The sequence below is a fragment of the Lepidochelys olivacea genome (assembly GCF_965140295.1).
Source record: "Lepidochelys olivacea isolate rLepOli2 genome assembly, chromosome: 20".
In the NCBI taxonomy this organism is placed as follows: domain Eukaryota; kingdom Metazoa; phylum Chordata; order Testudines; family Cheloniidae; genus Lepidochelys; species Lepidochelys olivacea.
In genome coordinates, this window is record NC_140430.1 from 19224358 (window position 1) to 19493944 (window position 269587).

General features: G+C 57.3%; 18 protein-coding genes across 30 annotated transcripts; 11 read left to right on the forward strand and 7 right to left on the reverse strand.

The window, feature by feature from the left end:
- The first annotated feature begins 4687 nt into the window (after positions 1-4687).
- On the forward strand, positions 4688-28405 carry HOOK2 (hook microtubule tethering protein 2). Its single transcript, XM_084610090.1, has 22 exons — positions 4688-4818; positions 10176-10261; positions 10685-10757; positions 11270-11320; positions 11872-12004; positions 12708-12775; positions 13032-13094; positions 13281-13361; positions 16064-16212; positions 16583-16723; positions 17775-17976; positions 18094-18204; positions 18437-18524; positions 20544-20613; positions 21374-21511; positions 21718-21805; positions 24098-24132; positions 24390-24472; positions 24759-24862; positions 25306-25413; positions 26403-26474; positions 26694-28405. The coding sequence occupies exons 1-22, from the start codon at positions 4774-4776 to the stop codon at positions 26859-26861; spliced, it is 2157 nt and encodes a 718-aa protein (XP_084466216.1). The 5' UTR covers positions 4688-4773; the 3' UTR covers positions 26862-28405.
- Positions 28406-32448: 4043 nt separating this feature from the next.
- On the reverse strand, positions 32449-42735 carry BEST2 (bestrophin 2). Its single transcript, XM_084610854.1, has 10 exons — positions 42630-42735; positions 39638-39816; positions 39267-39361; positions 38534-38767; positions 37310-37464; positions 35432-35509; positions 34915-35067; positions 34567-34647; positions 34171-34325; positions 32449-33474 (listed from the first exon to the last, which is right to left on the reverse strand). Exons 2-10 carry the CDS (start codon positions 39787-39789, stop codon positions 32895-32897), a joined length of 1683 nt encoding a protein of 560 aa, XP_084466980.1. The 5' UTR covers positions 39790-39816; positions 42630-42735; the 3' UTR covers positions 32449-32894.
- Positions 42736-46268: 3533 nt separating this feature from the next.
- On the reverse strand, positions 46269-56133 carry GET3 (guided entry of tail-anchored proteins factor 3, ATPase). The gene is made up of 7 exons (XM_084610518.1): positions 55837-56133; positions 54895-55042; positions 54123-54271; positions 51408-51558; positions 50908-51015; positions 47492-47689; positions 46269-46930 (listed from the first exon to the last, which is right to left on the reverse strand). Exons 1-7 carry the CDS (start codon positions 55995-55997, stop codon positions 46799-46801), a joined length of 1047 nt encoding a protein of 348 aa, XP_084466644.1. The 5' UTR covers positions 55998-56133; the 3' UTR covers positions 46269-46798.
- Positions 56134-56460: 327 nt separating this feature from the next.
- On the forward strand, positions 56461-67256 carry TRIR (telomerase RNA component interacting RNase). The gene is made up of 3 exons (XM_084610519.1): positions 56461-56893; positions 65050-65127; positions 66586-67256. Exons 1-3 carry the CDS (start codon positions 56612-56614, stop codon positions 66691-66693), a joined length of 468 nt encoding a protein of 155 aa, XP_084466645.1. The 5' UTR covers positions 56461-56611; the 3' UTR covers positions 66694-67256.
- A 2612-nt stretch (positions 67257-69868) lies between these two features.
- Positions 69869-76611, reverse strand: LOC311510756 (RING finger protein 11-like). Its single transcript, XM_084610724.1, has 3 exons — positions 76423-76611; positions 73111-73280; positions 69869-71743 (listed from the first exon to the last, which is right to left on the reverse strand). Exons 1-3 carry the CDS (start codon positions 76540-76542, stop codon positions 71572-71574), a joined length of 462 nt encoding a protein of 153 aa, XP_084466850.1. The 5' UTR covers positions 76543-76611; the 3' UTR covers positions 69869-71571.
- A 1635-nt stretch (positions 76612-78246) lies between these two features.
- On the forward strand, positions 78247-108200 carry TNPO2 (transportin 2). Its single transcript, XM_084609807.1, has 25 exons — positions 78247-78424; positions 80100-80213; positions 80557-80632; positions 81907-82056; positions 83058-83164; positions 85740-85873; positions 87232-87313; positions 88224-88346; positions 89194-89312; positions 90947-91007; positions 93181-93349; positions 93613-93765; positions 94663-94888; positions 95696-95867; positions 96575-96661; positions 96924-97031; positions 97385-97543; positions 97634-97721; positions 98368-98466; positions 98843-98938; positions 99762-99837; positions 101815-101914; positions 102792-102866; positions 103682-103812; positions 105252-108200. Exons 2-24 carry the CDS (start codon positions 80115-80117, stop codon positions 103787-103789), a joined length of 2667 nt encoding a protein of 888 aa, XP_084465933.1. The 5' UTR covers positions 78247-78424; positions 80100-80114; the 3' UTR covers positions 103790-103812; positions 105252-108200.
- A 2743-nt stretch (positions 108201-110943) lies between these two features.
- LOC311510512 (F-box/WD repeat-containing protein 9-like) lies at positions 110944-121764 on the forward strand. 3 transcript variants are annotated; one of them, XM_084610221.1, is made up of 11 exons: positions 110944-111411; positions 113649-114077; positions 115061-115200; positions 115808-115936; positions 116484-116596; positions 117624-117715; positions 117921-118069; positions 119231-119344; positions 119945-120034; positions 120554-120619; positions 121016-121764. In XM_084610221.1, the coding sequence occupies exons 2-11, from the start codon at positions 113651-113653 to the stop codon at positions 121088-121090; spliced, it is 1395 nt and encodes a 464-aa protein (XP_084466347.1). In that variant the 5' UTR covers positions 110944-111411; positions 113649-113650; the 3' UTR covers positions 121091-121764. The 3 variants fall into 3 exon arrangements, with proteins under 3 accessions (XP_084466347.1, XP_084466348.1, XP_084466349.1); XM_084610222.1 differs by lacking the exon at positions 110944-111411 and adding an exon at positions 111430-111583; XM_084610223.1 differs by lacking the exon at positions 110944-111411 and adding an exon at positions 111602-111622.
- Positions 121765-121941: 177 nt separating this feature from the next.
- On the reverse strand, positions 121942-129321 carry LOC311510465 (uncharacterized protein; the record flags this gene model as incomplete). Its single annotated transcript, XM_084610127.1, has 5 exons — positions 121942-123114; positions 125279-125448; positions 126426-126531; positions 128358-128628; positions 129267-129321. 5 exons carry the CDS (start codon positions 129319-129321, stop codon positions 123054-123056), a joined length of 663 nt encoding a protein of 220 aa, XP_084466253.1. The 3' UTR covers positions 121942-123053.
- LOC311510513 (WD repeat domain-containing protein 83-like) lies at positions 128675-133880 on the forward strand. Its single transcript, XM_084610224.1, has 10 exons — positions 128675-128729; positions 129269-129425; positions 129882-130002; positions 130416-130521; positions 131107-131155; positions 131277-131403; positions 131737-131804; positions 132734-132842; positions 133319-133433; positions 133565-133880. The coding sequence occupies exons 2-10, from the start codon at positions 129323-129325 to the stop codon at positions 133718-133720; spliced, it is 954 nt and encodes a 317-aa protein (XP_084466350.1). The 5' UTR covers positions 128675-128729; positions 129269-129322; the 3' UTR covers positions 133721-133880.
- On the forward strand, positions 133718-149411 carry LOC311510511 (F-box/WD repeat-containing protein 9-like). 4 transcript variants are annotated; one of them, XM_084610219.1, is made up of 11 exons: positions 133718-133838; positions 136652-137080; positions 138033-138169; positions 138766-138894; positions 139443-139555; positions 142488-142579; positions 145478-145626; positions 146889-147002; positions 147585-147674; positions 148201-148266; positions 148663-149411. In XM_084610219.1, the coding sequence occupies exons 2-11, from the start codon at positions 136654-136656 to the stop codon at positions 148735-148737; spliced, it is 1392 nt and encodes a 463-aa protein (XP_084466345.1). In that variant the 5' UTR covers positions 133718-133838; positions 136652-136653; the 3' UTR covers positions 148738-149411. The 4 variants fall into 4 exon arrangements, with proteins under 4 accessions (XP_084466345.1, XP_084466344.1, XP_084466346.1 ...); XM_084610218.1 differs by lacking the exon at positions 133718-133838 and adding an exon at positions 134176-134648; XM_084610220.1 differs by lacking the exon at positions 133718-133838 and adding an exon at positions 134677-134820.
- Positions 149412-155948: 6537 nt separating this feature from the next.
- Positions 155949-162441, forward strand: DHPS (deoxyhypusine synthase). Of its 3 annotated transcripts, XM_084610097.1 has the most exons (10): positions 155949-156106; positions 156728-156925; positions 157231-157395; positions 157660-157781; positions 158168-158264; positions 158742-158828; positions 159578-159683; positions 160059-160162; positions 160452-160577; positions 160718-162441. In XM_084610097.1, exons 2-10 carry the CDS (start codon positions 156923-156925, stop codon positions 160811-160813), a joined length of 906 nt encoding a protein of 301 aa, XP_084466223.1. In that variant the 5' UTR covers positions 155949-156106; positions 156728-156922; the 3' UTR covers positions 160814-162441. The 3 variants fall into 3 exon arrangements, with proteins under 3 accessions (XP_084466223.1, XP_084466224.1, XP_084466222.1); XM_084610098.1 differs by lacking the exon at positions 156728-156925 and having other exon boundaries at positions 155954-156106; XM_084610096.1 differs by lacking the exon at positions 155949-156106 and having other exon boundaries at positions 156655-156925.
- On the reverse strand, positions 161279-167908 carry LOC311510436 (WD repeat domain-containing protein 83-like; the record flags this gene model as incomplete). Of its 2 annotated transcripts, none has more annotated exons than XM_084610094.1 (10): positions 161279-162643; positions 162766-162880; positions 163303-163411; positions 164499-164566; positions 164900-165026; positions 165146-165194; positions 165780-165885; positions 166298-166418; positions 166874-167030; positions 167708-167908. In XM_084610094.1, the coding sequence occupies 10 exons, from the start codon at positions 167906-167908 to the stop codon at positions 162488-162490; spliced, it is 1209 nt and encodes a 402-aa protein (XP_084466220.1). In that variant the 3' UTR covers positions 161279-162487. The 2 variants fall into 2 exon arrangements, with proteins under 2 accessions (XP_084466220.1, XP_084466221.1); XM_084610095.1 differs by lacking the exon at positions 167708-167908 and adding an exon at positions 167570-167620.
- On the forward strand, positions 167812-173986 carry LOC311510439 (PAT complex subunit Asterix). The gene is made up of 4 exons (XM_084610101.1): positions 167812-167941; positions 171111-171216; positions 172138-172235; positions 173768-173986. Exons 1-4 carry the CDS (start codon positions 167892-167894, stop codon positions 173832-173834), a joined length of 321 nt encoding a protein of 106 aa, XP_084466227.1. The 5' UTR covers positions 167812-167891; the 3' UTR covers positions 173835-173986.
- A 1671-nt stretch (positions 173987-175657) lies between these two features.
- MAN2B1 (mannosidase alpha class 2B member 1) lies at positions 175658-198000 on the forward strand. The gene is made up of 24 exons (XM_084610091.1): positions 175658-175788; positions 177508-177610; positions 179257-179430; positions 181538-181731; positions 182092-182224; positions 183055-183197; positions 184129-184245; positions 184645-184727; positions 185206-185326; positions 185694-185772; positions 186266-186375; positions 187072-187179; positions 187415-187531; positions 188337-188555; positions 189184-189281; positions 189636-189753; positions 190340-190458; positions 191067-191168; positions 191776-191863; positions 194405-194485; positions 194802-195038; positions 196375-196524; positions 197084-197186; positions 197505-198000. The coding sequence occupies exons 1-24, from the start codon at positions 175660-175662 to the stop codon at positions 197630-197632; spliced, it is 3054 nt and encodes a 1017-aa protein (XP_084466217.1). The 5' UTR covers positions 175658-175659; the 3' UTR covers positions 197633-198000.
- Positions 198001-198367: 367 nt separating this feature from the next.
- On the reverse strand, positions 198368-208640 carry TRMT1 (tRNA methyltransferase 1). Of its 2 annotated transcripts, none has more exons than XM_084610092.1 (17): positions 208549-208640; positions 206321-206705; positions 205823-205878; positions 205029-205150; positions 204121-204308; positions 203608-203723; positions 203141-203253; positions 202305-202453; positions 201996-202079; positions 201564-201633; positions 201346-201480; positions 201070-201155; positions 200576-200684; positions 200223-200299; positions 199463-199582; positions 198742-198856; positions 198368-198602 (listed from the first exon to the last, which is right to left on the reverse strand). In XM_084610092.1, the coding sequence occupies exons 2-17, from the start codon at positions 206683-206685 to the stop codon at positions 198519-198521; spliced, it is 1989 nt and encodes a 662-aa protein (XP_084466218.1). In that variant the 5' UTR covers positions 206686-206705; positions 208549-208640; the 3' UTR covers positions 198368-198518. The 2 variants fall into 2 exon arrangements, with proteins under 2 accessions (XP_084466218.1, XP_084466219.1); XM_084610093.1 differs by having other exon boundaries at positions 206321-206709; positions 208549-208617.
- A 3054-nt stretch (positions 208641-211694) lies between these two features.
- On the forward strand, positions 211695-231693 carry NACC1 (nucleus accumbens associated 1). Of its 3 annotated transcripts, none has more exons than XM_084610836.1 (6): positions 211695-211785; positions 224259-225222; positions 226535-226717; positions 229305-229410; positions 229762-229859; positions 231415-231693. In XM_084610836.1, the coding sequence occupies exons 2-6, from the start codon at positions 224310-224312 to the stop codon at positions 231672-231674; spliced, it is 1560 nt and encodes a 519-aa protein (XP_084466962.1). In that variant the 5' UTR covers positions 211695-211785; positions 224259-224309; the 3' UTR covers positions 231675-231693. The 3 variants fall into 3 exon arrangements, with proteins under 3 accessions (XP_084466962.1, XP_084466964.1, XP_084466963.1); XM_084610838.1 differs by having other exon boundaries at positions 226538-226717; XM_084610837.1 differs by having other exon boundaries at positions 211705-211785; positions 224262-225222.
- Positions 231694-247169: 15476 nt separating this feature from the next.
- STX10 (syntaxin 10) lies at positions 247170-253290 on the reverse strand. Of its 2 annotated transcripts, XM_084609864.1 has the most exons (8): positions 253090-253279; positions 252526-252695; positions 251735-251829; positions 251125-251187; positions 250498-250614; positions 249654-249760; positions 249057-249151; positions 248372-248578 (listed from the first exon to the last, which is right to left on the reverse strand). In XM_084609864.1, exons 1-8 carry the CDS (start codon positions 253122-253124, stop codon positions 248502-248504), a joined length of 759 nt encoding a protein of 252 aa, XP_084465990.1. In that variant the 5' UTR covers positions 253125-253279; the 3' UTR covers positions 248372-248501. The 2 variants fall into 2 exon arrangements, with proteins under 2 accessions (XP_084465989.1, XP_084465990.1); XM_084609863.1 differs by lacking the exon at positions 249654-249760 and having other exon boundaries at positions 247170-248578; positions 253090-253290.
- Positions 253291-258469: 5179 nt separating this feature from the next.
- IER2 (immediate early response 2) lies at positions 258470-261348 on the forward strand. Its single transcript, XM_084610173.1, has one exon. The coding sequence runs from the start codon at positions 258771-258773 to the stop codon at positions 259455-259457; it is 687 nt and encodes a 228-aa protein (XP_084466299.1). The 5' UTR covers positions 258470-258770; the 3' UTR covers positions 259458-261348.
- The last annotated feature ends 8239 nt before the right edge of the window (positions 261349-269587 follow it).

The following is a 269587-nucleotide window of genomic DNA, read 5'->3' on the forward strand; positions in this document are numbered from 1 at the left end:
GCTCCCCCACCGCCAGTTCATGCTGCTGCTGCTTCTCCTGCAGCTCTTTGTCGGGCTCTCGCTGTCTCTCACAGTCCTCTCGCTCGTTTGGACTCAGCTCCAATCCCGTCCGTCTCCGATCCCCCGATGGGGAACCTGATCATGGAGACCCCCGTCTGGTTGGGGACAGGAGTCTTGGGGATGCCTGGCTCCCACTCCAGCTGCTCCCAGATCCTCTTGTAGCCCCATTTGGGTCAGGAATCTGCTCCTTGGAATGGTCATCGTCCTCCAGCTGCACGATAACTGTGCTTTGGTGAACTTTCCAATGTGTAACCCTCTCTTTTTGCACAGGTTTACAATGTCCTTCTTAAGGAGATGGTGATAGGCCATCACTCTGCTGTTCTCAAGTTGTTTTGGACTCACAGGCCTGGGTGCTCTCAGCTCCCCAGGGTTTCCAGGAAGAACCCCTATTGTGCCAGCCCTTCTCCAGGTCACCACCTCTCTCCCAGGGTCAAGCTGCAGATGACTCCGCCCTGGAACTGCTCACCGCAGTCCCCAGGAGGACCCCATTACTGCACCAGTCCTTCTCGCTGGTCACACACTCCCAGGGGTTAAGCACAGCTCCTCCGCCTCCAGAAACCGCTCCTCTCTGAGCCTTCAGCACGCCTGGTTCACATTACTCCCCCTTCGCTTTACTGCTCCCCAGTCACTTACTGCAGGAAGCGCCATCCACGGGGTGCAGTACATCCCACCTCTGCCACCAGTTGTCACGGAGTGTGGGGGAGTCAGGGCCCTGCACCCCGCACTTCCTGCAATTCACCATGCCTCTCAGCCAGCCAGTAAAACAGAAGGTTTATTAGACGACAGGAACACAGTCTAAAACAGAGCTTGTAGGTACAGAGAACAGGACCCCTCACTCAGGTCCATCTTGGGGGGTAGGGAGCCCAGACCCTGGTTCTGGGCATCCCTCCATTTCCCCAGCCAGCTGTAAACTGAAACCCCCTCCAGCAGTCTCCTCTGGCCAGCAATGGGATCTGGGCTGGTGTTAGCCAGGGTACTGCTGTGGGGAAGCTCACAGTGCTGGGATCTCAATTGGTGTTAGCTAGGGCACTGATGAAGGGAAGCTCACAGCGCTGGGATTAGGCTCATATTAGCCACAGCACTGCTATGGGGAAGCTCACAGCCCTGGGATATCGGTTGGTGTTAGGCAGGGCACTGCTTCAGGGAAGCTCACAGCAATGGGATCTGGGTGTTAGCCAGGGCACTCTTGAGGGGAAGCTCACAGCAACGGGATCTGGGTTGGTGATAGCCAGGTCACTGCTGTGGGGAAGCTCACAGCGCCGGGGAGGGGAGAGCAGTAAGGGAAAACTGGCTGTACCAGCAGCGGTGGCCCACGCTGGTGTGTGAAGGGTTAATGGGGCCCTACCCCGTAGTGACGCGATCCGCCGTGCTGTGCTGCCCTCTGGCGGCCAGCGCTCAGCGCTGTCGGTCTCTGCGTGGAGCCTTGGGCTGCCCAACAGCGCCCCCTGCAGGGCTCCAAGGCTCCGCACCGGCCTCTCGGGGGCCGCAGCCGCCCCCAGCCGCGCTGCAGGGGAGGTGAAGGGGGAGGGGGTTATAGGGATCCCTAAATGCCCAGGATAAATAGGGCCTCTCTCTATACTGTTGTGAGCTTCACTGCAGCAGTGCCCTGGCCTGACTAACACCAGCCCAGATCCCAGTGCTGTGAGCTTCCCTGCAGCAGTGCCCTGGCCTGGCTAACATCAGTCCAGATCCCAGTGCTGTGAGCTTCCCTGCAGCAGTGCCCTGTCTAACATCAGTCCAGATCCCAGTGCTGTGATGGACTCATTCTTGTTCTTGTGGACACAGACTAACACAGCTACCCCCCTGATACTTGGCAGTGTTGTGAGCTTCTCCACAGCAGTGCCCTGGCTAACACCACCTGCTTTTCCCATCTGTCAGTCCCAGCACACAGAATATTGGTAACCAGCCCCCAGGCGCCTCCCCACCCCACAGCCACTGCACCCTGCTCCCTGCCCCTCTGTTGTTCGCAAACACCCCTGGTGCTGGAGAACAGAACAAGGCCAAAGTGGGACTCAGAACACACCCAGCCCCCACTGGGGAGCTGGAAGAGCCTGCAGAAGGTCAGTCCCAACCTGGTTCTGATTCATCTGCCGGGGAACTCCTGCAGTTCAGCTTCCCCAAAACAGCACGCTGGGGGAAGCCCCCCAACCTGGACTCACCCCTCCAGCTATGCAAATCAGGAGGCTGGGGAGTCCCAGGGCTGCCACTTCCCCAAAACCATTAGCCTCTCCTGGGCATCTTGCCGCCAAAGACCCCCCTGCACTAGGCAAGCATCGCTTGCCCCACCCCTACCCCATTTACTCTCCCCCCCTTGGACTCACTGCTGTGGCTGCAAGCAATGGGGCCTTTGGTCTGTGGCTGGGGTGAGTGCCAGAGCAATGCACCCACCCCTGGGGTGGTGCACCATTGCGGAAATGGCCGAGGAGTGGGAGCAGTGAGGGGTATGGGGGCAGTGCAGGGGGGCTGTGGGGTGCAATGGGGAATATCTCTCTGGCAGGAGCTGATATCCTCACACACACACACAGCCCACGGCCAATGGCAGGGCGCTGCCATGGGACGCACAGTGCACCAGAAGCACAGCTCCCCCCACCCCAGCTCGGAAACTTGGCACCAAAGGGGGGCAGGAAGGGGAGGGGTGCTGGGGACCTACAGAGAAGCAGCCCCCTCCCCCCCCGTTGTGTCACTCTATACTCCCCACAGCACCAGCTCCTTGTCGGCCACCCCTTTCCTACCCGCTGCTGTCTGGGGCAGTTTGCAAGGCATCTGGCGCCCCCTAGTGCTGCAATGGGCCCACAGCCCCCTGCACCAACAGGCCATGAAGTGTCCACCCCCCTTCCCTCCCCCAGCCCTGTGCTTGAGCTCCAAACTCCACAGGGCAGCGTGAGATCCTCGGGGTTTTGTCTACACCTCACACAAAACCTGGGCTCTGACTCAGGTTTGAGCCCAAGACCAGCTTCTGTCCACACACAAATCAGCCCACGAGGAGTCATCGAGCACTCTGACCCTGGTCAGAGGACCCTGCTGGGGGGTGTGTGTCTCAGAGCGAGCCCTGCTGTGGCTCAGGGCCAAGCCCTGTTGCTACGCAGTTTGGACACAGGTCGAGCCACAGACCCGAGCCAGGGCTGCGGAGCACAGTGTGACCTTGTCAGCACGGCTGTGAGACCCGGGGCCAGCAACTGGAAACCCAGGTTTACAATGCAGTATGGACGCACCCTTAGGGGCTGGGAGTCTCGGTGGGGGGTATTGCTCCCAAATGCTACCTCTAACGCTCATTGCTGGGTTTGAGACTCTTTGGATTCTGAAAAAGTGGGATAGATAGATAGATAGATAGATAGATAGATAGATAGATAGATAGATAGATAGATAGATAGATAGATAGATAGATAGAGGGGGTGTATGGGGATAGATAGATAGATAGATTGATAGATAGATAGATGAGTGTAGGGCTCCATGTCTAGTTGGCAGCCAGTATCAAGCGGAGTGCCCCAAGGGTTGGTCCTGGGGCCGGTTCTGTTCAATATCTTCATTAATGATCTGGAGGATGGTGTGGATTGCACCCTCAGCCAGTTTGCAGATGACACTAAGCTGGGAGGAGTGGTAGGTACGCTGGAGGGTAGGGATAGGATACAGGGGGACCTAGACAAATTAGAGGCTTGGGCCAAAAGAAATCTGATAAGGTTCAACAAGGACAAGTGCAGAGTCCTGCACTTAGGGCGGAAGAATCCCAGGCCGCGCTACAGGCTAGGGACCGAGTGGCTCGGCAGCAGTTCTGCAGAAAAGGACCTGGGGATTACAGTGAACGAGAAGCTGGATATGAGTCAGCAGTGTGCCCTTGTTGCCAAGAAGGCCAACGGCATTTGGGGCTGTATATGTAGGAGCATGGCCAGCAGATCGAGGGACGTGATCGTTCCCCTCTATTTGACAGTGGTGAGGCCTCATCTGGAGTCCTGCGTCCAGTTTTGGGCCCCACACTACAAGAAGGATGTGGAAAAATTGGAAAGAGTCCAGCGGAGGGCAACAAACATGATGAGGGGGCTGGAGCACATGGCTTACGAGGAGAGGCTGAGGGAACTGGGATTGTTTCGTGTCTGCGGAAGAGAAGAGTGGGGGGGGGGGTTGATAGCTGCTTTCCACTCCCGGAAGGGGGTTCCAGAGAGGAGGGAGCTCGGCTGCTCTCAGGGGTGGCAGGCGACAGAACGAGGCGCGATGGTCTCAAGGTGCAGGGGGGGGTCTGGGTTGGATATTAGAAACACTGTTTCACGAGGAGGGTGGGGAAGCCCTGGGACGGGTTCCCTTGAGAGGTGGTGGAGTCTCCATCCTTAGAGGTTTTTAAGGCCCGGCGTGACAAAGCCCTGGCTGGGATGATGTCGTTGGGGTTGGGCCTGCTTGGAGCAGGGGGTTGGACTGGACCCTCCCGAGGTCCCTTCCGACCCTGAGCTTCTATGATAAATAGTCCCCTCTAATTTCCAGCAAAGAGACCACAGAGAACAACCCTCCACGTGCCTAGAACGTCCTTTCGCCATAGAGACTCGCAGCCCAGAGCTACGCTAGAGCGCCGCCTGCCCGGGCTAAAGATGTCGGCAGTGGGCGGAGCGGACGACGTGCGCCAGGCGGGGTCGCTCTAGGCGGGGAGCGGGGCCCGGTGTCTATGGTCCTGGCGGACCGAGGCGCTCGGCGGCCGGATCGTGCCTGGCCCCGGGGGCGGCCGGAGCCATGAGCGTGGACAAGGCCGAGCTCTGCGGGTCCCTGCTCACCTGGGTGAGGGCTGGTGCCCTGGGCGTGGCCCCCTTGCTGGGAGGGTCGCCCCCCGGGCTGTGGGGGGGAGGGCGTGGCCCCAGGGCTGTGGGGGTCGCCCCCCGGGCTGTGGGGGGGAGGGCGTGGCCCCCGGGCTGTGGGGGGAGGGGACTAGGCTATGGGGGTCGCCCCCCGGGCTATGGGGGGAGGGCGTGGCCCCCGGGCTGTGGGGGGAGGGGACTAGGCTATGGGGGTCGCCCCCCGGGCTGTGGGGGGGAGGGCGTGGCCCCCGGGCTGTGGGGGGAGGGGACTAGGCTATGGGGGTCGCCCCCCGGGCTATGGGGGGAGGGCGTGGCCCCCGGGCTGTGGGGGGAGGGGACTAGGCTATGGGGGTCGCCCCCCGGGCTATGGGGGGGAGGGCGTGGCCCCTGGGCTGTGGAGGGAGGGGACTAGGCTATGGGGGTCGCCCCCCGGGCTATGGGGGGAGGGCGTGGCCCCCAGGCTGTGGGGGGAGGGGACTAGGCTATGGGGGTCGCCCCCCGGGCTATGGGGGGGAGGGCGTGGCCCCCGGGCTGTGGGGGGAGGGGACTAGGCTATGGGGGGAGGGCGTGGCCCCCGGGCTGTGGGGGGAGGGGACTAGGCTATGGGGGTTGCCCCCCGGGCTATGGGGGGGAGGGCGTGGCCCCCGGGCTGTGGGGGGAGGGGACTAGGCTATGGGGGTCGCCCCCCGGGCTATGGGGGGAGGGCGTGGCCCCCGGGCTGTGGGGGGAGGGGACTAGGCTATGGGGGTCGCCCCCCGGGCTATGGGGGGGAGGGCGTGGCCCCCGGGCTGTGGGGGGAGGGGACTAGGCTATGGGGGTCGCCCCCCGGGCTATGGGGGGAAGGCGTGGCCCTCGAGCTGTGGGGGGAGGGGACTAGGCTATGGCGGTCGCCCCCCGGGCTGTGGGGGGGAGGGCGTGGCCCCCGGGCTGTGGGGGGAGGGGACTAGGCTATGGGGGTCGCCCCCCGGGCTGTGGGGGGGAGGGCGTGGCCCCCAGGCTGTGGGGGGAGGGGACTAGGCTATGGGGGTCGCCCCCTGGGCTATGGGGGGAGGGCGTGGCCCCCGGGCTGTGGGGGGAGGGGACTAGGCTATGGGGGTCGCCCCCCGGGCTATGGGGGGAGGGCGTGGCCCCCGGGCTGTGGGGGGAGGGGACTAGGCTATGGGGGTCGCCCCCTGGGCTATGGGGGGAGGGCGTGGCCCCCAGGCTGTGGGGGGAGGGGACTAGGCTATGGGGGTCGCTCCCCGGGCTATGGGGGGGAGGGCGTGGCCCCCGGGCTGTGGGGGGAGGGGACTAGGCTATGGGGGTCGCCCCCCGGGCTATGGGGGGGAAGGCGTGGCCCCCGGGCTGTGGGGGGAGGGGACTAGGCTATGGGGGTCGCCCCCCGGGCTATGGGGGGAGGGCGTGGCCCCCGGGCTGTGGGGGGAGGGGACTAGGCTATGGGGGTCGCCCCCTGGGCTATGGGGGGAGGGCGTGGCCCCCGGGCTGTGGGGGGAGGGGACTAGGCTATGGGGGTCGCCCCCCGGGCTATGGGGGGAGGGCGTGGCCCCCGGGCTGTGGGGGGAGGGGACTAGGCTATGGGGGTCGCCCCCCGGGCTATGGGGGGAGGGCGTGGCCCCCGGGCTGTGGGGGGAGGGGACTAGGCTATGGGGGTCGCCCCCTGGGCTATGGGGGGGAGGGTGTGGCCCCCGGGCTGTGGGGGGAGGGGACTAGGCTATGGGGGTTGCCCCCTGGGCTATGGGGGGGGGACTAGGCTATGGGGTGGCCCCCTGGGCTATGGGGGGAGGACTGGGCTGGGGGGGGGACTGGGAATGGGGGGGAGGGCGTGGACCCCAGGCTGGGGTGGGAGGACTAGGCTGGGGGGGTAGCTGGGAATGCGGGGCTGCCTCTGGTTTATGGCTGTGCTCTCTCTATCAGTGGGGGGGGGCGCTAATCCTGGGCTGTTCCCCTCCCCCGTCCCCCCTTTTCGCCTGCCCTGGGTATTATGGGTCTGTACTGGCTGCCTCCATGAGCTGAGTCTCCTCCAGCCCCCTGGTCTCTGCCATGGGCAATGCCCCCCCTACGCAGTCCCCCTCTTGTACACATGTTATACCCCAGTTTCCCCTCCCCCATCCACCCTGCCCCTCTGAGCATCACAGCCAAGTTCCAGTCCTGTGCGCCCCCCCCCCCCCGTGTAGGGTGAGGGGGTCTGTACGCTCAACCCTTCCCCAATCCCTCCAGACCCCCACATCTCCATTCCTGCCTTAGAGCCCTACCGTACCGCGCCCAGTTACAGTGCTCCAGACCCGTCGGTTTTCCCCAATGCGCCCTGCACCCCTCTCCCCCCAGCACCCTGGGGCACTGCCTGCTGATGTTCACAGCCTCGGGTGCACCTCGCTGGAGCAGGAGCTGCAAAGGGAGAGTTGACCCAAGCAGGGACCCCTGGCCACAGGCTGGCCCCCAGGGTGCTGGGGCGTTTTCTGGAGCGCAGGGCAGCGACTGGCTCACCCGGGGACTGCTATCCGGGAAGCGCGGTGGGTTAGGACGCTGCTGTTGGGGGGGATCCGGGGCGGGAGGTGTCTGAGAGGGGTATGGGATGGGATGGGGTGAATAGGCCGAGAGGTCTGGCTGAAACCGGCCCAGGTCACTGGAGGTTCTGGCCAGACAGTGGGAGCTCCAACGGCTGAACACCTGATACCTCCTGTCCCAACCCCCAGCGGGCAGGACAGGTAAGCTCGGCACAGGTCTGCAGGAAGAAGACAATGGCTCTAACCGCAGACTTTGGTGCTGCAAGCTCCCCTGCAGCAGTGCCCTGGCTAATACTTCTGGTGGCAAGACAAGCAGGGGTGACTTGTACCAGGACAGAGGAGAGAAGACTGGGGACGAGGCGGCCCACCCTGACCATGTTTAAGGCCCACATGGCTGAACCTGAGCTGAAGGCCCTTCCTGTGTCTGTGCCCAGCCCTGCCAGGGAGGATTATGGAACTGGGAGATCAGGCCAGGAGATCAAAGCTGCCCTGCTCAAGTACTATGTTTTAGGAAAACCTGGCCAGACCTGCTCAGGCTTCTGGGGCGCTGGGAGGTCACAGCTGAGCCGCTCTTGCTCAGGGGAGATCTGGCCACGGGGACTCTGCCACCCGGGGCTTGTGTGTTCTGCGCTTCTCCCCCACCTTGGAGTCACGGATCCATGGGGTCGGTGCATTACTCTTAAACAGTCCCTTGGGGCACCCCTGTCAGTGGGTCAGGTACCGGATCCTCCCCTGAGCTGGGGCGGCTCCAGCCAGACCTTTCCCAACCCATTGGTACCATCCCGGGGCAGTTACACAACACCAATGGCTCGGGCTCTGCCCTGACAGCAGCCTTTTAACCCCCAAGCCCCCGCCCCGGCAATCCCCAGGCGAGCCAGTCACTGCCTTGCACCTCGGTCATAAAACCATGGCAGCAACATCCCGTAGCTGATTAGCTCCTCGATGTGTGGGGGGGTCTGCTACTGGGGGTGCGCTAGGAGCTGTACACGTGATCTCGGCCGGCCCTTAGGCACTGCTGTAATAACCCCATTAACTAATGACCGTACTGCAGTAGCAGGGCAGTTAATTTGCCTGGGGCTGCGGGAAGTCTCGCTGTAGTGGTGGGTTGGGGAATGGGGTATGTGTGCCCTCTAGAGGGCGGGGGACTGGTTGGCTCGGGGCGGGGGTGGAGAATGGGGTATGGGGCCTCTGCCCTCCAGGGAATGCTGGCTCTGATCTGGCCCCAGGACAAGGGAGCTGGCTGGCTCAAGGAATGGGGTACTGGGCCTTTCCCTCTGTGGCATTGATTCTGAGTTGTTGGGGCACACGGGGGGAACACGACAGACAATCACTCCGGCTGATGACCGCTCAGTGGCCCATCTATGAAACAAATTTCTGGGTCTCAGCAGGAACCCATGGTGCTAACCCCCCAGCATGGCTGGAGTTCATGGGGATGGGAGCTGCATAGGTCACCTTTGTGAGGCTGTGGGGGCACCAGAGACTGATAACTGCCCCTAGCTAGAGGAGTGGGAGTGGGGGGGCCCTCTGGGGATGGGCCAAGGTGTGGGGGCTGGGGCCAGGGGGAGCAATTCGTAGTTCTCCAGCCTGCAGGGGACTGTTTGATTATCTAGTCTGACCTGGAGATCACAGGAGTGCTGATGCTGCCTGGTTAAGTCTGTAGCCAGCCAGCCGGGGAGGGGCTGTTGTTGCTGGGCGTGTGTGTGTCTTTTCTACCCCTTTCCGAAGTGGGGGGGGGAATGAAGGGGCCCTGCCCCCATTTGCCCTGTGGCTTTGTAGCCCGGTCTGCCCTCCGGGCCCCTGCTTGGCAGCTGAGTGCAGTGACTCAGCCAGCGGGCTCGGTGGGGGGAGCTCCTGCCCGGTGATGGGGGGGTGCTGGCAGTTCGCTCCCTCCAGCACCACCCCAAAGTGGGAGGGAGCTTTAGGAAGCCTCTGCAACAGGTGGCTAGAAACTGAAGCCGGGTCCCAGGCCAGAGTGGGGGGTCTCTCTAGGAGGCGGGGGGTAGGTTTAAGGGGGAACTTGCCGCATGCAGAGGGAGTCACAGCATGGGGGGATGGGTGGGAGGACACTAGCTTGATCGAGCGTCCTGTCGCTGCCCTGAATGTGAAATCCTACTCGGCTGCTGGGCTAGCGGCTGGTTCCTTCTTGGTTTGGGGTGCCGGTTTTATGTGGGGCAGGGGGGTGGATGGAGGGGGGGGATTTCAGCACCTGGGTTAGTCAGGGGTGGCTGGTCCCATCCCTTGGCCCAGCGTGATCCAGGGGAGGCTGTAACACTGGGCTAGCACCTGTCTTGTGTGGCGTGCCGGAGAGGGTGGGTCTGTGCCTCGATGGCCGGGAAGGCCGGGTGGGGGGTAAGATGTGGGCACGACTGGCCCGCAGGGAGGGTGAGCAACTAGGATCTGGATTCGTCCCTGGGCGACACCTGAACCGGGCTATGGGGCCTTTCCCCTTTAGGGGGCACTGGCTCCAAACCTGCCCAAGGGCGGGGGTGCTGGCTGGCTGCCCTGGGGGTGGGGGAGTTCCTTGTGTCTCCCTCCAGCTTCTGCTGGGGTTGGATGTCCCGAACCATCAGCCCCATAGACTGTGCCTGCTCTGGAGTGTTCCCTGGTGGGTGGGGCTGTGTTGGGTGCGAGGGAGGGATGATGCCGCCCTCCTGCCTTGGCTAACAGCTAGCTCCGGCATTAAGAATCCAGAGGTCCCAGGTTCAATCCTCAGCCCTGGCCAATTGCCCAGGGTGCAGGGGTTACCCCTGCTGGGTCTCTGGGTGGCTTTTCCTGTCCCCTGCAAATCTCGTTCACTCTTTGCCTTGCTGAGCCACCTCTGTGTCCTCCTTCCCAGCTGCAGACCTTCCACGTCCCATCTCCGTGCCATACCTACCAGGATCTGACTAGCGGGGTCCCCATTGCCCAGGTCCTGCACAGGATGTAAGTACTGGCCTGCAGCCCCCAGAGGCGGGAGCCGTTTAAAGCTAGAGTGGGTGGCAGGGCTGATGTGGGGGCGGGGTGCTAGACTGGGGCTCATCCCTCTCTGTCCAGACCCGGGGCAACTGGGCTTGGATCTCTGGTGCTTTGGGCTCCTGGGGCGGGGGGGAGGATTTTGGAGCAAGGGGCCTGTAGGGAGGGCAGAGTGGAGCTGACAGGAAGCCTGTGCCCACGTCTGCCCCCCCCCCCTGACCCTTGTCCCAGCAAGATTCCAGATCCCTGCCTACGGCCCACCCTGGGCGTGGGCAGCCAGCAGGGAAACCGGATCCTGCCCCAAGGTGGCAGCTGCTCCAGTCAGGCCAGGAATTCCCCTCCCATTCCGCATCCCCCCCATTCCACCCTGCCCTGTCCCTTCCTCCCTTTCAGAGACTCCTCTTGGTTCAATGAGACCTGGCTGCTGCGGATCAAAGATGACACCAGTGACAACTGGAGGCTCAAGGTAACTGGCTTGAATGGGGATGGGGGGAGAGTTTTAAACCATCTCTTCACACCACCACCACCACCCCCCGCCGCCCCAATTGTGAAGGTCCTGGTATCCTCTCAAGCAGGGCTAGGTGTGGACAGTCTCAATCTGTTCCCATTCCCCTGGGACTGTAGGATGTGTGAGGCAGGAGGTTGCCATGGGGTCTGGTGAGCACGAAGTGACTGAATCCCCTCCCCACTCTGCAACTTTCCAGCTGGCTGTTCCCATCCTCTTTGGGGGCTTGGCTGCCCCCCACCCTGCTTACGAGCCAGCCGTGGCACTGCCTTGTGTGCCCTTCCCAGGCCAAGTGCCCACCCTGCAGCTCCCCTACTGAGCGCCGGTCTGGTCTGGCAGCTGCCTGAGCCGAGTTGTGGGTTCTCAGCCCTGCCCCCAGTGAGATCAGCGTCAGCCCAGTTGGAGGGGGCGGGGGAGTTCTCCCTGGATCTGGTGTGTGCGGCAATAGAATCCTGCAACACTCTCTCTTCCAGGTGAGCAACCTGAAAAAGATCCTGCAGAGCGTGCTGGAGTACTCCCAAGATGTGAGTGTCCTCGAGGGAAGGGGGCGGGTGGCTATTAGGTGCCCTACAGTAGCACCTAGAGGGCCCTGGCTGAGATCAGCCCCCTGCCTTGCGGAGCTCATGGTCTGGAGTCCTACAGGATGGGAGGGGAAACTGAGGCACACAGGGAAAGCAACTTGCCCAAGGTCCATGGCAGAGCTGGGACTAGAACCCAGATGTCCTGATTCCTAGCCCATGTCCTGTGCACTAGACCACGCTGCCCTTTCTGATGGGGGGGGGGGGTATTCTAACAGCCCCTGGATGGTACCCTCACTCACCCTGTATGTCTTGAGGTAGGTTTAAAGTGTCTGTTTTCCTCTGGGTGCCTCCTTGCCCCAATAGGCCTGGTCCCGGGGGGCTCTGCAGCTGGCTCTGGTAGGTCAGCCTGGAAGCCCCAGTCTGGTGGGTCTATGCACCGACCCCCTTGGGCACCGGCTTGAGCACATAGGGAGGAGGGGCAGGTGTCTGTGGGGGGCAGGGGGTGTCTCTGGGCCCCCTCGCTGCCTCCCCAGAACCCTCCATCTCTCCCCCAGGTCTTGGGTCACCAGATCTCAGAGCGCCACCTGCCAGACGTCAACCTGATCGGGGAGTTCTCGGACACCTCAGAGCTGGGCAAGCTGCTGCAGCTGGTGCTGGGGTGTGCCATCAGCTGTGAGAAGAAGCAAGGTGTGAGACTACAGGGGCTTGGCTCAGTGTGGGGGAGAGGCAGGTGGTTACTCCCTGCCCGGGGTGCGGTGTCTTTGCATGTGATTTTTGGAAGGTGCCATTCTGGGGTCCCCAAAAAGCAGCATCATCCTCCCCCCACCTAAGGGCTCCATGGTCTCCATGTGCAGAGTCCCCTCCCACAAACTAGCTCAGATCTCCCCCACCTCCTTCCCCCCACCCCCCCAGGACAGACCCAGCTCCCTGTCTGTTTCCCAATGGCATGGCTAGTGCAGGGGAGGGGATTGAATCCCAGCTCCCCTCTGCCCCCCCCCCCACCCCCAGGGGAGGTGGCTGGCAAAGGAGCCTTCTCCTCGCTGAGCCTGAGCATGTGGCCTCCCCGCTTTCCCCTCCCCCAATCCTTCTTCCCCCTCCCCGCAGCACAGGGATCCCCCTGTGGAATTATCCTGGGGGCTGCTGCTCTGTGCCTCCGGCCTCAGCCCCATGGCACCTGGCACAGAGGCCTCTGATGTTGGCATCTGTGCCATGTGGGTTGGGAGCCTATGCGGCATGGGGTTGGGGGGCTGGCCTCCATACCCCTGGGATGGGGGTTGGCCCCCACGCTGTGCAGGGGGAAAGAGGCTCATGCTGGAGGGAGAGGCTGGCGTGGTTGGGGGGCGGGTGGAAGAGGGGCAGGGACTCAGCCGCTACCCTTCCTCCATCCCAGAGCACATCCAGCAGATCATGACCTTGGAGGAGTCCGTCCAGCACGTGGTTATGGCTGCCATTCAGGAGGTGAGCTGGGGCCGGCCAGCTGGGTTGGGAGGGTGGGGTGGGGGGGCTTGCTGGGGGATGGGGGGCTCGTTGGGGCTGGCACTCATGGGTATGAGACTGATGCCAATGGTGCTCCTCCCTCCTGACCCGCAGCCCCTTGCTCTCTCACCCCCCCCCCCCCATGCAACCACTGCGGAGCCACTGCCTGGCTTTGTGCTGGCCCATCTGCTTCCTGCCAGCTGCCTCCTGAACATCTGTAACCTTTTCTCTCCTGCAGCTGATGACCAAGGACCCGCTGGACACGCTGGCCTCCGAGACGTACGGCAACTTCGATAGCCAGGTACCGTGCCTCAGTTTCCCCACCTGTAAAAGAGGGGAGAATTCGGGGGCCATGGCTGTGACTTGTCAGGAGGGGGTGGAGCGTCTCTGGCTCCAGGTCTCCTGATCCCTGCCCCCGGTGGGAAAGGTGCTGTGCTGAGATCTGTCTGTGATCCCCTTCTCTAACGTCACCCCCTCTGTCCTGCAGTCCCGGAAGTACTATTTCCTCAGCGAGGACCTGGAGGAGCCGGATGACATGCAGCAGCGCTGCCAGGAACTGGAGCAACAGGTGGGCTCCTCACTGGCTTGGCTCTGGGCTGGGGGCAGCCAGAATTAATCTCACCCAACTCTGGCCTGGGGGGTTGGCTAGCTGGCTTCGAAAGGACCCCAGGCAACGCAGCTGTGTCTCAGCCCAGCCCCCAGAGGGTCAGCTGCTCTCTTGGCTCCAGACCCTTTAGTCTCCAGCTGAAGTTGTAGGGGCTCCGGGCGTCCCCGGTTTGATCCCTGCTGCAGCAGCTGTCAGGCGGGCCCAAGGAACCCGCCCACCCACCAATGGTCCCGTCTGCACTCTCTGGGTGTCTCCTCTCCGGCTGGCTTGTGGTTGCAGTGTGTCCGCTCCGGGGCTGCGTGGCGTGTGGGCCTCTGCATCTCTCCCCACCCAGTGGTGTAGCTCTCCAGCTTTTGGAGCTGGGTATGTTTTGGGAGGGGTGGGCGGGTTATCCGACGGGGGCTAGATCAGGTCTGGCGTGATGTAAATGAGATTCAGTCAGGACCCCTGAGTTCTCTGTACGGCTGGGGCCCTGTTGTGCTTGGTTCTGTACGTACATTGAGCAGGGACAGCTGCTCAATCTACATAGCCGAGCAAAGGGTGGGGTGAATGGATGGACTGTTCTCCCTGCTTCAGAGGAGGGAAACTGAGACAGAGATGAAGTGACTCCAATAGGGAGGCGGTAGCAGAGCCAGGAATCGAACCCAGGTCTTCTGGTGGGGGTGCCCTCAGCACAGATTGCATGGCTGGGTTCTGTTGTTTGGCTCTGCCGCTGAGTGGCCGGGCAACCCTGGCCATCTCCCTGCCCCTCGGGGGTCCAATATGGCTACCGCAGAGCCAGGCGTGGGGTAGCAAGTGGCTGGAGAGACCCAGTGTTAGCAGCAGTATGCCAGTCGGGCTCTTGTTTACCTTCATCCCCTAATATGAGAACAGATCCACAACGATGTGAAGGCAGCAAATTGAACTGTGGGGAAGGAAACCCAGCTCTGTTCTGGGTACACCTCCTGCAGCAAGGAGTTCCCCAGGTAGCTGAGCCTCTGTAGCCATCCTAGCGATTCGTCAGCTTTGGGGCACAAGATCCCAGCTGGGTGCGCGCGGGAAGGTGTCTGACTCCAGAATGAAGAGGGCTCCTGGCTGGCGCTAAAGCCCCGCCACTGACCAGGATAGATGGGAAATCCTCGCTCCCCGGTTACAGAGGATCAGGGTGGGTTTCCGCTTCGGATGCCCATATAGCAAGAGCCTTCCCCATTGCGGTGCAAAGTGCAATGGTCTCCCAGCCACCCGCTCTCCATAAACCCCCCCCTTTGCTCCCGTAAGGTGCTAACGTATCCCTGGAGACGCAGTTCCCCAGCGGGAAGGTGAGTTCGCCGTTCGCCCCCACCCCCTCTCTCCCCTGCAGTAACAGAGCTACTGACAAAGCTGCGCACGCCGTCGTGTTCGTTTCCTCTGCATGAGCATGTGTGTCATGGACCTGCTTGAAACGGCCCTGGCGCGGCTCACTTACCTACTCACATCCTTCCAGAACTCTGTGCTCCAAACTGTCTTCCCCTCTCTGCAAAGTCGGGGGGGTCGACGTCTCTAAAAGCATACTGCTGAATTATTGGGGTTCCAAGGAAGGGGACTAGAATTATCTGAGGCCCTGGGAAAACTCTGTGGAAAGAGCGGGATGCTCCTCAGTGATGAGATGCAGTGAGAGTGGGGCTGTGATAAATCGAACCTAAAATGACTGGGGTAGAGAAGGAAGTGTCTGTTCTCCCTTCTCCAGAAGCACCAGAGTGACGGGGCGCTCGGATTTGAATTTATGGCCTTCCAGTTTCGCAGATCAACAGAAAGATGCTCTTTCCCAGTCGTTGGCCTGTGGAACTCGCTGCCACATGATGGCGTTGAGGCCAAGAGCTGGGCAGGAATCAGAAGAGGGGACTGGATGCTTGTGTGTCTAACAAGGGTAGCCAGAGTTAGAGCAGCTAGGGCCGCCCACACTGAGGGCATCCAGTACCTGGGGTTCACCTACTCAAGGCATGTGCCAGGCAGCCTGCCGTGTCCTCTGCCCTGGGCGTGACCCCCTGGAGAGCTGTGACCCTGCCCTGAAAGGGTGGGAGTTCCTTGATTTTTGTATCCCCATCTGTTGTTTTCATAAAGGGGTGCAGCCCACCCCGCCACCTCTGCTTAGACGCCTTGAGTCAAGGACCTAACTCGGATGCCAGGCTTAGGGGAGCTCTGACCCCCTTGGGAGAGCTGGTATCCTTCCCCCCCACCCACCCCCCAGCCTGGAATCTACTCCTGTGGGTGGGGGGGCTCCGGCATAAGTGTGGCCATAGACAGCCTGAATCCAGGATACCAGGAAGCCCGGGACCATGCAGCCGAGTCCCGAGCCATCCCCCCGCGCTGCTGGTACGAGACTCCTGGGTCCATCGGAGTGGGTCCGAGGGCCCCACTGTAGCGTGGAAGCTTCACAAATTCTGCATTGCAAAGGCCCAGTCTGAGCACAGGGCTGGGAGCCAGGACTCCTGGGTTCCCTCCCCAGCTCTGACTGGTCTCGGGTGCGCCCTTTCAGGATCCCCGTTTACACTAGTGCACAGAGCATGGGGTGGGCGGAAGCCGCTGGCTCTGGGACAGCACCGAGTCCAAAGGCTCATGTCCTGAGGGAGGGCCAAGGGGTATCTCCTGGCTGTCTGCCTGTCCCCATCGGCTGGGGGGGTCTGACTCCCTCTCCTGGCCCGCAGATCTCCCTCCTGGTGGAAGAGAAGAACACCCTGATCCTGGAGAACAAGACCCTGAAGGAGCAGAAGAACCGGCTGGAGTCAGATACAGGTGGCAAGAAACTGCTCTTGCTGCAGGCTCAGATCACGCAGCTGCAGGAGGAAACTTTCAGGTGGGTGGGCTGGCAGGGGGAGTGGGGCCTAGGGGTTAGAGCTGGGAGCCAAGGCTCCTGGGTTCGGTTCCCGGCTCTGGCAGGGAGAGTGCTGTCGAGGGGTTAGAGCTGGGAGCCAGGAGCCAGGGCTCCTGGGTTCGGTTCCCGGCTCTGGCAGGGGAGTGCTGTCGAGGGGTTAGAGCTGGGAGCCAGGAGCCAGGGCTCCTGGGTTCGGTTCCCGGCTCTGGCAGGGGAGTGCTGTCGAGGGGTTAGAGCTGGGGAGCTAGGGCTCCTGGGTTCGGTTCCCGGCTCTGGGAGGGGAGTGGGGCCTAGGGGTTAGAGCTGGGGAGCTAGGTTCAGTGTCTTGTCTGGGGCTGCCCACCCCCCGCAGGCTGGAGAGCGGGAAGGAGGACTTCCGCACACGCTGTGAGGAGCTGGAGAGGGAGGTGCACGAGCTGCAGCATCGGAACGAGGCACTGAGCAGCCTGGCCGAGGAAGCCCAGGCCCTGAAGGACGAGATGGATGTGCTGAGGTGAGAGCCCTGGGTCTGATGGGATTCCCCCCTCACCTGCCCAGCAGGTGAGTAACCACAGCACCCTAAAACTCTAAGGGTGGGGGGAGGTAACCCTCATGCCCCAGGGCAAGGATCAGGCAGGAAGTCTCCCCCTGCGGGATTCTGATGCAATCTCACTGGTTAAGGGCATGTTGTTCTCTCCTCTTTTCCTACCCCCGGTGTGTGCACAGGAGCACGCCACATTGAAGATAAGAGTCTACTACTGCTAGCTAACAGAGGAGGCCCTCCAGCTCCAGAGGGAGCGGCTGAGTTTCTGGTGCCAGGGATTCTTGGTTGGATTCCCCACTTGCCAGATGGGGCTAGAGGTGCGGCTGGCTCACTGAGCAAAGCAGGGCTCCGTGCTCTCGAATTGGGTTTGCTGGCCTTGGACCCAGCAGCTGTTCAAACCACCCCACGCTCTGGGTGTCCCTAAATCTCTGGGACAGGGGACAGAGCACCTGAGAATGGCTCTGCTCTCTTTGTTCCCTCTAAAGCAGCGGTCCCCAGCCTTTCTGTGGGAATAGCATATTGCTATTCCCAGAAGACTGGCAGGCGCCGGCCACCCCACCGTCGAAATGCCGCCGAGAAACAGCAGTGCTTCTCGGCGGCGTTTTGGCGGGCGGTATTTCGGCAGCGCGGTGTCCTGTGGGCGCACAAAAATGCCCTGGCGGGCAGGGTAGCAGGGACCGCTGCTCTAAAGCGTCTGGCACCGGCCGTTGTCGGGAGACAGGCTACCAGGCTAGATGGGCCGTTGGTCTGACCCAGTGTGGCCGTTCTCCCTGGAATGGAGAGCATGCCGCGGTCCTCCCAGGGACTCCTGGGTTCTGATCCTGGCTCTGGGGGGCGCTGGGGTCCAGTGGGTTAGAGCCAGGGGGTGAGCTGGGAGCCAGGGCTCAGAGTATTCTTCCCCCGGCCCACTCCCAATGACCCGGTGATCTGCTGCAGCCACAGAGGAGGGGCTATAGAACTTGCACTGGGTGCCACTAGCCGGGCCCCTGGCTGACGGCCGAGCTCCTCCCGCCCCCGGCAGGCACTCGTCGGACAAGGTGGGCAAGCTGGAGGCCGCGGTGGACACGTACAAGAAGAAGCTGGAGGACTTGGGCGACCTGCGGCGGCAGGTGCGGCTGCTGGAGGAGCGGAACACGGTCTACATGCAGCGCACCTGCAAGCTGGAGGAGGAGCTGCACAAGGCCAATGCCGTCCGCTCCCAGCTGGAGACCCACAGGAGACAGGTGGGGCTGGGGCTCCCCGGGCAGAGGGGGGGGGGGGGGCTGGCGTCCCAGCTGGGGGGTCGAGGTCTGCACCCGGAAGCAGTGGCTGTGTCGGACCCCGTCCCTGTCACCCCACAGGTGCACGAGCTGCACAGCAAACACTCGGAGGAGGCCTTGAAGGCCGAGAAGTGGCAGTTTGAGTTCAGGAACCTCAAGGAGAAGTTCGAGGCGCTGGTGAAGGAGAAGGAGGTGAGGCCGGGAGCGGGGTCGGGGGGGGGGTCTAGTGGTTAAAGGGGGGGGCGGGGGCTGGGAGTTGGAATTGCCCGGTATCCCCAGCTCCGGGAGGGGAGTGGCACCTAGCAGTTAGAGCCGACCGCCTGGGCGTGGGGAGTCCCAGGTTTGGGAGTGAGGCGATCCTGCTCTCCGCCTGGGTGAAGGGTTCTGCTGACCCCCCGCTGCTCCCTCACCCTCTTCCCCGCAGCGCCTGATTGAGGAGCGGCACTCCCTCCGCGAGGCCAACGAGGAGCTCAGATGCATCCAAGTGCAGCAGACGTACCTGAGCCAAGCAGGTGGGTGCAGCTGTGCTGGAATAGGAACGGTCTGGAGCTGTGCGGGCGGGCTGGGGGCGGGAGCAGCAGCTGCCTCTCCTGCTGCAATTGCCCCTCTCCTGTCTGGCCTGGAGCAGGGAGAGGACAGACGTAACGAGATGTCTGTTCGCGCCTCTGAGCTGGTTCACGCTCTCTGCAGACTCGGGCAGCCATCCCTGCACTGGGGCTTCTTCAGGCTTCCCTTGAAGCCATAAGTGCTGGGAAACTCTCAGAAGTTGCCTCTGTTTGGAGGCTTGGGGGAGGCCCCTCACACTTTTGGGGATCTGACTCACAACACCCAGGGTCTGACTTTTCCAAGGTGCTGAGCGCCCACAAACGCGTGATGCTTAAAAAGCTGTCAAACCTCTTGCTCTAACTGCAGCTCAAACCAAACCCGCCGTCACAGGGCCTCGCTGTAATTCAGACCCCCCCTTACAAACAGCAGCAGGCCCAGAGCTGGAGACACAGCTACCAACACCCCCTGATCTAGCCTCAGACAATTAGCTGAGATCAGGAATAAAGCCAAGTACAAAGCCAAGGCCTTGGTCAGAGGCTGCGTTTCCACATGACTCGGCTCCGCTCCCTAGGCCAGGAATCTGCACAGCCAAGAACGTGATGTTTGGGTTTTTTCTCCTTCCAAGCTGCATTGTCGTCCACAAACTCGTGGCAACCTTGTGTCTGAACTTTACACTCGGCAGCTTATCAGCTGATGGAAGGCGAGTAGTAACAAGCAGGGCACATCCACCTCAATTCGTTCCTGAGCACGGCGTGTTCCCACTGGGAACGTTCCAGCTCCCATTTCGTCGGCTGGGTGCGAGGGACTGGAGAATGGAATTCGAGCCGGCTCCTTGTTGGAAGCGTCTGTTATGGGGCTGGTCAAAAATTTTTGGTCAACTTTTTTTTTGGTGGAGAAGGGGAGTTTGGGCGAAGGGGAGTTTGGGCAAGACAAACTTGTTTTGGGACATGCACCTGCTTTCCGTGGAAAAATTGTGTATTGCCGTCAAACTAGGCAGATTGGCTGTGCCGCCATGGTGCCTTGTGGGAGCTGAAGTTTGGTTTCCTCATGTCCTTGTTCTCCTCTATGGGCTGAGCTCCTTGGACTTCATCTCCCATGATGCACCCACCCGCCCTCTCCATGAGGCGAGATCAAGGTGCATCATAGGAATGTGGGCCAGCTGCAGAACCTGGCCAAGAGAGAAGAATGAGGACGTGTAGGTATAGTTCTGTTTCCTTATTTTCCTCCATGGGCTGGGCTCTCCAGCCAGCCTACTTCTCTGATGATGCACCCCTATCTCACCTCATGGGGGCAGGTGGGTGATATACAGTCCCATCAGGGAGCGTGGCCCGAATTGTAGAACAAGGCACCAGAACTACAACTCCCATGGGGCACTGCAGTGGCACTTCTAAATCTGAAATATTTTGGCCAAACCCCCTGAAATTGTTAATCTATTTTAGTTCAAACTCCTCCCTGCCCCGACCCTGGGGTGGGGAGCCCATTTTCTGACCAACTCTAATTCATTGGGTTGTTTTTTCAACTGTGATACAGAATCTGTGGAACTCATTGCCACAAGATATTGAATTCAAGAACTGTATCCCATTTCTAAGCGAGCCCCCCATGCTACCGCACATAAACTAACTTGGGGGAGGGGGGACACTAGGAAAGAGACCCTGCCCCACATAAGCAAGATTTTCATAACTCTCTGCTGGGGGCGGACATTCTTACTCTTTCCTCCCTGGCCCCTGCCAGCCGTGTCCTGGGCTCAACTTTCTCCCACTGAACGGGGGGCGTTGTTCCAGCTTCATGAATGGCCTATGCTACTAGCCCAGAGCAGGAGGCTGCTGGTTGTGACCCTAGCCTGGGATCTCTGCGTCCCTAGTCCCGGCCAGGGGCAGAGAAGAATCCCACCCCCCCATGCTCAGGGCTAGTAGAGAGCTGCCAAGTCAGGGCTGATCCCTGCTCCTCCACACACAACCAACCCACCCACCCCCTTCCTCTTGCAGATGCCTTGCTGGACGGAGTCTCTTCTCCCATGGACAACCTGGCCGCTGAAATCTTGCCGACTGAACTCAAGTAGGCTCCCGCCCTGGAGCCCTCGGGCTAGAGGGGTGTGGTGTCTGTTGGCACCTTTAGGCCACCGTACCTGGGGGGGGTGGGGGGGCTGTTCCTGTCAAGCCCTCAGTGTGTTGCGTTTGCAGAATCTTGCTAGTCCCCTTTGCGGGGAGGGTCTCTGCTGCCGACCTTCAGGCTCATGAGCTGTTCCCAGCTGTCTGTGCAGCCAGGAGTAAAAGGGTTAAATTCTTCGGGGTGATGACTCTTTGGGCTGGGGGGGGGGGGCAAATGGACTGGAGCAGGCCAACGCCCACCTGGCCCAGGGGCACGATGCCTGCCATGTCACTGCACAGCCAGACTGCCTGGTGCCCGCAGCAGGGGGGCGAGGGGCAGCTCTTAGCACTGCTGCACCTCCCACCTTAGGGAGGGGTCTCCCAGCCTGCCCCCACCCACCCTCCCCCGGGGTTGCTGGGGCTTCCCCAAACCTCTGCCTGGGCTGGCTGAATTAGCTCCTGCAGCCTCCCTGTCTGGTGCTGCAGAGGCCTGTGAGTAGCCAAAGGGCGGCTTGGAGATGCCCCAATGAGGAGCTGCAGCCCCTGGGGGACTACAGGTCCCAGCATGCAATGCCGCCTCTCAGTCCAAGCTGGTGATTGGCTCTTGGGTTGAGATGCAGCGTTGCATGCTGGGACTTGTGGTCCCCCAGGAGCTGCACCTGGGCCAGCAGGCTGGGGGGCCCCTGGGCCATCTGCCCTCCTGACCTCACCCCTCTCCCCGACCCCAGGGAGACCATCGTGCGCCTGCAGCACGAGAACAAGATGCTGTGCGTGCAGGAGGCGACGTACCGGCAGCAGCTGGCCGAGCTGCAGGGGCAGCTGGAGGAGTCCAACCGCACCAAGAACCGGCTGGAGACCCAGCAGAGGTAACGGGGGCGGGGAGACCAGGCTGGGAGGGGCTGCTGATCTAAGTAACCTGAGACCTCCCCCAAACCTATCTCACCTGAGAGGCCCCTGGCTCCCTGTAGCCAGCTGATGGGGGGGTGGGAGCCTCAGCCCAGGGAGGGTCCAGGTCGTGCCATCCACTGCCTCCACTCAGCTGGCCTCCTCTCCCTTCTTCCTCCCTCTCCAGGTTGCACCAGCAGCAGATCTCGGAGCTGAAGGCCCAGGTGGAGGAGCTCCAGAAGGCCCTGCAGGAGCAGGGCACCAAGGCAGAGGATGTGAGTCTGGCCGAGGACGGGCTGTACATGGCTTTCCCTGACCTCTGCCCCATCGCCCTGCGGCTCTGACCTGCCTCCTGGAAGCAGATTCTGGACTGTCAGTGCCGGGCCATGCACCCTCAGGCCCTGCTGCATTGGGGAAAGATTCCCTCTCCCGTGACTGATCGGTTTTGTCCCCCTTGATCCATCCCTTTCCCATGCCGAAGCCACTGGAGCAGCTAACGGCTTGTTCTGCTCAGCCTGGGGTATGCGGGCATGGCACGGGCACCATGGTAGGGCCCCTGGGGCTACGCCCCTCCCCATGTGGGCGCCCAACCAAATGTGAGAACTTGGAATAAGGTCTCCTGCGTTTCTTCCGCCCTGGCTAAAGGCTGCTGGGTGGCTGAGTGCACCTGCAGTAGCTTGCCACTCAATGCACTGGGTTTGGGGGGTGGGGGAAGGGGTGCCCTTGGGTTTGAGCAGCTGGGCGTGGTCTGCCCCACAGCTCTGTTGGGGGGGGGAGCTGGAGATCTGTGCATGACGGGGAGGAGGCGGCTGGAAAGGGGTTCAGCCTCCCCTGATTTCTCCTTCTTGGGAAGGGGAGCCCACTGTTCTCTTGGGGTCCCCTGTGGGGGGGGATGGGAGCCCACTCGCTGCTATCCTCCAGCCGCATCCTCCCCAGGTGCTGCTGCCTCTGTGTGTGAAATCGTCACAGCGATCTCGTGTGCCCCCCGCACTCCAACTCTGTGCTGTGATCACGCTAACACCTCTCTCTCTCCCGCACCCCCTCTGTCTCGCTGGCTGATTGTCCCCCTACCCCTACAGGCCATTGTAAGTACCAACCAGCCCCTCGTTTAAATCCACCTTGCTTCTCTGTGCTCCTTTCCTATTGCGTGGGCGAGGGGATGGCAAGTTTTGGGCCCAGCCCATGACACCTGATCTCCGGGGTGGATGCCCAGCCCTTCCTGAGAGTGGGGGACTGGGCGGCTTATAAGAGGTCTTGAGTTGGGGGACCTCCCCCCAAAATACTGCTAGTTGCTGTCGGAAATCTTGACTGTTATTTGTAGCCTGTTAATGCTGCTTAATTCGCTTCCTGGCTTATTAACCTCCCTTGGGAGATATGAGTATATTGCACCAAGCTGTATATAGAAAGAGAAACTGCGGAATATTCTGTGCCTCCAGCCCGTTTGGCTACCCATCGGCCTCTGCAGGGAACCGAGCCCTATTACAAGCCCTAGGTTTATACATAGACTGGGCAGAACACTCTCCCCCTTTGTTTATAATTTACATTTTTTTTTTTATCCATTTAAGTTTTCCCAGTTGCGGGAAACGAGGCGAGGGGTCGGACAAATGGCAGACGTTGTGATTCAGAAAGCTAAAGCTCGAGAACACAACTTGTCCGCAGATCCCCAGTAAATCTCCTCCAATCCCAGACTGACAAGTTCTCAACCCACGTTTATCGTACTTGGCCTGTCTGCACGTTGGTGATTATCTCTGTCAAGATTTCCTCATGGGGGGGGGGGTGAATTGGATTTTTTCCGACACACAATCAACTCCTTCCAGGCCTAGCTATAAACGGAGACACTCGCTCTAAAGAGCAGCCCAGAAAATCGTGGCGTGTGTCCTTTCTAGATGTAGCTAAGCCCATGATTTGAACGGACGGGTCCTAGCTCCGTCATAGCCGCCCCCTGGTTACATGTGTCTCCCGGCTGTTGCAAACCGCCTTTAAGATGCACTTTCGATGGTTACCATCTAAACCCCTGGGGTTTTGGGGGGTTTTCAGTTTTGTTTTGTGTGTGTCGTCCCCCCCCCCCACTGTCTCAATCAATGTAAAATCGCTTCTGCTCTGTCAGGCCTGGGGTGGGGACGGGGTCGCGGGACTAGCTAGAGGCTTGTGACAGTCGCTCTGCGTGGCCCTGGCTTCCCCTGCAGTGTGGAGCGCCAGAGGCTGAGCTCGGGCGTCTGCAGTGCCAGGACGCTGGGCTTCAGAGCAGGAAGGGCTGGATTCCCCCCCCCCCCCCCGCCCCCGGCTGGCGTAGGCTGGCCTGTGTCCACTCCTGCCAATGGTGCCACACCCGTCTCGGGCTGGGCCGGCTCCGGGAGAGCTGAGCAGGGGTGGGTGGGGGCCCAGCTGGTGACCCCAAGACGCTGGAGGCGCTGTCTCTCCGTCTCAGTCCCCCCCCCCCCCAAAGCTCTCCGGAGCGGGGAGGGGCCGTGAACGCTGGGGCCCAGCTGCCATGGCAGCTCCCAGCCCCTCAGAACCTGCATGGTCTGGGCTCTCGATCTTCACCCTCCCCTGTTCTTCCTCCCTAGTCCTGCCTGCTGAAGAGGAAGCTGGAAGAGCACCTGTAAGTTGTGGTGTTCTGTGAGTACCTGCGGGGCGGGATGGGGCGGGCATGGTACCTTCAGTGAGTCGGGATTGTGAGCTGGCCGCAGGGGTGGGTGTCCCCCAGCTAGCTCCAAGGAGAGTGGTGGGGCAGGGGCAGGAATCGAGCAGGGGGCCTGACCCTTCATTAGCTGGGGCAAGGTATCAAGGCTGAGAGGAGGATCTGGGCTGGAGGGGGGCACTGGGCATCTGACAGCCCTGGTCTCCTCCCCGCCCCAGGGAGAAGCTGCACCAGGCCCACTCGGAGCTGCAGAAGAAGCGGGAATACATTGAGGACTTGGAGCCCAAAGTGGACAGCACAAGTATGGGGGTTGGGGGGGAGGGGTGGACGCACAGGGAGGGGGAGGCTTCAGTTCCGACGGGGGGGGGGGGTGGAGAGGGGGCTCTGGTCGGGCTGGCCCCTCAGTCGCTCCCCCCATGACGCCGTGTCCACAGCATGTCCCTAGCGGGTGACTTGAAGCTCCTGGTAACAGCACGGGACTGGGGGAGCCAGGTGCTCCTGGGGTGGCTCTGTGCCTCTGTTTCCCCACATGGGCTGGGGGGAGGATGCTTCATGTGGCCCCCCTCCTGATGCTCCCCTCCCCCCAGACGCCAGGAAGATCAACGAGCTGCAGGAGTGTCTGAAGAAGAAGGACGAGGACATGAAGGCCATGGAGGAGCGGTACAAGCGCTATATGGACAAGGCCTGCACGGTGAGCCCGGGAGCCCCAGGCTGGGCCGGGGCCGGGAGCCCCAGGCTGGGCCGGGGCCGGGAGCCCCAGGCTGGGCCGGGGCCGGGAGCCCCAGGCTGGGCCGGGGCCGGGAGCCCCAGGCTGGGCCGGGGCCGGGAGCCCCAGGCTGGGCCGGGGCCGGGAGCCCCAGGCTGGGCCGGCTCCATCCCTTGGGACGCTCCCGAGTGGCCCAAGCCATGGCAGGGCTGCAGAGCCGGGCCCCGTCACCCCAGCGCCACTGGGGCCGTCCTCCCTGTACCTCCCCACAAGGGGCGCTGCTCTGGGAAGCTCTGCAACACGGACAGCCATGGCAGGAGTCCTGCCCCGGGCGGGGGAGGGTGGGGTCTCCCCTGGCCTGCCGGGCTTGGGATGGGGGCAGGGAGATGTCCCCGGTAACGCCTCTGACTGTATCCACTCCATTCCAGGTCATTAAGACGCTGCACCCCAAGCAGCAGCCATCCAAGCCCCCCCCCGAGATCCAGGCCTTAAAGAACCAGCTGCAGGAGAAGGAGGTGAAGATCCATCACCTGGAGGTGAGGGCACTGGGCTGTGGGGTTAGTCTCTTTCCTTCCTGGGCCCGGAGAGGACAGAACTGCCGCAGCTGCCCTCAGACGCTTGTATCGCGATGATGGCTGGAATCCAGCCTCCTGCTTCAGGGCTTCAGCGGTCATCTGCAGGGGTCAGGAAGGAAACCCCCTCCCCCCCACCAGGCACATCTGTGTTCTGGGAGGGTGGGTGGGTTGCCTTCCTCCAAAGCATCAGGGTTTGGTCTCCAGTCGGGAGGGGCCAGAAAATCCACTGCTTAGGTGCCTGGCTGGTGGGTCTGGCTCATCTGGGTCACCAGATCTTCCCCCTATGTCAGATCATCAGGGAGCTTGGTGGGGGGTCACGGGCACCTTCTCTGCAGCGCAGGGCACCGGGTGTGGTTATCTGGGTGCGTCTAATCCGTTCCCTGCCACTGCAGGGGCTTGGGCACTGGTGACACCCCCCAGTTCCAGCTGCTGGGCTCGCCGGGGGGGGTGGCCTGTGCTAGCCAAGAGGTCAGACTGGATGATCTGATCCCAGGTGCAGATGGTCTGGGTGGTGCCCTGGAAGGACCCTCTGGACGTGGGCAGTGCAGGGCTCCATTGGCGAGAGAGGCAGCCAGCAAATTGGGGGTTGGGGGTGCGGTTGCAAAGGAATGGGGGGTAGCTGGGCTGAGCCAGAGGGAGGGATCCAGTCCCAGGTGGGGGGATACCTGTGGCCACGGCCAAGCACCCTGAACCAGCTGCTGGATTATTCAGGCAGCCTGTGCTGTGGAATAGAAGGGGGAGCCAAGGTGCCCCCCCCCATCACCAGCTTCCTCCCCTCCCAAGGTCTCAGCTTCCTGAGCCAAAGGCTGCAGGAGGGCCCCCATGTGGCCTCTGGGACCCAAAGCTGGGGGTGGGGGGAGAGCACCCCATCTGCCCACCCTGAGCCCTAGGAGCCAGCCTGGCTCTGCCTCCCCCACTAACTCCCCCTCCCCATTTCTCCCCCCCATCAGACCAACTTGGAGAAAACGAGATCCCAGCGGGAGCAGGAAGAGAAGCTGATCATCAGCGCCTGGTACAACACGGTGAGCGCAGGGGGTGTGCCAGGCTGCCGGGCCTTCTGGGGGGCAAGGGGGGTGGTGCCAACTGAATCCCACAGCACCTTGGCTGGGCCAGACCCCCTGCCCCAGCAACCCATGACTCCTGCTGGTGGGGGCTGAGCTCCCAGCCAGGCCTCGGTGCCAGGCTGTGCCCAGGGGCTGTCCCTGTGCCCCCCCACGCTGACCTCCCCCCTCCCATTGCAGGGCATGGCGCTCCACCAGCAAGCCACGGAGGAGCGATCGGCCACCTCCAGCAGTGCCCAGTCCTTCCTGGCCCAGCAGCGCCAGGCCACCAACGCCCGCAGGGGGCATCTGGGGCGGACCCAGCCCCTGCTGGCCAAGTACGGAGACAAGCCCCCACAGCTGCACTGACTGGAGCCCCTCCCACTCCCACCCCCCTCCATGGCTGCGTGGGGTTGGGGGGGGGTCTTGGAACTGGAGCTCCTTGCCCATTGCTGCCCTGTGGCACCCACCCCCAGTGGTGCCATCTGTCACTTGCGGGGGGGGGGAATGGAGTCAGCAAGGGGCTAACTCTGCCTCTGCCCTCCCCCAGAGATGGGGTAGAACGACCTACGCTGCTGGGGGGAGTGGATCTGCCCGTGATCTTGCGGGGGGGAGACACCCTGCTGCAAGCCCCCATTCCTTTGCACTACTAGAATGCTGGGGGGGGAGCAAGCAGGGGGATCAGCCAGGACCCTCCCTGAGCCTCAGCCCCTAACCAGTGCCCCTGACCCCACACACACACTCCCCCATGCTCCCTGGGCTGGTCCCTTTGAGCACCAGCATGGAGCTGATCCCTTCCCTTCGCTCCCCCCTCTGAAAGAACCCCCCTGAATTTTAACCCCTTCTTGGCCACTCTCCTGAGCGCAGCGATACGAGCCCCTCTGCTGAGGCACCTGGCGGTCAACCTCTGTGGCCATGCCGGCTGGGGGGGCGCTGGCTCGCGTTCGGGGCATACGTGGCAACACAGCTGAACTCCTCTCCAGGGCTGAGCCACGGTGGGCGCCGGTGCGGCTGGGGGCATTGAACGCCAGGATGGTCTCTGCCAGCACCACAGCTCCTGCGCTCATGGCTGGTCCCATCAGTGTCAGGGGCTGGGCAGATTCTGCTGCTTCATGCCACCCAGCCAGTGCCCATGGGTGAGGGGAGATGGCTTGCAGCCTCTGGGCTGGGGTCTGCCCCCTTCATAATTCCCTGCTGGAGCCTCTGACTTGCTGTGCCAGCCACCCCCTTCCCGGCATCTTCACACACCATGACTCTTCCCCACTTCCTTGTCCGTTTCCTAGCTGCTGTGGCATCAGGTGTCACCTGTTCCCAGGCTTCACTTTGGGGATCTTGGATCCCTGTTGCCTGGGTTCTGCTCCGTTCCCTGCCCTCCAACAGAACTGGCCAGCTAGGGGCCTGGGCTGAGAGGCTAAAGCTACCGGCAAGGAGATGCTTCAAACCTCTCCTTCAACACTAAAGCAAGGCAGGTCCCAGAGTCGGTCACTACAGCCTGTTGCAACCCCCCCTGCCTCTTGTTCTCCGGCACTGGGGGTTTCTGTAGCCGTTCTCAGAGGCCGGGTCTAGCAGCATCTTTTGGTTTTAAAGTGATCTGCTGTATTTTTACCTCTGCTCTGTGTGGGTTGAAGTGGATTGAGTTTTATTTTTAAGTGGCGGGGGGTCCAGATTGCGCTGAGCCCCCCCTCTTTTTTTTCTTTTCATTTTAGAATATGATTTTAGGCAAACGCTGCTGGGGTTTTAAAGACGGAAACTGTATATTTTGTAAAACTGACGGGGGTAGCGATGAGGGGTTCTGTGGGTCTGGGCCCCGTGTCTTTTATTTTTCTACTCTAGGGCAGCCTGCAATGGCGCACGGGGGCATCTTGGCTCCTGTGCAGAATCTTTACACTACCAATAAAGATGCTAGAATCGTTCTTGCTCATCTGTCTCTTGAGACCCAGTAATCTGGCTGCTCTGTCCCCTAGTGTCTGGGAGCAGGTCTCTGTGGATTATTAGGTGAATTACGGTAGCCGCATGGATTTTTCTGGATGCTATAACTAGGTGTATTATGGTAGCACTTAAGGTCTGGGAGCCCACCTCCATGGATTATTTGGTGTATTATGGTAGTGGGGAGGCATCCTCCTCTTGGAAGAGGACCCCATTTTTCTGGGGGCTGTGCATTGGGTGTATTACAGTAGCACCTAGGGTCTGAGAGCAGGTGTCCACGGATTATTAGGTGTACTACGGTAGACCCCATAGTGCTAGGTGCTACCGTAATCTACCTAATAATAACTAGTGTCTGGCGCGTAGGAGCCCCAGTCACGGAGCAGGGCCCATGGTGGGTGGCACTGTGCAGGGGCAGCTGCAGCATGTTTCCCTGCCTGGTTGGGGCCTGTGCTGAGACCCCCCCCCCCTCCCAAAAAAAAACCACTCATCTCACATGGGCTCCTGCCCTAGCCAAGGCCTGGGGCTGGCTCTTGGCTGCTGGCTTGGAATTGGGCATCAAACTGAACTCCTTTCCTTGCCCGCAGCCCAGCTGGTCACGGGCAGTGGTGCTGCAGGTGGGTGGGGCTCAGCAGAGGGTAATTGCCCCCCGGACAGTGCTACCCCCAGTGTGGCACTGGGAGGGAGGGTGTGCTGTGCCCAGGGAGCACTTAACTCCCTGCAATCTGCAACACCGGGGACCATCTCACCTCTCCCTCTCTCTGGCCTCTGGAGGCGTTAACCCTCCCTGGGGAGCCCTGCCCTCTGCCTCAGGCAATGCCCGCTGGAGCTGAAGGCAGGAGATCTGGCTGGGGCCTGTCTCGCCCATCCCATCCCAGCAACTGCCCTGTGCCAGGAGAATCTCCAGCGGCCCTGGCGGATCAGCGCAGTCCTGCGGCCAAGCATCGGCTCTTCTCTAGCGCTGTTCAGCTGCAGAGCTCCCTGGTCCCCAGACAACGTCGCTAGTGTTAGCCCCACTTAGCAGATGGGGAAACTGAGGTGCCCAGCAGGCCCGGGGCAGAGCTGGGAATAGATCTTCCCTGCGGCTTCTAGATTCCAGCCTGCAGAAGAGAATAGCAGCCCCGCTCCCTCCCATTGGGTGGTTGGTACTCCTGGGCCTGGGACTTAACAAGTGCAGCTCGAGGCTGGAGGGATCCCCCCGTTCCCTCTAGCACCCTCCTGCAGGAGGGAGTTCCCAAGGGAAGTGGGTGATCTCCCAGGGCCAAGCGGAGACAAACTTCCCCCCTCAGGGGAAGCTGGCACATAGCGCCAGGGGCTGCTGGTGGAGAACAGCAGGACGGGAGGCAGGAGCTGCCGTGCTCTGAGCAGAGCCCCCGGCACTTGGGCAGCTGCCCAGTTCTCTCCTGCAACATGAGAGCAGCTCTGGGTGCTGCTGGAGAGAGAGGGTGTTGGAGCAGGGCCTGTGTGTTCCTCCACTTCTCCCCCACGCCCCTGGCTGCCCACCTCTCACCATCGGAGGGACTCCCCCATGCCCGTCGTTCTCTGCCCCTATTTACTCCTTCCAGCTCATATCATAGATTTCCCCACCCCCCTTCTTCCCCTGGGCTGGGGCTGCTCGGGGCTTGTCCCACAGGCTCTACTCCTCCTCCTGGCTGGGAGCTAAATCTGTGTGTGAATCTCCCAATTTCTCAGCCCCAGGGGCAAAGAGGAGGTGGGGTCTGGACCCTACAGCCAGCTGTGGAAACTCTATTTGCAGGAGTGGTCCTAAGCTGCTGGCTGGGGCTCCCCGTGTCCCCTGTATTCCTCCTCCCCCACTAGGTTTCCCCACCCTTGAGGCATCTGGCTCTCTCTGCCTTGACCGGGCCCTGAAAGTTTGCAAGGTAGCAGCTGGGGCGTTTAAAAGTTGTGGCAGGATCGACCCACAGCCCCAGGCCCTCACAGGCTTTCTCTGTACAACGTGGTGAGCCCTGCAGGGGGGGGCAGGTTTAAAACCATCCATCCATGCAGGAGAGCAGGGCCTACTCTCGCAGACACAGCTGGACAGGACCCCTGGGCTGAGGCTGCTTCCCTTGGCCTTTGCTAAACAGCAGCTGCTCTGGCTTAATTCAAACTGGGTTTGAGCCAATTTCAACTGGAGCCAAACAATTGGGGGTGGGGGTTGGTTCAGTTGAAAACCTGGCTGTGAGTTAAGGGGCCTGGAGTTTTTTTGACCTGGTTTGGCTGAAGGTGGATTGAGGCTGGAGTTAAAGGACACGGTGATTCCCTGCTGGGCCGGTGAGGCCCCGGGGGCCCTTGAGCCAACTCTGTACCCATCTCAGTCCAGCCCCCCAATTCCTCCAGACTCAGGGGATGTGGACAGCTCCCTGCTTCGAAAGCAGGCCCTGAGCGGCTGTGCCTTGCTTTCCCCCTCCCTCAAAGGAGACGACACCCCCACCTTTCCGCTCTTAATCACAGCAGCTGGCCCTGGGCATTTCTGTGAGCCCAGCCACTCAGCTGCAGATCAAACCGGGTTGGGGCAGGTGCCCTCAATGCTGGCCCGGCTCTTGCTCTGCCTGGCTTTCCAGCCCTGGGGGGCGGGAGGGTGAAGCAGCTACACCCCCTCAAGGTGTTTTTGGGTTGAGACCAGAAGGGCAAATTGGGACCATCTACAGCCACCCGCCCACAAACTCCACCCCCCAGATCAAGCACAAATTCTGGCTGAGCGGGCCCTCGGCTGCGTAGGCCAGGGGTCAGTCTGGGCTTAAAAACTGCCCCCAATGGGCAATCCATCAGCCCTGGTTCTGCCCCCTCTCTCTTAGGGGCTTGGCCAGCCCAGCTGTGAGCTCGGGGGCCAGCAGGAATCTCCTCCCTGTGAGCTGAGCTCAGGGCCGGTCTGGGTGCTACCAGCCAGGAGCAGCCAGCCAAGGGGTTTTTCTGTCCACGCCCTGCAGTGGCTCTTAGGAGCGTGACGTGAGCCTGCCCCCCGCGAGCTGTCGACCCAGGGCGGTGAGGGCAGCATGGACTACTACCAGATGTGAGCGGTTTTTAAGCCCTGAGCTCGGCGGTGGGAGACCGGCTCTCCAGGGGCCCAGGGAGAACGGTTTCAAGCACCACCTGGGAGAGTTGCTCCTTATTATATGCAGATGCAGCCACCTCTGGGGTGGGACACAGCTGCTTCTTATATGCAGCTCCCTCACCCAGCACTGAGATGCAACTCAGAGCAGAAGATGTAGCTGTTCAAACTAGGCTCAGGCTCTGAACCTGCTGGCCCACCCCCATCCAGGGCCCACCCCCATCCAGGGCCCACCCCCATCCAGGGCCCCCCCCCGGGTTCTACTCCTGCCCCCAGGGGCCAAATACCAGCTCCCCACTGCCACCCCCATGGCACAAACGTGAGAAAACAGGGCCGTGCGCAGGAGCAGTGCTGTAGCTAATGATGAGGACCTTTCCCTCATCTACGCCCAGGGGCAGGTCCCACCCCGGGGCATTCCTGGTCCAGCCACAGGCCGACATCACTTCTCCAGCAGGGTCCTAGCCCAGGCTCCGTACCCCACTGAGGGAATGTGAGCCAGAGGCACTGGGCTGGTAAGAGGGGCCACCAGCCCTGGTGCAGCCCTGGGAGGATACTGAGACAGTAACACCTGGGTCAAGAGGCCCTGGCCTGTGTTTCCTGCACCGCTACCCCGCCCCCTTCACCAGCCCACTTTATTTTAAACGTGAGCTAAGTTTCTGGAGGTGGGACTGGCCCCATCGCCTCTGTCCAGCAGAGCGCACCAGCCCTGCACGAGAGATCTGAGTGATAGTAGTTCCTTGTGGCAGAGGGGGAAACTGAGGCACACAGCTGCTCCCGCCATACTGCAGCCAGCCTTCCCAGCAATGCCCCCACCACCCTCCCCTGCACAAGACCCCACTGAAGAGCAGCTTAATAAAATTATATTTAAAAAGGCAGGAGCCAGACTGTGAAAGAAAAGGGATTGAGCCATTTCCCCCAGCCACAGAGGGGTGAGGCTCCCCCCGCATCTCAGCCGCCTCCCCCCCCATGTCCAGTCCCGGCTGGCGAGTGAGGGTAGAGGCCGGGGCAACCCAGCGCTAATGAAACGATGCCTCCAAGATTGAAGTTTGCAGCAGGGCCCCCCCCTGTTTTTCGGGGATGAGAGTTGAGGGGACCAGAGCTGGGTCCAGCACGGATCAGCCAGCAGGGGGTGCTGCACCACCAGGGCCCTGCCCGTAGCTGGGGAGACAGGAAGCAGACGGGTCTGGGTTGCTGGGGATGGGGGGGGAGCACTGATGAGCCTCCAATTAGCACCCCCCCATTTGAACCGTTCATCTGGCAGCACCAGATCTGTCTGGGCTCAGCTACCTTTGGCCCAGAACCAGGCCTCTCTGCCATCTCATCTAGGTGTCGGGGCCGCGCCCCCTGGCTATGGGGGGCCACCTGGCTCTGGGGTTTGGCCCCTCCTTCCCCTGGCCACAGGGCGTCTCTGCGCAGCACGTCCCGGCTCACGCCGTGGTCTCCTCCTCGATGGGGTTCTGCAGCCAGGGGCGGTAGCCGGCGCTGGGGGGGCTGCTCCGGGCGGGGGACTCCTTGGCGGCTCCAGGCTGCAAGAGGAAGGATGTGTCCACGAGGGGCCCCGTATCCTGCGGCGAAGGGAAGCCGCCGGCCACAGGGGCAGCGCTGTCGGGGTGAAGCAAGGAGACCTGGGACTGCTGGGCAAGGTCCGACTCCTCGGGCAAGGCCTCCTCGTGGCTGCCTGTGGCCCAGTGCCCAGCTTCCTCGCCCCCCTCCCAGCCCCGCTGCTCCGGGGCGAAGGGCCCCTCGCTGAGGGGCAGGCGGCGGGCGGGGGGCCCACAGCTGCAGTCCGTGCTCTGCGTGTCCTGGCACAGACAGCTGTAGGAGGTGGAGGCCTCCGAGACGCAGCTGTTCTTGCGGCGCAGCAGCGAGAGGCGCCGGCCGAAGCTGCCCGGGGCGGGCCCCGCGGACAGCAGCCGGTTCAGGAGGTGCAGGGGGACGTGGCGGCTCGGCTCCAGCCCCTCCTCGATCTCCTCCAGCGGCTGGAACTGCATGTCCTCCTTGGGCAGCCTGCAACGGAGAGACCGGGGATTGGAATGCAGCCACCTCTGGGGTGGGGCAAAGCTGCTCATTCTACATACGCTGAGCTGCAGCCAGCTCTGGGGTGGGGCACGGCCCCTCATTATACAGGAATCCCTCACCCGGCACTGAGCTGCAGCCAGCTCTGGGGTGGGGCACGGCCCCTCACTATACAGAGGTCCCTCACCCGGCGCTAAGCTGCAGCCAGCTCTGGGGTGGGGCACGGCCCCTCATTATACAGGAATCCCTCACCCGGCACTGAGCTGCAGCCAGCTCTGGGGTGGGGCACGGCCCCTCATTATACAGGAATCCCTCACCCGGCACTGAGCTGCAGCCAGCTCTGGGGTGGGGCACGGCCCCTCATTATACAGGGATCCCTCACCCGGCACTGAGCTGCAGCCAGCTCTGGGGTGGGGCACGGCCCCTCATTATACAGGAATCCCTCACCCGGCACTGAGCTGCAGCCAGCTCTGGGGTGGGGCACGGCCCCTCATTATACAGGGATCCCTCACCCGGCACTGAGCTGCAGCCAGCTCTGGGGTGGGAGGCTCCGAACTAAGCAGGTTCCAGGAAGGGGCGGCATCGTTACCATCCTATCCGCCTTAGTCAGACCTCAGCAGAGACGCCCAAGTGCCCCTGGGATCCTGGTGGTCCAGGGGCCAACCAAGGGAGCTCCCCCAGGCTTACGTCATGTCGAAGGTGGAGCCCTGGAAGGACGGCTGGTGCAGCAGGAAGACGGTGGCCGCCGTGTACGGGGCGCGGGGGTTGGAGGCGTCCCAGTAACGGTCCTTCTCCAGCAGGGGCAGGTCATTGTACATCTCGTCCACCGCCATCATGGAGACCTGGGGGGCAGGGGAGGGGTCAGGATCCCTGGGTTCTAGCCCCCACTCTGGGAGGGGAGTGGGGCCAGTGGTTAGAGCGGGGGCAGGGCTGGGAGCCAGGACTCCTGGGTTCTATCCCTGGCTCTGCCCCAGACTGACTGGGTGAGCTGGAGCCAGACACTAAGTTGGGGGAAGGGTCCCTGGTGGGTGTCTGTCAGGACCACACAGTCTATGGGGCTGGCAGCGGGGTGGGGGGAAGCACCTGGAAATTGCGGTCGATCAGCAGGTTGGTTTCGAAGTCGTCGTCGTCCTCCCCAAAGGGATTGATCAGCTGCTCAGCCACCTGGGGGGAGCAGGGCTCAACTGGAGTGGGGGGGGGCAGACCCTCCCCCAGCTCCCTGCCCCCCCAAAACCCCTGCCAGTCCTGCCCCTCTCCCTGCCCCCCCAACACCCCTACCAGTCCCGCCCCCCCCAGCTTCCTGCCCCCCCAACCCCTTCTGGGAGTCTTCCCACCCTCATACCCTGCCTGACCCCCTTTGCCAGCCCCAAACCTGCACCCCTGTCTTGCCCCCGCCCCCCAGGAGCCAGAGAACAGCCCCCCGCCCCACACCTTGAGCCAGCCCACGTAGAAGAAGAACTGCAGCAGGGTGAAGACCGGCACACACAGGTCCAGGTCGTGGCCCTCATAGCCCTGGGCTGGGTCCAGGAACTGACGCCCGATCAGACAGGCCACGAAGAAGCTGTACACGGCAATGGTCACCACCTGGGGGCGGGGGCGGAGAGTCAGGGCAGCGCCGGGCCCAGAACCCCGGCGTCCGGGCTCCCCAGCCCTGCCCCTCCCCTCCCCATCCCATCCCAGGGCCTGGAACCCCGGCGTCCGGGCTGTCCCTCCCCTCCCCTCCCCATCCCAGCGTCCAGGCTCCCCAGCCCTGCCCCTCCGCTCTTCATCCCATCCCAGGGCCGGGCCTGGAACCCCGGCGTCCGGACTGCCCCTCCCCTCCCCATCACCTCCCCTCCCCATCCCAGCGTCCGGGCTCCCCAGCCCTGCCCCTCCCCATCCCAGCACTGGGCCCGGAACCCTGGCGTCCGGGCTCCCCCAGCCTCCACTCCATGGGGTCGGAGCTCACCTGTGTGTAGACCAGGGGGACGCTGATCCAGTCGTAGTGGAATAACATGCTGCAGTTTGCACGGAAGTGATTCAGCTCCTGTGGGGGGGAAAAGGGGGCAGATCTCTGCTGGGGGGGCAGCTCGACAGCCCCCCAGGGACAGACTCGGGGCATCCCCATGAAATGCCCCCTGCCCAGCAGAGCCCCCACCACTGCTAAGGTGTCTCCCCACACTGGGGTCCCCTCTAGAGCTGGGGAGGGCTCAGTCTCCCCCATCAGCCCCCAGTTAGTGCTGACAGAACACAGCCAGCCGGGGGCTGAGCAGAGACCCAGCAAACTCATTACCTGGCAGATGAGGCCCTGGATTTGCCAGTCACCACCAGGGCCTGGATTCAAACCAGGTAGGACAAGTGGTAGAACCCAGGCATCCGGGGCTCCCACGCCCCTACCCAGAACCCAGGTGGCCAGGGCTGACCCACCCCCCTCCCCACCCACAGCCGGGCACAGAACCCCTGGTGCCAGGGTTCCCACCCCATCCAGAGCCAGGCACAGAACCCAGGCATCCGGGGCTCCCACACCCCGAGCCGGGCACAGAACCCAGGCGTCCGGGGCTCCCACACCCCGAGCCGGGCACAGAACCCAGGCGTCCGGGGCTCCCACACCCCGAGCCGGGCACAGAACCCAGGCGTCCGGGGCTCCCACACCCCGAGCCGGGCACAGAACCCAGGCGTCCGGGGCTCCCACACCCCGAGCCGGGCACAGAACCCAGGCGTCCGGGGCTCCCACACCCCGAGCCGGGCACAGAACCCAGGCGTCCGGGGCTCCCACACCCCGAGCCGGGCACAGAACCCAGGCGTCCGGGGCTCCCACACCCCGAGCCGGGCACAGAACCCAGGCGTCCGGGGCTCCCACACCCCGAGCCGGGCACAGAACCCAGGCGTCCGGGGCTCCCACACCCCGAACCGGGCACAGAACCCAGGCGTCCGGGGCTCCCACACCCCGAGCCGGGCACAGAACCCAGGCGTCCGGGGCTCCCACACCCCGAGCCGGGCACAGAACCCAGGCGTCCGGGGCTCCCACACCCCGAGCCGGGCACAGAACCCAGGCGTCCGGGGCTCCCACACCCCGAGCCGGGCACAGAACCCAGGCGTCCGGGGCTCCCACACCCCGAGCCGGGCACAGAACCCAGGCGTCCGGGGCTCCCACACCCCGAGCCGGGCACAGAACCCAGGCGTCCGGGGCTCCCACACCCCGAGCCGGGCACAGAACCCAGGCGTCCGGGGCTCCCACACCCCGAGCCGGGCACAGAACCCAGGCGTCCGGGGCTCCCACACCCCGAGCCGGGCACAGAACCCAGGCGTCCGGGGCTCCCACACCCCGAGCCGGGCACAGAACGCAGGCGTCCGGGGCTCCCACACCCCGAGCCGGGCACAGAACGCAGGCGTCCGGGGCTCCCACACCCCGAGCCGGGCACAGAACCCAGGCGTCCGGGGCTCCCACACCCCGAGCCGGGCACAGAACCCAGTCGTCCGGGGCTCCCACACCCCGAGCCGGGCACAGAACCCAGGCGTCCGGGGCTCCCACACCCCGAGCCGGGCACAGAACCCAGGCGTCCGGGGCTCCCACACCCCGAGCCGGGCACAGAACCCAGGCGTCCGGGGCTCCCACACCCCGAGCCGGGCACAGAACCCAGGCGTCCGGGGCTCCCACACCCCGAGCCGGGCACAGAACCCAGGCGTCCGGGGCTCCCACACCCCGAGCCGGGCACAGAACCCAGGCGTCCGGGGCTCCCACACCCCGAGCCGGGCACAGAACCCAGGCGTCCGGGGCTCCCACACCCCGAGCCGGGCACAGAACCCAGGCGTCCCCAGTCAGTCCCCCACCTCCGTTTCCACCCACCTCCATCAGCATCTTGAGGGCGCAGTTGTCCCGGACGCGCCCCTCCTTGCGAGCCTGGGCCGCCAGGTTGGTGAACCAGACACAGGGGATCCAGTACTTGTTGTAGGACGAGGTCAGGTTCTCGTATTTCTTGCGCTCCTCCCGGGTCATGAAGCCTGCGGGCGAGAGGAAGGGGTCACCCAGCCGCCCCCACAACCCAGGCCGGGGACCAAACCTGCGGCCTCTGCGCCCTGCAGCCCCTCCGGCCCCAGCTGAAGGGACTCACATGTCTCTGCGAGGTCTGGCCACCAGGGGGAGCAGGAGAGGCACATGGGGTTCGCCTCCAGCATGAGCACCCGGGACCCCTGGGGCACAAACTCCCCCAACCTCAATGCGCGGGGAGGAGGATTGTTACCGCCTGCCCCTCCCCCAGTTAGACGCCCCTTTCGTCAGCCTCCCTGGACAGTCCCCCCACCCTTTAAACAGATGCTACACTGGGACCCCTCACCTGGCACTGAGATGCAGCTGCTTCTGGGGTGGAGCGCAGGGGCTGTTTATCCAGGGACCCCTGGCCCGGCCCTGAGATGCAGCCTCCTCAGGGGTGGAGCAGGGGCTGGTTTATCCAGGGACCCCTGGCCCGGCCCTGAGATGCAGCCTCCTCTGGGGTGGAGCAGGGGCTGTTTATCCAGGGACCCCTGGCCCGGCCCTGAGATGCAGCCTCCTCTGGGGTGGAGCAGGGGCTGTTTATCCAGGGACCCCTGGCCCGGCCCTGAGATGCAGCCTCCTCTGGGGTGGAGCAGGGGCTGTTTATCCAGGGACCCCTGGCCCGGCCCTGAGATGCAGCCTCCTCTGGGGTGGAGCAGGGGCTGGTTTATCCAGGGACCCCTGGCCCGGCCCTGAGATGCAGCCTCCTCTGGGGTGGAGCAGGGGCTGTTTATCCAGGGACCCCTGGCCCGGCGCCGAGATGCGGCTGCTTTTGGCACGGAGGCTGCTTCACAGCTGCACGGCCGCGCCAAGGTTTTGATCAGGCCGCGACGTGAGACCTGGGCACGGCTGAAGCAGCGGGAGGGCGTTCGGGAGGCGGTCAGGAATTCCCGGTGCCGGACGCCGGCCAGGGTTCAACGCGCCCCCCGCGGCTCGAATGCGAAGTGGCGTTTTACTGGCCGCGAGGGGCCCTGGATTTTGTCTCCCAGCTGATCGGGGCAGGCGCGCGCCCCCTGCTGAGCCCCCGCCCCCGGCACCGACCTGCCTCCACCACGTGGTCGATGGTGGGGAACCGCTTGAAGACGGCCGTGCTGACGGAGCGCAGAAGGAGCACGGCCGAGAGGCTGCCGTAGCGCATCAGGGTGCGGCGGTAAAGCCGGCCTCGCTCGTCCCCGCCGTGCACGGTGCCGGAGATGGTGCACATCAGGCGGTCGGGCAGGGGCATGCAGGTGTACTGGCTCCACCAGCGATTCACCACCAGCGTGACGTAGAAGCCTGCAGGCAAAGGGACAAACCCTGGAGTCAGGGGCCGAGCTGGCCACAGGACCCCGGCGTCCTGGCCCCCAGCCCTGCCCGGGGACATCAAGCCCCAAAGCCAGACAGGTCAGCGGGGTCCAATGGGGCTGGGAGAGGCTCCGTTAGTGCCCCTTCCCCAGCTGGCCAGCAGGAGTCGCTCGCTCTCATCCCCATTCGACTGGAGGGTCCCAGCCCTGGCTTGAGGGGCCTAGCGGGATTCGAACCCACGGCTGGTCCCTCCCTGGTGGGAGAGCTGAGCCCCCACCCACAGCCCACGCCCCCCCATCCCCCCTCATGGCGCTACAAACAGCCCAGAGGGGCATTCTGCCCCCTCCCAGCACTTTTTCACAGGGGGGATCCAGTAGGGCCCATATACCCTACAGTGCCTGCCCTGGGAGAGGGCAAAGGGCCTGGGGGAGGAGGGCACCTGTCTCACGCAGGGGGCTGGGCGGGGAACGTGGGGGGTCCCGGCTCGTACCCAGCACGAAGGAGACGGGGATTAGGTTGGCGTAGTTGTTGCAGTAAATCACCAGTTTCTCAAAGTAGCGTTTCTGATCCTCGGCCAGGACAAAGCTGCGGCGGGAGGGAGAGAAATGCAAGAAGCTCGGTGCCCTCGCCCGTGGGGTTTCCACACAGACCGCGCACGGGGATGGGGCGCCCACACAGACGTGCAAAGTGATGCCCGCCCCTCCCCCCCATGAGAGTGCAAGCACACAAGCGTGCGAGGGGCCGGGGGCCTGCTCTCCACCCACGTGTGCAAAGAGCCACAAGCGTGGGTGCAAGTCGCACGCCCACCACAGCTGTGCCCAGGCCCAGGGGTACACGCGCGTGCAAAGGGCCCCCCCTCACCGGTAGGTCAGGCTGAGCCCCAGGTAGGTGGCGAAGAAGGCCAGGAACTCCTTGTACAGCAGCTTGTAAATGCTCCCGCGCCAGAGCAGGAGCAGTTTGTAGAAGCCCCCGAAACGGGCGTTGGCCACGCGGGCCGTGTAGGTGACGGTCATGGCGGGGTGGTGAGGGGGACACGGGCCCTGCAGAGACACATGGACAGCGATGGCCACGGGGCCAGAGAAATCAGAGACGGGAAAGGGCGGAAGGGATTTCAGGAGGGCAGGTGGGTCGCCCTGTGCCCTGGGGCAGGACTGGGGGCGACCCTCGTCCTCGCTTTGGGAGGGGAAGCCTGGTGCCACCCACCTGCACGCCAGGTGTGGCCCCGCTAGAGCCTTGGTTGTGTCACCTCCCCCGCACACCCTGTCTGTTGGCAGGGTCTGTACAGCGCCTGGCACAGTGCGGTCCTGGGCCGGGACTGGGGCTCCCGTAATCCAAATAAGGAGGGAACAGGGGAGCCCAGGGAACCCCTGGCGTGGGGGGGGGGGGCAGAATGTGGACCCTAGTAAGGGTGCAAGTGGATAATGGGGGAGCACACAGCCCTTGGCCTGGGGGAAGGGTCACAGAGCACCAGGCATGGGGGGCAGGGAGTCCCTGACACAGAGGGGGATGGGAGGGGCGCTACCCAGGCAGCTTGCAGGGTGGTGGGGGGATGTGGAGTCTCTGGGACTTCACGTAACCCACTAGTAACTCACTGTATGTTAACCAGTCCTCAGCGAAAGAGACCCCCCCGGCCCGTAAACTCAGAGTCACTATTCCCACCTTGTAAATTTCCCCCTCACCCCCAGATGTTTGCCCGAAATTGGGGAGAAAAGAAAAGAAAAAAGAAACTCAGCCCATGGCAAGTCTGTCCCTTCCCACCAGGATCTCAGACCCAGCCCCCTTTCTGGACTGCTCAGGAATCAGCTAATTCATTATTAATGTCCCCAGCCTGCTTTGCTTCCCCCCCCCCCCCAGCAAGGTTTGAAAGCCCTTTGCAGAAAGAAATTCCACTCACAAGATGCCACCCCGCTCCTCCTCTTTGTCTTGCCTTTCGCAAGGAGCCCAGAACCTTCCTTTGCACCGGGGATCGAGATTTTAAGGCCAGGCCCTATGTTTAGCCCAGGTGGCCATGAAAAGGCCAATGTTATCGGAGGGTTTGGGTTAAGACAGGGCCGAGGGCGGCCGGCGTGTTCCCAAGCCAGAGAGTTACACGCAGGGAAACACAGAGGCAAGATCGAGCCAAGGGAATTTGACGGGCGATCAGCAACTTTTGCCTTCTTAACACCCCTCTGTCAAAATGGGGTGTAAGCCCATTGGGGCGGGTCATTTCCCTAGGCTGGGAGACTCCAGCCACCTCTAAGATCGGGACCCCAATGGAAATCGAGGAAGTGGCTGAAATAGCTGGCAGAGAGCAAACGCGGCCCGCAAGTGGCATGAAAAGAGGCTGGGGAAAACACAAGTGAGGCAGCAAGTCTGTGCTCCTGTCCCCCATGTCGTCACAGCCGCACCTGCCCGGCTCTTAAAAGGCACCTACAATTATTGCCTTAGGGGAAAGGGGCCTTTTGTAAAAGCATTCCTTCTTTCCCAGCAGAGCTAAGTGACCCCGGGGTCTGCATACAGCAGGGAACCCACCCTCCAGCGCCCCCCCCCCCCCCGCTCTGAGCTCTAGATCAGACTCCCAGAGCTGGGCAGGGATGTCTAGCCCTTAGAGTAGGAGGGGGACACATGGCAGCTGGGAGCCAGCACTCCTGGGTTCTGTTCACAGCTCCCAGCCACCTACTCTAACCACCAGGTGACCCCACTCACCCTCCCATTGCTGGGAACAGAATCTAGGAATCCCGACTCCCATTCCCCCCAGCCCTAACCACTAGACCCCATTCCCTCCCAGAGCTGGGATAGAACCCAGGAGTCCTGGCTCCCAGTTTAAACCATTTTCCACAAAGGGACGTTACAAAATGTATCCAGGTGGGGGAGGGGGTTTAAAGTGGTAAATTTTTAAAGCTTCAACTAACTAAACTTTCCAAGAATAATTCGATCGTCACTATTAACAGCATATTCCCAAGCTCGCCAACAGCCACCACTAAACCCGTCCGTTATCATCATATTCCCAGCTCAGCCAGTCTGATAACCACAAGAAACGAGCACATTTCAATAGTTAAAGAGCAATTATGAAAAATATTCCCAAAGTATTCTAACACCTAGCAGGGGTCTATCTGTGGGTGACAGGGGTCAGATTCATGATCTCACTGTCTTGCCAGGCCTGTCATCTCTCTGAGCCCCCAAATGATTTTCATACTCGTTATTGGGATTTTATTGCAGCCCCTTTCAAACTAGCCCAACTGCTCCGAGACTCCTTGTTTTAACCACAATTCTTCTGATCTCGGGTCTTTTTGTCCTTCAAGCTTCAGCTCCCGGAGTCATGTGATGAGCAGACGCTCCCCGGAGTTTCTCGCCTTGCTAGCTACAGAAAAAGGCTTGAAAGTGTCCGGCTCCAGCAGCTGCGACAGCAGAGGGCCAACAAAAACAGCCCTCAGGTGACCAGGTTTGTCAGCGCCTGTCTGGAGATTTTGTGACTGGTGGCGTGGGGTGGGGGGGCACTTACTGACATCAGTTACACACACCCCCGGGCTTGTACAGCATGACTGGGGCTCTGAGGTGCTACCGTAATACACCTAATACTGTTCAGCCCCCAGCACAATGGGGTTCTGATCCTGGGCGCTACCATAATGACACCTAATCCTTTGCAGGATTGGGACTTGACAGGCAGGGCTCAAGGCTCCAGTCTGGAAAGGAGCTCAGCCCAGGGCCAGGTCTGCGGAGCTCCCCATGGGGAAAGAGGGGGTGTCTGTGGAGATCCCAATACAGGCTCACTCCCCCCACCCCAAAGTCCCCACTGTCTGCTCCGCACCGCACACTCCCACCCGCCATTCCCACCACGGCAGGGGCCTCGGATTTGGGGGAGCTTTGCACTGACCTTGTCTGGATCTTCCGGGTCTCTTTGCAATCAGACGCTGGTGGAAGAGAAATTAAACTGAAGGCAGCAAATCTATCCCCACTCTTCTCCTGGGGCGGGGCAAAAGGAGACAGGGCCTGGGGAGGAGCTGGCTGCTAAGCAGGTGAAGACACCCAGGGACCTCCAGCAGCTGGCAGCGGGACACCAAGGAGCTATTGCAGCTGCTTAAAGAGACCCCACTCCCCTGGGCTGCTGTTTAAATACCTCAGTGCCCACCCCTCTGACCTTTGTCCTCTCAGAACCCCCCCTACGCATGGGGCCTGAGGCAACCGGCTCCCTCCCTCCTGTATTGGCTTCTTCCTTGGCTCCGTTTGACAAGTCAACACCTCCAAGGCTTGATTCCTCAGTAGGCAAACAGCCCAGACAATGGACTTTCTCCAGCCGGGAGTCTCCAAAGCCCCCAGCACATTCTCCAGAGTTTTGCAACCCCCCTTCCCAGAAATGCAGGGCAGCCAGGACTCCTGGGTTCTCTCCCCAGCTCTGGGGGGGAGGGGGGAAGTGGGGTCTGGTGGGTAGAATGGGGGGGTTTTGAGCCAGGGCTCCTGGGTTGTATACCTGGCTGGGGTGGGGGCAGGGAAGAGAGTCTAGTGGTTGGAGTAAGGGGGGAACTGGGAGCCAGGACTCCTGGGTTCTATACCTGGCTCTGGGAGGGGAGTGGGGTCTGGTGGTTGGAGCAGGGGGGTTGTGAGCCAGGACTCCTGGGTTCTCTCCCTGGCCAGGGGGCGGGAATGGAGTCTAGTGGTTGGAGCAAGGGTGGACTGGTAGCCAGGATTCCTGGGAGGGGGGTGCTGGGTCCTGCCCTCAGCCCCTGGCCAGGTGTGACCCAAGCGAGCAGGGCCCTGGGGCACTGCTAAGTGGGGTGATGATCACGACCATAATGAGCAAGGCAGCTGCTGTGCCTGTGGGCAGGGGCTGGTGCAAACCCAGCACATATCTGACTGAGCACCCAGCTGCCCCCCCCCCCCATCAGCCCTGCCCTGCCCTCTGGAAACAATGCGGGCTGGGGGCTCCCTGCTGGTGGCCTAGGGCAGGGTGAGCTCAGCCCTGCCCCAGAGCAACACACATCAACCCCTCCCCACACATGGGCTGGCAGGGGTCACTGGGGCAGCACCTAGCCAGAGGTTGATGCAATACCAGGCCTGAACCCCCCCTTCCCCCATCATCTCCTCTCCCAGCTCCTCCCTGGCACATGGACCTACCTGCACTCCCCCCCACCCCGCTTCCTGTTTGTCTGCAAAGCCAGGGCTGGCAAGCGAGGAGGGGGCAGCTTGTGCCGGGTTAGGCAGTGGGGTGGGTAGCGTGGAGGGGAAGGGAGGCATCACTCCCAGCACAAGGGAGTGGGGCTGATACTGTTCTGGCAGCCCGGCACCCCTGCAAATGATGGCTGTAGAACCCAGGAGTCCTGACTCCCTGCCCTAACCCCTCAACCCAACTCCCCTCCCAGAGCAGGCCCTACTGGGCAGAGTCAACACCCCAGCTCTGAAACCCACCCCCTCATGCACTAACAGGAAATAGCCATGAGCAGGGCACTTGCCCTTTAAGATCAGCACTGGTGCCCACCGCCTTGCTGGGCAGCTTGGAGACACACGGCTGAGCGGGTCGGCACTAATGAGCCCCCCCAGCCCCTTGCTGGGGCAGACGCAAGTTCCAGACACGGACGCGGAGAGACTTACATAACCCCCTCCTGGACGCACACGGGGCCCCACGTGTTTCACGACCCCATCGCTGACGCCTCACAGCCCTGCTGCGGGCGAGCGCGGGCAGAGACGGCAGCGGGAGAAGCTGTAGCCTGCCCTTCCGGCCCAGGCAAAGCCAGAGTCTGGGAGGCCCAGCCACGGCCCCACCTAAGAAGGGAACCGAGGAGTCCTGGCTCCCACTGTGCTGTTCTGACTACTAGGCCCTGCTCCCCCCACCCCCCAGTGCTAGAACCTAGGAGTCCTGGCTCCCAGCCCCCCTGCTGTAACACCTAGACACCACTCCCCCCTCAGCTAGTGAGAGAACCCAGGAGTCCTGGCTCCTACTGTTGGCTTTGATCCACAAGACCAGGGGTTCTCAATCTGTTGTCCTGGTGCACTCAGAGGCTTCCCATGTGAAAGGGGGTCAACCCCGCATTATGAATTAAAAACATGTTTTTACATATTTAACACCATTATAAATGTTGGAGGCAAAGCAGGGTTTGGGGTGGACGTCAACAGCTTGTGACCCCCCCATGTCATAAGCTCACAACCCCAACCCCCAGTTTGAGAACCCCTGCACAAGACCCACCCTCCTCGTTAATGACCATCATTTGAAGCCCCTGGAGATAAGGCTGGTGCAATCCCCCCTCCAGCTTCCCGGCAGAGCCTCAAGCGGCTGGGAAGGAGCCAGGCAAACAAGACAGGCGCTTGGTCCCCTTCCCCCAGTGCCCAGGCAGAGCAGGGCAGCAGAGATGGGCCAGGGGGTAGGCCCCCAGCACCCTGCCAAGCCCAATTTAATAACAGCCTCCGGGCCCAATTCCACCAAGCAGAGGCAATTGACAGGGGGCTGGATTCAAACCGGGGTCACCCCAGTTTGCTCCATTTGCTGTCAGGGAAGGAACCAGGTCACCAAACCCATGGGGGGAAGGGGGGTTTCTGGGGGCAGCCCCCACTCGAGATCTGGGGTCTCCAGTGCCGGGGGGGGGGGGGGAGGGAACAATGGCATCTTGGCTTGCTCCCTGTTCCCAGCCATTGCAGGGGGATCCTGTCGGAGGGCCTGGCCTCCTGGCTGGCACTTGAAATCATTATCCACCGGATGATTGTTCATCCAGCCCTCCCTGGATGAACAACCTTACAGCTCTCTAGGGGGTCGAGAGGTTCCCCCACGGAAGACTGGGGCTCTCATCGTACAGAGAGCTTGGGGGTCACGAGTTTGAGGGCCTCAGCCGCCAACCTGCCTTGCCAGGAGATGCGGACTTGAACAGGAAGCTGCATCCCCCTCCACGCTGGAGGAAGCTGCCCACAGGAGGCAAGGGGAGCCGAGCGACAGATGGGCTGCTCTAACTGATGCTGGGGCCCAGAATACAGGGAACGCCAAGGGGACTTGAAGCCCCACCCCCTCAGCCCACATGCAAGGATGGAGTGACTGAGAATCCAGCCCTGCTCCCCCACCAGTGCCAGGAGTTGCTTTTCTCCCTTCTGTGGGAGAACAGTCACTAGGCTCCATCCCCACACCAACCCCCTTGTCAATAGATCAGTCGCACCCACAGAGGGATGACTGTCCTTCCCCAGCCCCTCTGCACTGCGTCACTGGTGCAGAGAGGGGGGGCGACAGAACCCAGGCGTCCTGACGCCCCGTGTCCCTGCTCTAACCACTCGCTAGACCCCACGCCTTTCCAAGCTGGGAACCAGAACCAGGGAGCCCTCGCCGCACCCCCCCACGGTACTGCCTCCAAATCAAGGCTTGAGTCCCCACACAGGACAGCGACCACCCTGCAGGAAGCCATGTGGGCTGTGCCATGTAGAGGCTCCCTGCTGACACCCACCTCTGCTGGGCCAAGGGGCACCCCACTCCCATGTGCAGCCCCTCCCCCACCCAAAGAAAGTCCCAGCCCCTCCCCGCAAGAACACCCCACAGCTATACTTTCCTCAGATTTTTTTATTATTATTATTATTATTATTTACATGTTTTTCCTTAAGCTTCGGGGCCTCGGCTTTGTACAACACCTGGCAGAGCCCCCTCTGACTCCCAGCACCCGGAGAACCCCCTCCAGCGAGGGGGGGAGCAGCAGAGCATGCTGGGAGAAAGAGGGGAGGGGAAAGACAAGGGACCCATCTAGTGACCTGTAGTGGCGTAGCCCCCTACGGAAGGGAAGGGGGAGAAGGACGTGGATTGCTGGTTTTTAATGCAGCCTTGAGACTACCGGGGGTGGGGTGGGGGGGGCTGTGTTAAGGGGAGGGAGGGAATCCAGTATTCTCCCTGTGGCAGAGAGATCCTGCCCCTCCTTGGAAGGGGAAATAAATACGACCCCCCCCACCCCTGCTGACTGCAAGCCTCCCTATCATGTGACAGACAGGGCAGGAAGGATTGTGCTCTGCAAGGGGGGGAGGCGGGGTCCTGGTGTGTAACTGACAAAGTGGAATGATCCAGACCGGAGCAGCGACCGCACGTCCCTAGTTGGCGCTGGGCGGCTTGTAGGGCTCCAGAAGGAGGCTGGAGAAGGTGTTGACTTTGTCGGCTCCTCGCACCTCGTGGGGCAGCAGCGGCAGCTTGACGATGTGGAAGTCTTCGTACAGGTCCTCCATCTGCGGGGGGTGGGGAGAGGTGAGAGAGAACCAGCCTCCCCCCACCCCCACCCCAGAGGGGGCACAGGCTCTGTGGTCCCATTTGGCCGTTGGTCTCTCTGCTCAAGGGGCTTCGCTGCTTGGTGCCATGGCCCCACCACGAGCTGAGCTGAGGCCTGACAAGCTGTGTCACACGCTGGCACTGGGCAGCAGAGCTGGAGGCCGGATCGGGGGGGGGGGGGGCCGAGCTGCTACGCCAGTGCTCGGTCTCATGTAGCAGCAGGGAGGGTTAAGGCCCCCAGGGCTGGGCTGGCAGACGCCTGGAGCCACTGGAATCCATAACAAAGGGGTTCTGGCTGCTGGGACACCTCTGTACCCACTGATCTCAGCCTCCCGTGCCAGAGAAGGAGCCTACTCCAGCCCCTGGGGGGTGGAGTTTGAGAAGGCTGGAAGCTGCCCAGTGGGGAAGGCGGGAAGGGGAGGTAGAGAAGGCCATGAGGAGCCCAGTCCAGGGGCAGGGAGTCTGCTAGAGGGAACCCAGAGGTATGGGTCCAGGGGGAAGCTGCCCAGCCCCCTCCCTACCTGGTCGAGATATTTGGACTGGATCTTGTGCCGGGCCTCGCACATCTTGCAGGGCTTCTCCGGGTCCGGGAATACCAGCTGGTTGACGATGATGTTGTGGGTGTCGATCTTGCACTTGGCCAGCTCCTGGATGAGGCGCTCGGTCTCGTAGAGTGACAGGAACTCAGCAATGCAGACGCAGATGAAGGTGGTCTGCTCCTGCCGGGCGGGGGATGACACCGTTACTCTGCTCTCAGGGCCCTTCCAGGACCCCCAGCGGGGAGGGGGGGGTGGTGTTGGGGGAGCACTGTTAGCCCCCATTTGACAGAGGGGGAAAATGAGAAACCAAGAATCGAAGAGATCTGCCTAGGATCACACAACACATCAATGGCAGAGCTGGGGATAGAACCCAGGAGTTCTGGCTCCCAGCTCTCCTACTCTAACCTGCTGGCCCTACTCACCTCCCAGAGCTGGGAACAGAACCCAGGAGTCCCCACTGCTCTTCCCACTAGACCATGCTCCCTTCCCAAGGCAAACAAAGTACAAAGCTAATGAGAATCTCACCCCACTGACCTGTATGCAACCTTCTCCCAAAACCCATGTCACTGATTGAGACCTGCGCAGGAAACACGCACAGGAAGAAGAGTTTGTTAAGGGAACTTAAAAGCCAGGCAGGCTCCCAAACCAAGGACAGCATAGCTTAAGAGCAGATTTAAAATGATCTTTTCTTATGCTTAGTTGGGAAGTTCTTTGGGGCAGGGGCTATCCGTCTGTCCTGTGTCTGTCCAGCAGCCAGCGCTGGGGGTGCTACTGCAAAACACTAAATAAATACACACAGTCGCTTTTAAAAGAAAAGAGCTTTCCCAGGCAGGATTAGATCAACGGGCCCACCCAGCGCCCTGTCCCATCCCCGCTCCCAGGATGGGACCCACCGTGTCCTCTTGCCCAGGGTCACTGCTGCCACACTAGATCCCACCAATGGTTCACCGGATCCTCACCTGTGTGTGTGGGGGTCCTAACCACCCAGCCCACATTGCTCAGTGGCAGGGGAGGGAAGAGGTTAAATCAGAGAAGACTGCACCCGTGGGGGTGGGGTGGGAAGAGAAGGGATTCCTGCCTGACCCCACCAGGCAATCAGCGTCTGCCCTGCAGCATCCAGAGCTGGGAGCAGCAGATAATGGGTGAGAAGTGACACGGCCCCCGCCCGGCCCTTTGCTTTTCAGGGCAGACAGATGGTGGCAGACAGGAGGGTTCCCCCTGCGGCAGCAAATTCCACAGCAGCCTCGCAGGAATGCAAAGGGACTGGTGGGGCTGGGTTCACTGTCGCCCCGAGAGGGGCGTTGGCAATACCAGGTCTGATGCTCAGTTCCATTGTGCTGCTGGAGCAGCCCAAAGGGGGCCTTAAAAAGTTAGAAACTCCTCCTCCCTGCCCATGCACACCTCTGTGTGGGGTGGCTGGAGTATGCTGCCTTATTAGGGTTGCCAACCCTCCAGCATTGGCCTGGAGTCCCCAGGAATTAATATTAGTCCTTAATTAAAGATTATGTCACGTGAAGAAATCTCCAGGAATACATCCAACCAAAACTGGCAACCTTATGCCCTATAGCTATTCTCTGCTTCCCGGAGCTCATAGGAATCACAGCACCAACTAGAGCAGCCTCAAGGCTTCTCTAACTTGCACCAGCAGGGCCCCCAAAAACGCAGGGAGCACAAAAGTGACCGGAAGCCGTGTCCTTCATCCCTGCCCCATGTGCAGGAACAAAGGGACCAGGAATCAGCCCAACTCTGTCAGACTCCAGTTTGCATCAAATACCAGACAGAGCACCTTTCTCCAAAGCCTGTTTGCAACTAGCCTTGGGCTAGTGCCAGAGAACTGGAAATTGACCAACCAAGGGGGTCAAACTGACCGGTCCAGTTTCACTGTCCCAAAGGGAGGGACAAACAAATGTCAAGAGCGCCAATGGACTGCTGAGATGTCTGGGTGACAGGTGCTGCAGGGATGTTGCCATCCCAACCGAAAAGATCCCTCCCCTTCCTACCCAACCCTGGCTACTAACACTTGAAGGAGTTTTTCCCCCTTGATGTAGGGAATCCACCTCTCCGGGAGGCAGTAGCTAGGTCAATGAAAGAATCCTTCCCTTGGACTACACATGTTGATCTCACTCCAGTACTCAGGGCGTCACATTTTCATAGCCCTGTACGACACAGTTAGGTCTAACTTTTGGGTGTAGACTGGCCTGGGACTCAAGAAACTAGGCTCTCCCCCAGGCTCTGCAACAGAGCCCCGGGCAAATCATTTAACCCTCTTTGTGCCTCATGTGAAAATGGGGCGGGAGCTTCCCCCCTTCCTCGCAGGGATGCTGCAAAGATTGGATCTGAGCCCATCACAACAGATTTCAAAATAGGTTCAGCTAAACAGGAACAAAGAACACAGAGTTCATCAGGAACAGCTGGTGTACTTTAAATTTGCATCGTACGTTAATCCGCGTTAACTCGCAAGTGTAGACAAGCTCAGGCCACAAGAGCCAGGTAAGAATGTAGACAGAGGCCTTAACTGTAAGCTCTTCGATACCGTTCAGAGAACGGCCATGAGAGGAAAGGGGTGGAAAACATGCCTTACAGTGCTGGCCTCAAGGAGTGAGTCTATTTAGATTAAGGAGAAGGCTAAGGGCTGACCTGATCACAGTCTGTAAGTACCTCCCTGGGGACCAGATCATAGAGCTTTGTCTGCTAGACTGAACTGCCCAACAAACTCCAACAGCTGGATGCGGAAGCTGGAACAATTCAGATGGAAAGGTGGAGGCATGGAGGGTAATTTATCACTGGAAGAACTTAATAAGGGCTCTGGTGCATCCTCCATCACTGGCAATTTTTAACTCTTGACTGGCTGTTTTTCTGCTCTAGTTCAGACAGGAATGAATTCAGGCCGGTGCCCTACAAGTCAGACTAACCAGCGGTTCTCAAACCATGTTAATAGAGTTGCCAGGGCTGGCTTAGATTTGCTGGGGCCCAGGGTCAAAGCCCAAGCCCTGGACAGAGGGACTAAGGTTATAGGCCCCCTGCCTGGGGCAGTATGGCTTTGGCCCCCTTTCCCCCCGTGGTGGTGGGGCTTGGGTGGGCTCAGGCTTTGGTCCCCTTTCCTGGAGTCCTGTCGTAATTTTTGTTGTCAGAAGGGGGTCGTGGAGCAATGAAGTTTGAGAACCCCTGGACTAGATGATCACACTGCTCCCTTCTAGCCTTAGGATCTATACGTGTAGGTCCCAGCACAATGGGGCCGGGTCGGGGCCTCTGGGTGCTACTGGAATACAGACAGATACTAATTGTGACAGTGTCTAAGCACTACGTGCCTTGAGTCTTCACTGCGTTCTGTGCGGGTGCTGGGCTCAGACAAAAAAGGCAACGATGGACCCGCCACTTCCCCCTTGTTGAGTTCTTACCGGGTCTTTGAATTGCTCGCTCACTGACCGGATGACGGGGAGCGTCTCCTCCAGCTTGGAGGCCAGCTGGTCGGCATTCATGTCCCCCAGGCCAAGCATGTTACACATCTGGAGAGAGACGGGGAGGGAGGCAGGGTTAATAGTGATTCAATGCCACAGCTCAGCTCAGAGAACCGGCCAGTAGCTAGCGCTCCGAGCCCAACAGGGCCATGAGCTGGATGCAGTCCCACGGCAGGCTCAGCCAGCTGGACCCCAGGACGGGGTGTCCCATAGCCCCAGCCAAACCCAACCTGACTTACGCCAGAGGAATACAGAGCCATACCCACGAGGGCCCACGCCAGATCAGAGCCGTTGAGTGCGACACACCATGACCCAAGCCAGAGCAATCGAACGCTGCAGGGCCCAGCCCACAGTCTAGCTCAACCCCACCCAGATCTAGAAAGAAAGCTACTTGCCGAGAAGAACCATGCAATGGCTCCCCAGCTCCCTTCCCCACTTACCTGAGATATGAAGGGGCTGATCTGGTTCTTTATCTGCATCAGCCGTCCCAGGCCCCGCTCCACGATAGTGGGGAAGTTGAGCAGTCGCAGTGTGTGCCCAGTAGGGGCTGTGTCGAACACCACCACGGAGAAATTCATCCCCTTCACCAGCCTGTATGTGCCAGACAGACATTAGCACCAGGGTTGGGAGCAAAACCCCCCTCAGCTCATTCCCACAAGACTCTGGGGAACCCCCCTTCCCTTCTCCCTAGTGCTGGTAAAAGGTGTCAGACTATGCAAACCAGTCTCCCGCCTCCCTGGCTGTAGTATATATCAGAGAGCTCTGTCCTCCCTCCCTCACCTTTGGAGGTGATCTTGTCCTGCATAATGGTACATCCCAGAGCACCTCTCTGTAATGGAAAGGAGGACTTGTGGCACCTTAGAGACTAACAAATTTATTAGAGCATAAGCTTTCATGAGCTACAGCTCACTTCATCAGATGCATGCGGGAAGTGGTGTGGGCCAAGGGACATGCTGGTCGCCCTTCCTGCATCCCCCATTGGCCTGTAGCGGCAAACCGTGGCCAGTGGGAGCCGCGATCGACTGAACCTGCGGACGCAGCAGGTAGACAAACTGGTCCGGCGTGCCATGGGTTTTCCCTGAACAAGCAGCAGACCGGCTTTGAGAACCACTGGCCTAGAGTGCCCTTCCACGTGCAGGGGAGGGGCTTGTTCTCCATATCTCCCCTCCCCACTGTAATAAACTCACACTTGGGTAACTAAGTCCCCTAGATAGGCCCCCACACAGGCTGAGCAGTGGCACCTAGCTGGGAGTTCACCCTCTGTGGTCCTTTCCATGCTTGGCACAAATTGGCACAGTGGGTGGATTCCCAGAACTCTGGCCACGTTAGACAGGAGCTGGATGGCTCAATCAGCTGTCAGATGGGGGTGGATCTGGACTGGGATTGGCTACCTAGAATTTCATTCCCATAGTCAAGAGTCCCAGGTGAACTACACGCTGCGGAGGGAATGGGTTTTGCTTCTGCTTGGTTTACATTTCCAAATGCTTCGCTGAGAAGCCTTTCAGAGTAGCAGCCGTGTTAGTCTGTATTCGCAAAAAGAAAAGGAGGACTTGTGGCACCTTAGAGACTAACCAATTTATTTGAGCATGAGCTTTCGTGAGCTACAGCTCACTTCATCGGATGCATACCGTGGAAACTGCAGAAGACATTATATACACACAGAGACCATGAAACAATACCTCCTCCCACCCCACTGTCCTGCTGGTAATAGCTTATCTAAAGTGATCACTCTCCTTACAATGTGTATGATAATCAAGTTGGGCCATTTCCAGCACAAATCCAGGTTTTCTCACCCTCCGCCCCACCCACACAAACTCACTCTCCTGCTGGTAATAGCCCATCCAAAGTGACCACTCTCTTTACAATGTGTATGATAACCTGGATTTGTGCTGGAAATGGCCCACCTTGATTATCATGCACATTGTAGGGAGAGTGGTCACTTTGGATAAGCTATTACCAGCAGGAGAGCAAGTGTGTGTGTGTGTGTGTGTGTTTTGGGGGTGGGGGTGGGGCAGAGGGTGAGAAAACCTGGATTTGTGCTGGAAATGGCCCAACTTGATTATCATACACATTGTAAGGAGAGTGATCACTTTAGATAAGCTATTACCAGCAGGAGAGTGGGGTGGGAGGAGGTATCGTTTCATGGTCTCTGTGTATATCATGTCTTCTGCAGTTTCCACAGTATGCATCCGATGAAGTGAGCTGTAGCTCACGAAAGCTTACGCTCAAATAAATTGGTTAGTCTCTAAGGTGCCACAAGTACTCCTTTTCTTTTTTTGAGAAGCCTTTGTGATTGTTCTCAATAACTGTAATATTATGATCGAGCCTAGAGGCCCGAGCAGAGATCAGGGTCCCACTGTGTCAGGTGCTGCACAGTGTGGGAAGCCCTGCCCCAAAGAGCTTGCAGGGCAAACAGAAGAGCTGGACAAGGGAAATGCTCTTAGTTCCGCTTTACAGCTGGGGAACCGAGGCCCTAACAGCCACAGCCACTAGCCTGTAGTCACAGCAGACACCTCGGGCAAATAGAGGTCTTGAGTTTATGCCCTGTCCATTAGGTCATCCCTCTGACCCTGCCAACAGCTACGCACGCAGAGTCAGCAGGTGAACCCAGATCTCACAGGCCCAAGCATGATGCCATGCGGATGTGGGGGGGGAAACGTATCCACCTTGAAGACCTATAGCCGCCTTCTGACTATAATGGTACACTCCACCCCCTTGCTGATGGTCTCTTACCCCCCGTCCCATCCCCATGTGACAGATGTGCAGCCACATTGCTTAACACACTACAGGAAGGTGCTCAGACCAGTGACAAGTGCAGTATGAGAACCTATATAGAAGACAGTCCTCTTTCACTGACAGATGGTCTCATTCCCACCCACAGTGCTGTAATCGTACATTCTAGTGACCCTCATCTATAGGTGGTCTCATCCCCTGCCTTGACAGCACATCCAACCCCTTCTCCTTTCCCCACATAATGGTACATCCCAACCCCTCCTCCCCTACCACAGGTAGTCTGTCCCCAACCTCTCCTCCTCTGTGATAGGCAGCCTGCCCTTGTCACCCTTTTGTCAGATCTATTCCAACATCAACATCAACTAAGCTTCCCAATCTCTTCAGGCAAGTATCATGGGCCAGTGCCAGGCTGCTGAGCTCACCTCATCACCTCCGCATAGCTCATGGCCTCATCGATGCCGGGGAAGGCGCTCATGGCCTCCTGCATCATTTTCTTGCCCATGCTCAGCATGTTGTCCTCCTCAAAGAACTCATCCGGGAGCTCAGCCACCCCCAGGCTGGGGTCGATCTCCTGGGGAAAGGGAGGAGAAGGGGGCAAGCATTTAGCGAAGAGTGGCCTTCGCTGTCCAAATGATGGGAGACTTGTTGGCTCAGCACCAGCTCTTGCCTTCCACATGAGAGCATGACAGAGGGGAGATGAACACATTTCAGAATGCCTGATGGGTTAGAACAGGGGCTAGGAACCAGAGCTGCTGGATTCTATTCTCTGCTCTGGAAGGGGAGTGGGGTCTAGTGGTTAGAGCAGCGAGAACTGGGAGCCAGGACTCCTGGGTTTTATTCCCTGCTTTGGGAGTGTGGTCTAGTGTTTTGAGTGGTGGTGGTGGTGGGGGGAACGGGACGGACGGGCTAGGAGTCAGGACTCCAAGGCTCTAACTCTTGCCTCTGAAAGGGAAGTGGGGGCTAAAGGCTGAACGAAGGGAAACTGAGTCAGGACTCTTCCCCCTCTCTTCCCAGTTCTAAGAAGCTTGATCGCGTGGTTAAAACAGGCAACTTGGAAGCAGGACTCCTGGGTCTGTCACTGCAAGCACTGGGGGACTCCGCTCCAGCCCTGCATGTGGCAAAATGAGCCATTGGAAACCCATCCTCTTCCTCCTTCCTCTCCTGCCCCCTCCCCGCCCACCAGCCCTAACTCACCATTGCAAACAGGTTGTCATAGCCCTTGACTTTCGTGGGGACCTTGGAGAATTTCTGGTCGAAGGCATCAGAGATGTTGTGGGCTGGGTCGGTGGAGATGATGAGGACGCTCTCGCGCACCTTTGACAGCTGCACGGCCAGGCTACAGCTGTTGCGGGGGACAAGTCAGTGGGTGTGAGAAGGAGAATAGCTCTGGGAAATCCAAGGGGTTGGGAATAGCAGGAGGGGTGAGGCGTGGGATAGGGGGGCAGGGGGCACTTTCAACTCTCCCCTGCAGGAAGCATCTCACCCCCCCTGCCCAGCTGCAATGGTAGATTCCGGCTCCCCTGCAAGTAGTCTGTTCTCCTATTCTCCCCCCCCCCCCCAGCATACTGGTACATACCAAGTACACCAGTAGAAGAGTCTTGTTCCTTGGTGCAATGGTATATCCCAAGCACTCCTCACAAGTTATCCCCCTCGCCACCCCCATAGTAATAACATGCCCAACCTCGCTATCATGGTACATCCCAACCCCTCTAAACGATCTTCCCACACCTCTCCCCTACACAATGGTACATCCCAACCCTTCTAGCCTACAGGTGGTGTCATTCTCCCTATATACTGCCATGGTCCATTCTATTGGGCCCTCATCTACAGGCAGCCGCAAGCTGCCCCCGTGATGGTACATCCAACCCTTCCTAGGGGCCTCGACACTCCCAACCGTCATCCCTCCCTCTCCAAAGTAATGGTACATCCCAACCACTCCCCCTTCTCTCTACATAATGGTACATCCCAACCCCTTCAGGTGGCCTTCCCAAGCCCCAACCGCTCCTCTTCCCCCCCCATAATGGTACATCCCAACCCCACAGGTGGCCTTGCCACCCCTTCTTCCCCCATAGTGGTACAGCCACGCACGCTCTCAGGCCCTCCGCCCGCTGTAACAGTCTAACCCACCCCCCTCACCTGCAGGTGGTTTTGCCCACTCCTCCCTTCCCCCCCACGAAGATCCACTTGAGGCTCCGCTGCTCGATGATGTTGCTCAGCGTCGGCTCCAGCGGTTCCACATCGGGGGCGTCCTCGAACTCGTCCGCCTCCAGCCCCCAGCCGGACCCCGCCGCCGCCATCTTGGAACCGGCTCACGTGACTCGGTGCTGCGCCAGACCATTCGCGGAGGAGGAAGCACAGAGTGAACACGCAGCGACAGAAGAGGGAGCTGGGCCGCCCTACCCCGTCACGCTCGCCGTACTGTCCCCCGCAGTCTACAGCAATGGTACAGTCCGACCACGCCCCCTCATCATCTGACTGGGTCACGCAACGAGCCCGCCCATCCTGATTTTGCCCGGAAAAGTTCCGCCCCTTTGCCTCCTCTGATTGGTCCCTACGACATCTGCCTTACGTGATTGGGCTAAAGAGAGGGGAGTTGATTGGTTCGTTGGATTATAGGGCGCCGACAGCCTCACTTCCACCCAAAGGGCTCCTGATTGGAGTCGAGGGTCACGATCTGGCCGATCATTGGCCGTGGTGCCCGCCATTCCCCCGGAGCGCGTGCCGGACCAGCGTACCTTACGGGCACGCCCTCGCATTCCCAGCGTGCCTTGCCCCGGCGAGTTCCCGCAAGCCCCTGGGGCCGCAGAGCGCTCGCTCGCCCGACCCCCGCTGGGGCTTGTCCCGTCGTGCCCCGCGGCCGGCGCTGGCTCTTCCCGACACCCCCCGGGGCGCGGCGGCCTCCGCGGACAAGATGGCGGCCCGAGGGGGACGGGCGGCGGCGGCTCCGCAGGGCCCGGGCGGCGTCAACATCTTCGCCAACGACGGCAGCTTCCTGGAGCTCTTCAAGCGCAAGATGGAGGCGGAGCAGCGGGGGCGGGAGGCGCCGGCCCAGGGGGGGCAGGAGGCAGCGGCCGCCGCCGGGACGGTGGGGCCTGGGGAGGAGCCGGTGGCAGGGGCGGCCCCGGGGGACTCCGGGACTGAGCAGCAGCGGCCCCCGGAGGGGAAGAAGAGGAGCGGGAGCGCGCTCAGCTTCGTAAGGACCCGGGGCCCCGCTTCCCCGCGCCTCCCCCCGACCCCGCTCCCCCCTCCGGCCTCCACCCCCTGGGTCCTCTCCCATCCCATCGACCCCCAGCCTCCCGCTGCCTCCTCACACCCCCCCCGCTCCCCCCTCCAGCCTCCACCCCCTGGGTCCTCTCCCATCCCATCGACCCCCAGCCTCCCGCTGCCTCCTCACACCCCCCCCCGCTCCCCCCTCCGGCCTCCACCCCCTGGGTCCTCTCCCATCCCATCGACCCCCAGCCTCCCGCTGCCTCCTCACACCCCCCCCCCGCTCCCCCCGCTCCCCCCTCCGGCCTCCACCCCCTGGGTCCTCTCCCATCCCATCGACCCCCAGCCTCCCGCTGCCTCCTCACACCCCCCCTCCTCCCCCCTCCGGCCTCCACCCCCTGGGTCCTCTCCCATCCCATCGACCCCCAGCCTCCCGCTGCCTCCTCACACCCCCCCCCCGCTCCCCCCTCCGGCCTCCACCCCCTGGGTCCTCTCCCATCCCATCGACCCCCAGCCTCCCGCTGCCTCCTCACACCCCCCCCCGCTCCCCCCTCCGGCCTCCACCCCCTGGGTCCTCTCCCATCCCATCGACCCCCAGCCTCCCGCTGCCTCCTCACACCCCCCCCCCGCTCCCCCCTCCGGCCTCCACTCCCTGGGTCCTCTCCCATCCCATCGACCCCCAGCCTCCCGCTGCCTCCTCACACCCCCCCCCGCTCCCCCCTCCGGCCTCCACCCCCTGGGTCCTCTCCCATCCCATCGACCCCCAGCCTCCCGCTGCCTCCTCACACCCCCCCCCTGCTCCCCCCTCCGGCCTCCACCCCCTGGGTCCTCTCCCATCCCATCGACCCCCAGCCTCCCGCTGCCTCCTCACACCCCCCCCCCCCGCTCCCCCCTCCGGCCTCCACCCCCTGGGTCCTCTCCCATCCCATCGACCCCCAGCCTCCCGCTGCCTCCTCACACCCCCCCCCGCTCCCCCCTCCGGCCTCCACCCCCTGGGTCCTCTCCCATCCCATCGACCCCCAGCCTCCCGCTGCCTCCTCACACCCCCCCCCGCTCCCCCCTCCGGCCTCCACCCCCTGGGTCCTCTCCCATCCCATCGACCCCCAGCCTCCCGCTGCCTCCTCACACCCCCCCCCCCGCTCCGGCCTCCACCCCCTGGGTCCTCTCCCATCCCATTGACCCCCAGCCTCCCGCTGCCTCCTCACACCCCCCCTCCTCCCCCCTCCGGCCTCCACCCCCTGGGTCCTCTCCCATCCCATCGACCCCCAGCCTCCCGCTGCCTCCTCACACCCCCCCCGCTCCCCCCTCCGGCCTCCACCCCCTGGGTCCTCTCCCATCCCATCGACCCCCAGCCTCCCGCTGCCTCCTCACACCCCCCCCCCGCTCCGGCCTCCACCCCCTGGGTCCTCTCCCATCCCATCGACCCCCAGCCTCCCGCTGCCTCCTCACACCCCCCCCTCCTCCCCCCTCCGGCCTCCACCCCCTGGGTCCTCTCCCATCCCATCGACCCCCAGCCTCCCGCTGCCTCCTCACACCCCCCCCGCTCCCCCCTCCGGCCTCCACCCCCTGGGTCCTCTCCCATCCCATCGACCCCCAGCCTCCCGCTGCCTCCTCACACCCCCCCCCCCGCTCCGGCCTCCACCCCCTGGGTCCTCTCCCATCCCATCGACCCCCAGCCTCCCGCTGCCTCCTCACACCCCCCCCTCCTCCCCCCTCCGGCCTCCACCCCCTGGGTCCTCTCCCATCCCATCGACCCCCAGCCTCCCGCTGCCTCCTCACACCCCCCCGCTCCCCCCTCCGGCCTCCACCCCCTGGGTCCTCTCCCATCCCATCGACCCCCAGCCTCCCGCTGCCTCCTCACACCCCCCCCCGCTCCCCCCTCCGGCCTCCACCCCCTGGGTCCTCTCCCATCCCATCGACCCCCAGCCTCCCGCTGCCTCCTCACACCCCCCCCCGCTCCGGCCTCCACCCCCGGGTCCTCTCCCATCCCATCGACCCCCCAGCCTCCCGCTGCCTCCTCACACCCCCCCCTGCTCCCCCCTCCGGCCTCCACCCCCTGGGTCCTCTCCCATCCCATCGACCCCCAGCCTCCCGCTGCCTCCTCACACCCCCCCCGCTCCCCCCTCCGGCCTCCACCCCCTGGGTCCTCTCCCATCCCATCGACCCCCAGCCTCCCGCTGCCTCCTCACACCCCCCCCCGCTCCCCCCTCCGGCCTCCACCCCCTGGGTCCTCTCCCATCCCATCGACCCCCAGCCTCCCGCTGCCTCCTCACACCCCCCCCCCGCTCCCCCCTCCGGCCTCCACCCCCTGGGTCCTCTCCCATCCCATCGACCCCCAGCCTCCCGCTGCCTCCTCACACACCCCCCGCCGCTCCCCCCTCCGGCCTCCACCCCCTGGGTCCTCTCCCATCCCATCGACCCCCAGCCTCCCGCTGCCTCCTCACACCCCCCCCCGCTCCCCCCTCCGGCCTCCACCCCCTGGGTCCTCTCCCATCCCATCGACCCCCAGCCTCCCGCTGCCGCCTCCACACACCCCCCCGCTCCCCCCTCCGGCCTCCACCCCCCGAGGCCTCTCCCATCCCATCGACCCCTGCCCTCCCACTGCCTCCTCGCCTCCTCCCTCTTCCCCCCCCCCCAGTCTCTGGCCTCCACCCCCTAGGGCCTCTCCTATCCCATCTACCCCCGCTCCCCTCCCTGGCCTCAATGCGATCTCTTCTCCTCCCCCCTCCCCCCCAATTTCTGGAGTCTCTCTTACACTGCTCCCCTCCCCCTGTGGCCTTCCCCTGATCGTGCTCTCCAGCTGCAATCTTCTTATCTTCCTCTAGTTCCTATGAATCGCCCCCCCCCCTTACATCAACACCACCAGCCTGCTGCCCCATGTTCTCTGGAGCCTCCCCCACCGACTTCTCCTTCCTGTCCCCCCCACCATTGTTCTCCCCTAGGGCCTCCACTCCCCATTCTCTTCCTCTACACCCCACTTTTATTTTTCCTATCTCCCCTGGGACCTCAAACCCCCAGTCGCACTCTCCTACCCCATCCCCTGGGAGACCCTGACCCCCTTTCTCCTTCCTTTTCTTCTACTTCTTCTCTTACCCATTATGGGGCTTTACACCTGTTCTCTTGCTTCCATCCCTCTCCTCTCATTCCCAGGGCCTCCCCTGCTCTCCCTCCCGCACCCCCCAGCCTTTACTTCCTTTCTCCTCCAGGGCCTCATTCTCTCTTATCAGCCCTGTGGACCTCAAACTTTCCCATCCCAGGGGAGCCTGTGCCCAACTCCCAGGAACCTCGTTTTACGGTATAACTCCCCCCCCCCCCCCCGGCACCTGCCCCATCACTGGAGGTTGCACTCTTCTTCACTTTCTCTAGCACATCTCTTCCCCATGATATTTATCTACTCCTGGACCACATATCCTGCTAGCTTCCCTATCCTTATTCTCTGAGCCTGCAGCCTTCCCTCTCTTGTCCCTCTTTGTGGGGTGCTGTTCCCTGCCACTCACTCTCCTGGTCCCCCTGCTGCTTTAGAACCCTCTGCAAGTGAGGAAACCCATATTTCCCATCCTCGTTCCCTTTCCATAATGGGGGGGGGGGTCTCCTTCCCCCTCACTGGGTGTCCTTATTCCACCCACACTAGGAAGCAAGTTCCCTCTCTGAAGGCAACTTCTCCACCCCCCACATGAAAAGTTTTTCCTCCTCCCTGGCAGTGGCATTTCTTCCTCCCTCCAATGCCTGGTGGTAGGTGCCCCAAACTTGATTTGTCTCTGGAATGTCCCCGGGAGAAGCTGTGCATGCATCTCACAGAGGTTATCCTTTTCCATCCCCTGCTCGCACAGCTTCATGGATTACTTTCAACTAGTTGGCTGTGCGCACGTGCCAGGACCAGGGGGGAAAATGTTAGTTGCTGGAGTCCTCAAAGTTTCTTCTGTAGAACTTGAATGGCCAGTCCTGGGCTCCAGCTGATCTGGTGTGTGCTCTGAGTGCCCATTAAGGAATGAAGTAATTACTAGAGCTTGTACTTCATCAAGGCTGTCCCCTTATCAGATGGCTAATAAATCCTTGGAGTTTATATAGCGCTTCAGATCATTGCAGTGCTAAGTAGCTAATTCTGAGCACTACTTAGAGGTAAGTATTATCCCTGATTTTGACCCAGGGAACAGAAGAGATACTGCAAGCAGACTAAAGCTCTCTTGGGCTAGTAGCAAAGCTGGATTAGAACCTGGTAGGCATGACTCCTCGCTCCCAGTCCAGAGTTGCAGTCCTATCTCTAACCACTAGATCATACCCCCTTTAGATGTGAAAGGCAAACCCACTGTTCTTGGTTACCCGCCCCTTGCTTTAATAGCTGGCCCTCACTGCCTTGAAAGCCAGTTGAGCTTGGAGAAGTTAGAGCTTTGTGTGCAATGGTCAGTGCTGTGGAATTTAAGGTTGTGGCAGGTTTGTCAGCGTGGGACTGGGGACCAGGAGCTCCTGAGTTCTAATATCCACTGTGCTGCTGACTCTGTGGCCTTGGGCAAGTCCCTTACTCTTGCTTCACAGATTTGAGAGAATATGAAGCAGTAAAGGGCCCACAAATGCTATGAGCTATTGCTGATACTTGTGGTATTTATCAAATAGAGACTCTAGATGAAGCTGCTTTCTAAGGAGAGTTTTTTAGAGCTACAGAAGAAACTTATTCCAACAATGACATTTTTCACTTCCTGGCATGTGGGTGGAATTATGTCTTGCTGATTATTTTTTTTTAACCCCCTGGATCTTTACATCTTAATTGACTACTCTTCAGAGTAATAACAGGTTTCAGAGTAGCAGCCGTGTTAGTCTGTATCCGCAAAAAGAAAAGGAGTACTTGTGGCACCTTAGAGACTAACCAATTTATTTGAGCCCTGTTTGCACTGAATAGTGTGCTTCCTTAACAGTTATTAGCACTGTTTCCCTGTTGTGCTTGGAAGCTCGTTAGCTGTAACTTCTGAAGATTGCAATGATGCTAAAGCAAATCCCCTGCCCTGCCATTACAATATCTGGGTCACTGGTCAAACTATGATGGGCTAAATACATCTTGGGCCCTGTCCCCACAAGAGTTTGAACTATGCTAGCTACAGCAAAGGTCAGACACTGTTGTAGCGAGCTGGATGGGGACAACAAAAACTGAGTGAGAAAATAATGTTAAAGAATAACTATTGCCTTTCCCAGTTGTCTCGGGTACTGGCTGTACAAGTGATGATAGGTGTGCGTGAAAACTGCAGTGGTGTTTGCAAATGTTAAACGGGTTCAGAGCCTTACCTGCTTTGGGCTTCAGCATTCAGACCTGGCCTCCGCAGTTATTACTCCTCCTCTTCCTTCCTACAGTGCTGGTCACTCACAGTGCCCTTTGGAACCCCCTAGCAGAGGACATTGAATAGTCAGTAAGGATAAGATTTTTGTCAAGGATATTTTTCGTAATCGTCAAGGACACATCACGGGCAATGAAGAAAAATTCACTGAAGCTGTGACCCATGACTTCTACCAAAAATACCCATGACAAAACTGGGAGCTCAGCTGCGGGGTCCCCACACTGCGCGCAGCGGCTAGGGAGCTGCGGGGTACCCCTGCTGGGCGGCACGGGGACCCTGCAGCTCCTGGCTGCCACAGGCTGAAGTCACAGATTCCATGACTTCCATGACCTCTGAAAAAATCGTAGCTTTAATAATCAGTTTAGCATTGCTGGCCATCCTGGTGCCTGCTTAATGCATTGGATAGGACCTGATTCACCAAGATATTAACATTATTCTGTAATGAGGCTATAAATATGCAAAAAAGTTATTTGTGTGTCTGTGTACCTTGCTGAATCGGGCCCTAACCAAGGTAAAGCTGTCTGCTCTATGGTGTTCAGGACAGGCTTTGGTACTGTGTTTTTCTATTCCCTTCATGTTGAATGCCACCTTACTGTAGGGCTGTTAGCGAGAGCTGTTTAACTGCCTTTTAGAAAATAGCCACCCCATAGGATGAATTTTGCACGTTTACTGGTTCTAAACCCTATTTTGGGGTTTCATGTGCAGGCCAGTGAGTGTTGGAACGTAGTACAGTAGATCTCTGAAAACTGGACCTGGATGATGATAGAGGCACAAATCTGATCTCCCTTATGTGGAGCTAACAGCGCTTTTATTCATTGTAACGGCAGACCATGTTTTTCTGTGTGCTAGGGAACTGTATGGACTGAGAAACAAAAACCCATTTTTCCTCTGCCTGCCCTAGCTCAGGATCAACAGGGATTGTAGAGAATGAAAATCCAAGTGCAAAGAGTTTCCTGCCCTTTACTTTTATGTGTATTAATTGGTTATGAAGTACCAATTGCACGCATTGTGCTGTAGAGCCCTGCCTCCATGCTGTCACATTCCTAGCACATGTTGGGACTGGCAGTGAGGGAGATGGGCTGTCACTCAAGGCTTGCAGTATTATTGCAGCTTGGCTGGAACAGGAGCTGGGATCTCCTTTTTTGGGGTAGGAGGAAGCAGGGATTTCATGGCCTCTTGCCTTGCTCGAATGTCCTTTGAATAGGGTGATCCAAGGAATGGAAAACCTGTCTTATGAAAGGAGACTCAAGGAGCTTGGCTTGTTTAGCCTAACCAGAAGAAGGCTGAGGGGAGATATGATTGCTCTCTATAAATATATCAGAGGGATAAATACTATGGAGGGAGAGGAATTATTTAAGCTCAGTACCAATGTGGACGCAAGAACAAATGGATATAAACTGGCCATCGGGAAGTTTAGACTTGAAATTAGACGAAGGTTTCTAACCATTAGAGGAGTGAAGTTCTGGAACAGCCTTCCAAGGGAGGCAGTGGGGGCAAAAGACCTATCTGGCTTCAAGATTAAGCTTGATAAATTTATGGAGGAGATGGTATGATGAGATAACATGATTTTGGCAATTAATTGATCTTTGACTATTCGTGGTAAATAGGCCCAATGGCCTGTGATGGGATGTTAGAGGGGGTGGGATCTGAGTTACTACAGAGAATTCTTTCCTGGGTGTCTGGCTGGTGAGTCTTGCCCACATGCTCAGGGTTCAGCTGATCGCCATATTTGGGGTCAGGAAGGAATTTTCCTCCAGGACAGATTGGAAGAGGCCATGGGGGTTTTTCCCCTTTCTCTGCAGCGTGGGGCGCGGGTCACTGCTGGAGGATTCTCTGTACCGTGAAGTCTTTAAACCATGATTTGAGGACTTCAATAGCTCAGACATAGGTGAGAGGTTTATTGCAGGAGTGGGTGGGTGAGATTCTGTGGCCTGCGTGGTGCAGGAGGTCAGACTAGATGATCATAATGGTCCCATCTGACCTTAAAGTCTGAGTCTCTGAATCTGACTATTCATACTTCCGCAGGCTGCAGAGCGGGAACAGGAGCAGGGTTTCCCCAAGGCTGTGGTTGGGAGTCCCAGCAACCTACCTGACTGGATGTTGGCCATGAAAGAATGACTCTTGGAGATAATTATTCTTATGCAAAATGTTTGTCTTCCGCTGACTTTCTACTTGGCTAATTACAGAATGCACATAACCTCTGCTTACATCATTGCATAAAAATAATACCCCACTAGCTTTATAAGCTTGATACAGAGATTTCTAGAGTGCCCGGAGCACTTCCTCAAGTCTGTGAAAATCCACATTAATACTACACATGAGGCAGTAGTTTAACAGCAGATAGGTTTAGGGAGCTTCATGTGACAGGCTGTGAAATGCTCAGCATGCCCTATTGATGATTGCCAGTGTCTGACGGTGAAACCACTTCAGGCATATTTGAGGTGGTGGAAGGGGATGCATGAGGCTCGAAAAATGAAAGCTTCCTGGGGGGACAGCCCTGCTGTAATGGCTCGTATTGGGATGGGGAAGAACTCTGGGTTAGGATTCCGATTCCCTTGGCATCTGCTTGCGGTTGGATTAAACCAAACGGTGCGTCGGTAGCTAGCTGTTGGAAGTGCGTTTGTCTTCTCCAAGCATCTGTGGCTGTGGTGGGGCGCAGGCTGTAGGTAACGCTTGGCAGCTTTATTCTGAAGAAGAGGCGTGACGCGTTAAGATGATCTAATTGAAGGACTCCCTATTCCATTATATAGTGGGCAACATTACCCTTGCAGCTGCCAGGGCTCGTATAACGGTTGCAGTCTTCTGTCCCTTCACCCAGGTGGGCAAGCGGAGAGGTGGCAACAAACTAGCCCTGAAGACAGGAGTGGTAGCAAAGAAGCAAAAGACCGAGGAGGAGGTAAGTGGCGGAGCCAGGGTTGCCTAGTGGATAGCGCACTGGACTGGAACTGGGGAGACCTGGCTTCTGCTCCTGGCGTTGCTTTGCTGGGTGCTCTTGGGCAATTCATGACCCTTTGTGCCTCCATTTCATTATCTGTAACATGGGGTGATACTGATCTTTAAGTGCTTTGAGATCTCTGGTGGGAAAAATGTTAGAGAAGAGCTAGGGATGACCACAGAACCTCTGTTTTACAAACCAACTGGGAACCGAAGAGTTCATAAATGTGGTGGTCTCAAAATGACAGTTTCTGGTGCATAAGTTCAGGATTGTGCCCTGCATAGCTTGATTGCTTGTCCTTCAAACTGCTGCAAAGCGGTTTCCAATGCATTGACAGCATCGGAATGTGAAGGAAGTTGATGATGATCTTCATCATTATGTGATTTCCCCATCTGACATGGAGCGGGAGGTGTTTGTGTAACTGGTCGTTTGTAAGATTGGTGTTGTAAAACGCAGGTTCTACTGTGATTAGTGATGATAAACATTCTTGAAAAAATCAGTCCAAGAGCATATCTGGGCAGCGGGTTCTGGCGTGAAATGAGTTCTGAGTGAGTCAGTTCCTATGCTGCTTGGAGGAGACTTCGAGCCACCATTATGCTTGCCTATTCTGGGGCTGGGTTAAGGGAGACTGAATAAGAGTGTCTACATGGAGCGTTAGCTCAGAATAGCTATTCTGGGCTATTTGCCCTTGTATTGAAGCTGTTCTGTCTATGTGGACACACCCAAGTGTGGAATAAGTGGAACTACTTCTGTTTAGATTAATCCACTTCCAGTGTGGTAGTTCTGGGCTATTTCCCTGTGCAGACAGAAGAGCCTCTGAGCTGCTCCAAGTTACACAGTTTCCCATGGCCCTGGGAAGCAGAGAGTATCTGCAGTGCTACCTAACCATGCTCCTGTCCCACGCCTCGGCTGAGGGCAGGGTGGGTCATTGGAGAGCCCTTGTGGTAATTGTACACCAGCGTCCTGTGCAGCTGAGATTCGCAGGGAGTCACTTGTGGGCACTTTAAACTGTCAGTGATGAAAGGGGCTTCAGTATAACAGTCAAGGTGTGTATGGGATTAAAACAGAAATTTGGATGCCAGGTCTCCTGGGTTCTATTCCTGGCATGAGAAGGGGGCTCTGGTGCTTAGAGCAGAGGTGGGACAGGGAATCAGGATTCTTGGGGTCTGTCCCCAGCTCTGGGTGGGGCCTAGTGATCAGAGTTGGGAGTAAAGATTCCTGGGTTCTAGTCCTGTCACTGGCTTGCTGTGGCCTTGGGCAAAAGTCTTCCTGTCCATGTCCCTGTTTGGGATAACTGCTGCTTTACCTGGTGAGGGTGTTGGCAGGTAGCTAATTGGTGTAAAGCCCTTTGAAAACAAAATCCACTCAGTGCATGTGTTTTGGTTACAGCCTTTGAATTTCCCCTTTCTCTCTCTGCAGGTTTTGACAAGTAAAGGAGATGCCTGGGCCAAATACATGGCAGAAGTGAAAAAATACAAAGCTCACCAGTGTAGCGATGATGACAAAACAAGACCCCTTGTTAAATAGCCCTTCTTTCTGCTGACTTCCGTGAGGACGCTCTGTTGTACATACTTATTTAAAACAGCGAAGGAGGGTAGCTAGTCACTGTGAACTTAACACAGCTGTTTCTAGCATTGGCTCCAATGGATGGTTCCCACAGACGTTTTTTATATACCCAGGCGCACCGAGACTTTCATTAGTCTGTCGTTTACTTAGTTTTGTTTTTCGTTGGTTCCTTCTGGGAAGTACGGACTCTGAATTAGTTGTAGCTTTTATTTTTTTAAAAGAATCCAAACTAGTGGAATCCCGACAATGTTGTATATTTCCGCGGCTGTCAAAGCAAAATCTAATCACCAGCTCTCGCATGTGAGATACAACTCGCTTCCACATCTGTACACAACCACCACCCCTGCTCTTCCCTCTCACCCACTGAGGACTCCAGCCGTCTCAGCAAGTTGAGCTTCATACTAGCTAACTTTGAGTAGAAACTCTAGGCGGTAGAGGGTGGGCGTCAAACTCCATTATTAAAAGTAAATGTGGATGCCACAGTTGCGTTTATTCATTAAAGACCTTGGATATTTTTAAGCTGCTCCTGCTTTGTTGGGTGTCTTTGATGCTGGTGCTGCATTCCCTGCGGCTCTGTTGGAGGGTTCCCAGTTGGTTCCTCGCGATACCTTTGCTCCGTTACCCTTCTCAGCGTTTTCAGGACCAATCAAGAGTTACTGGGTTACCGTCTCATGTGGTGGTTTCTCTCCCCAGTTCCTTCACACAACTTCAAGCGGTTTCAGACTGCCCGATCACTGCCTGCCTAACAAACTCCTGCAACTGCGACCCCCAATTGCTACCTGTGGAATGGGAGGGGTGTTTCTCAGAACTGTCCGAGTGAATGGGAGGCCTGTGGTCGCTCCTGTAAGCTAAGCAGCTTGAGACTTGGCACTAGTGGGTGGTCTAATGAGGGTCAGGGATGTGTGTGGGGAAGGGAAACGGACCTAAGTGTTAAAAACTTGCTACTGCTCCTGAAGACTCCAATCAGCTGTGGCAAAGCCTCTTACAGCAGCCTGGTCACAAATGGGCCATGTCATCCTGGTGGGGTTTGCACTCAATCGGAGTGGCTGAGTGACATGGGCCACAAGCCTGGCTGGAATTCAGACCCCTGGCTCGCTGCAGCTGCAACCAAGTCATTTCAACTCTCTGCCTTTTCCCCTACTCACAAGATATTTACATCAAAGTTGGGGCAGGAGAGTTTCTACAGTGCTGTGACATCTTAAACTCCAGCTGCTGGCAGTGGTGAAGGCTGTAGGTGTTGCTAGCATGATCTGCCAGTTGGAGGCAATTGCAAACTAAATATCCACCTGTAATTAAGTGATGGCTTAAAGGCAGGGCCTGAAGCTTATACCCAGCTGCTTCAGCCTAAGGGTCTCTGCTCTGGGCCTTTATTTCCTCAAGTGTGGGATCAAGTTGGGTTTAAATCTCAGGCCCATTGTGCCATTTTCAACCACTTGCCTTCAGCTGGCTCTTCTCATCTGTTCACAGTGAGCAGCTGGAGATGCTCCTACCTAGCAGCACCTTTGAGGAGAGAGAGGTGCAGTTGCCAATTAATCCTGGAATATTTTGGAGCCAGATTTTCCCCATGAATGGCTCTTGCCAGGAGGAGCTGGGGAAAGAGTGTAGTTTCCGATCAGTGTATCTTCTCTACCAGTCAGGGGGAGGGGGAAGCTGGATCCCTTAATAGGTAGAGATGAGTGACATGAATCTCTTGGGCCAGGTTCTATTTAGTGTGACCTGAGGCTTATAGCAGGTACCCTAGCTGACCTATCCTACCTACGTAAGGCTTTAAGTGAACGGCTGGGCCTTGGAGCTGCTGTGACATATCCCCTGTGGCTGTCCACCTGATTTATCACTCTTACGGGCCAAGCTCAGAGCTGCTCACAATTTTTTCTTACCAGATTGGCTGTTTAAAATAAACTCTTGTTGCACATACTGCTGTGGCTGTAGGCCTGTTTCACAGGAAGTGTTGCTCTGTTTTCTGTTTTGCATGTGTAATTAATTAGCTGTCTGCTGCCAATAAAGCCATTCACAGATACAGCTACTGTAAACAGAGCAGGAGCATGGTAAGCTGTTGGCTACAGCATAGCTTCCCTAGCTGGAGAAAGAGGGTGGTACCTACCTCCTGGGACTGAGGTAAGTGCTTTGAGCTCATGGGGTAGAAGGAGCTATGGAAATACCCTGGGGGAATGGGCAGGGGGTTGTGTCTACACTGCACCATTAACCTAGAATCCTCCCAAACCACATTTCTGTCCTGTAAGTGTCTGAGGTGGGTCTGAAGGTGTTTTAAGGCCAGGCTAGCTAACCTGGCTGGGGAGATGAATTAGAACCCAGGCAGGAACCCCCAGGCTTTGCAGTGAGGATGCAGGCTGAAGTACTTGGGTGCTACTTGTCCTCCAATGCTCTTGCCCCAATTCCGTCTTGAAGGAAAGACAGTTTCTCCCATAATTGACTGGGAAGGAATCCCAGAGCATCTCAGCCCAGAGAACCCAGAGATATGTCCCCAGACACACAGGCAAGTGCAGAAACCAAGAGGACATGGTTCAGTGCTGGGGACACACACCCAGGCACTGCTCCCCCAGGTTAACTGCAGTGGAGACATATAGCCTTGAGACCTCAACTAAGACAAAGGGTATCTCTGACCATGTACAACTAGGTGGTGTACATGGTCAGAGATACAGCAGGAGGTGGTAGCCACAGCTGATGCAAGCCGTTGTGAGGGTGGGTAGCAGTTTTGGGTGAAGAGATCACAGGTCCAGGTTAAATCTCCCACAAGCACATCCTATTCCAGCAGCTAGCATTGCCATTCTCTGTGACGTGACCTGGTCCATCAGGAGCACAGTTTAGGCCCATGCTCCTGACCAATTTCCAGCTGCATGAGGAGTACATTGCTGTCCCCCAGCAAACCATGACAGTAGATGCAGCGGCTCCTGTATGGGCCAGGCAGTGATGCAAGTGGTCGTGACAGAGATGGCTACAGGAGTCTTAAATGTGGTCTAGTGTTGCATCTTGTCAGGGCTGTGGGGTTCTGTTCCCCACCGGGGCCTAGGGCTGACATGTCCCTCCTTCAGAGGTGTGTGCTGTGCCTAGGCCTTTGTAAGCTGTGAGGCTGAACGGTAGGAGAGGCTCACCACCAGAAATCCACACGGCCGAGCGCTCACAGGCAATCTATTTTATTGTTCATTTCCCAGGCAATGTACATCAGTCTTGACATTCAAGCGCTAAATCCTTGTTAAGGACAATACATAACTGGAAAAGCCCTTTCACGCCTCTGACATGGGAACTGCTAACAGAGCACAGGCCAGCCCATCCAACTGGCAGCTCACTAAAAAATTGTGCAAAGCCCAGTGGGCTGGGTCAATTCCTGCATGGCGAGGGGCATCTGATGGCCGAGTGTGTGGAAGGCAAACAAGCTGGCTTCGCTAGCGTAGGTTTAAGTCTCAAGGCAACAAGGGAAGCTCCTGGTGCTCCCATCATGCGAAAGAAAACTTCCTATTTCATGGAGCAAACGTGGCCTCTGTTTTCAATTTTCTACTCTTGTAGTTTTGATCAGTCTTTGCTGCCTTGTAAGCCAGCTAAGGCAGCAGATCTGCATACTGTAGAGTTTAATGACTGGTATTAAAGTTGCAATCTCAAAGGGAACAAATTAATTGCTGCCCTACCTTCAAAAAGGAGAAAATTCATCAAAAAGCAACTGCCCTTTACCTGGCACACACTTAACGCACTTAAAATAGCACTAGGGAAGAAACCTGCATTTGGTTATTTAAAACCATTCAGTTGTGACACGATAAAAATCACATTGTGCCAAGCAGATTTGGCTTAATGGAAATAATTTATTTTGGGGACTATAAAACCTTTTGGGGGTGAGAGAAATTCCTCCAGGAAATCGCTTTGTTCAGGCAGATGTGCCAGGTGGAATATTAGAACATTATCTGATTGGTGAGAATAATCTCTAAAGCAGGAGAGAGAAAATGAGCAGGGTTTGGTTTCCCTTCCTCAAACCCAAGATTTACACTAAGGAGGTTAGCGCCTTCACAGGTGCCCTTTGTCGTGCTAGAATTGCAGAGTCCTGCTGTAATGTTGCTTCTTAAAGTCACCCACTACAGGGAGAAGGTTGCTTCTCAGGCACTCCTGTTTGAATAACAGGGGGTGGGGAGCCACTTGGGGGCTTATTTTCATCATTCCAGCCCATTGGGGGGTGGGCAGTTTGGTTTCAGTCAGTCAAGGGGTTAAGCACAACTGCCCCCACTCAGGGGAAGGGAAAAACAGGTGCTAAAGGAGCTGAGTTGTGACTATTTAAAGCAGAGAGGAACAGAAAAAATCCCTAACCAAGCTCAATCTTGAGCAGCCAGCACCTCTACGCTCTTGCACCTTCTGTTTGTTACCAAGGGGATCAGTACCTGTTTTTATTTAACCTCCTCCGTTTATCTCTTGCTCTTTCACTCCTGCGTTATGCTAATATTGTCACACTCACGCAGGGACTGCAGCTGAACAGCACCTCCCCCCCCATCCCCATCAGAGCTGGGCCATGCTCGCTAAGGAGCTACTTGGAGAGGCTGCATGGAATGGGCAGGTGCTGCTTTCTGGGAGGGCCCAGGAAGGGAACTTTCAATACCTCAGCCTGACACACTAATACAGAGCTTGTAAGAGGCAGCTTTTAACTGACATTCAGTCGGAGCCACGTTCTAACGGCTCTGGATGATCTGCAAGGCAGCAGGGTTGGAGTTCCTTGCCGGAGTCTTTGGTGTATCCCGTGAGTGTGCAAAATGAAAAGCCCCCAGCCCTCCACACTTGTCCAACTTCCCCCCCGCACCACCAGCCTCAAAGCATTAGCGTGGGCCACGACAACAATGCTTGGCCTCAATTAGTCTCGTAGGAGGCCAGCAGAGCAGCATCGACCGGCTCCATGCAGGAGGGACAGGTGAAGGAGCGCATCAGCCAGTCGTCGATGCAATCCACGTGGTAGATATGCAGGCAGGGCAGGAACCGGATGGGGTCTCCGTACACAAAATCCAGCATGCAGATCACACACCTGTGGCCAGAGAGAGGGGAAGTGCTGTTAGCTTGCCAGCTGCAGGGGAGATACCTGACCCCACTGTCTCCATCCATGCCCTGGGGGCTTTACCCCTCCTATGTTCAGGGGCCTGTCAAGCTAGAGTAGCCTTGAGGCCGCTCTACTTCATGCTCTGCTTCCCATGAGCCCTGGGAAGAGAGAAAAGCCCCTTTCTTCCAGCAGAGCAGCATATAGAGATTCCCAGCCTGGGCATGCTCAGAGGGAGGAGTCTTGACCCAATAAGCTGATGCACAGAGTTGAGTACAATCAAATGCCTCTGGACTTGATGCCAGGCACTGCAAGGCTGCATCAGACCAGTATTCTACCTCCCACAGCGCCCTGGACTAGCTGCTTCCAAGGAAGGTGAAAGCGATCCTCTCCCCCCCCGGCCACATCTATGTAGTAGGGGCTGCTACATCTATCTGAGCAGGGTGAATCCAGATGAACAGGTGTTGGCAAACAGATAGGCTAGCAAAGTGATTTCCAGTCTCATTTTCACATGCCTGTAAGTTTAATACACTGGCTTTTGGACTGGACAGTTTTCCGGTTTGATTTCCTGACCCCTACAGGAAAACTCCTCAAGCATTTGAAATCTAGGCATCGGTCATCAATTCCCTGCCATTGCAGGAGCCTTGGGCACGATGGCAGCTTGATCTCTCGCCTGTTCTCTGCCTGGAGCAGAGTTTAGTCTCCTGACGACTGAAATGCTTTAATGGCCTGTAATATACAGGAGGTGAGACTAGGCTATCTAATGGTCCCTTCTGACCTTAAGCTCTATGAGAGACAACTGAGAGTACAACCAGTGCCCTATTCTAAACAGAAAAAACGGGTTACTTCCCACCTCAGCCCTCCAATGGGAGACTCTCTCAAATACCAGCTGAACTCTGAAATGCAAAACTTAACAAGCAGTAGCTTTCATGGAGGCTTGGTTATGTTTGAGAAAGGGTTTGAAGATAAAGTGGAGCTGTCTGGAAGAAGTGGGATCAGCCCACTGGATAGAAAAATATTTGCAGAGGGCAAACTGCGGGCTGGCTGCTCTAGCAGAGAGGTATGAAGACAAGGACTCGGTCCTCAAAGACTTTCCATTCTAGGCAGACGTCATCCAGCCTTGTGTAATACCACAGGCTTGGAGCTAGTCAGTTGTTTTCCCTCGAGGGGTGAGTGGATTTTCTGCCAAGCCTGGGAAGTTTCCATGACAATTTTGGAGTTACTGCAAACTAAGGCAGTAAATTCTAAGGACTGTTTAGACATGCATTAGGGGCAGATTGTTCAGCTTTATGGCGATTGCCATCAGCTCAGCTCGGGCTAAGAGAGGAAACGAAGGGTGTCCGACGCAAAGGACTTACTCTTTCACTTTTTTTTCCGATGGTTCCGTGCCCGGATCAAAGATCCCTTTGGGCAGGTGCTGTATCAGCCCGATCCGCTGGGCGATTCGGATCTGTTCCTCTTCTGTTAGCTGTGTGGCAAGTCGGGTCTGGCTCGGCGTGGGGTGATACACTGGGATCGGCTCATGTTCCTTCAAAATCAAAAGACAAGAGCTCATTCCCCTGGTAACAGGCACCCAGGGCTGAACGTCCCCCCTCCTCCTGATTTTAAGAGAAAACAAACCGGGCAGGGATGGGCTAGGTAGACTCAACCCTGCCTCAGCATGGGGGGAGTTGGACTAGATGACCTCTTGAGGTTCCTTCCGGTCTGGCATTTCTATTATGCTATTTAAGGAGTTCATTTTGCAATCTATCCAAGTAGGAGACTTGAAGTGCCCTTATTTGTACTGCAGTAGCACCCAGGAGCCTCAGTCCTGGATCAAGACCACAGTGTGCAAGGTGCTGTACATTATTTAGGTGTATTACGGTAGCATCCAGTACCCCAATCACGGATCAGGATCCTAATGTGCTAGGTGCTGTACAAACAGACCAGAAAAGAGAGTCCTTGGTCCAAAGAGCTTCCAATCCAAGTGTAAGACAAGGGATGACAGATGGATATAGACAGAAAGGGAAGCCCAAGGAAACCAGACTGCTCAGCATAACAAGCAATGCACTCAGCACAGCTGCTGCCTAGCTGGTGTCAAGGTTTCTACAGGCATCATGAGAAAGGGGAGTTTTCAGAGCCCTGTCCTTTGCCTCCCACCGCAGGGCTGTGGACAGTTCTTCATGGTGTTACTGAACTCAGGCACCAATGGAGAACACCAATGCTGCTCCTGAAAAAACGCCAGGCCAGAGACCCAGCTGGATGCCATGATCTGAGTGGCACAGGGTCAAGCCCTTCATCCAGAAACACACATGCTATTCCCTCCTCCAACCCGCAGTGTGTAATACACGTTCCTCCCCCTACAAATGACCGAAAACACTGACTGGGCTGTTTATGCGGCTTCAGACCCATCTGGTGTATCTCTACTAAGGCCATAGGTGCCTTAGACCATGTCTACACTTACAAGCTTTCAGCAGCACAGCTGTACCGCTGTAAGATCACTTGCATAGCCACAATATGCCGATGGGAGGGAGCTCTCCCATCGACAGAATAAAACCAGCTCAATGAAGCTACATCAGTGGGAGACGCCAACAGAGCGCTGTACATCCAAGCCCTTGTGCAGGCAACACCGGGGGCGGGTTTCCACACCGAGTGATAAAAGTTTTGCCAACATAAGTGTGAGTGTAGACACGGCTTTAGAGTTTACATGGCTCTGAGCATTGGGCAGATCTCTTCCAATCTAACTAGGCGTTTCTACAGCACCCAGGAGACAGCTGTGTCTTCAGGGTGGAGACACCAAGCTGGGAGAGGAATGTTTAGGGTGGAGCTAGGCTGAAATTGAGCACAGTGTAGGCTGAGTATCAGGATACAGTCTGCCCAAGGGAGACTGTGAGAAGCCCCATTGCTTGAGGTGTTTCAGACTAGGACCAAAGGCCTGGAAATAGCCCATGGAGACAATCCCAATCTGGACAAGCCAGGATTCTCTGGCTCCCAGTTTGCAGGAGGTGCTGATGGGAGCTGATCAGAAATACAGCCTGGCTTTTCTGGGAATGCCAGAGGCCCATGTCCAAAGCCAGCGCCTGCCAAAGGCTGGCAAGGGGAAGAGAATAAGCCTGGAACCCAGGAGTTCCTGGGAGGATCCTGCTGGCCCCTGGTGCCCAGCCATGCGCCCATACAGGACTGGGAGTGCTGCTGGCTAAGTCAGGTAGGAGACATCACCCCACCCTCATCTAATACCCTTCCCAAAGGAAGCCCACGCTGGGCCACTCCCAGCATATCACATGAGCCGCACCCCCACCCCCAGAATTGCTCCATGGACCACACCCCTTGCTGCTCCCCTCCCCCAACTGCAGAGCCAGCTTCCCCAAGAGCCCTCCCCCCCACGGGGTTGCAAACCCCCATACTCCCCAGGGGTCACACCACTAGTTGCATAGCGAGCTTCTCCCATAGGCCATAGCGCAGCCTCCCTCCCCACCCAGAATCCCATCCCCATAAGCGGTAGCCCCCTCCTCCCAGCTCAGCCTCCCAGCTTCTCACCTCTCCTGGCAACCCACCTGCCCCATGGGCCACACCTCTGAATACATCCCTCTCCTGGGAACACCCCCACAGGCCTCGGTCCCCCCTACCCCAAGCCAACCCCCAACTGCTCCCCACAGCTCCCCCCCAGCCCATGAGCCCCTCCTTCCCCTACAGGCCACCCCAAGGCTCCCCCCATACTTTCCCAGCGTTGCCTCTCCCTTGCCCTCCCCCCCATGCGCCGCCCCTCTGTCTCCCCTGCCCCCATACTCACCATCGGGCCGCCCCCCGACAGGCCCCATAGCCCCCCAGGCTCCCATAGCCCCCCATGGGCCCCATGGCTCCCCAAGCTCCTCCCCCCGCCACGGCCTCCTCGGCCGCTCCCCCTATGGCCCCCCAGTCCTCCCACAAGCCCCGTAGCCCGCCAGGCTCCCCCGCGCCCTCAGGCCGCTCCCCCTATGGCCCCCCAGTCCCCCCACGGGCCCCATAGCCCACCAGGCTCCCCCGCCCCCTCGGGCCGCTCCCCCTATGGCCCCCCAGTCCCCCCACGGGCCCCATAGCCCGCCAGGCTCCCCCGCCCCCTCGGGCCGCTCCGCCTATGGCCCCCCAGTCCCCCCACGGGCCCCATAGCCCACCAGGCTCCCCCGCCCCCTCGGGCCGCTCCCCCATGGCCCCCCAGTCCCCCCACGGGCCCCATAGCCCGCCAGGCTCCCCCGCCCCCTCGGGCCGCTCCCCCTATGGCCCCCCAGTCCCCCCATGGGCCCCATAGCCCACCAGGCTCCCCCGCCCCCTCGGGCCGCTCCCCCTATGGCCCCCCAGTCCCCCCATGGGCCCCATAGCCCACCAGGCTCCCCCGCCCCCTCAGGCTGCTCCCCCTATGGCCCCCCAGTCCCCCCATGGGCCCCATAGCCCGCCAGGCTCCCCCGCCCCCTCGGGCCGCTCCCCCTATGGCCCCCCAGGGGCCCCATAGCCCGCCAGGCTCCCCCGCCCCCTCGGGCCGCTCCCCCTATGGCCCCCCAGTCCCCCCATGGGCCCCATAGCCCGCCAGGCTCCCCCGCCCCCTCGGGCCGCTCCCCCTATGGCCCCCCAGTCCCCCCACGGGCCCCATAGCCCGCCAGGCTCCCCCGCCCCCTCGGGCCGCCCCCCCAGTCCCGCCAGGCTCCCCCGCCCCGTACCTGGTAGGGGGGTGGAGCCGGGGGGGGCGGCGGGTCCCCGGGCCCCAGGCTGGCCCCGTCCCCCGAGTCGTTGAGCAGCGAGAGGTCATCGGCCGCCTGCGAGGAGAGGCAGTTCCCCATCCCCGCCCGGCGGGCCCGGCTCCCGGCCGGACTCTGCCACCCCCGGCCCTCCGCTGGGGGGAGGGGGAGGGGCAGAGAGCGACGCCGTCCGCTCCCCCCCCCGCCCGTCGCCTGGCAATGGTACAGCCCTCCGTCCCGGGGCGTCACGGGAATTGGAGTCCTGGCGCCCTTGGCGGGGCTCCGCGCGTGCGTAGAGGGGAGAGCGTGTGGGTTTGGGAGGGGGAGCATCAGCGAGGAAGGGGAGGGCAGTGAGGAAGGGGGCAGAGCAGGGAGTGGCTGGGTCGGGAAAACAGGCTGTGAGGAAGGGGCTGGGGAAAGGGGAGAAGAGGGGAAGGTGGCAGTGTGGAAGGGATGAGAGGGGGTGTAAAGAAGGGGGGCCCCCCACATCCCCCCAGTGACAAAAGGCTGACAGCATTTTGTTCCTTGGGTGGATGTACTGGTGAAAATCCATTTGGGAATCGATTTGATTCACCCCACATGACCTTCATAATTTGGGAATATACCTAACCTTGGACTAAATGCGCCACTTTCTCCTGCCTTGATCCTACCCACTTGCCCCTCATTTGCTTTTCAGGGTGCATGAAGAAAGCCTGGAAGATTTTTTCTTTTCCTTGTCTTATACGATTGCAGATTCATCATCACATGCTGGCATCAAACAGGGCAGAGTTAAGGTTGTCTGGTCTGGGGGTGACTGACCAGGGCTGGTTTGTTAGGGGAGCAGGGTCCCCGGTAGGAGTGCTGGGCAAGCAGAATGGGGCAAGCCCCCGTGCCGCAACCCTGCTCCCCAGCAGGAGCACCAGGCGAGTGGGTGGAGATGGACAAGTCCCTACGCCCTGACCCCATTTTCCCAGTACGAGTGGTGGTGGGGGGAGAGATTGGGACTGCAGGTAGAAGGGGTGGGGAGGGGTCCCTCTTGGGCTGGCCCAGGGCCCCACAAAACCATAATCTGCCTTTGGACTCAGGACACCTGGGTTCTATTCTGGCTCTGTCACTGACCTGCAATGTGACCCTGGGCAAGTCACTTCCTTTCTCTGTGCCTCAATTTCTGCTCCCAGCCTGTGCATCTTCCACGTTTCAACTGATTTAAAAGCATCCACTGTTGTAGCAATTTAACCAAAATTAGTTTAAAAATGACACCTATAGTTAAACCTGTATGACTGTGGAGACCAGGCCTCAGGTATGTACAACACATCTGACAGGTTAGATAAGAGATTCTCAAACTGGGGGTAAGGACCCCTCGGGGGTCACAAACTTAGTACATGGGGGGTTGCAAGTTGTCAGCCTCCACCCCAAACCCTGCTTTGCCTCCAGCATTTATAATGGTGTTACATATGTAAAAAAGTGTTTTTAATTTGTAAGGGGGGGGTTGCACACAGAGGGTGGCTGTCAGTAAAAAAAGTTTGAGAACCACTGGGTTAGATGCTACTGTAATACAAATAACCCCAAATCCCATTCCCCTTCCAAAGCTGGTGCTAGAACCCAGGCGTCCTGGCTCCCCACCCAGGGATAGAACCCAGGCGTCCTGGCTCCCCACCCAGGGATAGAACCCAGGCGTCCTGGCTCCACCTTTCAATCACAGCTTGGTTCGACAGATTGAGGGAAGGGGGCGTGGCTACGACCTCTCTTTGGGAGCCGAGCCTGCCCCTTCCTCTTATCACGTGACCGGTGCCCGTTTCTTTCCCCTGCACGTGACCCTCCCTCCGTTTCCCTCCCTCACGTCACGTGGTGCGGCCGCCAGCGGGCGGGGAACGGCGGCCGGCCGGGGTCAGCGCCCGCGTGTCGCGTTCGCCTCGTTTTGCCGCCGCCGCCCTCCTGGGCCGGGCAGCCGGAGCCGCCGCCAGAGCGAGAGAGGCCGCCGCGCCCGCCCCTGGCAGCCGGGCAGGTACCGCCGCGCCGGGCCGGCTAGGCCGCAGCGCCCGCCGGGGCCTGCGAGAGGCGGGCGGGGGCAGCGTGGCCGCCTGGGCGCGGGGAGCCGGGGAGGGGCGGGCGTTGGGGGAGCTGAGGAACCCCGGGGGGGGAGCAGGCGGGGAGAGGATGGGGGGCGGGAGGAGCAGGCGGGGGGAGGATGGGGGGGCGGGAGGAGCAGGCGGGGGAGAGGATGGGGGGGCGGGAGGAGCAGGCGGGGGAGAGGATGGGGGGGCGGGAGGAGCAGGCGGGGGAGGGGGGCGGGGGAGGGGAGCGGGAGGAGCAGGCGGGGGAGAGGATGGGGGGGCGGGAGGAGTGGGGGGGGCAAACTGGGTAAGCCCAGGTGGAAGGGGTTCGATGGGAGATCAAATGCAGGGAGGCCAGGATGGAGCCGGGGGGGGGGGAAGTCTCACAGGGTGGCTGCGGGGAGGGATGAGCTATTTGGGGTTGGGAAGGCTCCAGGGTGAGATTGGGGTTGGGGGAAGTCACTGGAGGATGTAGGGTGCGGGGGAGGAAAGAAGCATTTGGGGCAGGGAACTATGGATGGGTCCCGGGCCTGTTCCTCTTTCTGGGCTGAGGGCCGGGGTGGTCTTGCCTCAGGGCTGTGGGAGGATGGGACCCTCTCTTCTTTCCCACCAGCCCAAATGGCACCATGCAAGGTAACCCTGAGAATTTGCCTCATCCTGAAGCTTGGGATTTGGGGCTGGATCAGCAGGGACTGGTAAGGGGGGCTGTTTAGAAAAGGCAGGCCCAGAGCAGTGGTGGGTTAGGAGGAAGTGGGGTCCACTCTGAAAAGGGTGGGGCAGAGAGGAAATGGTGAGGGTGGAGGCTCAGTCTCTCTCCACGTGTCTCTCTGGGTTGTGAGCACTGGATTCCATGAAAACTCCCACTAACTTATTTTCAAGGGAGAGACAATGAGGGCATGCCCCCCCCCCCAATCTCTTCATCTCCTAATCCACTGAGTGCTCCCCTTTCGCTGAACTCCCCATTTGGTTAGGTTTCCTGGTGATAAGCATTTGGGGGACCATAGAAGTTTGGGGGATTCCCCCCAGTAGTTTGTTCTCCAGTCCAATTCTAAATATCCCAAATGATGGTGCTTCCCTTGAGAAATTAATTCCACAGTGCAGTAGATCCCTTGTAATAAGGAAACCTTTCCCATTTTCAACCTAAACTTTCACCATCGGTTTCCCTGCCATTATTCCTAGACCTGTACTTCCCTGGAGATGGATGTGATGCTGCTGGGGGAGCAGAGGGCCCGATCCAGCAGCCACTGAAGCTCCTGGGAAGACTTCCATTGATTTAAATGTGCTTTGGATGGTGCTCTAGCTCTGTGATAAGTTATGCTAATATTATCCCCACTAAACCCACCCTCCAAACTTTAAAACAAAAATAGCATTTTCAGTAAGTCTCGTTCCTGCAGAAGCAGCAGAAACTTTTCTTTCCTCTGTATGAAGGTAGGAAGGACCTACGTGCATTGAGAAATCCTTTTCTTACGGAGCCGTCTGCTCATGGATCAGAGCTGTGTCCAGTCATAGCTAGTGCAGGTCCATCCTGGCTGACAGCCAGAGTTCTGCAATGCCTTATGATCTTCGTTGCAGTTTAGTGAGATGCTCTGAATGTAGTGTCATTAACCTCTTTTCCTTCCTGTGTAGTTACAGCTCTGCACCATGGATTGGCAGCCAGATGAGCAGGGACTACAGCAAGTGCTGCAGTTACTCAAAGATTCCCAGTCTCCTAACACTGCCACGCAGCGGGTTGTCCAAGATGTATCCTTGGAATAAGCCAGGCTATGCTCTAGAAAGTCTTTGCAGAACCAAGTTGTGTATGTTTGCTTCCCTAGCTCATTGCTGTGTAAACTGTGCTGAAAACTAATACCCTGTAAGTCGAGGTGCCTTGCATAGCCTTAAAATGGGGGGGGGGAAGAATTTTCATACTCCTGTCTGTGGATTTATTTTTGTATCTTAGAAGAATCTGTGTCACTGACATGCAGCTTGGCAGGGCACCCATCTGGTCCTTCCTGTTGCAAAGTCCAGACAGATACTGTGCATCAGCCTTCCTTTAAAATCCCTGTCTGGGCTGAGCGCCTTTTTCTTTAACTTAGCGCTGTAGAAACTGAAGCAATTGAACCAATTCCCCGACTTCAATAACTACCTGATATTTGTATTGACACGGCTGAAATCGGAAGGTACGTTACCTGCTGTGATGAAAGTGGATGGAAGATGCACGGGGACTTGTCCCTATGCCACTAAGTGTGTCTTGTATGCAAAATTCCTCAACTGGGGATTGTTGGGATAACTCATGTGAACGTGCCAATAAAAAATTGAGTGTTGGGAGGTGGGTTTCCTGGTGGGGATGGTGCTCCACAGACACATCTGAAGTAGGCCCCCTTGCTTTTTAAATGAGCTTGTATCTGATCTCGGCCTGACACCTGAAGCCCCTCAAGGTTCTTGCTGGAGTATCTGGTAAACTTGAAATGTCTGCAGATGTTTCCTTGTGAATAGCTGTAAGTTAATGATTTTTCCACAGGTGGTGTTGCAAAAAAAAAGAGGCTCTATGACAAGTTACTGACTTTCCTAAGAACTTTGAGGTGGTGCTCAGAGTAGGGATCTGGGGTGCCTAGGTTCTCTGCCTCACTGTGAGAGAGAGACTTGGTCAGTAGTTGAGCAGGAGATGGGAAGTCTGTGATTGGCATGTACTGATATGCCCCCCATCACCATAGTATCTGGATGCCTCATAATCTTTCTCACGCACACATCTCATGAGGCAGGGAGACGCTGTTATGCCCATTGTACAGATGGGAAACTGAGGCATGATGAGGCTAAATGGCTTGCCCAAGATCACTCAGGTGGAGTAGGAATTGAATCCATGGCCCAGGCTAGCGCTCTAACCACTGGACCAGCCTTCCTCTCCAAGCTGAGAGTACAGTGTTCTGTTCCCAGCTGTGGGAGAGATTGTGGGCTAGTGGTTACAATAGGGGCACTGGGAGCCAGTACTCCTGGCTTCTATTCCCAGCTGAACTTGCTGAGACCTCTTCAGTGACTGAGTTCACCACCTGCTCATTTTGGGCCTCTTCAAAATGGGGCTGGTACTCTGTCTCAGGGTAATGCAAAGCCTTGGAGTGCATTGCGAAGCGGGGGTTGTGTTCGAAGAGGAATGGCAAGTCACTGTGTTTGTAGATGAAGGTATAGTGTGAATATAACAACAAAAGGCAGATAGCTGCATCCTAAACCTTTGCCTGCATTGAGATTATAGGCATCTGTACCTGGGCAGCAAACCCACGTGCTTGTCATCCTTTCACCCTACAGCATGTCAGAGTGTTCAACAGACTAGATATGTACAGGAATCTCTTCTCACCCAGTCACTCACAGTTAAGCAGCCACCTGTGAGGTGAGCAGCAACAGCTGTTTATGGAATTTTTTAATTTTCTCTCCCCCCCCTCCAAAAATTCTCTCAAACCAGATGAACCGACTCGCTCGCTCAGTGGGCTGATCCTGAAGAACAATGTGAAGGCACACTACCAGAGCTTCCCCCAGCCCGTGGCGGAGTTCATTAAACAGGAATGTCTGAACAACATTGGTGACGCTTCCTCTCTTATCCGAGCCACTATCGGTAAGAGCAGTGGGGAAGAGACTGGGTTGCACTGTAGGAAGTGAGTCCAGTTTCAAGTAGCGTTTACAGACACTCGCTTATGTCATGTAAGTTAATTTGCATGTAGGGGAGAGGCGTATATTGTAATGATCCCATTAAAGCGAGGCTGTGTTTGCTGCCATGGAAAATCATCAATGTCCCATGTTGTGTCGTCTCCTTGTCAGGAGAGGATTTTTCTAATTGCTGGTGCTGAGTTCTTCCTGCTTTACCAGCAATGAAGAATCGGTGATGGGAACTTAGCTGATGCAGGAGGTGGGATACAGCCCCGCTTGCTCTCCTGTACGCTTCCTGCAAGGCCAGTAGGAATAAAACACTCTAGCCTGGTCTACCCTCAAGTGTAGTGGCTTAACTATGCTGGCATAACTAAAGCAGTAAACCTGTCTCCTAATGTAGATGCAGTTACACTGATATAAAGCCCCTTATACAGTGTCTGTATTAGGGCTTCTACCAGCAGATCTGTTGCTAAAATAATCACGCCTTTCACTGATCTAGTTATGTGGGTAAAACTTTAATTGTAGGTCAGGTTGAAGTCAGTAAAATGAGTGCACGTGTGTCAAAAGTGCACAGAACAGATGTGGAGCAAGAAAGTGTCTCTAATGAGGCGGGTGTGCTTATCTAATGCTCGGGAATCATCTTGTGTAGAAGCCTCCGGTCCTGATCTTTGCCTAGCAGGTCTGGTAGCATCGCTGCTTCTGGAATGCGTGGTTCCTGGAAAGAACTGACCTGTCCGTCTTACTGCTAAAGGGGTAGCAGACAGATAGAAGGGTCTGACTGTAGTCTGGTTCTATGGGATTGGGGGCCTGATTAAACCCACTGTGTTAGAGCAGGCTTTGGGGAGGAGATCGTGATAATGCCTATTTGGGGTGGGAAATGACCTTGAGAGACTGAATGAGTGGAACACTTGATTTGACCAGCCAAAGCTTTGCATGGGGAGTGAAATGTTGTGTGTTTCCAACTGGCAGGGATTCTCATTACCACCATAGCTTCCAAGGGGGAGCTTCAGATGTGGCCAGAGCTCCTGCCGCAGCTATGCAACTTGCTGAACTCTGAAGACTACAACACGTGTGAGGTAAGACAATGTCGGAGGAGAGGAGGCCACGGGATTACATCAGGGTCTCTCTCAACTTGGGCGTATAAAAGGCGAACTCTGTCACCTGCTCAAATCCAGCCCGGCTGGGTGGCCCTGAAGTGAACTGAGTTATCGAATCTCAGTCTGGTTCCCATAGGGATAAATGTCCATGTTTCTGTATTATGGTATTATGCCTCAGTTTCCCCTCTGTAAAATGGGTCTGCTTTCCTAATGTAACCCACACGTATGGAGTGTGGTTCTCTAGCCGTCGGACTGAACCAGAATACATAGTTCATGAGTCTGTATAGCTTTTGAGCTGACAAACCTTGGTCTTCTAGCCCAGAGAGTAGAAGTTCGTGCTGTTAGATCTAGAGGTCCCCAGTGTGATTCCCCCCTGCTGACCGCACCCCCCCGAAACATCTCGTTTTTCACTAACATCACTGGTAGACAAGGTAAATACCTAGACATGGGTTCTGTGACGGGAGCGCACTTGGAATTCCTCAGATGGAAAACACTGGGGTGGGGTAAAGTACTGTCCTTCACAGGGCTGCACGGGCATTTTTCAGGGCCTGGGGCAAAATCTGAAAGTGGAGACCCCCACTCTTCCCTCCCCTCCCCCCCACCAAAAAAAAAAGGAAAAAACCAACGAAAACAAAAACCACTTGGGATGGGGATGCTGGAGAGCAAGGTCACCCCTGAGTGGTGGCTCCTGCTCAGGGGAATGGTCCCAGCTCCCCACTGCAGGCTTGGCTCAGCTGCCCCTCTGTCATAATGGAGGACGGCTGGGTCAAACTTGAGTGAGTGGTGTTGTGACCAGTCACAGAGGGTCTTAGCACCAGGTTGCAATGCCACTTAGTTTGGAGGCCCTCTCAAAGGGAGGCCCAGGGCAAATTGCACCTTCCCCCAACCCGGCAGTCCTGATCCTTCCATCTTGGAGTCAGGATGACCTGGGGGGGGACATAAGGAGAACAGGAAATGGACAGAACTCCTCCCAGCACTCATGTTAGCTATTCTGCTAAGGCTATCCACTCGGTTTCCCTTCATAGACAAGGGCTTAGACTGTCCTTGCTTAAAGCATTTACATTGCCTTGTCTGGCCTTTGAAATGCATACCTTCCCAAAGCGATCAGGGGAGGGGTCAAGGGGTTTAGTTGTGAAACTCTTGGATTCTGTGCAAAGCAGAGATGCAGATAAAGCTAAATCTTGCAAGGAGCTGCCAAGTACTTTCCCACCTCCTGCAGCGGCACACCCTTGGGTTCAGTTACTGTCTAGTCACAGTGAAACCCCAATTTGTTTCCATCTCAAGTTGCCAGGGAGAGTGGTGATCCCTGTTCCAAAGAGTTTACAGTCTAAATAGACAAGAGAAAGGGTGAGTGGGGGAAACTGAGGCACAGAGTGAGAAGCCCAAGGTCACAACGCAGGTCGTCCAGTGACGTACCCTCTAGACCATGCTGCCTTCCTCAGGTTTATGATGGTGATAGCATTGCCTTCTACATAGCTATGGTTATCACCGCAACTTTAATGGTAGCCATTGTGCTTGGCGTTTGTATAAGACATCGCTGGGTCTGGGAATGCTAACAGCAGTACACAAGCAGCCAGGCTACATTTTCCATCCCTTCTTTGTAAACACTCATGGGTTGAGTTTAGATTTCACCTGCGTGTGTCTGTACAAAGCTATTTTTGCATTGTTCTCCCAAGCACCATAAAAACATCAATCTTCCCTTTCACTCTGCAGTCAGCTGCCAGCTTTGGGGTGGGTCACTGGTCTGGGACTCTGAAGATCTGGTGCCAATCTCAGTTCCTTCACAGACTCCCTGTGGGACCTTAGCCAAATCTCTCTGTGCATCCTTTTCCCCAGCTGTGGTGGGATAGTACTTCCCAGCCTTAAGGAATACCTCCCAGTTTGAGATGTGGAGGTGAAACTGGGATGGAGGCTAGATAAATACCTAGATTATTACAGGTGGGCAAAGTGAGGTGCTGTGCCTTGTCTGATCTCACAGAGTTAACCCTAGAACTGGGGGAGGGGCTCCAGAACTCCTGGCTCCCAGTGGGATGTTCGGACTGCTAGCCTGTGTCACTTTCAGGAGTATCCCCACTGAAGGACAGAATGTGCTGTGTGATAGCACAAGATCTGAAGATCCAGGTTCTTGCAAGAACCCTCAGTTTAATTGGGCCCTTCACTGGCTGCTTTCTGGGGTAGTTGGCTGAGGTTCTGAGGGAAGGCTAAAAAGGAATCTTGGGTTAGAGCATTGGTTCTCAAACTCTTGTACTGGTGACCCCTTTCACATAGCCAGCCTCTGTGTGCGGACTCCCCCCCCCTTAAATTAAAAACACTTCTTTACATATTTAACACAATTATAATGCTGGAGGCAAAGCGGAGTTTCGGGTGGAGGTTGACAGTTTGCAAACCCCCATATAATAACCTCGTGACCCCCAAGGGGTCCCGACCCACAGTTTGAGAACCTCTGCATTAGAGGAATTCTCAGTAACCTGGGGTTCTTATTTACATGGCTGTAACATATCTTCTTCCCTTGTGGACCCTTCTGTGAGTGAGCTGACGAGTCTGTTGTGTTTAGGGGGCCTTTGGTGCCTTGCAGAAGATCTGTGAGGATTCTTCCGAACTCCTGGACAGCGATGCTCTGAATCGACCCCTGAACATCATGATTCCAAAATTCCTTCAGTTCTTCAAGCACTGCAGCCCCAAGATCAGGTGTGTATTAGTTTGCCTGGCGGTGTGGGGAGCGCTGCGCTCTTTGCCGTAGTGCTGGGGTACAGGTTGGGCATGCGTGAATGAAACCTCAACGGAGTCCGCCCCTTCGTAACATCCCACTTCCGTTTCCTGAGTGCATTCACTTTCTGCTTTGGGGGATGTCTCTCGGCTGGTCCCAGAACCAAACCACGATCGCTGGCGAGATGCCAGTGAGCTTCCAAGTGTCTGGAGGATCTCTCCCCCCACACCCTGACTCATTCTTCATAAGCAGAATGCATGGCCTCATGCTTAGCTGTAAGCTGAACAAAGTTCAGCAACTGGCCCAGAAGGAGCAGTGAGAATTCTGCTCAAGTTGTCAGTTAGAACAGCCATCCTGCTACACAATGTTGTGCTGCGTTTTGCTCAGGATGAGATTTAAGTAGCATCTCTCCTGTAAGATTTTCTTACTTGTCTGGCCCCCATCACTACAATATCTAAGCATTCACCATCTTTTATGTATTAATCCTCCTCACCCCCCTGTGAGGCAGGGCAGGGCTATTATCCCCATTGTACAGATGGGGAACTGAGGCACGGAGTGGCTAAGTGACTTGCCCACGGTCATCCAGGGAGTAGGTAGCAGAGCAGGGAATTGAACCTGCATCTTTGAATTCTAGGTAGTGCCCTAACCACTACACATCCTTCCTCTCAATCTCCATGCTGCCCCTCCTGGGGTGAAATACCCAACTAACTTACCCTCTGCACCACAGTGGAGGAGGAGAACTCTGCCCAGGAACCCCAGGGCAACCCTCCCCCCACCCCCTTTAATGTCTAGACAGGACACCCTGGTTTCTACAAGCTCTCCCAAAAGAACCCCCTCCTGGTGAGCTACATGCAACTGGGTTCCATCATCTGCAGAGGCTAAAGGGCTGAGCTGGGCCTGCATGCTGTGTGTGCAGCCTACAGAACAACTGAGAGCCCTTGAGATCAAAGCTGTGTACTGGTCCCACTAACGTCCCCGCCCATGGGAAGGTCAGAGGTCAAGCCCTGAAATGACTAGACGGGCTGCTGTTTGAGCAGTGACCTATACCTCCTTTGTGCATGGAAGCTGGGCTCACAATCCCTAGCTTTTCATCTGTAGATCTCAAAATGCTTTTCAAAGGAGGTCAGTCCCATTTTACAGGTGAAGAAACTGAGGCACCAAGAAAAGTGACCTGCCCAATGTCACCAAGCCACCAAAGACAGGAATATCCACTGGGACCACACTGCCTCCTAATGTCTATTTCACTAAAATCCCCTTTTGGGAGGGTGGCAGGGGTCACCACCTGGAATACTTTGGTGACCCACTATCTTTTTTTTCCCTCCCCACCCCCACATATCAGGTCCCATGCCATCGCCTGTGTGAATCAGTTCATCATGGACCGAGCTCAGGCACTGATGGATAACATTGACACCTTCATCGAGGTGAGGAGACATTTCAACGCACTCTTGCTGGCAGGCCAGACCCAGGTGTCTGGATGGTCTCAGACAGATGTGCCCAGCCTAATGCTGCTGCTCTGCTCAGCTTTCCCATAAGGCATCTGTTTGCAAACCTCCCTGAGTGCACCACAGCCTGCGATTCCAGAGAACGCCAGCTGCTCTGAAGTGTGGTGATAACACCCAGCTCATATTGTGCTCTTCTTCTGTACAGCTCAAAGCGCTTTATGTAGGAGGTTTTACAGTTGGGGGAAATTGAGTCATGGAGCTGAAGTGATTTGCATAAGTCACCCAGCAGAGCTAGGAATAGAACCTGGGTCTTTTGCCTCCTCATCCAGAGTGCTATCCCCTGAGCCACGCTGTCTGCCTTGTGGGGGTAGGGACCATTATTGTATCTGTGCTGAGCACCGTGGAGCCCTGCATTTGCTCCCCTGCTGATGCTTAAGGGTCTCCATGACCGGGGCGACCACAAGACAAATATTCACAAGCTTTGTCTGGCTCCTTTGTACAAACACCACCTTGTATCTCCCTCCTGTGTTAGCCTCTGACTTGTGCATCCATTTTAACCCCCCCGGATGTCTAGCCTGTGCTGAGGAGTCCAGAATATATCTGCAGCTTCATGTACTACAGGTCTGCCTCTGCGTAGGGCTGCGCAAAACTGCCTGGTACCCTGGAATTCTCCCCTGGCTTTTCACAGGCTCCGTAGTGTGTAGAAATCCCTCCCCCACCCAAGTTAAACCAGAACATCACTGTTTGAAAGCCAAGCCTACTCCAGCCCTGTCAGGCAATAGCCTAGGGACTGGCTAGGCCTCTCTCTTCCATGCCATGGAAGTCAGCAAGGGAATTCCTGCTCTAGGGACCCTTGGTGTTGGAGTCTCAGCTCCCTCTTTCCCCATAGCACTTGTTCGCTCTGGCGGTGGACGAAGACCCCGAGGTTCGGAAGAACGTCTGCCGAGCGCTGGTGATGCTGCTAGAGGTCCGGATAGATCGTCTGATCCCTCACATGCACAGTATCATTCAGGTGTGTCCCAGAGCGGAATCCCGCAGGCTCTTCAGTGGTGGATTGGGCTTTCTGGGGACACTGTGGATCGAATCAGCAATTAACTGTCTCCAGGCTTTGAGGGGAGGGGGTTAATGTAAATGGTGGCCCAAGCATGGGTGGGGAGAAGGAGCAACAGACCTGCTAGTAAACTGGCTTATGCTGTAATCAGATTCTCAGGTTGGTGTGAGCGCCCCCCTTTGGTTGCTGCTTGCCCTCTCCACACCCGGCCTGGGTTTACTCTTGTGCCCAGACAAGTCCAGGAAGCTGGGCTTCTCTGGTATAACCTCTGAGGTAGGGACCTTAGGCTGTTGGTTTGCTGAGCATCCAGTTTCACACCTGTGTTTTAAAGGCAATTCCCACCCCAGTTGGCATTCGGTCAGGACGCGGGTGACTGCCCCTACCCGGAGATGTGATGGTGGCTTGATTACAGAGCTTTGGGATGTTGGTTAATGCCCCATACACTGTGCCCCCTAGCATCAGGTTTCATGGAGACTCACGGTGAAGCGTGCTGAGCCCTGTGTAGGTTGAGATCAGCCAGGTTTGTCCGCCGCCTGGCATTTCAGCACGTAGGGCTGTCGGGGACCTCCTGGGTCATGGACTATAGGTCCCTGCTACCGCAGGCCACCCCGGGCGGTCATGTCAAATAACATTCGGAAACATATCCAGCTCCGTCTTCAGACTGGTTGGGTTATTGGAGCCAAGTGCATGAGGTTCTCCTTTCACGGTGGGTGAAACAAAGCGCGTGCAGGGGGAGCTGAGCCGGGAGCTGCTGTGTCACGGGCCTGCCCTGAAGCTGGCATTTGATCGTCGCTGCTCTTCTCCCCAGTACATGCTGCAGAGGACCCAGGACAATGACGAGAACGTAGCCTTAGAAGCCTGCGAGTTCTGGCTGACGCTAGCAGAGCAGCCCATCTGCAAAGAGGTGCTGTCCTCGCATCTAGTGCAGTGAGTAGCTTTGCTTCTGTACGAGCCGGGGAAGAGTTGGGAAGCCTCTTGGGGCTGCCACTGTGGCCAGTAGGGGACGACTGGTTCAGAGAGCTGGGCTGGTAGCAACCCTGGAGGCACGCTAGGAAAGGACAGGCAAATACTGTTGCTTTTGAGGGTGTGTTTGCTCCCCTGCTGATGCTTAAGTGTCTCTTGGTTGGGGCTGGAGGTTGGGCTAAGTACAGGGATAGCTGGCCGGTGATACAGGTGGTCAGATTGAGGCCAGGCACACATCCCTTCCTGCTGCCAGTTCAGCTTTGCAGCCGCTCTTACTAGTAAGCGGTGTGTGCATGTGAGCTCTCCTAACCGGCTGTCTACAGTACAGTGAAACTGACTGTGGCTCGTCTGTGTCTTAGCCGGGTTTGCATAGGTTTATTGCCACACCCTAGGCAAAGATCAGGCACTGAGCTCCCCATGCTGAAGCAGCACCAGAGCGCTCAGTCCTTGAGTGGATTGATTAAAGCTCTCAAAGGCGCCGCCCCCCCCCCCCCCCAAAGTAAAGGGACCATATTAACCTCCTCAGGGTGAAGCAATAAACCAATGAGACGCATGCAAATTGATCAGTAGCCTTGATAAGGCTTCCCAGACAGGGGCAAAGGACTGAGCCACAGGGCTGGGAGTCAGGACTCCTGGGTTCTATTTCCAACTCTGGCGGGGGGGGGGGGTGATCTAGAGTTTAGCGCAGGGGACTGGAAGTCAGGACGCCTAGGTTCCATGCAATGTGCAGACACCACCGTAAAATTCACTTCCTTCTATTTAAAAAGAAGGAACACTTAGTGCAAAGACGGTTTGTTTTTGTAACTAAATAATTGAAGATGGTATTTATGGGCTAGTGCGTTGGGAGCTTGGAGTCAGGACTCCTGGATTCCATCTCTAGCTCTGGGCAGGGACTGCAGTTGAGTGGTGGGGGCTGGGAGTCAGGACTCCTGGGTTTTTTCCTGCTCTGCCACTGGTTTGCTGCTTCTGTTTGCTGGTCTGTAAAATGGGCAGAACCCATTGAGAGCTGACTGTACAGCTCCAAGTATTGGATAAGCCTGAACAGGGTGGGTTGGACATTGTTTATTGCTCAGGGCTGATCTATGCTGGAAATCTACGTTGGCATAGATATGGCTCTCAGGTGTGAAAAATCCACACTCTTGACAGAGACGGCTATGCAGTTGTAACCCCTAGAGTAAACAAACAGTGGTAGGTCAATGGAAGAATTCTTATGTCCCCCCAGCTACCGCCCCTCACAGAGGTGGATTAACGAGGGTGACGGGAGAACGGTTGCTGTAGCGAGTCTATGCTGAAGCCCTGCAGCAGTGCTGCTGTAGCGTTTTAGGTGTCGTCTCAGTCTCCAGTGTCATGTGCCTGTCTAGCTGTTGGCTAGGAGGCCGCTCCGCAAGCAGATTCAGTCTGAAGCTCTTGGCTCGTTGCAAGTGGTTTCAATAACCGAACAATTTAAGGCATTTAGAACACAAAACAACTCGCTTAGTTGTCCCCTTTGTTCTCTAGTACTGGCTGGTTATAAGCACCTGCCCCACTCTGTGATTTCCACCTCCCTCTCCTCCGACCTTGATTTTTGAATCCACCCTTATTCCCCCTCCTTTTGACAGATTGATTCCGATCTTGGTGAATGGAATGAAATACTCTGAAATCGATATCATATTGCTAAAGGTATGTGTCTGTCGATGCAAAGAGAGGGGAGGGTGCGCTTGGGACGGCCAGGATGCCTGTGTTCCTATCCCAGCTCTGACACTGACTCCTCCTGTGGCCTCAACCATGTCCCTTCCTTTCTCTTTGCCTTAGTCCTTCCTGTCTGTAAAATGGGATTAATGCTTGCTAAATACAATCACTGAAACATGCTGTGTATGAAATTCTCTTCTCAAATCATCCCTTCAAAGGGCAGGGAGCTGTATCTGCCTCCAAGTTACCTAGATCATTGTTTGCAAATCAAGAGAATCTCTCTCTGTTTTAATGAGCTGCCTACCAGCTGTATTGATTTATTAGGGCATTTTGTGTTTGCAGTGCAGCAAAGCATTCAGCATTGAGAGCTCTGTGGGGAAGGGACTGTCATCTTGGTCTGTTTGTACAGCACCCAATGCAGTAGGATCCTGGCCCATGACTGGGGCTCTTAGGTGCTACCGTAATATATATAATATTAGTACCTGAGTCTTTGTTACTGGACGCCGTGGCCATTGGGTAGCCTGAGTGAAGCTAGTTGCCAGGTCTCAGTCCCCTCCTGGGACCCACACACCATTGGCACTAGTTAGCCCCCTCTTGTGGCATGGTCAGGAGGGGGCCAGACTGAGATCCAACTACTGAGGCACAGTGAGGTGGGTGTTAGGAGTGAAGCATGGCTTGCTGTACCCTGGGCAGTGTGTGTCAGTCTCCAGGACCGTTATGTCCAGGCTGTGTTACACATGCTTATTGAAAGGGTAGCCTTGGAGATGTCTGTGGACTGCTGGCAGTGAAGCTCCCTGGTCCATGGGACCCTTCCTAGAGGGAGGATGGGCTGGCAGGTAAGGTGTTGCACTGAGACCAGGTTCAATTCTTTCTCTGCCACAGACGCTCTGTTGTGACCTTGAGCACGTCACTTAATCGTTGTGCACCTCAGTTTCCCCATCTGTGCAGTGGGGATAGTTCTTTGTTTCGTGTGGAAGCTATTTGGGGCAGGCACTGTGTCTTCAAAATGGGGCCTTGATCCTGGGGCGCTACCGTAATACACCTGCTAAGGAAGAGGACTTTTAGCACTATTATAGGTCATAGGTTAGGGAGAGGTACCAGTTCATGACCTCCTGGAAGTGATGTATAATTTCCAACCTGATGACAATGATGGTTGTTGTATTCATACTGTCTGATCCAAGGAGGCGTGACTGGGAGCAGCTATGAAGGGGGATCTAAAACAGGAGCATGTTAGGTACAGATGTGGCCTTAGCTGGGGCTGGGCGTCCCGTCCTGCTGCGAGATCTCTGCAAAACTGTGCCTGCAAGAGCCCAGAGACTTGATCCTACAGCCCCTCATTTCTAGTGGAGGGTAGCACGGGAAACTGGGACTCAGGAGAGCTGGAATCAATTCCCAGTTCCGCCACTGGTGTGCTGGGTGACCTTGGGCAAGTCCCTCTCTGCTCTGTGCCTTAGTTTCCCCTGTGTAAAATGGGGATAATGATACTGCCCTCCCTTGTAAAATGCTTTCCTGGTTGGGTGCCAATGCCTTCCCTGTAGAGGGTGGGGTCTGACACAAGCTCAGTATGCAGAGCAGATGCATGTGGCATGAGGGCTTGAGCAGTGTGCTGTGAAGCCATGGCGGTGAATTTCAAAGGCACAGAGGGCAGGTGAGCACCCAAAATTTCCCCAAAGCACTTCAGCAATACAGCCGCGCAAGCCGTGTGGTGGGGGTATTTGTGAATTCCCAGGTGCTGAATCTTAGGGCGCAGCTATACTGCAGCGGGACATGGCATTTCCAGCTCCGGGAGATGCACCCACACTTGCTTCGATCAAACGAGCATGCTAAAAACAGCCATGTAGTCACGATGGGCTAGCGAGTTGAGTATGTACCCGGGGTCTCGGACAGAATTGTGTTCAGGATGCTTAGCCTGAGCCGCTGTGACTGTGCTGCTATTTTAAGTGCTGTAGCCCGATCAGAGCTAGCACAGGTACGTCTCTCCGGGCTGGAAATTACAGCTCCAGCTGAGGTGTAGCCGGACCCCCAGACACCTGTTGGAGTCCAACTGTGGTTCTCCTTTAAAGGAAATGGCAGAAGGTTGCTAGCAGCTGCTCTCCGGAGCACCCCACGCTGAGAACCATCTTACGGCTGTCAGTTGTACCCGAACTGCTTTCTGTCGCCCCAGGGTGATGTGGAAGAGGACGAGGCCATCCCAGACAGCGAGCAGGACATCAAGCCCCGCTTCCATAAGTCACGCACCGTCACCCTGCAGCACGAGGAGGACCGGACGCAGGATGATGAGGATGGGGAGGATGAGGACGATGACGATGACACGTTGTCGGACTGGAACCTGAGTAGGTCGGGGAGGGGCTGGGCTCGCGCCCAGGTCTGGTTTGGGCAGAGCATTGTCGATGGTTGGGCGACACCATAGCAAGGCATTGGCTGAAGTGCAGCAGAGTCCTCACCTTGCCCAGAAAAGCCGGGTGTCCTAAGTGCTGCCTGCTGGGGACAATCTGGATTGCGTGTGCAGCACCTGGCGCATCAGGGCCCTGAGCTGGGGTCAGGGCCTCTTGGCTTTGCCATAGTATAAATAATGAATGTATATTCATCCCCACAGGGAAGTGTTCGGCTGCAGCCCTGGACGTCCTGGCCAACGTGTTCAGAGACGAGCTCCTCCCACACCTCCTCCCGCTGCTCAAGGGGCTGCTCTTCCACCCCGAGTGGGTCATCAAAGAGTCTGGGATTCTGGTCCTGGGGGCCATTGCTGAAGGCAAGTGCTGTGTGTGGGAGCTGCGGCGATGGATCACATCCACCAAGCAACCCGCAGGGGCCGGTCGATGCTTGGTGGTTGGGAGGCAACATAACCGATCTAGTGTGCAGTGCTGTACAGGGTGGGGAGGGGGAGAATTCCCTCTGGGTGGTCGTCTCTCAGCTGTTCCTCGTCCTGTAGCCTTATTGTGCAACAACAGGAACTGCCAGACTGGATCCGGCCCAAGGCCCATCTAGCCTGGTATCCTGTCTTTGAGTGACCAGCACCGCATGCCTCAGAGAAAGGCAAAGGAGCCTTGCAGGAGCAGATGTGGGGTAATCTGCCCCCATGGAGGTCTCATGACCCCTAATTATCAGATGAGCGTAAACCACAAAGCATGAGGCTTTATGTCCTTCCAATGCTTTGTTAGCGCTAACTGCTCTGTCTCTGGCTACCCTTGTTATCCATGTAAACATCCAGCCCCTCTTTGAATCTTGCTAGGTTCTTGGCTTCAGTGGCATCCTGTGGCAATGAGTTCCAGAGGTTTCTGGGGCTTGTAACTGAACCCTGGCCTGCAATCCTCTATGTGCCCAGGTCCACTGGCACTGGTATTTCCTGCCACCTGACTCAGGTGTTTTGGGACTGAGCAACTTGTGTCACATGATAGCCTTTAACTTTTTAAAATAAGCCAAGGAGGGTTGTGTCCCAGCAGCTGATCCTCCCCAGAGACCCCACAATGCTTGCTAAGGGATGGGGATCAGGGTTAGTTAGTGTCCTTGCTCTGCCTGCTTGGGGGTAGGCCAAGCACTACCTAGGAGCATCACTAGAGAGAGCCATGGCTGAACAGTCCATAGAGGCTGGAGGGGCATACCCTTCTTCCCCCCCTTCTGGGCTCTGAGCATTCCCCTCTTATAACAGGCTGCATGCAGGGCATGGTGCCCTACCTCCCTGAGCTCATCCCGCACCTGATCCAGTGCCTCTCGGACAAGAAGGCCCTGGTGCGCTCCATTGCCTGCTGGACCCTCAGCCGCTACGCCCACTGGGTGGTGAGCCAGCCCCCCGACATGCACCTCAAGCCGCTGATGACGGAGCTGCTCAAACGCATCCTCGACAGCAACAAGAGGGTGCAGGAGGCAGCCTGCAGGTACCCAGGAGTGTGGGGCGGTGTTGGGGCGTGGGAATTGTAGCAGTGGCAGACCAGTGCCGAGAGGTCTCCCCATGCTAAAGACAGAGTCCTGTGATCAGATTGCCCCTTCCACGGCTGCAGTCCCCAGCTTCTTTAATCCTGAATCACGCGCCCTTCCGGTGCCCCGGGATATTGGCGAAGGCTTGCCGGTGGCCACGCAAGCCACTGTTCTTAACCAGCATCTGTAGTCACCCTGGCTACGATCTGGGGCTAGCGTCAGCTTCCCAGTACCAGCCACTGGAGCCTGTATGGCTGCTACAGCAGGTGAACTGAGGAGAGCAGTAACTCTCTCTCATCGAACCATTCTCTCCAGCATCCATGGTCTGCCTGGACTGGTCCTGGACGTGGGGCCTGGCTTGAGGCCTGGTCACTACTCAAGCTGGATCTTCCCCATCTCCCGCAGTGCTTTTCTCTGGACATGATGAGGAACTTGAAGTTTGATCTTAACCATGACTGACTGTGTGTTCATACTGTCTGATCCGGAGAATTACCGTGGGGTGGGGAGATGGCCCAGTGCTTCTGGTCAAAGCCAGCAGTTGGGGTGGTTATCATGGGGTGTGGGGAGCCAGCTCACAGTGGTTCGAATGAGCTGCTTCGTGGGTTGTTGTATCACAAGAAGTGGGTTTCGTCTGCTTTCTAAGTTGGACTTACCTGGCTGCCCACTGCTGAGTTTGCCGCTGGCTTCATGCCGCTTCCTGGGACCTGTCAGGTTCTCTTTGTTTGGGTTAATGCTGCTTGTTGTTGTTTTTCCCCACCCCCCCCCAGCGCCTTTGCAACGCTGGAGGAGGAGGCTTGCACGGAGCTGGTTCCTTACCTCAGCTTCATCCTGGACACCCTGGTGTTTGCCTTTGGGAAATACCAGCACAAGAACCTGCTGATCCTGTACGATGCAATTGGCACCCTCGCCGATTCTGTGGGGCATCACCTAAACCAGCCGGTACGTGCCGCCTACACCCTCCATCCGACTGATTGCCAGGGGTACCAGTACTAACATTCACACACCAATGCTTCGTTGCCCCCTCCTTTCCCCCGCACAGCGTGACAGTAATAAAGCGGCTTGGACGCTTTCCCCGATGTCCGCTGACCCCTCCATTCCTTGCCCTTACAAACTTGCTGCTGCTGAAGGGATAGCAGTTGACGTGGGTGGAGTGAGTACCAGTAGCTGCGCGGTGCAGCGCGTCCTTGCCAGCAGCCACTGCAGCCGCATTACCAAATTCCCTTGGTGCTTTCTCCATGCCGCTCTGCACCCAGGAACAATGATGAAGGAAGAAAATACAAGACATTCGAATCCTGAAGCAGTGTGTGGACTGTTTTGGCTTTCTGAGAGTTCTGGGCTGAGCTTAGATTGCTGGAGAGGGATGGTGCAGTGGTTAGCATGCTAGCCTGGGGCATGGGGACCTGGGTTCAGTTCCTAACTCTGCCACAGACTCCCCATGAGACCTTGGGCAAGTCACTTAGCCCCTCTGCGCCTCAGTTCCCCAACTATAAAATGGGGACAAGAGCAGAGTCCTATAGAGTGCAATGTACTCAGATCAGACGGTGATGCCGGGGTTGGGAGGGGTATATACAAGTACGCACGCTAGACCATAGTGTAAAACCCACCCCATGATAGCACTGGTCTCTTTTCCTGCCCCCTTGCTGTAGGAGTATATCCAGAAGCTGATGCCCCCTCTGATCCAGAAGTGGAATGAACTGAAGGATGAGGACAAGGATCTCTTCCCTCTGTTAGAAGTGAGTGACTGTGAGAAACGGGCGGGAGAAAGCATGCTGGGAGACGTGATTGTGTATCAGGGTCTCCCAACTTCAACAGCAGCTGACGCTTGAGTTGTACTGTGGTGGCTTAGATGGGGGAGGGAGAGAAGTGGTATCGGAAGGATAAAACCTGTGATGTGTGAATTGGAACAGACCTGTGTGAGATTGGGATAAAAGGAGGGCTTGGGTCTGATGGACCCCTGTGAACATCCTCTCTGAGGTGTTGCATCTCTCTTGCCAGTGCTTATCGTCCGTAGCAACCGCTCTCCAGAGTGGCTTCCTTCCATACTGTGAACCCGTCTACCAGCGCTGCGTGACGCTGGTGCAGAAAACGCTCGCGCAGGCCATGGTAAGTGCCGGACTCCTCGCGGCAGGTGGGACAGAGAACTTGGGCTTTTGTCCTTCGTCTTGCAGTAGTGCCTGGAAGCATCACGTGCAGGGGGGGCCCCATTGTTAAGAGCTGTCGGGACGAGCCTGTCCCAAAGAGCATGCAATTGAAATAGACGAGACAAAGGATGCATCCTTCTCCCCGATTTACAGATGGGACCCAGAGAGGGGGTGTGACGTGCTCCGCTGGGAATTCAACCTGGGTCTCTTGAGTGCCAATCCAAAGCACAGCCCTCCCCTCCGGAGCACATGGGGGGTGGGGGTTGGGGGTTCCCTTTGGAAAAAGACTTTGCCTTTAACCCCTCTCCCGATCAGATGTACAATCAGCAACCAGACCAGTACGAGGCTCCTGACAAAGACTTCATGATCGTGGCCCTGGATCTGCTGAGCGGCTTGGCAGAGGGCTTAGGATGCCACGTGGAGCAGCTGGTGGCCAGAAGCAACATCATGACGCTGCTCTTCCAGTGCATGCAGGTGAGCCGGCTCCAGACCCTGGCTTAACAGCTGTGTCCCTGTGGCTACTGACTCTCTTCCAGTCTAACCCTTCGCTGTTGCTCCGTGCAGGACACCATGCCGGAGGTTCGGCAGAGCTCCTTCGCCCTCTTGGGAGACCTCACCAAAGCCTGCTTCATGCATGTCAAGCCATGTATTGGTAGGTCCCTGCACCGAGCCCTCACTTTGCTGCCGTTGTCACAGGGGCCCTCTTGCCTCTGGAAATGATGGAGAAGTTCAAAGAGCAGAGCTGTCCCAGTATTCATACTGTCTGATCCAGAGGGAATGGCAGAGCGGGACAGGCTGGCCTTGTGATTGTGGAGCAGGGCTGGGACATGGGAGATGCTGGGTTCAATCCCAGCTCTGCCACAGGTTCCCTGCATGACCTCGGGCAAGTAATTAAATAGCTTACGGGCCTCAGCTTTCCCGTCTGTAAAATGGAGGTGATGCTCCTTTCCTTTGTCCAGCCTGCGAGCTCTTGGGGGCAGAGACTGTCTCGCTCTGTGTTTTGGGCAGTTCCTGGCGCCATGAGGCTCCAGCCTCAGGTAGGGGCTCCAGCCAGTACCATGTGGAGGAAGAATGGCTCTTCTGTAGGCCCCTTCATACAGTGCTGGTCCTGAGAAGAGCCAGAGACTCCAGGAAGCAAACCAAGGGCTTTGCTGCAGCTATTGACTTTACCTAGAAAGTGCCCAGATACTACAGTGATGGGTGGGGCGGAGGGGCGGTACAACACCTTACATGGTATGTGCCCCACCTGCAACCTCTCCAGTATTAACCCCATGTCCTTCCTCTTCCTCTGTGCTCAGCTGAGTTCATGCCTATCCTGGGCACCAACCTGAACCCGGAGTTTATCTCGGTGTGCAATAACGCTACCTGGGCCATCGGGGAGATCTGCATGCAGATGGGTAAGCGTGCCAAGAGCCAGGCTGGCCCTGGCATCTGCTGCTTGCTCACTCCCATACCAGTACTGTTGGGGACGAGATCCCACCTCATGCAATGGGGCGGTGGCTCTGGCATTGTGTGTACAGCATGGGGACGGGGGCTGGGAGTCAGGACTCCTGGGTTCTAGTCCTAGTCTAGTCTGCCACTCACTGATCTTGGACATTTCCTTATCCGTGCCTCAGTTTCCCCATCTGCAGTGGAGCTAATCCTGATCTGCCTCTCAGAGGGGCTGTGAATGAATATTCATTCACTGAGATCTGTCCTAAGAACAGCTGGTCTAGGGGGAAGCTTAATGAGCCAAGTCAAAGATGGAGCTGACAGCACTCTCCTTCCTGGCAGGGGCGGAAATGCAGCCGTACGTCCAGATGGTCCTGAACAACCTAGTGGAGATTATCAACCGGCCAAATACCCCCAAAACGCTGCTGGAGAACACAGGTGAGTTGGGGACGCCCAGCATGTCACCCCCAACCTCTGGCTCTGCGCACGTAGGAGGGACCACAGTGATTGGAGTGAATCCTGCTAGTTTATCCCACTCCCAAGAGCGAAACTGGCTTGGACGCCAGTGGGAACAAGGTCTGGCCCAGGAGCCACCAATTTGCCATCAGCCTGAAAAGTGTCTAAATGGGAGTCAGTAGGGGGGATGGAGGAGCTGCTCTCCCCGCTGCTGCCCTTAAATGGGGAGGTAGGGCTGCTGGCCTGTCCACCATCCCAGAATCACAGCCAAGCTCCTGTTTTTAAAGGGGCTCTGCCCTGGAACAGCTGGTCCCTGGACCTTTAAGGGGTAGACCATCCTTCTACAGGTGGTTTCCCTGCAGTAGGGACCTTGAGCCTGATGAAAGAAGCCAGTCAACAGCCGAAATCTACACGTACATTCCTGACAGCAACAGGGCAAGCTTCCCTTTCATGCCTCTGGGCATCGGCTCCACCCTGGAGGGCATCCACTGGCCAAGATGGGAGTTCGGTCTTTGGTCCATCCAGTCTTGTGTTATGCAGCTGAGGCTGGCAGGAAAACAGGGCAGCTACTTGTGGGATCATGCAAAGTAGATGCTTTTCCCACGAGGAACTGGACCAGTGCTACCAAACGGCCTATCAGCTTCCTGTTAATCTTGGCCGGCCCTGACCTGGCCACTCGAGAGGGGAAAGGCGTTTCTTTCTCCCAGTCCCCTAGTTGCTTCTCTTGCCATGTGCCGCGTCCTCAGGACATACTCGAATCCCAGACTCGCTGCTCAGATCTGTGATGGGATTGTGTCTCTTCCAGCCATCACCATCGGACGCCTGGGTTACGTTTGCCCTCAAGAGGTCGCGCCGATGCTACAGCAGTTTATCAGACCCTGGTTAGTGAAACCGCAGTCGGAGAGGGGGAAAGAGAGCGTTTGGTGTAGAACAGGTGTTTGGCTGAAGGGTTCTTGGCTGCTCCCTTGGGGGGAGGTCTGTTCCAGGTGATAGCGACGGGCAAATGCAGCACGGCCTGATGGACAACTTGGCAAAAAGCTTCCAGTGATCCAGGCTCTTCTGCCTAGCTCTTTGCATCGGTGCATTCTGGGATCCTAAAGCCCCAAGCCCATACATCCCAGTGCAGTTGTGGGAGCAGGGTTTTTTGGGTAACTTCCAAATGAGACACTGCCTGTGGGAGGGAGCTGGGTGAACTGGGGCAGCGCTCATGCCTGTCTATGCTTGAAATGGGGATTCAACAGGACCTGCATTAAGGACCCTGCTCTGCCACTGACCTTAGACAAGTCACCCAGTGTCTCTGCCTCAGGTTCCCTATCTGGATAATGGCACTGCCCTGTCTCAGTTGTGAGGATAAGCATGAGGAGGATTGGGAGGTTCTCAGATACTACAGCAACCAGGGCCAGGAAACTACCTGAGATAGCATTTGACATGTCCAGACCTGGGCCTGCTCTGTGTGGGTGTGACACTTACCTGCTATTGCTGAGGGCTGCGTATTGCACGACTGTCTCTCTCTGTGTGGCTGGAGCTTCACCCTCCATCTTCTCTGAGGGTGGGGATTTGCCAGGCTTTAGAAATAAATTCAGCCCGCCACCCCCCCCAACTCCTCCCCTTGGTGCTCTTCCTGAGTGTCAGGATCAACTGCTCCTTGCACGCCACAGTTTCTCAAAAGGGAATGGCAAGCGGTTTGGTGAAACTCGATATGTGATCCCACACCAGGGAGAGGTTCTAACTGAACTGGCATGTACCTGAGCAAGCTCATGTCCTGGGGGGACCTCCACAACAGACTCCCCCATTTCTCTGGCCGAGTGGCTGACTAAACCAGTCCCCTGAGGAAAGGGAATACAATCCGGGGCTTGTTTCCATAAACAAAGGCGGGGAACAGTACCAGCAGAGTCCTCCCCCGGGGAGCCTGCAGCTCTGATTTCTCTGGAGATAAGCTTGCCTGCCTCATCTGCAGTGCAGCATTGGTTACCTTTTAATAGAGACTCTTTGCTTCTTATGACAGGTTTCAGAGTAGCAGCCGTGTTAGTCTGTATTCACAAAAAGAAAAGGAGCACTTGTGGCACCTTAGAGACTAACCAATTTATTTGAGCAGAGCTGTAGCTCACGAAAGCTTATGCGCAAATAAATTTGTTAGTCTCTAAGGTGCCACAAATACTCCTTTTCTGGTTTGCTTCTTATCTCCACCTACCCCCGGTTGGGATCTTACAGCAGTTTTTTGCGGGGGAGTTGTACTCCTGCTAGCTCAGTGTCCTATTTAAAAATACCCCCTCCACCCCTCAACTTCCCCAGGTAGATTTTTAATCTCTTAACGCTGCCGTGTCCTGACCAGGTTGCCAGTGCTCAGTGTAACTGCATGAATGATAGCTCAGACCGGGCCCCAGCAGGCGAGTGAGGCCAAGTATAGCACAGAGCCGGCTTCCAGCGACCCAGGGAAACAAGGCCCTGAGTTATTGCAGTATCTGAAACCTCAGATGAGTTGCTGAGCGGGGAAGGAGGCAGGATGGGCCAATGGAGAGGTACTGGACTGGGCGTTTGGGTTCTAATTCCAACGCTGCCATTGCGTGTGGGGAGATCCATTTGTCAAGCATCTAGGGACAGAAGGATGAGAAGCTAATACTGGCATGGGGGTGTCTCTGCACTAATGCCAGGGATCCCCAGGTGCTAATTCTACTAGTACTAGGGAGTAACTTAGCTCTGGTTTTTTGGGCTCAACTGCCACGGGCTCATCTACCCAGCTGTGGTTGCACCAGTGCACTGGCATAGCTGGATGTGCAGCTGTTCAGCCTAATCGGCTCCCTCCCTGCTCTCTGCCCGGCCCCTCTGGCACTGATTGTGGGGTGTGCTCTGCCTTCCAGGTGTACGTCTCTACGGAACATCCGTGATAACGAAGAGAAGGACTCTGCCTTCCGCGGCATCTGCATGATGATCGGGGTGAATCCCGGTGGAGTCGTGCAGGTAACGGCACGTCAGCCATTCTCTAGGGCTGTGTGACTGCCGGAGTAGCTGGCTGGACCTCCCTCCACACAGCACCCTCTTACCCAGCTGCAAAGGGAACCCCCACAGCCACAGAACTGTGTAACCCTGCACTGACTCCAGGAGTGGGTGCCTGACACAGTCACCCACCCTGCTCCCCGTAGCACAGTGCTGCACTGGGGTATCGGGGTCCATACTGATGCCAAGGGGAGAGTGCCCCCACTGAGTCTCTTACCCTGCAGCCTAGTGCCCTGTAGAACCACACAAGGGGTAGCACTGATCAAAGGAAGAGTGCCCCCTCCCAAGCCACTCACGCCTTTCCCTGCAGCAACCTGAGATTTGCCTTGGTAAGCCCTGACCCTGCTTTGCTCCTGATATCGGACAGGTCCCCACGGCGGTGTCGCTTCACACCATAAACCCAGCTCTTTAAGCTAGCAGGAAAAAGGCATAACGAGAGCCAATGGCCGGAAGCTGAAAGTAGAAAAACTCAGACTAGGAATAGGGGTGATTTTTTTAATAGTAGGGTAATTAACCACTTGAGCAACTTACTTAGGGGCATGGTGGATTTTCCATCGTTCGTGGCCTTTAAGTCAAGGTTGGTATCCGAGTGGAATTAGTGCTGCTGTCGTTAAGGGTGAGCAGCACTTTAAAAAGAGAGTCTTCCTGGAAAGACTTGCTGTAGCTCATCCAGAAGCGCTGGGCTTGCTACTGGAATTGCTGGGGGAGGTTCCCTGGCCTCTGTTCTGCAGGAAATCAGACTGGATCTAAAGGTCCTGTCTGGCCTTAAAATGGGACTCTTCATTCACGCTGCGCTGGGGTCTGGGTCTACTCTTTCCCAAGCACCTTTATCCTGTTCCAGGACTTTATTTTCTTCTGCGATGCTGTTGCTTCATGGGTGAGCCCGAAGGATGACCTGAGGGACATGTTTTATAAGGTAAGTAACGCGTCATAAGGAGGGGGGCAAGAGATGCCTCAGCTGAGTCCTCAGTTCAGTTATGGATCTTTGCAGACTAATACTGAGGGGGGGGGAGGGGGGCCTCTTTCTGAGCTTTCAACTGACAAGGGGCTTCCTTGTCATCGCATGCAGGTGAAGTGATGGCCTGATCTCTAGCTCCATTTATTTGCTGATGGAGAGGGAGTGCTGTCCAATGGCTAGAGCTGGGGAGGTCAGGACTCCTGGGTTCTTTTCATGGGTGGATATGGGGTCTTTCCAGCTCTGTCTATGCCTCCGCTTCCTTATCTATAAACTGGGAAGCCCAGCTCCTGTAGGGTGGTGGTGAGGGTTCATGTGTGTGTACTGCTCAGAGGCCTCCATCTGGAGTGTGACACTGTCATTGTGTCTTGGTTGTGCGGGGGATAAGCATTACTAAACACTCCAGCAGCTTCAGTGCCTTATTAAGCATGTTTAGCTGCAGCTGCCATCGGGTGGAACTTGGAACCGCCAGCGTTGGCTGGGTTTGTTTGGCCTCAACAGTGGGCCCCCAGCATGAATCCCTGCCGCTTCGGGTTAGTGTGTGCGGATCGCAGCGCTTGGCCCGTTTGCAGCTCCGAAGTGGGAGAGTACACGTCCTCCCTCTGTAGCGCACAGAGAGTGGGTGGGGCTGTTCATCCTCCTCTAACTTCGTTCTGCTGACCCAGGAGCCTTGCAGTAACAGGGAGGGCTGTAGGCATAGCCACGCGCCTGTATTTCCACCTCCCCTGCCCACACACAAGCCTGTGCAGTCCCATCTTGCTGCTCTTTGTCCTCAGATTCTTCATGGCTTCAAAGACCAAGTTGGGGAGGAGAACTGGCAGCAGTTCTCGGAGCAGTTCCCTCCTCTGCTGAAGGAGAGGCTAGCTGCATTTTATGGGGTCTAGGCAACGCAGAGAAACCGAACCAGGTGAGTTTGGACACAGGGAACCGTGGCTGGTTCTGATGGATCAGCCAGTGTGGTGGTGATGGGCGTAGACTTTTAGCTCCCATTCTCATGGGGCTAAAACCACTCATTGCCCCTCCCCACCGCTTCACTCCTCTGGCAAATAGGTTTCAAGTGTTAACATGTTGAGAAGTTGATGGAGAGATTAAGTGGGAAGGCAGGGTGGTGAAGGGTTTGGAGCACAGGGCTGGGAGCTGGCATTCTCCTGGATCTGCCACTGACTCACTGTGACCTTGGAAAAGTCACTTCCTCTCTGTACCTCAGTTTCTCCATCTTGTAGTGGAAGTGTGATGTCTCCCTTGTTGGGGCTGAGGGTGGAACTTATGGTGATTTATGAACCTGCATTAAGATCCTCGGGCAAAATGTCAATTTCTAATGGCAAGAAGAGCAGAACTGGTGAAAAGCAAACCAAATGTTTAGTGTCTGGGAAGTGTGGAGAGGCAGTGTTGTCTGAAGGTTACAGTGGCAGAATGGGATTCAGGACTCCTGCTTCAAGTTTCCACACTTCTAAAACGAGGATGATTGCTCAGTCTTCCTCTGAGGTGCTGAGGTCTCTGAGCAAAACAGGTGTGAAGTGTGGGGAAAAAAATCGAAAGCCCTGAGGTAGCACACACAGACTTACCAGCCCAGACACTTGATCTGTTTGCCCACCCTTAACATGCGGACAAAGAGATGAAGGTCAATTTAAACACAGATTTAGGCTTTAGACACTCAAATAAAAATGGCCTGATCCTTGTGGACCTTTAGCTTCCATTGAAGCTGGGGATTTCTGGGTGCTGAGAATCAGGTCTCTCATTTATAATGCACCCAAGCTTTAAAACTTTGGCTTAAATATTTTTCTTCTCCCCCTGTCCGTCCGTCCGTCTCCCCCCCCCCCCCCCCCCAAAAAAAACCCTCTTACCTGGAACAAAGAGTTTTTGACATGTAAAGTTAGCAGATGGACAGTTTGCAAAACTGATCTGATGCCCCAAAGCGGGGGAATATGAAGTCAGCCTGATTGGCCATTTGTGTTTTGCCTTCGAAACAGCAGGGCTTATCAGATCTCATCTGCCTTAATTTCGGTGGAGGACTCCTTGGCTGTCTAGGTTGTGGCTTATGAGCTCTGTCTGCCCACCCACTGAGGTGTTGGATTTTTAACCAAGAGCTTGTCTCCCAACTGTTTGTTGGACATTTGGGTTATGACAAATTTCAGCCAACCTGGATACAAATCTCTTCCTCTTCCGCATCACATGTGCTGCTATAATCTGCTAGTTTTCCCATTGCCAGAGTCTTCCAGGAAAAGCAGGGGAAATTAGACTTGTGGCTAATAATGACTGCAGCTATTCTGAGTCCTTTTCAGAGGGCTTCATTTGACCTGTGTGTACCTTGACTAACTGGTGTCCTCTCTCTTGTCTCTCCTCTAGGTTCCTGTATGTGCTGGGAGGGTTACTGGGAACTCGTCCACAGGTGTTGCAGAGCCCTGTTAATGGGGGGTTAGGGAGGAAGGGAGGAGCATTGTGGGACATAAAATGACTTCCCTCCCATCTCCTGAAATTTTGAAGTGGGGGGACCTCCGAGATCAATTCAAACAAGCAACCAGGGAATCTCAGTGATTGGGAAAAGGGGCTCTTTCCTCTTTTTTTCAGAGGTCATCTCTGGTAGATGGGGATGGGGTGGGGGTTGGCCGTGGGCCAAAATAGGGGAGCGATCTTAAACTGCAACACTTCCTGAGAAAGGGATCTAACTAGGGCCATAATAGAAAAGGACTAGCTTATAATAATAATAATAATAATTTTAAAAAAAACCATTTAAAGGCTAGGTTTTAAAAACAAAGATATGAATAAAATGCTAAAATTGGATAAAAAGTTCTAATGGTTAAAAATTGAGCTGTCGAGAATGGAAGGGTTAAACTATAATAAAACCAAGGTTATACTACTGTATAAATATTACCAGTCACCGGTGTTTGAGATCAGCTTTTCCTCACCTCTTCAAGACTGCATGGTGACCGAAGTAGACTAGCAATCCTGTGAGTAGCCCATAATTACATGTAATTGTTTTTCATCTAGAAACTTAAAACAGCAAGAAAAAAACCTTTTCTGAAATAGTTCCATGGCGTTGTTTACTGGACGCGATGCACAAAATACCCCAACCCGTAAGGACCTCCTGAGCCGAGATCCAGTCGATTTCTATTGTGAAGGGGGCCCTTGTAACAAATACTGTCGGAGAAGCATGTTTTTTATATTAAAAAAAAAAAAAAAAAAAAAGAAAAAATCAACATACACAGTGCAGTGAATTCTCTTAACCTGTCCTTCAGCTACAGACAGAGGGAGGTGAAAGTGACTAGGGTGGGATTGTAAGTGATGCGGTTGTATCATGCATAGGCTGGAGATCTACTCTTCACCTGGTTTATGGAGCACCTGATCAGGGAGACATGTACTGCACTCGGTCCCAAGTAACATAATTCATTACGGTTAATTACGCTTTCTGTCTTAATGGAGTTTCTGCCACTTCCGTTTACAAAATAAGAGGGCAGTCAAGGTAGCGGAGCACAGAGGGGATGGGAGGGTAACTTTGTGTAGGCAACAGTCAGATTTATTTTAAAGACAAGTCCATAAACTCTGCTACATGCTCATTTGGAGTCTTGACAAAAGACTCCCATGAATTTTAGTCCCCGGTTTATTTAAAAAACAAAAAAAACCCCAAAAATCGGCTTGGTTATGCTGAAAGCTTTTGACTTGGTGTAACCACAGCTTTTTAACTGTAAATGAGATAATGTGCTGTGAAAGCATCATTTGACAGCCTGGGTGGTTTTTGACTTGCCACTAGTCAGAAGGCAGCTGTATGGGGAGGAAAGAAGGGGGAAGGTTTAATTCTTTAAAGGTGCAAGAATAACTGAGTGGGCAGGGGGTGCTGCCAGTTGTCAGGAAGTGTCTGAGTCTGCTTGATCTGTCTGTAATCAACTGAGCTGTGGGATGAAGAGAGATCATTTCCCAAAGTGACACGAACCAAGGGAAATTCCAGTTCTCCTGAGAGGAGAGCGCCGCTGGGACGCTGATTTTCTCCAAGTGCAGGTTGGGGAGAACTCTTCACCAACTCCTTCCTGGATTTCTGTTTTCTGACTCCTTTTTTTTTCAAAAAAAAATCAAAAACTGAAAGTCACTCAGGTGACAGCAGGACGAACCTGTGGTTGAACTGTGGAAAGTCTGACCCTTCTCAAGGCTGCAGCCGCACCTGTTGCAAAAGTACCTTGCAGTGAGGAACCCACCATCTTCTTTTGGGTGGCAATGTCATGCAGGGTGGGGGGAACCAATTTACTAAAGCAGCAGTTGGTCACTCTAGGATCAGTCATGCTGCACCTGTGTCTGTTGAAAGCATTTGTTTGTGGGATCACTCAGTAACTTAAGCTTCACTGATCCTTTCCCTTCATCCTCCCTGGTTATTTTTCAGCACTTCCTTTCCCTCCTTTTTCTACTTCTTTTTTTAAAGCTTTCTTTTAACGCCCTCCAAGTTTTTGCACTGGAGTTCACCGGGTGAACATCCCAATAGGCCTTCCACCGCAAAATTTTGAGCATGGCACCCTGGCTGGCTTAGTGTCTACTGTTGCTTTCACTGGCTGGTGTAGCCCCTAGCTGTCTCTCCTGCTGAAGATCTGAGTGGTGGGGAGAGACTCAAGCAGCATTCAGCCCTAAGTGCATCTCTACCTTAGAGGAAGGAAGGGATGGGGAACTAAATAGATGCATTCCTTCAATTCAGCCTCCTTTTTTATTTTTATTTTTTATTGGTATAAGACTTGAGCAGGTCTCTGGGAAACTATCAGATGTTTTTCTTTTTTGCATTTTGATGCTTTATTTTTAAGCATTCCCTTTCCTTCCATTCCTCCTCCAGAGAGGGATGAAACATGGATTTCCATTAGAGCAGGGTTCTGGTGTGATCTTTTTAAATGCATGAACAAGAACTATACTGCTAAGTAAATTGGCATCCCAGCTTGCTATATATATAAAACACTTTTTTTAAAAAAAAATTGTTTTAAGTTCCCAAAGCGTAGGAAGATGAAAGAAGGCTGTGAACTCTTTCTCGAACAGTGAAGTTTAAGCTACTTGACCTGACTGCCTCTAGAAATGGATTTTTTTTTGTATAACTGCTTCTAGTTTCTGCCTCCTGTTTGTTAACCCTGGATTTGTATATTTGTAAATGTGCTGTACTGTTTCCTATGGTGACAGTGTACCTAGTGTTGAAGCCGCTGCTTGCACCTTGCTGAAATGAGATTTTTCTCATTTTATGTATAATTTTGTCAACTTAAAAAAAAAAAAAAAAGCAAATTTCATGTGACTCCACTCTACAGGTGTGTCTAAGCTCATTGTTTTTTCTTAAGTAAATATTGGGTTTGTAAACTTTGCCATTCTCTCCTCCCCACTTTATTTGATCCCTATGCTCCCTCACTTCTCCATCTCCAGAGCACAACTGAATCTGCTAGGAAGTATACTGACATATAGGGCCTTGTATTGTCTACCACGAGTTGTGGTCTGTATTCCTCGCTGCCACGTTTCTTCATACTTCTCATAACCCTGCAGGGGTGTCTGTTTCTTGCTCTGCCACAGGCCTGAGAGTTGATATTGGGCATATCACTTCCCCTCCCTGGGCCTCAGTTTCCCTATATGTAAAGTGGGAATAATACCTCCTTTGTAAAGGTGGGTGAAGATTTACAGAACAAATGAAAAAATGAATTAGCACATAGGTGTGCTTTAAAGGCACTGATCTGGGTTCACTAAGTGGTGTGATACTGGGCAAGCTACTTAAGTTCTGAGAGGTTTCAGAGTAACAGCCGTGTTAGTCTGTATTCGCAAAAAGAAAAGGAGTACTTGTGGCACCTTAGAGACTAACCAATTTATTTGAGCATAAGCTTTCGTGAGCTACAGTTCACTTCATCGGATGCATACTGTGGAAAGTATAGAAGATCTTTTTATATACATACAAAGCATGAAAAAATACCTCCTCCCACCCCACTCTCCTGCTGGTAATAGCTTATCTAAAGTGACCACTCTCCTTACAATGTGTACGATAATCAAGTTGGGCCATTTCCACCACAAATCCAGGTTTTCTCACCCCCCTTCCCCCCACACACAAACCCACTCTCCTGCTGGTAATAGCTTATCTAAAGTGACCACTCCCCTTACAATGACAGGTTTCAGAGTAACAGCCGTGTTAGTCTGTATTCGTAAAAAGAAGAGGAGTACTTGTGGCACCTTAGAGACTAACCAATTTATTTGAGCATGAGCTTTCGTGAGCTACAGCTCACTTCATCGGAATCCGATGAAGTGAGCTGTAGCTCACGAAAGCTCATGCTCAAATAAATTGGTTAGTCTCTAAGGTGCCACAAGTACTCCTCTTCTTTTTTCTCCTTACAATGTGTATGATAATCAAGGTGGGCCATTTCCAGCACAAATCCAGGGTTTAACAAGAACGTCGGGGGGTGGGGGAGGAAAAACCAAGGAGAAATAGGTTAGCTTGCATAATGACTTAGTCACTCCCAGTCTCTATTCAAGCCTAAGTTAATTGTATCAAATTTGCAAATGAATTTCAACTCAACAGTTTCTTGCTGGAGTTTGGATTTGAAGTTTTTTTGTTGTAATATCACAACTTTCATGTCTGTAATCGCGTGACCAGAGAGATTGAAGTGTTCTCCGACTGCTTTATGAATGTTATAATTCTTGACATCTGATTTGTGTCCATTTATTCTTTTACGTAGAGACTGTCTAGTTTGACCAATGTACATGGCAGAGGGGCATTGCTGGCACATGATGGCATATATCACATTGGTGGATGTGCAGATGAACGAGCCTCTGATAGTGTGGCTGATGTTCTTAGGCCCTGTGATGGTGTCCCCTGAATAGATATGTGGGCACAGTTGGCAACGGGCTTTGTTGCAAGGATAGGTTCCTGGATTAGTGGTTCTGTTGTGTGGTATGTGGTTGCAGGTGAGTATTTGCTTCAGGTTGGGGGGCTGTCTGTAGGCAAGGACTGGCCTGTCTCCCAAGATTTGTGAGAGTGTTGGGTCATCCTTCAGGATAGGTTGTAGATCCTTAATAATGTGTTGGAGGGGTTTTAGTTGGGGGCTGAAGGTGATGGCTAGTGGCATTCTGTCATTTTCTTTGTTAGGCCTGTCCTGTAGTAGGAGACTTCTGGGAACTCTTCTGGCTCTATCAATCTGTTTCTTCACTTCCGCAGATGGGTATTGTAGTTGTAAGAATGCTTGATAGAGATGTTGTAGGTGTTTGTCTCTGTCAGAGGGATTGGAGCAAATGTGGTTGTATCGCAGAGCTTGGCTGTAGACGATGGATCGTGTGGTGTGGTCAGAGTGAAAGCTGGAGGCATGTAGGTAGGAATAGCGGTCAGTAGGTTTCCGGTATAGGGTGGTGTTTATGTGACCATCGTTTATTAGCACTGTAGTGTCCAGGAAGTGGATCTCTTGTGTGGACTGGACCAGGCTGAGGTTGATGGTGGGATGGAAATTGTTGAAATCATGGTGGAATTCCTCAAGGGCTTCTTTTCCATGGGTCCAGATGATGATGATGTCATCAATATAGGGCAAGTAGAGTTGTTAAACCCTGGATTTGTGCTGGAAATGGCCCAACTTGATTCTCATACACACTGTAAGGAGAGTGATCACTTTTAGATAAGCTATTAGCAGCAGGAGTGTAGGGTGGGAGGAGGTATTTTTTCATGCTTTGTGTGTATATAAAAAGATCTTCTACACTTTCCACAGTATGCATCCGATGAAGTGAGCTGTAGCTCATGAAAGCTTATGCTCAAATAAATTGGTTAGTCTCTAAGGTGCTACACGTACTCCTTTTCTTTTTACTTAAGTTCCGTGCTTCTATTTCCCATCTCAAAAATAGAGCATGAGGATAACTTTTTAGACTGTGGTCACAATGAGGCCAGCTTCCCAAAGCACTTAACGGCCTTCAGTGCTGCCCTGCTTCCTTGGCCTGCTTCTGGATTTGTAAGAGGCAGCCAGGAGCCCAGCTCGCTGGTTACCGGGGGGGGGGGGGTGAGTGGGGTGTTAGAGGTGCTTCCTTGGCTGCTGGGGGGGGGCTCCCCAGGTGTGACGGTTGGGGGTAGGGTCTGGGACAGCCTCGGGCAGGGCAGACCCAGCCCTGGTCTGTCTCAGAGAGGAGCTGGGGTGGGCAGCCCAGCTGGGGCCTGGCTCCTGCCACGCTGCCCCTGGGAGGGCTGGGGGGTGGCTGGCTGGGGGTGTACAAAGGCTGTTGCCCAAGGCTGGGGAAGACACTGATGCTGTGATGTCATAAGAGGGTTATGTCATCCCTATGATGTCACATGAATGCCTTGACGTCATGACACGGGGGGGGTCTATGAACCAGACCTTGCCGAGGATGATCTCACCCCCAGGAAGGGCGGTCACGTGAGGAGGAGGGGCGGGCAGTACTTCCGCTATGTGACGTCATCTTCCGGCGCTGGAAGCCGCCTGCCCTGTGACGCTGGGGGCGGAGGCGCCGGATCCGGAAGTGGAGAGCAAGAGGAGGCGGGGCTCCGCTGTCAGAGGGAGCGGTTCGGCCCCCGCCGGGGGTAAGAAGGGGGGCGGGGCGGGGCAGGGCCAGGCTGGTCCCGGGGGCGGCGGCTTCGTTCATTGCCCCTCCCCCGCCGGCCTGAGCCGCCTCCGCGCTGCCCCCGGTCCGAGCTCTGCCCCGGCTGCAGCCAGCCCCTGGGCGGCGCCCCTGGACCGGGCCCGGGCCCCCAGGTCTCTGCAGGACCCCCCCCGAGCCAGCCGGGCCCCCAGGTCTCTGCGGGGGGGGGGCGACCCCCCCCCGAGCCAGCCGGGCCCCCAGGTCTCTGCACGACCCCCCCCGAGCCAGCCGGGCCCCCAGGTCTCTGCGGGGGGGGCGATACCCCCCCCCCGAGCCAGCCGGGCCCCCAGGTCTCTGCGGGGGGGGGCGACCCCCCCCCGAGCCAGCCAGGCCCCCAGGTCTCTGCGGGGGGGGGCGACCCCCCCCCGAGCCAGCCGGGCCCCCAGGTCTCTGCGGGGGGGGGCGACCCCCCCCGAGCCAGCCGGGCCCCCAGGTCTCTGCGGGGGGGCGATACCCCCCCGAGCCAGCCGGGCCCCCAGGTCTCTGCGGGGGGGCGATACCCCCCCGAGCCAGCCGGGCCCCCAGGTCTCTGCGGGGGGGCGATACCCCCCCGAGCCAGCCGGGCCCCCAGGTCTCTGCGGGGGGGGGGCGATCTCCCCCCCCCCCGAGCCAGCCGGGCCCCCAGGTCTCTGCGGGGGGGGGCGATCTCCCCCCCCCCCCCCGAGCCAGCCGGGCCCAGGGCCCTAACTCTGTGGGGCCAGAGGCCTAGGAATCCGAGTCAGGCCCTGTCTCTCCTGGCTCCCTGCAGCAAATCTAGCCTAGCCCAGCCAGCCTCCTGCGGGTGGCCTGTGCGCTCCCCCTCCAGCGGCACAGGCAGGTCAGTCACCTGGCTGTAGCATCTGAATGCCCTTCGGTTAGCGCCCAGAGGCGGAGGTAAACCATGGGCCATCCTGGCCAAGCCGGGCCCATCAGCAAAGCTGCTGTGGAATCCATCCCTGTCTGTCTCCTTGTCAGCCCCAAGCGAAAGCTTCTCTGGCTCCCCAGAGGCCAGCCCTTCTCCCTGACACCTGTCCCCTTCGTTCTCCAGCTGGGGCTTTTGCTCCACATCCTGGGGGAGGGGGGGATCTCCTCCCTCTTGGTTTCTAGGTGTGACTGTTTTAGCCTTTGGGGTTCCTGTTGTCTTTCCAGCTTCCCCATAGATATGGCTCAGTTTCAGCTGTCCTTTAGTGACCCATTCATCCCACCCCAGAGAGTTAGATCACGTCCTTCCCATCACATCCTGCCCCAAACAGCAGATAACCCTTTCGTACCACTCTGGGTAGCAAGGCAAATACATAGGGCACCTGAGGTACACGTAGGAATCAAACAAATATTACAGAAAATTCCTACTTTGTCAGAGAGGGCATCTGAGAGAATGGGCTCTCTGCAAACTCAGGCACTGTTGCTGTGTCGGTCACACTTGGGGCAAGAGCCCCATCTCAGGGTTATGAGCTCAAGCTCTTTGCAGACTCCGGCAGTGTTACAGTCAGGGCATGTGTTGAAGGTTTTCTTTGCAATCACAACAGCTGAAGACCTTAATTAATTAATGATGAAAGCTGAGACTCTGGAGAACAATTGAGAAGTCTGTCAGTCCTCACTTCTCCTTTTCTCCCATATTTTGGGAAACATTGGAGAACAAGAGGATGGGAAGCTGAGGACATAGGGCTGTGGGTCTGAGCTGGTACAGCAGGTGGATGCAATGGTGGGTCTAGAGGGACCATAGTAGAGAAATGCAGAACTGGAATGAACACCTGGAAATTCAAGCCAGACACATGCAAATGAGAAATGAGACACTGATTTTTGAGAGGGAAGATAATGAACCATTAGAACAGACTCTGAAGGAAGTGGTGGATTCTCCATCTTGTCTTGTCTTCCAGTCAGGTTGTCTTTCTGAAAGATGCTTTAGCCAAACACAAGTTACTGGGGTCACTGAATGGCCTGCGATCTACAGGAGGTCAGGCTAGATGATCTAATGATCGCTTCTGGCCTTAAACTCCAACCCTGAGCACATACAGCTACCGGATGAGCTGGCAGAATGAAAGGGACTGGTGGACTGAACCTGTCCCTTACTGTATCGGCTGCATGGGGTAGAATGGCCAATGTTATGCTCTGCTCTATATGATAGATGAGGCTCAATGATATGCTCTACTGGTTTCTATGCTGCGCTTGCCACTCTCACTGTCTCTACTGCTTCTGCAGCCATGGACCTGGCACCAAGCTCCTCCGAGGACCCCCAAGGCTCCGACAATGACTCCGACACAGAGAACAAGGTTGATCCAGACACGCAGGCTCAGGAATACATCGACCGCATCCTCAGCTCTGCTCAGCCCAGCCACAAGGCCCAGTGCCCACCTCCCGAGTCACTGTCTGTAGGGCCCAGGGCCCAGGCATCGGAGCACAGGTCTCCCCTCGAGCTGAAGAAGTCTCCTGCAAGCGACAACGTGACCTCTGGGCTGTTAGCCCTCCCTCTGGAGCTGATCCTGGAGATCTGCTCTTACCTGGAAGCCAGGTTTGTTCTCGAGGTCTTGCCCTTGGTCTGTCGGACCCTCAGGGATATTGTGCAGGACCCAGTGACCTGGAGGATTCGCCTTCAGAAGAGGATCAGTGGGTGTTACCCGGTGGTGGAAGGTAGATGTCCATTGGACTTTCTTCATTGGAGGTGGGACTTGGAGGAGAGACAAGGGCTGAGCACGGGACTGTGGGCCAGGGATCTACTGTAGGACCAGACGCTATTTCATGAGCCTCAGAGGGGTTCCCCTGTTAACTCTACAACCTTGAGAGTTAGTTGCTGCTGGTTAGAACTGTGCGAGGAGGGTAACGATAACTCCAGGGTCCTATCCCCAGCTGTTAGGGTAGGGGGCTGGGATTCGTGACTCCTGGGTTCCATCCCCAGCTCCAGAAGGGAGTCTAGTGGTTACAGTGGAGGGGGGCACTCGGAATCAGGACACCTGACTTCTGTTCCCTGCTTTGCAGCTGACGTCACTATGTGATCCTGGCCAAGTCCCCTCCCTGCTTTGCCTTGGCTTCACCTCTGTAATGGCAGTAGCTCCCCCGGTCTTCCTTGGAGTGGGGGCTGGGGAGTGGGAGCTAGAGATTTGCCTAGTTTTACAAGAGGTGACACAAAAACCACTAGCGAAGTCAGTACACACTAAAATTTCGCACAGACAATGACTTGTTTCTACTGCTCTATAGACTATACACTGAAATGTAAGTACAATATTTCCATTCCAATGGATTTATTTTATAATTCTCTGATAAAAATGAGAAAGCAAGCCATTGTTCAGTAACAGTGGGGCTGTGACACTTTGGTATTTTTATGTCTGATTGTGTAAGCAAGTCGTTTTAAAGTGAGGTGAAGCTTTGGGGTACGCAAGACAAATCAGACTCCTGAAAGGGCTACAGTAGCCTGGAAAGATTGAGAGCCGCTACCCTGAAGAAAGCGATTTTTACACAGCCCCATCTTGACCTGGTGCAGGAGATGGGGAGTGGCTGTAGGATCAAAGCTCCCAGCAGTTTTGGAAGCCCCAGATTCCCTATCCACCCAGGCTATGGGATGCCCAGAGCGGGACACCCCTCACCCTGATCTATGTGATCTCTTCCTTTCTACACAGAGGAGGACTTCGACTGGCCGGTTGCCTGCATGGAGCTGGAGGAGCATCTCAGACACTGGGCTTGTGATGACAGGAGAACAGAGTACTTCTCCCTCACCAACGGCCACTTCGCTTCCATCGACTCCGTTCTGCTCTTGCAGGTGACATCCGATTTCCTCCTTTGCTGGCTATTGGTGTCTGGTGGCGGGGGTGGGGTGGGGCTTGAGAGTGTGGACTTCTGGGTTCTACTTCTGGCTGTGGGAGGGAAGGGTGTGAGGTCTAGTGAGGTAAAGCAGAGTCAGGACTCCTGGGTTCTATTTCTGGGTTTAACAGCTGCTGATCTCTAATCATGAGACGCAGCTGTTGGCTGGAGTAAGCATGGAAGACTCTTCCCATGTACGGTTGGTTGTGGTGGTGGTATCTTCCGAGCCCTGTTAACTAGGGCGGCTCCGCACATTGGTCTCTGGCTCCAGGAGCTCTGTAGGGTGAGAGTAGGTGATACTTTTACATGTATCTGAGCGGCTCACATCATGTGCACAGGGGTAAACTGAGACATCGACCAGGGAAGTGACTTTCCAGCAGTCATGTAGCAAATTGTTGGCAGAGTCAAGAGTAGAACCCAGGAGTCCTGACATCCAGCCTTGCCCTGCTCTAACCTCTGAGTCCCTGCCTCTGAGTGTCCCATCATCTCTTTGCTCCTGTACCAGTGACTGACCAGTTTTACCCATTTCAAAGAACCCGTGGCCAGTCTGTCTCCTTCTCTTGCAGGGTGGGGCTCTCTGTGTCTCAGGCTCCCGGGATCGGAACGTCAACCTGTGGGATCTGCGGGAGCTGGGCCAGTCCCCGGACAAGGTGCTGGTGAAAGCACTGGGCACGGAGCGCAACGGGACGCACAAGGTGGGAACCTGACCTTCAATCTCCCGGGGCAGGGAGGAGTCTGACCAGGCTTCCTCTGAGCTGGAGAAAGGCACCAATGGCACTCTGTCCACAGCATGGGTATGCCGAAGCAGCTGGAGAGCGAGCTGTCCCCCAGCCCTTGCTGTTGCCATGACGAGGGGAGCTAATTGGTGCCAGTATCCCTGAGATGGGGGTTTTGTTCTGGGGATGCCAGGCCTGCTGAGACCCCTGGACAGGAAATGTCCCCTGGCCCAGTCCCCCCTTCCCTGTGCCCTCTTTGCCCACGCCTGTGCTGAATGTGAGCTTTCTTCCTCCCTTCTGTCGGGTTGGATGAAGCCGGGACAGCGTGTCTAGTGACTGGCACAGGAATGGGGCACTGGGACCTCTTGTGTTCATGTCCCTACTCTGTGCTTCAGTTTCCCTGTCTGTACAATGGGGTTAACTCTGTGTATTGCAGGGAGCCTGCGGGGCTAAAGGGCTTCGGAGAAAGACACCAGGAAAGGGCAGCCTCCTACTTTAACCCTTTTCTCTCCCTTTCCCGCTGCAGGGCTGGGTGTGGTCACTGGCTTCAAGAGACAACAAGGTGTGCTCAGGCTCCTGGGACAGCACGGTGAAACTGTGGGACATAGAGGCCAACGGGCAGCAGTTTGGGGAGATCAGGTACCATTTCCCCTCCTCCCCCTGCACCACGGACCCTCCAGGAAGCGACCCCAGCCTGGTTCCCACCAGCTCCTCCTTCGGCCGCATGGCTGGTGCTCCCAGCTGCCTCCCTGCCTCTGCCTCTTGGGAGAGGGAGACCTTGGAGAGTCTCAGCCACCAGTGGAATCTGCAGTGCCTTAGAGACTGGGGTTGGGGCAGCCATCCTCGGTGGAGAGGGGAGGAGATGGTGCTGCTGGGCAGAGTCTAGACCAGAGTACCGAAGTGGGGGAGGCCAAGGGCTCAGGCCGGGGAAGTGGGCTGAAGCTGGGGACTGTCAGGTGAGAAGCCATTCCTTTGCATCTCCCTCCGTGGCTCACTACAACTTGGCTCTGCTCTCTGCAGTCCCTGCCAGACAGACTGTCTCCTAGAAGACCACATCATGGGCTTAAAATGCAGCTGGGGGGCAGGTGGATCATTTGAGAGCAAAGACGATCAACGGAGACTGCTGCTTGGCAGGAGAGGAGGGAGGGTGCAATGGTTGGGGCGCTGGCCTGGCATACAAGAGAGCAGGATTCAGCACAGAGTCTAGTGGAACCTCGGGCCAGTCAGTTAGGGACAGCTTTTTAAAGAGATCTCAGTGCCTAACTCCCAGTGAGATCCAGAGGCGTTAGGTGCCTAGGTACCTGTAAAAATCTGGCCCTCATTTCCCCACACATACAGTAGGGTTAACTGCACGGCCCCACACAACGGGGTTAGTGAGGATACATGCATTAAAGATTGGGAGGTGCTCCGACATTACGGTAATGTGGGAGAAGCCCAGATGCGAGGCGCTCAGATATTACGGTAATGGGGATCTGATAAATACCTTCGGGAGGAGCAGCAGAGGAGAAGGGTCTCACGCAGACGTCATCGCGATCCCGCCCAGAGGCTGGGCACAGAGGGACCAAAGGCCTTGGGCATACTAGCCCTGGGGGGGTGACGACTGCGAGGCTCATCCTGAAGGATCATATTTGTTCTCCCTTCGCTGTCTTGTCTCCCCAACTCCCAGTGGGAAAGCTCCCGTGCTGTGTCTCTCCTACCTGCCCGACATCCTGGTCACCGGGACCTACGACAAGAAGGTGACGGTGTACGACCCGCGAGGTTAGTGTCTGCTTTTGGATCGAGGCTCCAGCTGTTGGTTGAGCTCATCCCTGCACCCCTGAGCCCAGCAGGCCCAATGCAGTGGGGCTACGTGGGAGGGTAATTGACCCAGGGCACAGTGCAGGCATCACCTGGCTAGGACCCACAGCCTCCCCAGCAGAGCTCTGTCCCGGCAAAGATCTTGATGCCGTTCCCTTCCTGGCAGCTACCCAGGCCCCATTGAAGAGCCGCAAGCTCCACTCCAGTGCCGTCCTGTCCCTTGTGGCCGATGAGCATTTCATCATCTCAGGCAGTGAGGACCGGACGCTGGTCATCTTCGACCGCCGGGCCAATAGCGTCCTCCAGAGGCTGCAGGTGGGTGGCCAGAGCGGGTGACTATTCTCCCTCCTACCTGCTGAAGGCAGTGGAGGTTGCCTGGAATCACCACGGAGAGGAGGGAGATGGGAGTTTGTAGGCGCTCCCTACCTGAGGACATTTTGGGGGAGGAGAATATGTAATCCTTAGAGAGTCCCTGACCCAACTGGTTGCATCTGAAGGAGGGTGTGAGGTGCAGGGAGTCAGGCCTCCTGGGTTCTATCCCCAGCTCTGAGAGGGCAGTGGGGTCTCGTGGTTAGAGCAGGTGGGGCTGGGAGTCAGGACTCCTGAGTCTGCCACCATAGGCGCTGAATTCTACTCATGCTGGTGGCTGCTCGACCACCCGCCCGTCCAGACTCCACCCCTGCCCTGTCCCCATTCTGACCCCTTTCCCAAATCCCCACCCCGGCTTAGCCTTCTACCCTGAGTCTGCCACTGTCCTGCTCCTCCCCCCTCCCTCCCGGATCTTCCTATACTGCCAAACAGCTGTTTGGCGGCAGCAAGTGCTGGGAGGTAGGCAGAGAAGCGGGGATGCAGCGCACGCAGGGGAGGAGGCGGATGAGGATGGGGGGGCGGGAGGGGATCTTGGCTGCCAGTGGGTGCAGAGCACCCACTAATTTTTCCCTGAGCACACACGGAGTCAGGGCTTATGTCTGCCAGTGACGTACTGTTTGACTTCTGGCAAGTCAGTCGCTGTGCCTCGGTTTCCCTAGATGTACAGTGGGGTAACACATGCCTCCTTCGTAGAGGAAGGGTTGTGGTGCTTAATGGTGTGGAAGCACTTCTAGCTCCTCCTGCCAGATTAACCAGGCATTTTGCTCATTCACCAGCAATGAGGGAGGCTGCACTGTAAGAAACAGACTGGTATTAAACACGCTGCAGGGCTGGTGTCCCAGGCTGAACCTCTGTGGCTTGCGGGTCCCCCCCATTCTAGGTCCCCCTGAAACCTGAGCCTCTTTCTCCTGTTCCACTCATCAGGCCTCTGTTGTCTGTGACATGTGATGTCCTGCGGGGAACCAGGAAACAGGCAGCCTGATGCAGTCCAGTGTGAAGGAACTCCTTTAGAATAGGCAGAGAGTGTTGTGTGATCCGCTCCCCCCCCCATACACCGATCCACCCCCAGAGCTGTGCCATCCTCTCTTTGCTCCTTTCCTTCCCCAGCTGGAATCCTACCTGCTCTCCATGTCCTACCAGGGGACACAGCTGTGGGCCGGGGACAACCAGGGACGACTCTACGTCTTTGAAAACAGAGGAGGCGGCTTCCAGCACCTCCGGGTATGCAGGCCTCCCCTGATCTGGGGCTGGACAGAGGGATGGAGGCTTGCTAAGCATTACGTCTGTTTTCCCCCCGCCCCCTTTCACCCCAGGGTGAAATCCAGGTCCTGCCGGGCCAGGATTTCACCCCAGAGGATTAACACCAGGGCTGCTGCTTGTTTACCTGCCTGCAGCTTGGGGCTGTGAACTCAGCCACTGTCAGTTTCACTTGAGGGCTCTCCTCCGTGAACCCCATGCTGGATGGGTCTCGATTCCCCATGCCCTGGAGGGCAGAGGAGATGGTTCTCAATGACCCATTTGCTACTTGCTACTGGTGGGGCCAGATGAATACCGAAAATACCTAGATTTCCATGGGGTCCTGGTGTGATCTGACCTGCGACACCCTAGACTGGGCCCTCCGAAGCACCTTGGAGTGGGATCCCCTAGTCGGGCTTGGATGCATATGCGTGAGAGTCCCCAGCATGAAGGTGATGGGTTAGGAACAGAGAGATGCATGGGACCCACACAGGCTAGCAACAGAGGGGTGCCTTGGCTTTCCCCCCTGTGGTGAGCCCCAGCTGGAGGTATGCAGAGGGCTTACTGTCTCTTTCCTCCCCACAGTACTTTGACGTGGGTCACCGGTCCCAGATCACTGGGGTATGGCACTCCCTGGGCACTCTGTACACGACCTCCACTGACAAGACCCTGCGGGTAAGGTCCATGCTTCCCTAGCAATCCTACCCCCACCCCACTCCTTACTCATAGAGGCTGGGAGCCAGGAACACCCGAGTCCTAACCCCAGCTCTGTGACTTTGGCTGCAAGCCACTTTCCTTGTCTGTGCCTCAGTTTCCCCACATGTGGGAAGAGAGGTAATTCCTGCTTTCTGGAGGGTTCTGAGGATTGTGTCTTGGCCCTTGGAAGAGCCCTCTGCACACTCAGCTTCATCCCCTGAACATGCTTCTCTATAATGCGAACAGCAAGGATTGTGCAAATAAGGCATTTCCGATTCCAAGTCAATAGCAGCCTCGTCTGGGCCTGGAATCTGCCTACCCCACTTCCGGCCACCCGTAGCCAGTCCCAGGGTAGCTGCGTCAATGGAGCCCCCTAGTGCTGATGAGCAAAGAACCAGTGGGCCCTCCTAAAAATAGCACAGAGAGGGGCTCCCCCCATTCCTCCCCATGGATTCACCCGGCCCTGGGCAACCTCCCCCATGAGTTTTCTCTTTCCAGATACACGTTCCGACGGACCCGCCTCGCACTATCTGTTCACAGACGCACAACAACGTGCTGAATGGGGTAAGGAGGGGCGATCGGACTCCGAACTGGGGGACGAGGGTGCCTGAGCTTTCTGCCCTCCCAGCCAGCTTGTCTGTTGTGGGGGAATGTCCATGTGGAATCCTCTCTCTCTCCTCGGCTCTCTTCCTTTGGCCAGGGCGGGCCACCACTCAGATCAGCCAGAGGGGGCACTCCCTTGCGCACAGGGGAGAGACCGTGCTGCCCCGAGGAGTGAATCTGAGGCCGTGCTGAATGCTGGACGCTTTGTCCTTGTGGCTGAACTCGGGGCGGGGGCAGGGTGTATTTAGCAGAAACCCTGGAGCTGGTCCCCTGGCCTCTCGGCTTGAAACGGCCTCAGTCCCCGGTTCCTGTCGCGCCTGTTTACACCCACCCCTCCGCTCCCGGCTTCCCCCGCAGGTCAGCGCAGAAGGCAACATTGTAGTAGCTGCCTCCGGGGGCCTGTCCTTGGAAATCTGGAGGCTCGATGCCTGATGGGAGGCCTGGATCCGCAGAGCCACGTCTTGCAGCTGCGGCCCCAGAGGGAGGTGCTGCACCCGGGGACCGTGTTCCCGCCCAGGGGAGGGGCCAGAGTTCCAGCATTTGTTTGTTCGTTGTTCTTTGGAAGAGGCCCGAGGAGCTGGGAGGTCAAAGCTGAGCTGAGCCTGAGCTCGCCCTGGTGCTGCCGTTCCCAGAGCGATTTCCATGCCTGAGTTTCCAGAGGGATCAGAGCCTGGCCAGCCTTTCCCTGCTAGACGCACTGACTTAGCTCTCTCTGGCTCACATTCTTCCACCGCTGTCCCCTTTTCCACCCTCTGGGCTCCTTCGTTATCACAATCCTGGCCTGACTGCCAGGCGGCCTGTGCTACTTATCTGTCTACCTCCCACCTGCTTTTCCACGGCGCAGGGCTCTTGCTGCTGCTCCTTCGAGGCCGGTTCCCAAAATCTCTCAGGTCACAGCGTGGGAGGGGACGGCCATAAGGGGTCAGAACCAGTAACCATCCAACCCAGCTCCACACAGCCTGAGGGTGCTCCTGCTAAAGGCTGAGGAAAACAGACGCAAGGGCTGACCAGATCGAAACGGAGTCCAGAGCTGATGTGTAACTTACAGGGACTCAGTTGAGACGCACGTTCTAATGTTGTTGATTAAACTATTCTGCCAGACAGGATCTGATTAGAGATGTCAGTGGATTTTTATCCCCTTCCCAGTGAAATCACGTGTTTAGTTTTAAATTCAATCCCTGTAGCCTTGAAAATCCAGGCACGGCGGCTTCCTCCCGGCACCAGCCAAGTAGGAGACGAAAAGACCCAGGCTAGCTTCGATCTGTAAGCTAAGTGAAGCGCTTGGCACTGGGGGGAACTGGGCTGCAGATGCTTTATTAGGAGGGGTGTTTTGATAGCATCAGCCATGATCAGGGCCCCAGGGGTTGCACAAACACAAAGTGAGACGGTCCTGGCTTCGAAGAGCTCACTGTCAAAATGGACAAAACGCAATTTGAGGTTCCTGGGTCTGATCCAGTCCAGGTCAGGGGGGATCTAGGGGCCTTACTGCCTGTGTGCAATGAGCTGGCACGGCCGGGCCCAGTACCCAACAGAACCGGCTGCCATCGCTGACTGGGCTCCCTGGAACGGCAGGCTGTAGCTGTCTGCCTACCAGGCCCTTATCACTGTAGTAACCCAGTGCTTCCCAGTCCCCCTCCTGGGAAGATGAGGAAACTGAGGCACGGGGGAGTGGAAGTGAGTTGCCCAGGGTCACACACGGAGTCGGTGGCGGAGTTGGGCATCCATCTCCCCAGGGAGGGGGGCTGAGAACGGAATGACCCACTGGGTCTTAGCTCCTCCCCCTTGTGCTCACCCCCAACGTGGGTTCCTCCGGCCAGGGATGAGGCAGCTTAGTAGAGTGGGGTCAGCTTGTCCAGTGGCCAGTCTGCCCCCCAGCCCCAGGGGGATGGAGTGAATGGGGACCCCAAGGGCAGCAGGGCTGCTAGGCCGGCTTGTCCCTGGGGCTGGCCAGCCCTGCCCTGCAGTCAGGCCTGGCCTGGCTCCCCTTCCCCATGCTGTGTGCAGAGGCTGTAACTGACGAGGGGATTGCTGTACCTGGGGGAGAGCCTGGCTGCGTTGAAAGCGATGGTAAAGCTCCCCCGGCTACAGCAGGGCCACGCTTTTCCCCCAACTCCCTGCTCCTCCTCTCGCCTGATTTACACCAGGAGGGATCGGGCCCCAGGGGTCAGACAGTCTCCTGCTCTCTGCACACAGAGCCTGCGCTGACCTGGATGTGGGGAAGGGAGCAGGGTGATAGGGTGGGACACAGCAGGAACCCCATCATGCCCCCTCCGAGCCTGCTCCCCTCTTCAGAGGCTGCTCCCTGGTGTCTGCATCGAGCTGGAGGTCCAGGGTCCTCACAGCATGCTGCAGGTTTTCTTGTCTCTGAAGGGGTTGGCAGAGGCAGGGACACCGGTCAGCAGCGGGTCGCTCTGGGCCTGGCAGTACTGCAGCAGCTCACTGGCTGCCTGGGAGACCTAGAGCGGGAGAGAAGGCAGCTGAGCAAAGCCAAACAGCGGGGTGAGGGGGGTCAGGGCTAGTGGTTAGAGCAGGGAGCACTGGGAGTCAGGACTCCTGGGTTCTGTTCCCAGATCTAGGAGGGAAGTGAGAGTCAGGACCTTATCCTGCGGGGCTTCCCAGAGATGGGGACAAAACCCAGGAGTCCTGGTTCCCAGCACCCTCCCTGGAAGGGGAGAAGGGTCTAGTGGCTAGAGCAGGGGAGTGCTGGGAACCAGGACTCCCTGGTTCTATCCCTGTCTCGGGGAGGTCCTGGAGTGTGAGTTCGTGATTCCCACCCCCTTGCTCTAACCACTGGAGCCTGCTGTCCTCCCAGAGCTGGCAACAGAACCCAGGTGTCCTATCATCCAGCCCACAACCCCAGCCAGGTTGCCACCACAAAGCACCATCTCGCTGAGGGGGAAACCAACTCTGGGCAGAGTGAGCCCAGGGTAAGCTTTACGTAAGGGCCTGGCGCAGGTCGGTGCCAGCCGGGGCGGCCCCGTGTCAGCAGAGCTGAAAGAGGCCAGGAGCCTCCACGCCCCCCGCAATGTTCCACCACCTCCTCCTGACTTTCCCATCTTCCCCTGATGCTCCCCCCAGCTCCCACACCAGGCACTGGCACAAGCCCCCCCCCCGACATTCCCATGCTCCCCCCAGCTCACAACCTCCCCACCTTTGCCCCCTGCCCGTGGACACCTCTCCTAGCTCCCAACAAATCCCACCCCACCCACCTCCACCTAGCCCCCTCCCAAAACTGATTCCCCCATTGACAGCAGGCCTGAGGGCAGGGAGTGGGGAGGGCTGGGGCGACCCCGTCCCAGGGCGCCAGTCTCTAGGGCAGGGATCTCAAACTCAATTGACCCCAGAGCCAGTCCTCAAATCCTCCCAACGGGCCAATAATGTTACTCATGCCGCCCAGAACCTGCCCGCCACCTGACTAAGGCTCTGGGAGGGAGTTTTTGGGGGGGAAAGGGGTCTAGGGTGCAGGCTCTGGGAGGGAGTTTGGGGTTGGGGCGGCGCTTACTTGGGGCTCAAAGGTGGGGTGGGCTCGGGGGCCTCCACGTGCTGCTGCCCCCAGGCACCAGTCCCATAACTTCCCACAGGCCGCGGGGGCAGCATGCGGAGGCAGAAACCCGCCCCGGGGCCGCAGGGAGGGGCTGGCTGACACGTGTAGCAAGCAGGCAGACGCCACTCAGGTCCACTGCACTGCCAGGGCCCCTGGCCATTTTAAATTGCTTGGGGGGGGAGCTCCGGGGGGCGGCAGGTGGGGCCAAGGGAGAGACCCAGCCCCAAAACTGCTGGAGCCCCGCAGGCCACATTGGGGAGGTTCGCGGTCCACAGATGGCCCGCAGGCCACGACTTTGAGACCCCTGCTCTAGGGGATGCCTCCTAAGAGCCAATGAGTGTGGGGCTCCCCCAGTGGTGGGCACTGTGGCCTGGAGTGAATCTCCCAGGGAGCTGAGGCTGGCCGCTTTGTGTGGGGATGGGGGCCAGCTGTGCTTTACGCTGTCACCAGGACCCTTGAGGGCTGGGGCGAGGTTTACACCACCCCACCCCTCCGTCCACATGCCTGCTGAATCTGAAGCCTCAGCCCTTCTCTGTGAAACGGTGCGAGTGCTTCCTAATAACCACGTTCCAGGCTCAAGCCCCCAGCCTTTCGCTGCTAGCCTCGGAAGCCAACTATAGCCTGCAGCATCCTGCTGGTTTGAAGCGAAAGTGTGTATTGATCTAGTGCTGGTGAAAAGGTGCCAACAGAACAAACCTCTGAGACTTAAGTCCTCTGTCCAGAGTAGATGCAACGTGGCCAGGAGCCAGCTTAAGCTTCCCCCTTATGCCATCCTCCCAGTGGGCGAGGACCCCACCCAGCAGAGAGCAATCTCTATGGCCGAGTCAACACTTGGCCTCTGTACTGTCAACAAGTCAGTTAGTGCCAGTCATGGTGAATTATTTTTACAATGGGGACTCTCGGAAACTGGACTGAGACCCACAAATATCAGTTCGATGGTAGGTACTTTCAGCCCCTATGAAATCGATGACAAAGAGATGAAAGGCACCATCCTACATGCGCACAGATTATTTTTTTAAACCAAAGCTCCTACAGCAACAACCCATTTATTTTGATAGCCGAGTGTTACAACACACTGCTTGTTCAAACAGATGGTTCTAGTGTGTGAATCCTTCCTCTCTGCCGACAGCGACTCTCTGGGATTTGCAAGAAGGAGTTGTGCAATGAGCTGTAATCTCTTCACCAAGGCGGGGACATGGGTTGGGGATTCTGGAGATAGGACATCACCACAGCAGAGATAGACAACCTGAATCCAGAGGAAGAAAATCAATCATTTTAAAAAACAACCAACCATGAGGTTTTTTTATTATTTCAATATCCACCGTCATGTCTGGGTCTTGTACAGCATTAGCATGTTGGTGAACAATTCCCAGGGATTCCAAAGTACTTGCTTTCTCACCCATGCATACGAGGATTGCTCACCCACCCCGAAATGGAGCCACCTCTACAGTGGAAGGCAGCAGTCACTTAACATCAAACACTGTTCCAGTTTTTTGACAGATGAAGAATTTTTCATCCAACTGGAACTGCAGTGTAGATATTTAAGGAAACAGACTGTAGGTTCCAGAATTGGGAATTGGTCAGGACATGGGTTCACAGCTCAGCTTTTAGGAAAAGATGCCATGGAATTTAATATCCAAGAACGAACGAGAGCTCAGTTTTAGATCTCATTCAAACGATGGCACCTTCAACAGACCAGCCCTCTAGCACCAAAGCACCACTCTAGGTCTCCCCCTCATCCATCCCCCAAATCATTTAACATAGGCTCTGAAATCCCTGTCACTGGAGGTTTTTAAGAACAGGTTATTTGTCAAGGACGGTCTTGGCATACTTAATCCTGCCTCAGTGGGCTGGGGGGACATGCACAAAGCGGGAGGGTCCTGGAGCCCAGGCTCCCACCTGAGCGGGAACGTCTGCACTCCTATTCTTAGCCCTGCGGCTGAGCCAACTGATCTGGTTCTGAGACTCGGTGCCGTGGGATTTTCTTTGCAATTCAGATAGACACTAGGTGATCTCCTGAGGTCCCTCCTTGCCCAGCATTTCTAGGATTCTGTGAAAGAGCAGCCAGTTGGTTAAGGGAACAGGCACGGTGAGGCTATGGAGTGCTGCAACGCCCAGCTGCACAGATGTCCTTTATAATAAAGAGCAGGCATCTCATGTTTGCGTCACCCTAGAAGGCATCTTATCTATGCAAGAGCTAATGTTCATGCCTTTCCTGCGCACCTTAAGCATTAAGCCGCACATGCTGAAAATCATCCCCAGCAGGTTCATGTAATCTGGAGTGGGATCTTCCAGCGTGGGGTTGTTCTCTGTAGACGGAGGCTTGTACCTACAAAGCAAGCGTGAAATGGCATGTTAGGAGAGAGAGGAGGGAGTGTTAACTCACGCTTGGAAACTATTAGCCCTCTTCTCCATAGGTAACGTGAAGATAAACAGGGATCTGCAGGGGTGCGGAATGGGATAAGGGGCCTTTCATCTCCAGGTCACTGGTATCAGGCCAGCCCTAGCTCAAGCAGACTGGGTGGCTCAGGGTGGGATAAGGAATCAGACACGGGGGCTTTCTCATCTAGAGCAGTGGTTCATATCCACCCCCAGGCCTGAGCAGCTTAGTACACCAGGGAATGAGATTTGGAGCCTTTCACCTCCATTAACCAGGTCTAATGCAGGTAGAGAGGGACCTAAAGTCAGTCCCAACTGAGGTCAATTCATGGGAAATGAGGTGGCAGGTTTCCGGTTGGTTGTGATTGGTGAAGGGGGTGGTGGTGTCTTGGGAACAAGAATAACCTGGGGTGAGAGATGCCAGTATCTCCACTTCCCTGCTCTCTGCCATAACCCTCTGACAACTGGCCAGATTCCGGCCACCCACCCCTCGGGGTCCCACTAGCCAACCCCACCGGACACAGACCCCGCGACGATCACCCGCCCCTCGGGGTCCCACTGGGCAACCCCACCGGACACAGGCCCCACGGCGATCACCCGCCCCTCAGGGTCCCGCTAGCCAACCCCACCGGACACAGACCCCACGACGATCACCCACCCCTCGGGGTCCCGCTGGCCAACCCCACCGGACACAGACCCCACGACGATCACCCGCCCCTCGGGGTCCCGCTGGCCAACCCCACCGGACACAGACCCCACGACGATCACCCGCCCCTCGGGGTCCCGCTGGGCAATCCCACCGGACACAGACCCCGCGGCGATCACCCACCCCTCGGGGTCCCGCTGGGCAACCCCACCGGACACAGACCCCGTGGCGATCACCCGCCCCTCGGGGTCCCGCTAGCCAACCCCACCGGACACAGACCGCGCGGCGATCACCCGCCCCTCGGGGTCCCGCTGGGCAACCCCACCGGACACAGACCCCGCGGCGATCACCCGCCCCTCGGGGTCCCGCTGGGCAACCCCACCGGACACAGACCCCGCGACGATCACCCGCCCCTCGGGGTCCCGCTGGCCAACCCCACCGGACACAGACCCCACGACGATCACCCGCCCCTCGGGGTCCCGCTGGCCAACCCCACCGGACACAGACCCCGCGGCGATCACCCGCCCCTCGGGGTCCCGCTGGCCAACCCCACCGGACACAGACCCCGCGGCGATCACCCGCCCCTCGGGGTCCCGCTGGCCAACCCCACCGGACACAGACCCCGCGGCGATCACCCGCCCCTCGGGGTCCCGCTGGCCAACCCCACCGGACACAGACCCCGCGGCGATCACCCGCCCCTCGGGGTCCCGCTGGCCAACCCCACCGGGCACGGACCCCGCGGCGATCACCCCTTCCCATTTAACAGGAGAATTTGCCCTGCCCCAAGGCTTTGGCTGTCAAGGGGCTGCCATGTGGAGCTCGCTGGCCGCTCGTCCCTCGGGGGCACGCTCCAGCCTTCCCTATGGGGCAGCGCCGTGGCCTCACGACGGGGCCCCAGGGCTGCCAGGCTCAGGGGTTCTCACACCTCTGTCCTGGTGACCCCCTGTCACGGAGCAAGCCTCGGAGTGCGACCCCCGCGCTGGAAACACCCTTTATCTGTTGAACGCCGTTATAAATGCTGGAGGCCCAGCGGGGTGAGGGGGGGGCTCACAGCTCGCGACCCCCCGTGTAATAACCCCCCGTTTGAGACCCCCTGACCCGCAGCCCCCCACCCCGCCCGGCCCGCTCACCTCAGCACCTTGTTGGGCCGCCGGGGGTCGCTCATGCTGTTGCCGGACATTTGCTCCCGGGGGGCGCGGATCGGTGTAACACCCCGCGGCCGGCAGCAATGGTTCCGGGACACCCCCCGCCCCCCGCGGCTGGCCGGGGCGAGCCGGTCCCCGAGCCTGGCCCCACGGCGGGCGGGGGACGAGGCGGGGCCGACAACGAGCCCTGCACCCCGCGGCGGGTCCCGCTGGGAGCAGGTGGGGCCAAGCGGGGCGGAACCAAGGGAGCCGGAACCTGCGGGGCCAGGGGACGGGAATGGGAGGCGGACTTAGAGGCCCCTCTCCCCGGTGCTGCGTGGGGGAGAGGAAGCAAAGGGGGGGGCCTGGGGCTGGGGGGTGAGTGAGACTGATGGGCTGGGGAGGGCTCTGGGGGCTCGGGAGCGTATAGGGGGATGATTGAGCCTTAATAGGCTGGGGAGGCTACGGGGGTTGGAAGGAGACTAAGGAACTGGGGGCTGTAGGGGGCTCTGTAGGCGCAAGGCTGGGGAGGCCACGGGGGTCTCTGCAAGAGCTGGGTTGAAGGGCGCTGCACACAGCTCTATAGGGGATGGCTCCAAATGTCTGCAGCTCCATAAGGCTCCCTGGGTCTTAATAGGATGACCTCTGTGTCCCCGACCGCGCATCGAACCCAGCCACGGCCTAGATCTAGCGGGGGTTGGATTTTCCCTTTCCCTGCCTCCTGTGGCAGCAACAGGCACCAAATCACTTTCCTGTTGTTTCCTTAGCCAGGGCGGCACCAACCGCTTCCCCGAGCTTGTGAGCGAGTGTCTCCGGCCCCCAGGGAGACATCCCTAAAGCTGGAGTGTGGTGAGAGATTTGTAACCTGCCCCAGCTGACCCCTATTGTATCTTGTCCCCCCACCCCCATGCTTACAGAGTCCAGATCTCCCAGATTTAGCCACCATAGGTACAGGCCGCTTGGGTCCCATCATGGCGTTTCCTGAACCGAAGCCCAAGAAGCCAGAGCTGCCAAAGAGGCTGGTGCAGAATCTGGAGTGCAAACAGGGAGCGGTCAGAGCAGTGAGGTTTAATGGTGAGTGTGTCCTCACGGGCCCTGTGAAGTGAGTCAGTGGGGTCTAGTGGGTTGAAATGAGGGCCAGCACTCCTGGATTCTGTTCTCAGCTCTGGGAGGGGAGTGAGGTCTAGTGGTTAGAGCAGCGAAGTCAGACCCGTGCGGGGCGTTTCGAGCTCTGTTGATGCCAGCAGATGTCAAAGAGTTCAGACTGTTAATGTGTTGCTTATTGTTGTGTCCTGGTGGGAATGAGGATGTGTCTTAGTGGAGATCTGCCCTTAGTTTCTTCCATCATTTTGGGGGTTGGCTTGGAGGGGGCAGCTGGGAGATCATGCATGGGACTAGCAGGGAGCCATGCGGAGCAAGAGGACAGCAGGGAGAAGAGCACCGCTGTGGGGTGGAAATGCTGGATGTGGGGTTAGTGCCCCTGTGGGTTACGCTGTCCCTTTGCATCATTCTCCATCCCGTCTCCTGCAGTGGACGGAAATTACTGTCTCACCTGCGGAAGCGACAAGTCCCTGAAGCTGTGGAACCCCCACAAGGGGACCCTCCTGAAGACCTACAGCGGCCATGGCTACGAAGTGTTGGACGCGGCTGGGTAAGGGCAGGGGACGGACTCTACTTCTCTCGTAACCCAAGGCACTTCAGGATCAAAACCACTGTAGAGTGTTTGGCACGCAAGTGGTTAACGCAGGTGGGGAAGGGTATTGGCGGAGTGAGGACTCTGGGGTTCTATCCCCAGCTTTGGGAGGGAGTGGTTTTTAGTGGGTTGCGTAGGAGGGACACTGCTGGGAGTCAGGACTCCTGGGTTCTATTATGTCACTGATATGCTGTGTGGAATGTGTCGTGCCCCCCCCCATTGTGCCTCAGTTTCCCCCATCCGTAAAACGGGGACAGCTACGCTGACATGCCAAAGGGATGCAAAGCCTCATAGATGCACATCTGTAACCTCCCCCTGAGGGGTTGGATCCCAAGATAACACCTAACCTTGTCTCTTTGCTTCCCCCACAGTTCCTTCGATAACAGCCAGCTCTGCTCCTGCGGGGCCGACAAAACAGTCGTCCTGTGGGACGTAGCCAGTGGGCAGGTGATCCGCAAGTTCAGAGGTCACGCAGGGGTGAGGCCCATTTGGTTACTGCAGTGCTGCCCGGGTTGGGGGGTGCTGCAGGCTGATGTCAGCTGGCCTGTACGTGTGGGGAATGACTTGGCTGGGTGTGGGGAGCGGCCAGCCAAGGCCCAGCTACTCTGTCCCTACAGTTGCAGCTGGCTGCCCCATCACTTATTACATCAGGCCAGGGAGGCTCCCTTGCTCTCAGCCAGTGGGTGTGACAGATGGCGACCATAACCCTTTGTGCTACCAGGGTGGGGACTGAATCGAGGTGGTGCTGCCTAGGGAGCGCATAGACAGGTGCAGCAACTAAGTGTGGGCAAGGGGGGAGGGTTTTAGGATGGTGAAGCAGCTCAGGGTTACATTGAGTTGCTTGTAGGGAGCATTGGGAGGGGAGATGTGGGGGCTGTGGGGAAGCTGCAGTCAGGTTCAGGAGGGGCTGAGGGGATCAGTGTGGCTTGGGGGAGATGCTAAGGACCTGGGGTGATTGCTCGGGGGATGGCCCAGGAACTGCAGGGAGAGCACTCGAGGGCCACGCACCGTGTGCTGAACTTGGCCCCGGTTGTCCTTCCTGACCTGTCTCTCCATCCACAGAAGGTGAACTGCGTGCAGTTCAACGAGGAGGCCACCGTGATCCTGTCGGGTAAGCAGACCGGCTCCGAATCCCCAGCTGACTCATTGCGAGTCCTTCAGGAAGTCCGTGGACTGGCAGGGCTAGATCCGGCCAGGCTGTTACTCCGAATCTGCTCTGTGCTATCTCCTAGGCTCAATTGATTCCAGCGTCCGCTGCTGGGACTGCCGCTCACGCAGACCCGACCCAATCCAGATCCTGGACGAAGCCAAGGACGGGGTGTCCAGCCTGAAAGTGTCGGATTACGAGATCCTCTCTGGGTGAGGGGCGCTGCGTCAGGGAGGGGGCCGTAGACCCAAGTGTGAGTTAGAAGAGCCAGAGCCCCCAGGACCCAGACCAAACAACCTTCATCAGGTTAGGGAGAGGCAGGTAACCTTCCCCACCAGGGATGTGCCATCTCACGTTTGACCCTTGTGGGTTGCCATATTCGGGAATGGAGCTGATTCAGGGGCTTGACTCCCCGCTTCTCCAGTTATATTCCCAGGAGCTGCCCTGGGAGCACCCCAGCTGGGCCTGGGCAGTGTGTGTGTTGGAGGACTGGGCATCACATCCTCTGTACTTGCCCTGTAACCCCTCCCCCGTTGTCCCCCCAGCTCCGTGGATGGCCGCGTCCGGCGCTACGACCTGCGTGCAGGGGAGCTGTACTCGGATTACGTTGGAAGTAAGTGAGAGAAAACAGCTACCGCCAGGAGCCCTAGCCACGGAGCCAAGGCCAGAAGGGGGTGTGGCGATCTTCTGGGCTGACTGCCTCCATAGCATAGGCCAGAGAACGTCCCTGGGTTCAGTCCTGCTTGTAGGAGACATCCCACCAGGACTTCAAAAAATCATAGAATCATAGAATATCAGGGTTGGAAGGGACCTCAGGAGGTCATCTAGTCCAACCCCCTGCTCAAAGCAGGACCAATCCCCAACTAAATCATCCCAGCCAGGGCTTTGTCAAGCCTGACCTTAAAAATATCTAAGGAAGGAGATTCCACCACCTCCCTAGGTAACGCATTCCAGTGTTTCACCACCGTCCTCGTGAAAAAGTTTTTCCTAATATCCATCCTAAACCTCCCCCACTGCAACTTGAGACCATTACTCCTTGTTCTGTCATCTGCTACCACTGAGAACAGTCTAGATCCATCCACTTGGAACCCCCTTTCAGGTAGTTGAAAGCAGCTGTCAAATCCCCCCTCATTCTTCTTCTCTGACTGATTAAGGGGTAGGGAATGGCCTCTAGGGGGCGCCAGTTCCAATGCTGCTCCAACATGGGAAACAGGCTGTCAGGGAATGTGACACAGGGACCTTCCCCGTTAGGGGCGCTGGTTCCGATCCAGCCCTAGGGGAGGCTGGCTGGCCTCGGGGGAATGGGGCACTGGCTCTGATGCAACCCCAGGGCAGGGGGCTGGCTGGAGAGGTGGGGGAAATGCAGCACTGGCTCTGATGCTTCCTGAGGGCAGGGGGCTGGCTGGCCCAGAGGGAATGGGGCGCTGGCTCTGATCCAGCCCCAGGACAGAGGGCAGGCTGGCTCAGCTTTTATGCAGCGCCCCACTCTGTGCCAACTCCTGGTTTCCATCACCTCCAGCATCTGCTGCTTTGTCCTTGCAGGTCCTGTCACCAGCGTGTGTTTCAGCAAGGACGGGCAGTGCACGCTGGCTGCCAGCCTGGACTCCACCCTGCGTCTGCTGGACAAGGACACCGGGGAGCTGCTGGGAGAGTACGTGACCCCCTTGCTTTCTGGCCAGGAGCAGTCATTGTTGGGGAGACACACACACCCCCGTCGCAGAGCTGGGGCTTAATACGGGCGCTCAGCCAGTCCCTGGACCTTTGTTGCACCAGAGTCTCATGCTCGCTCTCTCTGGGGCAGCCCCTCCCTGAGTCTCGGGTCTCAGACAGACACCGCCTGCTCTGGAGGTCAGCGACTGACTCTGAGCTCCCCTCCAGCCGCTGCAGCCCCCTAGCCTAACCCCTCAGGCCCAGCCCCTCAAAGATATTTAGGCACCTGCCTCACTGAAATCCAGGGCCACTGGTCCCTCAGGAGGGGCCGCTCGCTGCACGAGGGCCCTGTACACAAGGAAAGGTGGCTTCAGGCCAGCCTGGGGCACAGCCCAGTGGTGTAATCCGGCTGGGGTACAGCAGGAGGGGTTCCCCGTTCTCCCCCTTGCAGACCCTGTCTGGTCTATTCTGCTCTAGATACACCGGCCACAAGAACACAGCCTACAAGCTGGATTGCTGCCTGAGCGAGAAGGACACACACGTGACCAGCTGCTCGGAGGACGGGAAGGTGTATTTCTGGGACCTGGTTGAGGTGAGGGGGGGCTGTGCAGGGCAAGTCTAGCCTGCAGTGGGCAGAGGCCCCACTCCTTGCCGTGGGGGTCAGGCCCCTCCTTTCCTAGCCGCCCGTGTCATTCTCACTGGGGGTCTTTCCTCCCCCCGCAGGGCTCCCTGATGCTGAGCCTGCCCGTTGGCAGAGGTGTGGTCCAGTCCCTGTCCTTCCACCCCAGCAAGCCCGGCCTGCTTACCGCCACTGAGGGGCGCGTGCAGTTCTGGAGAGAGGAGTCCCACGTGGTAGAGGAGCAGCCACCAGGCTGTTAAGCTGGAGCATTGGGCATACCTCCAGCCTGGGAGTTGATATTGGGCATGTTACTTCCCCTCCCTGGGCCTCAGTTTCCCTATCTGTAAAGTGGAAATAATACTTTTCTCCTTTGTAAAGGTGGGTGAAGATTTACAGAACAAATGAAAAAATGAATTAGCACATGGGTGTGCTTTAAAGGCACTCACCTGGGTTCATTAAGTGGTATGATACTGGGTAAGCTACTTATTTCCCCATCTCAAAAATGGAGCATGAGGATAACTTCTTAGACTGTGGTCACAAGTGCTTTGGGACGCTGGCCTCATTGATGGCCTTCAGTGCTGCCCTGCTTCCTTGGCCTGCTTCTGGATTTGCAAGAGGCAGCCAGGAGCCCAGCTCGCTGGTTACTGGGGGGGTGAGTGGGGTGTTAGAGGTGCTTCCTTGGCTGCTGGGGGGGGGCTCCCCAGGTGTGACGGTTGGGGGTAGGGTCTGGGACAGCCTCGGGCAGGGCAGACCCAGCCCTGGTCTGTCTCAGAGAGGAGCTGGGGTGGGCAGCCCAGCTGGGGCCTGGCTCCTGCCACGCTGCCCCTGGGAGGGCTGGGGGGTGGCTGGCTGGGGGTGTACAAAGGCTGTTGCCCAAGGCTGGGGAAGACACTGATGCTGTGATGTCATAAGAGGGTTATGTCATCCCTATGATGTCACATGAATGCCTTGACGTCATGACACGGGGGGGGTCTATGAACCAGACCTTGCCGAGGATGATCTCACCCCCAGGAAGGGCGGTCACGTGAGGAGGAGGGGCGGGCAGTACTTCCGCTATGTGACGTCATCTTCCGGCGCTGGAAGCCGCCTGCCCTGTGACGCTGGGGGCGGAGGCGCCGGATCCGGAAGTGGAGAGCAAGAGGAGGCGGGGCTCCGCTGTCAGAGGGAGCGGTTCGGCCCCCGCCGGGGGTAAGAAGGGGGGCGGGGCGGGGCAGGGCCAGGCTGGTCCCGGGGGCGGCGGCTTCGTTCATTGCCCCTCCCCCGCCGGCCTGAGCCGCCTCCGCGCTGCCCCCGGTCCGAGCTCTGCCCCGGCTGCAGCCAGCCCCTGGGCGGCGCCCCTGGACCGGGCCCGGGCCCCCAGGTCTCTGCAGGACCCCCCCCGAGCCAGCCGGGCCCCCAGGTCTCTGCGGGGGGGGGGCGACCCCCCCGAGCCAGCCGGGCCCCCAGGTCTCTGCGGGGGGGGCGATACCCCCCCCCGAGCCAGCCGGGCCCCCAGGTCTCTGCGGGGGGGGCGATACCCCCCCCCGAGCCAGCCGGGCCCCCAGGTCTCTGCGGGGGGGGGGCGACCCCCCCCGAGCCAGCCGGGCCCCCAGGTCTCTGCGGGGGGGGGGCGACCCCCCCCGAGCCAGCCGGGCCCCCAGGTCTCTGCGGGGGGGGGGCGATCTCCCCCCCCCCCGAGCCAGCCGGGCCCAGGGCCCTAACTCTGTGGGGCCAGAGGCCTAGGAATCCGAGTCAGGCCCTGTCTCTCCTGGCTCCCTGCAGCAAATCTAGCCTAGCCCAGCCAGCCTCCTGCGGGTGGCCTGTGCGCTCCCCCTCCAGCGGCACAGGCAGGTCAGTCACCTGGCTGTAGCATCTGAATGCCCTTCGGTTAGCGCCCAGAGGCGGAGGTAAACCATGGGCCATCCTGGCCAAGCCGGGCCCATCAGCAAAGCTGCTGTGGAATCCATCCCTGTCTGTCTCCTTGTCAGCCCCAAGCGAAAGCTTCTCTGGCTCTCCAGAGGCCAGCCCTTCTCCCTGACACCTGTCCCCTTCGTTCTCCAGCTGGGGCTTTTGCTCCACATCCTGGGGGAGGGGGGGATCTCCTCCTTCTTGGTTTCTAGGTGTGACTGTTTTAGCCTTTGGGGTTCCTGTTGTCTTTCCAGCTTCCCCATAGATATGGCTCAGTTTCAGCCGTCCTTTAGTGACCCATTCATCCCACCCCAGAGAGTTACATCACATCCTTCCCTGGTATCTCCTTATCTGCCCCAAACAGTAGATAACCCTTTTGTTCCACCCTGGGTAGCAAGCGAAATACATAGGACATACACAGAGGAAAATTCCCACTTTGTCAGTGAAGACATCTGAGAGAACCTGTTAGAATGAAGCACCTACCTTCCACTCAGAGTGATGGGCTCAGGCTCTCTGCAGGCTCAGGCACTGTTGCTGTGTCAGTCACACTTGAGGCAACAGCGTCGTCTCAGGCTCTTTGCAGACTCCAGGAGTGTAACAGTCAGGGCATATGTTTTTTTCACAACCACAAGAGCTGAAGACTTTAATTAATGATGAAAGCTGAGATTCTGGAGAACGATTGAGAAGTCTGTCAGTCCTAACTTCTCTTTCCCCCCCACCGACACACACAGTTTGGGAAACACTGCAGAACAAGAGGATGGGAAGCTGAGGAAATAGGGCTGTGGGTCTGAGCTGGTACAGCAGGTGGATGCAATGGTGGGTCTAGAGGGACCATAGTAGAGAAATGCAGAACAGGAACGAACACCTGGAAATTCAAGCCAGACACATTCAAATGAGAAATTAGACACTGATTTTTGAGAGGGAAGATAATGAACCATTAGAACAGACTCTGAAGGAAGTGGTAGATTCTCCATCTTGTCTTGTCTTCCAGTCAGGTTGTCTTTCTGAAAGATGCTTTAGCCAAACACAAGTTACTGGGGTCACTGAATGGCCTGCGATCTACAGGAGGTCAGGCTAGATGATCTAATGATCGCTTCTGGCCTTAAACTCCAACCCTGAGCACATACAGCTACCGGATGAGCTGGCAGAATGAAAGGGACTGGTGGACTGAACCTGTCCCTTGCTGTATCGGCTGCATGGGATAGAATGGCCAATGTTATGCTCTGCTCTGTGCTTACATACGATATGCTGTACTGGTTTCTATGCTGCGCTCGCCACTCTCACTGTCCTTACTGCTTCTGCAGCCATGGACCTGGCACCAAGCTCCTCCGAGGACCCCCAAGGCTCCGACAATGGCTCCGACGCAGAGAACAAGGTTGATCCAGACACGCAGGCTCAGGAATACATCGACCGCATCCTCAGCTCTGCTCAGCCCAGCCACAAGGCCCAGTGCCCACCTCCCGAGTCACTGTCTGTAGGGCCCAGGGCCCAGGCATCGGAGCACAGGTCTCCCCTCAAGCTGAAGAAGTCTCCTGCAAGCGACGACGTGACCTCTGGGCTGTTAGCCCTCCCTCTGGAGCTGATCCTGGAGATCTGCTCTTATCTGGAAGCCAGGTTTCTTCAGAAGGTCTTGCCCTTGGTCTGTCGGACCCTCAGGGATATTGTGCAGGACCCAGTGACCTGGAGGATTCGCTTTCAGAAGAGGATCAGTAGATGTAACCCGCTGGTGGAAGGTAGATGTCCATTGGACTTTCTTCATTGGAGGTGGGACTTGGAGGAGACACAAGGACTGAGCACAGGACTAGGGGCCAGGACTCCTGGGATCTACTGTAGGACCAGATGCTATTTCATGGGCCTCAGAGAGGTCCCCCAGTTAACTTTACTATCTTGAGAGTTAGTTGGTGCTGATTAGAGCTGTGTGGGAGAGGGTAACAATAACTCCAGGGTCCTATCCCCAGCACTTAGAGCAGGGGGCTGGGAGTCAGGACTCCTGGGTTCTATCCCTGGCTCTGGAAGGAGGTCTAGTGGTTATAGTGGAGGGGAGCACTCGGAATCAGGACACCTGACTTCTGTTCCCTGCTTTGCAGCTGACGTCACTATGTGATCCTGGCCAAGTCCCCTCACTGCTTTGCCTTGGCTTCACCTCTGTAATCGCAATAGCTCCCCCGGTCTTCCTTGGAGTGGGGGCTGGGGAGTGGAAGCTAGAGATTTGCCTAGTTTTACAAGAGGTGACACAAAAACCACTAGCGAAGTCAGTACACACTAAAATTTCGCACAGACAATGACTTGTTTCTACTGCTCTATAGACTATACACTGAAATGTAAGTACAATATTTCCATTCCAATGGATTTATTTTATAATTCTCTGATAAAAATGAGAAAGCAAGCCATTGTTCAGTAACAGTGGGGCTGTGACACTTTGGTATTTTTATGTCTGATTGTGTAAGCAAGTCGTTTTAAAGTGAGGTGAAGCTTTGGGGTTCGCAAGACAAATTAGACTCCTGAAAGGGCTACAGTAGCCTGGAAAGATTGAGAGCCGCTACCCTGAAGAAAGCGATTTTTACACAGCCCCACCTCGACCTGGTGCAGGGGATGTAGAGTGGCTGTGGGATCAAAGCTCCCAGCAGTTTTGGGACGCCCAGAGTGGGACACCCTGATCCTTGCGATCTCTTCCTATCTATGCAGAGGACTTCGACTGGCCAGCTGCTTGCATGGAGCTGGAGGAGCATCTCAGACACTGGGCCTGTGATGGCAGGAGAACGGAGTACTTCTCCCTCGCCAACGGCCACTTCTCCTCCATCAACTCCGTTCTGCTCTTGCAGGTGAGATCCGATTTCCTCCTTTGCTGGCCACTGATGTCTGGGAGTGGGGTGGGGCAGGGCTTGGGAGTCAGGACTCCTGGGTTCGACTTCTGGCTGTGGGAGGGAAGGGTGTGAGGTAGAGCAGAGTCAGGACTCCTGGGTTCTATTTCTGGGTTTAACAGCTGATGATCTCTAATCATGACACACAGCTATTGGCTAGAGTAGGTGTGGAAGACTCTACCCGTGTACGGTTGGTTGTGGTGGTGGTATCTTCCGAGCCCTGTTAACTAGGGCGGCTCCGCACATTGGTCTCTGGCTCCAGGAGTTCTGTAGGGTGAGAGTAGGTGATACTTTTACATGTATCTGAGCAGCTCACATCATTTTCACAGCGAGAAATTGAGGCATGGACCAGGGAAACGACTTGCTTGAGGTCCTATAGCAAATTGTTGGCAGAGTCAAGAATAGAACCCAGGAGTCCTGACATCCAGCCCCGTCCGGCTCTAACTTCTGAGTCCCTGCCTCTGAGTGTCCCATCATCTCTTTGCTCCTGTACCAGTGACTGACCAGTTTCTCCCATTTCAAAGGACCCGTGGCCAGTCTGTCTCCTTCTCTTGCAGGGTGGGGCTCTCTGTGTCTCAGGCTCCCTGGATCGGAACGTCGACCTGTGGGATCTGCGGGAGCTGGGCCAGTCCCCGGACAAGGTGCTGGTGAAAGCACTGGGCACGGAGCGTAATGGGACGCACAAGGTGGGAACCTGACCTTCAATCTCCCGGGGCAGGGAGGAGTCTGACCAGGCTTCCTCTGAGCTGGAGAAAGGCACCAATGGCACTCTGTCCACAGCATGGGTATGCCGAAGCAGCTGGAGAGCGAGCTGTCCCCCAGCCCTTGCTGTTGCCATGACGAGGGGAGCTAATTGGTGCCAGTATCCCTGAGATGGGGGTTTTGTTCTGGGGATGCCAGACCTGCTGAGACCCCTGGACAGGAAATGTCCCCTGGCCCAGTCCCCCCTTCCCTGTGCCCTCTTTGCCCACGCCTGTGCTGAATGTGAGCTTTCTTCCTCCCTTCTGTCGGGTTGGATTGAGCCGGGACAGCGTGTCTAGTGACTGGCACAGGAATGGGGCACTGGGACCTCTTGTGATCATGTCCCTGCTCTGCGCTTCAGTTCCCCTGTCTGTACAATGGGGTTAACTCTGTGTATTGCAGGGAGCCTGGGGGGGCTAAAGGGCTTCGGAGAAAGACACCAGGAAAGGGCAGCCTCCTACTTTAACCCTTTTCTCTCCCTTTCCCGCTGCAGGGCTGGGTGTGGTCACTGGCTTCAAGAGACAACAAGGTGTGCTCAGGCTCCTGGGACAGCACGGTGAAACTGTGGGACATAGAGGCCAACGGGCAGCAGTTTGGGGAGATCAGGTACCATTTCCCCTCCTCCCCCTGCACCATGGGCCCTCCAGGAAGCGATCCCAGCCTGGTTCCCACCAGCTCCTCCTTCGGCCGCATGGCTGGTGCTCCCAGCTGCCTCCCTGCCTCTGCCTCTTGGGAGAGGGAGACCTTGGAGAGTCTCAGCCACCAGTGGAATCTGCAGTGCCTTAGAGACTGGGGTCGGGGCAGCCATGCTCGGTGGAGAGGGGAGGAGATGGTGCTGCTGGGCAGAGTCTAGACCAGAGTACCGAAGTGGGGGAGGCCAAGGGCTCAGGCCGGGGAAGTGGGCTGAAGCTGGGGACTGTCGGGTGAGAAGCCATTCCTTTGCACCTCCATGCGTGGCTCACTACAACTTGGCTCTGCACTGTGCAGTCCCTGCCAGACAGACTGTCCCCTAGAAGACCACATCACGGGCTTAAAAAGCAGCCGGGGGGCAGGTGGATTGTCCGAGAGCAAAGAAGATCAATGGAGACTGCTGCTAGGCAGGAGAGGAGGAAGGGTTCAGTGGTTAGAGCGCTGGCCCGGCACACAAGAGAGCAGGATTCAGCACAGAGTCTAGTGGAACCTCGGGCCAGTCACTTAGGGACAGCTTTTTAAAGAGATCTCGGTGCCTAACTCCCAGTGAGACCCAGAGGCGTTAGGTGCCTAGGTACCTATCAAAATCTGGCCCTCATTTCCCCACACATACAGTAGGGTTAACTGCACAGCCATACACCAATGTTCCCTCTAATTTTTGACAGGCCGTGTGCGCGAAAAATTTCTTCTGTGCAGATTTTTGAAGCAGAGTTCAAATTTGTGTGCCATGAGGCAAATGCACCCAAGCGAGTAAAATGCTTATACATTTAAAAAGTTTTAATTTGTAATTTGATAATAATTTTACACCATGTTATTTTATAAATGTCATTTTTAAATACTTAGAAAAAGGAAATTTAAGCGTTCTTCATGAAGTAGAAGTTAGTTTTAAGCATTATGCTTTAAGATCTTTTTTATAGACAATCACGAGCATATATCAAGCACATATTAATCATGATCATTATCAGTCCATAGGCTTCTGCCCGTTGGTGTCCACTTTCACCTTTCATTCTATACACATGTCTGAAAAGATTTTGATAAACCTATAATAAAGACAATGTAATAAGTATGCCATCATGTCAATTTATATGGGTTTTCAGATAGAGAACATCATAAGAAAAACAAGAGTGTTTGTTTTAAATTTAAAATTTTCCTAAAAAAATCAATAAACGATTATCAGCCAAGAATAAGATATGTAATTACAAATGCATTTTAATTTCCTTATTGGTCGAAATGTCAAAGACTGCTAAACTAACCTTTCTGTTTTTCCCTGCGATCTTTTTCATTTGCCCATTCAATATAAACTCTGTCCAGATCTCTCAGTCCTCCATCCAGCTGGTAACTTTTAATACACATCAGCATGTCCAAAGGATCTACTTGTAAATGATTCCGTAGTTTGGTTTTTTTAGAGCGTTCGTTAAGCTAAAGCCACGCTCACAGTCTGCACTTGATGCTAGGAATGTTCCTTCAATATCCGTCAACTTTGCAAGATCCTGAAACTGTTCATTCTGGTGAGCAAATGTCACCATATCCGGGAAACTTAAAACCAGTTGGCTTTAGATTCTTTCGGCTACTGCAAACTTGAAGTCATTGTACTGACTGACTATAACAATCTATTCAGCAAGAAAGTCTTTGTATTTTGAACATAAGGATTTGACAGATGACGCTTTAAGAAATCCAACTTCCATACATCTTTCCACATTCTTCCTGTTGAAAATTCTCCCGAAGCTCTGGCATCTCGACAATATACACAAACCACTCCGTTGTCCTCATCATATGTGAATATTTCACGAAGTTTAACAAGCATTGCACTATGTGACTTCAGTGTAACTGTCTCTATAGTCTCATCCAGCCATCCAGATTTAAATGAAGTCGCTGTTCTTTTACGCTTTAGACCTCTAGACAGTGACATTTTGGGATTGATTTTTTTTACCAGATTGGTTTATTTAAAATTAGTACTTTTATTATATGACTATTATTTCAATGCGCTTAACAGCGTGACTCGACAAAAGGGCAAACGGGAGAGCATTCAGATCAGGATGCCGGAAGTTTGTGCATACCTCCGATCATGTCCATGCATCTGTGGCAAAAAAACGCGGGAAAATGGAGATATATGGGTCCTGACCGTCCCGACGTGATCAACGTTCCACATTCGAAATGCTGGCGAGGAGGGGTACGATTCATTGCCCTCCTTTCCCTTTCCCCCCCTTGCCAGCTAGTAGAATCTGGCTGTGTTGATAGATGGCGGGCAAACAATGTCAAAAGTTGCCCGTAAATGATATTTCAGCCTGGCTCTGATGTATAGTTCATTTTTGTGCATGTGGTGTTTTGCCGTGTGTGTGGGGTTTAGGATCTGTGTGCGCACACACAGCTTAGAGGGAACAGTGCCCTACACTACAGGGTTAGTGAGGATACGTGGATTAAAGATTGGCAGGTGCTCTGACATTACGGTAATGGGGGGCCCAGATTGCGAGGCGCTCTGACATGGTAATCGGGGGCCCAGATTGCGAGGTGCTCTGACATTACAGTAATGGGAGGATAGCAGATTGCCGGGTGCTCTGACATTATGGTAATGTGAGGGGGGGGCCCAGATTGGGAGGTGCTCTGACATTATGGTAAATGGGGGAGGAGGCCCAGATTGCGAGGCGCTCAGACATTACGGTAATGGGGATCTGATAAGTACCTTCGGGAGGAGCAGCAGAGGAGAAGTCATCGGGATCTCACCCAGAGGCTGGGCACAGAGGGACCAAAGGCCTTGGGCTTTCCAGCCCTGGGGGGGTGGCAACTGCAAGGCTCGTCCTGAAGGATCATATTTGTTCTCCCTTCGCTGTCTTGTCTCCCCAACTCCCAGTGGGAAAGCTCCCGTGCTGTGTCTCTCCTACCTGCCCGACATCCTGGTCACCGGGACCTACGACAAGAAGGTGACGGTGTACGACCTGCGAGGTTAGTGTCTGCTTTTGGATCGAGGCTCCAGCTGTCAGTTGGGCTCATCCCTGCACCCTTGAGCCCAGCAGGCCCAATGCAGCAGGTCCTTTCACAGTCCCATGACCCTAAGGCTCCATTTTCTGCTCCTGCCACTTGCTTGCTCTGCCTCAGCTTTCCGCTCTGTAAAATGGGGCTGATGATACTGAGCCGCCTGGCTCGATTAAAGTGCTTTGAGATCTCTGGGTAAAAGTCACCAGGGCTGTGCAAAGGGCCTGCTGCACGTGAACCACCTCCTGCTGGGGCCTGTGAGCAGCGAGTCCCCCAGAAATCCCAGGCCAGCTTTTCAGTTTATAGTCAAGAAAAAACAGTCCCTTCGTTTTTTCCCGCCTAGATGGGGAATCCGGGTCCCATGTAACCTGTGCGAAGGGGGGATCCCATGAGCAGGAGTGGGGTGGGGGAGTGATTCCAGTGCTGCTGGAGCTTGTTGCTCAGCGGGGCTGGCCCAGTTCAGCCTGAGTAGCAAGAACACTACTCAGTGGGGTTTCTGGGCACCCTGGGCTTGGGGCAACCCCTCCCATACTCCTGCCTCCCAGCGGGGACCTGGGCGGGAAAATCCACTGGCTGGCTGTGAAGATCTGTGTAACTTTACCCAGGGTATAGACTGGACTGATGGACAGCTATGGCCCCTCAATTCTCCAACCTGGGGTGCCTTTTACACTACTTCGCCATGGGAGTAACCACTCCAGGTCTGCTCACACCCAGCCTCCAGCATGTAAGTGACTCCCAGCTATGCTGTCTGAGTGCTCCGGCCAGCCCCTCTGAACGGCACTGAAGGGCAACACCGGCAAACGCCCAGCCCAGGCTTTCCCCCCAGAAATGTGGGGCGTGTACAGTCCAGCCCTCTTCGGAACAGGCCAAGCTCACAGAAAGTCCATCATCTTGCTAATAGAAAATGATCTGCACAAATCCTGTTATCCCGAATGAAGTTTCCAAAACATTTCAATCCAAACACCCTGGTTTAGATAATACATTTGTTTGCTTTATTGTTTTAACACCAGAAAGTGATTACAAGTCATGAGGCATGAAAATCAGAATTGGTTACAAAGAAGTAAAATGCAGCTAACACCTAACGTAACGAGCTCAGGCCCTGCCTAGACGGGCAAGATACACCGCAGGAAAGCAGGGTTCTGCGGTGTAACTCCCGAGGTGCGCACGCTGCCAAGCCACTTTGGGCGCAGACACTCCTCAGCTGCAGCGTTGGGGGAAAAAACCACCTTGATGAGCGTGGGAAGCCTTGCAGCAGAGGGTCCAGCGCTGTCTGTCGCAGCAGGGTAAACACATTACAGCCTGGAAATAATCCCTTGGGTGGCCGTTCTGCTCCTTGTTTGAACTGGGTGGCCCTGGAGCCGTGCGCCCCGCCCCTTTCCAAGCTCTGTTTCTGACCGCCCTTGGGTGCGGTACTGCTTCGGGCCACAAAGCAAAGCATTCGTGTGGAATGCTCGAGCTGTTGAACGCAGGCACACACGGACGCACACACGCGTGTGTATGTGTGTGTGTGAGAGAGAGAGAGAGTGCTGTGCAGAGAGCTGGGGAGGGAGGCGGGAGCTGATGTCGGGGTTTCCCCCCTGCCTGCTTCCTACTGTGGTCTGAACTTACAAGATAGCATGCTGTCACGCTCTTTGTCCCCCAAAACACACTCTCTCTCCCACCCTCCACCCACACACACACTGACCCCCCCCCCACTTCAGTTGAAAAGCAGCTGGAAATGTAGTAGGATGCCCATGGAACAATGGGATTGGGAACCCTGCATCATGTGGCACTGCAAACCCTTCCCAAAGCAGCCTGCGGCCAGGTGCTTGGTGGGATAGCTACCACAATGCACTGCGCTCTCTGCTGCAGCAAAGGCTGCTAATGTGGATGCGCTCCACCCTCCCGAGGAGCACAGGGTGGGGACACAACCGCGGTTTAATTCCAGCGCTTTAATAAAAGTGGTATGATTTGTGCAGAAACTTGCCAGTGTAGACGTTCCCGAAGGGAATTCAAAAGTCTCTCACGCCACAAGTTCCAACAGTCTGACTGGCTGAATCTTTCAGTCAGGATCCCTCCCCAGTCCATTGCTGCTTCCTTTGTTCTTTAAGTGGTGTTGATGCCCTGTGCGGAGTGAACAGGAGAGAGGGTTTGGGGCATTCACTCTCCCAACAGAGTCATTTCTCTTGGGCAAGAATCACCTCCAGCTAAGTTCAGGGGACGGAGAGCCTGGGTGGCCAGGAACCTCAAGCTGCTTCTTTGTCAAAATGTAGATTTTTTTTTTTTTTTGCCCACACCCTGTCTCCAGCAGAAGAGGGGCCACTTAATGCGGTGATCGTCCACTTGACCTCGTTGACACCAAGCTGAGGCATTGTCTAGCCTTTTGTCTCTGCAGAGCTGATTTGTGACTGCCCTCCAGAACGTGGGAGCATGGCTCAGTAATGTGTCACCGTGATCTCTTGTAACTTTACATACAATGTTGTCACACACATTTTACCAAGACAACAAGGATCAGCAAATCATGAGTTTTCAAATGGTACCTCATAAGGCATACTTTGTATAAGTTTTACCATAATCCTCGAAAAGGGGCTAACATAGGGGTACAAACTGTCACGATCTGCTGCCTCCTGACTGCAGGTTGTGGGTCAGAAGTGGAGATCTGCTGCCCCATGACTCCAGGGGTGGGGTGGGGTGCAGATCTGCTGGCCCCCTGGCTGTGTGGTTGGGGCTGCAGTTTAGAACATTACTTCCCCTCCCAACCACATTAGGGGCTACGTGGGAGGGTAATTGACCCAGGGCCCAGTGCAGGCATCACCTGGCTAGGACCCACAGCCTCCCCAGCAGAGCTCTGTCCCGGCAAAGATCTTGACATTGTTCCCTTCCCGGCAGCTTCCCACGCCCCGTTGAAGAGCTGCAAGCTCCACTCCAGCGCCGTGCTATCCCTTGTGGCCGACGAGCACTTCATCATCTCAGGCAGCAAGGACCAGACGCTGGTCGTCTTCGACCGCCGGGCCAACAGCGTCCTCCAGAGGCTGCAGGTGGGTGGCCGGAGCTGGTGACTATTCTCCCTCCTACCTGCTGAAGGCAGTGGAGGTTGCCTGGAATCACCACGGAGAGGAGGGAGATGGGAGTTTGTAGACACTCCCTACCTGAGGATATTTTGGGGGAGGAGAATATGTAATCCTTAGAGTCCCTGACCCAACTGGTTGCATCTGAAGGAGGGTGTGAGGTGCAGGGAGTCAGGCCTCCTGGGTTCTATCCCCAGCTCTGAGAGGGCAGTGGGGTCTCGTGGTTAGAGCAGGGGGGCTGGGAGTCAGGACTCCTGAGTCTGCCACCATAGGCGCTGACTTCTACTCATGCTGGTGGCTGCTCGACCACCCGGCCGCCCAGACTCCACCCCTGCCCTGCCCCCATTCTGACCCCTTCCTCAAATCCCCACCCCGGCCTCGCCTCTGGGGGGGAGGGATAGCTCAGTGGTTTGAGCATTGGCCTGCTAAACCCAGAGTTGTGAGTTCAATCCTTGAGGGGGCCATTTAGGGATCTGGGGCAAAAATTGGGAATTGGTCCTGCTTTGAGCAGGGGGTTGGACTAGATGACCTCCTGAGGTCCATTCCAACCCCGTGGGAGGTAGGCAGAGGAGTGGGGACGCGGCGCGCTCAGGGGAGGAGGTGGAGGAGGAGCTGGGGGGGGGGGCGGGGAGGGGAGCTTGGCTGCCAATGGTTGCAGAGCACCCACTAATTTTTCGCCAAGGGTGCTCCAGCCCCAGAGCACCCACGGAGTCGGGGCTTACGTCTGCCAGTGACATAGTGTTTGATTTCTGGCAAGTCAGTTGCTGTGCCTCGGTTTCCCTAGATGTATAGTGGGGTAACAGATACCTCCTTCATAGAGGAAGGGTTGTGGTGCTTAATGGCAATAAAGCACTTCTAACTCCTCCTGCCAGATTAACCAGGCATTTTGCTCATTCACCAGCAATGAGGGAGGCTGCACTGTAAGAAACAGACTGGTATTAAACACGCTGCAGGGCTGGTGTCCCAGGCTGAACCTCTGTGGCTTGCGGGTCCCCCCCATTCTAGGTCCCCCTGAAACCTGAGCCTCTTTCTCCTGTTCCACTCATCAGGCCTCTGTTGTCTGTGACATGTGTTGCCCTGTGGGGAACCAGGAAACAGGCAGCCTGATGCAGTCCAATGTCAAGGAACTCCTTTAGAATAGGCAGAGAGTGTTGTGTGATCCGCTCCCCCCCCCATACACCGATCCACCCCCAGAGCTGTGCCATCCTCTCTTTGCTCCTTTCCTTCCCCAGCTGGAATCCTACCTGCTCTCCATGTCCTACCAGGGGACGCAGCTGTGGGCCGGGGACAACCAGGGACGACTCTACGTCTTTGAAAACAGAGGAGGCAGCTTCCAGCGCATCCGGGTATGCAGGCCTTCCCTGATCCGGGGCTGGACAGAGGGATGCAGGCTTGCTAAGCATTACATCTATTCCCCCCCCCCCACCCCTTTTCACCCCAGAGGATTAACACCAGGGCTGCTGCTTGTTTGCCTGCCTGCAGCTTGGGGCTGTGAACTCAGCCACTGTCAATTTCACTTGAGGGCTCTCCTCCGTGAACCCCATGCTGGATGGGTCTCGATTCCCCATGCCCTGGAGGGAACATCCCTCCCTGGAGGGCAGAGGAGATGGCTCTCAATGACCCATTTGTAACTTGCTACTGGTGGGGCCAGATGAATACCGAAAATACCTAGATTTCCATGGGGTCCTGGTGTGATCTGACCTGCGACACCCTAAACTGGGCCCTCCGAAGCACCTTGGAGTGGGATCCCCTAGTCGGGCTTGGATGCATATGTGTGAGAGTCCCCAGCATGAAGGTGATGGGTTAGGAACAGAGAGATGCATGGGACCCACACAGGCTAGCAACAGAGGGGTGCCTTGGCTTTCCCCCCTGTGGTGAGCCCCAGCTGGAGGTATGCAGAGGGCTTACTGTCTCTTTCCTCCCCACAGTACTTTGACGTGGGTCACCGGTCCCAGATCACTGGGGTCTGGCACTCTCTGGGCACTCTGTACACGACCTCCACTGACAAGACCCTGCGGGTAAGGTCCATGCTTCTCTAGCAATCCTTCCCCCATCCCACTCCCCACGATTTGCTCATAGAGGCTGGGAGCCAGGAACACCCGAGTCTCGACCGCAGCTCTATGACTTTGGCTGCAAGCCACTTTCCTTGTCTGTGCCTCAGTTTCCCCACCTGGGGGAAGAGAGGTAATTCCTGCTTTCTGGAGGGTTCTGAGGATTGTGTCTTGGCCCTTGGAAGAGCCCTCTGCACACTCAGCTTCATCCCCTGAACATGCTTCTCTATAATGCGAACAGCAAGGATTGTGCAAATAGGGCATTTCCGATTCCAAGTCAATAGCAGCCTCGTCTGGGCCTGGGATCTGCCTAACCCACTTCCGGCCACCCGTAGCCAGTCCCAGGGTAGCTGTGTCAATGGAGCCCCCTAGTGCTGATGAGCAAAGAACCAGTGGGCCCTCCTAAAAATAGCACAGAGAGGGGCTCCCCCCATTCCTCCCCATGGATTCACCCGGCCCTGGGCAACCTCCCCCATGAGTTTTCTCTTTCCAGATACACGTTCCGACGGACCCGCCTCGCACTATCTGTTCACAGACGCACAACAACGTGCTGAATGGGGTAAGGAGGGGCGCTCGGACTCCGAACTGGGGGACGAGGGTGCCTGAGCTTTCTGCCCTCCCAGCCAGCTTGTCTGTTGTGGGGGAATGTCCATGTGGAATCCTCTCTCTCTCCTCGGCTCTCTTCCTTTGGCCAGGGCGGGCCACCACTCAGATCAGCCAGAGGGGGCACTCCCTTGCGCACAGGGGAGAGACCGTGCTGCCCCGAGGAGTGAATCTGAGGCCGTGCTGAATGCTGGACGCTTTGTCCTTGTGGCTGAACTCGGGGCGGGGGCAGGGTGTATTTAGCAGGAACCTTGGAGCTGGTCCCCTGGCCTCTCGGATTGAAACGGCCTCAGTCCCCGGTTCCTGTCGCGCCTGTTTACACCCACCCCTCCGCTCCCGGCTTCCCCCGCAGGTCAGCGCAGAAGGCAACATTGTAGTAGCTGCCTCCGGGGGCCTGTCCTTGGAAATCTGGAGGCTCGATGCCTGATGGGAGGCCTGGATCCGCAGAGCCACGTCTTGCAGCTGCGGCCCCAGAGGGAGGTGCTGCACCCGGGGACCGTGTTCCCGCCCAGGGGAGGGGCCAGAGTTTCAGCATTTGTTTGTTCGTTGTTCTTTGGAAGAGGCCCGAGGAGCTGGGAGGTCAAAGCTGAGCTGAGCCTGAGCTCGCCCTGGTGCTGCCGTTCCCAGAGCGATTTCCATGCCTGAGTTTCCAGAGGGATCGGAGCCTGGCCAGCCTTTCCCTGCTAGACGCACTGACTTAGCTCTCTCTGGCTCACATTCTTCCACCGCTGTCCCCTTTTCCACCCTCTGGGCTCCTTCGTTATCACAATCCTGGCCTGACTGCCAGGCGGCCTGTGCTACTTATCTGTCTACCTCCCACCTGCTTTTCCACGGCGCAGGGCTCTTGCTGCTGCTCCTTCGAGGCCGGTTCCCAAAATCTCTCAGGTCACAGCGCAGGAGGGGACGGCCGTAAGGGGTCAGAACCAGTAACCATCCAACCCAGCTCCACGCAGCCTGAGGGTGCTCCTGCTAAAGGTTGAGGAAAACAGACGCAAGGGCTGACCAGATCGAAACGGAGTCCAGAGCTGATGTGTAACTTACAGGGACTCAGTTGAGACGCACGTTCTAATGTTGTTGATTAAACTATTCTGCCAGACAGGATCTGATTAGAGATGTCAGTGGGTTTTTATCCCCTTCCCAGTGAAATCACGTGTTTAGTTTTAAATTCAATCCCTGTAGCCTTGAAAATCCAGGCACGGCGGCTTCCTCCCGGCACCAGCCAAGTAGGAGACGAAAGGACCCAGGCTAGCTTCGATCTGTAAGCTAAGTGAAGCACTTGGCACTGGGGGGAACTGGGCTGCAGATGCTTTATTAGGAGGGGTGTTTTGAGAGCATCAGCCATGATCAGGGCCCCAGGGGTTGCACAAACACAAAGTGAGACGGTCCTGGCTTCGAAGAGCTCACTGTCAAAATGGACAAAACGCAATTTGAGGTTCCTGGGTCTGATCCAGTCCAGGTCAGGGTGGATCTAGGGGCCTTACTGCCTGTGTGCAATGAGCTGGCACGGCCGGGCCCAGTACCCAACAGAACCGGCTGCCATCGCTGACTGGGCTCCCTGGAACGGCAGGCTGTAGCTGTCTGCCTACCAGGCCCTTATCACTGTAGTAACCCAGTGCTTCCCAGTCCCCCTCCTGGGAAGATGAGGAAACTGAGGCACGGGGGAGTGGAAGTGAGTTGCCCAGGGTCACACACGGAGTCGGTGGCGGAGTTGGGCATCCATCTCCCCAGGGAGGGGGGCTGAGAACGGAATGACCCACTGGGTCTTAGCTCCTCCCCCTTGTGCTCACCCCCAACGTGGGTTCCTCCGGCCAGGGATGAGGCAGCTTAGTAGAGTGGGGTCAGCTTGTCCAGTGGCCAGTCTGCCCCCCAGCCCCAGGGGGATGGAGTGAATGGGGACCCCAAGGGCAGCAGGGCTGCTAGGCCGGCTTGTCCCTGGGGCTGGCCAGCCCTGCCCTGCAGTCAGGCCTGGCCTGGCTCCCCTTCCCCATGCTGTGTGCAGAGGCTGTAACTGACGAGGGGATTGCTGTACCTGGGGGAGAGCCTGGCTGCGTTGAAAGCGATGGTAAAGCTCCCCCGGCTACAGCAGGGCCACGCTTTTCCCCCAACTCCCTGCTCCTCCTCTCGCCTGATTTACACCAGGAGGGATCGGGCCCCAGGGGTCAGACAGTCTCCTGCTCTCTGCACACAGAGCCTGCGCTGACCTGGATGTGGGGAGGGGAGCAGGGTGATAGGGTGGGACACAGCAGGAACCCCGTCATGCCCCCTCCGAGCCTGCTCCCCTCTTCAGAGGCCTCTGCCTGTTGTCCGCATCGGGCTGGAGGTCCAGGGTCCTCACAGGATGCTGCAGGTTTTCTTGTCTCTGAAGGGGTTGGTAGAGGCAGGGACACCAGTCAGCAGCGGGTCGCTCTGGGCATGGGCCCGGCAGTACTGCAGCAGCTCACTGGCTGCCTGGGAGACCTAGAGTGGGAGAGAAGGCAGCTGAGCAAAGCCAAACAGCGGGGTGAGGGGGGTCAGGGCTAGTGGATAGAGTAGGGAGCACTGGGAGTCAGGACTCCTGGGTTCTGTTCCCAGATCTGGGAGGGAAGTGGGAGTCAGGACCTTACCCTGCAGGGCTTCCCAGAGATGGGGACAGAACCCAGGAGTCCTGGTTCCCAGCACCCTCCCTGGAAGGGGAGAGGGGTCTAGTGGCCAGAGCAGGGGAGTGCTGGGAACCAGTTCTATCCCTGTCTCGGGGAGGTCCTGGAGTGTGAGTTCGTGATTCCCACCCCCTTGCTGTAACCACTGGAGCCTGCTGTCCTCCCAGAGCTGGCAACAGAACCCAGGAGTCCTGACTTCCAGCCCCCGCCCCACAACCCCAGCCAGTTTGCCACCACAAAGCACCATCTCGCTGAGGGGGAAACCAACTCTGGGCAGAATGAGCCCATGGTAAGCTTTACGTAAGGGCCTGGCGCAGGTCGGTGCCAGCTGGTAGGGCCCCATCCCAGCAGAGCTGAAAGAGGCCAGGAGCCTCCACGCCCCCCCCCCCCCACTGCCTCCCGCTTTCAGAGCCGACTTTGCAGCTGATCCTGGCAGGATCTGTTTTTCTCCTGGGCCCTGCGTCCTGCTAAACCACGCCTGAAAGGAACACGCTGGCCTGACCCAGCCACCACCTCCCAGGCAATTACCGTGCTCCCCGCTGTGTTGCTCCTGCTACTCCCTCCTGTAAACAGGGGCCTGAGGACAGAGCAGCCTGAACTTGGCATGCAGCCCGGCTGCTGCAGGGCTGGAACCGCCCTGCACAACCGTGTCACAGCTGCCCTGGGCAGGGGTGTAGGAAAGGGGCTCCAGGTGAAAGATCCCCTCTAACTGGGATCCTGCCATGTCAATTTCGCCCTCCCTACCCTTTCCGAGGTAGGTGTGTGTGGATAAGAGGGGCCTTACATCCCCATTTAGGCCTTGAATCTTCCGCTCCAGCTGGCCAGCAGCTGCTGGTTCATCACCTCTCCTGCTACTTCCCATGACATGGGTTTGTTAGGCCTCAGGCTGGTTTCTAGTGGGGGTGGGGCAGAAACAGAGTCTGAGCGAGGAACAGAACCCAGGAGTCCTGCTCAGCCCGAGCCGGGGCCTGGAGGCAGAACTCCTGTCTCACCCTCAGCAGCAGGGCAAGGCTGGGTCCCGCCAGTCCAGCACCAAATGAATTCCCCAGTGTAGGGACTGTGAGGGGGGTCGTGTCACCTTCATTCTCTCCAGCCCGGCTTCTGTCCGCAGCTGCTCCACTGCCCTCTGGCCCTGGCTTGTGTGATTGCAGCTGGCTGCCTTCCCCAACATCTGCAGGGCAAAGGAGGGCTGGGTTACACCAACTGGAGGGGGTGAAGATGCTGAGCTCCACAAGCACGCAGGCTGCTCCGTGAGAACCAAAGCAGCAGGGAAAAGCACGTGACATTTAAATGGCAGCAGAGCTGAAGACTTGCCGCTGAAATGCAGCCACCTCTGGGGCGGGGCATGGCAGATATATAACAGCGCACAACAACAGTTTGGGGCAGGCACTAAATCTTGGGCCTGGAAGCCTGGGCACCCATCCCCTTTATCCTTCCATTATTATTGATTAGCTGTATTACGGTAGCGCTCAGCCGCTCCGCTCATGGAGCAGGACCCCGTTGTGCTGGGTGTTGTGCAAACACGCTGCATGTTGTTTATAGTCACATTAATAATCCTTTCCCATCCCTCCAGATGCCCAAGGGCCTTGGAGAACTTTGGAAAAGTTAGTTCACGCTCCTGCTATCTGCTCTGCAACACAGGTAATAGGACCACTGAATAGGTGGGGAAACTGAGGCACAGAGCATGGCAGTGATTTAGCTTGGGGTCACCAACCAAGTGGTAGAGCTGTGTTAGAACACAGGACGCCTGACTCCCACCCCCACCCTGCTCTAACCACTAGACCCCACGGTTAGGACAGGGGATAGAACTGAGGAGTGCTAACACCCAGTCCTTCCTCTAGACAGCTTCCCCTTCCAGAAGCAGGGCTCCAAGCCAGGAGTTCGGTCTCCCCCTCCCCTCCCAGACTGAGACTCCTGGGTTCTATCCCAAGCTCAGGATGGGGGTCACACACACTGTTGGGGTTTGATCCCTGCACCTATTTGTTGCTCCTGCCCCCCGGGACCGGCAGTTCCAGAGCTGGGCCAATGCCGGCAGGAGCCATCTGAGTCATCCAGCCGCCAGTGAAACTCATCCCCTCCGGTCCTGAGAACCAGCATTTGAGCCTGGCTCTGATCCGAACCTCTTGTCAATTCCACGGCCTCCCCCATTGTCTCGATTTAGGGGAGGGGGGATCAAAATCAGGGCCTGTTTTCTGCCCCACCCCCCCACCGCCCCCGACAAGGTTGCTCTGCTCACCTGAGATGGCAAAATGCTTCCCCCCAGTTTGCAGCCTGGGGCACTCCCCAGTGCTGTATCGCTGCCCGTTTCTGTCAGTCTCCACCAGCCTCCCGATGCCCCCGCCTCTGCCCTATTTATCCTCCCTCCCCAGGCCACCGCCTGCCTGCCCTCGCTCTCAAGAGGCTGAGGTTCAGTTGGGCCTCCCCACCCGCCGCGCATGTTTTGATGCCTTTGAAGCCAGCTGGGCCATGCACAGAGCGAAATGTCACCCAGCAAAGTGTAGCTGCAGCTCCAGGGCTAAGGGGGGCACTTCCTGCTGGGCTGGGGCAGCGTTTTCCCCAGCAGGGGGGCTCCAGCATCTCAGCCCTGAGAGCAGCCGGAGCCGAAATGCAGCCAGGCCTGGGGTGAAGGGCTCGCGGTGGGGGAAGAGGGGCGAGAGTGGAAATCATGCCTTGGGATCCAGGAGTCCTTCCCAGATCCCCTCTTTCTCAGTCCAACCACTAGACCCCACACCCCTCCCACAGCTGGGGCTAGAACCCAGGAGTCCCAGCTGGCTCCCAGCCCCCCCTGCTCTAAGCACTAGACCCTACTCCCCTCCTTGCTCTAGGAAAAGAACCCAGGAGTCCTGACTCGCACTGCTGTGTTCATGAGACCACAGGCAAACCTTTGGTGTTACGGGACCCCAGGGTCCTCCTGGGAAGAGCGGCAGGAGTTCAATCAATCTGCTTCCAAAGGTCGAGGGTATCTGGGGGGCAGGGAGCTGCTTCTCTACGGCCGCTCTAACCCACCAGCAGGGGTGGGGCATTTCCAACCTGCCAGGCTGGTTCGGACACAGCTGCAGTCCCCGCTGTGGAATCTGTCCCCCTTGGGCAGTTCTGGATGCTGCAGGGCTGTAGCACCTCCCCATTCCCATGTTGACATGGGGCAGGAATGTGGGGGGGTCCCTCGCTGGATCTTGGGCCTTGCAGCTGGGAAAAGGGGGTGGTTGTGCAGGGACCCTGAACCCTGGCTTTCCGGGGTCTCCACCAGCCATGATATCCTGCCTTGTCCCACCTCCAGACTGCAGGGCACCCCCAGAGGTTGGCAGACAGGGTTGTAGGTCAGCGGCGGTCACTCTGCTTTGAAGACAGACTTCCCTTTGACCGGGCATCCTGCCCATCTGGATGGGTGAGATTCACCCGTGTCCCCAACTTGGGGCCCCGGGGGTCATGGCTGTTGGCGTAAAGGCGAGCTGGGGCGCGGGGAGAAGTCTGCTCATGGGGCCTGGGTAGCAGGACACCCGATCTGTCCAGGCTGGGCCTCACATGGCTGCAGCTCAGCACGCGACTGGGACTCGCATCCACTGCTCCCCACACCTCAGCCCCACCGGAGAGTGGCAGGCGGGCAGGGGGCGCCGGCTGGTGATGGTGGGTGGTAAAGGGGCAGAGGTGGGGGGAGAGGAACCAGGAAGAGGGGCAACTTCGATACCACCATGATGGGGCGCAGTAGAAGAGCCTACCTAGAGATGAAAGAAGCTGGGGCGGTGGAGGCGATACAGCCTGCCCCCGTTTTTGTGGCTGAAGGGAGCAGGGGTAGCACGTGTGGTGTTGCCCGCTCCCGTGAACAGAGCTTGAGCAATGAGCCCTTCGACCCTGGCTGCAGGCAGCCTCAGGATGACGGGACATGTTCCAGCCAGCGCAGGATTGCCGGGCTTAGTTCATAGATTCCAAGGGGACCGGCGTGATCAGCTAGTCTGACCCCCTGTCTAACCGGCCATGGGATTTCCCTGGTAGGATTCAATTCCCATTTGAAGGACAGTGGATTGTCTAGAAAAACATCCCATCTTCATTTAAACACTGTCAGGGATGGAGACTCCACCAGGACCCTTGGCAAAGTGTTCCTGTGTTTAATTACCCTCACTATTCACCATGTATGCCTCCTGGCCGTCTCTGTGCTGTGAAAGCCCAGCTTGGAGCTGATGGTTCCCAGAGTACAGGTCCCCAGAACAGAGAGCTGGTCTGCGCTCACAGCCGGCAGAGCTGGGCACAGAACTGGGCTGCTTTGCCATGCTGCCTTTCAGAGGGAACAGACTCCGGTATGTGCTTCAGGAGCCACTTAGCCCGGTGTGGTGCTGGCTGCTGACTCAGGGCCTGGGTCTCAGAGTAACAGCCGTGTTAGTCGGTATCCGCAATAAGAACAGGAGGACTTGTGGCACCTTAGAGACTAACAAATTTATTTGAGCATGAGCTTTCGTGAGCTACAGGTAGGAACAGCTCATGCATTTACACGCACAGGATGCTGGTTCTGTCCCCCAGATGACCTAAATGGGACAACCCCTAGAGTCGACACAGTTACACTGGGATAAAGGTGCCTTATGCTGGTGTAGCTTATTCCCCTTCCCATACAGGAAGAGTAGTGCCAGACCTGCGTCCAGACGAGGGGAAGCTGATCTGATTTGCCTGGCCTGGTCTGGTATAGATAGGGTTGCCAATTTTGGTTGGATTTATTCCTGGAGGTTTCATCACAACATACTCTTTAATGAAAGGTTCATCTTTAATTCCTGGAGACTCCAGGACAATCCTGGAGGTTGGCAACTCTAGGTATAGGGCACCTGTATAGGGGTGTACTGTGGACCGGGGTAGGGGGCTGCTCCTTGTCGGGCCTGAGACTAGCCCATTGGAAACCTCTGCAGATGCTCTAAGCTAGGAGGCTCTTGGAGTTGGAGAACACTTGACCCTTGAGGGCCGCCGTAACCGGCTTCTGTTCAAGATGGCGGCTCCCACGCGTACGGTTCCAGCGCTGCGGAAGTTGAGGGGCAAGGTGGCAGCGTCCAGCAGTACGGACGCGCTCCGCCCCGAGGCGCACGCGTGACCCAGCGGCGCTGCCGTAGCTGGCCGGGGTCAACATGGCGGCGGCCAGGCGCAGGAGTCCGGCGTCGGGGCTAGCGGGGGCCTGAGGCGCCGGTACGAGCCGGGCCGGGGGCCGGGGCGGGGTTTCTGTGGCGCTCCCCGGGGGCCTGGAGCGGGGGTGGGGCTCGGGCTCGCTCGGGGGCGGAGCTTAGGGCGGGGCTCGAAAAGGGGGGCGGGGCTCGCTTGGGAGCGGGGAGGGCGGGGCTCGCTCGGGGGCGGGACTCGCTGGGGCGGAGCTCGCTCGGGGGGAGCTCGGAAAGGGGGGCGGGCGGGGCTCGCTCGGGGGCGGAGCTCGGAAAGAGGGGCGGGGCTCGCTCGGGGGCGGAGCTCGGAAAGGGGGGCGGGCGGGGCTCGCTCGGGGGCGGAGCTCGGAAAGGGGGGCGGGCGGGGCTCGCTCGGGAGCGGAGCTCGGAAAGGGGGGCGGGCGGGGCTCGCTCGGGGGCGGGGCTCGGAAAGGAGGGCGGGCGGGGCTCGCTCGGGGGCGGAGCTCGGAAAGAGGGGCGGGGCTCGCTCGGGGGCGGAGCTCGGAAAGGGGGGCGGGCGGGGCTCGCTCGGGGGCGGAGCTCGGAAAGGGGGGCGGGGCTCGCTCGGGGGCGGGGGCGGGGCTCGGAAAGGGGGGCGGGCGGGGCTCGCCCCGGCCCGTGACCCGCCCTGTCTCTCCCCGGCCCCATGGAGAGCCCCGGGGAGCGGTTCCCGGCCGCGGCCGTGGCGGCCGTGCTGAAGCCCAGCGCCGGGCTGCCCGAGGAGAGCCTGCAGGTGCGGGGCTACGACTTCGACCGCGGGCTGGATCACCGCGCCCTGCTCCAGTCCTACCTCACCACCGGCTTCCAGGCCACCAGCTTCGGGCAGGCCGTGCAGGAGATCAACAGGATGGTGAGGGGGGCTGGGAGCCGGGACGCCTGGGTTCCACCCTGGCTGTGGGAGGGGAGTGGGGTCGAGTGGTTAGAGCAGGACGATTGGGGCTGGGAGTCAGGACTCCTGGGTTCTGTACCTCTCTGCTGCAGGCAAGCCACTGCCCCACTCTGTGCCTCAGTTTCTCCATGTCCCTTTTGCTCCTTGAGGCTGCTAACAGGAGAGCCAGAGGATAGGGGGCCGGTAGCTTGGGCACCTGTAGGGGGGGTGAGTGCCCCGACCCGCCAGACCGGGTGCCCCTGACATGTGGCTGCTCCGGTTCCCAGATCGCGGCAAAGCTGGAGCCACTGGGCGAGGAGGAGGAGACCCGCGCCCACCTGAACCCCTGCCGCCGGCAGCCCTCTGGCTGCACCATCTTCCTGGGCTACACCTCCAACCTCATCAGCTCGGGCATCCGCGAGACCATCCGCTACCTGGTGCAGCACAACATGGTATGCCCCCCCCCCCCCGGTCGCTGAGCACTGCCCCCCCCCAGTGTCCCTTGTGCTCCCTTGGCACTGAGCACCTGTGTCCCTGAGGGCCCCTCCCGGTGCCAGGCTCTGACACCCAGGCTGCTGCCACATCCCTCCTTAACCCAGTGCTGGGCTCTAACACCCGAACAGCGGCCACCCCCCTGCCCCTTCAGCTGGGGGCTCCCAGCACTGGGGCCCCAGAGCAGGGGGGTTCTGACAGGCCGGGGTCCCTGTGCCGCGCAGGTGGATGTGCTGGTCACTACAGCAGGCGGCGTGGAAGAGGATCTCATCAAATGCCTGGCACCTACCTACGTGGGGGAGTTCAGCCTGCGGGGGAAGGAGCTTCGGCAGAGCGGGATCAACAGGTACAGGGGGGCCAGGGGGGCTGCTCCGGTCTAGCCAGGAGGGCGCACTCCTGGGTTCTCTGGGAGGGGAGTGGGATTTAGTGGTTAGAGTAGGGGGCGAATGGGAGCCAGGACTCCTGGGTTCTGTCCCTGGTTTGGGAGAAGAGTGGGATCTAGGGAGGAGAGTGGGGAGGCTGGGGGTCAGGAACTGATGCTCTAGAGGTGAAAGGCTCCATTTCCTGCTCCCAGCCACTCTGCCAGGATCCTCTCTGCTCCCCTGGGCATCTGTGGGGATCAGGAAATGCCAGCTGTGTCCCTGTTCCTTGGGGCAGAGTGGGGCTCGTGGAGAGGCTGAATCCAGCTGGTTTTGAGGGGGCCGGGGGCTGAACCTGCTTGTTTCTCTCCAGGATCGGGAACCTGCTGGTGCCCAACGACAACTACTGCAAGTTTGAAGACTGGCTTATGCCCATCCTGGATCAGATGGTCGCTGAGCAGAACATGGAGGTGAGAGATAGGGGGTGGGGGAAGCATCAGGGGAGGCCGTGTCCCAGGGGAGGGATGGTGCTGGGCCTGTAGGATGCTGGGAAAGTCTCTGACCTGATCCCTACTGAACACCCCCAACATCCTCCCGCCTCGCCAAAATACTTGGCATGTGTAGATGGGAGGGGAGTGGTTAGAGAAAGGGGGGCTGGGAGTCAGGATGCCTGGGTTCTATCCCTGGCTCTGGGAATGGAGTTGGGGGTCTAGTGAGTTGAGCAGAGGGTGGGTGGGCACTGGGAGTCAAGACTCTTGGGTTTTACTCCTTGGGAGAGTCACTTCCCTCTGTGCCTCAGTTTCCCTATCCGTACCGTAACGGGGAGAGCTGTGAGGATGAGCCCGTGAACCTCAATAACTCCCTCTGAGCTGGGGGCGGAGGTCGGGTTGCGTCGCCCAGGCAGGAGAGTGGGGTTTCACCACAGCTTTGACCCCTGGGTCCTGCAGGCTGTGAAATGGACCCCGTCCAAGATGATCGCACGGCTGGGCAAGGAAATAAACAACCCTGAATCGGTCTATTACTGGGCACAGAAGGTCAGTTGGGGTGAGGGAGAAATTTGGGTGGGCGGGAGGTCCTGTTCATTTCCCCACTGGGGTTCTGGCTAACCCTTTCTGGGCTAGGATTGACTGTTAGCTGAACCACACTGCCATCCCCCCCCCACCCCTGAGTCCCTCTCTGGGAGAGCCTGGGTGACCAGCTGGTTGGAGCGCTGCCCCTTTAAGAGCAGGCTAGATAATGATGGCCCCCTGGGTCCCACCTGGTCTGGGGCGGGGATCAGCAGCCTGTTCCCTGGGGCTTCAACCTGGGGGGGCAAATCCACCAGCAGCGTTTCCCAGTGGGGTGAGTGCTGGGCCAGACTGGGGTCTGTTCTCAGCTCTGCCACTGGCCTGCTGGGTGGCCTTGGGCAAGTCCCTTCCCCTCTCTGTGCCTTGGTTTCCCTTCCTACCCTTTGTCTCTTCAGATTGTGAGCTCTTTGAGGGCAGGGACCATCTCTTGCTATATGTCCACACAGTACCTGACATGACCGGGGGCCCTGATCTCGGTCAGGGAAAGGTTTGGGGGGGTCCGCGCAGCACCTGGCATGGCGGGGGTCTAGGCTCTACCATAATATAGTGGCCCTGCTCCTCCTCAAACGCTACTTTGAGGGAGACTCTCCCCCACAAGGCTGTTGCTTTACCTCCCACACCCCCAGTTAATTTCTACAGGGGATCTAATGCAAACTCCCCCTCCCATCTCCTCTGCCCCACCCCACACTCCCTGCCCCACTCGTGCCCCTTTGCAGAACAACATCCCGGTGCTGAGCCCGGCCCTGACGGACGGATCCCTGGGGGACATGATCTTCTTCCACTCCTACAAGAACCCGGGTTTGGTGCTGGACATCGTGGAAGGTGATTGTCTCCCTCCCCCTAGGCGTGGTCCTTTCTGTGTAGCACCCCCTTCCCAGGCCCCTGGCTTAGACTGGGCAGGAATCGCAGGCCCCCTGCCTGCAGTGCTGGGGAGATTCCTAGTGGGGGGGACCCCCTTCATACTGAGCTCTTGGGAACCCTCTCTGCATTACCGAAGAGCATATAGATTGTCCCCCTGCTGAGACCTCCCACCGCAGACAAGGCACAGAGGGGCTTCTGGGTTCTAGCCCAGCTCGGGGAGGGCAGTAGGATTTAATGGTTAAGGCAGGGGAGGGGACAGGGCAGGACTCCTGGGTCCTATTCCTGGGAGAGGGTGGCAGGAAAAAGGGAGTCACCATGGTCTCTTTCTCTCGGCAGATCTCCGGCTAATCAACACCCAGGCCATCTTCGCCAAGAAGACAGGCATGATCATCCTGGGAGGGGGGCTTGTCAAGCACCACATCGCCAACGCCAACCTGATGGTGAGGGAGGGCTCGGGCTGTGGCCTGGGATGGTGGGTGGGTGGGTGTGTCCCTGCTGACTGGGCTCGGGTGGGCCCACCTGCCCGGCCGCCGCGCCTGCTCCCCCCGTCGGGCTCATGTGTGTTAACCTAGGTGTATCTAAGAGCGGTGCTGTAGCTTTAGGTCCAACATTTTATTTGGGGATTAAATTTATAACCTCAAACGGCACATTCCCTCGCCGTCATGCTTGGGGGAGCGGGCTGGGAGAAACCCGCCTTGGTGTCACACTCCCTCGCTCTCCGCCTTGCAGAGAAACGGAGCTGACTACGCCGTCTACGTTAACACAGCACAGGAGTTCGACGGCTCCGACTCGGGGGCGCGGCCAGACGAGGCGGTGTCCTGGGGGAAGATCCGCATAGACGCCAAGCCAGTAAAGGTGGGCATGGAGAGCTGGAGGGTGGAGGTGTGGGCCGTGTTGGGGGATGGGGAGCTGGAGGGATTGGGGGATGGGGGCATGGCGGGGGTATAGGATCTGGGTGCCTGCACTCACATCCCCGCTCGCTCTCCTGGTGGCAGGTTTATGCCGACGCCTCCCTGGTTTTCCCGCTGCTGGTGGCCGAGACCTTCGCCCAGAAAGCCAGCACCTTCGGCTCTGAGAAGCAGCATGACTGAGACCCCTGGCCCAGCAGAGCCCCGGCCTGGGATGCAGCGTGGGGAGTCCGGAGTGGGAGGGGAGTCGAGTCCTAGGCCCCAGGAGCAAATAGGTTCATACCCCCACCCATCACCAGACACTGCACCTCTCCCTGCCTCTGCCCTGTGGCTGTGCTGGGCTTGCCCTGGGATCCCAGGGAAGTGGGGGAGGGTCTGGCTTTATCCCCATCCCTCTCTTTAACACCCTGCTTCCAAATTCACAAGGGCTGGGGCGTGCCTGAGCATCAGGACTCCTGGGTTCGAGTCCCAGCTCTGCCGCTGACTCGTTGGGTGACCCCTGACCCCCCCTCCCCCGGTAGAATGGGGGTGGCCTTGCCCGCCCTCAGGGGCTGTGATGCTCAGTGCATTGGGGCGTTGGCAGAACCTGGCACCTGCGGACCACCGTACCCACATCCACCTTGGGCCCCATGGACTCATGCTGGGACCTGTTCTTCCTTCCAGTTGTTTATTTACTGATTTGGATGCTTTGGGTGGCTGGAGGCAGCATGGCCAGGCCTGGGCCCGGGCCTGCTGATGCATGGCAAGTTTTAACAAACACGATTTTATTATTCGGCTTTTGGGAAAGAACCCCCGTGTTCCCATCCCACCTGGTCAGGACATCTGCCCTACCCCGGGTGTTAACCTCAGCTGAAACCAGCAGCGAAGATCTGGCTGGCCAGCTTTCAACGGAGGTTAGCAGCTCACCCCCGGCTCCCCTCATACATCAGCGGCTGAGCTGCGTTAAACCTGCCCTGCTGCGTGTTCCGCGCCCCGCGACCCAGAGGGGAGAACGCCCTGAGCGCAGGTTAACTGAGCACAGTCGCAAGGGCAGCCTGGGGGGGATGTGAGCTGTGCCCCCGTGGGGAGAGGCCGGGTGCCTGCTGTTCTAACCTGCGCTTGGAACACCCCCTTCTGCAGTGGAGAGAGAACCGCCCGGCAGGGCTGAGCTCCGGCCCCTGCCCAGGAGCGATTTACTGGCCGCTGCTCTTCAAGAGCAGCGTCTGTGCAGCAGGGAAACCAGAGTTTAGCTCCTGTCTGGACCTGGTGCCCAGGTGTCGGTTTCCTCAGGGGGCACGGGTCGTGCCCTCCCTGGAATGGACCAGGGGCAGCTGAGGCTGAAGCAGTGGGGTCACTGCGGGGTACTTGACCGATGGAAAGGACGCCTGGCAGCAGTAGCCGGGCCCAGGCCCTGGGGGATGGATTTTGAGGAAGTTTTAAAAAAACAAAGTTCCAGACGGAGGATGGTCAGAGCCCTTAGGGGGGTGGGGGGTGCCTCCCCATTAATGTTAGCCCCTAGTATCTTCTGAAGTCTCCCAGGCCCTCTGAGCCAGCTGGGGCTGTGTCCAGCCGCCCCCTGGAGTGTGGGGTGATAGTGGGGGGCCAGGCGGTTAGATGGGGACTGTAGGGTCACTGATTGGTAGATCGGTGCTGGGCAGGCCCACGACTCCTGCATGGCTGGGGTCTGAGCTGCTGCGTAGGGCAAGAAGGCAGGCTCACCCCACTCCTGCATGCGCTGCTCTGGGGCTCGCTGCTGCTGCTCCCCCACAGAGTCTGTAGAGTCCCGGCCGCCCCGACTCGGAGACATGGCTCAATAAAGCAGCTGCCCCAAAGCTGAGTCCGTGTGTGATTGGACGGCGGGACGCCCAATGCTGCAGCTCAACAGCCTGGCGGCTGCTTCTCTACCATGTGGGACTCCTCTCTCCAGAACTGCACATGCCCCTCGGTGGCGGTGAGCAGGCCAGGCTCGCTGGGGTGGAAGGACAGGGACTGGACCACACCTCTGCCGACAGGCAGGCTCAGCATCAGGGAGCCCTGCGGGGGATAGAAAGGCCCCCAGTGAGAGTGGCTAGGAAAGGAGGGGCCCGATGCCGAGGGCAAGGAGTGGGGCCTCTACCCACTGCAAGCTAGACTTGCCCTGTGCAGCCCCCCCTCACCTCAACCAGGTCCCAGAAATACACCTTCCCATCCTCCGAGCAGCTGGCTACGTGCGTGTCCTTCTCGCTCAGGCAGCAATCCAGCTTGTAGGCCGTGTTCTTGTGGCCGGTGTATCTAGAGCGGAACACACCAGACAGGGTCTGCATGGGGGAGAATGGGGAACCCCTTCTGCTGTACCCCAGCTGGATTACACCACGGGCCGTGCCCCAGGCTGGCCTGAAGCCACCTTTCCTTGTGTACAGGGCCCTAGGGCAGTGAGCGGCCCCTCCTGGGGCCCTGGATTTCAGTGAGGCAGGTGTTTAAACACCTTTGAGGAGCTGGGCCTGAGGGGTTTGGCTGGGAGGCTGCAGCGGGGGGGAGGGGAGTCTAAGACCCCAGACTCAGAGAGTGGTTGCCCCAGAGAGAGCAAGCGTGAGACTCTTGTGCAACAAGGATCCTAGGACTGGCTAAGCCCCAGCTCTGCGCCTGGGGAGGGGAAGTGTGCCCTAAGATGCGCATCCAACTGCTCCCGGCCAGAAGGCGAGGGGGTCACGTACTCTCCCAGCAGCTCCCCGGTGTCCTTGTCCAGCAGGCGCAGGGTGGAGTCCAGGCTGGCAGCCAGCGTGCACTGCCCGTCCTTGCTGAAACACACGCTGGTGACAGGACCTGCAAGGACAAAGCAGCAGATGCTGGAGCTGATGGAAACCGGGAGTTGGCACAGAGGGGGGTGCTGGGTAAAAGCTGAGCCAGGTCTGGATCAGAGCCAGTGACTCATTCGCCTACCTCTCAAGCCAGCCACCCCCTGCCTAGGGGCCGCATCAGAGCCAGCATCCCATTTCCCCCAACCTCCACCCAGCCTGCCCTAGGGCTGGATTGGAACCAGCGCCCCTAGAGGGGAAGGTCCCTGTGTCACATTCCCTGACAGTCTAGTGCCCACATTGGAGCAACATTGGAACTGGCGCCCCCTAGAGGCCATTCCCTAACCCTTAATCAGCCAAGCCAAGCCAACCTCCCCTCCCCCATGGCACTTGGTGTCAGTCAGCAGTGGCAGGTTTCAGAGTAACAGCCGTGTTAGTCTGTATTCGCAAAAAGAAAAGGAGGACTTGTGGCACCTTAGAGACTAACCAATTTATTTGAGCATGAGCTTTCGTGAGCTACAGCTCACTTCATCAGATGCACACCGTGGAAAGTGTAGAAGATCTTTTTATACACACAAAGCATGAAAAAATACCTCCTCCCACCCCACTCTCCTGCTGGTAATAGCTTATCTAAAGTGATCACTCTCCTTACAATGTGTATGATAATCAAGTTGGGCCATTTCCAAAGCTATTACCAACAGGAGAGTGGGTTTGTGTGTGTGGGGGGAGGAGGGGGGCAGAAACCTGGATTTGTGCTGGAAATGGCCCAACTTGATTATCATACACATTGTAAGGAGAGTGATCCGATGAAGTGAGCTGTAGCTCACGGAAGCTTATGCTCAAATAAATTGGTTAGTCTCTAAGGTGCCACAAGTACACCTTAGTCAGCAGTGGGGGGGATCTTAATCCCACTGGGACATTCCTGCCCAGACTGCATGCGGCGCTTTTGGGGGATTCTCTGTCCCTGGCAACTTTAAGTCCTGGTGGGATGTCTCCTACAAGCAGGACTGAACCCAGGGACGTTCTCTGGCCTGTGCTATGGAGGCAGTCACGCCCCCTTCTGGCCTTGGCTCCGTGGCTAGGGCTCCTGGCGGTAGCTGTTTTCTCTCACTTACTTCCAATGTAATCCGAGTACAGCTCCCCTGCACGCAGGTCGTAGCGCCGGACGCGGCCATCCACAGAGCTGGGGGGGCAACGGGGGAGGGGTTACAGGGCAAGTACAGAGGATGGGATGCCCAGTCCTCCAACACACACACTGCCCAGGCCCAGCTGGGGTGCTCCCAGGGCAGCTCCTGGGAATATAGCTGGAGAAGGGGGGAGTCAAGCCCCTGAATCAGCTCCATTCCCGAATATGGCAACCCACAAGGGTCAAACGTGAGACGGCACATCCCTGGTGGGGGAGGTTACCTGCCTCTCCCTACCCTGATGAAGGCTGTTTGGTCTGGGTCCTGGGGGCTCTGGCTCTTCTAACTCACACTTGGGTCTACGGCCCCCTCCCTGACGCAGCGCCCCTCACCCAGAGAGGATCTCGTAATCCGACACTTTCAGGCTGGACACCCCGTCCTTGGCTTCGTCCAGGATCTGGATTGGGTCGGGTCTGCGTGAGCGGCAGTCCCAGCAGCGGACGCTGGAATCAATTGAGCCTAGGAGAGCACAGAGCAGATTCAGAGTAACAGCCTGGCCGGATCTAGCCCTGCCAGTCCACGGAGTTCCTGAAGGACTCGCAATGAGTCAGCTGGGGATTCGGAGCCGGTCTGCTTACCCGACAGGATCACGGTGGCCTCCTCGTTGAACTGCACGCAGTTCACCTTCTGTGGATGGAGAGACAGGTCAGGAAGGACAACCGGGGCCAAGTTCAGCACACGGTGCGTGGCCCTCGAGTGCTCTCCCTGCAGTTCCTGGGCCATCCCCCGAGCAATCACCCCAGGTCCTTAGCATCTCCCCCAAGCCACACTGATCCCCTCAGCCCCTCCTGAACCTGACTGCAGCTTCCCCACAGCCCCCACATCTCCCCTCCCAATGCTCCCTACAAGCAACTCAATGTAACCCTGAGCTGCTTCACCATCCTAAAACCCTCCCCCCTTGCCCACACTTAGTTGCTGCACCTGTCTATGCGCTCCCTAGGCAGCACCACCTCGATTCAGTCCCCACCCTGGTAGCACAAAGGGTTATGGTCGCCATCTGTCACACCCACTGGCTGAGAGCAAGGGAGCCTCCCTGGCCTGATGTAATAAGTGATGGGGCAGCCAGCTGCAACTGTAGGGACAGAGTAGCTGGGCCTTGGCTGGCCGCTCCCCACACCCAGCCAAGTCATTCCCCACACGTACAGGCCAGCTGACATCAGCCTGCAGCACCCCCCAACCCGGGCAGCACTGCAGTAACCAAATGGGCCTCACCCCTGCGTGACCTCTGAACTTGCGGATCACCTGCCCACTGGCTACGTCCCACAGGACGACTGTTTTGTCGGCCCCGCAGGAGCAGAGCTGGCTGTTATCGAAGGAACTGTGGGGGAAGCAGAGAGACAAGGTTAGGTGTTATCTTGGGATCCAACCCCTCAGGGGGAGGTTACAGATGTGCATCTATGAGGCTTTGCATCCCTTTGGCATGTCAGCGTAGCTGTCCCCGTTTTACGGATGGGGGAAACTGAGGCACAATGGGGGGGGCACGACACATTCCACACAGCATATCAGTGACATAATAGAACCCAGGAGTCCTGACTCCCAGCAGTGTCCCTCCTACGCAACCCACTAAAAACCACTCCCTCCCAAAGCTGGGGATAGAACCCCAGAGTCCTCACTCCGCCAATACCCTTCCCCACCTGCGTTAACCACTTGCGTGCCAAACACTCTACAGTGGTTTTGATCCTGAAGTGCCTTGGGTTACGAGAGAAGTAGAGTCCGTCCCCTGCCCTTACCCAGCCGCGTCCAACACTTCGTAGCCATGGCCGCTGTAGGTCTTCAGGAGGGTCCCCTTGTGGGGGTTCCACAGCTTCAGGGACTTGTCGCTTCCGCAGGTGAGACAGTAATTTCCGTCCACTGCAGGAGACGGGATGGAGAATGATGCAAAGGGACAGCGTAACCCACAGGGGCACTAACCCCACATCCAGCATTTCCACCCCACAGCGGTGCTCTTCTCCCTGCTGTCCTCTTGCTCCGCATGGCTCCCTGCTAGTCCCATGCATGATCTCCCAGCTGCCCCCTCCAAGCCAACCCCCAAACGATGGAAGAAACTAAGGGCAGATCTCCACTAAGACACATCCTCATTCCCACCAGGACACAACAATAAGCAACACATTAACAGTCTGAACTCTTTGACATCTGCTGGCATCAACAGGGCTCGAAACGCCCCGCACGGGTCTGACTTCGCTGCTCTAACCACTAGACCTCACTCCCCTCCCAGAGCTGAGAACAGAATCCAGGAGTGCTAGCCCTCATTTCAACACACTAGACCCCACTGACTCACTTCACAGGGCCCGTGAGGACACACTCACCATTAAACCTCACTGCCCTGACCGCTCCCTGTTTGCACTCCAGATTCTGCACCAGCTTCTTTGGCAGCTCTGGCTTCTTGGGCTTCGGTGCAGGAAACGCCATGATGGGACCCAAGCGGCCGGTATCTATGGTGGCTAAATCTGGGAGATCTGGACTCTGTAAGCATGGGGGTGGGGGGACGAGACACAACAGGGGTCAGCTGGGGCAGGTTACAAATCTCTCACCACACTCCAGCTTTAGGGATGTCTCCCTGGGGGCCGGAGACACTCGCTCACAAGCTCGGGGAAGCGGTTGGTGCCGCCCTGGCTAAGGAAACAACAGGAAAGTGATTTGGTGCCTGTTGCTGCCACAGGAGGCAGGGAAAGGGAAAATCCAACCCCCGCTAGATCTAGGCCGTGGCTGGGTTCGATGCGCGGTCGGGGACACAGAGGTCATCCTATTAAGACCCAGGGAGCCTTATGGAGCTGCAGACATTTGGAGCCATCCCCTATAGAGCTGTGTGCAGCGCCCTTCAACCCAGCTCTTGCAGAGACCCCCGTGGCCTCCCCAGCCTTGCGCCTACAGAGCCCCCTACAGCCCCCAGTTCCTTAGTCTCCTTCCAACCCCCGTAGCCTCCCCAGCCTATTAAGGCTCAATCATCCCCCTATACGCTCCCGAGCCCCCAGAGCCCTCCCCAGCCCATCAGTCTCACTCACCCCCCAGCCCCAGGCCCCCCCCTTTGCTTCCTCTCCCCCACGCAGCACCGGGGAGAGGGGCCTCTAAGTCCGCCTCCCATTCCCGTCCCCTGGCCCCGCAGGTTCCGGCTCCCTTGGTTCCGCCCCGCTTGGCCCCACCTGCTCCCAGCGGGACCCGCCGCGGGGTGCAGGGCTCGTTGTCGGCCCCGCCTCGTCCCCCGCCCGCCGTGGGGCCAGGCTCGGGGACCGGCTCGCCCCGGCCAGCCGCGGGGGGCGGGGGGTGTCCCGGAACCATTGCTGCGGGCCGCGGGGTGTTACACCGATCCGCGCCCCCCGGGAGCAAATGTCCGGCAACAGCATGAGCGACCCCCGGCGGCCCAACAAGGTGCTGAGGTGAGCGGGCCGGGCGGGGTGGGGGGCTGCGGGTCAGGTGGTCTCAAACGGGGGGTTATTACACGGGGGGTCGCGAGCTGTGAGCCCCCCCCTCACCCCGCTGGGCCTCCAGCATTTATAACGGCGTTCAACAGATAAACGGTGTTTCCAGCGCGGGGGTCGCACTCCGAGGCTTGCTCCGTGACAGGGGGTCACCAGGACAGAGGTGTGAGAACCCCTGAGCCTGGCAGCCCTGGGGCCCCGTCGTGAGGCCACGGCGCTGCCCCATAGGGAAGGCTGGAGCGTGCCCCCGAGGGACGAGCGGCCAGCGAGCTCCACATGGCAGCCCCTTGACAGCCAAAGCCTTGGGGCAGGGCAAATTCTCCTGTTAAATGGGAAGGGGTGATCGCCGCGGGGTCCGTGCCCGGTGGGGTTGGCCAGCGGGACCCCGAGGGGCGGGTGATCGCCGCGGGGTCTGTGTCCGGTGGGGTTGGCCAGCGGGACCCCGAGGGGCGGGTGATCGCCGCGGGGTCTGTGTCCAGTGGGGTTGGCCAGCGGGACCCCGAGGGGCGGGTGATCGTCGTGGGGTCTGTGTCCGGTGGGGTTGGCCAGCGGGACCCCGAGGGGCGGGTGATCGTCGCGGGGTCTGTGTCCGGTGGGGTTGGCCAGCGGGACCCCGAGGGGCGGGTGATCGCCGCGGGGTCTGTGTCCGGTGGGGTTGGCCAGCGGGACCCCGAGGGGCGGGTGATCGCCGCGGGGTCTGTGTCCGGTGGGGTTGGCCAGCGGGACCCCGAGGGGCGGGTGATCGCCGCGGGGTCCGTGCCCGGTGGGGTTGGCCAGCGGGACCCCGAGGGGCGGGTGATCGCCGCGGGGTCTGTGTCCGGTGGGGTTGGCCAGCGGGACCCCGAGGGGCGGGTGATCGCCGCGGGGTCTGTGTCCGGTGGGGTTGGCCAGCGGGACCCTGACGGGCAGGTGATCGCCGCGGGGTCTGTGTCCGGTGGGGTTGGCCAGCGGGACCCCGAGGGGCGGGTGATCGCCGCGGGGTCTGTGTCCGGTGGGGTTGGCCAGCGGGACCCCGAGGGGCGGGTGATCGCCGCGGGGTCTGTGTCCGGTGGGGTTGGCCAGCGGGACCCCGAGGGGCGGGTGATCGCCGCGGGGTCTGTGTCCGGTGGGGTTGCCCAGCGGGACCCCGAGGGGCGGGTGATCGCCGCGGGGTCTGTGTCCGGTGGGGTTGGCCAGCGGGACCCCGAGGGGTGGGTGATCGCCGTGGGGCCTGTGTCCGGTGGGGTTGGCCAGCGGGACCCCGAGGGGTGGGTGATCGCCGCGGGGTCTGTGTCCGGTGGGGTTGGCCAGCGGGACCCCGAGGGGTGGGTGATCGCCGTGGGGCCTGTGTCCGGTGGGGTTGGCCAGCGGGACCCCGAGGGGTGGGTGATCACCGCGGGGTCTGTGTCCGGTGGGGTTGCCCAGCGGGACCCCGAGGGGTGGGTGATCGCCGCGGGGTCTGTGTCCGGTGGGGTTGCCCAGCGGGACCCCGAGGGGTGGGTGATCGCCGCGGGGTCTGTGTCCGGTGGGGTTGGCCAGCGGGACCCCGAGGGGTGGGTGATCGCCGTGGGGTCTGTGTCCGGTGGGGTTGCCCAGCGGGACCCTGAGGGGCGGGTGATCGCCGCGGGGTCTGTGTCCGGTGGGGGTTGCGGATGATACTAAAGTGGGAGGAGTGGTAGATACGCTGGAGGGGAGGGATAGGATACAGAGGGACCTAGATAAATTGGAGGATTGGGCCAAAAGAAATCTGATGAGGTTCAATAAGGATAAGTGCAGGGTCCTGCACTTAGGACGGAAGAACGCAATGCACAGCTACAGACTAGGGACCGAATGGCTCGGCAGCAGTTCTGCGGAAAAGGACCTAGGTTTGACAGTGGACAAGAAGCTGGATATGAGTCAGCAGTGTGCCCTTGTTGCCAAGAAGGCCAATGGCATTTTGGGATGTATAAGTAGGGGCATAGCGAGCAGATCGAGGGACGTGATCGTTCCCCTCTATTCGACATTGGTGAGGCCTCATCTGGAGTACTGTGTCCAGTTTTGGGCCCCACACTACAAGAAGGATGTGGATAAATTGGAGAGAGTCCAGCGAAGGGCAACAAAAATGATTAGGGGTCTGGAACACATGACTTATGAGGAGAGGCTGAGGGAGCTGGGATTGTTTAGCCTGCAGAAGAGAAGAATGAGGGGGGATTTGATAGCTGCTTTCAACTACCTGAAAGGGGGTTCCAAAGAGGATGGCTCTAAACTGTTCTCAATGGTAGCAGATGACAGAATGAGGAGTAATGGTCTCAAGTTGCAGTGGGGGAGGTTTAGATTGGATATTAGGAAAAACTTTTTCACTAAGAGGGTGGTGAAACACTGGAATGCATTACCTAGGGAGGTGGTAGAATCTCCTTCCTTAGAGGTTTTTAAGGTCAGGCTTGACAAAGCCCTGGCTGGGATGATTTAACTGGGAGTTGGTCCTGCTTCGAGCAGGGGGTTGGACTAGATGACCTTCTGGGGTCCCTTCCAACCCTGATATTCTATGATTCTATGATTCTATGACCCCGAGGGGTGGGTGATCGCCGCAAGGTCTGTGTCCGGTGGGGTTGCCCAGCGGGACCCCGAGGGGTGGGTGGCAGGAATCTGGCCAGTTGTCAGAGGGTTATGGCAGAGAGCAGGGAAGTGGAGATACTGGCATCTCTCACCCCAGGTTATTCTTGTTCCCAAGATACCACCACCCCCTTCACCAATCACAACCAACCGGAAACCTGCCACCTCATTTCCCATGAACTGACCTCAGTTGGGACTGACTTTAAGTCCCTCTCTACCTGCATTAGACTTGGTTAATGGAGGTGAAAGGCTCCACATCTCATTCCCTGGTGTACTAAGCTGCTCAGGCCTGGGGGTGGATATGAACCACTGCTCTAGATGAGAAAGCCCCCGTGTCTGATTCCTTATCCCCACCCTGAGCCACCCAGTCTGCTTGAGCTAGGGCTGGCCTGATACCAGTGACCTGGAGATGAAAGGCCCCTTATCCCATTCCACACCCCTGCAGATCCCTGTTTATCTTCATGCTACCTATGGAGAAGAGAGCGAATAGTTTCCAAGCGTGAGTTAACACTCCCTCCTCTCTCTCCTAACATGCCATTTCACGCTTGCTTTGTAGGTACAAGCCTCCGTCTACAGAGAACAACCCCACGCTGGAAGATCCCACTCCAGATTACATGAACCTGCTGGGGATGATTTTCAGCATGTGCGGCTTAATGCTTAAGGTGCGCAGGAAAGGCATGAACATTAGCTCTTGCATAGATAAGATGCCTTCTAGGGTGACGCAAACATGAGATGCCTGCTCTTTATTATAAAGGACATCTGTGCAGCTGGGCGTTGCAGCACTCCATAGCCTCACCGTGCCTGTTCCCTTAACCAACTGGCTGCTCTTTCACAGAATCCTAGAAATGCTGGGCAAGGAGGGACCTCAGGAGATCACCTAGTGTCTATCTGAATTGCAAAGAAAATCCCACGGCACCGAGTCTCAGAACCAGATCAGTTGGCTCAGCCGCAGGGCTAAGAATAGCAGTGCAGACGTTCCCGCTCAGGTGGGAGCCTGGGCTCCAAGACCCTCCCGCTTTGTGCATGTTCCCCCAGCCCACTGAGGCAGGATTAAGTATGCCAAGACCATCCCTGACAAATGTTTGCCTAACCTGCTCTTAAAAACCTCCAGTGACAGGGATTCCAGAGCCTCCCTATGTTAAATGATTTGGGGGATGGATGAGGGGGAGACCTAGAGTGGTCTAAGCCATTGCACTGAAATAGAATTGGAAGAGAAAGAGTCAACTTCTGTTCCGGGCTGAGTGTTTAGTGGGTAGAAAAGGGAACTGGGAGTCAAGGCTCTTGTGGTCTCTTCCTGGCTGGAGGAGGGAGTGTGTCCTATTGGTTAAATTAGGGGACTGGGAGCCAGGACTTTGGGTTCCTCTTCCTAGCTCTGCTACTGACTCGCTGTGTGCCTTTGGGCGAGTCAGTGAAATGGTACTGAAACTAACTAACTTCACAAGGGAGCAGGGGTTGTGATCTTTGTTTAATGAATGTTTTAAAGAGCTCTGGGACTTGCCCAGTATTATTAGATATTGAAGATCCTGAGAGATCCCGTAAGTGCCCACTTTGAGGCTCTCACATTAGTTCCTCTGTGTTTCTAGCTGAAGTGGTGTGCTTGGATTGCTGTCTATTGCTCCTTCATTAGCTTTGCCAACTCCAGAAGCTCAGAGGACACCAAACAGATGATGAGCAGCTTCATGTGAGTCATTGTCTTCCTTTTACCGTCTCATTGACTCACCATGTGAATGGAAAACATACATCCAAATGTGCCTGCCTGTCCGTGTTGTGGTTAGAGCAGAGGAGTAGAAGCCAGAACTTCTGGGTTCTGTACCCAACTCTGCCACTAATACTGCATGATTTTACACTTTGACACTTTCCTGCTGCCGTGGTTTCTCCATCTGTAAAATGGGGATAAAATGGTGTTGGTGATTAGTACGGAGCACTCTTCATCCTAGTCAGCAATGAACCAGCGCCCCAGCATGGTGCTTTGGTGATAGAGGGCTGGTCTGTTGGAGGTGCCATCATTTGAATGAGATCCAAAACCAAGGTCTCATTGGTCTTGGGTATTAAATTCCATGGCATCTTTTCCTAAAAGCTGAGCTGTGAACCCAAGTCCTGACCAATTCCCAACTCTGGAATCTACAGTCTGTTTCCTTAAATACCTACGCTGCAGTTCCAGTTGGATGAAAAATCTCGTCAAAAACTGGTACAGTAACTCCACACTTAACGTTGTAGTTATGTTCCTGAAAAATGTGACATTAAGTGAAGCGAATGTTAAGCGAATCCAATTTCCCCAGAAGAATGAATGTAAATGGGGGGTTAGGTTCCAGGGAAATTTTTTTTTTTTTGCTGTACAGTACAGTACTATAGTTGGGAGGTGCCCTCACTTTACCCCACACAGGGACAGCCCACTGGCACTGGAGACAATGAGGCAGGCAAGGAGGCTGAAGGTGCTGTAGGCTAGGAGAAGCTTGTTGTGCACCAGCAGTGGCAGCTTCCTCTACTCTGCAAGAACCAGGGGTGGGGGGCTCAACCCTCGGCCCACCCACTCCACCCCTTCCCCCAAGTCCCCACCCTTAACTCACCTCTTCTTCCCCCCCTCCTCCCCCTTTACTCTGCATGCCACGTCCTCCCTCCTCCTCCCTCCCTCCCCTGCTTCCTGCTCGTGAGGGAGGAGCGAGGACTTGGGCACAGGCTCCCCCTCCCTCCCCTGCCTCCTGAATGCTGCAAGCCAGCTGATTGCCGTGGGCAGGAAGCCGGGGGAGGAGGGGAAAGGTGCTGATACACAGGATCTGCCAGTGGGCGGGAGGCGCTATGGGGGGCGGGGCGTAGAGGAGCTGATGGGGAGCTGCCAGCTGTGGACAAAGCAGGTAGCCAAATGACGTTATAGCGAAGCAATGCACAACTTTAAATGGAGCATGTTCTGTAATTGAGCAGGGACGTAAGGTTGAAACAACGTTAAGCGAGAGGACGTTAAGTGGGGAGTTACTGTACAGTGTTTGACATTAAGCAGCTGCTCCCTTCCACTGTAGAGATGGCTCCATTTCCGGGTGGGTGAGCAATCCTCGTATGCATGGGTGAGAAAGCAAGTACTTTGGAATCCCTGGGAATTGTTCACCAACATGCTAATGCTGTACAAGACCCAGACATGACGGTGGATATTGAAATAATAAAAAAACCTCATGGTTGGTTGGTTTTTAAAATGATTGATTTTTCTTCCTCTGGATTCAGGTTGTCTATCTCTGCTGTGGTGATGTCCTATCTCCAGAATCCCCAACCCATGTCCCCGCCTTGGTGAAGAGATTACAGCTCATTGCACAACTCCTTCTTGCAAATCCCAGAGAGACGCTGTCGGCAGAGAGGAAGGATTCACACACTAGAACCATCTGTTTGAACAAGCAGTGTGTTGTAACACTCGGCTATCAAAATAAATGGGTTGTTGCTGTAGGAGCTTTGGTTTAAAAAAATAATCTGTGCGCATGTAGGATGGTGCCTTTCATCTCTTTGTCACCAGTTCATAGGGGCTGAAAGTACCTACCATCGAACTGATATTTTGTGGGTCTCAGTCCAGTTTCCGAGAGTCCCCATTGTAAAAATAATTCACCATGACTGGCACTAACTGACTTGTTGACAGTACAGAGGCCAAGTGTTGACTCGGCCATAGAGATTGCTCTCTGCTGGGTGGGGTCCTCGCCCACTGGGAGGATGGCATAAGGGGGAAGCTTAAGCTGGCTCCTGGCCACGTTGCATCTACTCTGGACAGAGGACTTAAGTCTCAGAGGTTTGTTCTGTTGGCACCTTTTCACCAGCACTAGATCAATACACACTTTTGCTTCAAACCAGCAGGATGCTGCAGGCTATAGTTGGCTTCCGAGGCTAGCAGCGAAAGGCTGGGGGCTTGAGCCTGGAACGTGGTTATTAGGAAGCACTTGCACCGTTTCACAGAGAAGGGCTGAGGCTTCAGATTCAGCAGGCATGTGGACGGAGGGGTGGGGTGGTGTAAACCTCGCCCCAGCCCTCAAGGGTCCTGGTGACAGCGTAAAGCACAGCTGGCCCCCATCCCCACACAAAGGGGCCAGCCTCAGCTCCCTGGGAGATTCACTCCAGGCCACAGTGCCCACCAATGGGGGAGCCCCACACTGGCTCTCAGGAGGCATCCCCTGGAGCCGGGGTCTGAAAAACATGCGGCCTGCGGATTTATTTCCTGCAGCCTGCCATAGGCGCTGACTCCACCAGCAGCCAAACTCCCCTCACCCTCCGCCCTGTCCCGGAGCGTGCTGCGTCCCCTCTCCTCCACCTATCCCACAGCGCCTCCCACCGCCAAACAGCTGTTTGGCGACGCTTAGGACTTTCCAGGACGGAGGAGCGGGGACACGGTGAGCTCCGGGGAGGAAGTGGAAAAGAGGCGGGGCTGGTGCGGGGATTTGGGGAAGGGGTTGGAATAGGGGCAGGGAGGGGGCGGAAGAGTTGGGGCAGGGACTTTGGGGAAGGTGGGAAGAGGCGGGGCAGGGGCAGAGCCTTATGGAAGGGGTGGAGTGGGGGTGAGGCCGGGGGCAAAGGGGGGGGCTTTAAGGGAAGTAATTCTAAAAGCAAATGTGTGTTTTGTCTTTTGAGTGAGGTGCATTGCTGAGTGTTTACAGTTTTAAAAAAGCGAATTCGTTGACTTTTAGTAGCCTACTAGATTACTCTTCATTTTTGCCTATGCTTTTATAGGGTGGCGTGGAAAGGTGTCACTGATGCGGCCCTCGGGCCAATGTACTTGTCCTCATGTGGCCCTTGGGGTGATTGGAGGTTGAGATCCCTGCCCCAGAGACTGGCCCCCGGGGAAGGGGTTGCCCCAGCCCTCCCCACTCCCTGCCCTCCAGCCTGCTGTCAATGAGGGAGTCACTTTTGGGAGGGGGCTAGATGGAGGTGCATGGGGGGGGGGGGATTTTGTGGGAGCTGGGTCATGGCCCCGCCCTCTCCCCGTCAGCCAATCAGCGCGTCCCTTATTTGCATTGACGCTTTTGAGGGGCGAATGAAGGCCGTGGCCCCGCCCCGTCTCTGCGGATTGGCCCCTCCGCGGGGGGGCGAAGCGAGAAGCCGCATGCCGTGGCCAGGGAGTCACGTGGAGGCCTGGTCACATGATCGCGGGAGCCGCCCGGCAGCCAGGCGCCGGGGGTCGCGGTTGCAGGCGGGCGATGGGGCCGCTCGTGGGGCTGCTCCTGGGCGTGGGGCTGCTGCGGGCGGCCGCGGCCGGCTGTGGCTACGAGGTGAGGGCGGGGGAGCAGCAGCAGCCGCCGCCGGGGCCCGTGGCGGGGGGAAGAAGAGCCGCGGGGGTCTGGGTGTGGGGCTGGGGCAGTGGGGCAGGTAGTGGGCAGCAGAGGAGAATCGGAGGAGACAGGGAGCCCCGGGAGGGGAGGGGGCTGCTGGGGGGGGCGCTCTTGGGATGAGCGAGATGGGGTGAAGAAGCCAAAGGGGCTGGGAGAGGGAGGGTCTGGGGGGCAGGAAGTGGGGGCATGTGGAGGAGCTAATGGAAGTAGGGGGCCTGGGGAGATGAGCTTTTGGAGGAGGCAGAAGGGAAGGCTTTGTGCGGAGGGGATAAATAGGGGGCTTTGACTGAAGGGGAGGCATGGGGGCGGCTCTGGGGAAGTGGGCGGTGGTGGGATAGGGGAGATCTCTTGGTGGGGGGAGCAGCGGGTGAAGGAGGGTCGGGGGAAGGGGTAAAGGGGGCTCAGGGAAGGGGGAGGGATTTCTGAGGGGTGGGTGAGCTTTGGCTGGAGAAGGGGGAGGTGAAGGGGTGAGAGGAGGGCCCATCTGCATTGGGGGTTCTGAGACTGTGGGATGAAGGGGGGGATGAGGTTCTGTAGTGGGGTGGGGGGGTGCTCTTGTGGGGGAGCTTGGTGGGGAAGGCAGGACAGTCCAGAGTTTAGAGGACAGGTTGCAGTGGCTGGGTCTAATTTCCATCCCCCCTCCGCCGCCCATTCTCGGCCCTGGCGGGGAGCTTGGGGCTCAAAGCAATGCTTCATCCCATTAGCAGATAACTAACCTTTTCCAGGGTCACCCCCACCCCTCCCGAGTTCAGTAAAACAGGGAGCACTGAATGCATGACCTTAGGCTGAGCCCTAGCAGTGTGTGTGTGGGGCGGGCGCTCTAGGGGATTATAATACTGTGCAGATTGGTGCCTTTGTCTGTTTCTGCAGCTTGTTCCTCTTCCTTTCCTCCCGCACCATCTCCCTAAACTGTTGCTTCCTCTCAGTTAGATGATTATTACGATAATTAGCCACCTCCCATTGTGAGCTCTGCAAAGTTGAGCACCCTGGCCAGGGTGAAATCTTTCCATTTTACAGCTGGGGAGCCTGCGGCTCAAGGTTGCAGACAGTAGAACCCAGCTCTAACCTGCTCTAACCACTAGACACCACTCTTCCTACCGAGCTCAAACCCCAGAGTCCTGACTTCTAGTCTCCCTGCTCTAACCACCGACCTTGCCTCCCTTCCAGAGCTGGGGCTAGAACCCAAGAGTCCTGACTCCCCAGCCAGGTACTCCTGGTCTACACTGAACACTTAGATTGACCTAGCTCTGTCGCTCAGGGCTGTGAAAAATTTAGTGCCATGAGTGCTGGACTTAGGACAACCTAACCCCTGGCGTAGATACAGCTAGAATCCTTCTGTCAACCTAGCTGCTGACTCTCAGAGAAGTGGATTAACTACATCAGTGGAAAAACTCCTTCAGTCTGCTGTTGGCACGTGATTTATTTTTCAATAAGTGTTTGTCCAAAGCCTTGGAGAATCTAGGGCAGGGAGCAGTCCAGCTCTGAGCAGGGGGCTGCCAAGAAGACAATTGCCTCTTTCCACCTCTAGCATTCCACGCTGGCTACACCAAGCAATATCCGTTCAGATAGGTATCTCCTATTGGCCCCGAGAACTCTTACAATGGGGCTGTGGCCTTCCCTTCCAGTTTGTAGCATGTCTGGTTATTTTTCTCCTCGTAGTCCTGCCCGGCCACTAAACCAGATATGCTGAATGTCCACTTGATCCCTCACACACACAATGATGTGGGCTGGCTGAAAACAGTGGATCAGTATTTTTATGGAGGTAAGTGGCGGAGACTGTGCGCAAGGGGCGGGAGGGAGGGTTTCTGTGCACCGGAGCTGCTGCAGTCAGACTTGGTGGGTTAATCCCGGTCTCTTACCTCGGGCTCATCATCAGTACATCTCAAAGCACTTGACAAAGGAGGTCAGTATTGTCATCCCCATTTTATAGGTGGGGAAACTGAGGCACAGAGTGAGGAGACTTGCCGAAGGTCACCCAGTAGGCCAGTGGCAGAGCCAGGAATTATAGACTCTGGCTGTCCTGTGTCCCAGAGAACAGACACACCCCGGATCCCCTTTCCCCAAACACACTAAGCCAGCCAGCCCACGTAGCGGGATCAAATCTGAAGGCCAATGTCGCTATCTGATCCCTGTTTCTGCTGGCTTTAGAGCTGGCTATGACCCTGCATGAGTCCAAGCTGAGGGAGGGCTCCTTTCTGCAGCAAGATGTGGGTGGGGGAGGAAGCGCTGCTCAGAGATCTTATTCTCATCAGCATATTTACTTCCTCTGCTGCTGATGGAGGTAGAGAGCACCTCCCAACCCTGGCTGGGCTGTAGGGACCTGCCCCAGGCCTGGGTACGCTCCCACCTTGCCTCCCTGCCAGATACTTGATAAAGTCTGTGTCGCCTGCCAGAATGTTTCATGGCAGTTCACATGCACTCACGGACTAAGCGTCCTAGCTTCACGGGGCACAGTTGGGGGAAAGGACTTGCCTGTGGTCACACAGTGAATCTGAGTGGGGATTAGAACCCAGGAGTCCCGAAATCCCCACCCTGAGCTAACCACTAGACCCTGCTCCCTCTCCAGACCTGCAAATAGAACCCAGGAGTCCTCAATCCCAGTCTCCCCAACCCCTGTGCTCTAACGACAAGGCCCCACTCCTCTCCCAGAAGCAAGGAATCTAACACACTGTCCCCCACCCTCCCCCCACATCATTACATCATGCTTCCTCAGAGCGTTTTGTATCCGTCCTTGCTAGGCCAAGGAATATGTTGAATCTTCGTCATTCCCCGCTGTTCTCCCCCGGCCATAATAAGCCCGTGGTTTTACTCACCTTTTAGAGGCCGCGTCTCACGTGGGCGGCTTTTCCATGACATCAGTCAAGGTCAGCACATAGTTAGTGGAAACATTAATACCTTTGGAGCATCTGATCTCTCAGGCCATAGAGAAAGCAGTGCAGGACGGGCGTGACTTAAGCAGAAGCCTAGGTCATAGGGCCTTTCAACCAAGGCCGGGGGGAGGGGGGACTGGCTGATTGAGTGGGTGGGGAATGGACCATGGGGTGGGGGCTGGCTGGTTGACGGGTGAGACTCCGGGGGTGCTGTGTGTGCAAGCTTATCTCACCCTGATGCTGTCCCTGCTCTGGGGGGGAGACGGATATTTGAACTGCAGGAGGTGCAGAGCAGTTCTGGGGAGGGAGGCTTACCCCTGCTCTGGAGAGACAGAAAGATCTGAGATTCTCAGGGGTGCTGTCCATGGCTGCGGGGGGATCCAGCCCTCTGGAGGGGCGCTGCGGGTGTTGTGGTAAGGTGGGGGATCCGGCCCTCCTGGGGGTGCTGTGGCTGGGTCGGGGGGATCTGGCTTTGCTGCCGTCCCTGCTTTATGGGTCCCTGGATGTCTCCGCTCAGCCCTGTGCCTTCCCTTTGCAGCACGCAATAACATCCAGCACGCCGGCGTGCAGTACATCCTGGACTCGGTCATTCCCCAGCTCCTGGCCGACCCCACTAAGCGCTTTATCTACGTCGAGGTGGCCTTTTTCTACCGCTGGTGGCGGCTGCAGATGAACCCAATGCAGCAGGCGGTGAGGCAGCTGGTCAGCGAGGGTAAGGGATCCCGCCCAGCTGGGCACTGCTCTTGTGGCAGAAGGTGGAGTGACCTGCACTGCTGGGTCTGGTGATGTCCCCAGCCCGCTCATACAGAGGGATGTCTGCATAGGTGGGGGAGATGGGGAGAGAGAGACACACTCACAGGGATTCTTTGCCTCAGTTGGGTCTGCGGGTGTGTTTCTCTGACACGCACCACGCATGTGTCTCTGGGTGTATGTTGTGCAATACTGACTAGTACAGGCCCATGGCCCATGTGTGTGAAAGAGACATGCCCAGATAATATGCCTGGGTCAATCAATGGGCGTGCGTGGTGTGAGGGGTTCGGTCAGAGAGATCTCCTTGGTACTGTCACCTGACGTGCTGAAGTTACCTCTGAGCCCGTTTTCCCTGCCAGCTTGGGACTCCAGAACCCTGCCTTGTTGAGCCAGACACGCTAGCCTTCTGCAACGCAGACCCAGGTCTGGTCCACACCCCCAAATATGCAGACTTTAACCAAAAACTGCTCACAGGTCCCCTGTCTCCAGCACCCAAACACCCAGTTCCCAATGGGATCCAAACCCCAAGTCAATCTGTTTTACTCTGTATAAAGCTTATACAGGGTAAACTTATAAATTGTCCGCCCTTTATAACACTGATAGAGAGAGATGCACAGCCAGGTATTAATCACTTACTCTGGGTTTAATAATAAACAAAAGTAATTTTATTAAGTATAAAAAGTAGGATTTAAGTGGTTCCAAGTAATAACAGACAGAACAAAGTAAGTTACCAAGCAAAATAAAACAAAACACACAAGTCTAAGCCTAATACGTTAAGAAACTGATTTCAGGTAAATCTCACCCTCAGTAATGTTCCAATAACCTTCTTTCACAGACTAGACTCCTTCCTAGTCTGGGCCCAATCCTTTCCCCTGTTACAGACCTTGTTAGTTCCTGCTCAGGTGGTAACTAGGGAATTTTTCATGACTGGCAGTCCCCTTTGTTCTGTTCCACTCCCTTTTATAGCTTTGGCACAAGGCGGGAATCCTTTGTCTCTGTGGGTCCCCACACCCCTTTCTAAATGGAAAAAGCACCAGGTTTAAGATGGGGTTGATCACATGTCACTGTAAGACCTCATTCTTCCGTACATGTACACAGGAAGGCTTGCAGGTAAACAAACCATTTACAACCAAAAAGAAAAGGAGTACTTGTGGCACTCACGAAAGCTTATGCTCAAATAAATTGGTTAGTCTCTAAGGTGCCACAAGTCCTCCTTTTCTTTTTGCGAATACAGACTAACACGGCTGCTACTCTGAAACCTGTCATTTACAACAAGTTGTCCTGGTCAATGGGAGCCATCAAGATTCTAAACCACCATTAATTGGCCCACACTTTGCATAATTACAATAGGACCTCAGAGTTATACTTCAGGTTCCTAGTTTCAGGTAAAAGAAGGTCACATTCATACAAATAGGATGACCACACTCAGTGGATTATAAGCTTTGTAATGATACCTTACAGGAGACCTTTTGCATACAGCATATTCCAGTTACATCATATTCACACTTAGAAACATATTTTTACAAAGCATATGGAGTGCAACGTCACTAGAGGCCGGTGTGTGAAAGCCACATGCCCAGATAATATGCCTGACTGGGTTGTTGTGCGTCATGCCATGCACACTGACCCTTTGCCTGTACTGGTGGGTACCTCATAACACACACGCACAGAGGGAGCAAATGTCTGGGGTGTGTCTCTGTCCCACACATACATGTGGGGCTTCTGCTTGGGTCATCTTGTGTCTCTCGCACAACTTGATTCAGATCTTTATTGGCACGGTGTAAAAAAGCAGATCACAGACACTCCTAGCTATGGCTGCAGGTAGCCTACACGTGTGGGTGTGCGTGTCTGCCTCACACACACAGTGTTTGCTTGTGTGGATCAGCATCTCTCACATGCACACGTGATATTGGCCAGTGTCATCTTATGTCCATGCTGCCCCACACCCTCAGAAAGTCCCTGGCTTCTCTTCTTCCCCGGCACTGCCAGGCAGCTGCAGATCCCAGCGGTGCCCGGCCTCCCTGCTCGCCTGGCGCTGAGGGCGACCCGCCCCCTCTCCTTCCCTACAGGGCGGCTGGAATTTATCAATGGCGGCTGGTGCATGAATGACGAGGCGGCCACCCACTACAACGCCATGATTGACCAGATGACGCTGGGGCTGCGCTTCCTGCAGGAGACCTTCGGGGAATGCGGCCGGCCCCGCGCCGCCTGGCACATTGACCCCTTCGGCCACTCCCGAGAGCAGGCCTCCCTCTTCGCCCAGGTGAAGTCCCCTGGTGGGGCCTGGAACCGTGCACCCCCCACCCCAAATGGGCAGGGACTTTGGAGGCCAAGGGGGTAGCCTGCTGGGGACAGTGTGTGTCACTCTCCATCAGCAGGTCTCAAAGTGCTTTGTGCAGGTCAGGAGCATTATCACCATTTTCCAGGTGGGGAAACCGAGGCACAAAGTAGGGGTGGGACTTCCCCAAGGTCACCCAGCAGGTCAGTGGCAGAGCTGGGAATAGAACCCAGGTCTCCTGAGTTCCCGTCTAGCACTCTAGCCACGAGGTCACGCTGCTGCCTCAGCATTTGCTGGCTCTCGGGCTCTTGGCGTTGACCCCTCCTGCTGCCGTCCCCTTTCCAGATGGGCTTTGATGGCTTCTTTTTCGGCCGACTGGATTACCAGGACAAAGCCAACCGGGAGCAGTTGCAGGAGATGGAGCAGATCTGGAGAGCGAGCGCCAGCCTGCAGCCACCCGGGGCCGACCTCTTCACCGGTGAGCTGGAGTGGGAGTGCTGGCAAGTCTGGAACATCCCAGTTTTGGGGGGCGGGGCACCTGTGCCACAGGCAGACGGTGCCACGGACCAGTGGGCAGCCAGAGCTGGCAGGTGGGTGGGCTCCAGGTGTGTGTCGGGGGCGGGGGGGGTAGACTCATGGTTGAGGGGGAGGCAGTGGCAGAAGCAGAAAGGCTGCCCTCAGGCCGACCCACCTGATGGGACCTGGGGTGTCCAGCTGGGGGCCTGGAATGGAGGGGAGGAGAGGGGCTGGCCTGGGGGTCCCTCCCCCTGGGCTTTTTTGTCATCCCCCCCCCCTTTTGTACTTCAGAGGTGGCATCCCTAATCGGGGCTGGGGGAAGAGATTGGGTTGCTGGCGAGGTGCCCAGGGAGCACACGCTCCCCTGTCTACCTGGGAATCCCCCATGCCCAGCCAGGTGGTGTGGGGCCCTTTCAGATCAGGGGAGGGGACAGGGACCCTTCCCCACTGCCACCTCTGGCCCCATCGGGCTGGGAGCAAGCACCCTTGGGCCGTGCTGCCTGCACTCCTGGCTGGACAGAATCAGATCTTTCCCCCTTGGGGCCTGGATTTCACCCTTCCCCCAGAGCCCCCTCCCTCCCTGGCATTTACACCCCTGTAGGCCAGCTCCTTTTGCCCTGCCACTGTGCCCATCAGTTGGTGGGCCCCACCCCCAACCTGGGACAGCCTCACAAGGCAGAGCTGTGGGCCCTGGCTCTGTGCTGGCCCCCGACACCCGCATCGTCCCTCATATCGCTGGCTGGATCCCACCCAGGTGCCTGTGCCCCCGGTGATCTTGTTCCCTCCACCCAGGTGTCCTTCCCAACGGCTACAACCCGCCCCTGTCCCTCTGCTGGGACCAGTTCTGCTCCGACAGCCCCATTGTGGATGATGTGAGCGATGAGAATAATGTGGACAGCCTGGTGGCGTATTTCCTGGGAACTGCGGCTGCCCAGGTGAGAGCTGGGAGGGGACCCTCTGCAGCCAGCTGGCCTTATGTCTAGGGGTTAGAGCAAAGGGCCTGGGAGCCAGGAGGCCTGGGTTCTGTTTCTGGCTCTGGGAAGGGAGTGGGGTGTAATGGCTCGAGCAGGGGGCTGGAAGTAAGGATTCCTGGGTTTGATTCCTGCCTCCGCCATCAGAGGATGCTCAGCTGTTCGTGGCCGACTCTTGTGATTGGCTGGCGCTTAGAGGCTGCCTGGAGATTGGGTGGGGAATTGCTGGTCCATGGGGGAAAGTGTCATTTTATAGCCAGAGAGGGGCTGTAGTAAAGCCCCTTTCGGGGGATGTGAATTTCTTGGGTCCATTGTTAGCTTCACCCTTGCGTGGCCGGACGCCGGTGTAATAATGTCTGTCCCTGGTATAATAATTTCGTGTAGAGCATGGACTGCGGTGCCTATCCTCTTAAATAACAGACCAGCCCCAGAAAAGAGCGTAAGGATCGCATCTTGTGATGGGATTGCCTCAGGGACAGCTCCAGCCCCTGTGACATGCCGCCAGTCTCTGGTCAGCTGCAATACGCAGCTGAATGTTTTGGACCGGTCTCCATTTTCCTCCTCCGCCCCAAGATCGCACTGGGGGAGCCTCCCTGGGGGACTCTCCAGGCGATCTCTGTCATTAGCTCCGGTGACCGGTGTGTCGGCCCAGTGCCCCGGGACCTCTGCTCCGCAGGGTCAGAAACGCGTCAAAATGACTTTTCCGCCAACCGCCCGTTTCGCAAAGCCAGAATTTCCTGCAGAAAAACACTTCCATTTTGCCAAAACAATGTTGCCCTTCCCTGCGCCGGCTGCCTGCCAGGCTCTCGCCACGGGGAGGCCTTAGCTCGGGATCTGGGTACCGAGAGGGGGGGCTCTCTGAGCGGGGAGCTTGAAGCGTCTCCTTCTGTCACAGGCCAAGCACTACCGGACCAAGCACGTTGTCATGACAATGGGCTCGGATTTCCAGTACGAGAACGCCAACCTGTGGTACAAGAACATGGACAAGCTCATCAAACACGTCAACGCGCAGGTAACCGGGGGGTGGGGGGTGTGCAGGGCTTCCCAGTCCGGTGGGGACCCGCCTGGGAGGCATACTGGGCCAGGAGAGGCTCCCCGCTCCAGACGCAGAGGGTTGGGCTCCCACTTCCTGACCCACAGGCCAGGCCCCTGGGGGCAGCCGCGTGGCCCAGGCAGGAGGCCTGTTGCACTCGGCAGGGCCCTGCTGTGATGGGGGCAACGGCTGGGCTCGAACCCGGGTCCTCGGGCTCTGGGAGCGGCAGGCCGTGCTGCCTGAGCGACGGACCGAGGCCTGGTAGCTGGAGGCTGCAGCAGACTCCTTACCCTGACTGGCCACTAGGGACGACAGAGCCCAGCCCCCAGCTGGCCCGATTGCCCCACCGCTTCCTCCACCCCCTTGTGTCTCTTCCAGCAACTCAACGGGAGCCAGGTTCACGTGCTGTACTCCACCCCCACCTGCTACCTGTGGGAACTCTTCAAAGCCAACCTGTCGTGGTGAGCACCGGGGCCGGAGGGCGGTGTGGGGCTGGCAGGAACCCACCTGGGGTGGCCTGCGCTGTCCCACGCCCCCCATGCTAGGGCGGAGAGGATGGTCTTGCTAACCCCCGGTGCGTCCCCTTTGGAGGGGTAATGATGGAGCCGCCCTGGGGACTGACTGGACGGGCAGAGCGCCCCCTACTGAGCCTGTACCCTGCTCTCTGCCGCACAGCGCCCCCTAGCGCCGCACTGGAGTATATAAATGAGCTCATCTCTCTTTAGTTTCTTCCATGCCATTATAAGCCTCCTCTCTGTTCCTCGGGCCCTGGGAGTGGCTGGTGCTGGGTTCAGGGGCTGAGCTGTGGCACGGGCTGGCTGGCTACCCCCCTCTGGCCAGGCAGTGTGCAGGTGGGGTGGATTGAGGAGGGGGAAGGGAGAAGGTCCGGGTCTCCTGGACCCATGAGTTGCAGAGGAGACCCTCTTTGGTGTCGCACAGGTCCCTCAAATACGACGATTTCTTCCCTTACGCTGACGGGCCGCACCAGTTCTGGACAGGCTACTTCACCAGCCGGCCGGCCTTCAAACGCTACGAGCGACTGAGCAATAACTTCCTACAGGTGGGCATCCCCAGTTGGGGGCTGGGAGTCCGGGATCCCGCCCACGTCCCTTCTCCCTGTGACCTGCTGCCTGTCAATCTTCCCAGCACCCTGCTCTGAGCGGGACAGCAAGGAGGTCTGAGCTAGGGGGTCGGACTCCAGAGTTCTGTCCCCCAGCTCTGAGAGGGGAGTGGGGTCTAGTGGTTAGAGCAGAGGGGCTGGGATCCAGGGTTCAATCCCTAGCTCTGTGTGACTTTGGGCAGGTCCCATCCCCTCTCTATGCCTCAGTTTCCCCCTCTATGAAATGGGAGCGGCGAGTCCCTCCTGGAGAGTTACCGGATGCTGATAAATGTTTTCTCATCACTGCTCCCCCTCCCTGCCCTTGCAGGTTTGCAACCAGCTGGAAGCCTTGGCCGGTCCGGTGGCGAGGACAGGCCCCTACGGGGAAGGAGACAGTGCCGTGCTCCGTACGTGAGCTGCTGCGCCGTGAATCACCCCGTTATTGCAATTCCCCCCAAATTTATCCTGCCCCCTGCAGCCACTAGGGGGAGACGGAACAAAGGAAGAGCTCCTGTTGCAGCCAGCAGAGGGCAGTGCTGCCTCCTCCATACACACGTCCAGCAACGTGAACCAGTGCTGCAGGGATGGGAGTCGGGACTCCTGGGCTCTGGCAGGGGAGTGGGGTCTAGTGGTTAGAGCAGGGGACAGCATCAGGACTCCTGGGTTCTGCTCCTATGTGTGTGGCCTTGGGCAGGTTGCCAAGTTGATGCTGGAGCTTGGGGGCCGATGGGGAGTCTTCAGGCCAGGCAGGAAAGGTGCAGGCCCAGCCCTCTATTGGAGAGGTTGGATTTGGGGGCTGTCTGGCCCCACAATCCCCCTTTCCCTGCCCCCTGCATCGTCCCATCCCGTGGGTTTGGTGCAGCTCCTTGTTCCACCCCTGATGCCCTGGCTCCTCCACAGGCCGGGCCATGGCGGTGGCCCAGCATCATGACGCCGTCAGCGGGACGGAGAAGCAGCACGTGGCTAATGACTACGCCAAGCGCCTGGCTGCCGGCTGGGATGCTTGCCAGGTACGTGCCCTGGCTCCTTGGCACCCTGTTCCCCTCCAGAGATCCCGGAACCTGACTCTGCCTCCTCTAGTCGCCCTGCATCGAGCATCCGAGGCAGGATGGCCCAAGGAAAAGGCAGCCTAGGGGGGTGTCGGTGTAGCCAAGGACCTGCTATGGCCTCACCCCAGAGGTGGCTGCATCTCAGCGCTGGGCAAGGGGATTTCTTCAGTTAAAGGGGACCCCCCTAATAACTCCCTACTCCTCTCCTCAGCAAAGGGTGGCCCTGGTGATGCCTTGCTGTGGAGACCTGGCAATATCTGTCTCGTGGCCTAAACATGCTCTTTAGTGCATCCTCTGCTAACCTCTCTAGTCCCCAGCGGGGCCCTAGCACTGCCCTCGGGCACTGGGGTCCATGCTGGGCCCAAGGGGAGAGCGCCCCCCTCTATCAAGCCCCTCGCAACACAGCACAGCGCCCCCTACTTGTATGCTGGGGAATTGGGGCCACCACTGACCATGAGAGGAGAAGTGCCCCACCCTGTTCCCTGCAGCACAGCGCCCCCTAGTGCCACCCTCTTGCATTGGGGTCCATACTGGCAGTGGGGCCTCCCACTCCCTGCAGCACAGCACCCCCCTTAGAGTCAGACTCACAGCTGGAGTGTGTGGGGGGAGGTGGATCTCTCGTCTCTCACCTCATGGGAGGCATCTCTCCTCTTGCAGGTCCTGGTCAGTAATGCTCTGGCCAGCATCAGTGGCAACAAGGAGAACTTCATCTATTGCAACTACCTCAATATCAGCGTGTGCCCGCTGACTGAATCCGCCGGCACCGTAAGGACCTTGTTGTTGTTTAGACCGCGGGAGGGGAGCCCGGCCTAGAACCCAGCTCCACCAGCCCCGAGACGGCAGGTCGCTGCTTGAGCTGGAGGAGACTCGCCCTTACCGTGTCGATTGTAGGATGGCTTTTATCCTCTCCGGGCTCAGCCAGTGAATAGCACCCGCGCCCTCTGGCTGGCGGTGGGGAGGATGGGGTGAGCGTCTTGCTAACCTGGGTCTGTCTGTCCAGTTCATGGTGATCCTCTACAACCCGCTGGGACGGCGTGTGAGCTGGAACGTCCGGCTGCCCGTGAAAGGAGCCTCGTATTCGGTGACCGATCCCAACGGCCAGATGGTGCCGAATGAGGTAGGGCCAGAGCGTCTTCCTTCTTGGCTTTTTCTCTCCTCCCTGCGGCTGCCTGCTTGACCTGTTTCCCGTGTCGTGGGCCTGTAGGGGATTCAGTTGTTAGCTGGGGTTGGGCTCGGGCATCTTCTAGCAAAAGGAAGGGTCTCTTAGAATATCAGGGTTGGAAGGGACCTCAGGAGGTCATCTAGTCCAACCCCCCGCTCAAAGCAGGACCAATCCCCAATTTTTGCCCTGATCCCTAAATGGCCCCCTCAAGGATTGAACTCACAACCCTGGGTTTAGCAGGCCAGTGCTCAAACCACTGAGCTATCCCTCCCCCCCTCTTAGCGGGGAGCTGCAATGCTGCTTGTGTAGGCTCTGCCTGGTGCCACCACTAGAGGGTGGTCTGATTGCATCCTCTAGGGGGCGATGGTGTCCACAGATACTTGTGGCATTGGGGTCAGTGCCCCCCACCGAGCTCCCGGTCCTTGCTGCACAGCGCCCCTTAGTGCCACACTGGGGCCAGCGCTGACCCCAAGGGGGGAGTGGCCCCTCCTGAGCTCCCACCCCTCTCCCTGCAGCACAGCGCCCCCTAGCATCGCTCTGTGGCATTGGGGCCAGCACTGACTGTGAGGGGGGAGTGCTGAAGAGCTGACAGACAGCCCCCTCCCTGGATTTTCCTTGGTCTCCCATCCACGTTCTAACCAAGTCTGACTCTGCTTAACCTGAGAGCTCCCTGCATCAGCCCCATGGTGTCCCCATGTGGCACAATCTCTGTTCGGACCCTCCCGATGGGGCCTCAGACGGTTTTTCTCTCTGTTTCCAGGTTGTCCCCGTCTCAAACTTCACCCGGGCAGTGAGGCGAGGCCGGGGAGATGCCACCCATGAGTTGATCTTCCCAGCCTTGGCCCCTCCCCTGGGCTACGGCACCTACACCATCTCGAAAACGGCCAACAGGGACCTGCGCTCCAGGCTAGCCACGTGGATCCGGGAGCAGGCCCAACCCCGGGTGGACACCTGGTCCCCCAGGGAGTTCCAGAATGAGGTACTGTCCTGAGCAAGGGTGCAGCCCGGTCAGTTTCACTTTGTTTGTCGGGTCAGTTTCCGTTTCTAAGGCAAGGGAAGGGCCAGCTCTTTTGGGGCAGGGACTATCTCTGTTCTTGTCTGTCCGCCTCCAGCTGCTCCATGACTGGGGCTCCGAGGCGCTACCGTAATACACCTAATAAATAACGTACAGCGCCAAGCATAATACGGCCCAGGCCAGTGACTGGGGCTCGGAGGCGCTACCGTAATATGCCTAATAAATATTGTGCAATAGGCTTCTCGGGAGGGGGAAGAACTGTTGAAGCTAAAGGATAATGTTGGCACACGAACAAAGTGAGATAAACGGTCCAGGAAATAGTGTAGGCTGGCAATGAGAAGCGGGTTTCTAGGCAGCCATGTCTGGAATGGCCTCCAATGGGAGCAGTGGGAGGTAAACAACCTAACGAGCTTTAAGATGGCACTAGATTAGTATCTGACCGGGTGGGGACTGGACTGTGTGACCCAGGGCGTCCCTTCTGGGTGACCCCCAGGTGGAGGGGAGGGTAATCGGAGGTGGAGGAATGAGGGCCCTGCAGTGGGTTGTCCCCCCGGGTCGTGGTCTATTGATGATCTTGCTTTCTTCCCCACAGCACCTCCGGGTTCTGTTTGACCCGGTCACTGGGCTCCTGAGGGAGATTCAGAACCTGGACAAAAGCATCTCGCTGCCTGTGTCTCAGAGCTTTTTCTGGTCAGTGAGCTGGGGGGAGTCGGGACGCCTGGGTTCTATCCCCACCTCTGGGGGGGAGTGGTCTCTAGTGGGTAGAGCAGTGGGAGCTGGGGATCAGGACTCCTGGGTTCTCACATTTGAGCACGAGTGAATACCTTTCTCCCCATCCCTCTGTGCCTCAGTTTCCCCAGCTGTAAACCAGGGTAATAGCCAGGAGAGAGAGTTTGATCTCTTGGCCAGTGCTGGAGCTGTGTGTGGGTGGGTAGGGCGGGGTGTCTCTCCCTGGCATTGGGGCTCATGATGCTCTGGGCAGCTGATTGGACCTTCCTCGGGGCTGCTGTCTCACCACCCTCCCCCCTCTTGCCCCTGGCCAAGGTACAAGGCCAGCACTGGTGATGACGACAGCGCCCAGGCCTCCGGGGCATATATCTTCCGGCCGAACCACTCCGAGCCCCTCCCTGTGGCTAGGCGAGCCCGCACGTACCTGGTGAAGGTAGGTGGTGGGGGCATCCCCGGTGTGGGAACCTCCAGGGGGCTGGGCGTGGGAGCCGAAGTCTCTTGTCTCTGATTCCCTTATGCCGCTAGCCCTGAGCTAGCTGGGAGGGGAGTGGGATCTAGCGGTTAGAGCAGGGGGGGCGGCTGGGAGCCAGGATGCCTGGGTTCTATTCCCAAGTCTGGCTGGGGGACTGGAGTCCACTGGGTTAGAGCAGAGTTGCTAGCTCTTGGGTAAGACTTAAAATTAAGGTCCCACCTCCTGACGACCATTGAAGATCCCCTTGCATGTTCCTTAACCTTACCGTGATGTCTCAATCAAAGCTAACCCCCTTCAGGATCCTGCAATCACGCCTCATTGCACTTCCAGCTGAATACAGGATCCTTTCCTTACTCTCCTCCAACGCTGTGCTGAGTTTCCGTGGGCTGCTAACAGCCTGCCCCAGAAGGAGCTGCATTTCCGCATCTGATGAGGGATCCTGCTCTAAACTGTGCCCACCCCCCATGCCCTAACCCAGAAGTGGCTGAAAGGCAGTGCTGGGTGCGGGGATCCCACACACGTGTGTGTGTCTCTCTCTCTGGTCCAGAACAAGCTGGTACAGGAGGTTTACCAGAACTTCTCTTCGTGGTGCTCGCAGGTGGTGCGGCTCTATGCCGGGCAGGCCTACGTGGAGCTGGAGTGGACGGTGGGGCCCATCCCTGTAGAGTGAGTGTGAGAGCTGGGTGGGAAATGGAAGGAAACTGCCTGAAAACCAAAGTAATTTCAACTTGGAGGCCTGCTGCCGTGCTCCATGGAAGTTGTGGTTTTGGTGCCTCATGCTCCCATCTTCCTCTCTGGGCTGGGCTCCCTGGGTGGACTACATCTCCCATGGTGCACCACAGCCTCTCCTCTTGGGGTGGGGCTGGTGCAATGCGCCATGGGAGTTGTAGTTCAAATGCCTCACGTTTCCATTCCCTCTGGTTTGGGGTCCCTGGTTGGACTACGTTTCCTATGATGCACCACAGCCTCCCCTCTTGGGGGCAGGAGGTGGTGCATTATGGGAGTCCCTGGTGCCGCATGGGAGGTGTAGTCTGACCAGGGAGCCAGGTTTGTAAAGTGGGAGGCACTGCAGCAGTGCTGCCAAATGCAAGTATTTGGGAGTTTTGACGGCACATCAATTTGTCCATCCCCATGATGCTTTTCATGGGGAGCACCCCGGCCATTGACACAGCTGAGATGGAAAATGTCGGAACAGCCCCAGAAAGTGTCGGGGGTGGGGGGAATCCGTGTGCTGCCAGACCCCACGTCTGACCCTGCTGCCCCCTCTGCCGCAGCGACGGGCTGGGCAAGGAGATCATCAGCCGTTTTGAGACATCCCTGCAGACGGACGGACGCTTCTACACAGACTCCAACGGGCGGGAGATTCTGGAGCGGAGGTAAAGGGGGGCAGGGAGACATTGGGAGTGGGGTGATCCTTCCTCGGCGGGGGGGGGGATGATTCCAGGGTGGAGTCAGGACTCCTGGGTTCTCCCTGCAGCTCTGGGAGGGGAGCGGGGGGGCAGGGCTGGGAGTCAGGAGTCCTGGGTTCCATTCTCGTGTCTTCCATTGAATTATCGAGTCCCTTCTAGTAAAAAGTAAAAAGGGGCTGTGGATTTTAGTAAAAAGGGGCTGTGTCTTAATGAACGTCCAGGCCTTAATTATTGTTTGACGTTCCTGAATGGAGGGCCCTGCATGAGCTACTCCAATGAGCCCTGGCCAACACCCCCGCCCATGGTTAGCCAGCAGCCTCCCCTGGGGGGTGTCAGCTGTGGACTGTGGCAGCATGTGGGGTACCCCAGGGCTAGGTATAAGGGGAGCTTCCCTCTGCCGCTATGGAACAGTCCATTCCCCAGCCAGGGCCAGGCTGGGAGCCTTGTTGCTTGGGATCTGCCCAGAGCCCCGGACTGCACAGCCCAAACTGGCCCTACCCCCCCTCCCCCGGATTAGGGGCAGTGGGGGAGATGGCCGACACGGGGCTTAATGGGGCTCTGGTGCTCATGGCAGGCGGGATTATCGGGCCACATGGAACCTGAGCCAGACAGAGGCGGTGGCTGGGAACTACTATCCCGTCAACAGTCGCATCTATATCAAGGTACCAGGGCCACTGGGGGCCCCTGTTGGCATTTGCTGGGTCCCCTCCCCATCACGGTAGTGTGTGTGTGTGTGTGGGGGGGATTCCTCTCCTTGGAGATACAGGGATGGTCCAGGGGGTAGCGATACTGGCCTGGGCCTTCAGTTCTTGGCTCTGCTGTGGGAGCTTGTGACATTGTGTCCCCGTGCCTCAGTTTCCCCATCAATAAACAACTGTCCTGTCTGCACAGGGACGGGGTGAGGGAGTAAATGCCCTAAAGATGGCGAGGGCTTGATTCCTACAGTGGTGGGTGCCAGATATGGTAAAGATCTTGGGGGGAAGCGTTGCAGACACCAGTGCTGGCCAGCAGGTGGTGCTGCTGGTCACTCGTTCCCATGCCCCCAGATCTGCTCTGGCCCATGCAGTGGCTCGAACAAAGGCAGAGGTGGGTGTGACGGGTTGCCATCTCTGAGGTGCAGTTTGGGAACCGCTGTGCCCCTGTAGGACACACAGCTGGGTTGGCCCTGCCCACACTGCTGTGCTGGAGATACAGCCAGCCTCACCAGGCCCTGTTATCACCCAGCTTGACAGCAGGGGGTGCCACACACCCAAACTGAGCTACCTGATACTCCTGAGGGCATTCTGTGCCACAAAATTAACAATTCTGCGCACAATATTTTAAAATTCTGCAAATTTTATTTGTCAAATAAATGTGGAGGCTCCAGCCTGGCACTGGTGCGCACAGGCCCCTGGCTGTACAGAGGTGGGAGATCACTGTGCAGCTCCCCCTGGGACACACTCAGCAATAAGGCTGCACCCAACCCTGACACAGTGCAAGGACCCAGCCTGCCCCAGAAACACCCCAGGGCCCTGCCCCTCCATGCCAGGTGTGGGCAGAAAGGCAGGATCCAAGTGTGGAAGGATCCAGGTGTGGGGCAATCTGGGTGCGGGGGGATCTGGATGCACAGAGGCTTGTTGGGAGGGGGGGTTCTGGGTGCAACAGTAGTGGGAATCTGCTGGGAGGTCCAGGTGAAAGTGGTTGGGGCTTGGGAGGTGTCAGGGGGATAGAGCTTGGCAGGGGGTCTGGGTGTGAGGGTCTCAATGGTGGGATCCAGATGCTGGGGGAGTGAGTTTCAGTGGGGCGGGGAGCCGGGGGCAGTTGGCTCATCAGGGTGGTGCAGGACATTTCACTCAAAGACACACTGGCTTAGATAAAGCAAAAAACAAGTTTATTAATGACAAGATCTGTTTGCTATCACTTAATGTATCGCCTAGTAAATAAACAAAACCGCAAACGAAGCCTAAAATGACAGATTGGATATGAATTAACAATCTCTCAGCGTGGCTGTTGATCCAAGCAGTACACCGCGTTTCCATTCGCAGGCTAGAAATCCCTTTAGCCTGGGCCCAGCACTTCCCCCAGTTCAGTCTTTGGTCCTCATGTGTTTCCAGGAGTTCCCTTAGGTGGGGAGTGAGGCCCCTAGATGCTGTCACACCCCACCTTATATAGCTTAAACATACAGTAGGAACCCTTTGTTCCAACAACAGTTCCCACCCAGTTTGTGGAAAAATACAGGTACCCAACATGGAGTCCAGTATCCTGTGATCTGGTCTCATGCCCTTGCTGGGTCATAGCAGCCGTTACTTACAGGCCAGTTGAAACATTTACAAGAAGGCTAAGCCTTTTCATAGTCCAGCAGCCCTGTCTAGCTTTTCCCTGTTGTACCTGAAAGGCTGGTTGTGGGTGTTACTCGGGTTTTGTCTACACTGGACTTCTGTCCGCAAAACTTTTGTCGTTCAGGGGTGTGAACCCCACCCCTGAACACCAGAAGTTTTGCTGAGGAAAAGCACCAGCATGAACAGCTTTGTCAGCAGGAGCGCTTTCCTGCCCACAAAGCTATCGCCGCTTGCTTTTTTTTTTTTTTGTGTGGAAGATTTTTGTCGGCAAGAGAGCTCTCTCCTGCCACCAAACAGCATTGCCACCGTGCGCCTTTTAACAGCATAGCTGGGTCGCTCAAAGGTGCTTAGTGTAGACGTAGCCTCAAATGAAACATCTGAAATACACCCAGCCAAGATTTATAACTTCAGATACAAAAATGATCCATGCATACAAATAGGATAATCATTCAGCAAATCGTCCCTTTTCCACTGACACCTCCCATGACCCATCTTGTGCAAAATGCATCATAATTATGCCATAACCATGTATTGAAATATCACTATGAGGAATATGGAGTGCAGTGTCACAAGAGGAGGAGGTATCACTGCAGAGACACACGAGGGAGGCCGTTCCAGAAGGAAGAAATGGAGCCCTCCCCCCCCCCCCACCGCCAAGTGCTCCCCCTACAGCCACAGGGATGGGGAATGCAGCGCAGGAAGGGGTCAGGAAGCCGCAGGCAGACACAAGAGGATGGAAGAGCACCAGAGCTGCTGGGGGGGCATGGGGGAATGCTCCCATTGCCACCTGCTGGAGGGAGCAGAGGATGCTGGGGAGTGACCCTCCCTGGCAGGGCGTCACACCCCCCCCACCCCCGTTAGCTCTGGGCTTGCTCTTCTCTCTAGAACAAGAAGTTCCAGCTGACGGTGCTGACGGATCGCTCGCAGGGGGGCAGCAGCGTGGCCGATGGCTCCGTGGAGCTCATGGTGAGAGACTGGGGAAGGGGGAGAGAGGAATCTTGCCCCTCTTTCCCGCCCCTCCCCGCAGAGGTGGATGGGGAGGAGAAAGGGTGGAAGAGAAAGGGTGGACTCCACTCCCCCCACAACACCCCCGCCCCCATTCTGAGCCTGTGTGCATCGCCCCCTTCCTGCAGAAGCAGAGCTGTGCCAGCAGGTGGCGCCCTTAGCTCTACAATCCCATGTGCCCTCGACTTGCACCTGTGCAGCTCCCAGCCCCCCCACCCCCTGCCCCACAGCAGAACAGCGAGGGCGCCCAGCTCTGACATTCCCTCCCTGCGGCTAGGTGCACCGACGGCTGCTCTATGACGACAACCGCGGGGTGGGGGAGCCCCTGCTGGAGCCTGGGGTCTACCACGACGGCCTGGTGGTGCGGGGCCGGCACCTCGTCTTCCTGGACACAGTGGAGTCTTCGGCCGATCGGCACCGGCTGCAGGCCCAGCAGGAGTTCATGGCCCCCCAGCTGGTCCTGGCACCTGGAGGGGGCCCTTCCTTCCACCGGGGGCAGCGCAGCCTCAAGCAGGTGCCTGGGCAGGGCTCTGTGCTTTAGGGAGGGGAACGGTGAGCTGCTGGTTTGAATCCTGCCAGGGGCTGCTTCTTCCCAACTGCTTCACCCACTTGTGAAATGAGTTGTAGGGGGGTCTCAGCCTCAGCTCCCAACTCACCTCCAGCCAGAGCAGGGCTCTTTGAGCTGGACAAGGAGGGAAATCCTTGTCTTTCTGATCGCTATGCCTCTCCCCTTTCTCCCAGTCCTACAGCTCCTGCCCCCACCCCAACACAGCCCAGGGCCAGCTGACCAGGAGGGCTATGGTGAACTATAGGTTAAGCCCATCATGGCCAAGCACCCCCCCCCCGCCCCCCATGGAGCAGGTGCCTCCTTTCTGCTCATTAGGTTAAATTCAGGCAGGAAAATTGCTAGGGCCAAAATCCCTTTGTGGGAAGCTTTGCTGTGGGGCAAGATGGGGGGTGGGGGGGCGGGACGACTCCAGTTTTTCCCCTGGGAAAATTTCAGCGGGGGGAGAGGTATTTGCCCTCTTCCTGGCCAGGACTTAGGGTTAAGTCAGCGTTGTTTAAATATAACTGGATTTTAAACTCCTCTCTTCCCATCTCCTCCCTTTGCTAAGTTGGCAATAGCCATCCCCAGCTAAACAACTCGCTGGGTGAAAACAAATCTGGTCAATCTCCCCCCTTGCCAGCTGTACACGAGGGACCTGTTTTCAATCTGTGCTGCCTGGAAGGGACTGTGCAGTGTTGTCTAGTGGGTAGCACACAGTGGCCGGGGGCAAGTCCCTTCCCCCCTGTGCCTCACTTTCCCTATCTGTAAAATGGGGCTAATAAGCCTGACCTGCATAAAGTGCTTTGAGATCTCCTGACAAAAAGGGCTAGAGCTGATGGCCCTGTGGTCCCTGCTTGTGGGGGATGACTCCTCCCAAGAATTGGGTTACACACACCACACATGCCCCCCGTGAAACCTATGCTGGGGTGACTCACTTGTGAGGGCAGATGGGATCATCACCACCTGTTCTGTCGAAGCTGATCTTCCACAGAAAATTGAGGGATCAAGTAAACTGAAAGGTTGTGACAAGCCAGCCGCTCTCTGCTGAAAGCAGGGCTCCGCCTGTCCCCCCAACCCATCATAGGTAGGGGGACGCTGTTGTATGCTGGGAGCTGCAGGCCAGCCCCTCGAGGAGAAGGGGAGTGCATTGTATCCACACTGCGCTGCCCTGCAGCCACGGACGGAGCCTGGGGAACTGAAATAGTTCAAGGGCAGGTGGTGACTTTTTTTTAAGTTTGCTGAAACTGTCCCTTTAGGGGTGCTGTTCTGGCAGCCTGACACCCTGTCTCCCCTTCCTCCCCAGTTCTCTGCTCTGAAGCAAGAGCTTCCCCCCTCCGTCCATCTCCTGACACTGGCCCAGTGGGACCCCAGCTCCGTCCTCATCCGCCTGGAGCACCAGTTCGAGAGAGGGGAGAGTGCAAACTGCTCCCAGCCCGTCACTGTCGACCTGCTGGTAGGTACCTGGGACTTGCTGAGCCGCTGGCCTAGAGGCTTTTTCATCTAAAGCATTTGACAGTCTCAGGCTCCCTTGCCTAGGGCTGAGATGCAGCCACCTCTGGGGTGGATCTTAGCATCACACAAAGGATCCTTGTATAAAACAGCTGCCAAGTCCCACACCAGAGATGGCTGCACATCCACATGGGGAGAGGGATCCTTAGACACAAGGTGCAGTGGGCATAGGGCATGACAGCTGTTTTATGGAGGGGGGTCTCACCCACTTGATGCTAACCCCTGGCCCCTAGAGGTGGGTGCTTTTGACTCCTCAGGGCTCCCATTCCTGGCACTGAAATGCAGCCAGCTCTGGGGTGGAGCGTGAATGAGCAGCCCCACCCAGAGGCTGAGGACAGGCAGCACAGAATCCGGTTTTCACACCAGCCTGCAGGAGTCCCTTTTGTCGGGGTGGGTGGGGTGTGGAGCTGCTGCTGCTGTCTACTCACCTGCAGGTCTGGGGGTGGCCAGAAGGAGGCGGGGTTCACCTGAGGAAGTTGCTGACCATGTCTCTCCCCACCCAGCACCTGTTCTCCTCCTTCACCATCACCTCCCTGCAGGAGATGAATCTGGTGGCCAACCAGAAGCGAGATGCCATGAACCGGCTCAGCTGGAGGCCAGCCACAGGTAGGTCACCACCCCCGCACTAAAGCACGGATCAGAGGCCAGCAGCCCTGATGCTGTGCCCCCCGTTCTGCCCAGCACAGCCAGTGCCTGCCTCCTTACCTAGGGGATGGTGGGCAGCTGGCACATTGGGCCCTTGGGGGATGGGGGAGGCCCTGTCTTGCATGTGGCCAGAGCCCCTCAGCTGTACTCATGGTGTGGGGAGCTCACAGACACAGGGGAGGGTTATGTCCACCCTCCGGTGGAGAAGCTGGCAGCATCTAGGCCCAGGGCACCCCCGCTGCTGCCCCTGGGCAGTTAACCCCTGGCTTCCTCTCCCAGGTGCAGCCAGGCGCCAGGCCTACCCTCCGCTTAACCCGCTGGGAGTCACACTGCAGCCCATGGAGATTCGCACCTTCCTGGCCACCATCCAGTACACGGGCCCCAGTGGGGGCCAGGCTGAGCTGTAGGGGGAAGACAGCCCCCCACCTCCGTCCCAGGATCAAGCCATCCAGGTGGAGTCCTGAACTACTGCCCCCCTACTCAGCCAGGTGGGGCCCTGTCCACCTGAGAACTTGACTGGTGGGAATGAGGGGGGCACATCCTGGCTGCTGCAAGAGCTAAACTTGCACTTGTCAGGCCCTGCTTTAAGGCAGTGCCAGCTTTGGGGGAGAAGGGAGGGGCAGAGTCCAGCGCTGCCCTCTCCCCCCCCCCCCCCAAAAAAAAAAAAAAAAACAACTCCTCCTCAGCACAGCCTCTGATTTCTACCCACCTGCCCCTTCAGCCTGGGTTGTGTGGGTCTAAGTGCCATTGTTAATAAACAAGGACCTCAGGTCTAGGTGCTTGTGGCTGAGTCCTGCTCGGGGGATGCAGGCAGAATGAACACAACAGGGCAGGGGCAGAGCTGTGAATAGAACCCAGGAGTCCTGTCACCCCCCCCCCATGCCTGATCGATTGCCTGTGGGGAAACTGAGGCAGAGTAGCTCCACCATCCTGCCTGGAGTCCAGCCAGCCAGGCTGTGGCTACGGAGCCCTTCCTCAGCCCAGGTGGGGAAGAAGAGTTGCCAGGCTGGGGGGATCATGGCATAGCCCTGCCTTCCCCTTGGTGCCTGCTTTGGGAAGTGTGTGTGTCGGGGGTGGGGGGGTGGGAGCTGAGCTCCCCCCCCCGTGTGCCCCGCACAGAAGCATCACACGTGAGTCTGGGCTTGTCCCTAAAAAGGAGAGACCCTTGTTTTAATGGCCGACCGCACGGAGGTTCAGGGTGGGGGAGACAGACAGTCTTAAAACGAAAAGCTTGCACCCTCATCGAACTAAAAAAATAAAGCCCCGTAGCCTCCATTCCTGCTCAGGGCCGGGTTACGGGGGGGGGCTGTCGGTCTTCACAGCCTGGGGGGCTGGTTCAGGGGAGGGGCAGCACTTCTCAGCCCCCGCGCAGCTCCCCTAGCAGAGGGAGAGAAGCTATAGTCAGGGTTATGGGTTATTACAGCAGCACCATGGCCAGGAGCTGCCATGCTTCCCCCCCACCCCGAGCCCCTTTCATCCCAGCTCTAGCTCCCCCTCCCCCCCGGCCAGTCCTCACCTCCTTGAGCCTCTTGTAGGGGGTGTTTTTCAAGCGGCCCCTGTCCTCTGCTCTCTCCTTCCGCTTGTTCTGATGCAGTTTCCTCTTGTCCTGCAGGGAGGTGGAAATGCCACCCCTGGAAAGGCAGGAGGGGGCTGCGTGAGGAGGGCTGCTGGGGTCGAAGTGCTATTTTAACCCCCAGGGTTAGCTCCAGCCCCGCAGTGGAGTTTGCTCAGCTACGGGCAGGAGTGACAGCAGCTGGCTCTGGGGTGGAGCACGCCAGCTGTATAACAGCATAAAGCCGCAGGCCCTGAGGAGCGTTCACGTATCCACTGGGGCTGGAGGCTTTAAAGAGACCAAATGGAAGCAGGATAAGGCTACCAGCCTGGCTGGGTAGTAGCCACACAGGGGTGGGACCTTGCTCTGATCCGGATCCAGAGTCATCCTGGCCCGGAGCTGGATTCAGGGTAGAACAGCAGCCCCCTTAACTCCTCCCCATGGGCCCCAGGTGTCCTCTTCAGCTGTCCCAGTTGGTGCCTTCCCATCAAAGATGCACTTTGCAACCAGCCCCAGGGAGGTAGATAGGGTCAGTCCTAGCTCCACTTTACAGCTGGGGAAACTGAGGCAGAGAGCGAAAGGAAGTAACTGGCCCACAAAGCCAGGGAATAGAACCGCGGAGTCCTGCATCTGAGCACCCTCCCCCAGCCGTTCAATCTTGGCCCAGTCCATCGGCTTCCCTTACCCTGCTTTAGCTCTGGCTTTAGGGCCCCAGTACGCTTCGGGATTCTCCTGGAACCGTTTCAGACCCTGCTTCCTGGATTTGGGGTTGGCGTCCTCGCGGATGGTGAAGGATGCCTGCAGCCTAGGGCATGGAGGAGAGGGAGACAGACGGCTCAGTGCTTTGCAGGGGGGGCTTCCTGAGCAGCCTGGAGTGGGGAATCCTGAAGAACTAGGCACGGGGAGAGTGGATCAGCCCCATGGGCCCATCTAGCCTGGTATTCCTCACCCACCATCCCCTGCTGCCCTGGCTCAGACCAGTGGGCTGGGGGGGCACTTTAGGTCCATATCTCCCAGCTGTGCAACACACCTGGTGGAATAACCTGTCCTAGGGAAAGTTCCTCCTTAGTCCGCCTTAGACGGCTGTGTTGCCCTGAAGCAGCAGGGCTTGGCCATCCCCCAGACCCTCTGCACTGCAGGGGCAGGCCCTGGTCCAGCTACTGCCACGGCCCTGGAGATGTTGTACCAGCCCCCATCCCTGCGTCTTACCCAGCGATCGCCAAAGGAGGTCACAGTATCAGGATCACTCTTTTACAAATGGGGAAACAGAGGCACATGACCCACCCACACTGAAGGCCAGTGGCAGTGTCTCAAGTGCTAGTCCACTGTTCTCCCCCCTAGGCCACGCTGCCTCCCCTCTGCATCCCACCAGCCCCTGCCCCCAGCAGCAAAGGCGGCAGCGGGCCAGGCACCGGCCTGATTCCCTTCGAACCCCCAGGCCGTACGTGGGCTCCACAGAGAGGATGTGGAAGGCTGGGCTGGTGTCCGAGAGTCGCTCTCTCTTCACTGGATGGATTCTCTCCTGGGGAGAGAGATCAGGTCATTTTTCCCTTGAGTTCCCCTCCCCACAGGCCTGGATTCCCTTCACACGCAGCTCAGCTGGTGCCCCTCAACCCTGAGCCGCAACAGACAGGACCCCCCGCTCCTCCCCAAACCCTGCCTCCCCCTGCTACCTTCACCAGCTTCACAGCCAGCCAGGGCTGCATGGAGGGAGCTCACTGGCTTCAGGCATCCCCATCAGCGGTGACCTGATGGGGTGGGGGCAGACAAGAAACGCTAAGTCCACCCCCCCACTCACCCAGCATCTCATGATGTCCCAGAGGACGGAGGGCGGGGCATCCGTCTTGATGGCGTTCTTGCAGGCGTGGGAGAGCGACACACGGTAGCCGGCGTGGAGGAGGGCGGATCTGGAACCGGAGGGGAGCCCTCAGGCCATGCTGCGGGGGGAGCCCTCTGCTGCCTGCGGGCCCCTGGGCTCTCCGAGGTGGTGGCAGCTCAGGAGGGGGCGCCCTCCCGCTCTGGGCCCTGCCCAGCACCCCCTAGTGGTGAGTGGGTAGGGGAGGTGCTTTCCCCCAAGGGAATTATGTGATGTGTCCAACCCCAGCCTTAGAGGCAGTATGTCCCGGTGGAGCGGGGGGCCCCTGGTCTGGGTCTCAATCCCAGCTCTGCCCCCGCTCTGTGCCCTATTTCCCCGCCCACTCCAGGGGTGTTTAGAGCAGAAGCTCTTTGGGGCAGGGGCTGCCCCTGGCTCTGCCCGGCGCCCACTGGCTGGTCCCGTAAGGCCCCGAGTACCTGAACTGCAGCAGGGAGGGCGTGTTGCAGTGGATGGTGCTACTCAGGCAGTCGAGGGTGTAGTACAACGGGACGTCGCTCAGCTCCTGGCCAGAGGGGAACACAGTGGCTCAGCACAGGCCCCGCCCCCAAAAACCCAACTGGCCACGCCCCCAGCTCCAGGGGTCCCCCCCTCCCAGCTGCTCCCCAACTCAGACCCAAAAGAGACCACCCGATTCCCCAGCAGGGCCCCATGCCGCTTGTTCCCCCGGGGGTGCTGCCCAATTGGCCCCTCACCTCGGTCACCATGCTGAGCACCCCCTGGATCCGATCCTGTGTCCCGAACCGTCCCGGGTTGCTCCCCAAGGCCGACAGGACCCTCTGGACAAAAGCTAGGTCGTGGAGGGGCTCCGCCCACATGGGGCCACCCAGCTGGGAGAACAGAACAGAGCAGGTAAGGGCAGTGTGCCCGGCCCTCAGGGAGTGGGGTGCACCGGGGGGGACGGGGGGCTCACCTGGTGCCGCTGGTGGCAGTGCTCGCAGGAGGGGCCCACTGGGGGGCCAGAGGCAGCCGAGTATTTAAAACTGAATCAATCAGAACAGTAATTAGAGATCTAATGGAGCAGAGCCCCTCCCCCTGCCCCTCCATCCCAGCCCCCCTCCAAGCCCCCTTTCCTAACCTGAGATCTTCTAGTCCAGCTCCACCTCCAGCTGGGGACCCCCCACTCCCCCCTCCAGGGACCAGTCATCCCCTCGCCACTCCCCGCATCCATTCTGCATCTCCTTAGGGACAGGCCAGCACTGGACTCTCCCATCCAGTGGACACTAGCTCTGAGGACAGGTCCCTTCCCATTGCTCTCCAGGGCCAGGAATTGGAGTCAGCCCCTGTCCCGTGGGTGGGGACAGCTGCACTGTCCTGGGGTGAGGGAGAACCCAGAGCCCCCTACTTGCTCCCATGGCTGGTCATCTTGCCGAGTCTCTGGAAGCGGTGCGTCCCGCAGCCCACACAGTTATACACCAAGGCCTGTTTGCTGCAGAGACAGGAGGAGATTCAGCAACAATGGGCCCAGGAACAGGGAGTGGGGACAGGGCACAGCAAACAGTGGGGGTGCCAGCAGGGGGTGCTGCAGGGCAGGAAGGCTGGCGGTGGGGGTGAGCGCCTGGCTACTCCACTCCTGGCCTCTCCAGCAGGGGGCGCTGTGGAGAGCAGGGTGGGCTAACCCTTCTGGCCAGCGCCCCAGGGATGAGATGCTCACCTGGCAGAGGCTTTCACGGTGGCCTGGCCAGTGAAGACCCGCACGAAGACCCGGATGTAGAAGTCGGCGCTGACCGACAGCAGTGGCATGATGTAGCGCTGGTAGCAATTGGCGCGCCGGTCCAGGCTGTGCAGGATGATCCGCAGGGCCTGCGTGTGGAAACAGGGTCGAGGAGCTGCCTGTGAGGTGGGAGTGGGGAGGGGGCCCTGCTCCCCTTCCAGTCCTGGGCCTGATCTCCCCAGCCCAGCTCTGCTGGGACACAAGTGCGCCAGGTCTCAGCCCAGCCCGAGCAGGACCAGCGTCCCCATCGCAAGTAGGGTCCAAGGAATAAAGGGGCCAGGGAGCAGGCTGAGCTCCCCTTCCCTCTAGGGCAGCGGTTCTGAAACTGGGGTCAGCGAGGGTTCTCCAGGGGGCCCACAAGTCATGTCTGGGGCTGCCGGCCCCACCGATCCACTCCTCTCCCTCCCGTCCAGTGCCTTCTGTACCCTGCAGAACAGCTGCTCAGCAGCGTGCAGGAGGCTCTGGAAGGCAGGGTGAGGAGCAGGAATGGGGTGCGCTCAGGGGAGGTGAAGAGGAGAAGTGGAGTGGAGCAAGGGCCTTGGGGGCAGGGGTGGAGTGGGGGCAGGGCCTGGGGCTGAGTGGGGGCTTGCGCACCCCCAGGGAAAATTAGAAGCTGGCTTGGGCATCCACAAAAAATTTTAAGTCAAAATGGGGGTCCTCGGGTTGCTAAAGATTGAGAACCGCTGCCCTAGGGCGCACAGCAGAGACAGGTGGATGGGGCGGAGCATGGAGGCAGAGGCCCCGCCCACCCCCAGGGACACCCTGCCCCCACTCACCATCTCATGGCAGAACTTGCCCTTGATGGACATGGCTCCGTACTTGCTGTAACACGTCTCCCCGCTGTTCCCGGCCATCACCGCCATGTCGGTACACGTAACACACAGCAGGCCTGCAAGGGAGACATCCCGGGGGCGGTCAGCTGAGGATTCCTCCCCCAGCCACTGACATCACCTGCTCCAGGATGCGAAAACCCAGCCTAGATGGGTCTCCGCCCAGATTCCAGAGCCTGGGACAGCCGCTGGGGCCCTCACTTCTGAGGTGGAGGAGGGAAGTGATCTGCCCTTGGGATAGATAGAACCAGGAAGCTGGATTCCTGGTCACCCTCCTCTAACCCACCAGATCCTACATCCAAAGCATCAGTGGAAGCTTGCAAATGTGGCAAGTCACTGTTGCGAGGAAGCTCGCAGTGCCACCTCCCCTGCCCCCAGCAGCCCTGATGCTCCCCCCCCACCCCGCCACTCACCTCCTTCACTCACCGCCTGCACGGCGGCATCCAGGAAGGTGGCAGGGCTGCCGTATGGGTCCAGGTCGATGATGTCGAACGGATGCTTCTCCGCCTTCTGCTGATACATCAGCATCCTGCAGGCAGGATGGGGACAGACACTGAGCAGGGGAGTCCCCGAGTGCAGAGCCAGGGAGGCCTGCGGGGCCAGTTCGCAGCTTAGGATATCGCAGGACTGGCCAAGCCCCCCACCCACACAGCTCCTCCCCCAGCCCCTACACTGGAGACCCTGCATAGGGCACAGTCTCCCTGGCTGGTTATTTATTAGGTGTAATATGGTAGCGTCTAAGTGCCCAGTTGTGGTCCAGAGCCCCTGGACCACAAAATCCCCCCCAAAATCCTCCAGGCACAAGGCCATTCACCCTCCTGCTTCTGAGCCAGCTGGATTGGGAAGCTCAGGCCAACCTGGTGAGTGGCTGAGAACAGCCCGCTCAGCACATGTGATGTCAAAGTGGCCCATCCCTCCAACTTTACCTGGCATCGGCCAAGCTCGACGTCACCAGGTGCCCAACTCCATTGAACTGGATGTTCCTCGCCATGAGCTCAACGGCTTTGGAAGAGAAATCGTTGGCCACCACAGCCCGGAGGCCGGGCACCTCCTTGGCAAAGCGGATAGAGCGGAGCCCCGAGGCAGCCAAGGCCTCCAAGATCCGCACTCCTTCCTGTGCCGGGGGGGAGAAGGGACCACATCTCAGCCAAAGCCCGCACACCCCCCTGGGTCACCGATCGGTGGGGAATCGAACACGGGACTTCTGGATCCAACAGCACAAGCCCCTGATGCCTGAGCTACAAGCCCCAGGTCTGTAGCCACAGCTGAAGCAGGCTCATCCACCTCTGCCCATGGCCCAGCCATCACGTGGGTTACATGCATCAGCACATTGGAGACTCCTGCCCAGACACTGATGCCAGGAGCCCAGCAGTCAGCTCTGGATTAGGAAGTTTCTCCATCAGCCTGAAAGGCAAACTCCAATTCCTTTGCAAGGTTAAGCAAGACCCTGCGCGCTCACCAAGCTGGAGGGGCCAGTGCAGACCTGCCTGGAGGTTGCTCGCAGCAAGACGGTTTGCAGTGCAGTGGATGAAGGCAGTAAAAAGCTGCAGCATAAATAGGGAGGTGGTTCGGCTTCTCCCCAAGAACTGGGGTGGGGGGATGGTCAAGGGAGACTCTCCCCTGCCCACACCCTCCATCAGACATCAGGCAGTGGGAGGGCCACAGCTGGGGTGGAGAAATTTTGGGGAACCCGCCCATCCTACCCAAAAAGAGATTGCCTCATCTCTTTGGCCCGCATACACCTTGAGGCAGGGACTGTTTCTCACTCTGGGCAGTGCCTGGCAAGACGGTGACCCTGGGACTACGGGAAAGCTAGTGCTAGGTTTATACGCACCTTGCACACTTCTCCCACTGCCGCTGCCCCCTCCCCTTCGGGTGCTGGTTCTGACCCAGCCTCCTCCCCTTCGGAAAGATCCACAACCACCTTCTTGACCTTCTCCTCTCCTGGCACGGCAACTGCAAGAGACAGAGCGAGCAGTGGGGGCGGATGCAAGGGTGTCACCCGTCCCCCCACTCCAGCACTGCAACAGATCTGGGTGTTAAGGGGTCTGGGCAGCATCTCTGGGTTCAGACCTTAGGGGGCCTAGCTCTGAGCTGCTCTAATGTGCAAAGAGGCCTTGCAGTTTGGGGGGGGGGCAGAAGGAGGGGATGCCCCTCTGTGCAGGGCACCCTCCCAGGCTGAGGAGCTAACATGAAGGCCCTGAACCATCCCTGTTCCCAGCCACACCCCGATCTGCCCACTATGCCAAAGTGTCCAGCACTCTGGCTGTTCCCTGCATCCCAGGGGCGATAGGGAGCAGCGTGTAAGAGCAGCCCCGCTTCAGCTTTGGGCTAAGGAAGCCCCTGTGGAGCCCAAACTATGGAGAGCACAGAGCAGCTTAACATTCCCACCCGCAAGCGGCGCAGAAAGGGGACAACTAAGAATCAGAGCCGAGCCCCCAGCATTCCCTTGTCCTGATGCACCGGGCTCAAGGCAGGAGTCTCGGGGAGGGACAACAGGCCAGAGGGTCACAGTGGTCCCGTCTGGCCTTAAAAGCTAGCGTGCTAGTAACGGTCCTACTAATTTAACCATCCTGCTCACTGCATTGGGGCGGGGGATTTTCTAGAGAGAGAGAGATTTCCACTTACTCTGAATCCCCTTGGCCGAAAGCTGAAGGCGAATGAATTCTGTGATCACGGCACACCTGAGGCGGAAGATCAGAGAGACACACACAGGCCTTAGTGCCCATTAACGCTCAGATCTAGGCCACATCCCCTGGTAGACATGCTACTGCTCAGTTTTTCCAAGCAATTCTTTCCATTGTCACATTAGCCCTGATTTCAAAAGTGACTGGATTTTGGGGGCCCTGACTGGAGACACATTAAGGGCCCCCACAACAGCAGGTGCTTGGCACTAGAGAAGGATGGGCTAATAGGAGAGGAACGGTGGTGTTTTGGAGCCCTGGGTTCAATTCTGTGCTTTGCCACAGACTGCCTGTGTGAACCTGGGCCAATCACTTAGCCTTGGTGTCTTGAGATAATTGCAACCCTCCTGTGAGGCTGGGCAGGGCTAAGTGCTCATATATTACCGTGATGGGGGCCAGATAAGTGTAGACAGCTCCAGGCCCCCGTCTTGGTTGTACTTACGTCAGGTCTCGGTTAAACTCTTGCACAGGGTTGTAGAACACTTCGTTGGCACTGGGGAAGATGATCTTTGCTTTCCCCTCCATGATCACAGTTTCCCCAGTTTTCACGGGGCCAGCGCAGCTCCCAGTGTCCATCGCTAGATCAGATGTAGGCGGCTGCTCCTCACGCTGCTCTGGATGGGAGCCATTGGCTTCCTGTGGGCATTCCCCTTCCATGTGCTTGGAAGAACAGAGCTTTCTAGCTGGCAGATCTTCAGGTGGCAGGAATCTCCGGCCCCTTCCAGCCAGCTGATTTGTTACAGTTCTGCCCGGCTGCAGGATGCAGTGTCTCATAAACCAAGCCAGTGGAGTGAACTTAGCCTTCATCAGAACATTTTGTGTCACAGCTGTCTCCAGAATACAAGAGAGAAATAGTCCCTGAAGGATCCCCAAATACTTTATAAACTACGGTCTTACTACGGTTTGTATTGTGGTACTGCACTGGGCTTGTTATTAGGTGTATTGCAGTGGTACCTAAGAGTCACAGGCCACAGCCTCACTGTGCTAGGCACTGTTCAGCCTCAGAACAAAGACAGTCCTTGCCCCAAAGTGCCTGCAATCTAAATATAAGAAAAGGCAACAGATGGCTGTAGACAGGGGAGCAAAAGGAAACCGTATCAGTGAGCGTGATGGGCAGCGGTCTCTCTACATCAGCCAATGCCAAGTGTTTTGTAGCCATCATGGCAAAGGAGAGTTAAGGAGGAATCTGATTTAGGACAACGAAGTGGCTTTGCCAATGAGCATGCAAACACTACTTCTGCAGCTCTCATTCCTGTCGTACCCAAGCACTGCACAATCTTTAATGTCTTGCTACTCATGACCACCATGTGCTGTTATCTGCATTTTGCGGAAAAACTGATTTAGTTAAATTGCTGCAACAATCTGGTGGGGATGCAGCCTTGCCCCATAAGGGTTTTGAGATCAACAGAGCTGGTTTTGGTAAATTTACCAGCACATCTTTATACTGCTATAACCACAGCCCCAATAAAGGCGTCGCAATGATTTAATTACATATGTAGGGGAAAAAAAAATCAGTGCAAAAACCATGTGTAGACAAACCCTTAGATCATGAGCGCTGTAGGACAAAACATCTTTTTGTTTTGTGTCCATATGGCGCCTCACGCAACAGGACCCTACTCCATGGCTTGGACTCCTAGGAGTTACTGCAATCCAACAGCACTGTCAGCCCCATGCATCCAAAAATTAGTCATCACGAGGTTGGCTTAAAGTCATCAGATTTCTTTAAAACACATGAGGTTCTTTTTATTTGATTTCTGGCATGGGTGTTCACCTCTTTAAGCTTTTCACCACAAGTTCAAGGACTAGGGTGGTCACCAGTCTAGGTTTTCCCCAGGAGAGGATGTTGTGAAGGCCAAGACCATAACTGGGTTCAAAAAAGAACTAGATAAAGTCATGGAAGATAGGTCCATTAATGGCCTTATCCAGGATGGGCAGGAATGGTGTCCCTAGCCTCTGTTCACCAAAAGCTGGGAATGAGCGACAGGGGATTGATCACTGGATGCTTCCCTGTTCTGTTCATTCCCTCTGGGGCATCTGGCACTGGCTGCTTTAGGCAGACAGGACACTGGGCTAGATGGACCTTTGGTCTGACCCAGTAGGGTCATTCTTATATTCGCCCCTTTTTTTGCAGTAGTTTTCCCCGATGAACCAGTTCAGATACCACAGGGTGGGTTTTGGGGTTTTTTGGTAGCGACTAATAGAGTATGGATGGTTATTTTTTTCTAAAACAAAAGCTTGAGATCTCACGTAGTCACCCAAGACAAAGAGCCACAGTTTTCAGAAAGGGCGGGGGGAGAACAAGCCACCCAGTATCATGAGACTTACAATGACAGTGAAAGACATCCCCACCTCCCCCCAAGCCTGATATTTTTTGGGAGCTAGTTAAAACTGCTTGAAGGACTAGGAGGCCCCAATCCCTCAGAATTAAAGTGGGGGAGGGTGACTCCGTTTGAGGCGCCGATGCCAGGTTTTGAGCTTGTGCAGGATAACTCAGAGGAGGAGAAAGGGGGAAGAATAATCCCCAAATTCCCCCCCCAAGCAGAGGATTTGAGAGCTGAAATTTGAGGTGCCCCCCCAAAAAGCTAAATTAATGCTGAGCCCACGGGGCCCTCCCTGCGGTGCGGGGCAGAACATCCCCTTCCCCCAATTAACACCCCAGGCTTCCCTCACCCAAAGAGCGCAGCAAGCTTAGCCTTCCCTCCACGCCTTCCAGGAGCAGCTACATGGACGGCGCCATATTGTATCCTGCGGGGAGCGATCAGGTGACCCCCATCCGGCCAATGGGAGGTGCCATGTACAGGGCGGCTAGAGGGACAAACAACTTGGCGGCTGTGACCAAAACGCGACCGGAAAATCAATCCCATTGAGAATGGGTAGTGGGGGGCAGCTGAGCTAGGGACTGGGTTAAAGAGGAACCCTGCCAGGCGGGGAGCATGTCCCTCTTTTGGGGATCACTGTCAGGCTGCTCCCCCTTTAATGTGGCCACATCATGACTGCAACCCAGGCAGCCTGACGACAGAAATCACCATGGCACAACACAGGGGCTGGCGTGAGACATCCATCGAGTATCCTGCAAAATGCAGCCATGTCAAGGAAGCTGCATGGCAGCAGGTGTGCAAAACCTGCCACTGGTTCGAAGGGCCATTTTGTGGACTGAGCTATGGTTCCCCACCCCCAGTCTCATCGGGATCCAGCAGATGCCCTGAGGTCGGCACATAACCTGAGGGGTGGAGATCCATAGCTGACCCTATCCTCCCCCTCCTCCGCCTCCCCTCCCCCCGGAGCAGAGGGGCTCAGTGGGTATAGATCTGTATTCCCATTCCTTAGTCCTCTGCACAGGCTTGGGGGGGGGGTGTCAATGTCATCTCCCCCCATGAGGCTCATGAACCCCTCCGAGAGCCCTCAGCAGCATCCCAGGAAGGGGTGGGGATGCTGCAACTGAAGCTGATTCCCCACCCCCTCCAGGGTCCCCAGGTGCATGCTAGGCCTACAGACTCCACCGCTAGACAAGGCCTTTTGGCCCATCCTAGTCCTTCCCCACATATGGCTACTCAACTGTCTGTCAAGTCTTCCTCCTGGCTGGGCTTGAATTACAGATTAGGATATAAAGCCAGAACCCCAGATAATAACACGACCCTCAAAATATAGAGAGGATCCAAATGCCCTCTCAGCAACCCAGATCTGAACACCCTGAAAATTTGGGGTGCCCCCAGCAGAACCAGGGCTATAAAAGGGGTCAGGGGACCAGACCCCACTGGAAAATCCAATCCCTCTCCAAAAAGACCCACCCACGCACCCAACTCCTCCTGCCAATCAGGGGTGCACCTGGCAGGATAAGGGCCATAAAAATGGGGTTTAAGGGAATGTGGGTGAGGAATAATCCAGACCCCACCTGGAAAATCTACACTCCCCCCCTCAGTTTGGAGGGAATTTTCTCCTTATCACCTCCCTCCTCTTAAGATTTTAAAGGAGTCATTTCTGGAGCAAAATATGGGGGAAATTTACCCTAATTCAACTACCCCAATTTTTCTTTCTAAGGTGGCAGTTCTGGGTCCAAAATTTTGGGGAAAACCTCCTTCTAATCTGCCTCCAAAAATTATAGTTTCAGGAGTTAATTCTTCCCCTACTCCACCCCACTTATTTGTGTTTTGGGGGGTCAGTTCTGGATCCAAATTGGGGGAAACTTCCTTCAATCCAAACACCAAATTTTATTTTTTGGGGGGGGTCAATTCTAGATCCAAAGCTGGGGATGACCTCCCCCTACTCTAGATCCAGAAATTACTTTGTGTGTGTGTGTGTGAGACACAGAGAGAGAATATTTTGGGCCTAATCATGGGGAAAACCCTGGATCCAAATGTAGAGGTGGGAAAATCTCCTTCTAACCCATTCCTCCCACAACAACCCCCCTCTCCCAACTTTTTTTTTTTTTTTTTGCAGATGCATTTTGCTTCTGGATCCAAACTTCCTAAGCATGGTACCTGCCTCTCCTATAGAGCTGTTGAGTCTGACCCTCCCATTTCATAGGATTTATCTGCACCAAATATAAAATGGTATATAATTATAATAAAATACATTGACTTTATACACATATATATGTTTATGATATATCATCACGTTATATATATTGGTTTATAAAAATTACATATATATATCAGTTTAGTGCTAGGATACTAAATGTAATATATACATATATATATATGTAAGTTTACACTGAGATATATAAAGGGAAGGAAAAAATTTAATGCAGAGAAGTACATGCATAAATTTAGTGCAAAGAAAATATATGTATGATTCTATTATTTTGATAGATAGCTACATATATTATTTCTGTGTACAAAACTTTTTATATGTATATTGCTGTGCTAAAACAAACATGTATATGAAGTCATATGATTAAAATATCATTATATATATATATATATAAATGTAATGGTAGGACATTAGATTTAGCATGTATATATAAATATGAAAATAAGTTTAGTGCAGAGAAATTATATATGTATAATACAATCATGATTCTATTATTCTTATCTATATATACACACGATTTTTCTGCACTTAACTTTATCTGTATATTGGTGCTGTGTTAAAATTATACAATCATTATAATATCATATTATGACTTTATATACATATATGTTTATATATTTAGTGCTAGGACATGAAATTCAGTGTGTATATATATGGCTTTATAGTATGTAAAAAAGTTTACTGCAGAGAAGTTGCATAGAATAATTCTGGTTTCAGAGTAGCAGCCGCTTTTGTCTGTATTCACAAAAAGAACAGGAGGACTTGTGGCATCTTAGAGACTAACTAATTTATTTGAGCATAAGCTTTCGTGAGCTACAGCTCACTTCATCGGATGCATTCAGTGGACCCACTTCATCGGATGCATTCAGTGCAGTCCACTGAATGCATCTGATGAAGTGAGCTGTAGCTCACGAAAGCTCATGCTCAAATAAATTGGTTAGTCTCTAAGGTGCCACATAGAATAATTCTGTGATTCTACTATTCTGTGTGTATATGCAATAGATTCATATGATTCTATTACTCTTCCCATGCACCCCATCTCTCTCCCTCTCTGCAACCCCCTCCTCAAGGATAAGCCCAAAGCCTGGCTGGCAAGTTCACCCAGAGGCATTTTCCTGCCCCCCCAGGAGATGGGGGAAGGGGCCCTGCTCCCCTGGGCCGCCCCTGGGCCCAGCAGGGAGCAGCCAGCTCAGGGCTCAGCTAGCCGCGCCTGGGCGTGTGTGCGCCTGATGCAAGGGGAGGCCCGGCTGGCGGCGGCCGCTGCCGCATCGGAGCGCTCGGCCCTCGGCTGAGCCGGCCTGGCTGGCAATGAATGGCTGCTGCTGCCGCGAGGCCAGGGCGAGCTGAGCCCTGCGCGGAGACCGCCCCTGTGCACAGGTGGGAGCCGGCCCGCGCCCGGGGCGGGGCCCCCCGCGCCCCCGGATCCCGGGGGGACCCGCTCCGCCCCCCTCAGCTGCACCCCCCACTGCCCCCCCGGATCCCGGGGGGACCCGCTCCGCCCCCCTCAGCTGCACCCCCCACTGCCCCCCCGGATCCCGGGGGGACCCGCTCCGCCCCCCTCAGCTGCACCCCCCACTGCCCCCCCGGATCCCGGAGGGACCCGCTCCGCCCCCCTCAGCTGCACCCCCCACTGCCCCCCCGGATCCCGGGGGGACCCGCTCCGCCCCCCTCAGCTGCACCCCCCCCTGCCCCCCCGGATCCCGGGGGGACCCGCTCCGCCCCCCTCAGCTGCACCCCCCCCTGCCCCCCGGATCCCGGGGGGACCCGCTCCGCCCCCCTCAGCTGCACCCCCCCTGCCCCCCCGGATCCCGGGGGGACCCGCTCCGCCCCCCTCAGCTGCACCCCCCCTGCCCCCCCGGATCCCGGGGGGACCCGCTCCGCCCCCCTCAGCTGCCCCCCCCCTGCCCCCCCGGATCCCGGGGGGACCCGCTCCGCCCCCTCAGCTGCACCCCCCCTGCCCCCCCGGATCCCGGGGGGACCCGCTCCGCCCCCCTCAGCTGCACCCCCCACTGCCCCCCCGGATCCCGGGTGGACCCCGCTCCGCCCCCCTCAGCTGCACCCCCCACTGCCCCCCGCGCACCCCCACTGCCCCCCGGATCCCGGGGGACCCGCTCCGCCCCCCTCAGCTGCACCCCCCCTGCCCCCCCGGATCCCGGGGGGACCCGCTCCGCCCCCCTCAGCTGCACCCCCCACTGCCCCCCCGGATCCCGGGGGGACCCGCTCCGCCCCCCTCAGCTGCACCCCCCACTGCCCCCCCGGATCCCGGGGGGACCCGCTCCGCCCCCCTCAGCTGCACCCCCCATTGCCCCCCCGGATCCCGGGGGGACCCGCTCCGCCCCCCTCAGCTGCACCCCCCACTGGTCCCCCGGATCCCGGGGGGACCCGCTCCGCCCCCCTCAGCTGCACCCCCCACTGGTCCCCCGGATCCCGGGGGGACCCGCTCCGCCCCCCTCAGCTGCACCCCCCACTGGTCCCCCGGATCCCGGGGGGACCCGCTCCGCCCCCCTCAGCTGCACCCCCCACTGGTCCCCCGGATCCCGGGGGGACCCGCTCCGCCCCCCTCAGCTGCACCCCCCACTGCCCCCCCGGATCCCGGGGGGACCCGCTCCGCCCCCCTCAGCTGCACCCCCCACTGCCCCCCCGGATCCCGGGGGGACCCGCTCCGCCCCCCTCAGCTGCACCCCCCACTGCCTCCCCGGATTCCGGGGGGACCCGCTCCGCCCCCCTCAGCTGCACCCCCCACTGCCTCCCCGGATTCCGGGGGGACCCGCTCCGCCCCCCTCAGCTGCACCCCCCATTGCCCCCCTGGATCCCGGGGGGACCCGCTCCGCCCCCCTCAGCTGCACCCCCCACTGGCCCCCCGGATCCTGGGGGGACCTGCTCTGCCGCCCAGCCTGACCCCCACTGCACCCCCTGATCCTGGGGGGACCCGCTCCGCCCCCCTCAGCTGCACCCCTCACTGCACCCCCTGATCCTGGGGGACCTGCTCTACCCCCCAGCCTGACCCCCACTGCACCCCCTGATTCTGGGGGGAGCTGCTTCCCTCCTGCTGCAGCCCCCCCTGGCCCCCCGCAGAGTCCCTGATCCTGGGGGAACCTGCTCAGCCCCCCTCTGCTTCAGCCCCCACCTGACCCCCCTGCATCCTCTGATCCGCCTCCCTTCTGCTGCAGTCCCCCCATCTGACTCTTCCACTGTAACCCCCTGATCCTGGGGGGACCTGCTCTGCTCCCCCTCTGCTGCAGTCCCTTATCTCAGTTCCCTGATGCTGAGGGGACTGGCTATGCCTCCCTCTGCTGCAGTCCCCCCATCTGACTCACCCCTTCCCCTGGGTGGTCTGGAGGGGGCTAGGCCTTTCTCCAGGTCCCGCCTCTCCCCCAGAGGCTTCCCTGCTCACCCCACAGTGCCTTCAGGAAACTTTCTGCCCCCTGGGGAGTTCTCTAGCTGCCCCCCACTCTCCTCCTAGACCCTCCCAATCTCCTCCACGTTAGGGGACCTTCCCCCCCCCCCATGGGAAGAGAATCACCACCCCCCACAATAAACTCTGGTGAGGCCTCCCCCTATGCACCCCCTTCTGGGTAGAAGTGAGGGGGTGGGGTCAAGGATGAATCTCCCCAATGGATCAGGCTCCTGGGTGGAGAAACCCTTCTATTGCAAAAAGAAAAGGAGGACTTGTGGCACCTTAGAGACTAACCAATTTATTTGAGCATAAGCTTTCGTGAGCTACAGCAGTTCTTATGGGGTCTTCAAGCTGTAGTTGGGGTCTTCCCATCCTAGCAGCCCCCTGTGCCTAGATGGGCTTTTGTTTCGTTATCTTGCTTCTTGCCCACTCAGCTGCAAGGGAAGGGCCGAAAGCCACCAGCCTAAAGTCAACTTCAGCTACTTGGGAATTTGGGGGTAGCAAGGCCGGGAGGGTGTGTGTGTGTGTGTGGGCGGGCGGGCGGGGGGGCGGCAGACTGCCCTTCTCCTTGTCATATGTTGGGAGTTAGTGGTGTTTGGCCAAGGGGAGGGAGGGATAAAGGGGTGATCTCCCCCTGTAAAAAATAAATAAAAATCCCACCAAACAAAAAACCAGGAAGTTTTTCCTGGATCAACTCTGTGGCTCGGGAAACTGGAACAACCCCAGAGTGGGTTGAGGTGAGGGTGTAGCGAGGATTTCTTCACTTCACCGAAAAAGCTTTACAATTTGTTTCTGTTGCAAATTGTTTACATTTTTATTTATTTACATTTTGAAGGGGGCGGGGGCAGGTTGAGCTGTCTGGTTTGGGTTGCATTTGATTTAATTTAATTTAATTTTTTTTTTCTTTTGCTATGTGTTTGGGTCACAGGTTTCTGGTTTATGTAGAGAGTGTGTATAATAACACACGTGTTGTGTTGCATGTTCCCCTTTTCTGTTTCTTTGGGTTGCAAGTTTCAGGTTGTGTGTGTGTGTATATAATAAGTGCATTGTTTTGTTTGGGTTGTATTTCACTTTTATTCCATTTGTTTAGGTTGCGGTGTTCAGGCTTGGATTACACATATATTTTAATACGTTGTTTTGTTTGGGTTGCTGTTTCTATTTGGAGATTGTATATTTTTTTCAATACGTTTTTGATTGGGTTGCAATTTGGGGGTTGCAGTTCTTTATGGATTTGGGGGGGAAAGGTTGTGGTATCTGTGTCTTGTGCATAAATCCTGTTTTTTAAGCTTGAACCTCATCCCTGGACCTTTTCTGTGTAGCTCAGTCCACGGTCCTGGCAGGATCAGCATCCAGTTAGTTACAACTATGTTGAAACAGAGTGGTAGCAAGCTGGATTATGTATATGGGCTACCACTGAGGTACACAGACTCCAGCCCCTTATAGGTCAGGCCACTTGCCTAGGACTTAGGAGATACGGATGCAATTCCCTCCTCTGCTGCATACTCCATGAGAGATCTCCAAATCCCATACTCGCTCTGTGCCTCAGTTTCCCCATTTGTAAAATGGGAATAATAGCTCAGCCCTGCCTCACAGGGGTGAGAATAAATGTAGTAAGGGTAGTGAGGTGCTCAGATACTGGTAATGGGAGGCCATATAAGTACCTAAAATAGATAGTACTGGGTGCTACACAGATACAGGGTGCGAGAGAGTCCCTGCCCCAAGTAGCCTGCAATCTAAATAGACATTGTGTGGGAGGGGAAACTGAGGCACAGAGCAGAGAAATGGGTTGCCCAGAGTCAGTGGCAGAGCTGGGAATGGAACGCTGATCTCCAGATCCCCAGTCCACTGCCCGATCCCTGCATCTCAGTGTTGCCTCCTTGTCAAGACCTCGTGCGGGAGTTGGGTCTGAGGGCTGCCTCTGTGACCGTATAGTGGAGCGTCCAATCTACGCCACTATCACTAAGCAACTCGGGGCTCTGTCACAGCACTGGGGAGGCAGTGTGGTCTAATAGTTAGAGCACAGTGCTGGGAACTGTGACTCTTGAGTTCTCGTCCCAGTGCTGAAGTGGGGTGGAGTCTAGTGGACGGAGCAGGCGGCTGGGAGTCGGGATGCATGGGGTTACTCCCAGCTCCAGGAGTGGGGTGTAGTGGACTTGAAGCCATGATTCCTGGGCTCTGCTCCTGGCTCTGGATGGGAGGGTGATTGAGATCCTAGGACAGAGGTCAATGAGTTACGATGCCTTCTTGGGGAGCGCTGAGTTTAAGCCTGAACAGAACTGTCGGGGTTGTGATCCCAGCAGGAGCCAGGCATGCGGCTTTCTGGGTCCCCGGGCAGCGAAGGAGGCTGATCTGTGAGAGTGGCAGGAGTAGGTGCTGGATCGGGTGGGGAAGGATCCAGCTGACGGGCAGCTTATTCCTCTGATGCTTCTGACAGAGCTGGAGTTGAATACTTGATATTAAACATGCAGCAGTGGGTGGCTGTGTGGGTAGGTCTGAAAACAGCCTAGGGAAGCTAGAGACAGGTCTTATTCTTGTGGCCTGTGTGAAACATGCTTCACAATGTGCCCCGATCTGGTATCTTGGGGCCCCCAGAAAAACCAAGAGGGCTTGTAGGGGGTGCAGATCAGGCAAAGCCGTTCTATTTTCTCCCACTGGATGATAGTAACTTGTATTGCAAGAGCTCCTAAAGGCCCCAGCCGAGATCAGTGGGCCCCCACTGCGCCGGGCGCTGTCCCCCACAGCTGAGATCAAGGGACCCCACTTCACTGGACACTGCACAGCCACAGGTGGGAAGGGAAATTGAATCACAGAGTGGGGGAAGGACTTGCCTGAGGTCACCCAGCAGGTCAGTGGCGGAGTTGGGAATAGAACCCAGGAGTCCTGACTCCCACCAAAATTCCTGAATCTCAAACTGGGGGCAACTGTTCTCATTAGTTGGAGGTGAGGTTGGCGATGCCCTCATGTTGTGCGCCTTGTGGCTCCATAGTATGGAGGTACCTGTAAATCGGTGTCAGGATGGAGGACTGAAAATCAGGACTCCTGGGTTCTGTTCCCAGGTGGGTGGAGAGTAAGGTCTAGTGTCTGTAATCTAGTGGTTAGGGTAGGAAGGTAGAAGCCAGGACTCCTCCGTTCTTATTCCTGTCTTTGGCACAGATTGTGGTCTGGAAGTGAGAGCTGGAGATGCTGGAAACCAGCGCTTCTAGATTCCAAGCTCCGCCATTGATTGGCTGGGTGACCTCTGGCAAGTCACCTCGCCTTTCTGTGCCTCAATTTCCCCATCAATACAATGGGGATAATGATACTGACTCATCCTCGGGTGAAGGAGTGTGGGTTCCATGTGGAGGCTGGTTAATGATCATGTGCAGAGTACTGTGAAACCTTGGAAGAAATAAGCATCAGGTGTTTATTATTGAGAGTCAAATTAAAGGTAGAATCGTTACATTTTCTTCATAGATTATAAAGCCAGAAGGGAGCACTGTGATCAGCTAGTGTGATCTCCTGTATAATACACAGGCTGTGGGATTTTCCTGAATTAATTCTGGTTTCAAGTAGAGCAGATTTCTTGGAAAAACATCCAAACTTGATTTAAAAATGGCCAGTGATGGCAAATCCACAGTAGCCCTTAGTAAGTTGTCCCTCTTAAAAATTTGTGTCTTATTTGTCTAGCTTCAACTTCCAGCCACTAGCTCTTACTAGACCGTTGTCTGCTAGACTGAAGAGCCCTCTATGATCAGTATTTTGTTCCCCAGGTAGGTACTTAAAGACTGTGATCAAGTCACCCCTTAACCATCACTCTAGGGCTTCCGGAGTCTGTCACTGTCTACAATAAACAGGCCCAGAAGTCAGGGTTTGTAATGGTTTTACAGAACTTCCTATGGGTAGAAAAACTTTTTGATTTAAATGGGTTTTAAAAATCAATCTAAAAAAACCAAAACAGGACTCTCAAACCTCCTTGATTTCAGACCAGGGAAGATGAAACTGACAAAGAACTTTCTCCCTGCCCTGCTGAGATAAATGTCAAAAGTAAAGGAGAGTGAGGAGGCTCTTTGGGACAGGGACTGCCCCTCCTTATCCCTTGAGCCTGCACCATGGACTCCAGTAACGCAGGATTCGACCCTTATTAGGCGTGTGCGGGTAGCACCTAGAGGCCGCAGGTGAGATCAGGTGCCCGCTGCACCAGGTGCTGCAGATACATTATAAGAGCAAGTCGCTGTCCCAACAGACTTACAGTCTAAGTGAACAAGTGGGAGAAGGGGAAACTGAGGCCAGAGGATGACTTACTCCAGGTCTTTGGTGGAGAACAGAACCCAGGTGTCCCGAGCCCCTGCTAGATCCTGCTGCACATGCAGTGGGACTGCACCTTTAAACTGATTTCCTTTTCTGCAGGATCGGAGGTTCTGTTAAGTGCTCTAACCTGCTGGTGTCTCGTTCTTATACGTGCCAGCTGCTGGGAAAGCCGGCTCATCTGCTGCCCTCCTCTCTGTCGCTTGCAAATAGGTCAAGGCAGTCGATTTCTCTGGTGGATCGCGGGCAAAAAGAGTGACCCTTCCGGGCTGCTGTGACTTTAAAAACGCAATGTCACCCAGGTTCCAAAACCCAAGGCACAGAGGCAGCCTTGTGGGGGAGTCCACTGTCTGGGGCAAGACTTTGGGTCTGTTCTCACATCACTGCGTGCCTCAGTTTCCCTAGGAATCTGGGGCCCTGGGGCTCTGCCTACCAGGGGGTTCCCCTCGCTTGGAGTGGGGTTGGCAGAGGGGATCCCCCACTAAAGAGTCTGTGGCATCTCTCTCCCTCCCAGGAGAGGCAGAGATGGTAGCATGCCATCGTGTCTGTGCTTAGTGGATTGAGGCTAAAAGATCTTTGGGTCAAGGATGCGGGTCAGGGGCTCTAATGCAAATCAATAGCGAGTGCAGGGGGTTTTTTCTCAAGGGAACCACTGTCTCTGCTTCCCCAGCCTGTCTGTCAATGTCCCTGAGTTTGATGTGAAAGGCTCCCTCTGATCTGACGGTTACCCTACCCCTTCCTCCTGCGATTTGGGGGTATCAGGTGTCTGAACCAGGTGGTGAGCATGCAGGAGTGGGTGGAGAGAGAGGTTGGGACCGTGGGGGGCTGGTTGGGCTGAAGGTATTAATCTTCCCTGGACTGGGGGAGGCGGAAAGCCACCCCGATCTGGCAGGCGGCCCCTTAGGTGGAACGAGTTGTCAGGTCTCAGTCTTGTTCCTTCCTTGGCTGCTGCAGTCAGTGGGATTGAAGGGACAACAAGTAAATTCCCTTCCCCGCCAGAGGCGGGTCCCTGAGACACAGAGGCAGGTTAGGTTGCTAGTCTTGCGCTGGGGCTACATAGAGTCTTAGAGACAGCTGATCCAGCACCAGCCAACCTGTGGGATGGGTGGGAGCTGGGCTGAGCCAGACTCCACAGAGGTCTCCAAAGCTAAGAGCCAGTGTGGCTCAGAGTTGGAGCTGTGTATGTGGGATCAGGGCAGAGGGTCAGCCAGCTCTGATGGGTAGGGGCTGGCCTTTGGGTAAGATGATGGTCGGGGGAACAGGGCTGAGAAGACCGTGGTCTTATTCTTTTGCTGTGTTGCTTAGCAAAGTTTGGGCTGTAGGATAACTTGTCCTGGGCTAGGATTTCACCTAAAGATCACCTTGTCTCTGTAGGATGCTTGTGCTGGGCGAAATTGGGGCCTGCTTGTGTCGTGCACCCCTCCAACTGAGATTGGGGGCCCTCTCATGCCGGGCCCTGCACAGGACGCCCCCCCCACCCCACCCCCCAGCTGAGATTGGATGCTCCATCATGCCAGGACCTGCACAGATACCCGCCCGCCGCAGGGATCCGGGCCCTGCATAGACCATCCTCCGTCTGAGATTGGGGGGTCCCTTCATGCTGGGTCTTGCATGGGGGGCTGCATCATGCCAGGCACTGCACAGACCCCACTCCAGCCGAAAGCTGGGACCCATCATGCCAGGCGCTGCACACACAGAGGGTGAGGGACTGGCCCTGCCCCAATGAGCTTTCAGTCTAGCCAGAGGGATTTAGATTGGAAATAAGGCTCAGGGAGATTCACCATTGGGACAAACCTCCAGGAGGTGGAATCTACATCTTGCGAAGTCACCAGATCCATCCTGGTGCCTCTGCTGTAGCCAAAGACAGCTGCTGGGCTCAGCACAGGGGTAAATGGGTGAAACTGAAGATCTTGGGCCTACAGTAGGTCAGGCTAGAGGATTTAATGGTCCCTCCTGGTCTTAAACCCTGCTGCCCTATAAATAAAGGGACAAAAGCAGGATCGGTCCCTCGGGTTTATCACTGAGGGGACTGTGTCCCAGAAATGTGAAGTGACTTGTCTGCATGGAAAAGTTGTGCTGGTTTTGAAGCGAAGGTGTGAACGTAAGCCACTTGGGGTGAAAGTGCTGCCAAGGGGCGCTCCGGTTTTGGTGTAAAAGCGGCTTCTCTGGGGCTGGTTCAAGTCGGTTAGAGACAGATTTAAACTCGACTGAAATCAGATCATCCGTGCAGGGGTTCCCTGGGTCTTTAAAGAAAAAACAAAAAAGCGAGTTAAACCAGTTCAAGTTTTCCAAGTAGACAAGGCCGAGCGATGCCAGAGCCCAGGTCCCCGAGTCCCGGTCTGTTATCTTCACCACAAGACCTTCCTTTTGCTTCTCTTTTTTTAGACGGAATCTTATAAGTAGCCTGCAGAATAAGGCGGAGGAAAAACTTGCCCTTGCTCTTGTGATGATGGTGCCTTTGCCCAGAAAGGTTTGCATTCAGAATTCTGGCAGAGAACGAATAAGTTTATGACGGGGCATGAGCTGCTTGAGAGTGGGACTGTCATCTTGTTCTGCGTTTGTACCGTGCCCAGCCCAGTGCGGCCTAGTGGTTTCGGGAGGCCTGGGTTCTATTCCTAGCTCTGCCACTGGCCTGCTGGGGGCCCTTGGGCGAGTCACTCACCCCACTCTGTGCCTCGGTTTCTCCATCAGTGAAACAAGGATGACAGTGACCTTCTTTGAGATCTGTTTGTGAGACGTGCTAGACGAGAGCTCGGGATTGTAGTTTTGCATTTATGACAAAGTGCTGCCGACGAGGTGGAATTCCGTGGCAGCTACCAAGGAACAAGGCTGGGATGGCAGGGAGTGGAGGATTCTGTTCTGTTAGAATGGGGGAGGAGGGGCAGGAAGCCAGGACTCCTGGGTTCTGTGCCTAGCTCTAAGGGGGCAGTGGTGTCTAGTGTTTGGAGCAGTGGGGGTCGGGGCTAGAAGCTAGAACTCCTGGATTCTATCCCCAGCTGTAGGAGGGGAGTGGTGCCTAGTGAGTAGAGCGGGGAGTTAAAAGCCAGGACTCCTGGGTTCTCTCTACAGCTCCACCACTGATTCACTCTGCAGCTTTAGGCAAATCCCTTCTCCTGCCTGTACCTTCGCCGTCCTTCCGCGCCCCCCCCCCCCATGTAAAATTGGGTGTGGGATGCCCCCCACACACTAGGTGTACCCACAGTGGCTGGGCTTTCTTGAAATGGCTAAATCCAGGGCTGGAGAGAAGGCCGGCTTATCAGGGCTTGGGGATGATGAGACAACAAAGCCACAGGGGCCTTGGTTTTCTCCCCGCCCCAGGGTTGGGGAGATGCCGATGGGGCGCTCGGATCAGCACATGCCCATCCCCGGCTCCCAGCAGTAGCGTCTGTGGAGACAAGCACACCACGTGGTGGATAAGTCAATACTCTGTTCACTTGGTTACCTTTCCGCGCTCCTGCTTTGCATCCCTGCATGGCTAGTTCAGCCAGTGTTTGCTCCCCGCTCGCTCGCTTTACGGTTTTCCCCCCTGGTGTCAGTGTCTGCCACAGATGGAAATAGTGTGGGATAGACCTGCGTTGCTCACTGCATCTCTCCTCCCCCACTCCCATAAAAGACGTACAATGCACGGGGGCCAGTTAGGGAAAGGAGTATGGGGCCTTTCCCTTCCGCGGGGGGTCCTCTCTGATCCAGCCCCGGTTAGGGGACTGGCTGGCTCAGGGGCAGGAGGGAATGGGATTCAGCCCCTTTCCCCTTTATGGGGTGCCAGCTTTCATCCAGCCCCAGCTTAGGGGAGCGGTTGGTTCAGGGGGCCAGGAAATGGGACACTGCCTCTTTCTTCTCTGGGGGGTGCTGGCTCCAATCCAGACCCAGGGTGGGCGCCCTGTGAGTCAGAGGCAGGTGGAGTCTCTCCTGTTCTCTTGGGATTTTTAAAAAAAATCAGTTAGCTAAAAAAAAAAAAGTCTAGCAAATTGCTCTGCTAATCACAAATAAATTAACCCTCCCCCCAGCTTCGTTCCATAGCGATTTGCTAGGCGTGGCAAGTCTCAGTGACGGGATGGGAGCGTGGAATTGAGCGTGGCTCTGATTTCCTGCCTTGTTAGCCAGCGTGTGGAGAAAAGATGGCTGTGTGGCTAGGAGCTTGCATGCACACATGGGCGCGCTGTGTCTTTGAAACCATTACAAAATGGATCAAAGGAAATACTCGTCCTTACAACATATCATTACCCTGTGGAACTCGCTGCTACAGGATGGCGTGGAGGCCAAAAACTTGGCAAGAGTCAAAGAGGGATTGGACGTGCACACCACGCCCATGAGGTGTGCTGCTCTGTCCCCTTGGAGTGGTGACGGGGCCACTTAGAGATTGATGAGCCTGGACCAGCCTTGGAGGACAGAGCTGAGTCTTCTAGCAGAGGTAGCAAAGGCTTTAAGATGCAGGGGTCCGAGGTTTGCTCCCCTGGAAGTGTCAGGATTTCTACTGGGTGGGACACCAGCCTGGGACTTGGGAGACCTGGGTTCAGTTCCCTGCTCTGCCACAGACTCCCTGTGTGACCTTGGGCTTCTTTGCGGCTCAGTTTTCCCATCTGTACAATGGGGAGAATAGCACCGCCCTACCTCCCGGCCAGGTTATGAAGATAAAACCGTTACGGTTTGGGAGAGGTGAGGTATTGCAGTTCTCACCGATTGGGGGACGGGTAAACAATGAAGATGACGGGTCACTGACACAGAGCGATCTGGATCCTTTGGTAAACTGGGCGCAAGCAAACACTATGTTTTAATACAGCTAACTGTAAATGTATCCGGCTCGGAACGAAGAGCGTCGGCTGTGCTTCCAGGCAGGGGGGCTCTCTCCTGGGAAGCAGGGACTCTGAAAATGATTTGGTGGTGGTGGATAATCAGCTGAGCAGGAGCTCCCAGCATTATGCTGGGGCCAAAACAGCTAGTGGGGTCTGGGGATGTATAAACGGGAATGTGGAGTAGGGAGAGGTGATTTTCCCTCTGCATTCGGCACTGGGGCAACCGCAGCTGGAATCCTGTGCCCAGTTCTGGTGCCTACAATTCAAGAAGGATGTTGATAAATTGAAGAGGGGTCAGAGAAGAGTCACGAGAAGGATCTAAAAGATTAGAAAACCTGCCTCCAGGAGCTCAGTCCATTTAGCTTATTAGAGAGAAGGTTAAGGGGTGACTTGATCACAGTCTGAGTATCTACTTGGGGAGTAACGGGCTCTTCTGTCCAGCGGAGGCAGGCCTAACACAATCCACTGGCTGGAAGTTGAAGCTGGACACATTCAGACTGGAAACAAGGTGAGCATTTTTCATGCTGAGAGTAACCACTGGAACAAGGTACCGACAGCTTCTCCGTCGCTGATCATTTTCCAGCCAGGACTGGGTCTGTTTCTAAAAGCTCTGCTTTAGGAATTCTTTCGGGGATGTTCTCTGGCCTGAGTTCTACAGATCACAATGGTCGCTTCTGGCCTTGGGGGGGTCTGTGAAAGTATCCTATGGACACAGATCGGGTTTTATTAGCCTCTGAGCGAATGGGCTTCTTTTTTAGCTCAGGAGGGACTCCAGCTGTGGGATCCAGAGGTGTCAGGTTCAACCCCTTCCGCTGGACCCCACTGCGGGTGTCATTCCCTGGGGTTTAGGTACAACGCGGGCCCCCCGCAGCAGCATCATAAAGATCTTAATGTGAACCTGGCTGATGGGATAGGGCCGCTCCGCCACAGCCAGGCAAATAGCTAACGCACTTTCCTTTTTATATCCCCGCCCCCTGCTCCCTTTTATCATTCCCCCCACCCCTGCTTCCATGTCTTGCCTGTGTCTTCGCATGTCTCTCCACCTCTGGTTCTCTTCCCCCCATTCACTCCTCTCTTGCTCTCCCTGTTTGCCTTCCTCTTGTCTTCTCTTCTCCCCTCTCCATGTCTGCATCCATCTACCCCATCGGTCTGTCTCTGTCGTCATACCTACCCACCCACCTGTCTGTCTCCACCTGCTATCATCCATACCTATCTGTCCATCACCATGCATCTGATGTATCTTATTGTGGTCCCCGTGCATCCATACCCACCCGTCCGTCCATCGTGGTGCATGCCCACCCCTGGTCACACGTATCCATCCATCCGTCTCCTCCTCTCCCCCCCCCACGTGTCTTTCCCCTCCTCTCTGTCTCCAGCAGACCCCCCACCGCCTCCCCACCCCCACCCCAAGCCAGGAGGAGACGACTATGGCGCAGACTCTGCAGATGGAGATCCCCAACTTCGGCAACAGCATCCTGGAGTGCCTGAACGAGCAGCGCCTTCAGGGGCTGTACTGCGACGTCTCGGTGGTGGTGAAAGGCCACGCCTTCAAGGCTCACCGGGCCGTCCTGGCGGCCAGCAGCTCCTACTTCCGGGACCTTTTCAACAACAGCAAGAGCGCGGTGGTGGAGCTGCCGGCGGCTGTGCAGCCCCAGTCCTTCCAGCAGATCCTCAGCTTCTGCTACACGGGCCGGCTGAGCATGAATGTGGGAGACCAGTTCCTGCTGATGTACACGGCCGGCTTCCTCCAGATCCAGGAGATCATGGAGAAAGGGACTGAGTTCTTCCTAAAGGTCAGCTCCCCCAGCTGCGACTCCCAGGGCCTGCACGCCGAGGAGACCCCTTCCTCCGAGCCCCAGAGCCCCGTGGCCCAGACCTCCACCTGGCCCTCCTGTAACACCCCCTTGCCCCTGGTGTCCCGCGTCAAGACAGAGCAGCAGGAGTCGGACTCCGTCCAGTGCACTTTCGTGGTCAAGCGGCTCTGGGACAACGGCCAGAAGGAGGGCGGAGGCGGGGGAGGCGGGGGAGGAGGCAACAACGGGAGCCGCAAAATGGCCAAGTTCTCCACGCAGGACCTCGGAGGCAACCGGCAGCAGCAGCAGGGGGCGCAAGCAGCAGCAGGGGGCGGGGGCGGCAGCGGGCCCAGTGTGGTGAGCGGGCCCAGCACGTCCGACCAGACCAGCCCCGGCACGTCCAGCGCCTACACGAGCGACAGCCCGAGCTCTTATCACAACGAGGAGGACGAAGAGGAGGATGCGGCCGAGGAAGGCTCCGATGAGCAGTACCGGCAGATCTGCAACATGTACACGATGTACAGCATGATGAATGTAGGGCAGACAGGTGAGAGTGGCTGGGTGGGGAGGGGCCTTTCATGCCCCACCCCTTGGGGGAGGGGCTTGGGCCCTAATGCCCCACCCCTTGGGGAGGGGCTTGGGAAAGGGGAGGAGAGCTAGTGCTCTGCCCCCTTGGGGGCATGGCACAGGGAGAGAGGAAGGGGTGGAGCTTATAATGCTCTCTCCCTACAGCAGTGGCTGGGGGAAGAGGAGGGACTTTTATTGCTCCACCCCTTTGGGGAGTGGCTGAGGGATGGGGCGGGGCTTCTCTGCTGCTGGGTGTGGCATGTTTGCTGTCAGGGTTATGGGCAGGCGAGGACAAGGACTTGTTTTCATTGCACGGTGAATCCAGCTACACTAGCTGGAGAGTCTGGCCTGGAAGAGCTTAGAGAACCACCGAGAAGAAGGGTGGCCCAGTGGTAAGGGCGATACCTCATGCCCTGAAGACCCGGGTTCAATTCCCAGCTCCGCCACAAGTTCCCAGTGTGACCGTGTGCATGTTGCTCGGTCTCTCTGTGCCTCAGTTTCCCATCTGTACACTGGGGATCCCTGCCCTGCCTCCTAGGAGTGTGGGGAGGAGAAATACTCCAGCGGCGGGGGTAGGACAAGGACAAGCTGTAACATCGGGGCGTAGAAACCTTAAATCAATGACCTGGGTGAGGCCTGGAGATGATGGTTTTTCTGGGGTTTCTCCAGCTGTTCCAGGCTTCTCCTTGGATAAAGGCTCAGCCTCTCTGTCGTGAGTTTCGCTGAGTCTCAGCCCAGTTCCCAGCAGGCCAGGCACACCCAGGTTGCTATCAAAGCAGGGCTCAGTGGTGAGGCTGGTGAGGCTGCGGGTTTTTCTCGGGGCTCATCCCACTCAGCGGCTAGAGAAGCCCATCTGCAAGGGGGCGATTAGCCAGGGGATAAATTCACATGGACCCATGGCCGGAGAGAGGAGCTGGGCCGCTGGTCCCCATTGTAATAGGGGAGAATTCGCTCTTCTCCAGCTGGAGAGACAAACCCCTTGCGCTCCAGATCCCATCTGTGCAGGGGTTAAAAATGGCCATCGTCCCCGCCTCCCGGAAAGGGAAACTGACACAAAAAATCACGGGTCCTAGTTGCTGTAGTGAGTTGGCGGCAAACCTGGAAGTAGAACCCAGGAGTCCGGACTCCCAGTCCCCCCTGCTCTAACCACTAGACTCCACTGCCCTCCCAGAGCCAGGTAAAGAACCCAGGAGTCCTGGCTCCTAGCCCCCTCCCACCCCACTAGACTGAATGCTTAGGCCTAGGAGCTGTGTTCTGTGTGTTCACCCTCTACTCCCCCGGGCCCCAACCAGCAGCGGCCGCAGAGAAGGTGGAAGCCCTGCCCGACCAGGTGGCCTCTGAGTCTCGCAACCGGATCCGGGTGCGGCAGGACCTGGCGTCGCTGCCGGCCGAGCTCATCAACCAGATCGGGAACCGGTGTCACCCCAAGCTGTACGACGAGGGCGACCCTGCGGAGAAGCTGGAGCTCGTGACAGGTGTGTGTGTGTGGGGGGGTGGCCAACTGGGGGAAGGAGGCAGAGACCAGTCTGGGGTTGGGGGCGGGGGGGCTAATTAAATTGCAGCATGTGAATGTGCTGCCCCTGTTTTAGGGCTTGATCCAAACTCAGTGGGGTTCTTCCCTTACCGGGAGCTGAGCACGTGTTCCTGTGCGTTGGCAGACGGGAGCCAGTGACAGGAGAGGCAGTGAGGCCCAATGGGCTGGCGCTCACGAGACCTGGGTTCTGTTCCCAACTCTGCCACTGCCCCTCTGGGTGACCTCAGGCAAGTTCCCCCAACCCTGTACCTCAGTTTCCCATCCCACCCTGGGTCTGTGCAGGGCCTGGACTGATGGGGGCTCGGTCAGGGGCGGGAGCTCTCTATGCAGCAGCCAGCATGACAAAGGGCTCCAATCTCAGCCTGGGGAGAGGGCCCTAAAAAATTCACTGGACCGTGAAATCTGGTCTCCCCCGTGAAATCTGGTCTTACAGATTTCACGGGGGAGGCCAGTGTTTCTCAAACTGGGGGTCTCAACCCAAACTGCGGTTGTGGGGGGGTCACAAGGCTACTGTAGGGGGTTGCGATGTTGCCACCTTTACTTCGGCCGCCCTGCTCTGAAGGCGGCGCAGGAGGGTGGTGGAAGCTGGCAATACCCTGCCACGACACCTTATTTCTGCGCTGCTGCGGGCGGTGGTGCTGCCTGCAGAGCTGGGCTCCCTGCCAGAAGCCGCGGAGCTTCCTGGAGATGGATCTGACCCGACCCCGGGAGCGGCCCCTGCAGGGGAAGAGGAAATCCCGTCCCTCACCAGCCTGGCCAGGACCAGCAGCTGGAGCCTGCCATACGGTAGGAGCACCTCAGCCAGGGCGACCCCAGCCCCTCCCTTCCCTGGCTCCGGGCCCAGTGTCCCAGCGTTCGGAGGTCAGAGGGGCCTTCGGCTCGTCACCCTCCCAACCATGGTATAGGCCGTAAGGCCAGCCTTTCCCTCCCCCCCCTCAAAAGTGAGGACACCCCCCCCACCCCGTCAGGGTTCCCTCCCCACTCTGAACTCTGGGGTACAGATGTGGGGACCCACATGAAAGACCCCCTAAGCTTATTTCTACCAGCCTAGGTTAAAAACTTCCCCAAGCTCAAATCCTTCCCCGTCCTTGGATGGGTACTGCTGCCACCACCAAGGGAGTTAGACAGAGATTCAGGAAAAGGACCGCCTGGAGTTCCTGTTTCCCCAAAATATTCCCCCAAGCCTTCACTCCCTTTCCTGGGGAGGCTTGAGAATAATCTACCAACGAGATAGGTGAACAAGGTGAGCACAGACCAGACCCCTGGGCTTTTTAGGACACTAAAAACCAATCAGATTCTTAAAAAACAGAACTTCATTATAAAGAAAAAAAAAAAGTAAAAATATCCTCTGTAAAATCAGGATGGAAGGTAATTTTACAGGGTAATAAGATTTAAAACCCGGAGGATTCCCCTCTAGGCAAAACTTCAAAGTTACAAAAACCAGAGATAAACCTCCCTCTTAGCACAGGGAAAATTCACAAGCTAAAACAAAAGATAATCCAATGCATTTCCTTCCTATTACTTACAATTTGTAATCTTAGATGTTAGTTCAGATATGGCTTTAGTAGTTGTATTTTCCCTGCCCTGGTTCCTCACCAGAGAGAACACAAAGAAAAAACATAAAACAAAAACCTTCCCCCACAGATTTGAAAGTATCTTCTCCCCTTATTGGTCCTTTTGGTCAGGTGCCAGCCAGGTTATCTGAGCTTCTTAACCCTTTACAGATAAAGGAGAGATTTTATGCTACCCATAGCTGTATATTTATGACACCGCCCCCCACCATGCGCAGAAGTGAGGGTGGCAATACGGCGACCCTCCCTACAATAGTCTTGTGATCCCGTCCCCATGACCTCCTTTTGAGTTGGGACCCCCAGGGTTACAACCCCATGAAATTTCAGATTTAAGTATCTGAAACCATGAAATTTACAGTTTTAAAAATCCTGTGGCCGTGAAAGTGACCCAAATCGACTGTGAATTTGGTAGGGCCCTAATGTTGGGGGGACCCCGATCTTGGCTGGGGGGTGTTTGTGTGGTGCTTGACACAACAGGGAACCTTGAGCTCGGCTGGGGGTGGGGTCTTTGGGGTGACCAGCACAGCTGGGGATCCTGATCTTGGTTGGAGGAGGGGGTCCATAGGGCATGTGGATCAGCAGGGGACCCTGATCTCAGCCAGGGGGTGTCTGTAGGGCACCTGGCATAGCAGGGGACCCTGAATGGAGGTTCATGGGGTGCTGGGCACAGCAGTGGGCCCCAACCGTCGTCGTTAACCTCCCGTGCCCTGGAGTATGCAGTGTTACAGCCCCATCCCCTGTTCCGTGTTGTCCCGACGCCAGGACCTCCCTCGCCACGCAGAAGCCGCTGTCTGTCACTGCCAGGTCGGGGATTGAGGCTCGTGCTCCAGCTCCGTTCTGTTGGGTCCAGGGGCAGGCTCGGCAGGAATCGAGGCTGTTCCCTAGTGGCGCCCCCTTGTGAGGGGTCAGAGGGACATGTCTGGGTCATAATGGGTTTTTTTCCCCCACCCCGCCTAGGAACGAACGTGTACATCACCCGGGCACAGCTGATGAACTGCCATGTCAGCGCGGGGACGCGGCACAAAGTGCTTCTGAGGCGGCTTCTGGCGTCCTTTTTTGATCGGTGAATTTCGGCTTTCTGTATTGTGGGGGTGGGCCTGCGTCTCTCTCTTCCTGTGCCCTGCCCTGCCCTGCCAGGCCTGACGCAGCACTGGGAGTCCGGACGCCGGGATTCGAGCCCCAGCTCCGGGAAGGGAGTGGAGCCTAGTGGTTAGAGCACAAGGGGCCAGGAATCAGAACTGGGTTCCCCCCAGCCTGTGGTAAGGAACTGGCGGGAGTAGAGCAGGGGGCACTGGGAGCGAAGACTCCTGGGTTCTTTGCCCACCTTTGAGTAGGGGATGGGGGTCTGGAGGTCAGAGCAGGGCAGTGGCGAGAGGGTCTTTAGTTCTAATTCTCCGTCCTTTCCCCTGGCTAGGAACACTCTGGCAAACAGCTGTGGTACTGGCATCCGCTCGTCCACCAACGACCCCAGCCGGAAGCCGCTGGACAGCAGGGTGCTGCATGCCGTGAAGTGTGAGTGCAGGGGGCAGGGGGTGATTCTGCTGGGCCCAGGGGCTCCACAAGGCTGCATCCTCCGGGCCCCATGGGGGGTGAGCCGGGGTCCGAAAGCCTGTCTCGCAGCAGATGGTACTGCCCCACATCCCAGTGACGCTCTGGGGCCTAGCCCGTTGCGTCTTCCTCATTGAGCGTCGTGCCCTTTGCATCAGGCTCATTACGGAGATCCTGGCCTGAGCGTCCAGAGACCAGCGGGGGGCAGGCCCAGAGACCCAGCTGGCACAGCCAAGTCCTCCAGGAGCTCTGGTTCTGAACATTGCAGGGTGGGGGGTGGGGGTCTCTGTTCTGAGTAGGGTGGACCAGATGTCCCGATTTTACAGGGACAGTCCCAATATTCAGGGCTCTTTCTTCTGTAGGCGTCTATTATCCCCCACCCCCGTCCACACTTGCTGTCTGGTCACCCTAGTTCTGAGTCACATGCTCCCCATAACATGACCCTTGTACTCTCCATCTGGGGAAGGGGTGGGCTAATCCTGGCCCCGCCCCCTGTTAAAGGGCCAGACTCTTCTTTGCAGAACAGCACAGAGGAGGACCCCAGATGCACAGGGGGAGAATTACACTCATTATGTGTGTGTAGGGGGGAGGGCAGGGCGGGGGGAGGGCTGTAGGGTAGAGAATGGGGAACTAAAGGCAGAGACAGGTATTTCCCATCACTGAGATCATGCCCCTGCTGGCCAGAGGCTGCAGAGAGATAGTCATAAAACGTAGGCCCAAGCTAAAAAGCTTCTTGTTTTTTTAAAATAATAATAATTCCCACCGTTTATACCCCAGAGCTGATCTCGGCACTTTTTTAGACTATTTTAATCACTCTGGAAAACGGGATTTTTGTTTATTGTCGGTTGCTTTGCGATAGTTGGTTCCTAACATTACAGAAGGACAAAGAACAGATTTTTTCATTTGTTGACAATTTAGAAAAGTTGGGGGGGAGAGGTTTCAAAATTTTGGCGAATCAAAAAGTAAAAATAAACCATGAATAGTTTGGGTGGAACAAAAATTTTAGTTTCTGGTGGGAGTGAAAACAAAAATTTCAGAAATTGTTGGCGAATGAAAAGATTGGGAAAAAAAGAGTTTTGGGTGGAATGAAACATTTTGTTTCGTTGAAACCAGCATGTTTTGGTTTGACCATTTTAAAACGCTCTTTGAACTTGGAAGGAAACATTGAAACGAAAAGTCATTTTCAAACCGAAAAATAATTCTTTTTTGTATAATTTTTTTTTAGGCTTTTGCCCTAAATGAGCAATTAGGTGAAACGAACGTGAATTTGCAAAACGCTTTGGTGTTACTGAAGTTGTATTTTTCATTGGGGTGGGGGGAAGTGTTTTGCCCTGTTCTACTTAACACCCCCTCGCTTCCCCATCCTGGCATTACGCTGGGCCCCCCGAACTGGGCTGTAACTGTCTCCTGTCCTCTGTGGATCCGGCACTGGGAGGGGGGTCTTGCAGCACACTTTCCGGGGGGTGCTAGCATGGCTGCCTGACTAATAAGTGTCTTTTTTTTCGGCCCCGCTCCCCAGTCTACTGCCAGAACTTCGCCCCCAACTTCAAGGAGAGCGAGATGAACGCCATCGCCGCCGACATGTGCACGAATGCCCGGCGCGTGGTCCGTAAGAGCTGGATCCCCAAGCTCAAGCTGCTGATGGCAGAAGGTGACACCTACACCACGTTCATCAACGACACTGGGAAGATGGAGCCGGACATCATGGGAGTGGAGCACAGCTTTGAGACAGGCAGTCACGACGGGGATGCAGGGACCTCGGCCGAGAGCCTCCAGTAAAAACCGCTTCCTCCCGTTAGCCCTTTCCATTCACTGATTTATTTTATTTTAATTTCTTAAGTTGATTATTTTTAGCGTCCCACTTTGATTTGATTTTAATGTGTTTTTTTTTTTTTTTTCGGTTTGCCAGGGGGGGAAAAACGTTGCACCGTCTCTTTAAAAAAACAAAATCATCCTCAGTTCCTAATGCAGTGTGGGTAATGAGAGAGGGGTCGGTGGCATGGGCAGTTTCAATCTCACGCTGTTCTTACTGGGCAGGTGGATGTTTTCTTGGGTAGCCCTGTGAGTCAAACCGGGGAAATTCCCCCCTTCCTCCCCCTCACGTTGTGCAGGATCCATGCTTTTAATGACCTCTCGTTAAATAGATCTATAAATAATTGATCACGCTTTATATGCAGGTTCTGTTTATAGGTGGTTTGCAAAGGGGTGATAAATGATGGATCATGTCTCAAGCATATCAAAGACAGGAGCGTCGGATGTGTTGCAGCTGGGTCTAAGCTTCCCATTGGATTTGATAACCATCCCTGAGAACTGATTAACCTTGCATTCAAGCTTTATGAACCCTGTGCAAACTGCTCACGAATGGAGCCTTCGTACAAAGTGGGGCTGTACGATTTTACAGGAAAATAAAAATCCGAATTTAAGACCCTGATTTCTAAAAAGCATCTGTTCAAGACAGCATGTAAGCATGCGCTTAACTTTAAGCACCTCTTTATGTTCCTCTTGAATTCAGTCAAAATGGGCCTTTGACCTTATTCACCTTACATGCTCAAGTCCCACTGATTTCTTTCATCCATCCACAGGCTGCAGTGACAAGGGTGGAGAATAAGGATGGGTCGTAACGTGTGTGTCTCTGAATGGGGGCTTTTTTTTTAAAGCAAGCGACAGAGCAACGCTCCTGGCTGTAATGTCTTTTCACATTGCGTCTACACTGGATTCTTTTCTTCTTTCCCCTTCCAACCATGTAGTGTAAAATCCTACTGCAGCGACTGACAAGTGACCTCTATGGGCATTTGAACTTTGGGCAGAGCCAACCTAATTCCCTGTTGCTTTGTCTCCCTCGAGTGGCCAGGCTTCATGTGAAGGTTTGAATCCTCTAACGGGCCATATCTTTTAGCTCACCCGGTAGCAGTTTTGGCTTTTATCACCTCAAGTCTGAGATTCAGTCCCCAGCCAAGGTGTGTCATGTTACGCGAACTTGAAATTTGAGATTGTTGGCTGAAATTTCTTTTGGCTGGAAAAGGCAGATTTGCCACCAAAACTGGGCAGTTTCTCCAAATTGTTTTGGCCAACCCCTTCCCCCGAAACGTTTTGTTTTGACATTTTCAAACTATTTCAGGTTTCAGAGTCGCAGCTATGTCAGTCTGTATTCGTAAAAAGAACAGGAGGACTTGTGGCACCTTATAGACTAACCAATTTATTAGAGCATAAGCTTTCGGGAGTTACAGCCCACTTCATCGGATGCATCTATTTCAGTGTTTCATCGTAACATTTGGTTTAGAAATGACCTTCCATTTTATTTTAGGAATACTGTAAAAAACGCTGCAAAACAAAACATTCTGCTTTGGGGTGAACAGGTTTTGTTCAGACTGATACGACCTTTTCCCTGTTTTATTTTTTTGGAGTTGACGCTGACGGCGCTATAGTTACGCCGATGTAAAACCAAAATCCAGCATAGATGAGCCCCTGAATGCGATATGCAAGGCTATGCTTGTTTTTTCAATAGCACGGGGCATTGTCGGGGCAAAAAAAAAAGGGGGGGGGGATGGGGGTAATCTATTTGAATCCCTTCCGGTTAATGCCAGGATCCCAAGTTGTGATTTTAAAATGTAGACCCTGATCCTGCAGACACAGGCAGGATTCATCTGTTAGGATGTGTGTGTGTTCATTGACCTATTCACATGCTGCTTCTTAAGCACTAGGGCCTGTTTTCATTCCTGGAATTGATGCTGTATGTTTTCTTGAAATGACACTGTTTAATTTTACCTTCCCTTTCTCGTCAATTTCACTTCTGTGCTGCTTTGCAGTCAGGGACTCCTGGGTTCTGTTCCCAGCTCTGGGAATGGCATGTGGACTGGTGGTTATCACAGGGGGCTGGGAGTCAGGACTCCAGGGTTCTGTTCTCGGTTCTGCTACCAACTTACCGCATGGCCTTGGGCAACTCACTTCCCCTCTCCGTGCCTCAGTTTCCCCATCTGTGACATGGGGATAATGATTCTTGCCTTGGAAAAGCTGCTAAGTATAATTACTATTGTGGTTGTTGCATCTGTGAACATTTTTAAATTTAAACAAACGACCACACTCCTCCCCTCCCACACCCCCAAATTGGAAATTAAAATGCCAACATGAAAACATTGTTATCCCTCTTAGAATTTTTTTTTTTTTTTTTTTTTGCAACCTTCTGTTTTCTTTGTAAGCCAATGCCCTACCCTGGGAGTTGGTGCCCCTTGGAGCAAATAAAACTTTCCCCATAATTATGTTATGGGGACAGGGAAAGGTTTTAAAAAAACATTTAAAATGTAATGTAAAAAAATCTGCATTTCAGGGGTTGGGGACTGTGAATAGTAACTCTGCTGGGGTCTGACCCCCTCTTCCATCCCCCTTGTGTAGCCATGTACCCCAGCGGGATCAGACTGGGGTGATCGGCTGTTTGAGGTTAAGGATGGAGGCGTAACGCTGTGTGGACGGTCTCTCTTGTTGCTGTAGCAAGTCGGATCGATCTGTGCGTGTGACAGCGGATGGGGAGAGGGGATTAGTAGAAAGCTAGAAAATCAAAACCATTGTTGGCTTGTCCCCAGGGAAGTTCACACCTGCCATGCTCCGCCCGATGGGAGGGTTGAAACCGTGGCCATGCTGTGCTGGAAGCATTCACCTGAGCCTCCTGAGGGGAGCAAGGGTGAAGCTGCAGTGGTGTGAACCTGAGGACGCTAAGCAGAGGCATGTGAAGGCAGATCGCTTCTGGCCCTGGGTCATACGGCTAGAGAATACCCAGCATTGGCCACCACGGGGGCTTGTGGGAAGGGATTGGAGGACCATCATCTATGGATTGTTGACTGCAGTTAGCTTATCCCTCCTATTGCTAACTCAGCGTCCGCACCATGTGTCTCAGAGCCCGGTGGCAGCTGCACCTTGTGGCTCGGGTAGTTGTGTCTGAATTCGAAGCGTGTGATGGGGGAAACCAGCACCTGAACCTGGGTTAAATCTGCTGTGAAGACGAAGCCAGAAGCACTCGCCTGCTCTCAAACCTACCCTCCGTCCGCACTTACATTGCTGGATCAAAGGGTGTGATTTTTCACACTGATGTATTAAACTAGATGCAACGTACGTGTGTGTGTGGACATTCCTATACGACTTTAAACCTGGCTCGTGCCTCTAAAGTTACAGGGGCAAGCTAAACTGGTTTGAAACCCATATAAGTATGTCCACACACAACTAAACCGGTTAACCTTAAACCGGTGCAACTTCTGTGTGTAGGGCTCAGTCTAGCTACAGATGTTTGCCGGTATAGCTGTGTTGTCTGGGCGTGTGACATAATCACAACCTCCTCCCGGCACAGCTGTCCCACCACATGACCCGGTGTAGATGCAAAGCTGATAGCATTCAGGGAGGAAATGCTATGCTGGATGAGCCCTTGATGTGGGTTACCCCAGGCAGGGTCATTAGGATTTAAGCGATCTCGGAGGTCCAGAGAAGGGCAAACATAGTGCCGATCTTTAAAAGGGGAGCAAAGAGGCCCCTGGGAATCACAGACCAGTCAGCCTGACTTTGATACCTGGAAAGGCAGCAGAACAGATGATTAAATGATCAATTTATAAGCCCCTAGAGGACAATGGGGCGACAAGGAATAGCCGGCATGGATTGATCAAGAACAAACCAAGCTAATTTCCTTCTTTGACAGGTGACTGGCCTTGCAGGTGGGGGGAAGCAGTAGACATGGTAGATCTTGATTTTAGGTGGGCTTTTGACACAGCCCCCCATGACCTTCTCATCAGCAAACGAGGGAAATGTGATCTAGATGAAATTAGTATAAGATGGGTGGCGGGAAGACTCAAAGAGGAGTTATAGCTGTAGGACTGGGAGGACGTCTCCTGCAGCATCCCGTAGGGGTCAGACCTGGGTCTGGTCCTAGTCAATATTTTCATTAATGACTTGGATAATGGAGTGAGGAGCGCGCTTATGATGTGTGCAGATGTCCAAGCTGAGTGGGGTTGCGGGCACTTTGGAGGTCAGGGCTAGAATTCAAAACGACTTGGTCAAATTGGAGAATTGGTCTGAAACCAGCGAGATAAAATTCAGTAAAGACAAGGGCAAAGTATTTCACTGGAGAAGGAAAAATCAAATGTGCAGCTATGAAGTGGGGAATAGCTGGGCAGGAGGTTGGACGGCTGAGAAGGATCTGGGGGTTCTAGACACGGGTGAATGTGAGCCACCAAAGCCAGACAGTTGCTAAAAAGCCTTGTATCGATCTGGGGTGTACTAACAGGAGGGTGGTGGGTAAGGTGTGGGAAGGTCACTGGCGAGGCCTTAGCTGGAGTCCTGTGTCCAGTTCTGACTGCCACACTTTAGGAAAGAGGTGGACAAACTGGAGAGAGGCCAGAGGAGAGCACGGAAAAGGATCGAAGGTTTTGAACACCTGGCCGATGAGGAAGGTTAAACAACCTGAGTGTGGTTAGCCTTGAGAAAAGGAGACTGGCGGGGAGGGTATCGGATACGGCTTCAGATGTGTTAAGGGCCGTTATAAAGGGGACGTGTCCACTGGAGCTAGGACAAGAAGCAATGGGCTTAATCTGTAGCAAGGGAGATTGAGGTCAGATATTAGGAAAAGCTTTACAACCAGAGGAGGAGTTAAGCTCTGGAATAGGCGTCCAAGGGAGGTGGTGGCAGGGTTTTAAGGACTGGCTGGACAATTAGCTGTTGGGGAAGGTCTAGTTTTACTTGTCCCTGTCTCAGCACAGGGAGCTGGACGTGGTGACCTCTCGAGGTCCCTTCCAGCCCCACATTTCTATGGATCTGTGCCCTTTATTCCCTATTAAACTGCTTTGCCGAATATCCCCATGCAAAGTGTGAGTGGCTGTAAAACCATTCTGCCCACTCTGCGAGGTGTGGTGATCACACACTTACAGCTGCATTTTGTATCAGACTTTTAATTACCCAGATCTTCCCGCTACATATAAGAGCGGGGTGATATTATTAATATAGTGTTTTTAATCAACAGATCTGAAAGCTGCTTACAATCTTTATTAGTCATGATTTCTTTTAACTGGAAATACATTCCCCTCTCTCTCACGCACACAGCTGCAGTAGAAAGAAAGGGTGAGGGTTTTTTTGCTTACATTTTTTTTTTAGTAAAAACTTTTCCTCCTTGCCTGGAATGTCTGACCATTTGATCTTCTTTTTAATGAAAAGAGGAGTTGGGGAAAAGAAATGAACCAGTCTTGTGTGTTTGGAAAACGGTTGCCTGCAAAAATTCCGCTTCCAAAAATTGTAAGAGCATAAATCCTCTTAATATTTTTTAAGCCACCAGCTGTGGGGGGTTGGAGACGCCTTCCCACAGAAACGTTTCTAGTGTATGTATTTTTAACACTTTAAGAGCATAATATCAAAGTATAATTCTTTGATTGGAAGATCTTTTTAAATCAGAATATGTAAAATTCACCCCCCATTCAGCAGGCTGGCTCCAGATCTATGCGTCACTTACACTCTTGAACTAGAATTTTACATGACAAAAAAGACACGAGCCGGTGTGAATTCCACCTAGTGGGATAGATCCCCAGCGGATGTAAATCTGCGCGGCTCCAATAAAGTAAGTGGGGCCAGATCCTTAGCTGGTATGAATTGGCTGCAGCTCCATTAAGAACAGCCTTCTGCCAGGTGTGCCAACTTGTCAGTGGAAAAGCAGACTCTGCCCCCTTGTGCATTACCCTCAGATAACTTGGGTCCTGCTTCTGTGAGATGCTGAGCACTGGGACCTGAGTCAGTGAAGCCCCATGGAGGCTGCTTAACTTTAAGCTAGCCAGAAGTTCTGTTGAAGTCAGTGGGACGACTCGCATGCTTAAATTTAAGCATGTGCTTAAGCGCTTTGCTGGATCGGGCCCAGAGCTTGGTTGATATTTTTCTACAATTCAGAAACAATGCCCACTGGCAAAATTCCAAATGTTGGAGGAAAAGGTTTTGATTTTATTTTTTTCCCCCTCTCAATGTTTCTTTCTGTGCTTTCGATCAGCTGTGAAGAGCCCCAGCAAAATGCTTCACGCTGGGACACAGTTTGAAACTTGGTCACAGCTCCAAATTTGGACCAAATGTCACTCGTCTATCCCCTCCCCTCGTTTTCCTCCCATCCCTATGTTATCACAATTTGTTTGGAAAGATTTCTGGTTCAGGAGCCCGTTGGTCTGGCTACTGGTGGCTTGCGTGGTTAACCTTGTCACTAGATCAGCATCATGGGTTAGTTTGGCTCTTGAAGAAATTAAAAGCCAAGACACTGGGATCATGGTAACTCACTAGGAATCAAAGACGAGTGTGTGGTGTTTGTTAGTTATTTGAAATAACCTTTTTTTAATTGCTCCTTTGTTTCAACGTGTGGTTTGTAAACGTGGTGGTGTCTGAAACGTTTTTTTGGTGCATATTTTTACTGATTTCACGATCCACCCTCCCCCTCTAGATTTAAAAATAATCATTATGAAGGGGGAGGGAGGGGAATAACTGGCTTCCCAATGACACTGTAATCTGACTTTATTTCACTGTCAGAAAGGATACTGTCAAAGCATTGTTAGGGCCCCAAGCTTGTACGCTCCACTCTGGGCACTGAATCCAATGGGACGATGTCTGTCTGTCATTACAGAGGCACATTCTGTGAAGCTTGACAGGAAGCGGCCAGGCTCATGGCTGGGAACCCCATGCTGCTCTGCTGGCTAAAATCTGAACTACTCACCTGTGGGACAAGAGCCCAACACTGCTAATCTAGGAGCCTGGTTCTCCTGTAGCACAGAGGGCTGGGGGGTTCTCATGTACAGAACAGGAGAATCTGAGTTCTAATCCCGCTGCAAAATTCCAAGTGATAACAGTTAAATCTGGGGAGGCGATAGGTTTGTTACAACACATTTTTACAAAGTCTTCAGCTGTTTTACTTATAACCACCATGGATTCTGAGACTGGAGAGGATTGTACAATGCCTGCCCTGTCCATAGAATCACAGGACTGGATGGGACCTTGAGAGGTCATCTAGGCCAGTCCCCTGCACTCAAGGCAGGACTAAGTATTATCTAGACCATCCCCATCAGGTGTTTGTCTAACCTGCTCTTAAAAATCTCCAATGATGGAGATTCCACAACCTCCCTTGGTAATTTGTTCCAGTGCTTAACCACCCTGAGAATCAGGAAGTTTTTCCTAATGTCCAACCTAATCCGCTCTTTGCTGCAATTTAAGCCCATTGCTTCTTGTCCTCAGGATCAGAACTCAGATCTTCCTACTCTGCTCATGATAGCCCCAGCCTGCCGTGTTACAGGAGAATCATGCTGGTTCATTTGCTTCGTGGTCACTTTTAATATTTCTCTTCCCCAGTCAGTTTCACTTTGAGTTCCCCTCTGGGCAGGGGAGGGAGGTGATAAGATTTAAATATTGAAACCAAACCCGCAAAAGTCCTATTTTTCTAGAGCGATTAAAACAGTCTAGAAAACAGAGAGCCTAGAGCAGGGGTAAAAAAGCCCTTTAAAGAAATGTGAGAGTGACTCTTGTTTTAGCGTGGCCCATGTTGTTTGACAGTCCTAGCAGCCTTTGTCCAGCAGGGGGCAGGCGCCTGGTGATGGGAAATAGCTGGCTTCCCCTATAGCTGCCCAGTCTCTCTCCTCTGCCAGAGGGTGTGGGTTGCTCTCTGGGGCTAGGGAAGATGTGTGACAACTCCTGCTTTTAGCCCTGGGGGGGGGTCTCCGGTTCCGTGCCCTGGGGTGTCAGCTGAAATGGCAGCCAGGCTTTGAGGGGGATCAAAGTGGGGCCTAGGTTGTTAGATAGATACAGCACCTGAGAGCTCGCTCAGCTCGGCTGTTACCTGCCCCTCGCTGATGCTGATCTGAAGCACATAGCATAGTCCTTACAAAAGGGCCCTGAGGGTAGGGAGTGAGGGGCACCGGAAGAGCTCAGGGGGGAGCTCAGGGCTGGGAGAGCAGGGGGCTGCGGGTCAGGATTGAGGGGCACCGGGCACAGGTGCGGTTGAACTTTCCCAGCATCCGCCTAGCACAGGCCCCTGCTGCACTGAATTTACTTGCGAGCCATTTCGTCTCTAGGTGGGGGATGGGGCTGTGAGTCCCGGAGTAGAGGTGGAGTCGGCCATCAGGTGGGGACAGTCAGGCCAGGGGCCACATCCTTCCCCCACGACGCTCTAGGTTGTCCCACATTTGCCCTGGAGCCCTGCATTCCGGTGGCGTAGGATTCCTGTGTGGTAATATAGTTACGCCACTGGGGGGCAAACTTCTCCAGAGCCTTCCTACAATACTTATTCGCAGGGGCTTGCGGTCTGGGCATCTCAAAAGACCCTCCCTGTCTTACAGATGGAGAAAGGGAGGCACTGAGATGTCTTGCCCCAGGACCCAGAGGAATCTGTAGAAAAGCTGGGGATAGAACCCAGGAGTCCTGGCTCCTAGCCCCCCCTGCTCTAACCCACTAGACCCCACTCCCCTCCCAGAGCCAGGGATAGAACCCAGGAGTCCTGGCTCCCTCTTCCTCCTACGCTTCCTTCGGCGCTAACCATTAGACCACGTTCCCACTCAGAACCCAGTTCTCCTGACTTTGCCAAGTGCCTTCCCCGCTGTGCCGTGCTGCCTGGCTGGCTGCTGTTTGTAATGTTTCGTTCATTTACGCTGACTGGGACAAATTCCTTGGCCCAGGATATAAATCCTCCCCCCTGGTGAACAGGAAGTGGGGCAGGATCTGACTTCGGGACCAGAATAGCGCAGCTTCCAGTGGATGGTCCTGTTCTGCCAGCGCCTTTGGCTAGAGAGCACTGAGGCTCCGTCACTTTCTAGCGCAGGCTGCCGGGGCCGGTACTGTGATCGGATCCGCTCTACGCAGGGAGGACGGGAGCTGTCCCGTGAACGGAGCAGGGCAGTACTGGATGGATAGGGACTGGGGGCCAGCGAAAGCTGTGGATCAGCGTGCATTACATTCCCCCTGCAGCCCCCTCTCTGGGCCTGGTCCGCAGATGATCTGGCACAAGCTTTTAGCTCCAGAGGTGTGGCCCTCACACCAGGACTTCTGGGTTTTCTTCCCAGCTCTGGTACGGGGAGGAATCCCTTCCAGCTCTGTGCCTCAGTCCCCCTCCACTGACATGGAGGGAATATTGACCCAGCCTGGTGAACAACAGGGGACGAGGACAGTGCAAGCTGACAGTATTTGTGATGAGGACGCGGCAGGGCACGTAGTGTGGTGAGGGTTGGGGAAAAGCAGCCAGATCTGGAGGCTAGCAGGAGATCCCCTGGGATGGGGGTTGCTTCTAGGATCCCCCCGATCCCTGTTCTTGCACTAGATGATAGCAGGGATCCCTGCCGACTGGGGTGATGTCAGCCCAGGGCTTCGGTCATGGAGGGGAGATTCGGAAGTGTGTCCGGTGTCTGTGCGGTTTGGGGACCGTCTGACTGGAGCTTGAGCTCCCAACTTTTCCCTTTGGCTCCAAGTGTCGGGGGTGTCAGGTGTCAGCACCCTCGCGTGTGATGAGTTGAACCAGTCTCTGCTTTGCAAAGGAGAGCTGAGGTCCTTTCCATGCCCGACCTCAGACCCTTCCCAAATAATGTCCCTTTAACCCTTTCACTCCCGCTTGCCCACCCTAGCTCAGACACTGGGGCCCGTGGATTGATTTGGCCCAGCCCGAGCCAGTGCAGAGCCATGGCATGATCTTCGATCCACACGGCAAGGGTGGGCGAGAGAGGTTTGAATGTTGCTATTCCGCAGATGGGCCACCTGGTGGTGCTGTTACTGTCCACATCAGTATGGGGCAGGGGGGAAGTATCTTTTGAAGTGAACACTCCCTCCTCCCCGGTGGGTTTTAACCTGTGTTGGTGGGAACCTAGAGATTAAAGCATCTAGGCCTGTAATGAGTGAGGGTCAGTGGGGAGGATCTGAGGGGGAAGGGAGTAGGGATGGGGTGGATGTGGTAGGAGCAAGGATCATCCCGGTTCTCCTCTCTCCGAGGCCTGAGCGCCAGATCAGAATCCCGCTCCCTCGGCTTAAAAGACAGCCTGGGCTTGTCCTCTTGGGTGGATCAAACTGAACCCCCCATGGCAGGGCTGCCCAACCTCTAAGCCCCCTTTCTGCTCCCTTGCCTCGGCCTCCCGCTTCAGGCCAGGGGGAGATACAGAATAGGCTGACCTGCCCCCTCTTTCCACTGCCTGGGAAGGCCCCTATGCAGGGTGGAATTCCCAGGCCCTCTGCACCCCATAGGCACTTTCAGATCCCTTTGTGCTGCTGGGGAATCAGACCCAAAACTTCCCAGGCATGTGGGCGGACACCGGCCGGCCTGCCAGAAAGCTCTGGGGTCGGGGGAGAAAGTAGCTCACAATAAGGAATCCGGTGGCGTTGGAACTGGTTCTGCATGGGGGCTGGTTCTGCTGGTTACTCCCCTCTCCTTCCCCTGCTTGGGAACTGGCCTTTTGATTTAATATTGTAAAAGGGAAAAGCGATTTCAGTCCCAGATTCTGGAGTTAAATGCTTACTTCCCAGGGGAGCTGGGCATGGGAATGCCTTTCAGGACCTGGGTTTTAGTTCATAACGCAGGGGGAGGGGATTCTGGGGCAAGGGGGCCCAGTGGGAATGGGTTTGCCGCAGCCCCGTTTAGCTGAGCTGGGTTATGCCAGTGCAAGTCCGCCGCTGATGCTTTGGTTGTAATGGAGTGACTCTGGATTGTCCGGAGCTCAGAGGAGTGACTGCGGCTTGACACTAGAACTGAGATGGGAGTAGGTCTCACTTTCTGCAGCTCGAATTTTCTTTTTTTCTTTTTTTTTTGCCCCCATTCTTCCCCGCCAGCCCCAAGAGGGCTGAGATGGGCGTACACCCCTCCCCGCGTGCTCCTAGTCTGATTGACACTGTAACTTGGGAGACCCAAAGATGGGGGGTGCTGTGCCTTATGCAACGTGCCGGCAGTCCCAGATGCCCCTGCACCCCAATGTACTTGACACTATCCCAGGAGCCAAGGGAGAGCCCATGCCATAGATCCCTGCCTGGGAATGGGATGTTAGCCACATGCTCCTCCCCCAGGCCACAGTGCGTTAGCCCACACCCCTTCGCCCCAAATTAACCATGCTGGAAACCTGGCTATCTTCCGCCCGCAGCGCCAGGCTCAAGTGGGAAGCCCTTATCACGCCCCCCATGGGATTTTTTTTTTTTCTGAGCTGGCAAATTTATTCACGATTGTTTACATTTTCTTTCCAATCTGGACTTCACTTTCCGTATTTGAGTTGGGAAGCGGCACCTGGGTTTTTTCGCAGCTTTTGGGTTGGTTTCCCTTTCGTTGCCATCATCGTCGGGTTTTGTTTTCTTTTTCAACAACAAAAAAGAACGAACTGAGGGGAAAAAAAAATCTCTAATTTACACTTTAAAAAGCGCGAACGCCTGATTGTTCAAAGCGCGTGCCAATGCAGCATGGACACCTTCCAAGTGCTTTCAGTTGATGCAATTAGCTTCTATAATCTCAAGCATTTCTCCCCCCGATGCCCCTGTCTCTGCCCCCCCATCATAACATACTTACAAAGAGGAAAACAAAACAAAAAAACCTTTAAAAATTTTTTTTTAATGCAACTCACTCTTTGCTCCCCGGCGCCCCCTGCTGTTGTTCTAACCCTGCCCCCGCCCCCCAATAATGCCAGTATTTGTTCTGTGTTATAAGTGCCAAGAAATTTTTGTGACTCCCTCATTCCTGTGACCTGAGAGTATCGACAATTGCACATTAACTACTGTAAAGATTTAAAAAAAAAAAAAAGAAAGAGGAATTCAGAAATGTTAATAAAAAATAAAATGGTTTGTAACAAATTTGCACACCCAGCTGGTTATTTTCTATCCTGATTTCACGCGCACACCCCAGGCATTTGCCAACAGCTGGAGCTTGGTGTTTAAGGCACCTGAGAAAGCTGGGTTTAGTTCCTTGACCAAGACATTGCCAATTCTGTGCCTAAGTTTCCCCATCAAAAATAGGGGATCGTTCTGCTCCCTTTACCTACTTAGGGTCAGAAGGGCTCTCTGTGACCAGAAGACTTCCCTGAATTAATTCCTCTTTGAACTAGGAGACGATCTTTTAGGGAAACATCTGATCTTGATTTACAAATTACCAGTGGTGGAGACTCAACCAGGACCCTGGGTAAGTTGCTTCAGTGGTTAAATGCCCTCCCGGTTAAAACCTTCACACCATATTTCCAGTCTGCACTGGACTAGCTTCAGCTTCCAGCCTTTGGCTCTCGTGTTGACCCTTGGGCTGCTAGATTGATCAGTCCTCTGTTATCCAATAGTTGTTCCCCATGTAGGTACTTACAGCCCGGGATCGAGTCACATGTCCTGGGCTGGCCGGCCCCTGTAAGGGGAGGCAGGGCCTGATGCGTCCCTGAAGAGCTGCTCCCAAGGGAGGGACCCCATCTGGGCAGGTCATTGACCAACAAGCACTTAGCCCGGCTAAAAGACCTGTTGGTGGCGGGGTCCGGCCTTATGCGCACGCTCCTGTCCACCTCGCCAAGCCAGCAGGGAAACAGCCGGCGCAGAAAGGATGGACAAGGAGCTGCCTGAAACCCAGGGCCGGCATGAAGAATAACCCACTGCCAGAAGCGCAAGTTTCTTTTGCACCATCCTGCAGCCCGGCACCTGGAGCAGGGCTCTCCTGCTGGGGGGGCCGCTCGTCGGCAGTAACCCCAGGGCTGGACTTGAGGGACTCTCGGGGGTTCTTTGTACTCTTCAAAAGGAGCGAAGCGATGAGACCCCCCTCGCTAAGGGGGCAGCTTGTTCTCGGTTCCCAGGTCTGAGTGAAGCCCAAGTCCAGAGGCAGCGCAGCCAAGCCACGTGATGCCACCCGGCGGTGCGCATGAGGTTATCACATCACCCCTAACTTTCTGGGTAAGCGGAACAGCTGGAGCGCCCGGCAGGTTTTCCAAAGCTTGAATCTGCCCCGTGGCATGTCTGCCCCCCTCACTCATCGAACCCCAGCCTCCTGGCTGTGCGGCCACCAGGCCTGGGCACAGGATTCCAGCAGGGGGCACACCTGTGCCCCCTGCAGCGAGTCCACTGCCCCTGGAGGCCAGCCCTCTGTCCCCACCTGGGGGCTAGCTTGGCTAGTTAGCACATCAGGGCGGCCAGCTGCCTCCCGTGTTTGTGCAGAGCTGGCCAGGATGGGTCCCAGGGCACTGAAAACCATGACAGAAAAGCACAGCGGTGCCGAGCTGGTGCACAGTCCATGCCACGCCCCTGGCTGTAACAGAGTGACTCCAGATTGACAGCAGGCGTGGAGAGCCAAGCGACCCTCTGTCCGCATCTGCACAGCGCCTGGCGAGACATGGGTCCTGATCTCAGCTAGGGCGGTGCGGGGGTAGTGTCTGGCAGGATGAGGGCCCTTATCTCAGCTGGGGGGGTGTGTGGACAGCGCCTTGTGGGACGAGACACCCCCCCCCCACTTTCCCCCCTCAGCTGGAGCCTCTAGCAGATTACAGATCATTTCAGGGAGACTCATCAACTCTGGCTCAGGCCATGACATCCCCCCGTTACCCAATTTCCACTGGAATTTTAAAATACTGTAGAACGTGATACAGAGAGCGGTGATGAGAGACTATAAAAACCCCGTTATTATCAAAGATTTCTTTAGCTTCTCAGATACCCCAGGAAAAGCAGCACATGGGTTTGGGGCAGGCATGGGGGCTGATTTCCCATGTGGTAGCAGGTACCATCCAAGTGTAATAGTCCTCACTGGGGGTCTGGTTGGGGAGAGTGACCTAGTGGTCATGGCCACTACCTCTGACTACCAATGGGGTTGTGGGGAGGGGCACCCGGGCCTTCTCACTCCACCGGGCTCCCACCCAGGCCCCTGTGGGTTACAAGCAGTCTGGCAAACAAGGCTGGCCTCTTCCTCTTGTCCCCTGCCCACTAAGTCAGCTTACTCCAAGGCTTTCCCCTAGTGGCGAAATCCAAACCACACTAAGGAAGGAGGGGTGGTTACCAATGTCCAAGGGCCACAGGATACTTCCCTCTCTGGTTGTCTCTGGGGTGGGTCCAGCCTTCCCTCATTGTGTCGGGGCCTCGAGGCTTCCCCTCTGCACTGCCCCCTAAATAAGCTCATTCCCGGCCTTTTAATTCCTCCAGCAGATGGAGCATTTGCTGCAGCTCTGGTGAGGCGGGGCCCAAAATAATCCCTTAACCCCATGTTGCCCAGTATGGGGTTCATACACCCCATCACAGCATAGGCGGGGCTCCTTGCAGGGGTGTCCACGCATCCTCTGAAGCAGCGCAGTGGCTGAACACACAGCCGCCTCTGGCCCGTCACGCACTAGAAAGAAACTCTTGGGAGAGGCCCATTGCAGCTCCCTTTGCACCCTGCAGGGGGAGACAGGGCGGAGGGAGCCCCCTGCTGGGGCACTCGCATGTGCTTATTCATTATTACATTACCAAGCAGCGCCCAGGCCTGTCCCCCCAGGCGTAGCACCATGAGAAGTTGACCCCCTGTGGCTTAAAAGCACCCCCCCCACCCCACAGCTGCCAACAGTCACCTAAACTCAGCCAGCCTTTATAAGGGGCTGGGGGGGGAGGGGCAGGCCTCGTTAGCAGCTGCCTCCATTCATTGAGCCGCTCCAACACCATTTGCAGCCCCATTCCTGCCTGCAGAGAAGAGAGTGGCTGGGGGGGCACATGCCCCAGGAGAGACCCAGAACCCTGCAGGTTACCACAATTACAAGCGCTGGACACTGGGCCTGTGTCCAGATACGCCTCGTGCCTGGGATCTGCCCCCAGATCTCTTCTCCTTACGCCCTCCCGTCCCCCCAGGAGCCAGGTCCGTTGCCTCTTAGGGACAAAACCCAGCCCCGGTGACTTTGTGTTCGCAACAAGGCCCCCGCAGCGCCCAGAGGCGCCGTTGCGTTCTCTGCCTGCGGGATTGCTGCGTGCTCAGGGCTGTGCCCGTTTCTAGGCAGCACTTGGGAAGGCCGGGGGCCAGATTCTCAGCTGGCATAACGGCCAAGGAGCCACTTGGATTCACACCCGTTGCGGAGCCCCGCCACTGATGTTAGACGCACAACCGGGACAGTCACAGCCTCAGCAGGTGTAAATCAGTGCAGGCCCACTGATCCCGACGGGAGAACGCCGCTTTACACCAGCTGGGGATCTGGGCCCCCACGCTAAGCTGGCCTTAAAAGTCACTTCTCAGAGCACTGCGAAGATCCCCGGTGACGGAGCATTAAACGCTCCCAAGGCCGGCCCCATCTCAGCACACGGAGCCACCGACAAAAACCAGGCGCCTTTAAAGGGACAAAAAACTGGGCTCAGGTCTTCAGTTTTGCTGCTTTATTGTGCATTTGTTTCAAGGTTTTTTTAAAAAAATATTTTTTTACATTAGAAATTCAGGTTCCAGCTAGGCCCCGAGACTCTAGGCCCCCGTCACACGGGAGCTGTAGTTGGAGGTCCTTTACGCCTCTACTTCCTCCCTCCAGCCAGGGAGCAGGACTACATCTCCCATAATGCATTGTGCTCACTCCCAATAGCCCAGCCACTGGGCAGCAGCTGGGAGCCCCTCCCACCCGTTTTCCTCTGTGGGCCAAGCTCCCTGCCCAGACTATATCTCCCATGATGCACTGCAGTCTCTCCCAACTGCCCAAGTGCATCATGGGAATTGTAGAAAGGAGTGTCTCATGCCCCTGGTTCCCCCATGGGCCCTGCTCCCTGGCCAGACTACATCTCCCAATATGCACTGCAGTCTCTCCCCCGTGGCAGAGGCACCAGCAGGGTCCATCCTGGTTATGTTTGTACAGCACCAAGCACCGTGGGGGCCTCACGGCCCTACCATAATACAAATAATTAACAACAACAAACCAACAGTCAGGTCTCTTCCTCCCCGCTAAGGCAGCAAAAATCCAGCAACAAGACCCCCAGTTTCTTTAACGGAAAACCCTTCGCATGAGAACCCTCCTGAGGAATTATTTTGGCTTTTCGTACAAAAAATGAGTGACGGCCCCGCCAGGGAGGGGAGAGGAGTGAGCACATGCCTGGCAAAGCGCAGCTGGGCTTTAAGGTGGGGAAGGCCTGAACCCACGCAGCAGGGGAGGGTATTAACCGCTGAGTCTGCATCTCATGCCCGCAGGAACTGTTCCATCTGCAACAGGCTGCAGAGAGCTGGTGTGATAAGTCAGCGCCCCCCTGGTGGCGCAGGCTCTGCTGCCCCGTCCCATCCTGGAACGTGGGATGGGCAAGCTGCTTCTCCTCCCAGCTCCTGGCTTTGCAGAAGGGGGGTGGAGGTACCAGTTAACTGGCTTCCCCTCCCTCCCAAATCTGGGGAGAGATCAGAAGCGCCCCCCCCCCCCAATTCAGCATGTTGCTACTGCTCCCTACAGGCTGAGGATGCCCCTGATGTGGAAGCAAAGGCTGGGGGGGACCTGAACCAGATTCCCAGCAGGAATCTCCCCTGGTACCTGGAGGTGCCTTTTCTTTCCCACAGGTGCCAGCCCCAAGGGTCAGAGAAAGGCACCGGGGTGGGCCGTGCTCCAGCAGGGCAGCTCCCAGGCTGCTTGCCAAGCAAGGATGGAGGCATGTGCATGGTGGGGAGGGGGGGGGGGGGGCTGGTCAGGAGAATGCTGCCTCCCCGCCCCGGCAGTCCTGGCCAGTCGATTACAGAGTGAAGAAGAGGATAAGCACCACGATGAGGAGAACGAGCAGAATGCCAATCGCACACCACTGCCGCCGGTCTGGGGAGGAGGAAGCACAGGGGGAGATACAGTGAGTGTGGGCGGGGGGGTGGAGTGGCAGGGGCGATTCTGAGATGGGGGGGTTTGGCTTAAGCACCAACACTAGGGACCTCTAGGCTGCCTGGGGTGCATTCAAGAAACCTCCCTCCCACCTGCACACACATCGCAGGAGTAGAGCTCACTACCCCCCCTCCCGTTTTACAGAAGGGAAACTGAGGCGGGGAAGGGACTTGCCCCAGAAGTCACACAGGGCCATGAACAGAACCTAGGAGTCCTGACTCTTTGCTCCCCTTGACTCTAAACACTAGACTCCACTTCCCTCCCAAAGCCAAGGATAGAAGCCAGGAGTCCTGACTCCCAGCCCCTCCCTGATCTAACCACTAAACCCCACTCCCTTCCCAGAAACAGGAAGGGGACTCAGGTTCTGAAGTTTCCTAGATGCTTTGAAAAATCTGCCCCTGCCCAGCGCCTTCCTCACCGCTGGTCATGTGGGACACCTTGGCCATCTTCTTCAGCACGCCATCCATGTGGGACTGGGTGTTGTCCATCTCCTGGGCAAACTCCTCCAGCATCCTGCCAAGCCAGGGTCAAGCGGTCATCTTGGGGTGCAGCACCCACCCAGAGGGGGGGCTGTGGTCAAGCAGGGAGAGGCCTGGAAACACCCACCCCACCCTGCCCTGCCCCTCCCCCACACCTGCTCGGCTCCCGCTGTCAGGGGATCCAGCCACTGCTGCTTTCAGTCCCCCGCCAAGGTGTCAGGAGGGGGCTTGTCCCATTCCCTCCCTCCACTCCCCCAGGTTGGTGGGGTTCTCCTCCGGGAACCTGTCATCCCTCTAAGAACTGGGCTGAGACCCGCCAAACTCACCTCACACATGGAGCCAGATGGGAAGGATTTTCAGATCTGGGGCTGGTGCCCCCTCGAGGGGAAAGGCCTCAGGTCCCATTCCCCACCCCCCTGAGCCAGCCAGTCCCCTGCCCTGGGGCCAGATCAGAGCTGGCGCCCTCTAGTGGGAAAAGGCCTCATGTCCCATTCCCAGGCCTGTGAGCAGGCCTCCCCTCGCCCCACCCCACTCACAAGCTCTGCTCCTCCAGCTCATCCCCAACCTGGCCCGACATGTGCTTCAAGACCCGGATGCTGCCCGACACCAGCTCCAGCTGCTCATCCTGCTGGTCTATGATCAGCTGCCGGGGAAGGGAGGTAGGAAAAGCCAGTGGGTCACTGCGGGGGGGGGGGGGGATGTGCGACAGGGTCCCGTTATGGGGGGACTGGATCAGAACCAGAACGGTGGTGGGAGAAGGGAACTGGGATGGAGGAATTGCTGCCCCCCCACCCCCTCAAAGTTTGCAACCTCCAGCCTGCTGGGTTAATCCCCAGGCTGTGGAACTCCCTGCTGCAGGGGGTTCAACATAGAGGGCCTGGGGGGGTGGTAGCTTGGGTAATTTTAGATCCAGCTCTCCGATGGGGCGGATGGATGTCAAGCCCCCCACCACCCTCCGGGCTGATCATTACAGGGGCTGGAAGGGAGAAATCCTCCTCTGGAGCACCCGGTGCCAGCCATTGATGGAGACGGGAGATGGGCCCGGTCTGATCCAGAGGGCAGAGATCTGGGGGGGGTGGGGGTGGAATACAGACCTAGATGGGCCCATGGGTCTGACACGTAGCCAGGTCATGCTTCTAGTCCCTCCGGTTTAATCCAGATCGTCCCCCCCACACCCCAGCTTTAGGGGCGTGACATCAGTTTCACTCTGATTTAAAGCAAGAGCAGAACATCTGACCCTGGGTTCCATTCCCAGCTCGCCGGGGGGAGAGGGAGATGCTGTGTTCATCCTGATCTTCGTGACTGGGGACGCAGCAGGGCATATCTCTGTCCCCTCTTGGCCCCCCCAGCCCTGGCTGGTGGCCTCAGACGGCTCCCCACCTGCTGCTGCAGTTGCTGCTCCTCAATATAGCGGGAATTGGCGGACACCAGCTCCTCCCGCAGCGGGCCGTATTGCTCCGGGGGGGGCTTCTGGCTGGCCCCACCGCCAATCAGCATCTGCGGGGAGAGAGCAGAGCCCTGATCGGGGACCCATCCAGGCAACTCACCGCTGGGGGTAACAAGTAACTCGGGATGAGGGGGGAGATGGGGACTGGCTGGCTCAGGGGGTGGGGAACGGGACATCGGGTCCTTCCCTTCTAGGGGGCACTGGCTCTGATCTGGAGGATGGCAACGCAAACTCCATGCTATTTGCCTCCTCCCCCTGCTGTCAGCCCGTCCCCTACACAGCAAGACCCTCATTACCAGAGGAGCGGGGGCCAAACAAACCATGGGGTTTGGGCAGCTTGTCCCCAGATGGAGGATCCCAGCCGCCAGGGGCTGCCACTCCAGCTTCACCCATCAGCGGCTGCAAGACAGAGAGGACAGCGTACCAGGGCATGGGATGTGCTATAGGCCTTTCTATGGGGTCAGTCCCTGCAGCGGCCTGGGTGGTGCTGTGGGCTCGTGCCCCCCCCCCCCGCCCCCCGGGAGCTCCAATTGCTGCTCAGGGAGGACAGGACCAGGTACCTCTCTGTTTTTCCGCTCAGCGATGGCCAGGGCTGACGGGCTGGATATGTGATCCCGCATCTCCTGCGATAGAGGGAAGGGAAGGGGTTAAAAACCACAGGGGTTTGTTGAGGGGGGGGAGAGGGGGACTTGGGAGAGCAGCAGCCCGGGGCACTTCCATGGGGGTTCCCCTCCCCGTCGGCTTCACAGACAGAAATGCAGGCATGGGGAACGGAAGGCACTTCCTCACGGTCAGCCAGCAAGACCAGGAACAGAACCCAGGTGTCCTGGACTTCCCCTGCCTTGACCACTAGACCCCACTCCCCTCCCAGAGCTGGGGATAGAACCCAGGAGTCCTAGCTCCCAGCCCCTTGCTCTGTCCAGTACACACACACAGTTTCAAAACAACCTGCTGGAAACCATGATCCCTGACTCAGTTTCTCCTCCTCCCTGATCTATTGGGGTCCCTCTACTGCACTAGCTGTTGTGCCCCACTAGAGGGCAGCAGAACCCCACACACTCAGAGGAGGTCTGAGTTCCCAGATTCCTCCAGGAGGGGGCAGCCCGATGCCTCAGACAGAGACACACACAGGACACGGGGTCGTGGTGCATTGGGGTAGGGGTTCCCCACCTTGACAGAGTCCCGCATCTGTTTCACGAAGGCCCGTCTCTCCGTCAGCTCGCTGGCTTCGATCCTGAACTTGCGAGGGTTTGACTCCACAATGCGTGCGCCAGAGCTAAGGACCAAGCGCGCGGGGCACAGAGAGAGTCCAGGGGTGGGAGTGGGGAGCACAGGAGGGGAGAGCGTGGGTGGGGTGGACGAGGCCCTAACCAGCCCATAGACCTCAAACAGCTCTCTGGATTGCCCTTCATTCCCATGGACTCTCCCAGCAGGGGGTGCTGTGTGGAGTGGGGCAGAGACCTGGCACGGGGGGGGCTCCGGCTACTCCCAGCAGGGGGCGCTGTGGGGAGCGGGGCAGAGGCCTGGCACTGGGGGGGTGTCTCCCGGCTACTCCCAGCAGGGGGCGCTGTGGGGAGCGGGGCAGAGGCCTGGCACTGGGGGGGGCTCCCGGCTACTCCCAGCGGGGGGCACTGTGGGGAGCGGGGCAGAGGCCTGGCACTGGGGGGGCTCCTGGCTACTCCCAGCGGGGGGCGCTGTGGGGAGCGGGGCAGAGACCTGGCACTGGGGGGGTCTCCTGGCTATTCCCAGCGGGGGGCACTGTGGGGAGCGGGGCAGAGACCTGGCACTGGGGGGGGGGGCTCCGGCTACTCCCAGCGGGGGGCGCTGTGGGGAGCGGGGCAGAGGCCTGGCACTGGGGGGGGGTCTCCTGGCTACTCCCAGCGGGGGGCGCTGTGGGGAGCGGGGCAGAGGCCTGGCACTGGGGGGGCTCCCCCAGGGGAACCCGGGCCCCAGAAGGATATCGATGGTCTCCTCCAGATCCTCCAGGTCCCACTCGATGCTACGCAGGCTGTTGCGCAGCTCGTTCGTGGTCCAGTCGAACTCCTCCGCGCTGACCACACGAGTCTCCTGCAGCAGCTCGCACCAGCGCCCGTAGAGCCCCCGGGCCGTGTTCACGGCCTTCTGCACCTCCCTGGGGGGCGGCGGGGGGGGGTTGGCAAAGAGAGGGGGGGTGAGGGGTTAGTGAGGAGCAGGGCGGGGACCCCCAGGGAGACGGCACTGTGCTGCCAAACCCTGTCTGGCTTCTCTTCCGCCTCCCCACCCACCCCAGAGGTGGCTGCATCTCAGCACCCGGCAAGGAAATCCGGTATAAACAGGGGTCGCCCCCCACCCCAGAGGAGGATGGGAAGGGATCTCTCCCGCAGCACAGGGGATGGGGGGGGGGTCTCGGACGGGGCAGGGGGGTCTCTTCCTCCAAGGGGGAGGGAAGGGGGCTGGAGGGGGGTTTCCCAGCGGGGCTCTCTGCACAGGGTCCCGATCCCCGGTGCTATTTTCAGCCCCATTTTAAGGGGGGAGGGGCGGCTCACCTCCGCACGGCGGAGAACGGGTCCTCCAGGGCCATGCTGCCGCCCCGGCCCCCGGCTCCGCTGCCTGCCGCCGCCGCTCCCCGCCATGTGACTGGCGCTGGCCCGGCCCAGCCGAGGCTCCGGCCACCGCCTTTGCTGAGGGCGGGGCGGGCTTGCCCGGACTCGGGGGGCGGATCCAGCCGGGCGGGTGGCAGCTACAGCGGGAGGGGCGAGGCTCCCCCCATTCACAACCCTCCATGGAGGAAAGAGGCAGGCGGGGGAGGGGCCAGGCTGAGCTGACCCCGAATTCCCGGCACTGACCTGCTCCAAACGGAGGCAAGGAGCAGAGAAATGGAACCCAGGCGTCCGGGTTCTCCCATCCCCCACCTCCAGCTCCCACTCCCGTGCGGAAGCTGGGAACAGAACCTAGGAGTCCTGACATCAGCCCCCACCCCGCTGCTGGACTCCATTCTTAGCCCACCCCCCAACTAGGACTAGAACCCAGGAGTCCTGACCCTGCCGCCCCAGCCACTGGACCCCACTCTCCTCCCAAAGCTGAGAACAGAACCCAGGAGTCCTGACCCTGCCGCCCCAACCACTGGACCCCACTCTCCTCCCAGAGCTGAGAACAGAACCCAGGAGTCCTGACCCTGCCGCCCCAGCCACTGGACCCCACTCTCCTCCCAGAGCTGAGAACAGAACCCAGGAGTCCTGACCCTGCCGCCCCAGCCACTGGACCCCACTCTCCTCCCAGAGCTGAGAACAGAACCCAGGAGTCCTGACCCTGCCGCCCCAGCCACTGGACCCCACTCTCCTCCCAGAGCTGAGAACAGAACCCAGGAGTCCTGACCCTGCCGCCCCAACCACTGGACCCCACTCTCCTCCCAGAGCTGAGAACAGAACCCAGGAGTCCTGACCCTGCCGCCCCAGCCACTGGACCCCACTCTCCTCCCAGAGCTGAGAACAGAACCCAGGAGTCCTGACCCTGCCGCCCCAGCCACTGGACCCCACTCTCCTCCCAGAGCTGAGAACAGAACCCAGGAGTCCTGACCCTGCCGCCCCAGCCACTGGACCCCACTCTCCTCCCAGAGCTGAGAACAGAACCCAGGAGTCCTGACCCTGCCGCCCCAACCACTGGACCCCACTCTCCTCCCAGAGCTGAGAACAGAACCCAGGAGTCCTGACCCTGCCGCCCCAGCCACTGGACCCCACTCTCCTCCCAGAGCTGAGAACAGAACCCAGGAGTCCTGACCCTGCCGCCCCAGCCACTGGACCCCACTCTCCTCCCAGAGCTGAGAACAGAACCCAGGAGTCCTGACCCTGCCGCCCCAGCCACTGGACCCCACTCTCCTCCCAGAGCTGAGAACAGAACCCAGGAGTCCTGACCCTGCCGCCCCAGCCACTGGACCCCACTCTCCTCCCAGAGCTGAGAACAGAACCCAGGAGTCCTGACCCTGCTGCCCCAGCCACTGGACCCCACTCTCCTCCCAGAGCTGAGAACAGAACCCAGGAGTCCTGACTCTGAGCCCGCCACACTTCTAACTTCTAGACACCACTCGCAGCTCCTCTGCCCCCCAACTAGGACTAGAACCCAGCCCCCCCCCCCCAGCCCCTAGACTCCACTCCCAGCTCCTCCTCCTCATGGTTATTTCATTCCAGTCCAGCCAGTAGGACTCGTCCCTGCTGTGGGGTTACTGGTTGTCCCCTTCCTGCCCCAGGGGATTTCTCATGACTCTTGGTAGCTGATTCCATGGGCCCCTGGCTCCCAGGGGGCTGCTGCTAGGAGGCCTCGCGAGGGGTGACACTGAGCACTTGAGGACAGCAGGGTGGGTGCGGGGTGCATGCGGGTGGGGTGAGCTTTTATGTGTAGCCATGGGGTGTGGGGGGGCTGTGTGCATCTCAAGCTATATGTGGGATTTGTTGATGGTCAGGTTGTGGCGGATAGCGTGAGGGTGGTGTGCTACGTGTGTAGGCAGGGTGTGTGGGGAGGGGGGTTGCGTGTTGTCAGATTGTGTGGGGGAGTTGTGTGGCATGCAGTCACGGTGTATGTGTGTTTGAGCTGTGTACAGGTAGATTGTGTCCAGTCAGACTGGGTGTGGTTGTGGTCATATTGTGGGGTATGTGTGTAGTCAGATTGTGTGGGGGGGACAGGCAGTGTGTGTGAGGTGTTTACAGGTAGGTTGTGTACAATTGGATTATGAGGGGATGTGTGTCGTCAGGTTGTATTGAGTCGAGTTGGGGGAGAGTTGTCTGATATGTGTAGAAGGAGGCTGTGGGTGGGGGAATGTAGAGGCGATTGTGAGTAGTCAGATAGTGTGGGGGAGTTGTGAGTGGGTGAGAGAAGTAGGCCCTGTACAGTCAGACTGTGCTCAGATGTGTGTAGTGAGGTTGTGTCATCTAGTTGCATTGTGGGGGGATATTGTGGATGGATGTGTTGTGTAGATGGGTTGTGGGGGGAGTTGGGTGGGTGGGGGAGATGGGTCATATCATGTAGTCATTATGGAGGGAGTTGTGGGGGGAAGATTGGCTGTGTGTAGTCTGATTGTGGGGGGTTGTCATGTAGTTGGGCTGTGAGGGAGACAGGCAGGTGGTAGATGCAGGAGATTGGGGGTGACAGGCAGGTGGTGAGTGAGTGGGTGGGGGGTGACAGGCAGGTAGTGGGTGGCTGGGGGGAAACTGGGGGGTTCACAGGCAGGTGGTGAGTGGGTTGGGGAGATTGGTGGGGCTGTGGCCTGTAGGAGGGCTGTGGGGGTGACAGGAAGGTTGTGGGTGGGTGGGTGGGTGGGGGAGATGGGTTCTGTCATGTAGTCATTATGGAGGGAGTTGTGGGGGGAAGATTGGCTGCGTGTAGTCCGATTGTGGGGGGCTGTCAAGTAGTTGGGCTGTGAGGGAGACAGGCAGGTGGTAGATGCAGGAGATTGGGGGTGACAGGCAGGTGGTGAGTGAGTGGGTGGGGGGTGACAGGCAGGGAGTGGGTGGCTGGGGGGGTCACAGGCAGGTGGTGAGTGGGTTGGGGAGATTGGTGGGGCTGTGGCCTGTAGGAGGGCTGTGGGGGTGACAGGAAGGTTGTGGGTGGGTGGGTGGGTGGGGGAGATGGGTACTGTCATGTAGTCATTATGGAGGGAGTTGTGGGGGGAAGATTGGCTGCGTGTAGTCCGATTGTGGGGGGCTGTCAAGTAGTTGGGCTGTGAGGGAGACAGGCAGGTGGTAGATGCAGGAGGTTGGGGGTGACAGGCAGGTGGTGAGTGGGTGGGGGGGTGACAGGCAGGGAGTGGGTGGCTGGGGGGAAACTGGGGGGTTCACAGGCAGGTGGTGAGTGGGTTGGGGAGATTGGTGGGGCTGTGGCCTGTAGGAGGGCTGTGGGGGTGACAGGAAGGTTGTGGGTGGGTGGGTGGGTGGGGGAGATGGGTTCTGTCATGTAGTCATTATGGAGGGAGTTGTGGGGGGAAGATTGGCTGCGTGTAGTCCGATTGTGGGGGGCTGTCAAGTAGTTGGGCTGTGAGGGAGACAGGCAGGTGGTAGATGCAGGAGGTTGGGGGTGACAGGCAGGTGGTGAGTGGGTGGTGGGGTGACAGGCAGGGAGTGGGTGGCTGGGGGGAAACTGGGGGGTTCACAGGCAGGTGGTGAGTGGGTGGGGGGGTGACAGGCAGGGAGTGGGTGGCTGGGGGGAAACTGGGGGGGTCACAGGCAGGTGGTGAGTGGGTTGGGGAGATGGATGGGGCTGTAGGGGGCTGTGGGGTGACAGGCAGTGGGGGGGGATGGGTGCAGCCCCACGTGCTGTGCGCACAGGCAGGCTGCGGGGGCGGGATCTGCAGCGCGAGCAGAGGGGTTTTTCCCCCTAGGATCCCGGAAGGACGCTCCCCATAGGCCCCAACGGGGCCTTCCAGCCTCTGCCCTTATACGGAAAGAGGAAGCGAGGCGGCTGCAAATGTCGCCCCTTTCGGAACGTTGGTGCGCGCCGCGTTCGGATCCCGCCCCCTGTCGTCATGGGCCCCTAATATAGTCATGGAAACGGTAACCAGGGGGAGGCTGGGGTGACCTCAAAAGTGGGGCGGAGCCGCCTCCTCCTCCTCCTCTTCCTTCCTCTTAAAGCGATGGCCGGGGAAGACGGGCTGGGGGGCCGGGCCTGCGGTGGGGCAGGTGGCAGAGCGTGGAGCTGGGGGGGGAGGGGCTTGACTTTAACCCCCCCCCTCATTCCTGCGCCCCAGCACCGATCCCCTGGCCAGGGCAGGGGCCCGCTGCGTTGCATTCCCTCACTGCGGGCGGACGGGCGGGGGAGGTGTTCCTGGCGGCCTCTCCGCGGCCCCGAGACTATGATCCGAAGGGAAAGAGGGGAAAGCAGGTTGACGAGGGGCGTAGAACCAGGTTTGCAATGCAGCCGCTTGCATCGGGCTCACGCATCCTAAACGGACGGAGTAAAATTTCATTCACGACGAGTTCCGGCTCAGATTTGGGGTGTGCTGTAGTACGGGTTGTTTATTGCCACGGCACAAGACGCAGCGATTGCATTGTACAGGCCCACGTTTTGCAGCCAGCACGCAGGGGTTGCGGTGACTCCAGTCCGTGGATTGAAACAGAGCTGCAGCTAAAAACACAGAGTGCGCGGTTTACACACACACAGAGAAAGCGACGTGTGCCTTTGCCCTGGAGGTTGCATTCCACGTACACAAGGTGCCTTTTATCTAGCAGAGATTGCATCCTCACACACGCTCTGTTTCTGCTGCATTGCACGCAGGGACAGATGGATTTGGCAGACTGCATTAAACGGCGATGGGGCTTTTTGCTCAGACACAGAGATGCTGCACGTGAGGGTTACGCTCTCAGGCTGCACTGGCTGATTGCATTTGCACTTAACACAGCGATGGTGCTTGTGCTCCCGTTATTGCGTTGCAGACGCAGCGTGATTGTGGAGCGGGCTGTATTGCACGTCGTCGTGCACTGGCTTTGCATTTATTTATCGCGTTGCCCGGGCACGTGCATTAGCCGCTGCATTCAATGCATCGCGCGCGCCCGGGCATGGTGCAACAGCTGCTGCACCGACGGCTCCGCACAGCCGGTTGGCGCCGGCGCCTCACACCCGGCCCGGGGGCAGCTGCTGCACTGCGCGCGCAGACCAGCGCCCATCGCTACCTTGGACGCGCAAAATAAAACACAAAGTGGCCGGGCCTCTGGCTGCTTTTGCAAAAGGGGCCGCGAGTGGCTGGACGGGGGGGGCGGTGTCCCTGTTGCATTGACACCTCCCCTTCAGCCGCTTTGCTGCGGCTGGCGGCTTCCTCCTCCGCCTCCCCTCCCCTCCCCCACTCCCCGGCATTTCCGCCCTCCCCTCCCCCCGCAGTAGCCGCTGGGGGTGGCGGCGCGTTGCACAGGCCGGATGCGGCTGACGGAGTGGGCGGGGGCGGCCCGGGCGCTGAGATCACCGGGGGTATAAAAGCAGCGGCGCTGGGCGCGGCTGGACTTAGTCGTCGGGGCGGCGGGTCCGAGGCGGCGGCGGCGGCGGCGGAGCAGCAGCGAAAGGCTCAGCAACAAAAGGCGGCGGAGCAGCAGCGGCGGGGGCGGGAAGACCCAGGCGCAGCCCCTCCCCCCCCCTCTCTGTCCCCCCCCACCCCCAGTTCTCCGGTCGGTGCAAAGGGCGCCGGCCGCGCGCACCCGCCAGAGCCGCGCAGCAGCCCCCCGGGCCGGAGCAGGCGCCCCCGCCGCCCGGCATGGAGGTGCAGAAGGAAGCCCAGCGCATCATGACCCTGTCGGTGTGGAAGATGTACAACTCCCGCCTGCAACGCGGCGGCCTCCGGCTGCACCGGAGCCTGCAGCTCTCGCTGGTCATGCGGAGCGCCCGGGAGGTCTATCTCTCCGCCAAGCTGGAGGAGGACGAGGAGGGGGGACTTGGGCCGCAGCCCCCAGCGCCGGCCGCCGCCTCCCCCGGCCCCCAGGCCCCGGAGGAGCGGGCAGCCCCCGCGGACCGTGGAAGCGCCCCGGGCGCCGGCGATCCGGAGCCCATGGAGACGCAGGACGGCAGCGGGGACGTGCCCCAGGCGCCCACCTCTCTGGCGGCTCCAGCGCCCGGGGCGGGTAGGCGGCCGGCGCGGGGGGTTTCGTTGCCGCCCCCGGGCAAAGCCAGCAGGAAGCGGCGGAGCAGCAGCTTGGACAAGCCGGGGGCGGCCGAGGCCGGGCTGGTGCCCACCAAGAAGGCCCGGCTGGAGGCGGCGGAGGAGGAGGGCGAGCGGCAGCCCCAGGGACAGGACGGCCCCTTCCCCAGCCTGGCCAAAGTCCTGCAGACCCGCTTCTCCGGGATGCTGCGGGGCGGCCCGCCCAAGGGCCCCGAGCCCACGCCGGGCTGCCGGCCCGGGGACGGGGTGCTCAGCATACTGGTCCGAGCCGTGGTGGCCTTTTAAATCCCTTCCCCGCCGCTTGGGGGGACTCGTGGCTGGGGGACCTGCCCCGCGGCGCAGCGGCTCGCTCGGCTCCTGGCGGGAGCCATGGGGCGGGGGGGGGTCGCTTTTGGGGGCGCAGCCCCCCTCTCCCTGGCGGAGGGGGGGCGGGGAGCCGGCCGGGAGAGAGGCACACGAAGGCCGGGGAGGACAGCGGAAGAAGGATCGGACTTTCCCCCCGCCACGCACGTCCCTCCCCACCCTGCTGGGTCCAGGGGGGGAGGCGAGACAAAAGGACCGAGAGAGGCCGCCGCTTTGTGTGCGTGGGAGCGGGGGGCTCTGGCCCAAGTTCACGATGGGGAAGAGAGACTCGCAGACCGGGCCGAGCTTCTCCTGCCTGCTCCTCACTGACAGATGGTTTATTTTTGTGTAGAGACGTGCTATATGCGGACTTGGGGTCAATTGGTGCTATCCCATAACCCCCACCCCGGGGGGCGGGGGTTGGGGTGTTTGGTTTTTGGTTTTTTTTTTTTGGTAACTTGAAACTTTTTGGCCTATTCTCCTCCGTCTTGTTCTGTGTCCTTGTGATCGCAGCATGGTTGCTGGGGGGGGGGGGGCGGCGACAGAGGGGGGGCTGCAGACCTGGTGGCCAGATGTGAGATAAAGGGGTTTAAAAGAGAGCGAACAGTGCTGAGAAATATTCAAGAAAGGGATCTGTTGCCTCAAGAGGGAGGGAGGGCTGGGTTTCTCCCGCCCGCCTCCTAGACTTCCTTCTCCAGCACCCCCAGAAAGTGGGGGGATGGTGGAAGATGGGTGTCCTCCTTACTAGATTTCTTTCCTCAGGGGTACTTTTTTAAAAAGTGTGTTTTTGTGTGTGTGTTTTTGTTTTTCAAGAGGCCTTTTTTCTTTTAACCAACTAAGAGCTCTCAAAGCAGGATTCAGTAAGGAAACTTCCCCCACTTCCAGCCAGGCCTACAAGTTGACACACCACTCATATGACCAGTCATTGCATCACACTGGGTCTAGAAAGGCAGCGGGGAATTTCCTGTTCAGACCGCTGGTAGATTTTTTTGTGTGTGTGTGGAGCTGGTTTTTCAAGGTGTGGGTGGGGTGTGTGTCAGCTTGACTCATTTAACCCTGTAAAGGGGAACTGAGACAAGGCTGCCTTCTGCTGCTTGCTCTTAAAAATCAAATAAAAGCTTAAAAATAATTTTAAAAAACCCTACGAAAATCATAGACTCCAGAGGTATTTTATTTCCTCTTCCACCTGGGGGTGGTGGAGGGAAGTTTCCTTTACTCAGAGTTTTGAGTTATTTGAACTAATCTGTGTAAGATATGATTATTAAAATTCTTGGTCTGAAATGCTGAAGATCGAAAGAGAAGAGCGTGTTTGAGAAGGGCAGAAATCCTGGTGACCCACCGCCACCCTGGAATCTTCAAAGGGAAATTGTCACGTGTTCAAATCCCATTGTAAAACCCTGAGAATTGGCCATCTTTCTGTTGTCATGGCTGGTGGGGCTAAGATCCCTCCCCACGCCACTGTCTTGTTTAAAATCAGATGCCCCTCAAGTTCTCTTCGAGTCTAAGGAGAGGAGGGGCCGATCAGTCTGTGTTTGTGAATGTCATGATGGCTTTACGTATATGTGTGAACAAAAATCATTCTTTGGTTCCTGAGTTTGATAGTTGCCTGCAGAGGAAACTAGCGAATGGATTAAACAAATGGGGGGAAAACCCTACACAGTTGAGACATTTCTTTTTAAATGTTACCCATGTGTCTTGAATACTTGTAATTTATATCTATAGTTCCCCCTTTTTTTATTGTCTTGGGGGGGGAAAACGGCATGGACTGGGGTTTCCTCCTCTTGTGTCCTTATTTTTTTTTTTTTTGTTAAATAAAATCCATTTGTGAAACTGGCGAAGTTGTGGCGCTCTGAATTTGTCATGAAAATGGGAAATGGGTGTTTTTTTGTGTGTTTTGTGTAAAGGCCTGGCTAAATTTAGTGGCATGCGTTTTTCTTTTCTTTTGGTTTGGCCTGTTCCAGGCTGGACAGATGCAGCTGCCACTGTTGTCAGGCCTTGAGCAAAAACTAGATAGGCTCCTAACCCCTCGTGGATGAGGCTGGCTGTGAATTCTGTTTTACAGTAGGACCCTGGTGCTATACACAGTAGAGGATCCAGCATGGAAGGAGGCTGATTCATTCCATTGGCTCAGCCAGCATCCACCCACTTCTCTCCCTCCCCCTGAGTCTGGGCCTCTATATCCCTTTGTGATCTTCCCCCCCCACCTTGGGTGACCCCATGCCAGGGCGACGGAAATACCGAGTTGCATAACAGTGCCCTTGGGTTGTGGTGGGAGTGTAAACAGGAGAGGTTTAAATGGCCTAGTAACTGCAGACTTGTAACTGGTTAGAAATACTCCCTTATAAACATGGGCATCTTGCCAGCTAGGGGGCAGTTAAAACTGTTCAGGTTGTGGGAGGGGTTGGTTCTGTGTTCTCTTAAACAGCTGGCATGACTTCCGTGGAGGTAGATGAGCGAGCTGGGCATGGCTGCGAGGGGATTATAGCTGGCGAGATAAAATGGATCTTTTATTGGCCTGGCACAAGAGAGGTGGGCTCGAAGCACATCTGCTGGAGGCAGGTGTAATCCCTGTGAGCTGGGAGCTGGACTTGCTGTGATCCCCCTGCAAAATAATCAAGCTATATAGAAATGGGGGGGAGGGCGCTCAGGGATCCTGCAGCTGTGGTGGGGGATTGGGACATGCCGTTGCTAGATGGGAGATAGGGTTGTGGAAGGGGGGAGATGTCACAGGACTGGGGATAGGTTCACAATTGCTGCTGGTCGGGCATTGAAAGCGTAACCTGTGTCCTGGTGATCCAGCCTGGGCTGGGGCACAAATGAGGGAACGATGGATCCCTGGACTTTAAAGCACTGTTGGCTGGTAACCTGAGCCAGGCCTGTGGGGGTTTCTTTTATTATTTCCCCAGTGTTAAAGGGGCGAGGACTTCGCTTATTGTCTCCCAGGCCCTCCCTGGAACCGCTCACCCCAGCCACTGGTGACCAGATCAGTTCCTCGGCCGTGGTTAAAGCCAGGCTGGGGGTGCGTTGAGCTTCTGGAATTCTGCTCTGCGTGATCCAGCCTGCGGCAAGGTGAACCTCAGTTTCGCATCCACTCATTGCCCGCCCCTCACGAAGCCAGGCAGGTTGATTCCCACTGCCCCCCAAAAGCCCTGTGTAAAGGACCCCGTCAAACAAAGTTAATGCATCTGAGCTGGATTTACACTGGTGCAGGATTTTTACAGCCGATGTGTGTATCCGTGACCCCCCTAAGGGCTGCGTGTGTGTTCCCGTCGAGTGTTCAGCAGTAGCCTTCCGCGCTGGGAGTCTCCATAGCTCATGCAGCCTGTGACCTTCCTAGCCCTGTGAAAATCAAAGGTGTTCAGTACAGACGGGTCCATGACGCAGCTACCCAGTGCTGCGTCTCCTTGTTTCTATTGTAGCTGTTTCCGGCAGCCCTGTTGTTGTGGGTGCTGTACAAACACGTGTGCCCGAGCGCTCACATAGACGAGTGGCAGAAGGAGGGGAAACTGAGGCACTGAGCAGGGGTGGGATTTGCCTGAGGTCACTGGTGGAGCTGGGGAGAGAACCCAGGCATCCAGCCTTCTTGCTACTTCCAGGCTGGGCTGTATTTCCCAACAGTTGCCTAGCTGTGAGGAAGCCCCAGCGCCACGTGCTTTGAGCCTGATGGTGCCATGTTTGCACTTGTTTGAAGTGAGTAAAACGCGTCTCGGTCAGTTTCTACCTCCGGTCCGCCATAGGCAGGGCAGGGCTAGCCCCAGTGTGCAGATGGGAAACCAAGGCACGGAGAGGCTAAATGACTTGCCCAAGGTCACATGGTAATCATGAGGCAGAGTAGGGAATTGAACCCATGTCCTAGGCTCATGCTTAACCACTGGGCTGCCCTGCCTCTCTTTGCATAGGTGCAGTCCGAATAAATGAAATGCCGGGGCGGGCGTTGCCACCCTTTAACAAGTATCTTATCCATGTATTTTTTTTTCAACAGAATAAAGCCCCCATGGTTGATATTGTAGCCAGCTTAAAGAGCTGGCTACTGTGTCTGTGCAGCTCCTCCCTAGTGGCTGGAGTCTGAACTTTTCATTGGTGTGTCATAGTCCCTGTAGTGCAAACACTGAGTGGGGAGTCTCCTGTCGCTCAAGCAAGAAGGGTGCCTGGGTGCAGGAGGATATGAGTTTTGTTCCCAGCTGCTGCTGTGAAATCCGGTGTGTGGCAGGAGTGAGGATAGCTGTCCTACTTGGAGGTTCATGCTGATCTTTAAAACTGGGGGTTGAAAGCAGCCAAAATCTATGGTTTGCCCATCGCTTCCTGTGGCGCAGTGTGAACGCTGTCGCTTTACGTTGGCGGGGGTTCTCCTGGGCCTGGTTGCAGGAGCTCTGTAGGGACGTGAGTGATCTGGGCCAAGCAGCCAGGTTCGAGTACGATGGGGTAAATTGCATTTCTCTGCCTTAGGGAGCAGCCTGCATTTGTCTCTCTCTGGTTTTGGGTAGAATCATAGAATCATAGAATATCAGGGTTGGAAGGGACCTCAGGAGGTCACCTAGTCCAACCCCCTGCTCAAAGCAGGACCAATCCCCAATTAAATCCTTGCTTGTTCTCAGTCTGGAGTCTAAGAATAAAAGTTGTGAGATGTCACAACCTTCCCACAAGAGTATTTTGGGGTTTTCATCTAGCTTTTGTGTGCATATGTCATGATCATATGAGGAACACCCCCGCCTCAGCTCAGCCTGCCCCCCTTTTTAGACGGCAGCTCCCTGCATGATGGGAAATGCCATGGGCACGCTCAGAGGAGGTTTGTGGCAGGAAGGGAAAGGACGACTGGGCAGGAAACAGAGCAGCAGAGAGATGGTGGGGAAGCAGCTGCAGTGGGACAGGATAGAGCTGTGGGCTGCCGGGGGGGGGGGGTGTCTGGCAGAATCCAGCACCCCTCACCCCCATGCAGCTGCAGCAGGACCTGACAAGGGGGTGGTTTTGGCAGAATCCAGCCCTCCTGCCCTCGGTGCAGTGGTATTAGAGAACGACTTCCTTCCTAGCAGCCGCCCATCAGAGACAGGATGCTGGGGCGGATGGGCCCATTCTGCTTTGCTGGTTCCCAGGCCACAGGCGAGGTTCCGGTGTTCTCACGGGGGCCGGGCACCCTCGGGCGCCCATGAGCCGTGGGGGGGTGTGTGGGAGCGCACACAGGCCTAGTGGCAGGGCCAAGAGGGTGATAGTGGTTGATCCTGGTTATTGCTGCCCTGCCTTGGGCTGCAGTGCTGGACAAATACTGCTGCTCTAACAGCAGGGCCCTAGGGAACTGCCACCCAGGGAGGCAGTGGGTTGTAATGGTTAGAGCAGTGGGGCTGGGAGCCAGGATGCCTGGGTTCTATCCCCAGCTCTGGGAGGGCAGTGGGGGCTAGTGGATTAGAGACCCAAAAGAGTTTATGGTCAAAGAGCTTCAAGGCTTGACGTGCAGCCTCTAGAGTGTGATTCCCATGGGATGGGACTTGCACAATTCCCCCTCCCCCCCCCACATGCAGGGCTATCTTTGTTCCAACAGGTGAGGAAACTGAGGCACAGAGAGCCAGAGTGGCTTACCCAGCAAGTCATTCCAACTACTAGACTCACTCCTCTCCCAGAGCTTGGGTAGATCCCAGGAGTCCTGACTCCCAGCCTCCCTGTTCTGCCCACTAGACCCCACTCCCCTCCTACACCCAGGCACAGACCGCAGGAGTCCTGACCCCATCACCTGCTCTAACCACCAGACTATGCTACCTCCCTGGGAGGCGGTTCCTGGTGGTGCTAAATGGGTCTGAGGCGTGCCGTGTAATTGCCCAGCCTGGGTCTCTGTAATAAGTCTGTCTGGCCCCTCCCTGCCCATGGTCTGAGGTGTGCAGGGAACGTGGGAGCCCTGCACACCCCAGGAACGTGGGGAGGACACGGAGGGGCCCAGGGAGGAGACGGAAATCTCCTGGATGGAGACACCCTGTGCATGTATCTACACGTGCTCATGCAGCTTTCCACTTGGGGTTGGGGCTCAGGACGCCGGGGTTCTCTCTCTGGCTGGAGCAGGGGTGAGGTGGGGGCAGGGGTGTGTGTGTGTAAATTGTGTTTCTATGTTGTTGAATTTTAACGTTTGTGTGTTTGTGGGTGTGCACACACACACACACTCTCTCTCTCTCCCCCCACCCGCCCTGGGAGTCAGGGGGAGGGGGGCTGTGATGCCTCTCCCAGGTGAGGGATTCTGTCCCAGGCCAGGTGGGGGATTCTCCTCCCTGGCGAGGGGAAGGGAGATGAGTCCTTTCCTGGGGGGCACAGGGAGGGGTGCATTACGGGGGGGGGGCTGGCCCCCATGCAGGCTCCCCCCCCCAGCTCAGCCCTGGCTGCACATGGGCTGACATGCCCGCGGCTCAGGGAGGTGGCCTGGGAAAATGGCAAGCCGCTCCCGGCCACTCATGTCCCCCGCCCAGGGCGGTGGCTCCAACGCCGGGTGCGGCGCCAGGCTGGGGCGTGGGGGCCGCTGGCATGTGCCCCAAAGGACTTTGTAAGGATTTCCTGGAGGGGCACAGGGGGCTCCAGGCGAGTCTTCCCCGTGCAGAGGTTTGAAGGGTATTTTATGGGTGGGGGATATGGAGGGTACATGATGTAGTGATGGGGGGCAGGCAGGGGCACGTGTGGGGAGGTGGGACAGTTGTATATAAGGCAGAGCCTGTTTGGGGGAAGGCAGGTATTATTTTTTGAGGGCAGAGGGGCTGGGAGCCAGGACTCCTGGGTTCTATGCCTGGCTCTGGAAGGGGAGTGGTGTCTAGTGGTTGGGGGGGGGGGGGCTAGGAGCCAGGACTCCTGGGTTCTATGCCTGGCTCTGGAAGGGGAGTGGTGTCTAGTGGTTGGGGGGGGGCTGGGAGCCAGGACTCCTGGGTTCTATGCCTGGCTCGGGGAGAGTGGTGTCTAGTGGTTGGGGGGGGGCTAGGAGCCAGGACTCCTGGGTTCTCTCCTTGGGAGGAGTGGATGTTGCGAGGGGAAAGGAGCTTCCAATCTCTCTGAGGCAGCAGCTGCCTCCTCCACCCCCAAGGCCGCGCCTGCTTCCTCTTCCTCTTGAGGCCCAGCCAACCCCTCCAAGCGCAGCCTGTACAGACAGGAAGGGCTCCAAGCCTGTGGGGGGGTGAAACTTGGGGGGGGAGCCTTGAACAATGGGGGGTGGGGTAGCCCCCCCTGCTCTGTAGTAACCCCTTCCCTCCTGCTCTCCAGCTCCTGCAGGGGAAGGGGCCCAGGCCATTGCAGAGCTATGGGGGGAGGGCGTGGCAGGTAGAGAGGGGGGCACACCCCTGTGGGGGCTGCTAGGGCATCTGTTATCGGCTGGCACCTACAGGCAGGCTCGTGGTTACAGCAGGGGAAGGGGCTGGGAGGGAGCCAGGACTCCTGGGTTCTAGCCCAGCTCTGGGAGGGGAGTGGGGTGGAGTGGTTAGAGCGGGGAGGGAGGGGGGAGTTGGGAGCCAGGGCTCCCTCCCCAGCTCTGGGAGGCAAGTCAGGGGGATAGAGGGAGGGGACTGGGAGCAGAGCTGCATTTCTGGGTGCAGCCATCAGCCCGGGGAGGTGTGTGTGTGGAGGGAGATGTCTGCTGATGACACCCCCACCCTGTGTCTTCCCTACTCTCACGGCCCCATGGGCAGCTGCCTATGGGGCCCTGGCCCAGCATCCGACCTTTGGAGCCAGCGGGGTGGGTGCAGAGGGGTTTGCTCCATGGGTCATTGCCCAGCGAGCTGGGGCCTGTCCCAAAGCAGGACAGTCTGGGGGGGGCACTAGACCAAACACAGGATCCACACAACCCTCTAGTAGAGCTAAACTGATGTGGGGCGGGGGAATGGGAGACAGGCCTCCTGGTTCTCTGAGGGGAGTGGTGTCTAGGGGTTAGAGCAGGTTAGTGCAGGTTAGTGCTGCAGGGGGATGGGTAGGCTGGGAGTCAGAACTCCTGGGTTCTGGCTATGTGTGTCTGTGGGGGGGGGGGCTATTTACCTCCCTAGTACTGCCAGCCCAAAGCTCTGGGTCTGCCCCCCCCCCCACTCTGTCCAGTGCTGGGCTCCATCCCCGGGTTGGCCGTGCGGTGCCCAGCTAGGTCCGTGTGGCTGGGCTGGTGGGGTCAGGGGCTGGCTTGGCAGGGCTGGGCGCTCCCCTCCCTGGAATGGGGGAACACGCCCACGCGCCCCAGATGAAGCCGCCCCGCCCCGGGGCCACAGGCTGAAACTGTCAGTGACTGAACCGGCCGCTCCGGTCTGCGCCCTGGCTCTGCGTGGGAAGCGGGAGTGCCGGGCGCCGGCCTCAGAGCCGAGCAGCGGGGCCAGAACCCAGGCGTCCTGACTCCCAGCGTCCCCTGCTCCAACCACTAGGCAGCGACGTGTGGCAGCAGGCGAATCTAGGTCAGCATGGAGCTGGCGGGGCCCTGCCCCACAGCTCGTTGGGACCTGGGAGCCGAGATGGAGCAAGACTGGGAGGGGTGGACGTGTTGGTGCCTGGCTGTTCTCCCCTGCACCCCACATGCCAACCCAGTGACAGAGCCTCGGCCCTGCCCCCCCAGCCGAGCTCCCCAGAAGGTGTGTGGGGGAGGGAGGTCCCTGGCTCCCCGGGCGGGAGGGACAGCCAAGAAGAAGCAAGAAGTTTCCATGGTTAAAATAGACTCTGATGTGTGTGTGTGTGTGTGTGGGGGGGTTACTCTCCCTCTTAAAGACACAGTTCCCCCCACAGTGCCCCCCCCGAGTTCTCCACAGAGCTTCGGGGGGGAATCTTGGCACCTCACCAAGCAGGCCCCAGGACAGACATGGGGACATGGGGGGGGCTCCGTAGTAAGGGTGCTGGGCTGTGAGCCACTTTTGGCATGGGCAGTGGGGGCCTTGGTACTCTACATGCTCCCCCCAAGATCCTGGCTCTGATGTGCCCCCCCTCACATCCTGTGTCCCCAACCCGCCTCACACCCAGGTCACTGTGGGGACATTGACCCCGATGCAGCTTGTACCAGGGTGTGTCTGCCAAGGGGGCTGGTTTCTCTGGTGGGGGGGGTCCCCAGTGCTGGGCTGGGGGGCAGGGAACTGATGTTTCCGCCTAGTAACACAATGGCCAGGCCATACACCTGCCTGGGGAGGGGGGATGATCCCCACTCCAGGTAGGGGGAAAGGCTGAGCCACCGGTCCCGCTGCCCCCGGGGTTTTGCGCGTGAACCCCGGGGGCTTGGCGGGAGTGGGGCTGAGCTGTGAGGAGAACAGGGCTGGGGCCAGGACACTTGGGTGCTTCTGCCCACTGGCTCTGGGAGGGGAGTGGGGTGTAGTGGTTAGAGCGGGGGAGGGCGGGGGCGGCTCGGAGCCAGGACGCCTGGGTTCTGTCCCCGACTCTGACTCGGCTTGTCTGCGTAACCTTCGGTGGGTGGCTTCAGCCCCCTCCCCCACCCCTTTAAAAAGTGCTTCGAGCCCCTCCAGTGCCAAATGCTGCGGGCAAACACGCAGCATTCCCGCGCCGCCCTAAAAACGGGGCGTCCCTGGTGATGGCCTGACCATGGCCCCTCACTCCCGACCCGCAGCCCCCCGCGCCCCCCCCCAGCTCCGCGGGCTCCCCTCGCCCCCGACCCGCAGCCCCCCGCCAGTCCGGCCGAGCCCCCCCCCAGCTCCGCCGGCTCCCCTCGCCCCCGACCCGCAGCCCCCCGCCAGTCCGGCCCTGCCCCCCCCCAGCTCCGCCGGCTCCTCTCGCCCCCGCAGCCCCCCGGCAGCCCGGCCTGGCCCCCCCCAAGCTCCGCGGGCTCCCCTCGCCCTCGCCCCCGACCCGCAGCCCCCCGCTAGCCCGGCCCTGCCCCCCCGCCCCAGCTCCTCTCGCCCCCACAGCCCCCCGCTAGCCCGGCCGCCCCCCCCAGCTCCGCCGGCGCCCCTCACTCCCGACCCGCAGCCCCCCGCCAGCCCAGCCGCCCCCCCCCAGCTCCGCGGGCTCCCCTCGCCCCCGACCCGCAGCCCCCCGCCAGTCCGGCCGAGCCCCCCCCCCAGCTCCGCCGGCTCCCCTCGCCCCCGACTCGCAGCCCCCCGCCAGTCCGGCCCTGCCCCCCCCTTCCCAGCTCTGTTGCTCTT

What these genes read in the sequence shown, in the direction of transcription:
- HOOK2 (XM_084610090.1), top strand. Translation starts at nt 4,774, where the DNA reads ATGAGCGTGGACAAGGCCGAGCTCTGCGGGTCCCTGCTCACCTGG. An exon ending in TGCTGGAGTACTCCCAAGAT is followed by an intron (nt 11,321 to 11,871) that starts GTGAGTGTCCTC and finishes TCTCTCCCCCAG; the next exon opens with GTCTTGGGTCACCAGATCTC. An exon ending in GCCCAAAGTGGACAGCACAA is followed by an intron (nt 24,473 to 24,758) that starts GTATGGGGGTTG and finishes CCCTCCCCCCAG; the next exon opens with ACGCCAGGAAGATCAACGAG.
- BEST2 (XM_084610854.1), bottom strand. Translation starts at nt 39,789, where the DNA reads ATGACCGTCACCTACACGGCCCGCGTGGCCAACGCCCGTTTCGGGGGC. An exon ending in CCCCGTCTCCTTCGTGCTGG is followed by an intron (nt 38,768 to 39,266) that starts GTACGAGCCGGG and finishes CTTTGCCTGCAG; the next exon opens with GCTTCTACGTCACGCTGGTG. An exon ending in CGACCACGTGGTGGAGGCAG is followed by an intron (nt 37,465 to 38,533) that starts GTCGGTGCCGGG and finishes TCTCGCCCGCAG; the next exon opens with GCTTCATGACCCGGGAGGAG.
- GET3 (XM_084610518.1), bottom strand. Translation starts at nt 55,997, where the DNA reads ATGGCGGCGGCGGGGTCCGGCTGGGGGCTGGAGGCGGACGAGTTCGAG. An exon ending in TCAGCCCCTTCATATCTCAG is followed by an intron (nt 51,016 to 51,407) that starts GTAAGTGGGGAA and finishes GTCTCTCTCCAG; the next exon opens with ATGTGTAACATGCTTGGCCT. An exon ending in GCGAGCAATTCAAAGACCCG is followed by an intron (nt 47,690 to 50,907) that starts GTAAGAACTCAA and finishes CCCGCCCGGCAG; the next exon opens with GAGCAGACCACCTTCATCTG.
- TRIR (XM_084610519.1), top strand. Translation starts at nt 56,612, where the DNA reads ATGGCGGCCCGAGGGGGACGGGCGGCGGCGGCTCCGCAGGGCCCGGGC. An exon ending in GCGGGAGCGCGCTCAGCTTC is followed by an intron (nt 56,894 to 65,049) that starts GTAAGGACCCGG and finishes CCCTTCACCCAG; the next exon opens with GTGGGCAAGCGGAGAGGTGG. An exon ending in AGCAAAAGACCGAGGAGGAG is followed by an intron (nt 65,128 to 66,585) that starts GTAAGTGGCGGA and finishes CTCTCTCTGCAG; the next exon opens with GTTTTGACAAGTAAAGGAGA.
- LOC311510756 (XM_084610724.1), bottom strand. Translation starts at nt 76,542, where the DNA reads ATGGGGAACTGCCTCTCCTCGCAGGCGGCCGATGACCTCTCGCTGCTC. An exon ending in CGGCTCCACCCCCCTACCAG is followed by an intron (nt 73,281 to 76,422) that starts GTACGGGGCGGG and finishes TTGATTTTGAAG; the next exon opens with GAACATGAGCCGATCCCAGT. An exon ending in TCGGAAAAAAAAGTGAAAGA is followed by an intron (nt 71,744 to 73,110) that starts GTAAGTCCTTTG and finishes CTCTGGCCACAG; the next exon opens with GTGTGTGATCTGCATGCTGG.
- TNPO2 (XM_084609807.1), top strand. Translation starts at nt 80,115, where the DNA reads ATGGATTGGCAGCCAGATGAGCAGGGACTACAGCAAGTGCTGCAGTTA. An exon ending in GCATGTCAAGCCATGTATTG is followed by an intron (nt 97,722 to 98,367) that starts GTAGGTCCCTGC and finishes CTCTGTGCTCAG; the next exon opens with CTGAGTTCATGCCTATCCTG. An exon ending in GGAGATCTGCATGCAGATGG is followed by an intron (nt 98,467 to 98,842) that starts GTAAGCGTGCCA and finishes CCTTCCTGGCAG; the next exon opens with GGGCGGAAATGCAGCCGTAC.
- LOC311510512 (XM_084610221.1), top strand. Translation starts at nt 113,651, where the DNA reads ATGGACCTGGCACCAAGCTCCTCCGAGGACCCCCAAGGCTCCGACAAT. An exon ending in ACTCCGTTCTGCTCTTGCAG is followed by an intron (nt 115,201 to 115,807) that starts GTGACATCCGAT and finishes CTTCTCTTGCAG; the next exon opens with GGTGGGGCTCTCTGTGTCTC. An exon ending in CAGCAGTTTGGGGAGATCAG is followed by an intron (nt 116,597 to 117,623) that starts GTACCATTTCCC and finishes CCCAACTCCCAG; the next exon opens with TGGGAAAGCTCCCGTGCTGT.
- LOC311510513 (XM_084610224.1), top strand. Translation starts at nt 129,323, where the DNA reads ATGGCGTTTCCTGAACCGAAGCCCAAGAAGCCAGAGCTGCCAAAGAGG. An exon ending in GAAGTGTTGGACGCGGCTGG is followed by an intron (nt 130,003 to 130,415) that starts GTAAGGGCAGGG and finishes CTTCCCCCACAG; the next exon opens with TTCCTTCGATAACAGCCAGC. An exon ending in GATTACGAGATCCTCTCTGG is followed by an intron (nt 131,404 to 131,736) that starts GTGAGGGGCGCT and finishes TTGTCCCCCCAG; the next exon opens with CTCCGTGGATGGCCGCGTCC.
- LOC311510511 (XM_084610217.1), top strand. Translation starts at nt 136,561, where the DNA reads ATGTTATGCTCTGCTCTGTGCTTACATACGATATGCTGTACTGGTTTC. An exon ending in GACGGTGTACGACCTGCGAG is followed by an intron (nt 142,580 to 145,477) that starts GTTAGTGTCTGC and finishes CCTTCCCGGCAG; the next exon opens with CTTCCCACGCCCCGTTGAAG. An exon ending in ACAACAACGTGCTGAATGGG is followed by an intron (nt 148,267 to 148,662) that starts GTAAGGAGGGGC and finishes CTTCCCCCGCAG; the next exon opens with GTCAGCGCAGAAGGCAACAT.
- DHPS (XM_084610096.1), top strand. Translation starts at nt 156,722, where the DNA reads ATGGAGAGCCCCGGGGAGCGGTTCCCGGCCGCGGCCGTGGCGGCCGTG. An exon ending in TCGCTGAGCAGAACATGGAG is followed by an intron (nt 158,265 to 158,741) that starts GTGAGAGATAGG and finishes TGGGTCCTGCAG; the next exon opens with GCTGTGAAATGGACCCCGTC. An exon ending in TCGCCAACGCCAACCTGATG is followed by an intron (nt 160,163 to 160,451) that starts GTGAGGGAGGGC and finishes TCCGCCTTGCAG; the next exon opens with AGAAACGGAGCTGACTACGC.
- LOC311510439 (XM_084610101.1), top strand. Translation starts at nt 167,892, where the DNA reads ATGTCCGGCAACAGCATGAGCGACCCCCGGCGGCCCAACAAGGTGCTG. An exon ending in CGGCCCAACAAGGTGCTGAG is followed by an intron (nt 167,942 to 171,110) that starts GTGAGCGGGCCG and finishes CTTGCTTTGTAG; the next exon opens with GTACAAGCCTCCGTCTACAG. An exon ending in TGTGCGGCTTAATGCTTAAG is followed by an intron (nt 171,217 to 172,137) that starts GTGCGCAGGAAA and finishes CTGTGTTTCTAG; the next exon opens with CTGAAGTGGTGTGCTTGGAT.
- MAN2B1 (XM_084610091.1), top strand. Translation starts at nt 175,660, where the DNA reads ATGATCGCGGGAGCCGCCCGGCAGCCAGGCGCCGGGGGTCGCGGTTGC. An exon ending in CGGGAGATTCTGGAGCGGAG is followed by an intron (nt 191,169 to 191,775) that starts GTAAAGGGGGGC and finishes TGCTCATGGCAG; the next exon opens with GCGGGATTATCGGGCCACAT. An exon ending in CCGTCACTGTCGACCTGCTG is followed by an intron (nt 196,525 to 197,083) that starts GTAGGTACCTGG and finishes CTCCCCACCCAG; the next exon opens with CACCTGTTCTCCTCCTTCAC.
- TRMT1 (XM_084610092.1), bottom strand. Translation starts at nt 206,685, where the DNA reads ATGAAGGCTAAGTTCACTCCACTGGCTTGGTTTATGAGACACTGCATC. An exon ending in GCAAGTTCTGCCATGAGATG is followed by an intron (nt 202,454 to 203,140) that starts GTGAGTGGGGGC and finishes TTCCACACGCAG; the next exon opens with GCCCTGCGGATCATCCTGCA. An exon ending in GGGACATCATGAGATGCTGG is followed by an intron (nt 200,300 to 200,575) that starts GTGAGTGGGGGG and finishes CTCTCTCCCCAG; the next exon opens with GAGAGAATCCATCCAGTGAA.
- NACC1 (XM_084610836.1), top strand. Translation starts at nt 224,310, where the DNA reads ATGGCGCAGACTCTGCAGATGGAGATCCCCAACTTCGGCAACAGCATC. An exon ending in GAAGCTGGAGCTCGTGACAG is followed by an intron (nt 226,718 to 229,304) that starts GTGTGTGTGTGT and finishes CACCCCGCCTAG; the next exon opens with GAACGAACGTGTACATCACC. An exon ending in CTGGCGTCCTTTTTTGATCG is followed by an intron (nt 229,411 to 229,761) that starts GTGAATTTCGGC and finishes TCCCCTGGCTAG; the next exon opens with GAACACTCTGGCAAACAGCT.
- STX10 (XM_084609863.1), bottom strand. Translation starts at nt 253,124, where the DNA reads ATGGCCCTGGAGGACCCGTTCTCCGCCGTGCGGAG. An exon ending in AGATGCGGGACTCTGTCAAG is followed by an intron (nt 251,188 to 251,734) that starts GTGGGGAACCCC and finishes CCTCTATCGCAG; the next exon opens with GAGATGCGGGATCACATATC. An exon ending in AGCAGCAACTGCAGCAGCAG is followed by an intron (nt 249,152 to 250,497) that starts GTGGGGAGCCGT and finishes CTGGCTTGGCAG; the next exon opens with GATGCTGGAGGAGTTTGCCC.
- IER2 (XM_084610173.1), top strand. Translation starts at nt 258,771, where the DNA reads ATGGAGGTGCAGAAGGAAGCCCAGCGCATCATGACCCTGTCGGTGTGG.